This window comes from Neoarius graeffei, chromosome 9, assembly GCF_027579695.1.
Source record: "Neoarius graeffei isolate fNeoGra1 chromosome 9, fNeoGra1.pri, whole genome shotgun sequence".
Classification (NCBI taxonomy): domain Eukaryota; kingdom Metazoa; phylum Chordata; class Actinopteri; order Siluriformes; family Ariidae; genus Neoarius; species Neoarius graeffei.
This window is the reverse complement of record NC_083577.1, coordinates 92,069,516-92,337,015: the sequence shown is the minus strand read 5'-3', so window position 1 is coordinate 92,337,015 and position 267,500 is coordinate 92,069,516. Positions and strand designations below refer to the sequence as shown.

General features: G+C 43.3%; 3 protein-coding genes and 1 long non-coding RNA gene across 10 annotated transcripts in view; 2 read left to right on the top strand and 2 right to left on the bottom strand.

The window, feature by feature from the left end:
* The window catches only part of nab1b (NGFI-A binding protein 1b (EGR1 binding protein 1)), a 61,925-nt gene extending 14,756 nt beyond the window's left edge, over positions 1–47,169 (top strand). Inside the window, exons 2-8 of one of the 2 annotated variants that reach the window (XM_060930469.1) lie at positions 8,071–8,814; positions 9,950–10,083; positions 13,428–13,479; positions 25,099–25,218; positions 31,154–31,340; positions 39,822–39,962; positions 41,560–47,169. In XM_060930469.1, coding sequence (XP_060786452.1) covers positions 8,074–8,814; positions 9,950–10,083; positions 13,428–13,479; positions 25,099–25,218; positions 31,154–31,340; positions 39,822–39,962; positions 41,560–41,648 — 1,464 coding nt within the window. In that variant the 5' untranslated portion in view covers positions 8,071–8,073 and the 3' untranslated portion in view covers positions 41,649–47,169. Of the gene's footprint in view, positions 1–8,070; positions 8,815–9,949; positions 10,084–13,427; positions 13,480–25,095; positions 25,219–31,153; positions 31,341–39,821; positions 39,963–41,559 lie in introns of both variants that reach the window. The other variant, XM_060930468.1, reaches the window with a different exon arrangement.
* Positions 47,170–72,745: 25,576 nt separating this feature from the next.
* On the top strand, positions 72,746–195,478 carry glsb (glutaminase b). Of its 6 annotated transcripts, none has more exons than XM_060930461.1 (18): positions 72,746–73,145; positions 109,159–109,255; positions 115,554–115,675; positions 128,262–128,391; positions 128,480–128,559; positions 136,277–136,440; positions 140,170–140,228; positions 155,839–155,871; positions 155,976–156,034; positions 157,303–157,369; positions 159,338–159,388; positions 162,144–162,320; positions 162,555–162,686; positions 163,637–163,729; positions 176,348–176,409; positions 182,112–182,188; positions 182,733–182,796; positions 194,956–195,478. In XM_060930461.1, exons 1-18 carry the CDS (start codon positions 72,883–72,885, stop codon positions 195,119–195,121), a joined length of 1,896 nt encoding a protein of 631 aa, XP_060786444.1. In that variant the 5' UTR covers positions 72,746–72,882; the 3' UTR covers positions 195,122–195,478. The 6 variants fall into 6 exon arrangements, with proteins under 6 accessions (XP_060786444.1, XP_060786445.1, XP_060786446.1 ...); XM_060930462.1 differs by having other exon boundaries at positions 109,165–109,255; positions 194,956–195,477; XM_060930463.1 differs by lacking the exon at positions 194,956–195,478 and adding an exon at positions 183,681–183,765 and having other exon boundaries at positions 72,747–73,145.
* A 7,218-nt stretch (positions 195,479–202,696) lies between these two features.
* Positions 202,697–204,899, bottom strand: LOC132891396 (uncharacterized). The gene is made up of 2 exons (XR_009655319.1): positions 204,151–204,899; positions 202,697–202,923 (listed from the first exon to the last, which is right to left on the bottom strand). It is a non-coding gene; the product is annotated as an uncharacterized LOC132891396 (long non-coding RNA).
* Positions 204,900–206,929: 2,030 nt separating this feature from the next.
* On the bottom strand, positions 206,930–257,984 carry stat1b (signal transducer and activator of transcription 1b). The gene is made up of 24 exons (XM_060930460.1): positions 257,856–257,984; positions 251,177–251,304; positions 244,738–244,882; positions 244,501–244,596; positions 244,063–244,152; positions 241,560–241,638; positions 240,975–241,069; positions 240,187–240,338; positions 237,974–238,132; positions 237,774–237,866; positions 222,487–222,546; positions 222,350–222,379; positions 222,145–222,235; positions 221,977–222,018; positions 219,656–219,739; positions 219,389–219,487; positions 219,158–219,293; positions 217,981–218,036; positions 214,099–214,193; positions 213,852–213,991; positions 213,263–213,451; positions 210,693–210,771; positions 210,494–210,590; positions 206,930–207,331 (listed from the first exon to the last, which is right to left on the bottom strand). Exons 2-24 carry the CDS (start codon positions 251,302–251,304, stop codon positions 207,311–207,313), a joined length of 2,256 nt encoding a protein of 751 aa, XP_060786443.1. The 5' UTR covers positions 257,856–257,984; the 3' UTR covers positions 206,930–207,310.
* Positions 257,985–267,500: the final 9,516 nt, after the last annotated feature.

Below are 267,500 nucleotides of genomic sequence, written 5' to 3'. Positions count from 1 at the left end.
AATCCGTCAGTCAATCCATCAGTCCTTCAGTCAATCCATCAGTCCTTCAGTCAATCCATCAGTCCTTCAGTCAATCCTTCAGTCAATCTGTCAGTCCTTCAGTCAATCTGTCAGTCCTTCAGTCAATCTGTCAGTCCTTCAGTCAATCTGTCAGTCAATCCATCAGTCCTTCAGTCAATCCGTCAGTCAATCCATCAGTCCTTCAGTCAATCCGTCAGTCAATCCATCAGTCCTTCAGTCAATCCGTCAGTCAATCCATCAGTCCTTCAGTCAATCCGTCAGTCAATCCATCAGTCCTTCAGTCAATCCGTCAGTCAATCCATCAGTCCTTCAGTCAATCCGTCAGTCAATCCATCAGTCCTTCAGTCAATCCATCAGTCCATCAGTCCTTCCGTCAGTCCTTCAGTCAATCTGTCAGTCCTTCCGTCAGTCCTTCAGTCAGTCCGTCAGTCCTTCAGTCAATCCGTCAGTCAGTCAGTCAGTCCATCAGTCCTTCAGTCAGTCAGTCAGTCAGTCCATCAGTCCTTCAGTCAGTCAGTCAGTCAGTCCATCAGTCCTTCAGTCAGTCAGTCAGTCAGTCCATCAGTCCTTCAGTCAGTCAGTCAATCCGTCAGTCCTTCAGTCAGTCAGTCAGTCAGTCAATCCGTCAGTCCTTCAGTCAGTCAATCCGTCAGTCCTTCAGTCAGTCAGTCAATCCGTCAGTCCTTCAGTCAGTCGGTCAATCCGTCAGTCCTTCAGTCAGTCGGTCAATCCGTCGGTCCTTCAGTCGGTCAATCCGTCAGTCCTTCAGTCAGTCAATCCGTCAGTCCTTCAGTCGGTCACTCAATCCGTCCTTCAGTCAATCCGTCCTACAGACAGTCTTTCAGTCAGTCCTTCAGTCATTCAGTCCTACAGACAGTCAGTTCTGACAGACATTCAGTCAATCAATCAATTAGTCAGTCATTTGGTAAGTCAGGCAGTCAAGCAGACACAATGTTTTTAAGTGTTACAATTTTATGCAAAATATTATTTCGCTTTATTTAACCTTGTTTGCAGATGTTCTTTTAAAGTTCTCCTGAACAAACCACTCAACTCATCATGTTTATTTTATTAGGAAAGGATTATCATTTTTTTCAGTAGGATCCTTTTCCTTTATCCTTCAGCAGTACAGAATCCTCCCATTCTCTTCTCCTTCCTGAACATATTGCAGATATTTCTGACAGAATGTTTTTACGTGAAGTAAACAGCCTCTGAGCTCTTCCTCAGAACCCGCTGTGTGATCGCTCGCTCATTGCGAGTGTGTTATTCATGCTCATTGATGAAGGTCTGCTGGTCTCAGATATGAGTGCAGGCGGAGAGAGTGCTTTCAGCTGGCCATGTTGTGAAGCTGCGTCCTGAGAGAGAGAGAGGAGCCCATCCATGCTCATGCTAAATTGGTTTCAATGAGGTTTTGTGCTCTCTGGGCCTTGGCCTCTGTTCTCCATTGGAGAGGCACGAGTTCAGCTCTGTTTGTGTGTGTGTGTGTGTGTGTGTGTGTGTGTGCTCAATTTAACTCTCTCCTGGAGATGCGTGATGACCTGCTGTCATAGAAAGTCTGTTTTCTTCTGCTGTTACAGCAGAGCTGTTGGAGTGGGTGGGGTGGTGATGATAGAATATCAATATTAGGGCTGGGCGATATAAACAACAATATCATATCATGATCCGAGCATATATGATATAATCACGATATATGTAGGCTTGCTATCAAATTACCAGCAAATCAGTAGGGTTACACAGCTTGAAATTCGTGGTGGTCCGGTCGCCCGAGGCGACTTAATTTGTCATTTGGCGGGTAATTCCTGTCACTAGCCAGCCCGGCTGGTTAGTTGAAAATAAAAAATATATATGAAGTGAAAATTCAGACACACCGTCAACTAAAGCCGCCACATATTAAGTGTGTGCCGTGTCTGTGTTAATCGATGTGTTTATCAGCAGGACGGAAAATACCGAAGAATTCCGAATCATATCGTGTATGAGTCAGGCTGTCGGTTTTTTCACTACTGCGCATGCATATAACACATCTCGCTGAATATCGCGGTAATCATGTTATCAAATTCAATAGATGTGGCCACATTATCGCCCATTTAAACGTGTGTTTTTGTTGTTGTTTACATCTACATCTGCCAAAGCTACGTTGCGATGTGGAATTTTCTGAAAGGTGTACAGAAACCGCCAGAGACGGGGACAAAGCGACCTCAGTCTGAAGAGGAGAAAAAGGCCGCCGATAAAGCGTACGAGAAGGAGAAATGACAAAGGACTGATAAGCAAGCGTGGGAGCAGGGTCGGCCTTGGCTGCGATATGATTTTTATGGAATAATTAATTTTTTCAAGTTGATTCCTCGTCAATATGAAGCTCCGAATGCTTTCTCTCTCATAAATGGTTAAATACAGAAAGCATGTTGGACATATTTTGGGTGCTAGTGGGTATTTTGTGTATGTGTACGTGTGTTCATGGGGAAAAAAGAAAAAAGAGCAACAAATGATGAAACGTGCATGTGAAAGATACGCGACATACTGTATGTATATACTGTATATATGTATACATTGCTCAAATAAAACACATTTGAAAGACATATTTTGGGTGCTATAGTCATGATAGTAAGTATATTTGTTTTCAATACTCATACACCAAGTTGCCAAGTTTTCCAATATATTATTATTTGTTGATATTATATTATGGTGCTCTGTGTTGTTCTCATTTATGTATTTAACAACAGGATCAAAATACTCGGGTCTTGAAATAAATGCACATTAGTCATGAACAATGGTAACAACTCTCTTTTGCGTTATTTTTGACAGAAGTAAAATTCACACATGAACAAATTTTGGCGAGTTGATTTTCTGTTTGACGAGTTACTTTGGAAGGGAACTAGTCCGGCTGGCTGGTGGGAAAAAATATATGAATTTCTAGGCCTGGGGTTATATTTAAAAAAAAAAAAAACTGTTTATTACTTTTATTTCTAGCTGTATGCTTTTTTATATTTATCAATAACAATCATTGATATTGTTAATATTAAGTATGAAATCTTTACTATCAATAATTATTGAAAAAGAAAAATATTAAAATATCACAATATCCCCAATATCTCAGAAATAATCAGTAATGGATCTAATTGTATCAGAGCTGAACCGAATCATTTTAGAGCTGAACCGGATCATATCAGTGGTGAACTGGGTCACATTAATGCCGAACTGAATCATAACAGTACTGAATTGAACTGTAACATTACTGAACTGAAGTGCGCTACTACAACTGGACTGAATATCAGTGAATATCAACTGAAGTGAATATTAGTGCTCATCAGAATCCAATCAGTCCTGAATCGAATCGAATCAAATCGTATTGGATCAGTAGTTTGTTAAAAGGTTTAACTGTTCCGTGTTTGGATGGTCTGCTGTAGTACGACTCGAGATGTGTATGGTATTGTCTGAAAGAGGGAGATTCACACCTCTGAGGAAAATAAAACACTCAGTGTTAAAATATAACAATGAAGGTGTGAGGTGATGAGTCAGACATGACAAAGTCATCGTTCTTATGGAGTTTAGTCCAACTTTCCAACACTGGAGTCATTCAGTAAAGAGTCTTTCTTCAGTGAGCGTCGTGTGCTGAGCGTCGTGTGCTGAGCGTCGTGTGGTGTCCATACATCAGCAGAACTACACACTGCTCTTCTGGCGAGAAGCACAGATTTTACACAGCAGCATGTTTTTGTGTTGTTTACTGACCGGACATTAAAATCAGGTTTTGTGTCACATGTTTAATTCATTAACGTGTTAAATGTGAAGTTAAATGTATTTAAAGTTGTATTGAAGTTAAATATATTTATTGTTAAAATCATAAAGTCATATTCAGAGTTGAGTCACGTGTGCAGTGATGTAATACTGAAATCAGTGTTCAGACTGCGGAGCTGCACACTAAAGCGATATTCAGAAGTTACGTTAGAGTTATGCATATGGGGGCGGAGTTTGAGTAAAGCAGAGGCGTGTCTCAGTTACAGCGACATGTCATTAAATGCACAATACATATAGATAAATATATCAATATAACACTTTTTATTAAATATTAATAATATCATCTTAGACATTGTAATTGAAGACTGAAATTAATTTTAAAAATTAAAAATGAAAAATATTAAATTTTAAATAAATATTAAATAAAGACAATAATTAAAATAAAAAAAATTTAGAAATCATAGACAGTGAAATAAGTTAATTTTAAAAATGAAAACATTAAAATAAAATAAATGAAATAAAAGTTAAAAATAATTTTAATTTGAGACATTGTAATTAGTGACAGTGAAATAATTTATAAAAATAAATAAATTATAATTAACTTAAATTTTAGTCATTGCAATTAGGCGGCACGGTGGTGTAGTGGTTAGCGCTGTTGCGTCACAGCAAGAAGGTCCGGGTTCGAGCCCCGTGGCCGGCGAGGGCCTTTCTGTGCGGAGTTTGCATGTTGTCCCCGTGTCCGCGTGGGTTTCCTCCGGGTGCTCCGGTTTCCCCCACAGTCCAAAGACATGCAGGTTAGGTTAACTGGTGACTCTAAATTGAGCGTAGGTGTGAATGTGAGTGTGAATGGTTGTCTGTGTCTATGTGTCAGCCCTGTGATGACCTGGCGACTTGTCCAGGGTGTACCCCGCCTTTCGCCTGTAGTCAGCTGGGATAGGCTCCAGCTCGCCTGCAACCCTGCACAGGATAAATGGCTACAGATAATGGATGGATGAACATTGCAATTAGAGACAATGAAACAAATTTATTTAAAAATTCAAAAATGAAAAAATATAAACATGAATGAATTAATTGAAAATAAATATAAAAAAATTAAAATAAATAAAATGTTATTTTAATTTTAGACATCATAGTTAGAGACAATGAAATTTCTGTGGATAAAATTAAAAGCGAGTGCTTGTGTTTCGACTCTGGATTTCCCCACACAGATTCTGACACAACTTTTGGACTAAAGTCATCAACTGTGAATAAATGTTGTCGGATTTTAGCTGTTTCATGAACCTAAATCTCATTCCATTTTTCCAGTAAGACGTTGGGAGGATGATGCATAGGGAAGTATTTAATCTCCATGAGCTTCAGTGACGCTTTTCACATGAACACACTAGCAGATTAGCGAAGGTTTAATCATTATTAACCCGAGACCCTTCAGAGCTTTAATAAACCTGTTCCTGTGAGCCCCATAATCCCAGATCCCTTTCTTATCCGTGAAATAAGTGTGAGATATAAAACTGGAAATTGAACGCCATGACCTCTGGGTCTGAGCACGTATCGCTCCACGCCCACACCTCGGAGAGAGGGGGATTCTGGGAAGGCAGCGGGGCCTGAACTGCGGAGAGCAGGAACAAACATGGCCTGTGCTGCTGTGATGGAGAGTTCCTCCTACGCCTGCTGCAGAGGTGGAGTGTGGTATGCGACTCTCCCAGCAGCTCAGGAGCCTGACAGGCGCTCTCACACTCTCCTCAAACCCATACACACACACACACACACACACGTCATCCTCCACTATGACTTGTCGCATTCAAATCCAGCTGCGTTTTTATCTCATACACATATAAAGTGAGATACGGGTGATTGATACGAACAAAATATCAAATCACAATATATTTGGCGATGCTTAGGTTTACACATAAACATCCAGCACAAGAACAGTGCATCATTTTCAGAGTTTACATTTTTTAATCATCGTGATAAAACTTTTCTTACTAGCAAATCATTGTTAACATTTCCCGAATTTTCTGAACAAACAACACCAAGTATGAACGATCCTCGGCCACCCTGCATACTTTTATTCCACATTTATCATTTCTGTTATTGTAACATTTGAACATTTTATCATTCTTCAGTAACGTACATGTAACGTCAACCCACACACAGACCAAACCCCTCAAAGACATGTCTACTCTCTGTTCTCTCAGTGGTTTGGTTCCTCCGTGGAATTTACCATCATGCTTGTGGATCCATCCATTCATTATCTGTAGCCGCTTTATCCTGTTCTACAGGGTCGCAGGCGAGCTGGATCCTATCCCAGCTGACTACGGGCAAGAGGCGGGGTTCACCCTGGACAAGTCGCCAGGTCATCACAGGGCCCTGCCGAGGAACTAGTTCAGTGAATTCAGAGAAATTAGTCCTGTGTTAGTGCAGTGTATCAAAACAATGAGAATAGTGTATTTACTGAATGTGAGGACTTCTTCATAGTTAGACGAAAATTTCTAGTCTGTAGTTGTAACATCTCATCTCATTATCTGTAGCCGCTTTATCCTGTTCTACAGGGTCGCAGGCGAGCTGGATCCTATCCCAGCTGACTACGGGCGAAAGGCGGGGTTCACCCTGGACAAGTCGCCAGGTCATCACAGGGCTGACACATAGACACAGACAACCATTCACACTCACATTCACACCTACGCTCAATTTAGAGTCACCAGTTAACCTAACCTGCATGTCTTTGGACTGTGGGGGAAACCGGAGCACCCGGAGGAAACCCACGCGGACACGGGGAGAACATGCAAACTCCACACAGAAAGGCCCTCGCCGGCCACGGGGCTCGAACCCGGACCTTCTTGCTGTGAGGCAACAGCGCTAACCACTACACCACCGTGCCGCCTAGTTGTAACATCAGTTTTAAAAATAAATAAAGTGGAGATGAGGAATTTTTCTCATGACCCTATTTGTAAATCACCCTTGAGTTGACCTCTAGTTTGGGAATTCCTGCTTTTGGAAAATGTTCATCCTCATGTCCATGACTCATATTTTAATTCCATTTAGCCACATTTGGGAGGGATCAGGACTCGACAGAAGATTGGAGTCTGTGTGAAGTGGCTACTAAAATCATGATCAGATGAAATAAATCGCAGAGTGTTTTATATTACTGCTCAGTTTATAATGTTTAATCAGGTCTGGGTGAATTATTTTGTTAATGATAACGGAGTGGCGCTCCATACTTAAGAGAATATGGTAAAAAAACACCGACCTGATTTTTGATGGCTTTTGTGACTGTACATACGAATGATATCTGAGTCCCACCGCAGGGAACCCGATCATAAATGCAAGGCAACGTATCTCATAAACACCTGACCAGCAGACAATGAAATCTGTATCTTTATTTCCATAAGATAGATGAGTTTTTATCCAGCACTTATATTTAATTTTCTTTTTAAAAAATAATGTGTGATTATTTACGAACACATTTTACAGAAAATATTCATGACCGTTTCAGATAAAATTAGTTAAAACAGTTTTATGAGTCCACTCACTGGTTGGACAGGTGACAGTTTGTGTTGTGTAAGGGCTGATAGACTGATGCAATCACAGGAAGAGTTTTACTGAAAACATGCGAGCAAACAGATCCAAAACGGAGACAAAACCAGGCAGTGGTGGAGTGAGAGACAGACAGGATGTCAGAGGGATACAATACTCACAGTCCAAACACACAAACAGGGTGAAAACCAGAGAAGTGACACAAAATACAAGGCTTTCACAAAGTCTGTGTGTTACTCAGAGTCCTTATATAAATGTCTGTGCTGTGATTGAGCTCTAATCAGGAACAGGTGCATGGGGATTAGTCCTAATGGTTCTGAGAGATGAAACCAGACAGCTGTATGGAGTGTGATATTGGATAGTAACTCTACAGTAGTAGTGTAAAGTGAGAGTCCTGGTTCACTGCTGTCCCCCAGGCGCCCAGCAGAGTCACACCATAATAAATGTGCTGGTGTTGTTTCTGGCACATGGCATGCAGTGTCACTGAAAACAAATATGTATCATAACTGCGATGCGTCTCTCATTATTGGTCTCACTGTCACAAGACAGTGCAGTGATTTGTATTGTGTTTATTTATTTTATGTGTGTTTTCTGTGTTTTTCTTTTACACTTTGTCCACCCAGAGTAAGATCAGTTGAGTGGATGAAGTGTTAGCTGACATTATGGATGACTTCATACTAACCACACTATCAGAGTTTCAATCACTCTTTCCCTCCATTGTGTTCCACTCCGTTGCTCACCGCCTCCTCACTTTTGTTTTCCTGTTTCTCTTGTCGTCTCTTGGCTCAGGTCATGGCAGCGACTTTGCCCAGGACTCTTGGCGAGTTGCAGCTCTACCGTATCCTGCAGCGGGCCAACCTGCTGTGCTACTACGACGCATTCATCCAGCAGGGCGGCGATGACGTGCAGCAGCTGTGCGAGGCCGCTGAAGATGAGTTCCTGGAGATCATGGCGCTGGTAGGGATGGCCAGCAAACCGCTACACGTGCGACGCCTCCAGAAAGCTCTGCGTGACTGGGTCACCAACCCGGCGCTGTTTAACCAGCCGCTCGCTTCACTTCCTGTCTGCAGCATCCCTGTGTATAAACTTCCTGACGGTCCTGTGCTTCCTGTCAAAGTTCCCAAAACAGACCCACCAAAAACCGAAGCAGGCAGCGGGAGTTCCTCAGCCACCGCCTCGCCTCTGCAGAGCAGCAACGAGCCACGTTTCTGGCCGGAGCGCAGTCTCTCACCTGCTGAGCTTGGCTCACCCTCATCCCCGCTGCCTCGCGACACCCTTGAGGCGCTGGACATTGCTGCCGTTCAGGCTGTCAGTGAGTGTGTCGACAGGATGGCACGTGCGTTGCCCAAAAGTGACCCGGCAGACCTGAGAGAGCAGCTCAAAGCCAACAAGAAGCTCGCCAAAATGATCGGTCACATCTTCGACATGAGCGACGACGACCCACACCGAGAGGAGGAGATCCGCAAATACAGCGCCATCTACGGACGCTTCGACTCCAAGAGGAAGGACGGCAAACATCTCACACTCCACGAGGTTGGTATGATGCCTTACGCCACAGTGCTATTGAGTTCCAGATTCTGATTGGTCACAAGGTGATGATTAATTTCCCCTCACAGTGGTTCTGACAGTAGCGCAATGTGCTGGTTCTAATATATTGTTGTTTCTATAGGAGCAGCTCATTGACAGGGACTCATAAACAGATTAAAACATTTCTGTAATTGTTGAAGTTTTCTTGAAGTCAGGCGACATTTACATCACATTTATGGAAGGAGTCTCCAGTGTCAGAGGTGAAACCGTAACTTTACGTTTGATGTGACAAGCTGCACGTAAATGTCTCATCTCATTATCTGTAGCCGCTTTATCCTGTTCTACAGGGTCGCAGGCGAGCTGGATCCTATCCCAGCTGACTACGGGTGAAAGGCGGGGTTCACCCTGGACAAGTCGCCAGGTCATCACAGGGCTGACACATAGACACAGACAACCATTCACACTCACATTCACACCTACGCTCAATTTAGAGTCACCAGTTAACCTAACCTGCATGTCTTTGGACTGTGGGGGAAACCGGAGCACCCGGAGGAAACCCACGCGGACACGGGGAGAACATGCAAACTCCACACAGAAAGGCCCTCGCCGGCCACGGGGCTCGAACCTGGACCTTCTTGCTGTGAGGCGACAGCGCTAACCACTACACCACCGTGCCGCCCACTTACATTCTTTAATAAATGAAAATAATTGTTATGGTGTAAGAGGAATAAAACACTTGAGGACGTCCTGTTATAGGAAAATAATCAACTTCGTTATTCTGGACTCCGCCTCATCACTGTCGTTGATTATTTTACCATAACAACACAACACAGTGATTTATTCCTTATGTTTTACAGCAAACAGCCTGATTCTATATTAACTACAAAATGAAATATACGAACTGAATGACCTCCACCATTCAACCTTAGGCCACGCCCACAAAGAGTCTGATACCTGACTGTAACTGAGCTGCGAGGCTGTTTCTGCCTCCGTGACTGTGTGCTGGTGTGTTTATAGAGTCAGCAAGTCTGAACATCTCCACACGCGTCACGACACCATGTTCCACTTGTAGCTTTTGTGTAACTGTGTTGTTGTTTTTTGAATCTGAACTGAAACGCCGTCTCATGCGTCTGATCCACAGCTGACGGTGAACGAGGCCGCAGCACAGCTCTGCATGAAGGAGGTGGCGCTACTGACCCGCAGGGACGAGTTATTCGGACTCGCACGCCAGGTCTCCAGAGAGGTCACCTACAAGTACACATACAGGACCAGCAAGTACGCACTTCCTGTACTCCTCAGGGAACAAAACTCATAACCTGAAATCAGTCAGGGTCTGCGCTTCAGGATATTTAATCACAATTATTACATCACTTTATTCAAAAAAAATCTATATTTATTTATCATCTCATGTTTACATGTTCTGGTGGCTTATTATTATTATTATTATTATTATTATTAATCAATCATATTTTTGTTAATTTAATTTAATTTTCACTTGCTTGTGTCCTGCGTAGTTTCACTCTTTTATTTCTTCATTTTGAAAGATTTATTTCCTTCTTTTTATTTTGAGTCTCTCCTTTTATTTATTTATTTATTTTTTTCATTTCAAACTTTTGGTGTTTTTTCTTGTCTTTCCTTTTTCCCTTTCTTCTCTTTTCTTTTTCTTATCTTTTTCCTGTTTCTCTTTTTTCTCATTTTCTGTTTTCTTTTCTCTTATTTTTTCTTTTCTTTATATTTTTCTCTTCTGTTTTTTCTTCTTTTCCCTTAACTTTAGCTGTGTAATGTTCTGTTTTATTTCTTAATTTTGAGAAGTTTGTATCTTTTATTTTTTTTCTTCTTTTAAAACATTTTGCATTGTTTTGTTTATTATTATTATTATTATTATTATATTTAGTGGTGTGATGTCAGCACTGGCTCATTGATCGCTACGCTTTATTTATTTTCTCCAGTAAAGGGTATTTTTGAAGCTCTACCCATCTGCATGGTGTGTGTGTGTGTGTGTGTGTGTGTGAGCGTGTGCGCGCAGGAATAAGAGCAGCTCTCAGGCTTAATAAAGTCTTTACACATTAAGTGTTTAAACTCCACTTGAGCTTAATGAGCCTCTGAAATAGATTTCAGTGTCCAGGTGCTTCCTGTCCGATACGCCTGGCGTACCACAGGACGGAAAATTCCACTCTGCTCTTTCACAATCACCGTCTCAGAGCTCACACTCGCACCTTTCACACTCATCACGGCTCATCACATCAGACTTCAGGAAGTGAAGTAGAGAGTAATGCTCACACCTCAACCATGAGTCAGAGAGTGTGTGCGTGTGTGTGTGTGTGAGAGTCAATAAAACACGTGTGTGTGTGTGTGTGTGTGTGTGTGTGTGTGTGTGTGTGAGGGTCAATAAAACACGTGTGTGTGTGTGTGTGTGTGTGTGTGTGTGTGTGTGTGTGTGTGTGTGTGTGAGAGTCAATAAAACACGTGTGTGTGTGTGTGTGTGTGTGTGTGTGAGGGTCAATAAAACACGTGTGTGTGTGTGAGGGTCAATAAAACGTGTGTGTGTGTGTGTGTGTGTGTGTGTGTGAGGGTCAATAAAACACGTGTGTGTGTGTGTGTGTGTGTGTGTGAGAGTCAATAAAACACGTGTGTGTGTGTGTGTGTGTGTGTGTGTGTGTGTGTGAGGGTCAATAAAACGTGTGTGTGTGTGTGAGAGAAAGTGACATTTCACTCAAGATGCAATAACAAATCCAAACAGTTAGCTCGAGTGATTCCTGAGACCTGACGAGCAGAAAAAGCTAACCTAGCAAGAGAGTGATCGCTTACTGAAGCTAACATCGTGAGCGAATGTGAAGCTAGAAAGCATAAGATGAGTAAATACAGTAGCCCAGGGTTACCGGTGCCTCTGGGGAGTGTACGCAGCTGGTACAGTTCACTTTCTTCACTCGTCTTTGCGAGTATCAACGAAGTTACTCTGAAGCCGAGCCCATTTTAAATACATTCTGTAATCAATTGTTGTGTATAAAATGTATAATGGGCTGGAGGTTATTCATCAGGCTACTAACTGTTTCTCAGCAAAATTTAAAAACGTTGGAGAGGCCACACCCATCATATCGTGTCTTGTTCTGTCATGACTTATTATATAATATTGCTTTATATCATGTCGTACCGTATCGTACCATATTGTGTTGTATCATATATCATATCGTATCATATCGTATATTGTATCGCATGGTAATATGTTGTATCATATATCGTGTTGTATCATATCGTACTGTGTTGTATCGTATCGTATTGTAGTGTGTTGTATCGTATATCGTATCATAGTGTGTTGTATCGTATATCGTATTGTATCATACTGTGTTGTATCGTATTGTAGTGTGTTGTATCGTATATCGTATCGTAGTGTGTTGTATCATATATCATATTGTATCATACTGTGTTGTATCGTATTGTAGTGTGTTGTATCATATATCATAGTGTGTTGTATCATATATCGTATCGTAGTGTGTTGTATCGTATATCGTATCGTAGTGTTTTGTATCGTATATCGTATCGTAGTGTGTTGTATCATATATCGTATCGTAGTGTGTTGTATCGTATATCGTATCGTAGTGTGTTGTATCGTATATCGTATCGTAGTGTGTTGTATCGTATATCATATCGTAGTGTGTTGTATCATATATCGTATTGTATCGTACTGTGTTGTTTCGTATCGTATTGTAGTGTGTTGTATCGTATATCGTATCGTAGTGTGTTGTATCGTATATCGTATTGTAGTGTGTTGTATCATATACTGTGTTGTATCATATATCGTATCGTACTGTGTTGTATCGTATCGTATCGAAGTGTGTTGTATCGTATATCGTATCGTAGTGTGTTGTATCGTGTATCGTATCGTAGTGTGTTGTATCGTATATCGTATCATAGTGTGTTGTATCGTATATCGTATTGTAGTGTGTTGTATCACATATCGTATTGTATCATACTGTGTTGTATCGTATATCGTATCGTACTGTGTTGTATCGTATAGTAGTGTGTTGTATCGTATATCGTATCGTAGTGTGTTGTATCGTATATCGTATCGTAGTGTGTTGTATCATATATCGTATTGTATCGTACTGTGTTGTATCATATATTGTATCGCATGGTAGTATGTTGTATCGTATATCATGTTGTATCGTATCGTATTGTAGTGTGTTGTATCATATATCATATCGTATCATATTGTAGTGTGTTGTATCGTATCGCAGTGTTGTACTGTATCGTAGTGTGTTGTATCGTAGTGTGTTGTATCGTAGTGTGTTGTATTGTATCGTAGTGTGTTGTATTGTAGTGTGTTGCATCGTATCGCACCATGTTGTATTTTCAAGACAAACAAGTGACCCACATGAACCTGCAAGTGTGATCATATCGTACTGTATCGCATTGTGTTATCATATCAGGTTAATTTACCATTACAGCATGTGATTAAAAGGAGAATAAAATAAGTATAATAAGACTGTAATATGTACAGAGTTTGAGAGAGCGGGTGTGTGGATAAGTGGAATGAATCGGATCACATGATATTCAGGATTTTAAAGAATGACCACAATAACGAGGAAATTATTGAACATTTTCTGTTTTTTCTTGTGCAGATCTCGATGTGGAGACAGAGACGAACCATCACCGAAGAGGATTAAAACAGAGGTGAGTTAAAGATCTTCCTTTCTCCTCAGGCTTCCAGTTAGTGTGTGTGTGTATTTTTCCCCGTGTGAGTCCGAGTCGTCCCTCTGAGTGAATCACCTCACTACACTTGAGCTTCTCGTTAATGATGAGCATGCTTCAGTCCCATCGTGTTTCTGTGCTCGTCAGTCATCGGTGTGTAAGCGCTAACCTCTCGACGGCTTGGTGCTGGGTGGGTCCTGTGGCTTTTGTTTGTGTAGCTGTGTGTTAAGCTGTGTGTGGAACTCCATGTGGGCGGAGTTCACATGGATCAGGGATTGCGTGTCACCATGTGGAGGAAAGGTTACGCTTTGTGAGCAGAGAAACGTACACTCCTTCACCCCACACCTTACGGGCATGTTCATCCTGTCCCTGTGTGTGTGTGTGAGAATCATCGATCTGTTGAAGAGCTCTTTGTGTACAATGGCAGCTGTCCATTTGTTAAATCAAAGGCATGAGAAACTTCTTCCTTCACAGTTTTCATGAATATCGACATTACGGTTCATTTGAAGGGAAATTTATCTTTCACATTCGCAGATTTCTCAAACACATGTTTAAATTTTAAAAGTATTGAAACAGGAACAGAATTGAGTCGCTCTGTGGATGTTGGTCAGACTGATGAATTTGAAACACTTTAATGGAAAACTAAATTATGGAGATCACTCATAAAAAGCACAGTCATTTCTGAGGGGCGGCACGGTGGTGTAGTGGTTCGCACTGTCGCCTCACAGCAAGAAGGTTCTGGGTTCGCGGCCGGCGAGGGCCTTTCTGTGTGGAGTTTGCATGTTCTCCCTGTGTCAAGTCAAGTCAAGTTTATCTGTATAGCGCTTTTAACAATAAACATTGTCACAAAGCAGCTTTACACAATTTGAACGACTTAAAACATGAGGTAATTTTATCCCTAATCTATCCCCAATGATGAAGCCTGTGGCGACGGTGGCAAGGAAAAACTCCCTCAGACGACATGAGGAAAAAACCTCGAGAGGAACCAGACTCAAAAGGGAACCCATCCTCATTTGGGCAGCAACAGACAACATGACTATAACGTTAACAGTCCTAACATAGTCAGCTTCGTTGATGCTATAAACCCCCCACCGGCGGAAACCCGAGTGCAAAACCGTTCACGACAACCGCAGTCCCAAAGTCAGCAAATCAACTGCAGTCCCCAGCCACAGAAGCACCACTGCAAGAGTCCAGAGCGTCCTCCAGGCGCAACCCCCAACTGTCCACATGGGGCCGCCTTCCACAGGAGCGATGCGATTGGACTCCAACCAGACACAGGGCACCAGGATGGATCAGGCAGGTCCGAGGGGCAGAAGAGGTTCAGCATCTTGATCCCAGGGCCGACATGTAACTCAGAGGTACAGATTTGGGGAGAAGGGGGGGAACGAGAGAGAAAACACAGGTTGTTAGGTATGCCCAGTGCCACCTGAATAGGAAGAAACAGTATCCATTTTGTGCTGAGTGCAAGCAGGGACTCTGACAACTAACTATGACAGCATAACTAAAAGGGGAGAGCCAGAAGGTAACACAGGCATGAGGGGCCCCGGGACATAAAGCAGCAGCCACTACACCATCAACAAACTCGAGTGAGCAAGCGAGTGGGGACTGACAGCATCCATACATCCCAGTTTACCAAAACACTCTGTCTGAGGATCCTCCAGATCTACTCCTTTACCTCATAAACACCATTAACACAAGGCTTGACTAAACAGATATGTTTTCAGCCGAGACTTAAACACTGAGACTGTGTCTGATTCCTGAACACTACTTGGAAGGCTGTTCTATAACCGTGGGGCTTTGTAAGAAAAGGCTCCGCCCCCTGAAGTAGCCTTCACTATACGAGGTACCAGCAGATAGCCTGCACCTTTTGATCTAAGTAGGCGTGGCGGGTCATAAAGGACCTGAAGTTCACTCAGGTACTGTGGTGCGAGACCATTCAGTGCTTTAAAGGTCAATAGTAGTATTTTATAATCAGTACGAATTGGGAGCCAATGCAGTGTGGATAAGACAGGCGTGATGTGGTCATATTTTCTAGTTCTAGTAAGGACTCTTGCTGCTGCATTTTGAACTAACTGGAGCTTGTTTATGCACTTATTGGAACATCCAGACAGTAAGGCATTACAATAATCCAACCTGGAGGGAACAAAAGCATGGACTAGTTTTTCTGCATCATGTAGTGACATTAAATTTCTTATCTTAGCAATATTTCTGAGATGAAAGAAAGCTATCCGGGTGATGTTATCAATGTGAGTTTCGAATGAAAGACTGGGGTCAATAATCACTCCGAGGTCTTTTACTGCGGCACGTGAAGAAACAGAAAGGCCATCCAGAGTTACTGTGTAATCAGAAAACTTACTTCTAGCTGCACGTGGTCCGAGTACAAGTACTTCAGTCTTGTCAGAGTTAAGCAGAAGGAAGTTAATAAGCATCCAGTGTCTAATGTCCTTCACACATTCCTCAATTCTATTAAGCTGGTGTCTCTCATCTGGTTTTGCAGAAACATACAACTGTGTGTTATCAGCATAACAGTGGAAACTAATACCATGTTTATGAATAATATCACCCAGAGGGAACATATATAAAGAAAAAAGCAGTGGACCCAAGACAGAACCTTGTGGAACACCAAACTTTACCTCAGTGCATCTAGAAATATCACCATTTACATCAACATACTGATAGCGATCAGTTAAATAAGAGCTGAGCCAGGAGAGGGCCGTTCCCTTAACTCCCACAACATTTTCTAGCCTATCCAGAAGAATGGAATGATCAATGGTATCAAATGCTGCACTAAGGTCAAGCAACACAAGTAGCGAGACACAGCCCTGATCAGACGCCAACAGTAGGTCGTTTACTACTTTAACCAGAGCTGTCTCTGTGCTATGATGAGGTCTAAATCCTGACAGATACATTTCATGGATGTTATTCCTATGTAAATATGAGCATAACTGCTGTGCCACAGCTTTTTCAAGGATCTTGGAGATAAAGGGGAGGTTTGATATTGGCTGATAATTGGACAGCTGACAGGGATCAAGGTCAGGTTTTTTAATCAGGGGTTTGATAACTGCTAGTTTAAAGGATTTGGGTACATAGCCGATCGTAAGAGAAGAATTTATTATTTTTAGAAGCGGTTCAATTACTTCAGGTATTCTCTGTTTGAATAGACGTGTAGGTAAGGGATCTAGTACACAAGTTGAGGCTTTTGATGCCGAGATTAATGAAAGTAATTCAGTTTCTCTAAGGGGAGTAAAACATTCTAATTGCTGATCTGATACAGTTATATAGTTAACTACAGGGTCACTTACATTGTCTGACCTTAAATTAGTAGTTTGAATTTTTTGTCGGATATTCTCAATTTTGTCATTAAAAAAATTCATGAAGTCGTTGCTACTCCATACTGCAGGTGTGCATGTGTCTATAGTGGACTTATTCCTGGTTAATTTTGCTACAGTATTAAATAGGAATCTAGGATTATTTTTGTTATCTTCTATTAGGGAGGAGAGATATGTTGATCTCGCAGCACTAAGAGCTTTTCTATACTTCAGGAAGCTCTCCTTCCACGCTAATTTGAACACTACCAATTTTGTTTGACGCCATTTACGTTCCAATTTTCGAGTGGTCTGTTTTAATGTGCGAGTGTCATCATTATACCAGGGTGCTAATTTTTTGTCTCTGATCATTTTCCTTTTTAGAGGAGCTACATTATCTAAAGTATGGCGGAATGTTGACTCTAAGCATTCAGTTGCCTGATCAAGTTCTGCAGGGGCCGACAGTGACCCAATCAAAGTTGACAACTCTGGGAGATCATTTATAAAGCTCTGTGCAGTAGTTGATGTGAATGTACGTTTAATACAGTAGCGTGGTGAGGTGCATATATTATTACTCAGACATATTTTGAATGAGATGAGATAATGATCTGAGATAACTTCAGACTGTGGAAGTATGACTATATTGTCTACGTTTAATCTGAATGTTAGTATTAGATCGAGGGTGTGACCACCATTATGGGTCGGTCCTATGACATTCTGATTAATCCCGACTGAATCTAAAATGGACACAAACGCTGTTTTCAAAGGGTCTTCTGGGTTATCGAAGTGAATATTAAAATCTCCGACAACTAAAGCTTTGTCTAAGGAAATAACCAGATCTGAGATAAAATCTGCAAATTCAGAAAGAAACTCAGAATATGGCCCCGGGGGCCTGTAAATAATAAGTAATGGAATTAACTGGGTAGACTTATTTTTCGAGGCTACATACATTATATGAGTATGAAGAACTTCAAATGTATTAAATTTATAACCAGGTTTTTGTGTTACACCTAGATAATCATTATAAATAACCGCGACGCCTCCTCCTCTGCCAGTTAGACGAGGCTGGTGTATATAACTGTATCCAGGAGGACTCGCTTCATTTAATGCTATATATTCATTTGGCTTAATCCATGTTTCAGTTAAACACAGTACATTAAACTCCTGATCAGTAATGAGTTCATTAACCATTAGCGCTTTAGATGTAAGAGATCTAATATTTAATAGCCCCACCTTTAGATCAAAGGTGCTGGCAGCGGCTGTACAGTCAGTATGATCTAATTTTATATTGATTAGGTTACTGGAACAAACTCTCTGAATATTTCTACCTTTTTGTTGAGCTCGGGGAACAGACACAGTCTCGATGTAGTGGACCCTGAGTGACGACTCTGTGCAGCTAGCAGACAGTCGGTTTAGCCTGTTCGTCTGCTCCCTGGCCTTGGCTCTGGATTGTCAGAAATTAACTAGACCTGTTCTGAGACTATGACCTATGCTGCAGGAAATGAGAGCAGCACCTTCCCGAGTGGGATGGATACCGTCCCGCCCTAACAGGCCAGCAGTGCCCTCAAAATTAGCCCAATTATCTATAAAGCCCACACTGTTTTCAGAGCACCACCTGGACAACCAGCAGTTCAGCGACCATAACCTGCTGTAAGCTACATCGCCACGCCGCATTGGGATGGGGCCAGAGCATTCTACAGCATCGGACATCGCCTTCGCTAATTTAAACACCTCTACAAAGTTACTCTTAGTAACCTCAGACTGATGAAGGCGTATATCATTAGCTCCTGCATGGATAACTATCTTTGAGAACCTGTGCTTGCCCAGGATCCTAAGATTACCTGCTATGTCCGGCACCCTGGCTCCCGGTATACACCTGACTAAAGCTGCTGGTGCCCCTAAAGGCTGAGCTAATTTCACATGCCGTATGATAGAGTCCCCTATAACCAGAGCTCTTTCAGGTTTCTCAGTGGGTGCATCACTAAGGAGAGCAAACCTGTTCGACACGTGACGCGGAGAGGAGTGGTGCTCCCGTGGGCGAGCCTCAGCGGTAGCTTTGGCTCTACGCTTATGCCGCCGAGTCGTCACCCATTCGCCCCACTGTAAGGGCTCTAATGCCGGAGTTGGGGGATTACTAACTCCACCTAGCGCATCCAAACTTTCCCTTACAGAAACTACACTGTTCTCATGCTCACTGGCCTTCTCTAAAGCCTGGACACGCGCTTCTAGCACTGTAATCTTCTCCGTCAGAGAGCTAACTAATCTGCACTTATCACAAATAAAGCTATCACTAGCGACGAAGGAAGAATGACTAAACATCCTGCACTCAGCACACTGAACAGGCTGAAGGTGTGCCATGATGAAAAGATTCACGTACCTTAATCGAAGATCTGTTGATATTAAAGCAGATCTGATGTGGATGGCCTCCACTTGTGGTCTTTATACAGGAGGAGAAAGAAAAGGAAAGCTTCCTGTCTCTGCGTTCTTCCGAAAAAAGAGAGAGAAAAAAGCGGAAAAAGGAAAGCAGAAAGTACAAAAAGGAAAGCGACAGTACAATAAAAATGAAGAGCGTACGAGACAATTATCTGTAGAAAAAATAAAAAAAGATCAGTAATTAACACCAACACTCGTGGAAAAAAAGACTCGTCACAAACAACTCAGGAACCAGGAAGTGCGTAGCACAGAATGCGCATGTGCATTGGAGTTTGCATGTGTGGGTTTCCTCCGGGTGCTCCGGTTTCCCCCACAGTCCAAAGATATGCAGATTAGGATAATATCCATCCATTCATTATCCGTAAGTGCTTGTCTTGTACAGGGTCGCAGGCAAGCTGGATCCTATCCCAGCTGACTACGGGCGAAAGGCGGGGTTCACCCTGGACAAGTCGCCAGGTCATCACAGGGCTGACACATAGACACAGACAACCATTCACACTCACATTCACACCTACGCTCAATTTAGAGTCACCAGTTAACCTAACCTGCATGTCTTTGGACTGTGGGGGAAACCGGAGCACCCGGAGGAAACCCACGCGGACACGGGGAGAACATGCAAACTCCGCACAGAAAGGCCCTCGCCGGCCACGGGGCTCGAACCCGGACCTTCTTGCTGTGAGGTGACAGTGCTAACCACTACACCACCATGCCGCCAGGTTAGGTTAACTGGTGACTCTAAATTGAGCGTAGGTGTGAATGTGAGTGTGAATGGTTGTCTGTGTCTATGTGTCAGCCCTGTGATGACCTGGTGACTTGTCCAGGGTGAACCCCGCCTCTCACCCGTCAGCTGGGATAGGATCCAGCCCGCCTGCGACCCTGTAGAACAGGATAAGCGGCTACAGATGATGGATGGATGTTTGTTTGTGAATGTCTGTACAATAAAAAGGAAATCACATGTTTGCTTGAAGATATGAAGTTTATCTTCTTGTGTTGAAAAACTCACATTTTTCATATGAAATACATCACAGATCTGAGTGACATAATTCCCCATATTTCACTCCGATGACGTCACTCCCAGTGTTTTCCCGCTGACTAGACACGCATTGTCAAAATGGTGAACCGGTTCAGAGTTAAAATTATTTTCATTAACTTGTGTGAGGGTTTTGGGTTTTTTTTTGGTGTATCCATATAATATAAAGAGCATTACAAGGTGGGATGTAGATATGAAGTTTATCTTCTCATGATGAAAATATTTTCACTCGTTCACTTCAGTCATGGCGGCACGGTGGTGTAGTGGTTAGCGCTGTTGCCTCACAGCAAGAAGGTCCTGGGTTCGAGCCCCGGGGCCGGCGAGGGCCTTTCTGTGTGGAGTTTGCATGTTGTCCCCGTGTCCGCGTGGGTTTCCTCCGGGTGCTCCGGTTTCCCCCACAGTCCAAAGACATGCAGGTTAGGTTAACTGGTGACTCTAAATTGAGCGTAGGTGTGAATGTGAGTGTGAATGGTTGTCTGTGTCTATGTGTCAGCCCTGTGATGACCTGGCGACTTGTCCAGGGTGAACCCCGCCTTTCGCCTGTAGTCAGCTGGGATAGGATCCAGCTCGCCTGCGACCCTGTAGAACAGGATAAAACGGCTACAGATAATGAGATGAGATGAGACACTTCAGTCATTTGTGATATAAACATTTACCACTCGAAGATAAACTTCAGATCTTCACACCACTCTGTAATATCCTCTCGGTATATATCGGATCACCATGTCGTATCGTGTCATAACGTATCTTTTTGTACTGAATTTGAATTTGGTGCATTGTTAAACTCCTACTTTCCAGTATAATTCTATCTCCAGTTTTTGTAGGCGGAGATTAGTGAGTACTGAAGTGATCGCAGAGTAATTCTCGGTGCAGGTTATTATATTCTACTCCATCTCACTCTTTATTAAAACACGTTGAGTTTCTTGTGGCTTCCTTTAAGGTCCTGATTCTCCATAAAACTCACGTCTTCAGTTTTCTCATCATGTTTTACACTGAATGATGGAAAGCCACTGCTAGGAAACTTATTTATATTTATAATGTAAACTCGGATGATAATTTGATAAGTTATTATTAAACAGTGATGATGTTATCGTTGTGTACAGTTTCTACAGCACGGATATCTTTCTGTTTTTACTGGTTTGTTTGCAAAATACTGAGAGGAACTGTGGAGAGGGTTTTTTTTAATTTATTTTTAAAATCCATTTTTAGAGAAGAGATGTGTGAGAACCCTGTGCTTTAGAGAAATGTCCTCGGTAATCCCGCTGAGATCGCTGGGTAATTACGCAACCGTCCCCTTGCGTCATGCTGACAGGCCTGTGCAAGCGTTTCATTTCATTCATTCTTTTTTTTCTTTGTGTGTTTGCATTTTTTTGTCTTTGAAAGAATCTGGTAAGGGTTGAAGCGCGGTTTCTTCTCATCTACATATTTTACTCATCTTCCTCGTCATCACCTGACGTCAGAGTGAACTTGAGACAGCCCCGACTCTGAGCTGCACCTGACACGGATTCCCCAGGCTCATTTTATTTTGGTTTTAGAGCTCTAGATTCATATGGTTGTTCTCTCTCTCTCTCTCACTCTCACACACACACACACACACACACACACACACACACACACACACACACACCCTCCTGTCCTTGTCTGGCCTCAACGCTACCCACCCACACACACACCCATCCACACCAGTGAGAATGAGCTGCTCGCCCACACACACACACAAAAGCAAGGTCCAAACGAGCTCGTTTCACTCGCCTACCCCTCGCTTCTTGAGACAGATGTGACATCATTATGTGGGCCAGTTGGAATCACCCACACCCAGGCATGTGCACAGAGAGTCACAAAAAAGGAGAGAAAGAAAGAAAGAAAGAAAGAAAGAAAGAGCTGAACTTGATTGTACATGTACTTTACTCTTTCTCATACACACACACACCCCTTTGTTGCGTACTCAGGGGTCTGTGTGTTGTCACGCTCTGTTAGTTAGTGGGAGATTTTGCTGGTGTAATCTGAAGGAGTGGCCCAACCCTGGAAAGCCCATTACATTTTTTTTTATTTTGAATTAAACTGTGATTAAATGTCAGAATGAACTGTGCTGTGAAATCCAGCGCAGGCTGTGTCAGTGTGTGATGACAGAAGTGTAAAATACGTGCTGTGATGTCACACACACACACACACACACACCCGCCCTCTGCTCTGAAATGAGTTCACGCTGTGAAACACACAGGCATGGCGAGATTTAACGACTGATCTCTAAACATTATTTACAAAAAAAAAACAACAAACGCGTCCACGTCCTGCGATAGAGCAGAGTGCGAAACCTAACGCACAGTCCAGAGGAACATTATCTGATCAAGACGTTTCTCCATCAAGATGGAAATACAAGAATGTCAGGAGTGAAAGGAAAAAGAATCTGTTCAGTGAATTTAAAAAGCAGCTGGATGACATTATAAAGGTGGAGGGACGACACACGAGGTGATAAGAAGAAGAAAAATGATCAGATTGAAGCTTTATTCGTGAGTAACGAAGTGTCTGTGAAACAGCGCACTGAGTAACAGTGTGTGCTTCATTGTCCCTGGGGTGCACAAACTTTTGCACAGAGCTCTGTGTGTTAACAGAGAAATAAAGCTTCAAATCTGTTCAGCTGTAAAATGTTCAAAAGAGACATGACATACACAATAATACCTGGGACATAATTTTACATATTAATTAAATATCTATCGAATCTGTCTATTTATTTAAAAGTTCTTTTCTGACGTTTATGACATTTTAAGTAAAAAAAACGTGTTTGCGTTAAATGTAATCATGGACACGCTTTAAAACATCCTGAAAGCTTTAATAAACACTTTAATAAACACTCCAGTGAAATTGAACTGTTATTTAATGTTTGAGTAATAAATAAACATATAAAAAAGAAATAATTTAGAATAAATAAATATATAAAATACAGTGGGGTGTAAATTCTGTCCTTTTTAGATTTATTTCCTTTATTTGGAGAGAGAGTGTGTGTGTGTGTGTGTGTGTGTGTGTGTGTGTGTGTGTGTGTGTGTGTGTGAGGTTTAATTGTGAGCGGATCATTTTCTGATAAATTGATGGTTTAAAAACAAAGAAGTCACTTAAAAGTAAAAAAAAATCCAATTTACAAATAAATAAATAGTTCATATAAATAGACAAATATTTATTCCTTTATTTACTCATGTTCATATTTATATTAATTCATATTTTTTCATTACTTGTACATAAGTATAAATAAATCAATCGAAAAAAATAAATAACTTTTTGCTTCATGAACAAACAAATATAAATAGATAAATGTGTTCATTTATTTATTCATTGTTTCTATTTAAAAGTATAAGTTAAAAAAATAAATACATATATATTTCATATAAATAGATACATATTTTTTCCTTTATTTACTCATGTTCATATTCTTATTGATTCATAATATTTTTTTCATTATCTCTATTTAAAAAGTATAATAAAATAAATAAGTAACTTTTGATTTATAAATAGATAAATGTGTGTTCAGTTATGTATTCATTCTTTGTATTTCAAAGTATAAATAAATACATATTTAATATAAATAGATAAATATTTTTTCCTCCTGTTAATCTTCTGATTAATTCGCAATATTTATTCACTTGTTTATTCGTTCCATAAAAAAACAGAACAGTGAATGAGTGTGTAAGGTGGCTGTGAACAGATTCCCTCCCCTCGAGGTGTTCTAACAGTGACTCGTCCTGAACGTGACTTTAACCCGTGTGTCGTGAGGTGCAGTGTGTAAACTCCCAGTGAGGGTGGTGATGGGGTCGTTTCAGAGAGTTTACTGAAAGCCCAGCTGGTGAAGCCCTCAGTGCCCAGGTGGGGTTCACCACCGCAAGTATGAGTGCAGCGTCTCAGTACTGAGGCGTGAAAGAAAAAGCCCTCAGAATGTTTCTCTTTTTTGGGAATCTCAGTAAAAGCCAAAACGCAGAGGCGTGTCTCAGTGACGACATCACTGCGTCACCAACACCCTGAGCCTGCATCACTACTACAGCTATGAGCGAGAGAGAAACCCAGTGTCTTTACCTCACACACACACACACACACACACACACACACACACACACACATGCACAAAACTTTGTGTTCGGTAGTCATGGTAACCCCAGTGTCAACATCAGACAAGTGGAGCCTCACCTCAGGAGTCATTTGGACTGAGCAATAAATGTCGTCATGAAAACCTCCTTAACAGAATCACACCACCTTAAAGAGGTTTAACACGTACGTGTGTGTGTGTGTGTGTGTGTGTGTGTGTGTGTGTGTGTGTGTGTGTGTGAGAGAGAGAATTTTTCATCATCCTGAGCATTAACACCTCACATACAGTCTAACTTTTACTTTCACAAAAGAAAATCGCTCACAACTTACATCATAATTAATAATAATAAGCAGAAATTTAATGTACTAACTCTGTCATGTTTTAAAGGAAAGTAATCAATGGGGTGAGTTTCCTGTAACCGCACACCTCACAGTGAGGGCTTTATTCCTCTGACAATTTCTCTTTATTGAATAACGTTATACTTTTTTATCCGTTTATAGTTAGGTTTAATATTGTATCGTTATGGCAGCTATAAACGCTCATTCCTGTTCCTCCAGCAGTCTCTCTCCTTTATCTCTCTCCCAAACACCTACACTTTCCTGTAAATGAAGTGTAATCTCTGTCCTGAAGACATTACAGCTGTGACACTGGAGACTCCTTCCAGCTCTGCACAGCAAACACTCACGACATTAAGGATTACACCATTATTTTAAAAATCCAGGTTAATTCAGGTCCCCGTGTTTGTGTTGTTCTCCCAGCAGGAAGGCTTCTTCGACCTGCAGGAGGCGCTACAGGCGATCCACATGCGTCAGGAGAGTCTGAGGGAGCAGCTGGCTCAGGCTCGGTCCAAGGGAGAGGAAACACTCACTCGAAACATCCAGGTGTGTGTTTGTTTTGTCTTTATTTGGCTGTATTTTATTTAGCTCTGTTGTGTTGATGCTCGTCGTGTAGCACTGCATTAATTTCCCTGAGGGAACCCTCCCAAAGGGATCAATAAAGTTCTATCTAATCTAATCTGATCTAATCTGAAGTCCTCGTGCGGAGGTTTATAGTGTTTAATATAAACAGCGTCAGTAAAGGACACGAGCACAGACACCAGCATCAGAGACTAAATACACTGTACATGGACTGTAGAGTCTGCTGAAGTGCACATTCCAAACTGAACTGCTCTCTCACTCTCACACTCTCTCACTCTCACACACTCTCACACTCTCTCACTCTCACACACTCTCACACTCTCTCACACACTCTCACACTCTCTCACACACTCTCACACTCTCTCACACACTCTCACTCTCTCACACACTCTCTCTCTCACTCTCTTTCACTCTCTCACTCACACTCTCTCTCACACAGTCTCTCTCCCTCTCTCACACACTCTCACTCTCTCTCACACACTCTCTCACACACTCTCATTCTCACACACTCACACACACTCACATGCTCTCTCTCACACTCAAACTCTCTCTCTCACACTCTCTCACTCTCACACACTCTCTCACACTCTCACTCACACACTGTCTCTCTCACACACTCTCACTCACACTCTCTCACTCTCACACACGCTCTCACTCTCTCACACTCACTCTCAAACTCACTCTCTCACACACTCTCTCTCACACACTCTCTCACATGCTCTCACACTCTCTCACTCACACTCACACACTTTCTCTCACTCACTCTCACTCTCTTTCTCTCTCACTGTCTCTCACACTCTCTCACACTCTCTCACACTCTTTCACACTCTCTCACTCTCTCTCACACACTCTCACACACTCACTCTCTCTCACACACTCTCACACTCACTCTCAAACTCTCTCTCTCTCTCTCTCACTCTCTCTCACACTCTCTCACACACTCTCACTCTCTCACACACTCTCACTCTCTCACACACTCTCACTCTCTCACACACTCTCACTCTCTCACACTCTCTCACACTCACACACACTCTCACTCTCTCACACTCACACACTCACTCTCTCTCACACTCTCACTCTCTCTCACACTCTCTCTCACTCTCACACTCTCTCTCACACAGTCTCTCTCCCTCTCTCACACACTCTCACTCTCTCTCACACACTCTCACTCTCACACACACTCACACGCTCTCTCTCACACTCTCAAACTCTCTCTCTCACACACTCTCTCACACACTCTCACTCTCTCACACACTCTCACTCTCTCACACACTCTCACTCTCTCACACTCACTCTCAAACTCTCTCACACTCACTCTCAAACTCTCTCTCACACACACTCTCTCTCACACTCTCACTCTCTCACACTGTCTCTCTCACACACACTCTCACTCTCTCACTCACACTCTCACACACACTCTCTCACACTCTCTCTCACACACTCTCACACTCACACTCTCTCTCACACACTCACTCTCTCACACTCTCACACACACTCACACTCTCACTCTCTCACACTCTTTTTCACTCTCACACACACACACTCTCACTCTCTCTCTCACACAGTCTCTCTCCCTCTCTCACACACACTCACTCTCTCACACACTCTCTCTCACTCTCTCACACACACTCACACACTCACTCTCACACATGATCTCACTCTCTCACACTCACATGCTCTCTCTCACACTCAAACTCTCTCTCACACACTCTCACACTCTCTCACTCTCACACACTCTCTCACACTCTCACTCACACACTGTCTCTCTCACACACTCTCACTCTCTCACACTCTCTCACACTCACTCTCACACACGCTCTCACTCTCTCACACTCACTCTCAAACTCACTCTCTCACACACTCTCTCTCTCACACACTCTCTCTCACATGCTCTCATACTCTCTCACACACACTCTCACACTCTCACACACTTTCTCTCACTCACTCTCTCACTGTCTCTCACACTCTCACACACTCTTTCACACTCTCTCACTCTCTCTCACACACTCTCACTCTCTCTCACACACACTCTCACACTCACTCTCAAACTCTCTCACACACTCTCACTCTCACACTCACACACACTCTCACTCTCTCACACTCACACACACACTCTCACACTCTCACTCTCTTTCACTCTCTCACACACACTCTCTCTCACTCTCACACTCTCTCTCACACAGTCTCTCTCACACAGTCTCTCTCCCTCTCTCACACACTCTCTCTCTCACACACACTCACACGCTCTCTCTCACACTCTCAAACTCTCTCTCTCACACACTCTCTCTCACACACTCTCACTCTCTCACACACTCTCACTCTCACACATGCTCTCACTCTCGCACACTCACTCTCAAACTCTCTCACACACTCTCACTCTCTCACACACTCTCACTCTCACACATGCTCTCACTCTCGCACACTCACTCTCAAACTCTCTCACACACTCTCTCACACACACTCACACGCTCTCTCACACTCACTCTCAAACTCTCTCTCTCACACACTCTCACTCTCTCTCTCACACTCTCTCTCACACTGTCTCTCTCACACACACTCTCTCACACTCACACACACTCTCTCTCACACTCTCTCTCTCACACTCTCACTCTCTCACACTCTCTCACACACACTCTCACTCTCTCACACTCTTTTTCACTCTCACACACACTCTCACTATCTCTCTCACTCTCTCACACACTCTCACTCTCACACACTCTCTCTCACACACACTCTCACTCTCACACTCTCACTCTCACACTCTCTCTCACACTCTCTCTCACTCTTTTTCACTCTCACACACACTCTCACTCTCACACTCTCTCTCTCACATAGTCTCTCTCCCTCTCTCACACTCTCCCTCTCTCACACTCTCTCACACTCTCTCTCTCTCTCACACTCTCACTCTCTCACACACTCTCTCTCACTCTCATTCTCTCACACACTCTCACTCTCTCACACTCTCTCACACTCTCTCACACACTCTCTCTCTCACACACACTCTCACTCTCACACACACTCTCTCTCATTCTCTCACACACTGTCTCTCTCACACACACTCTCACTCTCTCACACACTCTCTCATACACTCTCACTCTCACATGCTCTCTCTCACTCACTCTCACACTCTCTCACACTCTCACTCACTCTCACACTCTCTCACACACTCTCACTCTCTCTCTCACACACTCTCACACTCACTCTCTCTCACACTCTCACTCACTCTCTCTCACTCTCACACACACTCTCACTCTCTCTCACACACTCTCACTCTCACACTCTCTCTCTCTCACACTCTCTCACACACACGCTGTCTCACACGCTCTCTCTCACACTCTCAAACTCTCTCTCTCTCACACTCTCACTCTCTCACACTGTCTCTCTCACTCTCTCACACACTGTCTCTCTCACACACTCTCTTTCTCACACACTCTCTCTCTCACACACGCTCTCACACTCTCTCACACTCACTCTCAAACTCTCTCTCTCACACACTCTCACTCTCTCTCTCACACACTCTCACTCTCTCTCTCACACTCTCACACACACTCTCTCACACACACTCACACTCTCTCTCTCACATACACTCTCACTCTCACACTCTCTCTCTCACACTCTCACTCACTCTCACGCTCTCTCACATACACTCTCACTCTCTCTCACACTCTCTCACGCTCTCTCACTCTCACACTCTCTCACGCTCTCTCACATACACTCTCACTCTCACACTCTCTCACACACACACTCTCTCGCACACTCACTCTCTCTCATACACGCTCTCGCTCTTTCTCTCACACTCTCTCACACACACACACACACACACACACACACACACACACACACACACACTAGATAGATAGATAGATAGATAGATAGATAGATAGATAGATAGATAGATAGATAGATAGATAGATAGATATTTTTTTTCCCCCTGGAGTAGTTTGCAGCCTGTTTTGTTTTGATTGTTTTTGTTCATCGTTGAATATTTCAGGATTCCGTGTTGTATGATCATTCGGGCAGCAGCATGCTCTGGGATTACGTCACGTACTCTCACCGGGTATCGGATGTTGGAACTAGAGGCTGGGGTTCGGTTCTGACGGAATGGGAGTCAATTTCATTATTGGTCACATGACTGAGATGTGACACATGATAACAATCGTCCAGTGTTTCTTTATAATGTGAATGAGGTGTGTTCTGAACACATGGGAATGGGATCGGAGTGGGGGAGGAGAGAGTCGATCCTCCGGGATGGGGACGGGTCAGGAGTGTAAACCCACTCGTGTGTCACCCTGTAGTTGGTACTGGAGTGATTTTCATGAGTGTTTTTTATATTTATTACAAGAGTTCGGGATGAGTATCAGGATCCCTGAATCCCACCCACCTGAATATCCCTCTTCATTTCCCACCTGTTTTCAGAAAACCACATGTAGCGTTGCTCAAACATTTTCACTGCACTTTCCTTTTCATTATTATTTTCTTTTTCATTCCTCTTTCATGAATTCAACATTTTTCTCTCTTTTTTTTTTTTCCTCTCGTGTTCTAACCCGGTACGCCACCTTCACGTTTAATTACTGGATTACAGAACACATGCTTTACAAGTTAGTTTACCAATCAATCATTTTAAATATTTATTTCAGTAACTCCTTTACTGAGCCGATTGAGGCTGTGCTTTTGCTGGTGATGGTTTTGGTTAAACTGATGGCTATCGACGTCCCTGAGCTGTTAACAACATTAGATTAGATTAGATTAGATTAGATTAGATTAGATTAGATTAGATTAGATTAGATTAGATTAGATTAGATTAGATTAGATTAGATTAGGGGTGGGGCAATATGGCAAAAAAAAGAAAATAAATCATACCACAGTATAAGTAACAAAAAACTGTTGGATACTTTATTTATCTTCCACAACAGTATATTAAAAACTGATATTTATATTTATTACACATACTTTTAATATTTGCAATATTTAAAACCAAAAAGTCAAACTAATTTAACTTTGTACTCTAATCAGCTAAGTCAGGGTGTAATTATTTGAAAATGTTTTTTTTAAATGTAATAATAATTGAAAAACACATTCATGATATCTTTGAAAAGAGTATCATGACACAGTATATCATGATATTGATATTAAATCCTCGTATCGCCCGGCCCTAACATGAAAAAAGAATATTACAACATAAAGCAGTGTTTCTGCTCATCTACATCTGCAGTAAAAGATCAAATCTGTATCTCATTGTTTCAGCTGAACTTCACCTTTAATCACTTGGAGAACGGCGGTGTATGTGAGATAAATAAATTAATACATTAAAAATTTTAAATCTGTTTAGTCAGTCTGCTGTGTGAATCAAACATCACACATCCGGGAGCTCAGTTCCCTCAGGGTCCTGTTTCAGGAATTCGCCATGTGCTCCAGATCAACATTCCTGTTTCTGGAACGTTCCACGTGGCTCACTGTTTACGATCAGTGACGCGTGTGGATTAATTAATTAATTATTAGTCCCGGCTGAACACACGCCTGCTTTCAGGTTTAATCAGGAGGAAAGTGTTGACCTTTTTAATAGTGTGTGTGATAGATAGATAGAGAGATAGAGAGATAGATAAAAATACACAATGTATATACACAACTCAGCAACCTAAATAAGTTGACTACAGTTTATTAGCTAAATGTGAGCGGATAAATATTCAGAATACAATTTTTTTTTAATTTATTTAACTCATTTTACAGAATAAATATGCTTGATTGTGTTTGTGTGTGTCAGAGAGAGAGAGAGAGAGACAGAATGTGATCAGGAAGAAAATTCTGGAAGTTATTTAGGCATCTTACTGTTTTCGATGTATTTTGTGCTGTATTACAATAGAGCATCCCGTTTGTGACACCAAGTGTGTGTGTGTTACAGGTTCAGATGGAGCGTCTGTTGGCGAAGCAGATGGAGATTTTGCATGATGCAGCGGCGCAGGACAGACTGCAGGCTCTGGAGTGGCGCGTGCCTCCAGGAGCCATCAAACACCACCCCGACTCACACAATGCTAATGCTAATGCTAATGGGGTGCAGAGCAGTGCCGAAAAACACGTCGAGCAGCACGGTCAGTCCCACACACACACACACACCTCTTCTTCATCTTGTTATTCAATTTTCATACAAATGTCAGATCTTACTTGTTGTTGTTGTTTCCATTTTCTTCTGGATGGTTCTCAAGTGGGTGGAGCTAGCCAGCTGTCACTTTTTTGCTGTTACCTCAAAACCTGAAAATGCATCTCGCCAGCGCTGTTATATACAGTACAATATTGATCTTGTACTGTATGTGTGGTCGTGGTGGTTAGTTTGAGTGCGAATCGCACCTTGACTTCTGTTTGACTGTGATACGACGCTATGCTAATCAGCAGCGATGGTCACTGATCTGACTGTTTTTGATGAACGTTGAGAACCAGCTTGCGTGTGTGAATCCTTTTGCATAGTGGATTTTTGCAGATTTTATACACTTACTCCACTCCATTTCCTTCTTTCCCTCCATTACGTTCTGCAGCATTTCAACTGAAAGAAGAAGAAAACAAACCTGATTGGCTGAAATGTCTCAATACAGCCAGGACACCTTTTCATTGGCTGAGAAAGCGAGCTGTCTGTTTACTGCGGCATCCAGTCACACACATTCCTGCTCACATAAACACACCGCTATCGATAAATACAGAGATGAAGCTCTTTACTTCTGACAGTCCCTCTTCTTTCTCAAATGCATCCTGCAGCTGGTTTTCACCATTTCATCTTCTAGATAAATTTATTTCCTTATATTTTGCGAATACTTAACTCTGAACATATTTTTAGAGCTTTGTTTGCATAGCCTACTTGAATAAGAAGCAAATTTATTTGAAATTTCATGATTCATTCCTGCCCTGTGTTGTAGACAGACGTGCCACGCCCTTCATGCAGGGAGGTGCTGGTTAAGGGAGTGAAGATGTTCTCACACACACACACACACACACACACACACACAGGAGACACGTACCGTCTTGTTTTGGTCTCCAGACAGTCAGAGAGGTCTCTAGAAACTGATCAACAGATTAATACTTCTCATCTCATCTCATCTCATCTCATTATCTGTAGCCGCTTTATCCTGCTCTACAGGGTCGCAGGCGAGCTGGATCCTATCCCAGCTGACTACGGGCGAAAGGCGGGGTTCACCCTGGACAAGTCGCCAGGTCATCACAGGGCTGACACATAGACACAGACAACCATTCACACTCACATTCACACCTACGCTCAATTTAGAGTCACCAGTTAACCTAACCTGCATGTCTTTGGACTGTGGGGGAAACCGGAGCACCCGGAGGAAACCCACGCGGACACGGGGAGAACATGCAAACTCCACACAGAAAGGCCCTCGCCGGCCACGGGGCTCGAACCCGGACCTTCTTGCTGTGAGGCGACAGCACTAACCACTACACCACCGTGCCACCCAGATTAATACTTGTATAACTAAAATAACTCAGTACTTTTACTTTTTTCTGTTCTTACTTTTTTACTCTAAAGGACAGATAACTTCCCACTTTGGCATCATGATGCATGAATCTTTCAGGCACAGCTGTCAGAAAAACACACCAGTATCGATAAACAGGTATTGATAAGTTTAGAGGCGTACGATTCTGATAGATTGGACTATTTGGAACCGGTTCTCAACTGGAACTGGTTCTTGATTCTCATCTTGACTCGTGACTCATATCGTAGTGGATCCTGACTGGTGCAGCTAGTGTTGTAGTCAAAACCATCTAAACCAAGACCAAGTCATGACCGAGACCAGAGTGTATCAGGACCAAGACTTTGAGGGGTTGAGATCAAGTCAAGACCAAGATCAAGGCAGGGCGAGACCGAGACAAGACTAGGACCAGACCAGTGGGTGTGAAGGGGTTTCAAATTTGCAATGATTCACATTATTGGTTGCATTTGAAGCAGGAATTTTTACACTGAATCACAGTAATGATGATAACAGTTAAATCAGACTGTACACAGGGAGTTTACTGAAATCCCCACAGCTGTGGTCTCGGCTGGTCTTGAAGTAAAATCCCGAGTCTTCTACGTCTGAGAAGACCGAGTAAAAATGCTGTCGATTCCGAGATGAGACCGAGACCTTTAAAAAGTGGTCTTGAGACCATTCTTGAGTTCTACAACACTATTTAAAACTAGGTACAGCAGACACCATCATCAGGAGATCACACATTCGAATCTCATCATCTGGCCAATCATGGACATCTGTGAGCTCTGATAACGTTTTCCTCCAAGTATGTTATGAAAAATATCTTCACGTGTTCGCTTTCACCCTCACAGTTGGTGGGTCATGTGATCAGGCAGAGCTGGGTGTGAATTGGCCAAGACTAAAATTAGAAAGAAAATACGCAGAAAAAATTGCAAACATTCCCCAGTTTAGGACAAAATGGCAGTGATTCATTTGGGAATCAACTCTTACTGAGTCAAACGATCTGACTCACTGAAAAGTGCAAGAATTCCCATTATTGCTCATCAGTGTAGCTTTTTTAATACAAGGAACAGAGTTTTTATTCCTCCCATATTTCCTAGAAATGAAGGAAGTGAAAGTGAGGGTCAGTGGAAAGTGCGAGCGCGTTGGAGGAACCTGTCAGGATTGATGGAACGCCCACCAGAGAGGCGATGTGTTAAGGAGCTGTTGTTGCATCGTCCTTGTTGTCGGTGGTGGTGTTGATGGTTTGGCAGCTTGCATCACCTGCACCTCACTTTTTTTGCTCTCTCTCGGTTTTTCTCTTTCATTTCTGAGAGTCTCATCTGGCAGCTGTGCGTGGAGGCGGACGGGTGGGAGTCAGGTAGAGGAGGAGGATGGTGATGATGATGATGATGATGATGTTGGGGGGGTTTGTGCTGAGGAAAAGTGAACGCGTTTGTGTTCCACTTCTAATCTCAAAGCTCACTCTCATCTGTAATTACAGCACGTAGAGCCTCAAAACATCTGAAAAACCACCGAGATTTTAAAATATTCACTGAAGCTTTTGACTTCATTCTCGTGAGATATTATTTTAAAAATCATACTCGAGACAGATTTATTCCGGCTTTTGTTGACTGTATCAGGTTTTGTGTGTGTCAGGAGTGCACTTACACTTTATTAGTATTTGTTGCTGTAGAATTTTAATGGTTTGAGCTTGAATGAAACTCTTGTAGCCTTCCACAAGCTTCTCATGATACTTTGCTGGAATTTTCTCTCATTCCTCCTGAGAGAACTGGTTTGAGGGTCACACTTTTCCAGTTCAGTCTACTAAAGTTCTATGATCTTCAGCTCCGGACTTTGTGCTCCAGTGCTTTCACTTTGTTGTCTTTCAGCCATTTTATTAGATCTTTGGGGGCTTGTTTAGGATCAGTGTCTTGCTGAAGATCCAGCTGTGACCATGTTTTAACTTTCTGTCTGATGTCTTCAGGTGTTGCTTCAGTATTTTGAGATAATCCTTCTTCCTCATGATGTCATCTATCCTCACTGGCCACTTTATTAGGAACACCCCTACATCCCCCTGCTGTTCTCTGCAGTTCTGTAATCAGCCGATCCCTCGACAGCAGCACGATGCATCAAATCCCACAGATACAAATCAGGAGCTTCAGTTAATGTTCACAATGTTCAAACATCAGAACGGGAAACATTGTGATCTGACAGTGTGACTTTCTCTCACTGTGGTCTGGGTGTTGGTTTGATCCAGATGGACTGGTTTGAGTATTTCAGAAGCTGCTGATCTCCTGGGGTTTTCACACACAACAGTCTCTAGAGTTTACACAGAATGGTGCGGAAAACAAAAAACACTGAGTGAGTGAGCGACAGTTCTGTGGGTGGAAACAAACGCCTTGTTGATAAGAGAGGGTCAGAGGGAAATGGACAGGTTGGGTCGAGCTTTTTTGCCAGGAAGGATATAGTAACTCATATAATCACTCTTTACAACCGTGGTGAGCAGAAAAGCATCTCAGCATGCAACAGCAGAACAGAAGAACACACTGGGTTCCACTCCTGCAGCCAAGAACAGGGATCTTAGAACCAACAACACATTCCTATTAAAGTGGCCGGGGAGTGTATTTCCTGAAGTGCACCATTTACTTTTCCAACAAAACACCACCACAGCACATGATGCTGCCACACCCGTGTTTCACAGTTGGAATTAAAAGCCTCATCCTTGTCCCTGCATGCACAGTGCAGATCATTATAGCAAAACAGTTCAGTTTTTGTTTCGTCTGACCAGAGAACACTCCTCCAGACGGCTGCAAACTTCAGTCGGGCTTTTTTGGAGTAGCAGCTTCTTTCTTTCTTTCTCAACAGTTTTTCAGACCGTGGTGATGTAGGACTCGCTTTGGTACCTGATGCCTCAAGCTTTGTTCATCCCTGATAGACTGTGTTTCTTTCCTGAATGATGCAGTGTCTGTGTGGTTGAAGGATTTTATATTTGCATACAGTTCTTTGTCCTGATGCTTCTCGTACCTTCACTTGTTTGGATCTTCTCCTAAAGAGAAACTGGACTTGTACTGGTCCACAGGTTTTGGGACTGAGGTCTTGACTGAGTTTCTTGGACTTTCCCATGAAACCAAGGCAAAAGGCACTGACTCTAAAGGCAGGCCCTGTAACACAGCCGCAGGTGCACACCCAATTAACTCCTCATCCTGACCCTTGGCCAATCAGAAGCTTCTAATAGTCATTAAGTCAATTTCTGGAATCTTCCAAACTGTTTAAAGAGACAGTTTAGTTTGTGTGTGTAATCTTTTAATCCACTGGAATTCTGATGTGAATTAAAGCTGAAATAAATCTGTCTCTGATCGAGTGATTTAAAATGACCTCTGATATGAGTAAAATCGACGCTGTAACTGACTCACTAAAAGAAGCGTACAGTAACGTGATGTGTGGAGCTGTGAAACCCTGAGGCTGAATAGACATCTGTTATGTTGCTGTGTGAAAACTTTTGGCCTCACGTGTATCCACAACTTTCCTGAACTCTGACCTTTCCCATGACTGACACTGCAAAAAATTGAAAACTGAATTTGAGGAGAAAATGACTTAATACCAGTGAACTGATCTTGCTGCATGGACAGATATTTTTACTTGATAAGACATCTTAGAATAAGTTGGTTGCAATCTAGAACTAAGTTTAATAAGCTCAGAATTGGTGTTTTGTATTCTTCTAAGAGGAAATGTTAGATCGTTTCAACTATATTCAAGATATTTTCACTTGCTAAGATATCATTTTTTGCAGTGTACAGCTGTGTCATAGCGGAAGCAGGGATCTTTCTTCCGCTCCACTGTGGTGATGTTTGTAGCTAATGCTAACTGCTATGTAGGTTGGCTAAAAGATGGTTACACAGGTCTGATTTTCTGACGTGCTCTGAGGATAATATGATCAAAGTGCCCCATCCGTCTCCCCTCACAGAACGGATAGACGACATGAAGTTGTGGCCCGACATCAGCTATGTTGACATCCATCCATCCATCCATCCATCCATTATCCGTAGCCGCTTTATCCTGTTCTACAGGGTCGCAGGCGAGCTGGATCCTATCCCAGCTGACTACGGGCGAAAGGCGGGGTTCACCCTGGACAAGTCGCCAGGTCATCACAGGGCTGACACATAGACACAGACAACCATTCACACTCACATTCACACCTACGCTCAATTTAGAGTCACCAGTTAACCTAACCTGCATGTCTTTGGACTGTGGGGGAAACCGGAGCACCCGGAGGAAACCCACGCGGACACGGGGAGAACATGCAAACTCCACACAGAAAGGCCCTCGCCGGCCACGGGGCTCGAACCCAGACCTTCTTGCTGTGAGGCGACAGCGCTAACCACTACACCACCGTGTCGCCTGTATGTTGACATTGTCACTTATTTTATTCTTAGTGAGGGCGCTGATGGCGATGAGCTGAGGAACTACAAAAGCATGGAGGCGTACAGTTATCTGCACAGTAATAACATTGGCAAAGTTATGTGTAAAAGAGAGCGAGAGCGAGTTTGTTTGTTTAAAGGCTGAGGTTGAGCCGAGCCAGAGCGAAAAAAGGGAATAAATCCTGCAGTCATGCAGCAGCTCTCATCTGGAAGGTCGGCTCTGTCAGAGTAGAGCGAGTGGATTATTGGATTGGTTTAATAATAATGGAGTGTTTATATATTGTAAGTCGCTTTGGACAAAAGCATCTGCTGAATACCATACAGGCTCAATGTGCATCTGTCTCGGCTCAAGAAGCAAAAGCTAGGAGAGAAGCACAGGCTCACCGTTTTAATGCAGATACTGTCAAACTTTGGAAACAATAAACAAACCGTACTTGAATAATTCCTTGTCGATGTATTTGTTGAAGCTTCTTCAACTCCTTAACTCCCCGATCGCTCCAGATACTGGATGGTATTTGTAGGTTATTTGTTTGACACTCGTGCTTCAGCACTGTTCGCTCTCGGACTCTCTCGGCTAAAGGCACTTATTGTTAGTCGCTTTGAATAAAAATATCAGCTAAATGACTGCGATGTAGTGTAATGTTGAATAATGTACAATATCTAACAACAGTGACACAGAATTAAAGTTGATCCAGGTCCTAAATGCAGCGGTTACTGAATGACAGGAATCACAGTGTATGGTGCTGGACAACACGCCCTGCCAGTCCGTTTATGCTCACAACAGATTCCATTCATAAAATCTTTAAGCTTTCGTGTGTTGTTTGTGCACCTGATGACGGCACACGCCGAACCAGAAAAAGACATAATTTAAAAAGACGTTATCCTCTGACTAAAACATGGTTGTCATAGCTAGCTCCGCTCGGCTACATTCGGCTCCCTCAGCCTCAGCTGCTTGGATAAACCGGAAACCAAAGACCAGCATCAGGGAGAGGCGGGTGTCACGGCAACCCCACAGTCTCTCACAGGAAAGCCATGGATATACAGTAATGCATGTTCCAAATATTAACATGAACAATTTTTTATGAAGTAGCCTGCGCTACGGAATACGCTGTTTGGCTTCAGTGTGTGTAAAGATGTGTGTGTTTGTGGTCAGTGTTAGTGTTTGTGTTCGTGTGTGTGTGTGATCTTCATGATGGTTGTTAAAGGAGTTTCCTGCTGTGAACAGACAGCTTCTCCAACCCATTCCACCGAATCTCTCCTTCATCACCGCCCCCTGCCTCCTCATATCCCAGCATGCACTGTGAGTGGGCGTGTGAGATGTGCAGAGAGCGGAGAGAGAGAGAGAGAGAGAGAGAGGAAGTGAGAGATAAGGGAGAGGAATGGAAAGGGTGGGGTGAGAAGGAGAAAGCAACACACACTCACACTCACTCTTGTACTTGTGTCATTGTGGGGACTCTCACTGATATAATACATTCCTGAGCCCCTTACCTGAACCTTAACCATCACCATCCTTACTCAAACCCCACCCCTTACTCAAACCCCACCCCTTACCCTAACCTTAACCTAAACCTCATTCTAACCTGAACCCTAGAACTGACTCTTAAACCTCAAACAGCCCCAGAAGAAGTGAGGACCAAACAAAATGTCCTCATTTCCCACAAATGTCCAAAACCTGTTGGTAAAAAATAAATAACATCTTCTAATCCTCAATATGTAGCAAGTACGAGTACGTATACACACACACACACACGCACCTCGGGGCAATTTAGAAAATACAGTCCACCTACTGGTGTGTTGATGGACAGTGGGGGGAAACCGGAGAACCCAGAAGCTACCTCCTTTTAAGTATTTTAAATCCATTCTATAAACATTCTGTAAAAGAAGTGTGGCCTCTTTTACTGCTGAAGATTTCTTGGTTCTACATGGAACCCTTTGCTTTAGGGTTCAGCATAGACCCTTTAAGAGTTCCCCTCCCCCAAATGGACAAACCAAAGATGTTTCCGTGTGCTCGAGGATTCAAAAACAGATCTAGAATTGATCATGTTTCAATTTCATTTCCGTTTCCAGCATTTAGCAGAAGCTCTAACCCAGAGCTCCTCGTCAGAAACATCCATGCACGTGCACTTTTACACTACTGTAAAGAAAAAAGTAGCATGAATGTGACCGTAAAAGATAATTAAATAAAAATTCTGAATACAGAAATATAATCTGTTAAAATGTGTGACTCGGGACAGGTGTGATATCAGCAGCTGTAAAATCAGAATACACAGAGATGGGGAAAGGTGTGTTTTCAGAAATGTATTCATGATTAAACCGTGAGTTATTGTTTCATGATATTTCATGACAGTTCTCAGGAACACTCGCACGCCACCGACTCGAATCCACTAGGATGTTTTTGTAAATGCTTTAATATCGAGCTTTTATGCAGCTCTTAATGGTGTAACGTCTGCCTCATATCAGCTCTAAACACACACCTGGACTTCTCATACCTGCTGTGTGTGAGAGAGATCAGCAGCTCACGTCTTTCATGTTTGATGGATTTTGCCATTGCAATCGTCATCATCATTGTTGATGTTGTTGTTGTTGCTAGGTGGATGTTGTTGTGTTCATAGTGATGCAGTTCAGGGTGGGGAGTGTGTAACATCACATTTATAATGGTGTTTGTGTGGGTGTGTGTGTGTGTGGGGGGGGGGTGTAGGTGAGAAGCCACTGAATCTACGAGTGACAGGACAAAGAGGCGGAGCTTCCGACGGAGACACACCTCTTGGAAAACAGCTGGCCAGTGAGCTGAAGCGACATCACCAGGCCAGCGTGGAAAGCAAGGCAGCAGCCACCACAGGTGTGTGTGTGTGTGTGTGTGTGTGTGTGTGTGTGTGGAGAAACTAAAACACATACAAGTGCAGTCTTAAATGTTAGGGAAAAAAATTCTGTAGTGTATTTAACATCTTAAAAGTTCCGAATGATAAAAAAAACTAACACAAGTTTAATACTATGTGGGTGTGGCTTAATATTATAATAAGCTTGTTTGAGTGACAGCCATCTGTCTATGGTGCCACCTTCCTGTCACTCCAGGAACTACTCCATTATAGAGTTATTCAGTAACTGAGACAGATTAGCGCTCTGTCAGTAGTTTAGCTTTCAGGGACTGACGGTCTCTTTCGAGGTTCGCGTGTGTTCATTACTTTACCCTCGTTAGCTCAGACACATTCACTCAGGACTCAGCTTTCCCTCACTCATTACACTTCTCTTGCTACATTAGCTTTGCCTAGCTAGTTTAATCAAAGCCAGTAAGCTTTCGCTCATTGGATTAGCTTTCACTTGCTAGGACATTTTCCCTCACTGACTATAGTTCTCTTGCGAGCTTAGCTTAGATAATTTAGTCAAAGATGGTAAGCTTTCACTTAATACTTATCTTTCACTCACTAGATTAGCATTCACTCAGGAGATTAGCATTCATTCACTAAATTAGCATTCATTTACTAGATTAGCATTCACTCACTAGATTAGCATTCGCTCACTAGATTAGCATTCGCTCACTAGATTAGCATTCACCTGCTGGATTAGCATTCACCCGCTGGATTAGCATTCACTCACTTAGATTAGCATTCACTCATTGGATTAGCATTCACTCATTGGATTAGCATTCACTCACTTAGATTAGCATTCACTCACTTAGATTAGCATTCACTCACTTGGATTAGCATTCACTCATTGGATTAGCATTCACTCATTGGATTAGCATTCACTCAATTAGATTAGCATTCACTCATTGGATTAGCATTCACTCACTTGGATTAGCATTCACTCACTTGGATTAGCATTCACTCACTTGGATTAGCATTCACTCATTGGATTAGCATTCACTCATTGGATTAGCATTCGCTCATTGGATTAGCATTCGCTCATTGGATTAGCATTCACTCACTGGATTAGCATTCACTCACTTAGATTAGCATTTACTCATTGGATTAGCATTCACTCACTTAGATTAGCATTCACTCATTGGATTAGCATTCACTCATTGGATTAGCATTCACTCACTTAGATTAGCATTCACTCACTTAGATTAGCATTCATTGCTAGTTAGCATGTTCTTCCTCAGTTAGCGTCTGTGCACTGCTTTCGCGTCCTCTCTCTGTTTTACAGTACAGTTATTATTACGCTTGTTGTTTGCGTTTTCTCTTTAATTTCTCTGTGATCTTTTATCAGAACGTTTTCTCTTCGTCCAGTCAGTGGGCGGAGCTTCACCTGAGTTTAGTATTTGCTTTAATTCACACTCTGACTCAACACTCCGGGGTTTTACTCCTCTGAGAGGATTTTGGGATCTTTCACTGATCTCACACACACACACACACACACACTCTCTCACACACACACACACTCTCACACACACACACGCAGTGATGTTTACTGAACCCTGCTTGGGTTTTTTACAGAGAACGGCAGTGGAGGCGAGGCGAGTCCCTGCGCTCTCAACCTCTCCGAGAAGAAGACCATCAAATGTGAACCTGAGGACTCCAGATAGCAGGCCACGCCCTCCCGTCCTGTTTTTACTTGTTTTATTTTGACTCCATGATGAACTGTCGTCCGTCCGTGAATACTAAAGGAGCACAACTACAGTAGAGCCTTAATAACCAACGCTGCCTCAGATTTCATTCACTTCTCAGTTTCAGTTTTTATTTTTTGGCCAAAGCACCTAGAGCCCTTATTTCCTTCCCTGAATAGATTAGTAGAAGTTTGTGTTGTCACTGACTGTACACGCAAAAACCCCGCCTCCTCCCTCTCTCTCTCTCTCTCTCTCTCTCTCTCGGTGTGGACCGTACCGTCCGCTGGTTGTACATACATTTGTTGATATGTGGAAAATGTTTAAGATGTTATTTAAATATAGTTTGTGTCGTGTGTGTGTGTGTGTGTGTGTGTGTGTGTGTGTGTGTGTGTGTGTGTGTGTGAATGCATGTCGTTTTACAAGCTGACGGTTCCAGACATCAAAGAGAAGCACAAACATCATTTGTTTACGGCTGGTATAAAAGAGGAGCGTGTTGACTCTCAGGTAGAGGCGCGTATCGAGCTCGCTGTTAGATATGAAGATCATGAGATGAAGAAAAACCACATTAATGAACCAAATGTTCACACGCACGAGGTTATAGGCTCACTTGTGGGTGTGGCCTGCCCGATGTTCTGATGAGAAACAGGAGTAGCTACCTGTAGCTTTGTAAGGCTAACGACTTAAACATAGATTAATCTGTGTATGATACGAATTAGTGTGAAAACGAAAAACATTATTCTTGGCTTCATGCTAATTAACTGTGCTCATGTTTTCCTTGTATATGACAGGAAGTAGGGTGATGCATTATGCCTTTCTGTCACATCAAAAACGTACCTGGTTTGCGTATGTGTGGCTCCGTGTCACATACGAATATAGAAAACAAACGATCGCCTGTTACTGTCCCTCACTTGATTAGCATTCATTTGCTGATTAACTGCTAATTACATGTCAAGATAAATGAGTTTATTGAGACCGAGTCAGGATCGAGTAAAATCCGTTTCAAGACCAAACCGTTCACTAGTTTATCTTCGGTCATGTACTGGACCTGTGGTGTTCTAAAAGACTGAATTACTTTGTGTACACAAAAAGAAAAGATTTTAATAAACTCTCGTTCGGGACCAAGACCATTTACAGCCAGATCAGTTTCCAAATCTGAGACAAAACCAAGTCCATTCAGAAAACGTCTCAAGATCAGACTCAAATCCGACAGCCTTTATTATCACTATCTCAGCTCTCTCGTGAGGTTTTCACTATCTCCGCTGTCTCATGAGGTTTTCACTATCTCAGCTCTCTCGTGAGGTTTTCACTATCTCCGCTGTCTCGTGAGGTTTTCACTATCTCAGCTCTCTCGTGAGGTTTTCACTATCTCCGCTCCCTCGTGAGGTTTTCACTATCTCCGCTCTCTCGTGAGGTTTTCACTATCTCAGCTCTCTCGTGAGGTTTTCACTATCTCAGCTCTCTCGTGAGGTTTTCACTATCTCCGCTCTCTCGTGAGGTTTTCACTATCTCCGCTCTCTCGTGAGGTTTTCACTATCTCCGCTCTCTCGTGAGGTTTTCACTATCTCCGCTCTCTCGTGAGGTTTTCACTATCTCCGCTCTCTCGTGAGGTTTTCACTATCTCCGCTCTCTCGTGAGGTTTTCACTATCTCCGCTCTCTCGTGAGGTTTTCACCATCTCCGCTCTCTCGTGAGGTTTTCACTATCTCCGCTCTCTCGTGAGGTTTTCACCATCTCAGCTCTCTCGTGAGGTTTTCACCATCTCCGCTCTCTCGTGAGGTTTTCACCATCTCCGCTCTCTCGTGAGGTTTTCACTATCTCAGCTCTCTCGTGAGGTTTTCACCATCTCAGCTCTCTCGTGAGGTTTTCACCATCTCAGCTCTCTCGTGAGGTTTTCACCATCTCCGCTCTCTCGTGAGGTTTTCACCATCTCCGCTCTCTCGTGAGGTTTTCACTATCTCCGCTCTCTCGTGAGGTTTTCACTATCTCCGCTCTCTCGTGAGGTTTTCATTATCTCCGCTCTCTCGTGAGGTTTTCACTATCTCAGCTCTCTCGTGAGGTTAAATTACGATTGCTCCGAGGAATTGTTTGGATTCATTTCATGTCATTATTCCTAGTTTCTATAGAAAAACAAACAATCGCCTGTCACTTCATCGCTTGCGAGTGTGGACGCAGGAGGCCACGTTTACACCATCACAGTCAGTGTAAAGGTCGTATCTCACTCAGGGCGGAGTAAAGATCAGTTCATTCATATTGTGGGAAATGGAACCAAAATCAGTCTGGAACAAATCATAACATTAATAATAACATTAATAATAACACACATGAGAACAGGAGGTAAGAAATCCCAGTGTCTGTCTCTCTCTCTCTCAAACACACACACACACACACAGACACACACACACACACTTGATTGCAGGTGGTGAAATAGACCTGCAGCTTGTTCAGTGTTTAACACGTTCTAAAGCCTGAGAGCTGAAAAGGTGAAGAGTCGAATGGATTCAGCAGTGAACATTTGTGTGTGTGTGTGTGTGTGTGTGTGTGTGTGTGTGTGTGTGTGATCTCGTGTAAAGCGTAAAATACCAAGTGTGTAGTAAATAGTAGAGCAATACTGACTAGCTGTTGTTAATAAAACAAGGTGTGTGTGTGTGTGTGTGTGTTTACTGTACAGTGTGTGGTGTAATAGTGTTAGAGATAGTCTTAGATTCAGCTGGTGTTCTAATGTAACTGATCTGCACTAGTGTTGGACTTTAAAATGCATTTTTTTATACAACTTTCATCTTTTCCACCATTTTTTTCCGTCCCATCCTTTCCAGCTCGTGCTGTACGTTTCCCACAAACGATCAGGTTTCCCACAGTCGCGTGTGTGTGTGTGTGTGTGTGTGTTTAATGAATACCTCTGTGAGAATAACCGACTGATCCTCATGTCCAGCTGTTTTTTTAAAGCTCAGAGTGAAAAGGTGATCTGTACTCTTTATTTTTATATGATTATGCAAAATTTTCTTCATTTAAGTGCCATTTTAAAATCTTTGTTTGTGTTTATTTAGTACGTGGCTCAGAGAATATAGGGATGGTTGAGTGCAAAGTTTGTGCACCCTCGTGTGTTGGGTTTCACACAACTTTTCTTAAAAAAAAAAAAGCAAAATGATATCCAGTCAAATTTGTAATTATATATGAATATATAAAAAAATCTGGAATATATGAGAGATGTAAATGTTTTTCGAATTCAAATTGGCTTTCTGTAGATCAGAATAAAGATAAAATCATAATGAGAGAGAGAGTTCAGTGCAATTCTCGCTCCATCATTGAATCTGTGGCCTTTGTGGTGTTTTTAGGAAACTCCGCTCAGATTTGACATTTAATTGCTAATTTTCTGTTTTTTGTTCGTTCTGCACTCTGGGGAAAAAAAAGTCCTGAATTGTCCCGTTCCTCGTTCTTTGCCGTCGGACCCTCAGTCATACACCACTGTCACAAATTATATCAAAGTTATGCATCTTAAATCTTGTTTTAAAGGTGCATTAAATCCATGTAAAGAAATAGGTACAAAAGATAAAGGGTACCTGCACAAAAACAACAATGAAAGGTTCTGGTTGGTACAGTTTCTTCCCCCAGATCCAAATCAAATCTTGGATCAAAGTGAAAAATTGCATCATCTTTTAAATAAAAAAAATACTACAGCATGTAAAAACAAAACAATTGAGGAGAAAAAATGACCGGCAACAAGTTGGTGCACTTTTTATATACTTTACCAGGGTTCCTTTATTAAAAAGTTTTCTAACAATATTTAAACAGTTTCTGCACTGAAAAACCATGAGGGGCACAAACTTTTGCACTCAAGCCTAATTCAGTCATTTTGAATGATGGCGATCAGGGGTGTCAAATACAACCTGAAATGACGGCTTGAATCACCAAAGGATCCTCGAACAAGTTTAAAAGCTAAATTAAAATCGCAATTCGGTCGAGAAGGAAGGAGCTCTGTTCCTCCACTAGGGGGCAAAAGAGAGCAAAAAATAAACTACTGACAAAATGTGCTAATGATACATCGTTTATGATTAGCAAGCTAATAACATGTTGATGCTGTAACCATCCATCATGGTTCCAGTACGATACGGGATTTAACGATACCTCTGTAGCTGCTACGATACGATCACCGCCAATCGATGTGTGAAACCTGTCGTACTGTTAATTAATCACGAATGACGACACAGAGAATGAAGGAAAATTTTAAAAGCATCAGAGTCACCAAGGAATCGATTCATTTCAATTTGATCCACTGCTAGTGAACAAAATAGCTAATGGGGGCAAATACTTATGCAACCACAGCTTTAGTCCCAGATGTCATGTGTAACACGAATGGGGGGTAAATACTTATGCAGCTATTGTGATGTTCAGAGCGTACAGTCAGTAGGGATGAGTACCGATGTTGATTACGTGTTCTCAGTTCCTAAGTATGTGTTTATTTCGACGCCCCTGATCTGGACCTGAGTACCGTTTGTGTATTTCTCTGTTTGTAATCTCACTGCGGTGGCTTACACTCATTTTGCCTTAGTTTTTAACACAAGGATCGAGGTAATGGTAGTGTATAAACAAACAAACAGGGTGCTGAATGGTACCATGTGTTGTAAATGGGGGTGGTACCGTTAGTACTCATCTTTCTCATGGATCTGTGTGAAGTGTACCTACTGTGGATCTAAAGCTAATTAAAGGCATGTGGTTTTTAAATGTGCACTGCATCACATGACCTACAAAAGGTGTACGCTTAAAGGTACCATCACCTCGACATGGAATGGTACAGTTAGTACCCTTTTTCTTTCTGAGAGAGCAGGTCTGATCCAGGATCAGTGAATATTTTAATTTTTTTTACACTTGCATTCGGGCCCAGCGTTGAAACTTTACTTAGCTGAGCCTGGTAGCTTCTCACTTTCATTCATGTGTGTGTGTGTGTGTGTGTGTGTGATGTTTTTCCCCTCTGATGCATGGAAAGTGATCAGCATGGAGATTGTATGTGTGTATATTCAGATTGTGAGATTTCTTAGAGACATTACCATGGTTTGATGAAAATGGAAAAAAAAAGAAAAGAAAAAAGACATGCGCGCACACACACACACACACACACACACACACACACACGTTTTGATCTGATTAGTTTATCAGTACCGCTGATACACATGCAGCTAAACCGTTACCTATAGATCAGAACATATCTAAACTCCTACTGTTGTCCCCCTTTCTGCTTTCCGTCCTTTAGAGACAGTGATCTGTCGTCTCTGCTCGTGCTTCGTAGAATAGAAAAGGGAAAAAAGTGTGCGTTCAGGACTGTGGGATGAAACATTTTGTGTGTTTAAAGAAAAAAAACCCAGTAGAGGCTTTGTTCTCGTTGTTGTTGTCACTGAGTTCATGATTCATGGTTAGGATATGCAGTAGTCATGCACCTCTTGTTTTGTAAACACTAATATATTTAATTTGTTATACAGCACATGAACATTAAACTCTATTTTTTGAGATCTGACTCTTGTGCTTCTGCTTTCTTCACCTGAAACAAATTCAGTTCGAGGACCTAACATAGTGAATCTCACTGAGTATTTCGTTACAGAGGCACCTGTCGGGGGCGGGGTTTATTCAGCAGCAGGAAAGAGAACAGCCAGTTCCTGAAGTTGAGGTGAATAATGGGCGAGTGTAAGGATCTGAGTGACTGATAAATAGTGATGGTGAGATGACGGGGTCTGAACATTTCCAACACGGCCCATCCTGTGGGCTGTTCCCGGTGTGCAGTGGTTTGTACCGAGCAAAAGTGGGCCAAGGATCCAAAGGACAACCGGTGAACCAGCGACAGGGTCATGGGTGTCGAAGGCTCACTGATTCACACAGGGCACGAAGGCTGGCACATATGGTCCAATCCCACAGAAGAGCTTCTGAAGCACAAACTGCTGAAAAAGTGAATGGTGGCTAAAACAGAAAGGTGTCAGCATGAACTTCTTCAGCAGTTTGCGTTCCAGGAGCTCTTCTGTGGGATTGGACCATATGGGCTCACCTTTACACACTGGAATTCCTAGAATGTATATATAATGGAAATATAAAACTGACCATTCATCTTTATTTTTATCAGTAATAAATGTTTCCATCTTGTGCGTCAGTGTTCTGCGCTGCACGTCTGCTTTAATGGTTTGAGAAATATTCACGCTGTGTGTAATTGTTCAGTAACGTCTCTGTGAAGACGTGAAACCTGTCAGACTCGACTTTCAGCGTAATTAAGTTCAGGTTCGCCGACCTTCAGCAACAAACCATGTCTCTGGAGCTGGATGTGCTGTGAGGAGTTCATGCCACAACTCGGAGGTTGATTATTTTCTTAAAGCAGCACATCCTGAAGTGTTCGAAATTCATTACAAGTGAACAATTACAGTTTTACGTCATGCACACGGCAGTCCCTGCTCTCACAAACATTACATTACAGGTGTTTAGCAGAAACTCGTATCCAGAGCGACATACAACAGAGCCAGAGCAGCCTGGGGAGAGGGTGGGGGTTCGGTGCCTTGCTCAAGGGCACTTCAGCCAGTCCTGCTGGTGTAGGGAATTGAACTGGCAACCATTTGGTCCCAAAGCTGCTTCTCTAACCATTAGGCCATGGGTTATGTTATAGCTCCTTCATCAGTCCCCCCCCCCCCCCCCCAAAACACAGTTCATCATGTTACAAAGAAAAAAGCACAAACCTAAAGTTACAGCACCACCTCTGGCACTGGAGACTCCTTCCATAAATGTGAAACAAATGTCTCCTTAGTTAAAAAAAAAACCCAGCACATTGGATTATTATTATCAGGGTGTATTATTATCGTCACACGTCTGTCAGTAACAGCGCTGAAAATCTCAGTTCAGAGCAGCAGCCAAACATGGCCACTCCAGACTACGTTTCCCCAGCACCACAGCGCCCCTCCTCTCCGGAGTGTTAGGATCGCACCTGTTTTCTTGACTTCCCGTGCCTTTGACTCTGCTTCCTGTTGATTTCTGACTCTGAACTCTCGCCTGATAAACTGTTCGTACATCGACCGACCCCTCTGCTCGACCCTGACTACGTCTTCTGGCTCTCGATTTGGATTTGCGACGCACCCGCTCTCCCCTGCGCCTGCATCCGTAAGTATCTGCACCCTGACAATGTCCCTGTGAGCAAGCTGTTGCTATAGAAACAACATAACGTAGTTAAATGAGCACATTAATGTAAACCTGCTCTACTGTCATAGAAAATGTCAGAATCCAGAATTCAACAGGAACTAACCTGTCTCATGGGTTGTTCAACATCAGCTCAGAATTGTTGGGAAATGGCTGTGGTGTAAGGGGAATAAAGCATGTCGTGTCATGCTGGTATTAATAGAAAATGATTAACTTTGATGATAATCAATAGATAGATGACATTTTTATTGAGCGAGCACTTGATATCCTATAGATGATATACACCTGGCTCTCAGTTAACAAAAAAATAAATGCCAATAGTAATAGGAAGAAAAATCGGTCATAAAATTGAACAAAAATGATGCACACTGATGCAGAGTTTTCATGGATAAACCCTCCTGATGGTGCTTGTGAATGCCGCAAGAGATTTGCATTGTTTTACTTCCAGAGGACCTGGCGACTTGTCCAGGGTGCAGTGGCGGCTCCTGAATTTTTTTCAGGGGGGCAATTTTCCCCCGTTATGTCTACACGGACCATAAATGTCCACAGGACTGAAGTAAATTGACCTAGGTAGCAAGTCAACTGTTCTACAGAATGTTCTGTAAATAGATTTTGTACTTCAAACTCCATGACCAGCAAGAATTTTACAGACTGTGCAACTTAAGGACAAACAGGAAAGTGCACTTACTGTAACAAAACATTGTAAATAGTTGGCTAACATAACAATAGCAGTTGAATAAATAGATGAGTGGATCTTTAGATCTTGCAATTACTGGTATTTACCAAGGATATTACCAAAGTGCTAACTCTCAGAGCAAAGTGTGGCAAATATAAAAATGCACATTGAAAACATCAAAAGTGAACGGATTCTGTGACTGTGTGTGTGTGTGTGTGTGTGTGTGTGTGAGTCACGAAGTCAACCAAACCCAGAAAAACACCACGGTGACTGGAGCCCTCAGTTTCGTCTTTGCCTCGTAGCGCTAACTCGAACACTCCACAAAATTCCACGCATTGGATGAGCCGGTTTAATATGTGCCTGTTCTTGCTCACCTCATCGTTGTGGTGGTGAACTGCTAGCCTGTAGCCCTCATCCGGCTGTGTAGCGATGTTCACTCTCCCAAAAGCCGAAAATTTCAGGCAGCTGCCCATGTGAATCTTTGATGACTCATGTTTTTTTATTTTCTCCGACAAACGATGCATGTCCGAAACTCCAGTGACCGTCCAAGCAGTGTTGTCCGTGGAGCCCCTCCAGGGTGGAAAAGTAAGCAGGGGGAGCAGAAAACCGCTGAGGCGTCCTTGCAGCCAGCTCGCCAGGATTTGCGCTGGGACCATGTTGAAGTAAAACCTCGAGTATATGATTCCCCCCCTTGTCGAAATTTGTTTTATGTTTAGATTTGGTCGAGGGGGTCCAGCTTGTTTTGTTGTCAATTTAGCTCGATTTGATCACTGACTAAATGGAACTTCTTTTAAAGACCGCACTGAATTGCTTTCCGCATCCATCTCACCTCAGAAACTGAGCGGATCGAACGCAACTTTGCCGCGCTTCGCAGTGACATAAGCACGTTAGGGCACGCCCCCCCAGAACCCATAGAGATTGCATTGAAGTGTCAGTCAGGAGAAAAAAAAAATATTAACATGGGACTCTATCAGTGAACTCTTGGGCGATTTTCAGCGTGACTGAAATCGCCCCAAAAGGGGCGGTACTCTAGAAGCAAGACCACCCTGATTGGACAATGATACCCAGAGACAGATTAAAACGGCCTCGAGCAGCGCTGGTGAAAGTTTGTTTTAAAAAAAGAAAAAAACTTTTTTTTTTCGTTTTGGCAGTGCGTCACCCAGTCGCCCTTATGCACCAGCCGCCCTTGCCAGGGTGAACCCCGCCTTTCGCCCATAGTCAGCTGGGATAGGCTTCAGCTTGCCTGTGACCCTGTAGAACAGGATAAAGCGGCTACAGATAATGAGATGAGATGAGACTTCCAGAGGAAGTGAGCTCCACGGTTCTGCAGCACTAAACACAAACATTTCATCACCAAAAGAACAATACAAAACACAGCAGGATAACATTCGTGTTCACATGTCAGTGTTCCTTCCGTGGACCTCCATGAAGTTGACAAACCTTTTCCTGAGGTGTTCCAGAGCAAAACCATTAAGAGCTTTGAACACTAAGGTGTGTTTCACACGTTTTACTCACATATGGAATGGAACGATATCAAGTTCCTTAAAAAGGCTTTCGGATGGATGATCCCATGCCACACCCATGATGATTCTCACAACACACTTCTGGAGCATAAGCACAGCAGCCACATGTTTCTTGAAGGTCTCTCCCCAGATGGTTACACCCTAGTCCATGATGGGCTGGATCAGAGTGTCAGAAAAGGTTTTCCTGGTTCTTAAAGCTAGACGGCCTTTCGATTTCATAAAACCGGTGAAATTTAGTTCCGTCTGAAATGTGGTGATTGTGATATCTGTTTATTTCTGTAATATCTCACAAAATCTCAGGCCATTCTGTGGCTGGGAAGTTATTTAATTTGAGGGGATTAAAGCAAATAATGTGCATGAAATCGCTCGCTTGGCGCAGTCAAGCAGACAGAGGAAGTCCGTGTGCGCATGCGCAGGTTTACCTTCTTCTTCTTCTTCTTTTGGGTTTTACAGCAGCTGGCATCCACAGTGTTGCATTACTGCCATCTACAGGTTTCCCTTTGAGCGTGCACTGACAGTTCCATCATTCTGTCGCTAAACGAACAGCTGATCACACCGAGGTGCTCGCTGAGCGCCCATATTTATTAGTTTGGTCCTGCGTTTCCTTTCCTTCGTATAGAACATAACGTCTTTTCTTCTCACTTTCTTTCCATTACTGTAGTCGGTCTTTCACGTTTCATTCGCACACTCACGTCCTCCATTTTTCTCTTCTGTTTCAAATTTGTATCCCACAATGCCTTGCGTGAACGGGGAAAGCCCACCACGTGATTCATGACGTAGTATCTTGAATTGGGTCATGGTGAAGCAGGAAAAAATAGCAGAGAATTTAGGGCCATGTGGAGATAAATTCATTAATTGTTCTTTTTTTTTAAACTAATAAAATTGGAAGTCTGTGATTCGAATTCAGTAGCTTTCGGTCACTAAACAAAAATAATTGAGTGTCGGGAAAATTCTTTTTATGATCTACACTTGAAAAATCTGAAAGGCAGCACAGCTTTAATGAAAGAAATTTCTTGGAATGTTTCAAAAGACCTCGCCTTTTTGTGATTTCTTTTGTCACATACTCCACATGGCTGTCCCATGCATCCATCCATTATCTGTAGCCGCTTTATCCTGTTCTACAGGGTCGCAGGCGAGCTGGATCCTATCCCAGCTGACTATGGGCGAAAGGCGGGGTTCACCCTGGACAAGTCGCCAGGTCATCACAGGGCTGACACATAGACACAGACAACCATTCACACTCACATTCACACCTACGCTCAATTTAGAGTCACCAGTTAACCTAACCTGCATGTCTTTGGACTGTGGGGGAAACCGGAGCACCCGGAGGAAACCCACGCGGACACGGGGAGAACATGCAAACTCCACACAGAAAGGCCCTCGCCGGCCACGGGGCTCGAACCCAGGACCTTCTTGCTGTGAGGCGACAGCGCTAACCACTACACCACCGTGCCGCCCCCTGATAGTGTATTATTGAAATAGTGAGAGTACCTCAGCTTCGTGGCCCCACCCTGTCCATGATAATGTTTCTACAACCACACAACATGAAGGGTTTTATTCCTCTTACATCACAGCGATTCCCCAACATTCATTCACCTTTCACATTTACAAAGAAAACAAAGATAATGTTTATAATATAAGTGAAAACAGCTGTGAATGTTACCCAACTACAGCTTTATTCACTACTTATACTGAATATACAGTATATTATATTTATTTACTTTAAATTAATGTCTAGGAGTCGCACATGTCCACCCGACCTGCTGTACTGAAGTGCACTTACACACACTGTACACACAAATAAAAACACACTGATTTATCCGTCTTCAGTCAGCGGCGCTGTCTGCTCCATCAGGGTCCCGGCGGAAGTCTGGAGTCTGTGCTGGGAACAACATGCACTGAAACTCTACTTTACACACCAGAAAGAAAACAGAGCTGAAATGTAAAGGAAAGCAGATGTGTTTATATACAGGATGTAGGAGCTTACAGGAAAGGTGTACACTGAGTTCTGGACCTGATAACCTTCTCGGAAGTGGTTTAAAGGCACGTGTTTATATGTTGGGGAAATAAATGTGCGAAATGCATGATTATCATTTCAGGTTTCAGTGAATCTGGTTTACCTGCGAGTGCTGTTTCGAGGAAACTGGAGGCCTGTCTGCAGGCCTGCGCTTCCTCTGAGTGCATTTCGGCTACATACGTGTGTGTGCTCGAAAACATGTGATACGTACATGACCTGCTGGATTCAGAAGTGCAGAATGAAAAGCCACAGAAAATCCAAAAAGTTTCACACTGAAAACTAACTGCTGTTCTATTCGAGAAAGGGAACTAACATCTGCGCGTTTACTAACCCTGTCTTTTTTTCATTGGCTCTAATTACTTAGGAGCTGTGTGTGTGTGTGTGTGTGTGTGTGTGTGTGTGTGTGGGTCGTGGTGGCGTCTTCACTTCTTATCACGTCATATCTAGACATTTCGAAAACCCTGAAATGACTCAGCGTGTGCACCACTTGCGTTTTCCTTAGTTTTCTTTGTGTTGGTGCTTGAACGCTGCCCGGGTCTGAACCCCACGCACACGGATGGGTGGCCTCGCGCCCACAGAGTTGCATACAGCCTCGGGACCATGATGTGACGTCGCCGCCCTCAGATACGGTTGTCTGGGCTACCAGACTGGGGCATTTTGGGTTGTTTTTTTCTTTCCTGCCCACTCAGGCTGTTTCTCTTCACACCCAAGTGGAAAGAAATGACCTTGGCATCGTTACACATCGAGCTGCTCTTTAGTGAACTGCAACAAAATGAAGAACTGACAGGAAAAAACGGTTCACTTCAGTTTTTTAACACTACAGTGTGCTAAAGAACAACAGTCCTTCTGGTCTGTCCACTCTGTGGCCATCTTGGAGACACTCCAGAACTGTCACACACGACCAAGGAACGACTCCACAAAAACACTTTTCAATCGGATATCGCTGTTTCAGCAGGTGTGTGATGGGAAACCAGCGCACGGAACGTTCTGGGTTTGTATCAGAACACTGCAGTACAACTCTGTTCAGGAGGAAAAGTTCTCCTCTCACAATCTTTCAGCTTTTTTAATATCCAAGTTACACACATCAGTATTCAGATCTCAGATTTAAGGGCTATTTAGAAGTTGGATAATAGTTATGCAGACTGGGTGGAGTTTGAGTAAAAAAAAGAAGAGAACTAAGGCTACATCCACACGACAACGGCAACGAGATTAAAAAAAAAATATCGCGTCCACATGGGCAACGGATCAGTAAAATATCAGGTCCATATGGCAACGCAACGCTTGCTGAAAACGATGCAATACACATGCCACACCTCTAGGGGCGCTGTAAGACGGTCCCTTCGGAGACACCAGAACAATAGAAGAAGTAAGGACGCATGCGCATAAACTATTATGCGCGAGACTTCATATTAGCCACAAAGTCAGAAAAATCTGTTTGTAAAATTACATTATAATGACCAAATACAATGAAAAGTATTTTTCCAGTCTCACCTGTGAAAGGTAATCCCATGTGATCTCGTTTGGATGGTAAACCTGTTGGTACAGTTAAACGCAGCTAATCTTTATTCTCCGCTTTGACCTATCCAATATGGCGGCGAGGATGATGTATGATTCTACGCGAAAGGCGGCGTCTTTAATGGTCCGGAATAAATTGAATGCTACACGTTGATGGATTAATTTGTTCTTCTACGCCCTTTTTGAGGAATGTATTGTAGGATTAAACCAACATCTGAAGAGGTGAGATCGCTCCTTTTTTTCCCTATTTTTGCTGGCGGGATTGACTCTGCGCTAAGGGCTACTCTCTCTCTCTCTCTCTCTCTCTCTCTCTCTCTTTCTTTCTCTCTCTCACTTTGCACCATTACACAATAAATATTCACAGTGAAAATATTTTGTAAGCGCGTTTCATGAACCAAGTTATAGGATTTGTTGACAACTCGCATCGAGTTCGTTACACTTCTACCTGGTGTGAAGCACTCACAGTCATGTGGTTGTGACGTCATTGTAAACAAATCCGTTCTACTCATCCAGACGACTTCGCAACAGCGCCGTTGCCAGATTTTTCTACTCTGGAACCCGTTCTCAAAAGATTTAGTTTTGGGGCACCCAAAACGCCGGTGCCGTGTGGACGCCAGGCCGAAACGATAAACAATTGTGGCAGATCACAGAATCCAGGGACACATGTCGGCCCGGGGGCATTTTGAGTTATTGACAGATTCAGAAAGTACAGTTTCTAAGCTTTCCAATGATGCCTTCCATGTGGAGATCTGACAATATTTGAAGAATGTGTGGCCTTTTGAAAGTGTATACTTCTTAAAACAGGAAAGGGAGAAAATCGCCCTCAAAGTTTTCCATCTCAGCTACTCTGGGTGCAGGGCGGGCATATAATGGTGCTCATCTGCATGACATTAAGGAAAGCCCTACCCCCTACGAGCTAGCATGATACTACTTTCATGTAAACAAAGATCACCACGTCAATTTTCCTTCTATGCAAAGTATGCACAACACAATTATGAAGTACAAAAATAAGTCCTAAAGTATACTTTAACGTTTTGTGGTTGAAAAATTACTCACACCGTAAGAAAGAAAGATAGCACGATGATGACACAACTAACACAACACTAGTTTCATGTAAAGCCTCGGTCACAACCGGCCGTACAGTACGGGCTCCTACAGCCGGTCTACACGCAAAAAACGCAAGAAACACACAAGAGCGCGCATGAAACGCACGAGAGCGCGCGTGTGAAAAGCACGAGAGCGCGTCTGTGATGTGCTGATTTTCGAGCCGCAGACCGGCCGCAGAGGTTCATTGTTATGTCAAACAAACTCTACGGGCGCTTACGTTTTTTTCAGGTTGCAAGACAAACTTACGGCCAACGCACGTCTTTCTCCGTGAACAAAAAAACCAAAAACGCAGCGATTTGGGAAACGCCAAAAAATCGTATGTCTGGTTGTGACCTAGGCTTAACCAAACCACAACACTCTCCGTTACATGCAAAAATAACCACACAGCCTTAGATTAATAAACTCACCCCATCAGAAAGAGAAACGGCGCCTTGCACACACCAATGCCTCCGATGGAATGTAATCCTAGAACGGTCCGTGTATCATCCGATCATTCAAGTATTCCATTCAATCTGGAAAACGAGGTTGCGGGTTTTTTTGCTAGAAATGGTGATCTCCGATGTAAATTTATTTTTATTTTATTTTATTTTATTTATTTTTCAGGACAGTGCACATTAATGAACATATATACATACATGTAAATGTGCCAGATTTTAGCACAAGTGCTAATTTCCATCTGTTGTCCAACATAGGCAGGTTAGATGTATGTTAAACACAGTAGTAATAAGAACAAGTAGTAAGAGTATATAAAAGCAATGGAAAGGTAGTAATACCGAGTGTCTGTTTGCTTCGCGGTGTTTCAGCTCCTCTGCGCTCTGTTTAGTAACTCATTCCATAGTGAAATCACACGCCTGTATGCAGTTAAGTAGCCATGCGCTCAACTCGCATCATACAGCTGATTCGCGGAAAAAAACCCAAAAGACTTAAATCTTCATGTGAATGGCCCATATGGTAATTTACCCACATCCCCCAGCAGGCTACAGTCCTGACAAAAACGAGACAATTTGCAACAAAAAATGTATGCTTTTCCAACAAAACAATCTATTATCTGAAATACTGATTGCATTCTTCAAGATCTCAACTTGCACATGATGGAAAAAAACAAAAATCACAAATTTCGAGAAAAAAAAATGCTTCTTTTGCGATTATCTCGGATTCGTTTCGGCCGACATGTGTCCCTGGATTCGGTGAGCGGTCACAATTTTATCAGATTCACCTGAATCCGTTGCCGTGCGGACAGGGCCTAAGAGGAGCTACGCTGAAAGGATTAAAATCAGCCTTTCAGCTAACGATCCAGCATCAGCGTGGACAGGCCTGAAGAATATCACTAACTACAGGAGCCCATCCCCCTACACTGCAATGAACCATCAACTGGCTGACGAGTTGAATGTGTTCTACTGCAGATTTGACAAATTCACACCTCTCCCCCCCCTCAGACATTAAAGACCCATTCACACCTCCTGCTATTCTGCCTCCTCTCGCCTCTGACCCCACACCAACACTCAAGATCTGTGAAGAGGATGTTTGTCAGCTTTTTCGCAGATCAGGAAGGCACTTGGCCCAGATGGTGTGTCACCCTCCTGTCTGAAGGTCTGTGCTGATCAGCTGGCTCCCATCTTCACCCAGATCTTCAATAGATCCCTGGAACTGTGTGAAGTCCCCTCATGCTTCAAACGCTCCACAATAATCCTGGTTCCCAAGAAAACCACCATCACAGGACTGAATGACTACAGGCCTGTAGCTCTCACATCTGTAGTCATGAAGTCCTTCGAGAGACTGGTGTTGTCACACCTGAAGGACATCACAGACCCCCTGCTGGACCCCCTGCAGTTTGCCTACCGGACAAACAGGTCAGCAGATGATGCCATCAATATGGGACTGCACTACATCCTGCAACACCTTGACTCTGCAGGGACGTATGCCAGGATTCTGTTTGTGGACTTCAGTTCGGCATTCAACACCATTGTTCCAGACATCCTCCACACCAAGCTCATCCAGCTCACTGTGCCCTCCTCCACCTGTCAGTGGATTACAAACTTCCTGACTGACAGGAAGCAGCAGGTGAGGATGGGGAGCATCATATCCAGCACTCAGACTGTCAGCACTGGTGCCCCCCAAGGGTGTGTGCTCTCCCCACTGCTTTTCTCCCTTTATACCAACGACTGCACCTCAAGAGACCTGTCTGTTAAACTCCTGAAATTTGCAGACGATACAACGGTCATCGGCCTCATCCGGGATGGTGATGAGTCTGCATACAGACGGGAGGTTGAATGGCTGGTCTGGTGGTGCGGTCAGAACAATCTGGAGCTGAACTCACTCAAAACTGTGGAGATGACAGTGGACTTTAGGAGGAGCCCCCCCACTCTGCTGCCCATCACCATCACCAACGACACTGTGACTGCTGTTGAAAGCTTCAGGTTTCTGGGTTCCACAATCTCTCAGGACTTGAAGTGGGAGACAAACACAGTCACTATCATTAAAAAGGTTCAGCAGAGGTTGTACTTTCTGCGCCAGCTCAGGAAGCTCAACCTGCCTAAAGAGCTGCTGACACAATTCTACACTGCCATCATTCAGTCTGTTCTTTGCTCTTCCATCACTGTTTGGTTTGGATCGGTCACCAAACAGGAGAAGAACAGACTGCAATGGACAATAAGGACTGCAGAGAAAATTATTGGTGTCAACATGCCCTCCATCCAAGACGTATACTTGTCCAGAGTCAGGAAATGGGCAGGTAACATCTCTGCGGACCCATCACACCCTGGTCACAATCTGTTTAATCTTCTCCCCTCAGGGAGGCGATATAGATCATCTCATCTCATCTCATCTCATTATCTCTAGCCGTTTTATCCTTCTACAGGGTCGCAGGCAAGCTGGAGCCTATCCCAGCTGACTATGGGCAAAGGGCGGGGTACACCCTGGACAAGTCGCCAGGTCATCACAGGGCTGACACATAGACACAGACAACCATTCACACTCACATTCACACCTACGCTCAATTTAGAGTCACCAGTTAACCTAACCTGCATGTCTTTGGACTGTGGGGAAAACCGGAGCACCCGGAGGAAACCCACGCGGACACGGGGAGAACATGCAAACTCCACACAGAAAGGCCCTCGCCGGCCACGGGGCTTGAACCCAGGACCTTCTTGCTGTGAGGCGACAGCGCTAACCACTACACCACCGTGCTGCCACGCGATATAGATCACTGTATACTAAAACAACCAGACACAAGAATAGTTTCTTCCCTCAGGCTGTCTCTGTGATGAACAGCTAAAATCCACATTCATATATCCGTAATATCACTTGCAAAATATCTGCACACACTTGTACTGTCATTCTGTGCTCACTGTGACTAATACGTGTGTATATATATATATATATATATATATATATATATATATATATATATATATATATTTTTTTTTTTTTTTTTTTTTTACTTATTTAAATTGACTATTCATTTTTGCACTATGCACCATATTGCACCAAAAGGGAAATCCTTTCTGTGATGAACAGCTAAAATCCAGATTCATATTTCAGTAATATCTCGTCTCGTCTTGTCTCGTCTTCTTCCGCTTATCCGGGACCGGGTCGCGGAGGCAGCAGTCTAAGCATGGAAGCCCAAACTTCCCTTTCCCCAGACACCTCGGCCAGCTCCTCGGGAAGAACACCGAGGCGTTCCCAGGCCAGCCGAGAGACATAGTCCCTCCAGCGTGTCCTGGGTCTTCCCCGGGGCCTCCTCCCGGGGGGACATGCCTGGAACACCTCCCCAGGGAGGCGTCCAGGAGGCATCCCAAAAAGATGCCCGAGCCACCTCAGCTGGTTCCTCTCGATGTGGAGGAGCAGCGGCTCTACTCCGAGCTCCTCCCGAGTGACTGTGCTTCTCACCCTATCTTTAAGGGAGCGCCCAGCCACCCTGCGAAGGAAACTCATTTCGGCCGCTTGTATCCGCGATCTTGTTCTTTTGGTCATTACCCAAAGCTCATGACCATAGGTGAGAGTCGGAACGTAGATCGACCGGTAAATTGAGAGCTTCGCCTTTTGGCTCAGCTCCTTCTTCACCACGACGGACCGATAAAGCGACTGCATCACTGCGGAGGCTGCACCAATCCGCCTGTCGATCTCACGCTCCATCCTTCCCTCACTCGTGAACAAGATCCCGAGATACTTAAACTCCTCCACTTGAGGCAGGACTTCTCCACCAACCTGGAGAGTGCAAGCCACCCTTTTCCGGTCGAGAACCATGGCCTCGGACTTGGAGGTGATGATTCTCATCCCAGCCGCTTCACACTCGACTGCAAACCGCCCCAGTGCATGCTGAAGGTCCTGGTTTGAAGAAGCCAACAGGACAACATCATCCGCAAAAAGCAGAGATGAAATCCTGTGGTTCCCAAACAGGATTCCTTCCGGCCCCTGGCTGCGCCTAGAAATTCTGTCCATAAAAATTATGAACAGAACCGGTGACAAAGGGCAGCCCTGCTGGAGTCCAACATGCACTGGGAACAGGTCTGACTTACTGCCGGCAATGCGAACCAGACTCCTGCTCCATTCGTACAGGGACCGGACAGCCCTTAGCAAAGAGCCCCAAACCCCATACTCCCGAAGCACCCCCCACAGAATACCACGGGGGACACGGTCGAATGCCTTCTCCAGATCCACAAAGCACATGTGGACTGGTTGGGCAAACTCCCATGAACCCTCGAGCACCCTATGAAGGGTATAGAGCTGGTCCAGTGTTCCGCGACCAGGACGAAAACCGCATTGTTCCTCCTGGATCCGAGGTTCGACTACTGGTCGAATTCTCCTCTCCAGTACCCTGGAGTAAACCTTCCCTGGGAGGCTGAGAAGTGTGATTCCCCTATAATTGGAGCACACTCTCTGGTCCCCTTTCTTAAAAAGAGGGACCACCACCCCAGTCTGCCACTCCAGAGGCACTGTCCCCGACCGCCACACGATGTTGCAGAGGTGTGTCAACCAAGACAGCCCCACAACATCCAGAGACTTGAGATACTCAGGGCGGATCTCATTCACCCCCGGTGCCTTGCCACCGAGGAGCTTGCAAACCACCTCAGTGACTTCGGCTTGGGTAATGGACGAGTCCACCTCTGAGTCATCAGCCTCAGTCTCCTCAGTGGAAGACATGATGGTGGGATTGAGGAGATCCTCAAAGTATTCCTTCCACCGCCCGACAATGTCCCCAGTCGAGGTCAACAGCTCCCCACCTGCACTGTAAACAGTGTTGGCAGAGTACTGCTTCCCCCTCCTGAGGCGCCGGACAGTTTGCCAGAATTTCTTCGAGGCCGACCGATAGTCCTTCTCCATGGCCTCCCCGAACTCCTCCCAGTTCCGAGTTTTTGCCTCCGCAACTGCCCGAGCTGCAGCACGCCTGGCCTGCCGATACCCGTCGGCTGCCTCAGGAGTCCCGGAGGTCAACATGGCCCGATAGGACTCCTTCTTCAGCTTGACGGCATCCCTTACTTCCGGTGTCCACCACCGGGTTCGGGGATTGCCGCCACGACAGGCACCGGAGACCTTGCGGCCACAGCTCCGAACAGCTGTGTCCACAATGGAGGTAGAGAACATGGTCCACTCAGACTCAATGTCCCCCGCCTCCCTCGGAAGCTGGGAAAAGCTCTCCCGGAGGTGGGAGTTAAAGACCTCCCCAACAGAGTGCTCGGCCAGACGTTCCCAGCAGACCCTCACCATACGTTTGGGCCTGCCAGGTCTGTCCAGCTTCCTCCTCTGCCAGCGGATCCAACTCACCACCAGGTGGTGATCAGTTGACAGCTCAGCCCCTCTCTTCACCCAAGTGTCCAAGACATAGGGCCGGAGATCAGATGAAACGACTACAAAGTCGATCATCGACCTCCGACCTAAGGTGTCCTGGTGCCACGTGCACTTATGGACACCCCTATGCTCGAACATGGTGTTCGTTATGGACAAACCATGACTAGCACAGAAGTCCAATAACAAAACACCACTCGGGTTCAGATCGGGGAGGCCGTTCCTCCCAACCACGCCCCTCCAGGTGTCACTGTCGTCGCCCACGTGAGCATTGAAGTCCCCCAGTAGCACAATGGAGTCCCCAGTCTGAGCACCCCTCAGTACCTCTCCCAGGGACTCCAAGAAGGCCGGATACTCTATACTGCTATTTGGCCCGTAGGCACAAACAACAGCAAGAGCCCTCTCCCCAATCCGAAGGCGCAGAGAGGTGACCCTCTCGTTCACTGGGGTAAACTCCAACACATGGCGGCTGAGCTGGGGAGCTATAAGCAAGCCCACACCAGCCCGCCGCCGCTCACCACGGGCGACTCCAGAGAAGTAGAAAGTCCAGCCCCTCTCGAGGAGCTGGGTTCCAGAGCCCAAGCTGTGCATGGAGGTGAGCCCGACTATCTCTAGCCGGTACCTCTCAACCTCCCGCACAAGCTCAGGCTCTTTCCCCCCCAGCGAAGTGACATTCCATGTCCCAACAGCCAGCCGCTGTGTCCGGGGATCAGGTCGTCGAGGCCCCTGCCTTCGACTGCCACCCAATCCACACTGCACCAAACCCCTACTGCTACCTCTGTTCTACAGGGTCGCAGGCGAGCTGGATCCTATCCCAGCTGACTACGGGCGAAAGGCGGGGTTCACCCTGGACAAGTCGCCAGGTCATCACAGGGCTGCACATAGACACAGACAACCATTCACACTCACATTCACACCTACGCTCAATTTAGAGTCACCAGTTAACCTAACCTGCATGTCTTTGGACTGTGGGGGAAACCGGAGCACCCGGAGGAAACCCACGCGGACACGGGGAGAACATGCAAACTCCACACAGAAAGGCCCTCGCCGGCCACGGGGCTCGAACCCGGACCTTCTTGCTGTGAGGCGACAGCGCTAACCACTACACCACCGTGCTGCATAATGGAAACAATTTTGTTGAATTAAACCAGTGATTAATGTGATAATCACAACTCAGACTGTTCATGCAGTGATATATCTGCGAGACATGAGACTCCTGTTACATTTACACATTTATTTCAACACTCACAGTATTTTTCTGTCAAATATAAAGATTATTGAGTGATCTGATTTTGTTGTATTGCATTTAACAGCTAAGAAATAAACATGATACATGTCTTCAGTCCTTATTTTCTATCCCTGAATTTTTTATGGATTAAAGGCAGAGATCTGGACAGTTTCGAATGCTTCTACTCAAGAAAAGTGGACGATGTCAGAAAGCGCGAACTCCACACCTGCATGACGTTAATCTTCCGGAGAGGGAGGCGAGACCGCAGACTCGCGCAGGTGTCGAACCCGACTCTGAACACGAGGAACTTTCCCAGTGTAAATATTAACATAAAATTTCATCTCAAGACACTGACTTTGAATTTCAGTCTGCAAATTCTCGTTCCTCGTTAGTTTCATGAGCTGCAGCATTTCCTGGCAGATGAAACAGATCTGAATGGAAATTAAGTTTGAATTTGACTTCTCATCAAACCCCTCATTTAACTGGAAAGCAGCTTCATACAGACATCTTGTTGATCGTGGTGTTTTTGTTGTTGTTCTTTTTTTCAGCACATGCGTGGGTGCGACTGCCAGCAGTCTCCTCCTCTGTGCAGTCGTGCAGGATGAAACACTTTGAATCCGTATATAATCCAGTAGGGATAAACAGCTCCTGCTAACAGACGGCGTGTGAATTAAACCTGTCACCTGAGCTGCAGCAGTTCTGCGTGACTTTCAGCTCCATCAGTGGGTTCTGTGTTTTTGTGTGGGAGGGCAGGTGGGCTTTTTTTCCTCATTCTGTGCACAGACGAGTCATTAGCTTGTTAAAAACTTGTGAAAAAAAAGAAGTTTTGTAGCAGTTGCCATCTTTAAAACACAAACGCCAGTTAAAACTTTACTGTGCTAAAAGGAAGCCTTATAGATTTATTCTGTTCTATCTAATCTAATCTATATTCACTGTGTCCAGAAGCGCCGTCGACTTCTCTGGGCTCGGAGGCGTCTGGGATGGACCATCACACAGTGGGAACGGGTATTGTGGTCAGACGAATCAGTATTCCAGGTGTTTTTTGGAAGAAATGGACGCCGTGTGCTCTGAAGATGAAAAGGACCATCCAGGAACGAGTCCAAGAGCCAGGGCGTGTCATGGTATGGTGTTGGGTCAGTGTCCTTGGTAAAGGTAACTTACACTTCTGTGATGGAGCATTAATGCAGAAAAGTCCACTGAGATTTTGGAGCAACATCTGCTGCCTTCAAGACGACGTCTTTTCCAGGGAGATTTCAACAAGACGATGCAAAACCACATTCTGCTCACATTACAAAGGCGTGGCTGTGGAAGAAGAGGGCGTGTCCCCTCTGTCCCCAATAGAGAATGTGTGGAGAATTTAGAAATGATAAATATGACAGTGACGACCCTGAACTGTTCCACACCTTCAGACCTGTTTACAGGAAGAACGGGACAAAAATAACACCTGAGACACTTCATCACTTGGAGTCTTCAGTCCATAAACAGCTTTTAAGTGTTGGGAGAAGGAACAGGAACATTATACACATTATAAAGTGGGGAATTATTTACTGTAACAACTTTATTTTGAAATGTGTTGCAAGAATCAAAATTGAAAGAAGTGTTTATTTAAAAAAACCCAATAAAATTCATGACATGAAATATCAGATAATGTGCTGTTGGATTGTGTTGTTTTGAGTGAAATACAGGTCAAAGATTATTTACAAATCACTGCTTTCTGTTTGAACAGACCGTCCCAACTTGTTCTGATTTGGGTTTGTATGTAGAATATGATATGGAGTAATGGTTGAAGTCGTAGCCTCAGCACACGTTTATTACATGGCTGTGAAAATACATTTGAAGAAGAAGAAACCTTTATTCGTCACATGCACACTCAAGCACAGTGAAATTCATCCTCTGCATTTAACCCATCTGAAGCAGTGAACACACACACACACACACACACAGAGCAGTGGGCAGCCACACCGGAGCACCCGGGGAGCAGTCAGGGGTTCGGTACCTTGCTCAAGGGCGCCTCAGCCCAAGGCCGCACCCGGAGGAAACCCACACAGACACAGGGAGAACATGCAAACTCCACACAGAAAGGCCCTCGCCAGCTGCTGGGCTCGAACCCAGAACCTTCTTGCTGTGAGGCGACAGCGCTAACCACTACACCACCATGCTGCAGAAATAGTGACGTTACTCATGGACAGGTCTGTTAGCACAATCTGTACCAAGCTTTGAACTGTTTGAATACCTGGTTTTACATATCAAATCATGTCAAGTTGTTGTTATTGTTTTCACAAAGAAAAGAGGACAGCGAATGCACTCATGAACATTTTCGTAACTCAATCAGATAGAAATTTTGCACGTGTCGAGTTACAGTATATCATGATTTTCTGGCAGGTGAATGGCTGAGTGTGCTTGAAAGTGATGTCATTAGAGTCCAGTTAGCATGCTAGCTCTATTTCAACCGCCATCGGTTCTGGGGGAGGATCTTTTTGGAGTTGGGTGGGAAAGGGGCAGGTTCCAATTCCACCTGCTGTGTATTTAACCATTCTAATCCTGCACTGTGAAAATAAATAAATAAAACTGACTGTAAATTTTAAGGTAATTCTGTGGGAACAGGGCTGGCCATAAAGAACTGTAAAATAAATAATAGTAAAAAGTCAAACGTTATTGTCATTCAGACCATACAACGAGCAGTGCACGGCTGGCAGAAGTTACATTTCCCCACACTCCAATGTGCTGGATGTACAATAAACAAATAAACATGTTACAGTCGATGCACACAAGACAACAACAGGTAAACGTACTAGACAGACATGTGAACTGCACTAAACACGCAGACGTAGACCGACAGACAGTGACAGCAGGGCCACAAACAAACATCGCACAGAGAACATATTGCACAAAAATTGAACTAGTTGAACTAATTCGAGTGTTTGTACATTTCATTCTGGTGTCTTCAAATTAACTTAAACTGTTTGTGTCCTGTGTGTGTTTACACCACTCTGTCTATAATGACAGGTTTATTGGACATTAAACACAACCCTTCCTGCAGTAATGCCTCTGATCCACCAGGGGTCACTGCAGCTCCTTGATTGTTTTGTTTTTCTTCATGCAAGCTCAGAGTTCATGTGTTCTATTGGTGGGACATGGCGATTCATTTCCGCCAGTTCGTTCATGTCGGTCAGTTCAGCAAAGAAATTCGTTCGTTCAGTTCGTTCACTCGTTCATTTCGATGACGTCACACCAAAGCGGCACAACAATGGCTGTCGTCCGAAGTTTAGTTCATCTTGAGTGAACGAGAGGCGGCAGAGGTGCCATCCACAATAGATTCTCATACATTACAATGTGCTTGAGAAAAAGATGGAAGAAAAACATTATCCTAGCATTATCTGAAAAAGACTACATAAACAAAGCTCTGAAAGTTAATTAAATGTAGATGAGAATAAAGCTGTTTTTATATTTATTATATTTATTTTAGTAGAGCCATGGTCTGCCGGCTATGCAGTTGTTCTCTCAAACCCATTAAGCAAAAAATAAAATTGCTTATTTAACAGCAACACTCATTTCAGAGAATAAACAACTTTACAAGTCATCGTATTCAGCGAACAGTAGCCTGCGATGTCTCTCTGCTGCATTCATGATCATTCATTGTTTGGCCTGGTCATGGACATGGAAACCGTTGCTATGCGCCCAGCCCAGTATGGCAGCAGGCAGGCTGGCTGCCGGCTGTTCGTTTGTTCGCGACCTGCTGAGCTCGTTCGCTGTGAACTGAAATGTATTGCTGAGTGAGAGCTCTAAATTGTAAACTAAAGACCTGGCATGTGTCAGCGCTCTGATAATAGGGCTCAGATAGCCCTTAAAGAAGTAAAGTGGCGCTGCTCTGCACAGATCAAAATGCAAGTTGGACGCCCTCCTGCTACTGAACAGATCCTGCTGATTCGCCAACGACCGAGATTCAGCGACCGCCCTGCTGCCAGCGAGCAGAGACTGCTGATTCGCCAACGACCGAGATTCAGCGACCGCCCTGCTGCCAGCGAGCAGAGACTGCTGATTCGCCAACGACCGAGATTCAGCGACCGCCCTGCTGCCAGCGAGCAGAGACTGCTGATTCGCCAACAACCGAGAACGAGAGGCAGCGCGAACTAGTTCTAGTCGTTCACTTCGAAGACTCATTCAAAAAGAACGGTTCATTCGTGAACGACACACCACTAATGTGTTCACTTCCTGTCTGTGATGGTGAAAGGATGAAGTCCAGTGTCACAGTTTCGCTCAATTAAAATGACAAGTGCCTTTTTATACAAATCACACGCCAGTAAAAGTGACCAAGAATATTCACACGTCCATGTCATCAAAGTAAAGCACTAATTTTACAGTAAAACTAAGTCAGGTGAGTTCATTTCTTTGAACACACACTTTTAATTAAAGGTGCGAAATGTAAGATTCGTCAAAACATTTGCCATGAGTCAGTGTCTGACCTTTAATTAGGTAAGATTTGAATGAGCCTGCCCCCATTTTCACCCATGGATTTAGCAGACGTTCTTATCCAGAGTGGCATCCAGCAGGACCCTGACACACCCACAGCAGCAGGAACCCGAGCACTGGGGGTTCGGGACCTTCCTCAAGGGCATTTCAGCCATTCCTGCTGGTCCAGTGAATCGAACCAACTGCTTTTCTAACCTTTAGCCCATGGCTTCTCCGTGTATTTAGTGACTTTCCCTGGTGACTAAAAATTGCATCTAGCAATTGCCAATAAATTTGGTGACTTTGTGCAACTTCGGCACTCTCCATCCTCATCATCGCTCACCTGAAAAAATCACCTTGTGAATCACACAATCCAGCGAGTTTGACTTCTGATGAGTTTTTTTGGCAACACTGGATTCAGCTCAAAGAGCAGCACGGTGGTGTAGTGGTTAGCGCTGTCGCCTCACAGCAAGAAGGTCTGGGTTCGAGCCCCATGGCCGGCGAGGGCCTTTCTGTGTGGAGTTTGCATGTTCTCCCCGTGTCCGCGTGGGTTTCCTCCGGGTGCTCCGGTTTCCCCCACAGTCCAAAGACATGCAGGTTAGGTTAACTGGTGACTCTAAATTGAGCGTAGGTGTGAATGTGAGTGTGAATGGTTGTCTGTGTCTATGTGTCAGCCCTGTGATGACCTGGCGACTTGTCCAGGGTGAACCCCGCCTTTCGCCCGTAGTCAGCTGGGATAGGCTCCAGCCCGCCTGTGACCCTGTAGAACAGGATAAAGCGGCTACAGATAATGGATGGATGGATTCAGCTTGAGTTAGTATGTTTCTGACAAACATACAAAAAGAAATAAAGGTACAAAAAGGTAATAAAGGTACAGAATAGCACTTCCTTTGTGTGTTTTGGCTGGATTTTACCTCCAGAAGCCGATCAGGCCAAAATAATAAGCAAAGCTTTCCTCGAGTGCATTGGACTTCAAAGCCGAGTCATTACACCACAAATGTGTGACATTCTGCTCATAATGTGATAAGAGGATGTGCAGGAGTTTTCTTTTTCTTTACATGATGGAACAAAAGTGTGTACATGATTTTTTATGTAAAGTCGGTCATTCAGACAGTTTAAAGCTTTCTGCAGATTGTGTTTAGAGACCTGAACTGGTCCAGCGTCCCCAGTTCCATATCCAGCTTCACCTCCTGTAGTCAGTCCGTCGTGGGAAAGCACTGTCAGGGCTTATCCTGCTTTTACTGCATGTCTTACCATGGAACATTTTCGATGTACAGAGTGATTGTTCACTTACAGGAGAATTATCTGGCTGCGCTGAGCACATTCTGAATTCAAACTGAGATGGGGTTGTGGCGCTGGGGGGGTGGGGGGGGTGTAAAAATGAGGTAAAATAACTGACAGGAGGCTTACACACACACACACACACACACACACACACACACACACACACATTCTGGACCATAAAGCAGTTTCTCAAATGGTTTCTCTCAGCCGTGTAACACACTTGTGCTGTTTATTACATTCTAAATCATTTTTACTCGTAAGGTGTAAAATAAAATACTGGACTGTTCCAGCTATGTCTCTCGGCTGGCCTGGGAACGCCTCGGTGTTCTTCCCGAGGAGCTGGCCGAGGTGTCTGGGGAAAGGGAAGTTTGGGCTTCCATGCTTAGACTGCTGCCTCCGCGACCCGGTCCTGGATAAGCGGAAGAAGACGAGACGAGACTGTTCCATCTTTAAGTTCAAAACTCAGTGAATAAAATCGTTAGTCTAAATTTAAATTCAATTTATTCTTGTTTACCATTAATGATGTGAAAAGAATAGTGCTGAAATACAGTGTGTGTGTGTGTGTGTGCAGTACCTCAATGTGACACCAGGGGGCGCAAAAGCTCTACAGTCTGAGGCTCCAGAAGCTTCTAGAAGGAGAAAGACTTTGAGTGTGTGTGTGTGTGTGTGAGTGTGTGTGTGTGTGTGTGTGTGTGTGTGAGTGTGTGTGTGAGTGTGTGTGTGAGTGAGTGTGTGTGAGTGATGACTCACAGTGGAACTCATCCTCTCTCTCAGGTCCACAGAGGGACACGTGGCCCTAAAACATGTCCGCCAGGAGCTGCTGGGGGTCGTTACTCAGGAACTTTCAGAGATTTTCTGATTTATAAAGTGTTTAAGGTTTATTTTCTTTGCTTACATTAAAACTAATTACACACACAGTCCTTACACACTGTTTTAAATTCCTCTCTATACGAGTCAAACACAGACTGTTTATTAGGAGGGGGAGGGGCTGTTTATTTATTGTGTTCATTTTTTGTTATTTATTCATGTTTTCTGAAACTTTTCGCTGTACTGATGTCCTGCAGTCCTGTAGGAGCACATCACTCCTGACACTCTTTATTGTAATGAATATCTAAATCCTCATCGATGGTGTTATTGATTCAGGGCGTGGCACTCTTCTAATCTTCTCCCAACATGAACGATCATAACAGGTCAGTTCCTCACTACTGTTCCTGTCCTCACTGCACAATCCGCCGTGTTGTCTTCTGTTAAATTAATGAATAATCATCATGATAATAAAGCTGTGATGATGTAAACGCCCCGCCCTCTTCACGTAGACGTCCTGCTTTAGCGGTTTTATCAGATAAACCGGCTTTAAACTCAGCTAATAAGTGATGAACTGGTGTTTGAGTTGAAGGACGATGGGATCTGTTCACTGCAGTGTTTCTGCTCGGGACAGCATTCAGTAATCAGTAAGGGAAATGATAAAACACACTAATGAGTTCTCGAGAGTTCTCCACAAGCTTATTTACACCATGCCTCATAGAGCAACAGCACCGTTTGGTCTGGACTCTCACTCATAAGACCCCTGCGTCTCTCATCAGATCCACTCCAGAAACTGATCTCAGGAATATAAGTTGTAAAAAGGGACAGAGTTAATAACCTGAATGATTCAGGGAGTCCAGAAGCTTGTCATGACCTCAGAACCTTCGGTGTGGTGAAGATGATAAAGGCAGTCCATCCACACACCAGGGGAACAAGAGCGGAACATGAGACAGGATCTTACTCCAGGATTTCTGTCCTTGTGTGGTTATATAATCCATCACCATGTGTGGGTTCTGCACATTCATTTTCATTAAACTGTAGATTATTAATGTGTGGAAATATCTACAGACAGCGATCACACTGCAGAATAACAACATGGAAAGGAAAGATTATTATTGTTGTTTTTAGTTTATCTTCATTTATTAACATTGATGTTACAAAAGAATCACTATGGCATACTTAAATGGTATTATTACTACTACTAACAGCAACAACAATAATAATAATAATAATAATTGTTATAGTGGCGCTCCATACTTAAGAGAATATGGTAAAAAAACACCGACCTGATTTTTGATGGCTTTTGTGACTGTACATACGAATGATATCCGAGTCCCTCAACAGGGAACCCAATCATAAATGCAAGGCAATGTATCTCATAAACACCTGACCAGCAGACAATGAAATCTGTATCTTTATTTCCATAAGATAGATGAGTTTTTATCCAGCACTTATATTTAATTTTCTTTTTAAAAAATAATGTGTGATTAAGGGCGGCATGGTGGTGTAGTGGTTAGCGCTGTCGCCTCACAGCAAGAAGGTCTTGGGTTCGAGCCCCGTGGCCGGCGAGGGCCTTTCTGTGTGGAGTTTGCATGTTCTCCCCGTGTCCGCGTGGGTTTCCTCCGGGTGCTCCGGTTTCCCCCACAGTCCAAAGACATGCAGGTTAGGTTAACTGGTGACTCTAAATTGAGCGTAGGTGTGAATGTGAGTGTGAATGGTTGTCTGTGTCTATGTGTCAGCCCTGTGATGGCCTGGCGACTTGTCCAGGGTGAACCCCGCCTTTCACCCGTAGTCAGCTGGGATAGGCTCCAGCTTGCCTGCGACCCTGTAGAACAGGATAAAGCGGCTACAGATAATGAGATGAGATGTGTGATTATTTACGAACACATTTTACAGAAAATATTCATGACCGTTTCAGATAAAATGAGTTAAAACAGTTTTATGAGTCCACTCACTTGTTGGACAGGTGACAGTTTGTGTTGTGTAAGGGCTGATAGACGGATGTAATCACAGGAAGAGTTTTATTAAAAACACGCGAGCAGACAGATCCAAAACGGAGACAAAACCAGGCAGTGGTGGAGTGAGACACAGACAGGATGTCAGAGGGATACAATACTCACAGTCCAAACACACAAACAGGGTGAAAACCAGAGAAGTGACACAAAATACAAGGCTTTCACAAAGTCTGTGTGTTACTCAGAGTCCTTATATAAATGTCTGTGCTGTGATTGAGCTCTAATCAGGAACAGGTGCATGGGGATTAGTCCGAATGGTTCTGAGAGATGAAACCAGACAGCTGTATGGAGTGTGATATTGGATGGTAACTCTAGGTGTGAATGTGAGTGTGAATGGTTGTCTGTGTCTATGTGTCAGCCCTGTGATGACCTGGTGACTTGTCCAGGGTGAACCCCGCCTTTCGCCCGTAGTCAGCTGGGATAGGATCCAGCTCGCCTGCGACCCTGTAGAACAGGATAAAGCGGCTACAGATAATGAGATGAGATGATGAGATATGAGATGAGAGATGAGATGGGATGAGATGATGAGATGAGAGATGATGAGATGAGAGGTGAGATGAGAGATGAGATGAGAGATGAGATGATGAGATGAGAGGTGAGATGAGATGATGAGATGAGAGGTGAGATGAGAGGTGAGATGATGAGATGAGATGATGAGATGAGAGGTGAGATGAGAGGTGAGATGATGAGATGAGATGATGAGATGAGAGGTGAGATGAGATGATGAGATGAGAGGTGAGATGAGAGGTGAGATGAGAGATGAGATGATGAGATGAGATGATGAGATGAGAGGTGAGATGAGATGATGAGATGAGAGGTGAGATGAGATGATGAAATGAGACGATGAGATGAGAGGTGAGATGAGAGATGATATGATGAGATGAGATGAGAGATAATGAGATGAGAGATGAGATGAGAGATGATGAGATGAGAGGTGAGATGAGAGATGATATGATGAGATGAGATGAGAGATAATGAGATGAGAGGTGAGATGAGAGATGATGAGATGAGAGGTGAGATGAGAGGTGAGATGATGAGATGATGAGATGAGAGGTGAGATGAGATGAGATGAGAGGTGAGATGAGATGATGAAATGAGTGAGATGTGATGAGAGGTGAGATGAGATGAGAGATGATGAGATGAGATGATGAGATCTTCCTGTCACTTTCGGTTTGGAGCGCTGCGGCTACAGACAGGAGATACACTTATTAAAGTAGACACACACACACACACACACACACACCATCCCAGAGGCCGTTTTTACTCTTTTTAAAATGATATTTATTAAATCTTTACAACCTTTTTAAATTAAATAAGTTCCTGATCTGAGCACGTGCACGCGCTGAACACGCCGTCACTCACTCTCGGATCCACACAGCGCTGCCAGGAGGCGGCAGGAGGAGCGACAGGCGCTCTGACCAATCAGAAGGCTCGGGGCGTTTCTGCGTCGCGACTCGGACCAGTAGGAGCGCAGAGAGGGTAGTGGTGGGCGGGGCTAGGGGCATTTTGTCGGCATGTTCTCGGAAGTGTCGGTGTCTCCTCAGAGCGCTCGCGAGCAGCGGAACCTCGCGCTCACTGACCCGCCGCGCGGCTTCATCCGGTTCCAGGGACAGTTACACACGGAGTCCACTTCCTGTAGAGCGACGGGATTGAAATGTTGCACTTCCGGTGCTCTCCTGTGCTGAAGGAGTTCTTTCACGTGAGTCTGAAGCGTCCGTTCGTCCACCTCGCGAGAGCGCATGCGCAGCAGCAGCACGCAGCAGCGGCCCGCGATGAGCGGCGGATCCCCGCGCGGGGGCTCTCGCCCCGCCCCCCGGCATGGGCCCGGGCCCTGTGCACCCGCACCGAGGGGGCGGTGACCGACGGGGCGGGGCAGCAGCAGAAGGACGGCCCAGTCCAGGACTCCGCCAACGACAAGTAAGAGCTGCTGCACTGGCACAGGTCTCCATGGCAACCGCATTGCACCATTTTACACACTGCATTAGGATGGATCTCAGGCGTGGGTCCGGTCACGTGACCCGCAGGGAAGAGGGGGAGGGTTCATTGACATTAGTGGGTGTGTAAGAGGCTCATAAATAACTTTATACATATGGAAAGTACCTGAGAGGGTGTGGTCATGTGACTCAAAGCCTGTACCTATAAATATAAACATGGATGTAACTTTAGTGATAGTTCTGAGAAGAGAGCGCGCACACACACACACACACACACACACACACGTTCACGCTGGACTCCAAACATCACGCTGTACCTACCCGTAGACCCTCCGACAAGCCCCTCCCTCACCTGAGCCGCACGGCGTTTCACACTGAGCGTTGTGGGCGTGTATGAAGGAGGATTCTCCATCATCACAGTGGCACTGGACAACAATTTTTGTCCTTTTTCGCAACCCAAAGACTCGCCCTTTGCGACGTTCCAAAATGTAATTTCTCTGCAAACCAAAGCCCTAACGTAGGGGTGTCAAACCTGATCCATAAAGGGCCGTGTGGCTGCAGGTTTTCATTCCAGCCATGCAGCAGCACACCTGATTTGGCTTATTCAATCAACTGACACACCCACCCTTTAATCAAGGGTGGGTGTGGCTGCAAGTATTTGACTGTGTGAAGACAGTTCAGTTGATTGAATGAGCCAAGTCAGGTGTGCTGCTGCATGGCTGGAATGAAAACCTGCAGCCACAAGGCCCTTTATGGATCAGGTTTGACACCCCTGCCCTAACGTCTGGAAACCACCTGTCCTACACTTTCAGTTCACCACTCCAAAAACATTATGGTGATCAGGGCTTCCACTATTACATTTATTTAAAAAAAAAAAGATATCACTTTTTTTCAGACTGTGTTTGAACCAAAATCTGATTCTGGACGTCGCTGTTTTAAGTGTTGGTTAAAATCTCTTCTTTAGCCGACACTGGTAATGAGGCAAATAAATAACTTGGTGCAAAAAAAAAAATCAACCTTTGTATCATCTTGCACTATAGAAGGATGTCCAAATCCATAAAACCCTCCTCCATGCGCTGCACGAGCTGATTCTGAAACTGAGAGTGCGCAGTGTGGAAGCTCGTGTCCCTCGTCAGAGCTCTCTGTATAGACCTTCATTTACTGGAGGATTCTGTTATTACATTCCTGGAATCTCTGACGAGGGCAGAGCAAAGAAAACACCCTGCCAGCTCAGAATTCCGAAGGTCTAATCAACCCCGAGTTCAGCAAATCAGAACCGAGTTTATTGCCGAGTCCATTCTCACGTCCAGGGAATCTGTTTTGGTGGTTGGTGCTTGAACAGTTAAGATTGAAGAATTTAAAAAAGGCAAAAGTAGTAACATCGTAAATAGAATTAAAGCCGCAAGCGGCCTCGACGGGCCCTCGCGCCAGCGGCCAAGGGGGGCGGGGGCATGCGTCCCCGCGAAATACCTTCCACAGCTTCTTTGGCAAGAGACATTACTCCCACAATGGTGACAAAGCACAGAATTGGACACAGAGTACACGGTGCGCTGAGATGTTGTCATGGACAGAACATTTTATGCCATGGCTTCCCAACCAAATTAATGTATTTACCTCATCAGTCACCAAGCTATAGCTACATAGGATTGTCTTCTGTTAGACATCTATTAGTCTGTATGTAACGCTACAACACTTGCTCCCGACTGCCTACCCATTCCCCACAAGTCATGTGTGTTTAAGGCAACCAAAACAACATACTCCTGGTGCCTCATGATTGTAAACACCTCTCCTGCAACTGCTACAGCGCAATGAGCGCCCCCAGTGGTGAAAGTTCACCAAATTTGGTATACATGTCAAGGGACCTATGAAGAGTTGTTTTGTAAAGTTTGATCAAGTTTGACCAATCAGAAGCCGAGATATAAATTGTTGCCTGAAAACAGCGCCCCCAGTGGCAAAAGTTCACAAAATTTGGCACATATGTCAGGTGACCTGTTAAGAGTGTGCGTATCAAGTTTGATCAAGATTGAGAAAATAGAAGATGAGATATTGATTTTTGAAGAATAAATTTTTTGGTTTCTCCCATGTCAGTAGGTGGCGCTATGCTGCACATGAGCGATTATGAGTTGGAAAAATAAGTGTCTACAACAGCAACGTACTATCACAAGGTAGTGGTGTGAAGGAGAAGCGTTATGGAATTATTTACCAAAAACCTGTTTCGGAGCAATTGCGTTGGCCAAAAACAGCGCCCCCCATGGACGAAAATTCCCAAAATGTGGTGTCCATGACATGGGAGGTAGTAAGAGGGTGGCCGTGAAGTTTGACCAAATTTGAGGAAAGATTGGATTTTTTGCCCAAAAATAGCGCCCCCAGTGGCGAAAAATCACAGAAATTGGGTAACATGTCAGATGCCCAATGAGTGATTTGCGTGTGAAGTATGAGCAGTTTTGAGCAATTTGAAGATATGTTATGAATTTTTAAGCATGTAAAATTTTGCATTGAAAATTGATTGACGTATAACTTCTGAACGGTTTATTCTACGTGAAACGTATTTAGGAACTTTTGTCAGCCGTGTCTGTAGATGATGTGTATCAATTTTGGTGACATTCCTATGAACGGTCTAGGAGGAGTTGCGCCGTCTTCGTGGCCATGCATTTCGCACAAAAGTGAAATTACCTCACTTCCTGTAGGGCGTGGCTAATGCATAGGCATTACATTTTTGTCCGGCTGAGTGAGATACATATGCGTACCAAATGGCATGCCACTACTACAAACTACATGGCAACCAGGCACCTTAATGCGGGAGGCCAAAATCACAATGAGTTAGGGGGCGCTAAAGAGGCCCTGAGGCCCGCCTGGATCTGGGCTTCTGGTTCTCAGTAGCGGTGGGAGTCTAAGAAAAAGGAGCCAAATTTCGTGCGATGTCGACCATGGCAAGCGCCCCAAAAAGGGTCTTGTAAAGAGTTTGCTTGCCAAGTTTGACAAATCAGAAGCTGCAATATCATTTCTGCCATAACCAGCACCCCCAGGGGCGAAAGTGCACAAAATTTGGCGTACATGTCAGGTGAGCTATGAAGAGTTTGTGTATGAAGTTTGATGACAATTGAGTAAACAGAAGATGAGATATAGATTTTTGAAGAATAAATTTTTTGGTTTTTCCCATGTCAGTAGGTGGCGCTATGCTGTACATGAGTGATTATGAGATGGAAAAATAAGGGTCCACAACAGCAACGCACTATCACAAGGTAGTGGTGTGAAGGAAAAGCATTATGGAATTATTGACCAAAAACCCGTTTTGGAGAAATTGCGTCGGCCAAAAACAGCGCCCCCCATGGACGAAAATTCCCAAAATGTGGTATACATGACATGGGAGGTAGTAAGAGGCTGGCCGTGAAGTTTGACCAAATTTGAGGAAAGATTGGATTTTTTGCCCAAAAATAGCGCCCCCAGTGGCGAAATATCACAGAAATTGGGTAACATGTCAGAAGCCCAATGAGTGATTAGCGTGTGAAGTATGAGCAGTGTTGAGCAATTAGAAGATTTGTTATGAATTTTTTAGCATGTAAAATTTTGAAGTGAAAATTGATTGACGTATAACTTCTGAACGGTTTATCCTACGTGAAACGTATTTAGTAACTTTTGTCAGCCATGTCTGTAGATGATGTGTATCAATTTTGGTGACATTCCTATGAACGGTCTAGGAGGAGTTGCGCCATCTTCGTGGCCATGCATTTCACACAAAAGTGAAATTACCTCACTTCCTGTTGGGCGTGGCTAATGCATTGGCATTACATTTTTGTCCGGCTTAGTGAGATACATATGCATACCAAATGGCATGCCACTACTACAAACTAAATGGCAACCAGGCACCTTAATGCGGGATGCCAAAATCACAGCGACTTAGGGGGCGCTATAGAGGCCCTGAGCCCCGGCCAAGTGTGGGCTTTTGGTTCTGAGTAGCGGTGGCAATTCTCGGAAGTGGCGCCAAATTTCGCGCGTTTTCGCCCATGGCAAGCGCCCCGAAAATGGCCCAACAGCGGAGAAAAATAAAGAAGAATAATAATAGTGAACTCTTACAAGAACAATAGGGCCTTCGCCCTATAGGGCTCGGGCCCTAATAAAAAATGAGAAGAATATAAAAATTTGAAAAGTGGGCATGTTTAAGGAGTCTGTGTGTGAGTTATTTTGAAGTCCAAGCTGTGCAGTATGATCCGGAATGTGCAATAAAAGATCACAGAATGAAGAAGACCATGAAATGTGTAAACCACAGCTCAGAGACGACGTGCTTTAATGTCACAGATTGAAGGCGTGAGTTTAGAGATTAGAGTGGGGTCTCGGACCTTATTGATGAGGCAGCTGCAGTGGGGAAAAGCTGGTCAGCTGCCCCCTAAAAATGAAAAGTTCCTCCGATCATGATGCATTTTTGTTTTTATGTTCCTTTTGGTAAGAAAACACACTGGGTGAAATATTTTGACAAAATTCAAAAGTTTACTGGTGGCACCAGGAGCTCAAAGTTATGGAAAAAGCTGCTATTTTATGACTTTTATGACAAAATTTCAATCACTTTTCATGAAACATTATGGCACCTTATAGAGTATACCAAATATCTTAGATCCACATTTTTAGTCCATATTCTAAATATATTATCAAGCACAGTTTGAGTTTTAGCTGTTCATTGAATCATTGTTCAACTACTTTTAAACAATACAAATGTATTATGAATCACATTAATGCTTCTCAATCCCTTGCAAAGGTTCTTAACATGATCTCTGGCTCACAAGAAATCAATAAATGGAGTCCAACATTGTGATTCAAACCTTACGCGAAAACATAAAATAAGCGTTTTTTGGCAAAAAATGAACCTCATGGTGCCACCGTTAGACTTTTGAATATGGTCAAAAAATTTTACAGGATGTCTTTATTGGTGAAAAGGAACACCCAAACAAAAACGCATCAGATTTTATGAAAGTTGAAAGGGCAACTGATGCGCCCTAGTGCGCAAATCATGGAAACTCTAGATTTCATTGAAAATAGTACAAAGACAACATATCATGTGTTGTAATTGGGAAATTTTTATTGTTTTTTGAAAAATTTCTCCTCATTTTGAATTTGATGTCAGCAACACGTTTCAGAAAAGTTGGGACAGGGGCGTGTTTACCGCTGTGTTGCATCACCTCTACTTTTATCAACACTCTGTAAACGTTTGGGAACTGAGGAGACCAGCTGCTGTAGTTTTGAAAGAGAAATGTTGCCCCATTCTTGCCTGATATACAATTTCAGCTGATCAACAGTTCGGCGTCTCCTTTGTCATATTTTGCGCTTCATAATGCACCAAATATCTTAAATGGGAGACAGGTCTGGACTGCAGCAGGCCAGTTTAGCACCCGGACTCTTTTACTACGGAGCCATGCAGTTTTGCGGTTGGCGTTGTCTTGCTGAAAGAAGGAAGGCCTTCCCTGAAAAAGATTTAGTCTGGATGGCAGCATATTGCTCTGAAACATGTTTATATCATTCAGCATTAATGACGCCTTCCCAGATGTACAAGCTACCCATGTCATGTGCACTAACGCCCCCTCATACCATCACAGATGCTGGCTTTGGGCCGTGAACTGATAACAAGCCGGATGGTCCCTCTCCTCTTTAGCCTGGAGGACGTGGTGTCCATGATTTCTAAAAAGAATTTCTACTTTTGATTCGTCAGACCTCGGGACAGTTTTCCACTTCGCCTCAGTCCCTCATGAAAGAGCTCGGCCTCAGAGAAGGGGGCGGTGTTTCTGGAGCTCATCTCATTATCTGTAGCCGCTTTATCCTGTTCTACAGGGTTGCAGGCGAGCTGGATCCTATCCCAGCTGACTACGGGCGAAAGGCGGGGTTCACCCTGGACAAGTCGCCAGGTCATCACAGGGCTGACACATAGACACAGACAACCATTCACACTCACATTCACACCTACGCTCAATTTAGAGTCACCAGTTAACCTAACCTGCATGTCTTTGGACTGTGGGGGAAACCGGAGCACCCGGAGGAAACCCACGCGGACACGGGGAGAACATGCAAACTCCACACAGAAAGGCCCTCGCCGGCCACGGGGCTCGAACCCGGACCTTCTTGCTGTGAGGCGACAGCGCTAACCACTACACCACCGTGCCACCCGGGTTTCTGGATATTGTTTATATCTGGTTTTAACTTGCGTTTGTGGATGGAGTAATGGAGTGTTTTCACAGACGATGGTTTTCTGAAGTGTTCCTGAGCCCATACAGTGATTTCCATTACAGACACGTGTCTGCTTTTAATGCAGTGTCTCCTGAGGACCTGAAGATCACAGGCATCCAGTTAGGCCTGTTGTGATATTTGATATACCGATTTATCATACGGTAAATGAAATTCTCATTTCATTATCTGTATTCGCTTTATCCTGTTCTACAGGGTTGCAGGCGAGCTGGAGCCTATCCCAGCTGACTACGGGCGAAAGGTAAGTGCGGGACAGATGTGCTGTATGTGTTGCAGTAGTGCACATTATGCAGGTGTTTCATGGCAAGTCAAATGTTAGCCTTAGCTCCACTACCCAGTATAATAGCTGTCTTGCTAACGTTAAACACACCTGCATAATGTGCACTACTGCAACACATACAGCACATCTGTCCCGCACTTACACTTTGCTGAATTAATTCAGTATCATAGTCGCCACTGAAGTCCACTCCATCCTTGTTTACCGTCAATGGATCGGTCACTCGTCAAACAGTCCGCCAGAATACGAGTAGGAAATGGCCGCAACAGCTTCTGGGGGAATGGCTGAGCGCAGCTGTCAGTCAAACACAAGTTAGCCAATGGGAATGCTTTCCTGGACAGCCCACCCACACGGGAAGTTTGTGCCAAAACTGCAAGCAAAAAGTCCGGGAGCGCAAACGAGAAAGCTGGAATCGCAACCACAATAAATTACGGCAAACAAAACTGAGAAAGATGCGGAACAAAAATAAAAGGTTTCTGAAGAGTAATAGACTGATATTTTGCACGATTACACGAATAATTTGTTTGGCAGTCTAAAAACATAGACTTTTTTTTTTTTGTATTTTGATTTGTTGTTTTTGTTTGATATTTCAAAAGTATTGTATGAACATTTTGGCACAAAATTGATTCCATACTGCAGCCTCATGGAACGCAGTGTTTAAGGCTCCGGATGGGTTTTATTTCCATTTATGAGGGAAAGGAACATACACCCTCCTGACAGTCAGTGCGCTATTCGCTTGTAAAACACATTTACAAATTGGTAGAATGAGTTCATCATCACATGCAAGATTTGCAATTAATCAAAGGAATTGCATATTATTATTATTATTATTATTATTATTATTATTATTGAATTACTACAATTCTGAACTTTGGATTTTAAAAGTCTGGACTTTGGAGAGATGATGGATACTCAACGGAGCAAAATATTGTGACCCTCTAATGTTGACCTGAAGTTGGCATTGGGTTTTTGTCCCCACCAGTGTTAATACCAAACCTACGCCCTTGCCTACATGTTATCTCATTCTAATTGTTGTTATTTTTATCCAAATGACAGCTGGCAGTACGTTGTCACTTTGCACATTTTGTTTATCTGGGTGTTAATCTTTGAGAAACTGGATTGGCAGCATGTTGTCTGTGAAGAAAAGAATGTCTTTATTACCCTGTGCCAAGTTAATATTTACTTTTAAAGTGCAATTTTTATATATATATATATATGTGTGTGTGTGTGTGTGTGTGTTATAAGTGCAATAATATCGTTTATCGCAATAATTTCTGAGACAATATATCGTCCAACAAAATTTGTTATTGTGACAGGCCTACATCCAGTGTCAGTTTTCAGCCTTGTCTCTTGCATACAGAGATTTCAACAGATTCTCTGAATCTTTTAATGATCTTATGGACCATAGATGATATGAACCCCCAATTCTTTGCAGTTTTACATTAAGGAACGTTGCCAACTGGGCGGCACGGTGGTGTAGTGGTTAGCGCTGTCGCCTCACAGCAAGAAGGTCTGGGTTCGAGCCCCGTGGCCGGCGAGGGCCTTTCTGTGCAGAGTTTGCATGTTCTCCCCGTGTCCGCGTGGGTTTCCTCCGGGTGCTCCGGTTTCCCCCACAGTCCAAAGACATGCAGGTTAGGTTAACGTGGGGCGGCCTTGGGCTGAGGTGCCCTTGAGCGAGGTACCGAACCCCTGACTGCTCCCCGGGCGCTCTGGTGTGGCTGCCCACTGCTCTGGGTGTGTGTGTGTGTGTGTGTGTGTGTTCACTGCTTCAGATGGGTTAAATGCAGAGGACGAATCTCACTGTGCTTGAAGTGTGCATGTGACAAATAAAGGTTTCTTCAATTAACCAAATTAGTTTTTTAGCATTACACAACTTTTTCAGTCTTTTGTTGCCCCGTCCCAACTTTTCTGAAACATGTTGTTGACATCAAATTCAAAATGAGCAGAAATTTTACAAAAAACAATAAAAATTTCCCAGTTCCAACATGTGATATGCTGTCTTTGTACTATTTTCAATGAAATATCGGGTTTCCATGATGTGCAAATCATCACATTCTGTTTTTATTTACAGTTTACACAGCGTCCCAACTGTTTTGGAGTTGGATATCTGACACAGACAGTACGGGTGTGTTATAGTGACGTTATTAGGATCTCGTTACAAAGAATTTTAGAAAGTCTAAAACTAGATTTAATCTGATTAAAGCATTTAACTTGCTAACCCGCACGCTGTATATTATTAGATAACTGAGCAACAAAGAAACCCAACAATTTAGTTTTTTTTAACTTGATGATGTGAATGAAATGATCAGCGCTGTGTTTTCTGAAACGACTCACAAAACGGAGTCCCTGCTGCCTCAGAACCCAAATAAACAAATCCGCTCATTTACGACGTGTGTTCACACTGAAGCTCAGAGCGGCGCGCGCGCGCACACACACACACACACACACACACACACACACGCGCGCACGCTCGCTCAGATTCTTCACAGTGTACTGTGATTAGATACGAGTGAGTGGATGTTTTGAGACGAGCGAGCTCAGCTCCAAACCCCGTCTTTTGATTTGTTTGGTTCATTCGTTTTGTTTGTTTTATTGAACCACATCATTATTAACAAACCAAGCTGAAGGAAATCAGCACAGGATGGGTTTCAGGATGGATGAGTTTACACTTTCAGCACTTTCTCCGCTCTGAATTCTGCATTCTGATTGGTCAGTAGGTGTTTAATCATTTCCTGTTTCTACAGTAACGGCTCATTCACAGCGATTCATACGGTGGACGGAATGATACGGTGAAATTTCCGTAAAGTCAGGTTGCTGTGGTGTCCGAGGAATAAAACACTTCATGGAGGAAAATAATCCGCTGTGCCGAGCAAATGTTTCTCACACAACATTTATTAGAACAGTTGTTCCTAATTTTGTTGATTATTAAACACATCCACGAGGGGATGACGGCCGGAGTGCAGAGTCCAGGGTTGGACATTAACTCTTTAATCCAGTCGTATAAGCAGTAAGATTTTTCATCCTGACCAGAACCTTTTTATTCCTGTGTATTTATGAGTTCCGTGAAAGGAAAGTCGTAAACTTTGTTAATCTAAAAGCAGGTAGAGTTCTGATCATCGTTCTGCTTTAATGATTCATAATTTTTCAGTAAAAATCAAACTTTAACTGGAACAATAAACAAAAAACATCCAAAGCCCCATTCCGGTGTGTGTGTGTGTGTGTGTGTGTGTGTGTGTGTGTGTGTGTGTTCTAACCCCGTACCTGAGCTGCAGTTTTAAGAGTTATGCCGCTTTTCCACTACAAACGCGGCTGAGTCGGGCTGAGCCGTGCCGTGCTGAGTCGGGCTGAGTCGGGCTGAGCCGTGCCGTGCTGAGTCGGGCTGAGCCGTGCTGAGTCGGGCTGAGCCGTGCCGTGCTGAGTCGGGCTGAGCCGTGCCGTGCTGAGTCGGGCTGAGCCGTGCCGTGCTGAGTCGGGCTGAGCCGTGCCGTGCTGAGTCGGGCTGAGCCGTGCCGTGCTGAGTCGGGCTGAGCCGTGCTGAGTCGGGCTGAGCCGTGCCGTGCTGAGTCGGGCTGAGCCGTGCCGTGCTGAGTCGGGCTGAGTCGGGCTGAGCCGTGCCGTGCTGAGTCGGGCTGAGCCGTGCCGTGCTGAGTCGTGCTGAGTCGGGCTGAGCCGTGCCGTGCTGAGTCGAGCTGAGTCGGGCTGAGCGGGGCTGTTGGAGTTGCATTTCGACTACAACCGCGCTGAACCATGCTGGCTGGAAGTGGGTGGACACATTGGGTGGAGTTAGCGAAAGTGGGTGGACGTCACGTGATGTCGTTAAGCAGCGCAAACAGTGACATCAGTGAGCTTTTAAGCGGTAGTCTCACGACCCGAATAGTAAACAATAAACATGGAGGACATGGAGTCGTTAGTGTTGCTGGTCTTGGTGCTGTGGCTTGTTGTCACCGACAACGCGGACAGATACTGGCAAGAGCGTATAGATGAGGCGAGGCGCATAAGGCTTCAGAAATTCTCGTAATTCGTAATTATTCTCCTTCCGGGTTTGCGGTGTTTACAGATCCCAGCGCGCTCGCGGGGCGTGTGTGGGCATGTGAGGACACTCCTCCTCACCAATCAGTGCACAGGGGAGTGTCTGCTCACGCCCCCAGCCTCACTCGGCACGGCTTGGCTCGCTTCAGCCCCACTCCAAAACAGTGCGAGTTTTAGGGGCTAAGCAGGGCTGAAGCGAGCTGAGTCGTGCTGGTTTTTGGTAGTCGAAACGCGAGCCGTGTCGGGCTGAAGTGAGCTGAAGCGAGCTGAAGTGAGCTGAAAAAGGGTAGTGGAAAAGGGCCATTAGACTCACCCAAACTCAGAGCTTCTGCAGGAAATAAAGTTACATCCTCATTAATCCAGTAAAACCTGAAGTATAAATTAATTTAAAGAAAAAGAATTGGACATGATGGGTGGCACGGTGGTGTAGTGGTTAGCGCTGTCGCCTCACAGCAAGAAGGTCCAGGTTCGAGCCCCGTGGCCGGCGAGGGCCTTTCTGTGTGGAGTTTGCATGTTCTCCCCGTGTCCGCGTGGGTTTCCTCCGGGTGCTCCGGTTTCCCCCACAGTCCAAAGACATGCAGGTTAGGTTAACTGGTGACTCTAAATTGAGCGTAGGTGTGAATGTGAGTGTGAATGGTTGTCTGTGTCTATGTGTCAGCCCTGTGATGACCTGGCGACTTGTCCAGGGTGAACCCCGCCTTTCGCCCATAGTCAGCTGGGATAGGATCCAGCTTGCCTGCGACCCTGTAGAACAGGATAAAGCGGCTAGAGATCATGAGATGAGTTTTTCTCAGATTTCAATAGGGCCTAATAATCTATAATTCGATATTACACCGTGGTTATTTTTACACACACCTGCTGTACTCGGCTTCCCCGTTTTTTCATAAACAGTAACACACCCGGATCACTGAGGGGATTGAACTGGTTTTATTGGAACTTTATTGATGTAACTCTTGAATAGTTCAATAAACATTTGGTTATCCTGGACAGTCGGACTACTGTTAAAGTCGAGCCCTGGGGTAATCTGATTCTTTTCCTGTCACCTGTGGAACTAAACGAGGCTGAATTCTGACTGTATTCTCCATACTGTTTTCCCTCATGCTTCTGGAAGGATTCCACGATGTAGACAGAGGCATCAACATAGAATTCTGTTCAGATGGTGGACTGTTCAACCTCAGGCACCTTCAGGTCTGTACAAAGTCAGTGCTGATTAAACTCGTTCTTTGCGGATGATTGCACCTTAGATCGCACACCCTAGAGGATATCCAGTTAAGAACAACCATGTTCATGTGTGTTTCGGAAAGATTCAGTCTGACGGTTATCAAGAAGACTGAGGTCATGTGTCATCCTGCTCCCGACAGCAGGCACTCAGATCCTGTAGTTTGTACCAACAACACACCCCTAAAGTCCGTGGAGAATTTCTTCTATCTGGGTCGTACTCTGTCACGTTCAACAACCGTTAACGAGATTTCACAGCGTCTGGCCAAGGCAAGCAGCTCTTTTGGAAGACTAAGGCAAAGATTATGGGATGAACAAGGTGTTGTGTACAAGGTAGTGGTCCTCATTATGCTCCTATCCAGTTGTGAGATGTGGACAGCTTAGCCATCACGTTAAACTGTCCGAGCAGTTCCAGCAGCGTTGACTGAGAGCCATCTGCCGCATCAAGTGACAAGACAAGGTATCAAATGTTGAAGTCCTGGAACGATGCGGTGTTCCCAGTGTGGAGAGTCAGGTCATCAAGGTACAGTTACACTGGGCACGGCACGTCATCAGAATGGAAGGTTCGAGGATACCCAAGGTGGCGTTTTATGGTCAATTAAGGAGTGGCAATAGGTCAGGCAGAAGACCGCGGCTGAGGTACAAGGATAAACTCGAAGGCACGTGGAGTCCCCTGAAACAAGCGCTCAAGAACACATGCAGTGGTGCAACACCTGCCGTGAAGGGGTTTCTCACTTTGAGAGATCGGACCGTGCACACAAGTGTGAAGAGAGCAAGGAGAAAGGCGCTGCCTGTTGCATTTGATGCAATCTATGTGTGGTGATTGTGGCAGAGTCTACTGCTCCACGATTGGGCTGTTAAGCCACAAACACATGACGTGTGGAAGAGTCATATGGAAACTCCGGCATCGCCTTTTGACGTGAGACTCTTTCAGTATATACGTGTACAGATTGATCGTAATGTAAGCGGACACTGACTTTCATGAACTCTGAGCTATAAATAGCTCTGATCAGCCCAGAGTAATGTAACGATGTACAGAAGGCACTTCCTGAGGATTGACACGAGGAGGAATGTGTCGACTGTACAGAATGTTAATGTTTTGACGTACTTTGTTGTGGCTAATATACTGTGGGGTTTTATGGACCATTATCAAACCCTTGCTCAAGTTCAGGACAGATGGCTGGGAAATTCTCCCTCTGGCAGTAAGTCACACAGCATATTCACAACGGCAGGAATTTTCCACTCAGGGTTATTTTTTAACCCCATAGGAAGCAGAACGCTGGGTTTTTACTGCACACAGACTCTCGACACCAACACAGACCTGCATTCATACGTACAGCGCTAGGACACGACCAGGGACTGACGCTCGGGTAATCCTTTAGATCCCAAGCCTACGTTCCATTTATTGATTGATTTGATTGACTTTTTAACCACTTTGACCGACATTAGTTACCTCAGCTATCCACTGGAGATGTTCACCAGGCTCGGTGGAAAAAGTTAGTTTTACTCCATTTATAGGTTTTTTTGTTTGTTTTTTTGCTGTTTGAACTTTATTTATCTACAAAACATTGAGCATTTGGTTAAATGAAGAATTCCTGATCAGACATTTTTGGTTTGAACAATCCCAACTGGAGTTAGGAATTAGGAACTTTCTGCAACCCCCAAGCCTTAACCAAGCTACATTTTATTTATGTACCTGTCCATCTATCTATCTGTTTATTTTTACAAAAAATGGACTATTGTAACATTTGTACATTTTATGATGTCAGTAATGTGCATATCATAAGTGACTAACATCCAAACGAATATCCTTTTTGCACTGATTTCCTGGTGTAGTGGGAAGTGTTGTTGTGTTGTAGGAAAATAATCCATGCCGTGGTTGTGTGACGCGTCCCAACACAAAGCAGTTTCCTCTATACATAACACATGCAGAAGCTTGCTTTCATATCTTCTGTACATCTGGAACATTTTAAAAGCAACGTTCACTGGACGGCATGTCAAATCCTGAGCCTCCTTGTCCATCAGGTTTCCGAGTTCAGCTGTAAAACGTTTTGCCATTTCGTCCACAGCGGTGAACTCGGTGTCTGTTTAAAGCCTCTGCTGTCATCATGATTGCTGTCATGATCTGTGGAAACTCTGAGTGAGAGGAAGAAAACTGCTGTTCTCGAAGAACCATTGACTTTGGAAGGGTAACAGTAAGTGTGCTGTGTCACAGGTTGTTATTTTCCTGGAACGGCACAACACCGAGTCTGGTTTTAGAGCAGCCAGGCCGGCAGGGGCACGCCACGTCGGATCGCTCCTCCGATTTCTAAAGCTCTTTCCTGTCCCTCTGGGCTTAGTCCTGGACTTGTGGGTTTATACTGGAGCTCAGAGACGGTACGCAGCTGCCAGGAGGTTACGCTCTTTTTATTGTTGTATATTAATGGAATAGAAATCCATCACCTGTATTATCTTATCAGCTGCTGTGTGTTTGTCTGCTTCCTGTGACATGATTACTTGTGTACACACTGTTCTAGAGGATTACACCATCACACACTTACTACCAACACACATTTCCACATCATGGAGGTAGTCGGTGTTTATTATGCAACCCGACTCAACACCATGCCAAGAAGTAATGAGGATAAAGATCGGGGTGGGGAAATAGCACACAAATATCATCATATTACGATATATATCATGATATTTACATTTGCTAATAAACATGCAGTAGAGATGAATTTTATAAAACCTCATAATGCAGCAAAACAGCCCCAGAGCATGATGATCCTACCACCACCACCAGCTGGTACAGTGTCCCTCTGTACATGGTGCTCATTGTGGCCAAACAACTCAATCTTTGTCTCATCTGACCATACAGCTTTCCTCCAGAAGGCTTTTTCTTTGCACATGTAGTCAGCTTCAAACTTTAGTCAAGCTTGAAGGTGTCAATTTTGGAGCAGGGGGTTATTTCTTGGATAGCAGCCTCTTGGTCCATGGTGATCTGAACTGTAGACAGTGATCCATCAGCTTCCAGTTCATGGCAGGGCTGTGCCAAGGTGGTTCCCAGGTTGTTCCTGACCATCCAAACCAATTTCCTTTCAGCTGAGGGTGACAGATTGGGTTTTCTTGAAGCAAAGTGGCTTGGCAAAGTCAAGTTTATTTGTATAGCGCTTTTAATAATAGACATTGTCGCAAAGCAGCTTTACAGAATTTGAACGACTTAAAACATGAGCTAATTTTATCCCTAATCTATCCCCAATGATGAAGCCTGTGGCAACGGTGGCAAGGAAAAAACTCCCTCAGACGACATGAAGAAGAAACCTTGAGAGGAACCAGACTCAAAAGGGAACCCATCCTCATTTGGGCAACAACAGACAACATGACTATAACATTAACAGCTTTAACATGAAGTCAGTTTTGTTGATGTTATAAACTCTTCATTGATGGAAACTTGAGCGCAAAACTGTTCATGACAACTGCAGTCCTAAAGTTAGCAAGTCAACTGTAGTCCTCAGCCATAAAAGCATTACTGTAAGAGTCCAGAGCGTCTTCCAGGTGTGACTTTCAACTGTCCACATGGGGCCGTCCTCCACAGGAGCGATGCGATGAGACTCCAACCAGACACAGGGCACCAGGATGGATCAGGCAGGTCCGAGGAGCAGAAGAGGTTCAGCATCTCGAGCTCAGGATTGACATGTAACTCAGAGGGACAGACGGAGGGGAGAGAAAACACAGGTTGTTAGGTATGCCCAATGTCACCTGAATAAGTAGGAACAGTATACATTTTGTGCTGAGTACAAGCAGAGACTCCGGCAACTAACTATGACAGCATAACTAAAAGGAGAGAGCCAGAAGGTAACACAGGCATGAGGGGCCCCGGGACATAAAGCAGCAGCCACTACACCGTCAACAAACTCGAGTGAGCAAGCGAGTGGGGACTGACAGCATCCATACATCCCAGTTTACCAAAACACTCTGTCTGAGGATCCTCCAGATCTACACCTTTACCTCATAAACACCATTAACACAAGGCTTGACTAAACAGATATGTTTTCAGCCGAGACTTAAACACTGAGACTGTGTCTGATTCCCAAACACTACTTGGAAGGCTGTTCCATAACCGTGGGGCTTTGTAAGAAAAGGCTCCGCCCCCTGATGTAGCCTTCACTATACGAGGTACCAGCAGATAGCCTGCACCTTTTGATCTAAGTAGGCGTGGCGGGTCATAGAGGAGCAGAAGTTCACTCAGGTACTGTGGTGCGAGACCATTCAGTGCTTTAAAGGTCAATAGTAGTATTTTATAATCAATACGAAATGTGATTGGGAGCCAATGCAGTGTGGATAAGACAGGGGTGATGTGGTCATATTTTCTAGTTCTAGTAAGGACTCTTGCTGCTGCATTTTGAACTAACTGGAGCTTGTTTATGCACTTATTGGAACATCCAGATAGTAAGGCATTACAATAATCCAACCTGGAGGGAACGAAAGCATGAACTAGTTTTTCGGCGTCATGTAGTGACATTAAATTTCTTATCTTAGCAATATTTCTGAGATGAAAGAAAGCTATCCGGGTAATGTTATCAATGTGAGTTTCGAATGAAAGACTGGGGTCAATAATCACTCCGAGGTCTTTTACTGCTGCACGTGAAGAAACAGAAAGGCCATCCAGAGTTACTGTGGAATCAGAAAACTTACTTCCAGCTGCATGTGGTCCGAGTACAAGTACTTCAGTCTTGTCGGAGTTAAGCAGAAGGAAGTTAATAAGCATCCAGTGTCTAATGTCCTTTACACATTCCTCAATTCTATTAAGCTGGTGTCTCTCATCAGGTTTTGCAGAAACATACAACTGTGTGTCATCAGCATAACAGTGGAAACTAATACAATGTTTACGAATAATATCACCCAGAGGGAACATATATAGAGAAAAAAGCAGTGGACCCAAGACAGAACCTTGTGGAACACCAAACTTTACCTCAGTATGTCTAGAAATATCACCATTTGCATCAACATACTGATAGCGATCAGTTAAATAAGAGCTGAGCCAGGAGAGAGCCGTTCCCTTAACTCCCACAACATTTTCTAGCCTATCCAGAAGAATGGAATGATCAATGGTATCAAATGCTGCACTAAGGTCAAGCAACACAAGCAGCGAGACACAGCCCTGATCAGACGCCAACAGTAGGTCGTTTACTACTTTAACCAGAGCTGTCTCTATGCTATGATGAGGTCTAAATCCTGACTGATACATTTCATGGATGTTATTCCTATGTAAATATGAGCATAACTGCTGTGCCACAGCTTTTTCAAGGATCTTGGAGATAAAGGGGAGGTTTGATATTGGCCGATAATTGGACAGCTGACAGGGATCAAGGTCAGGTTTTTTAATCAGGGGTTTGATAACTTTAAAGGATTTGGGTACATAGCCAATCGTAAGAGAAGAATTTATTATTTTTAGAAGTGGTTCAATTACTCCAGGTATTATCTGTTTGAATAGACGTGTCGGTAAGGGATCTAGTACACAAGTTGAGGCTTTTGATGTAGAGATTAATGAAAGTAATTCAGTTTCTCTAAGGGGAGTAAAACATTCTAATTGCTGATCTGATACAGTTATATTGTTAACTACAGGGTCACTTACATTGTCTGACCTTAAATTAGTAGTTTGAATTTTTTGTCGGATATTCTCAATTTTGTCATTAAAAAAATTCATGAAGTCGTTGCTACTCCATACTGCAGGTGTGCATGTGTCTATAGTGGACTTATTCCTGGTTAATTTTGCTACAGTATTAAATAGGAATCTAGGATTATTTTTGTTATCTTCTATTAGGGAGGAGAGATATGTTGATCTCGCAGCACTAAGAGCTTTTCTATACTTCAGGAAGCTCTCCTTCCACGCTAATTTGAACACTACCAATTTTGTTTGATGCCATTTACGTTCCAATTTTCGAGTGGTCTGTTTTAATGTGTGAGTGTCATCATTATACCAGGGTGCTAATTTTTTCCCTCTGACCATTTTCCTTTTAAGAGGAGCTACATTATCTAAAGTATGGTGGAATGTTGAATGAGCATTCAGTTGCCTGATCAAGTTCTGCAGGGGCTGACAGTGACCCAATCAAAGTTGATAACTCTGGGAGATCATTTATAAAGCTCTGTGCAGTAGTTGACGTGAATGTACGTTTAATACAGTAGCGTGGTGAGGTGCATATATTATTACTCAGACATATTTTGAATGAGATGAGATAATGATCTGAGAACTTCGGACTGTGGAAGTGTGACTATATTTTCTACGTTTAACCCGAATGTTAGTATTAGATCGAGGGTGTGACCACCATTATGACATTCTGATTAATCCCTACTGAATCTAAAATGGACACAAGCGCTGTTTTCAAAGGGTCTTCTGGGTTATCGAAGTGAATATTAAAATCTCCGACAACTAAAGCTTTGTCTCAGGAAATAACCAGATCTGAGATAAAATCTGCAAATTCAGAAAGAAACTCAGAATATGGCCCCAGGGGCCTGTAAATAATAAGCAATGGAATTAACTGGGTAGACTTATTTTTCGAGGCTACATACATTATATGAGTATGAAGAACTTCAAATGTATTACATTTATAACCAGGTAACACACAAACGCCTAGATAATCATTATAAATAACCGCGACGCCTCCTCCTCTGCCAGTTAGACGAGGCTGGTGTATATAACTGTATCCAGGAGGACTCGCTTCATTTAATGCTATATATTCATTTGGCTTAATCCATGTTTCTGTTAAACACAGTACATTAAACTCCTGATCAGTAATGAGTTCATTAACCATTAGCGCTTTAGATGTAAGAGATCTAATATTTAATAGCCCCACCTTTAGATCAAAGGTGCTGGCAGCAGCTGTACAGTCAGTATGATCTAATTTTATATTGATTAGGTTACTGGAACAAACTCTCTGAATATTTCTGCCTTTTTGTTGAGCTCGGGGAACAGACACAGTCTCGATGTAGTGGACCCTGAGTGACGACTCTGTGCAGCTAGCAGACAGTCGGTTTAGCCTGTTTGTCTGCTCCCTGGCCTTGGCTCTGGATTGTCAGGAATTAACTAGGCCTGTTCTGAGACTATGACCTATGCTGCAAGAAATGAGAGCAGTACCTTCTTGAGTGGGATGGATACCGTCCCGCCCTAACAGGCCAGCAGTGCCCTCAAAATTAGCCCAATTATCTATAAAGCCCACACTGTTTTCAGAGCACCACCTGGACAACCAGCAGTTCAGCGACCATAACCTGCTGTAAGCTACATCGCCACACCACATTGGGATGGGCCCAGAGCATACCACAGCATTGGACATCACCTTCGCTAATTTAAGCACCTCTACAAAGTTACTCTTAGTAACCTCAGACTGACGAAGGCATATATCATTAGCTCCTGCATGGATAACTATCTTTGAGAACCTGTGTTTGCCCAGGATCCTAAGATTACCTGCTATGTCCGGCGCCCTGGCTCCCGGTATACACCTGACTAAAGCTGCTGGTGCCCCTAAAGGCTGAGCTAATTTCACGTGCCGTATGATAGAGTCCCCTATAACCAGAGCTCTTTCAGGTTTCTCAGCAGGTGCATCACTAAGGAGAGCAAACCTGTTCGACACGTGATGCGGAGAGGAGTGGTGCTCCCGTAGGCGAGCCTCAGCGGTAGCTTTGGCTCTACGCTTATGCCGCCGAGTCGTCACCCATTCGCCCCATTGTAAGGGCTCTAATGCCGGAGTTGAGGGATTACTAACTCCACCTAGGGCATCCAGACTTTCCCTTACAGAAACTACACTGTTCTCACACTCACTGGCCTTCTCTAAAGTCTGGATGCGTGCTTCTAAAACTGAAGTCTTCTCTGTCAGAGCGCTAACTAATCTGCACTTTTCACAAATAAAGCTATTGCTAGCGACGGAGGAAGAATGACTAAACATCCTGCACTCAGCACACTGAACAGACTGAAGGTGTGCCATGATGAAAAGATTCACGTACCTTAATCGAAGATCTGTTGATATTAAAGCAGATCCGATGTGGATGGCCTCCGCTTGTGGTCTTTACGCAGGAGGAGAAAAAAGAAAGCTTCGAGTCTTGGTGTTCTTCTGAAAAAAAAAGGAAAAAATGGTAAAAGGAAAGCGAAAGTACAATAAAAAATGAAGAGGATACTGGAAAATTCTCTCTTTCTCATCATCTCTAGCCGCTTTATCCTGTTCTACAGGGTCGCAGGCGAGCTGGATCCTATCCCAGCTGACTACGGGCGAAAGGCGGGGTACACCCTGGACAAGTCGCCAGGTCATCACAGGGCTGACACATAGACACAGACAACCATTCACACTCACATTCACACCTACGCTCAATTTAGAGTCACCAGTTAACCTAACCTGCATGTCTTTGGACTGTGGGGGAAACCGGAGCACCCGGAGGAAACCCACGCGGACACGGGGAGAACATGCAAACTCCGCACAGAAAGGCCCTCGCCAGCCACGGGGCTCGAACCCGGACCTTCTTGCTGTGAGGCGACAGCGCTAACCACTACACCACTGTGCCGCCCTTACTGGAAAATTATTTGTAGAAAAAATAAAAAAGATTAGCAATTAATGCCAACACTTGCGGAAAAAAGACTTGTCGCAAACAACTCGAAAACCAGGAAATGTGTAGCACAGAATGTGCATGCGCCAACTCAACTCAATGGTCTCACACACTATTGCTATTGTTTCCCAATAGCAAAGTGACTACACCTCACAATAACTTCGATACAGTTGTTTGAACTGATCTTGGAATTTGCAGTTGTTTAGAAATGGTTCCAAGAGACATTCCGGAGTTGTGTGTATCTGCGATCCTCTTTCTTGGATCTGCACTGAGCTCCTTGGACTTTCCCATTTTACTAAGTGTTGGTCAATCCAATGAGTGCTGTAAACAAACCCTTTTTATGAAGGCATTGAGAAGCTACCAGCTGTAGTCAATCATGATCACTAACAGGAAGTTAAGAGATCTTGGCCTCGGCAAAATAAGAGACATTTTGTAAGTTTCAGTACCTCTGAATTAATAATCGAAGTGAGTGAGTGTATATTTTTGACCCTGTGTTGATTTCAGAAAACCCAAAGAAAATTAAAACTTCACCAAATTCATGGCATTTTTTAAAATTTTTTAATTAAAGCTGTATGCTGTACAATCATTCTGCCACAGAAAAAGAACAGTTCAGAGAATTTACTGAAAGCCCAAATATTGCCATGACGTTCATATCCAAGATGACATTCATGTCACTGTATGTAAACGTCTGACCACACCTGTACTAACGACCGCTTGTAGTATGTGTAATAACGGTTTCAGCGTAACGGCCTTTTGCTTGAATTCATTTCAGCGTTCAGTATCGGCACACTCGGAACGGCGCTCATTCAATCAGATTAGTGGATCAGATCTGACCGTGTACAAGTTTTAAAATGAGCATAAAATATTCTGACTGAGGGAAAAGGAGACTATTATTTTCTGACTTTTCAGGGGAACCGAGTCACCACAGTGTGTATTAGTGATTCGTTTCTGCAATATGTGGATGTTATATGCTGGAACCTGGCAACCCTGCTCATGTGGAACATTCATTAGTATGAATGAAAGGTGCACTGTTCAGAAGTCTGTTCTCAGACCAGCAGTCCAAAGACGTGGTGAGATTAACATGTGCCCTTGAGTGAGGCCCCTAACCCCCAACTGCTCCCTGGGTGCTGTAGCATGGCTGCCCACTGCTCTGGGTATGTGTTGCCCCTTTTCCACCAAAGCAGTTCCAGGGCTGGTTCGGGGCCAGTGCTTAGTTTGGAACCGGGTTTTCTGTTTCCACTGACAAAGAACTGGCTCTGGGGCCAGAAAAACCAGTTCCAGGCTAGCACCAACTCTCTGCTGGGCCAGAGGAAAGAACCGCTTACATCAGCAGGGGGGCGGAGTTGTTAAGACCAACAACAATAAGACTGCGAAAGATCGCCATTTTTAAGCGACAAGAAGCAGCAGCTGTACAAACGCGAAGTCATCCATTATTATTATTATTGTTGTTGTTGCTGCTGCTTCTTCCGTGTTGTTTTTGCTTCGATGTTCGCGCCAAGGTTTATGCAAACGTAGCGACGTAACTGACGTATACAGCGACGTAACTGACGTATACAGCGACGTATACAGTGACGTAATGACGTGGCTTCCCTTAGCACCACGAGCTATGGAAAAGCAAACTGGTTCTCAGCTGGCTCGCAAGTTGAATGAGTTGTGAACCAGCACCAGCACTGGAACTGATTTGGTGGAAAAGGGGTATGTGTGTGCTCATTGCTCATGTGTGTGTGTTCACTGCTTCAGATGGGTTAAATGCAGAGGATGAATTTCACTGTGCTTGAGTGTTCATGTGACAAAGGCTGCTGCTTCTTCTATAAGTAATTACCCTTAAAATCTCTACTGAGTTTCTGTATTAACAATCGCGATGTGCTCATTGTTCTGGTTCCTGACGAGAAGAGAATGTTCTGGGATAAAGATCATTATAATGAAGCGGCTCGCTTCGACACATTTCCAGAAAGTTGCTCAGGATGTCTGGTTCAGGACAGCATCGGGAGTGTATCGCAGTGAGCCGTATCACTTCCTGTCAAGCTCTTCCTGTCACACACGGTGCATTCTCAGACTAATAGCTGGGATTAGAACTAATCGCTGTAACCTGATCACATAATCGCACACAAGTGGAACACTTAACACCCATAAACGCACAGATGTGGAGCTGTCAGTTAAAGCTTTAACTGTTAATCCTCAACCTGAGAATGGCATGGGTATAACACACACACACACACACACACAGACTTTTTGACTTTTATGTCCTCTTTATTTACAACAGTGTTGGAGTTTAAAAGAAAATAAAAATATTTACATACTTACAAGCACCAAGAGGGTTGGGTTTATGGTTATTGATCACCAATAAAAACCAATATCATTGTCATCCATTAACACAGTGTTTCCCAACCTTTCTTGAGCCACGGCACATATTTTACATTCGAAAAATCCCACGGCACACCACCAAACAAAAATGTCACAAAAAGTATATATAATGAAATATAATGATCATCTAGTCTCAATTTACTCACAATTTACTTACTTAGTGTGAAACCTGGGCCTGTTTAGTTGAACACAAAGCTGATATACTCGCAGGAATTGAAGAAAGACACACACGAATCTTCCTTAACAGCTCTGAGTCACTCTCCTTTTTTAGTTTTTATAGCAGTCATGCTTGAAAAGCCCAGCTCGCATAGATAGGTTGTGGAAAATCACTTTTTTTGCTTTCTTCTGACCTCTACTCATACTAGGGCCTTCATCTGGGTCAGAATTTTCTCCAGGACTCAGTTTGGATTGTGTACTTTTTCTTTTCCATCAAATGACTTCAGCTGGTTCAAAATGCAGCGGCGAGGGTTCTCACACGAACAAAAAGAACAGAGCACATTACTCCAATTCTAAGGTCCCTTCACTGGCTTCCAGTAAGCTACAGAATTGACTTTAAAGCATTGCTGCTGGTGTACAAATCTCTAAATGGTACAGGGCCCAATTACCTCTCTGATATGTTGCAGCAGCCTAACCCAATCAGATCTACCAGATCGCAGCAGCAAAATTTACTGGTAAAACCTGTTGTTAAAACAAAGTGTGGTGAAGCAGCTTTTAGCTCCTATGCAGTACAGCTATGGAACCAACTGCCAGAGGACATCAAAAATGCTCCTGCTGTTGGCAGCTTCAAATCTAGACTAAAGACCAAGCTGTTCTCAGATGCTTTCTGCTAACTGATAAATATCATCATCTTTACATGTTTTAAACTTTACTTAACTTTTACAGTCTCTGCATGTTTTAAACTTTACTTAACTTTTATTCTATTCTGCTATTTTTTACTGAACTTTTACTTCATTTTATTTTATTTCTACTATTGTTTAATTATTTTTTTCTCTCTTCTTCCCCCTTTCTTTTATGTAATTTAATTTTTTATTATTTACTGTTTTGCTTTTACCTCTGTAAAGCACATTGAACTGCCACTGTGTATGAAATGCGCTATAGAAATAAACTTGCCTTGCCTTTTCAAATATTTATCCATGGTGGCACGGTGGTGTAGTGGTTAGCGCTGTCGCCTCACAGCAAGAAGGTCCGGGTTCGAGCCCCGTGGCCGGCGAGGGCCTTTCTGTGCGGAGTTTGCATGTTCTCCCCGTGTCCGCGTGGGTTTCCTCCGGGTGCTCCGGTTTCCCCCACAGTCCAAAGACATGCAGGTTAGGTTAACTGGTGACTCTAAATTGACCGTAGGTGTGAATGTGAGTGTGAATGGTTGTCTGTGTCTATGTGTCAGCCCTGTGATGACCTGGCGACTTGTCCAGGGTGAACCCCGCCTTTCGCCCGTAGTCAGCTGGGATAGGATCCAGCTCGCCTGCGACCCTGTAGAACAGGATAAAGCGGCTACAGATAATGGATGGATGGATACTCCAAGATTGTTGATGGTTCTCTGGAGTTTGTTAAAAAGAGGGTCCAGTCTGCGGCAGTCACTGAAGCAGTGGAACACGGTGTTTGGTGATCCACAGAACCTGCAGAGGGAAGAGTCACTGAGGTTGCATGTGGAGAGGAAGGTGTTAGTTGACCTCGCGGAGTGAAGAACTCTCCAGTGCAGCTCTCCAGGTAGCAGGCTCTTGTACAGCACTCTCCATGAAGGGGACTGAGGTGGAGATGTGAGCAGGTGTGTTCGCCAGTGTGTGTCTCTTCTGCTTGTAAGTTCTTGGGAGTTTTTTTTTTTTTAATGCAGGAGATGTACAGTTGGTTTTTCATTGCTGTTGAGAAAGGTATGTTTTTGACTGTTTTGTATACGAACAGTTGACCTGTGTGGTCATTATCTGAGACTTTGCTGGGGGTTATATACAGCTCTGGAAAAACCGTTTGCTCTGGACCTCCAGTTATGTTGCTTATGTGGGTTCGTAGCGATGTAGGAAACAGTTTTCACAGGCTTCACTATATTACCCACAATCCTCTCTGCTCAGTTGGGGTATTTGTACCCACTGCTGCTTTTCCTGGTCAGTGAGGTCTCTCACCTTGCCCACTCGTACAGATATAAAGGCAGTGATCTCACTCCTGGACACAGTTTGTACATTACATTTAGCAGCTGCTCTTATCCAGAGTGATGTACAACATACCCAGAGCAGCCTGAGGAGCAGTTGGGAGTTAGGTGCCTTGCTCAAGGGCACTTCAGCCATTCCTGCTGGTCCCCAAGGAATCGAACTGGCAATCGTTTGGTCCCAAAGCTGCTTCTCTAACTATTAGACCATGGCAAGGGGTTTTAAGAGTGGTTCATCCAGGCCATAGTGGTCTTTCCAGTGCACTCTGACCTGGCCCCAGGCTTTGAAAATGGTTCCATAAAAGGTTCTGGTAGGCACAGTCTTTGTGGGATTGCTGGACATTAAAAACATCTGCTTATCAAGCCCCGTTCTATCTGCAAACCTCAGTACTGCGAGTCCAAACCTCACTCACCGTATAGTGTTGGGACCATACAGCAGTTTCTGGGCTGTTTGTAGCCTCTTGGCCTTCACTTTGGATGGAAGACAGATCAGGCTCTGCCCACCTTCACACAATGGTAAACTTGGTGCACCAGCTGGTAGCTGATGGTGGCCACTCCAGACAAAGTTCACAAAGCACTTCTGAATTTGATCTAGCAGTTCTGGACATGGGTCCAGGACTGTCAAATGGTGCCACAGCTTTGAGGCAGCCAAGTTGTTTACCACCAGGACTCTGCCCCTGTAGGACAATTGTGGTTGAATCCATCTCCATCTGTACAGTTTTTCCAGCACTTTGTTTTCCAGTCTGTCCCAGTTCTTCTGCATGTACCTTACTGTCCTGAAAAAGATTCCCAGTATCTGCAGTCCTTCTTTATTCCACGATTCTATGTTGTGGTAGACTTTTGTCCTGCCGTTGTCCTAAGAGTAGAGTGTCCGTTTTCTTCCAGTAAGCCTTTATTTATAACACGTACATGCAAGCACAGACTTAAGCACAGTGAAATGTTTCTGCATTTAACCCATCTGAAGCAGTGAACACACACACACACACACACACACACACACACACACACGGAGTAGTGGGCAGCTCTGCTACAGTGTCCGAGGAGCAGTTGGGGGTTAGGTGCCTTGCTCAAGGGTACTTCAGCCCAACCGTGAGGCCATGGCTGCCCCATATTACCCTAACCTGCATGTCTGTGAACTGTGGGGGGAAACCAGAGCACCTGGAGGAAACCCACACAGATACGGGGAGAACATGCACTAGAAAGAGGTTGTTGAAGATTGAACGTTCTGGGATGCAGTATGATTGGTCCTCATGGATAACTGTGGCAGGAAATCTGTTTAGGCAGGTTGTTCGTGTCTTTGAAAAAAATTGTAGTCTATTCCTAGGAGAGATACAGTTCTTTAAGCTCCTGAGAGCACCATTTTTTGGGAAGCAAGGTGATTACAGCTCACCTAAGGTTGAGGGATAAAACTTTGGATTCTGTGCATTCTTGTATTACAGAGTGCAGGTCTGGGCCGATGAGAGACCAGAAGGTCTTGTATAACTCGGAGGTCAGTCCATCCAGCCCTGGTGACTTGCCGTTTGACAGGCGTTGGGCTGCTGCACTGAATTCTTTGAGTTAGAGTGGTTCAAGTTCATTTCTCTCGCATTCAGTCAGCTGTGGTAGTCTGCTCAGAAGTTCCTCAGTGGCTTCAGGGTCACATGGCTGGCTTCTGTACAGTTCTTCATAAAAGGATAGTGCATGCGAGATTCTTTTATTTTTCAGTGGTTTCTTGTCCACTGGGTAGTTTTAGTTGGCTGATGAAGTTCTTCCCTCTGACTTTTTTCTCCAGTGAGAAGAAAGTGGATGAATCCATTTTGTTAAACTGCGTGAACCTGGCTCATACCATTGCACCTTGATCTGTCTTCGTACAAGTGTTTCAGAAGAAGTTTGTTCTGCTCCAGCTTTTCTGTGGTTGTTATTTCCTCTTCTTTGCTTGTTGAGCTGCTCAGTTTGAGGATTTATTTTTCAAGAAAGCTGATTATCTTGATTTCGTTGGTGTTGTTTCTGGTATATTGTTGTCAGAAAAGCTGTATCTGGATTTTACCGATGTCCCACCACTGACTTAGTGATGTGTACTGTGATTTTCTCTCTCTCTAAGAAACCCAGAAAAGTGTAAAAGTGTGAATAAAATGGTGATCCTGTAGTAAACTGTTGTTAAAGTGCCGGTGATGTTGGTGGAAAGTGCTCAGTGAGGTTGTGACAGTGACGGAGATGCAGTGATGGTCAGAGAGTGGAGTGGGATGGATGTAGCTGTTGTAGAACCTGCCTCTGTTGGAACTCTGGGTGTAAAACCTATCCAGTCTTGCTGTGTGGATCTTTTCAGGGGTGGATTTTAACCAAGTGTACTGTCTGTCTGTGGGTAGAGTTTCCCTCCACACATTTGCTAGGCTGTGGTTCTGTATTACGGTTCTGAGTGTCTGCTGAGTGAGGATGAGGTTCATCGTGCTTGCGGGCTAAACTGTGGTTCAATGTGGAGTTAAGATCACCAGCTAAAATAATGATCCTTTCTTGGGGAATGTCTGAGATGGCTTTATTCAAACCAATGAAAAACTGAATGCGGTCTGTGCCAACGTTGGGAGTGTAGATGTCGATCAGGGAAAGGGAGAGTTTGTTGAGATCAGTATCTACTCTCTGGATCCTCCCAGGTACAGTTTCTGCTACGTTTACTGGCTGCTCCTGAATGTCTGGGGAAAGCAGTATGGCGACCCCGGCGCTCATGTTTGAGCCGTGACTGAGGAAACCCTGACCTTTCCACTCGCTGAGCCACTGTGTCTGATTGTTAATGTCTGTGCAGGTCTCTTGTAAGAAAATGCTTGCTTTTTTTAGAGGTAAAAAGCTGAAAAGACTGAACCTCTTCTCAGCACTACGACAGCCGCTGATATTAAGAGAGCCGATGTTTGTTTAGAGATGCCATAATGAGGAGCTTAAAATTAGCACTGAGGAATATATGGTGATTTCTTTTCAAGATTCAAGATTTTTATTTGTCATATACACAATAACAGACACAGCGGTTTATTGTTGGGTAATGAAACTCTTATTTTGCAACTGCCCGACCAAACTATGCTTACCAATATAAAAATGAATAAATTATTTATATATATGAAGTATAAAATATAAAGTGCATATGGAATGCAAAATATAAAGGTAGAGTGAAAAATGAAGATAACATTTAAAAAAAAAAGGAGAGGCAAACAATGTGCAAACATAGAGGTAGATATACTGTGCAATGTCTTGTGCAAAATTGCTAATTTAATCCGTGGCTCAAAGCCTGATGGAAATATAGAGGTAGATGGTGATTATAATCAGTGGTTCAAAAGCCTGATGGCCTGGGGGTAAAAACTGTTTGTCAGTCTAGTAGTCCTTGCTTTCACACTCCTGTAGCATCTGCCAGATGGTAGGAGTGTGAATAGTCTGTGTTGTGGGTGTGTTTGGTCCCTGATGATGCTCTGTGCCCTTTTTGTGACCCGGGTGTTGTAAATGTCCTGTAGTGGGGGGAGGACAGCTCCACAGATGATCTGTGCCATTTTAATGACACGCTGGAGAGCCTTTCTGTCCTGAGTTGTGCAGTTCCCGTACCACACAGTGATGGAATTTGTCAGGACGCTCTCCACTGTGCACCTGTAGAAGTTGCTGAGGAGTTTGGTGGGCAGTCCAAATTTCCTCAGCTTCCTCAGGAAGAAAAGTCTCTGTTGAGGCTTCTTGATGGTCTGCTGTGTGTTGTGTGTCCGGGTGAGATCCTCACTGATGTGAGTTCCGAGGAATTTAAATGTTTTCACCCTCTCCACCTGTGTCCCGTCGATGTGCAGTGAGGCGTGCTGGTCTCTCCTCCTCTTCCCCGGATCAATAATCATCTCCTTGGTCTTCTCAGCATTCAAGGAGAGGTTATTTTCCTGGCACCAGGAGACCAGCTGAGCCACCTCCTCCCTGTAGGCTCTCTCATCTCCACCGGTGATCAGCCCAATGACAGAGGTGTCGTCAGCGAACTTGATGATGGAAGTGTTGCTCTGGGTGGGGGTGCAGTCGTAGGTGAAGAGGGTATACAGGAGTGGACTGAGCACACAGCCTTGGGGGGTCCCTGTGCTCACTGTCTTGGTGCTGGATGTTCTGGTACTGACTCTGGTACTGACAGCCTGGGGTCTGTTTGTGAGAAAGTCCAGGACCCAGCAGCAGAGGGAGGATGGCAGTCCAAGGGTGGAGAGCTTCTCTGTCAGTCTGCTGGGGATGACAGTGTTGAAGGCTGAACTGTAGTCCACAAACAGCATTCGAACATAGGTGCCCCGGTGTTTCAGGTGTGACAAGGCTGTGTGGATGGCTGCATTGACGGCATCATCAGTTGAACGGTTCTGACGATATGCGAATTAAAGGGGGTCTATTGTGTCTGGTATGTCCTTTTTGATGTGTGACATGACTATCCTCTCAAAACACTTCATTACAACTGAAGTGAGTGCAATTGGGCGATAGTCATTCAGGCTTTATATTGTTTTTCTTTGGGAGGGGCACTATGGTGGTGGTCTTGAAGCATGTGGGCACTGATGACATGGAGAGGGACAGGTTGAAAATGTCTGTGAAGACCTCTGCTAATTGTGTGGAGCAGACCCTCAAAGCACGGCCGGGGATGTTGCCAGGTCCGGCTGCCTTTCGGGGGTTAGTCCTCCTGAAGCCCTTGCTCCCCTCGGTTATGGTCACAGTGGGTGAAGAGCTCTGTGCTGCCTCTGCTGGTAGAATCCCTCTGTGTTGGTTGGTGTTGAGGGTGTCGAAGCGAGCATAGAACTCGTTCAGCTCATCTGGTGATGTGTTGTGGTTGGCTGTGACCCTGCTGTTCTTCTATCTTTGATTAACAGTGTCTCTTCTTTTTGCACTTGCATTGAATCATCATTCTTTTTACTTTTGGCATTAGTTTCTTTAAGCGGTATCGCTTTGGGTGCTCAGGTTCTTCGAGGGCTGCGTGCTGCATGGCTACGTGACAGGATAGATAAAAACGTGATAAATTTAGGAAGAAAGCATCAATTTAGGATTTTCTAGCACTTTGGTCAAATCTAAGAATGAGTTTCTGTGACCCAGCGTATAACTGAGAACTGTTAAAAGATTTAATTAATCTGGTGAGCACCTCCGACATCTCGGTGTCTTGATCAGAGCTGCTCTCGATGTCGTCGAGCTTGTTCTTTGTCTCACTGTCACACTGTGTTCGCAGTGTGATGGTGATCTTCTGTACTGGGTTGATTAGTGGGGGCAGGTGTGGGTGGGTTGTTGTGTTTTTTGTTTTTTTTTAATCAATCAGTCAAATTTTATTTATATCGCCCTTTACAATAACCAAAAGGTACCCAAAGTGCTTTACATTGAAGCCATAAAAGAGAACACCAAAACACATAAAAACAGAGGTTTTGAGTGCGGAAGGTGCCACCGTGCTGCAGATTACCAAAAGCCTTTCAGAAGTACGCGTACATGAAATAAAACAGACGAAACGAAGCACCCCTCAAAAACAAGACTCCCCTAGTCAGGATTGTATGCCAATCTAAAAAAAGTAGGTCTTCAACTTTGATTTGAAAAGGCTGGGATCAGTAGTGGTGCGAATGTCGGGGGGCAGATTGTTCCGCAGTCTGGGAGCAGCGACAGCAGAAGAACGATCACCGCACTGTTTTTTTCCCTCTGCTTGCTCAGTGGAAGTCGTTAGCGGCGCTGTGTGTGCTGAGGACTCGCTCAGGTGCTCAGCGTGTGCTGGGTGTGTCTGCGCCTCAGCCTGGCTGCTCTCGGTCCTGTGCAGACACCCTGTCCGACATGGCCATGTTTACACACTCAGAACATCTCGTCTGTTCAGAGCTGATAAAGGCGGTGCGATCTCTGCCCTCTACCGTTAATTTAATGGAGAGACTCGGCGGCTTGTGCTTTGAGTTGAGGGTCATGTTGGTGAACCGGTGCAAAGACACGGGTTTAATCTCAGGGGTTTTCAAACTCAAAGGAATCATTTTAATCTGGGCTGTTAAAGCTAGACGGCCTTTCGATTTCATAAACTCGGTGAAATTTAGTTGCGTGTGAAATGTGGTGATTGTGATATGGGTCAGTCCATGAAATGGGGTTACCAAAATGTGACATAGAGGGAGTCACTTAAAACAATTTACAACTGAAAACAACTTTTATTTCCATGAAGCATTGACCATATAAGAAAATATAACATAGTTGTTAAGAGAACTCCTGCTCTACAATGTATGATAAAATCCATAAATATTTACCCGGTTGCTAATGTAACAAGGACACGAACAAGCTTTTAAAAATAAAGGAAAAATATTGATAAAATCAATTTTTTGCTTTTATTTGCTTACTTTAAACATTAACACTGAATAAGAATTCATTAGAAATATTAGTTCAACATCATAAACACTGAAAATATGAAATACCAGTATTTCACAAACTTCATAAAATCTCTTTAAGATTTGAACAATAACAACAGTCATTAACAGGAAACAGTTTCATCCTTGATAGCGGCGAGAGCACGTGTTGTGGTGTGCGAGGTCCCGCGAGAAGTTCTCTCGCGTCAGGTCAGCTGACCTAGATTGAGTAAATAGGTCTCGCAGGTTGTGAACGAACCAGGAAGTGAGTGGACGCTAAGTTAGGATGTGAGAAAAAACATCGATAATTTCTTTTATTGCCGTTTGTTTAAATTTCTTTCTACCTACATCATTTTATAGTATATTCTTCTTTATATTAAAAACATCAATCATGATTTCAACTCGTTTTATCATTTTTTATAAGCCTGGTTTCTAACGTAACGCGGTAGGACATCACAATGTTACGTTCACAACCTATTTTTAGTGGATGAATTCGAAGCTAAATAGTTTATAGAACCTTCTTAACTTTATTATGTGAGTGTAAAACTAAATTGCAAGTACCATGAAACTAATTTTATTGAAATTCTCAGAAAGTAATGAAGGTTTATTTAAGCTCAAAGTCAGCAAATATTCCATGTCACAAAAAACGTGTCATCCGTGTCCAGTCACAGGGGAAGAAAATGTTTCACATTTCTTTATTTCAAAAGAAAACTTCATTTATTTATTTATTTTATTTCTTCAAACAATATTTATGGATAATCTGCTAAATATTTCTTTAAATCATGGAAATTAAAGATGAAATGATTATGTAAACCCGGACCAATGAAAAGTAACATCATTTCATGGACTGACCCATATCTGTTTATTTCTGTAATATCTCACAAAATCTCAGGCCATTCTGTGGCTGGGAAGTTATTTAATTTGAGGGGATTAAAGCAAATAATGTGCATGAAATCGCTCGCTTGGCGCAGTCAAGCAGACAGAGGAAGTCCGTGTGCGCATGCGCAGGTTTACCTTCTTCTTCTTCTTTTGGGTTTTACAGCAGCTGGCATCCACAGTGTTGCATTACTGCCATCTACAGGTTTCCCTTTGAGCGTGCACTGACAGTTCCATCATTCTGTCGCTAAACGAACAGCTGATCACACCGAGGTGCTCGCTGAGCGCCCATATTTATTAGTTTGGTCCTGCGTTTCCTTTCCTTCATATAGAACATAACGTCTTTTCTTCTTCTCGCTTTCTTTCCGTTACTGTAGTCGCTCTTTCACGTTTCATTCGCACACTCACGTCCTCCATTTTTCTCTCCTGTTTCAAATATGTATCCCACAATGCCTTGCGTGAACGGGGAAAGCCCACCACGTGATGCATGACGTAGTATCTTGAATTGGGTCATGGTGAAGCAGGAAAAAGTAGCGGAGAATTTGGGGCCACGTGGCTCTGAAGTCATTGTTCTATTCGGAAAAAAAAACTAATAAAATTGGAAGTCTGTGATTCAAATTCAGTAGCTTTCGGTCACTAAACAAAAATAATTGGGTGTCGGGAAAATTCTTTTCATGACCTACACTTGAAAACTCTGAAAGGCAGCACAGCTTTAGTTTTCCGTAGTGTTCGAATGCACTCTTCAGGGTTTCAGTTTTAAGTAAAGGAGGCACGTTAGATAATGTGATTTTCTGAGACACACCGGAAAGTGGAAACGCAGGTACATATGTGTTGTTTATCGTTAACCTCTGTGTGATTAGTGTATCAACCATTTCAGCCTTGGCGAGAAAAACCACCACCGCTCTGTTCATCCGAGAAGCTGATCTGGTGTTTGCTCCCCCACCTTGATCACTGAATGCAGTTCGGACTTCCTCAATAGCAACGGAGTGTTCTGGCGTGCACGTCCACCCGGGTCTCAGGGTCAGACGGGAGAAATGTCTGTTAAATAACGTGTGTAGCACTCTCACCCACTACCCACAATCCTATGAGAGAGAGAGAGAGAGAGAGAGAGAGTGAGATCATTCATACTGTGCCCCGTAAAGCCACCAGATACAAATCCAGTACAGTAATGAAACCAGACAGCAGCAGATACGGCTGGAATTTGGAATGAATTGTGCGTGATCTCCAGTTTGGCCACACCCACTACTTTACTGGGCTGGAACACTGAGCGAGAATGAAACGGTCTCTATAACGTGTTGTTCTTAGCTTCTGCATTAACAGGTTTCATATGTGAAGGGGGCTACAAATAGGAGCATCTCACACACACACACACACACACACATCGCTTCTCCTGACCTTCTTCCACTCTCATATTACAGTGTGTTAGCTTCCTGAGAAGACCACGTGGCTCTGGCCTACTGCATATCTCTCTCTCTCTCTCTCTCTCTCTGTCTCTCTCTCTCTGTGTGTGTGTGTGTGTGTGTGCGCATGTGCGGTAATGTCTAATGGCTTCTATATCGGCAGTAATGGCACTAAATTGTCTTCACCGTTCCAGGAAACGAGGCGTCATCCCTCTCAGTTGACTGCGATTCCTCCGAGCTTCGCTCAGTCTCTCGACCTGCTGCTCTCGCGTCTGCTCACACACATGCACGCGCATGCACACACTCGCGCACACGCTTTGCCAGCCGATGCAAAACACTCACTGTTGCCTGGTAACCATGTCGTTTCTCAGGGTTTGTGGTTCTGACTTCACCTGCTTTCTGTCTTCTGAAGTGCAGGTGGGATTAAAAACGCTGGATATTCTTTAAATGTGCTGTAACTTACTGGGCTGAGTTCCCCACCGCCGCCACCGCCGCCACCGCCACCCCACGGCCAGTCGGAGCAGCAGTGAGAGCCTTCCCTTGTCCTGACCATAAAATGTTTTATTCCCGTGTATTTATGAGTTCAGCGAAAGGAAAGTGATTAATGAAGTTAATCTAAAAGCAGGTAGAGTTCTGATCATCGTTCTGCTTTAATGAGTTATAATTTTTCAATAAAAATCAAACTTTAACTGGAACAATAAACAGAAACGATCGAAAGCCCCGTGTTTAGATTGTGAAGTAAATTTTCTGTTTCCCTTCAGTAAAGATTTGCAAACAGCCCAGAGACTTGGAGAGAAATTTTTATGAAAGCAGTTTGATGTGCACCGCTGTGTCTGAACGCCCCAGAACCCCACCGTCACCCACACACTCGGCTTTCTCACAGCAATAAACGCTTTCTCAAAACATTTAATCCATAACACGGATAAGGATATTACTGAGGGCACACACACACACACACACACACACACACACACACACACACACACACACACACACACACACACACAAAATCTGTTTTTCTCCACCAGGCAGAGGATTATAAATATTCTGAGATTATAAGAATTTTAAGAAGCCCTGAATGATTCTTTGCCCATTCCAGTGTGTGTGTGTGTGTGTGTTCTAACCCCGTACCTGAGCTACAGTTTTAAGAGTTAGATTCCCAAACTCAGAGCTTCTGCAGAAAATAAAGTTACATCCTCATTAATCCAGTAAAACCTGAAGTATAAATTAATTTAAAGAAAATGAGCCGGGCATGATGAGGGGGACAGAGTCACACCGTCAGTGAAAACAAACCGTGACAGAGTTTGGCTTTTGCTGTCGTAAAATTCCCCCGAAATATTTTACCCCATCAGCGATGGTTAATGTGAACCATATAAAAGAAAAATACAAATAAAAAGTCAGAATGAAATGAAGATTCACCACAGATGTTTATTTTATTGAGGTATTTGATCACCATTTCTCAGATTTCGATGAAACTCTAATAATCTATAATTAGATATTATGCCGTGGTTATTTTTACACACACCTGCTGTACTCGGCTTCCCCAGAATTTCGTAAACCGTAACACAGCCGGGTCACTGAGGGGGTTGAACTGGTTTTATTGGAACTTTATTGATGTAAATCTTGAATAGTTACTTTAAAAATGATTTTAAACGTGCATTCAGCTCGTCCCTGTGGACTGGCAGATGGGGATTTGACCTGATGTTTGGTTGTCCCGGACAGTCGGACTACCATTAATGTTGAGCCCTGATAATTATTTTGGATTGAAGTGTCGTGTTAATTTTGCATCACTTCCTTTCTAAATATTTGTAATTTAAAGGTTGAATTGTGTTTCATATTCCTGCATCATGATGTGTGTATAATGTGTGTGTGTGTGTGTGTGTGTGTGTAACGTGTCTCATCTGTGTTTGTGCTCTGTGTCTCTGTGCTCCGTCCCCGCGTGCTGTGGCTGTGTGTGCTCTGTGTAAGTATCATTTCACTTCATTCCATTCCGTGTGTTTTGAGTCAGAGCTGAGTGATTATGGTTAAAAATATCGTATTGTGATTTGTATTGTGTTTAAGCTACTTTTACTGATGTGTGATATTTACTGAGGATTTACAGATAAATTACCAACAAACCTCACGAGATTTTATTCCAAAAACTATTAACCACAGGACGAGCTGCTCCTCCACTCACCAGTTTAGTGATTATGCTGATGTGCGTGTGTGTGTGTGTGTGTGTGTGTGTGTGTGTGTGTTTGGATAGCTCCGTGAGAAAGATGGTCACGACACAGAGCTTTAATCTCCTCCCAAATCCGACACATTCACACTGCTCATGTCATTACACACGGCTCGTTCCCTCCGAACACCACAGCGCTGCCCGCTGCTCCACTCTGATTGGTCGGGACGTGGTGATTCATCCCCATTTAGTGCACTCATTCTACAACGTTATCGTTTCCATAGCAACGGCTCTGTCACTTCTCACTTCACTTTGTTTTGTTCTGTACGGCACACTTGTGTTTTACACTTTATTTATTAAATAGGAAACAGCATGTTTACAGGAGTGTGTGTGTGTGTGTGTGTGTGTGTGTGTGTGTGTGTGTGTGTTTCAGGAGAAGGAAGGCAGGGATCATGCCAAGTCTGGAGGATCTGCTCTTCTACACCATTGCTGAGGGTCAGGAGAAGATTCCAGCCCACAAATTTATAACGGTCAGCCGTCGTCATCTCATTCTCTCTCTCTCTCACACACACACACACACACACACACACACACACACACACACACACACACACACACACACAGTGAATATAAGCCTGGCCTGAACATGTGTCCTGGGTTTCCATTTCCAGTTGAGTGTAATAAAGGTTAAATCCCAGAACGTTCCCTGCAGTGTGGTGCGCTGACGTCATTCCGGCGTGCACACGTGTACGCTCAAGCTCACCTCAGACCCCGGGTTCAGCTGGACGAAGAGACCCGAGTCAAAACTAATCACGTAAAATTACAAAAAGGAGGGACTTTTTTATTGTGTGTGTGTGTGTGTGTGTACACTCGTCAGGCTCAGAGTCGTGTTTGTTTACTCTGAGGTTATCTAACCTGTACAGTTTATCACACTCGGACCTGTGTACACTGGATCACACGCCGTGACCTGCGTATCGTATACCGATACGTCATAAAAACTGCTTCTCTATCATACAGGAGGAAATTAGATCAGATTCCTCTGTCCAATCTAAAACACCTGTCTATTAATAAACAAGTGTTCCGCTCGTACTCGGTTCAGACTCATTCTGTGGTTCTACAGCAGGTTCTGCTTATAAAACAATCCTCAGTAAGAATAATAATAATAATAATTGGGGGCGGCACGGTGGTGTAGTGGTTAGCGCTGTCGCCTCACAGCAAGAAGGTCCTGGGTTCGAGCCCCGTGGCCGGCGAGGGCCTTTCTGTGTGGAGTTTGCATGTTCTCCCCGTGTCCGCGTGGGTTTCCTCCGGGTGCTCCGGTTTCCCCCACAGTCCAAAGACATGCAGGTTAGGTTAACTGGTGACTCTAAATTGAGCGTAGGTGTGAATGTGAGTGTGAATGGTTGTCTGTGTCTATGTGTCAGCCCTGTGATGACCTGGCGACTTGTCCAGGGTGAACCCCGCCTTTCGCCCGTAGTCAGCTGGGATAGGCTCCAGCTTGCCTGCGACCCTGTAGAACAGGATAAAGCGGCTACAGATAATGGATGGGTAATAATAGTAAAGCTGTGCTGTGCATGCTGCACCATATTCCAGCACAAATTATTATTATTATTATTATTATTATTATTAAAGTGTACCGGTGCTGGTCATGCTTACAACATTAATCGTGCTTTATGTATTACTTATAGACAAAAGACGATGCGCACATTCAGTCAAAAAAACCCACCATAAAAGCACTTTTGTGGAGAATTTTATTCCGTGAATTACCCGCGGAGGCAGAACCACAGGGAGCAGCCGTTGCTGGCCGGAAGTGGCGTACAGTCGTTGATTCTGGGTTATCAGGTGCGAGTAAACAAGCAGTGTTCTGTGGGTCGAGATTCCCAGTCCAGTAACTTCAGAACACATTGAATAAATATAGATCGAATACTTGTCATAGATCTTTATTCTATGACACATATCTATTATTTCATGGCGTTATGTGCAAGTAGATTTGGTTGAGCTTCACCGGTGAAGCTCGACAGGTTTAGAATGAGTAGGTCATGGATTGAGAGAAATATCTTTTAATTTTTTATCATACTGTACAAGCATGATAAACATATTGAAACTTTACACTTTCCTCTCTTCCCACTGCCAAATCATATTATAGAGTTTAAATGACCTAAATTAGATGAAACATAAAACTTGTCCCCTTCCTCAGTCACACCAGAGCGCGCACTTCTGCATTCATAAAAGACTATTCACACGCCCTGTGTCCGACATCACTCCCTACTCACTACGTAGGGCACTGTATAGTGAGGATGCCATTTTGTAGTGCTGTCTGAAATGATAGCGAGGATTATTACACCCTATATAGTGCACTCGCAGGGAGTAGGGAGTAGTGAACGAGTGAGTGACACAGGGGTGGTCACGGCATGATAATCACTTTCACTCTTTCGGTTTCGGACTACGAAACTGCAACTTTTCAAACGATCTTTCTGGAGTTATGATGGCTTTGGAACCCAAAGCACTCGGCGAGCTAGGCATTCTACACCGGCAAGACCCAGGGGCCTGCAAGGCAGCGGACTCTCCTCCTGCCACCGGCCGACACTGGAGGCAACGCAAGCGGTGGGAGAGACCTAACATGCGTTGCAAGCGGTGTGCTAGACCCAGCAAGCGGGGCAGTCAAGCGGGTATCAGCGCCAGGCTAAAAGCTAAACCGTACAGACCCTCACTTCCTTCAATCCTGCTATCCAGCGTTCGTTTGCTGGAAAACAAAATGGACTACCTCAGACTGGGTTTAATTACACAAAGAAAGGTGAGAGACTGCAGCGCCATCATCCTCACTGAGACATAGCTTAATCACACCGTTCCAGACAACGCCATTCAGGTGGATGGACTAACAACATTCCAGGCGGACAGGAGCCACGCTCTCAGCGGTAAATCTCAGGGAGGTGGTGTGTGCATTTTCTTCAATAACAACTGGTGTACTAATGTCAAAGTTATCTCAAGTCACTGTTCTGAGGACATAGAAATTCTAACAGTTAAATGTCGTCCAGTCTCCTTGCCAAGAGAATTCTCAGCCATCAACATTTCAGCTGTGTACCTTCCTCCCAGTGCGAACACAAAGGACGCACTGTCTACATTGTATCAGACTGTGAGCTCAATGCAGGACTTTAACCCGGACTCTGTCTATATAATCGCTAGCAATTTCAATCAGGCCAATTTGAAGACAGTATTCCCACATTATCACAAATATGTGGACTTTGCAACTAGGGGAGAGAACACTCTTGACCAGGTCTACACAAACATTAAACAGGCATTCAGAGCTGTTCCCCACCCCCACCTGGGAAACTCGGACCATCTCTCTGTTATGCTAATTCCAGCTTACAGACCACTGCTAACCAGGAACAAGCCATCTGAAACCGATCAGAACATGGCCAGAGGGGGCTACCTCAGCTCTTCAGGACTGTTTTGACTGCACAGACTGGAATGTTTTTAGGGAGGCTGCCACTACCAACCAGCATGTCAACATAACGGAATACACGGAGTCTGTGACGGGATACATATCCAAATGCATGGAAGATGTGACCGTCATCAAACACATCACCACAAGGGCCAACGAAAAACCCCGGTTCACCAGGGAGGTACGTGAGCTCCTGAGAGCACGGAATACTGCTTTCAAGTCCTGGGACAAAGTAGCTCTTAGAACTGCTAGGGCCAACTTGAACCGGGGCGTGAGAGCAGCCAAGCGTGCCTATGGACAGAAAATCCAATCACACTTCGCTGACACAAAAGACCCCAGACGCCTATGGCAGGGCATCCAGTCAGTAACCGATTACAGGCCAATACCCCCACCGTGTGAGGACAGCACAGACTTCCTAAACTCCCTTAACACCACCTTCAGCCAGTTTGAAGAAAACAACACCACCACACCAACAAAAACCCCTCATTGCTCGGACAATGTAACACTTCACCTGGACCCTGCTGACGTGCGGAGGACCCTTCAAAAGGTGAACCCCAGGAAAGCTGCTGGTCCTGACAATATACCTGGGCGTGTGCTTAGAGACTGTGCTGACTCACTTACAGATGTTCTCACAGATATCTTCAACACCTCTCTGAGCCAAGCCATCTTACCAGCATGCTTCAAAGCCACCACCATCATACCGCTACCCAGGAAATCCCCAGCCACAACACTGAACGACTGCCGGCCCATAGCACTCACTCCCATCACGATGAAGTGCTTTGAAAGGCTGGTCAAGGCCCATATAACATCCAGCCTACCCACCACATTTGACCCATTCCAGTTTGCATACCGTCCCAAACACTCCACTGATGACGCCATAGCAACAGCACTTCACATCAGCCTGGCTCATCTGGAAAACAAAACCAGTTACATGCGGATGCTTTTCATCGACTTCAGCTCCGCCTTCAACACGGTCATCCCACAACACCTGGTGAATAAACTCAGTGCTATAGGCATCAGCACCCCGCTATGCAACTGGCTACTGGACTTTCTCACTAACAGACCACAGACAGTAAGAGTTGACAAAAACTCTTCAGAGACCACCATCATGAACACTGGGGTCCCCCAGGGATGTGTGCTGAGTCCTCTGCTGTTCACGCTGATGACCCATGACTGTTGTGCCAGACACAACTCGAACCACATCATCAAGTTTGCAGATGACACAACAATGGTGGGCCTCATCAGCAACGACGATGACTCAGCCTACAGAGAGGAGGTACACCAACTCATCAACTGGTGTGACATCAACATTCTACATCTCAATGTCAATAAAACAAAGGAAATAACTGTGGACTTCAGGACAAATCACATGTCACACACACCCCTCACCATCAATGGCAGTGCTGTGGAGTCTGTGAAAAGCACCAAGTTCTTGGGGCTGCACATCACAGATGACCTGACATGGACAACTAACACCACCTCCCTTGTCAAGAAAGCACGGCAACGCCTCCACTTCCTATGCAGGATAAGGAGAGCCGACCTCCCCCCTTCTGCACTCACCACCTTCTACAGGGGTGCCATTGAGAGCATCCTCACCAGCAGTCTCAGTCTGGTACGGCAGCTGCCCTGTTGCTGACCAGAAGGCCCTACAGAGGGTGGTGAGGACAGCAGAGAAGATCACCAGATCAGCCCAACCATCCATCCAGGACCTATACTCATCCCGCTGCCGCAAACGAGCCATCAACATCATCAAAGACCCCACCCACCCTGCACACGAACTGTTTACCCTCCTACCATCTGGCACGCGCTACAGCAGCATGCATTGCAGGACTACCAGACTCAGCAACAGCTTTTTCCCACAGGCCATCAGACTGCTCAACTCACTCATGGAAACTCCAAGAACATAACCACCCCACACACAAAAGACCAGCAAACTGTCAAAACAGTAAACTCAATGTCTACACAATGCTCTTTATATGCACATATGCCAATATTCTTTTTTGCACAGGAACATACAAGTTTACAAAACTTCTTTATCTCCATGCTGCTATTCTGCACTTTGCACTTTACCATACTGCACCTTGTACTATTGCACCCCAGTAACACCTCAAACTTGACTACATTTCTGGATCACGGTGAATATTCTGGGAACTGTATGCCCACTGTCTGTCTATATGTTGTGTTAATTTGCTTATCTGTTGATGTCTGTGTGCACTTTATGCTTAGTTGTGTGTCAGTTTTTTAATACTGCACATGTGGAGTTTGGGGAAACGCAATTTCAATCCTCTGTGTAATTCTGTTACATGGTCTGATTGACAATAAAGTTCACTTTGACTTTGATTGGTTTCTCTTTCGCAGTGGGAACGCCCACCGTAAACAGGATAAAATCTGTCTGACATCCCATTAGGGAATACAGGGATATATGTGGGCTATTTGAAGGTAAAACCTGTTGTGAGATGGCACGTGGACTTTATGCCCGTCAGATGATTCATTTTATGATTCAGGACAGCGATTTGGTTCAATCTTGAGAACTGCAACACTGATGATGAACGGCACCTTTTTAAAAAATTTTTTATCATTATTATTATTATTATTTTTTTTTTACTTTGACTTAATCCAGCCAGAGATCAGCTCGAGTAAGTGTAAATATTTCTTCTATTTCTGATGAGCAGATCGGTTGATAATGTGTTCTCTTAGACTGGTGTCTGCAGCACGCGGTCAGTGACCAGTCCACTGCAGCCCAGACAGTCGGACAAACCAATGACCGTGTGTCACTATCGGTGCCGGAACCGCCCATGAAGGAGGCGGCATGTCGCTGATCGTGCCTGACTGGCGGAGCGGTGACTTAAAACTCACGCGTACTTGACAAGAGCTTATGACGAACATTACATGACAGAATCGCTGGTATCACACGTGATCTTTTGAAATAGCTAGTAATTAAAATTCACTTCAGGTACACTTTAATGTTTCAATTGTAAAAATTATAATCTTCAAAAATACAGTTGATTTAGTTTGTTGTATATAATATTTATATTTACAGGTTTACTTTATCAAAATAAATAATCAAAATAATTGAAGTTGTGCTGTGTATGTAGTGTGTTTTTAGCAATAAATTTGTTGTTGATGTATAATATTATTATTATTATTATTATTATTATTATTATTATTATTAATGACCATGAACTAGTAATACTACTAATAATGTTTTAACTGTAACATTTTGAATGCCCAAAACTTCATTCATTCATTCATTCATTCATTCATTCATTTCACTTACTATTGATTAATTGTCATATACATTGTTTGTTTGTTTTAATACACTTTAGTAAATCTGCTCAGTAAATTATAAATGTGTGTGTGTGTGTGTGTGTGTGTGTGTGTGTGTCCAGGCACTGAAGGCCACAGGTCTGAGAACAGGAGACCCCCGGCTGAAGGAGTGTATGGAGATGCTGAAGGTGACCCTGAAGTCCACGTCAGATGGAGTGATGCTGGATCGCCACCTCTTTAAGAAGTGAGTCAGCTCACGCGCCGGCGTGGTTTTACTTCACTTAAGGCCAATTTATGCTGACAACCCAGTCCTCGCAGATAGCGTCGCAGACAGTGTCTGCGTAGCCCCCCCACCTTCGCAGACGCTCTGCGCGCACCTCCCAAAAATTGTGACCACCGCAGAAGCCTCGCAGACAGCGTCGCAGACAAGAGGGCTCTGATTGGTCCACTCTACATCCGCTGTACACGCACTTCCGCTTCCCTACTTTCCCGGTTTGGTTTGTTTTCACGACCGGCATTTTTAAAAACACGAGCGAAGATGGAGCAGCACGAAGAGCGGTTGATCGAGGAAGTGAGGAAGTACGTACATCTATACGACTCCAGTTCTAGTCATTATAAAAAAAAAAGTTCTAGTCATTATAAGTAACTGGAGGATAAACACTCCACTAACCACACCCACCAACTACTCCTAGCGACTTCGCGCCCCCTTGCATTGTGGCGGTGAATAACATCGCGCACGCCTATACTCCCCGCTCAACGATAAATTACAACTGTCTGCGAAAAGCTATCTGCGAAAGCCTTGTCGCAAGAGCATGCAGAGGCCTTCACAGCTTTACAGTGCAAACTCGGTCCTCCAGCTCCAGGTGTTTGGATTGCTCCCTCAGGAGAATTAAACCTAGGAGCACACACATGACTGTGTATCAGCGCTTCATGGTGAGAAACGGGACGGGTGAAACTGTTCGTCTGAATGATCCTGTAGTGTAGAGCGTGTTAGAGCTGTATCTTTTAAAGCTTCGTAAAAATAGTAACTAATCTAAGTTCCATTTTTCAAATAAGTGTAGCTCCGCCCTGTTCCAGTGTAGAATGGGACATCATGAGGTTGATTGGATTGGAAGTCCTACTTTAGTTCACATTTTTTAACTAGTGACATCACTGACGATCACTGACTCAGTGGGGGAGGGGAGGGGAGAGGGGGTCACTTTAATTTACACCAGATAGTCAAAGCAACAACATACACTCTGGGAAGCACCACCCAGACGCCATGCCAGGTGCTGACAGTACGACCAAAGGTTTGGACACCCCTTCTGATTCAGCGTTTTTTCTTTATTCTTATGAATTAAAAGTCACTTTGTGTTTATAGTAATGATGGATGTTGTTTCTCTTTACGTAGTTGTTTGGTCCTTGACATAATCTGGATTACTGCAGTTGTGGAATCGGGCTATTTTACTGTATTTTTATTATTTACTGTTTACTGTTTGATCTCAAACACAATAAGAAGGTAAGAAACTCGTCGACTAATGACCTTCTGATGAGACACAGCTGTTAATTGAAAAGTATCCCAGGTGACTCCCTCACGAAGCTGGTTAAGAGAATGACAATAGTGTGTAAAAGTGTCATCAAGGTAAACACTGGGCACGCTGAAGAATCTAAAATATGAATTCAGACCTTCATCATCACAACCTGTCACATGTTTGAGTGCTGAAGAATTGAGGGGGCGGGGCAGCTCAGTGGAGTGGGGCTCAAATTCTGAGTACGGATCGATGAGTTAAAAATGAGAGATTTTGAAAGCTTTAGGGCGGCACGGTGGTGTAGTGGTTAGCGCTGTCGCCTCACAGCAAGAAGGTCCGGGTTCGAGCCCCGTGGCCAGCGAGGGCCTTTCTGTGTGGAGTTTGCATGTTCTCCCCGTGTCCGCGTGGGTTTCCTCCGGGTGCTCCGGTTTCCCCCACAGTCCAAAGACATGCAGGTTAGGTTAACTGGTGACTCTAAATTGAGCGTAGGTGTGAATGTGAGTGTGAATGGTTGTCTGTGTCTATGTGTCAGCCCTGTGATGACCTGGCGACTTGTCCAGGGTGTACCCCGCCTTTCGCCCGTAGTCAGCTGGGATAGGCTCCAGCTTGCCTGCGACCCTGTAGAAGGATAAAGCGGCTCGAGATAATGAGATGAGATGAGATGAGATGAAAGCTTTAGTGATGAGTGAGCGAGGTGGCAGGACAGAAAGAGCATCATATCTGTCCAAGAACTAAAAGTCTTTTGTGTGTGCCACTGGGAATGTTGTGGCAAATGTCAGGTCCAGCCACCAACCCGAAGGAAAAGACTACAGATTCCGACAGAATGCGTTGATGTAGTCTGGCTAACACGACTTCAAAGCTCTGCGATCTATTGGTCTGGCAAAGATATTAAACCCAACCGTTTCCCAAAGTGCGTGGTTGACCCGCCTCCCTGAAATGCCTCAGTTTGCTACTGGTCGAAGCCAGAAAAGGCTGTGACGAAGCTTAAACCAATCACATCACTCTTTCCTCTGACGTATATGACGCGACGGGGCTAACTGGTAGATTAAACTCTTACTGAAGCCAGTCGGGAGCAAGGCGAAAACATCCTTCCTTTCAATAAATACCTCCAGGGCTGTTCTTTGCTCCGTTTTCAGTGAGAACTTGCTCCATGTTCGTAATGTTTCTAGTGAATGAACCGCTTCCGGCATAGATTCTGTAAACAATCTATGGCTTCCAGTTGCAGTTCTACTACGTCACTGCCTTGAACACGCCTCTACCCAGGGCCGTTGGAGATGCTCAAATTGATTGGCCCCCGATTTTTCGGGAGCTTGGAAGAGCTGTAGATAGCTTGCCTGGCCAGACTAAGCTCGCAACAGGCCCTCGTGTTGCGTCATGCTTAGGATGGGCGGGCCCAGGCTAGCATTGATGGCCACGATTACACCTGGAACTCCCTGCAGCTTGTTTTGCCCCTGGCAATGAGTGCAGGTCATTTCTGGAGATGCATTACACTATTGGTCTGGAAACTCTGAGAGAATGGGTTAACATTCAGAAGGCTTATGTCATCCCTGAGGTAAATGATGTGTAGACAGCACACAATGAAGCTGTGCTGCCTGCAGTGTATGATGAACCACTGGTTGTGTGTGGGGATAATAGATATGACAGCCCTGACAACAACACACCATTTGGAACTTGGTCTTGTCTGGATAATAAGTCAGTCTTGGTGGTAGAGCAGGAAACTGTGAAGAACAGCTACTGGCTAGAGGTTGAAGGTATGGGGAGATGTCTGTTGAAGCTTGCAGAGTAAGGTGTGCTGATGTCTGTGATCGCCATCCAGAAGGTCCTGCAACAAAAATGGCATTATGACCAAAAGATCCACAATGAGAAGCTATATGACTGGATGAGGATGATAACAAACTGTCTCTGGTCTTGTGTGAGCACCTGCGAAGGAAGTATGGCCAGGCTTAAGGAGAACTGGACCGCCATCCTTCACCAGATCAGCAATGTGCACCACTGGACATGTGGGAAGACAATGAAAAGGTGTGAGCATCCTCCATACAGCCATGGCTCCAGCCAAATTTTGCTGCCTTAGAACACCTGCAAAAGATAGTCCTTGACAAGGTGTTCCTACACAAACTAGAACAACTACAGAAGGAGAAACTACATACAGGGTGACTTGAGAGTCTTCACTCTCTGTATGCTAAATATGCCACAAAAAGGAAGAAGTTGCTTTGAGGTTTGCCTACGTGTAGCTGCACTGGACCATAGCTGTAATGTCAGCAGAGAGAAAATGATGACAAAGCAGGATCTTGACTCAGTCTTGCCAGCTTTGGTCTTGACTTGTCTTGATTTTGATGCACTCTGGTCTTGGTCATGACTTGGTCTCTGTTTAGATGGTCTTGACTACAACACTAGTCAAATGTGATTCATAAATACAACTGTGTGGCTCTGTAGTAAGAGTATGGGTGCTAAACTGGCCTGCCTGCAGTCCAGATCTGTCTTCTATTGAAAACATTTGATGCATTATGAAGCGCAAAATACAACAAAGGAGACCCTGAACTGCTGAACAGCTGAAATTGTATATCAGGCAAGAATGGGACAACATTTCTCTTTCAAAACTACAGCAGTTGGTCTCCTCAGTTCCCAAACGTTTATAGAGTGTTGTTAAAAGTAGAGGTGAAATCGTTTTATATCTAAAAATTTATCACATTTAGTTCCAACACAGTTCTGGACAAAATCATCATTATCATCAAAATTAAACTGTTTCAGGTCCTCTTTAAGATTATTACACCGTACGACGTGATCTCAAATAAATCTGGGCTGAAATCTGTAACTAAGATCATTGTTAAAGTATATGCGATTAATAAAAAACTCAGTATAACAACAGTATCGATCTTCTGTCTAGCAAAGACATGTTTTAAAAAGTGAAGAAGACAAAAACATGGAATGTTTCTTCTTGTTCTTTAAAGTGAATTTCTTAAGCTAGTAAGGATATTTCTTCTGGCCTTTTAGCATGTGTGCTAGCTTTGTAACTCGCTGCATGAGGAGTGCAATGTTATTTAATATAACGTTAATGAATAAATAAATGAACAATCCTCCATCATAATCATGTTGAGTTTGGTGTCCTCCAGACGAGCGTCGTGGCAACGCTGTCACACTGAGACTTGAATCACGAATCTCTCACAGTGACACAGCTTTGTTGTCATGGTGATAAACCGACCTCCTGAGGATGAACATCAGTGACATTCATCAGATTTGTATGAACACTTGCAAAGACTCTTCCAGCCAACTGGAGAAACCTTATATACAGTACATTTGTCCTGCGTACACCACTACAAAGGCAAGACGAGAACTGTTAAATATAAAACAAAATTCTTTAATAAATATAGAAATAATCATGAGCGAGAAGGACAGATTTCTGTCTCACTGACAGAAACAACTCAAGGCCTGCAATATTTTAAAACGGAAGTGCGTCAAAGACGTTCCTTTACGATGTCTGTCAGAAATCCGTGTGAAAGTGGTGCTGTGTAAACCCAGTGTGTGTGCAGATGATGAGGAGAAGCTGACCGTCTGCTCCCTGCTCACCCATGGCTCCTCTCTCTTCCCCAAGTGCGAGTGATGCGTCATCAACACACACACACTCCGCTATTTTTATCCCAAGTCTGCTCGGAGAGACGTGTGTGAACTCGGCTCCTACAGCAGAGGAGGAGTCTCGCAGTGTGCGCTCACAGCTTTATCAGGACGATACAGGAAGTGACTGATTTCAGCAATCAATGAAATGTGTGCTTTAGGAAATTTCAGAACGATTGGGTGCCAATACTTTCTCTCCTTTTCTGTGGACAGTCATCATGATGCTGTTTTTGCATTTATGCATTTTATATTTCTTGATTGTCAGCTCACTTCCTGTGTTTTTCTTCAGGTAATAGGGCTGAAATGGAAATACGTATAGTTCCTCATGATATAAGACACCTTAGGACCGGAGGAACTTTATCATAGTTCTTAGAAATGTTGGAGGAAGTTCTCCCCTTTTTCATGTGTCCACATTGCAGGAATTGAGAACGATTGTAGTTCTTACAATGCCATTTTGGGGGATGTTTTATCTCCTACTTCAGGGTAGGTTCTCTCCCAGCACAAGGGGAACCATGAGTGATGTAAGAGTACAGTGATTAGTCAAGCATGAGCCAATTCAGTGCAGGCAACCACCATTTTTAAAAATCCATGTAAAACGTTATCCGTGTAAACAACAGCTCTTAATATTAGTGTTAAATGGGAAAAAAATCGTGAACAAATGGACCAACAGTGAAGCCCAGGTTTTATTGAGTGCATATGTGATGGATGAAATACAGCGCAATTTTGATGCATCGACGCAAAATATAAAAATCCTTGCCAGTGTTTCCTACTAACGTCACGTAAGCAAGCTGACTTGCATCACTTCAGCGTTCCTACTGGCGGTGCAAACGCAAACAAAACAAAGCCCTTGTAGATGTGTAGTTCTTGGGCGAGCTCCCCAGTGGGTAGTTCCTCTCAGTGAGGCCCGAGAACTGTTTGGTCCAAATATGCTTATTATTTCTCATAATATTTCTTTAGAATACAGTTCCTCATGATTAACTCACTCACGATATAATTTATTTAACCTCAAAAAAAATCATCGAGGGGTAGCCCTCTTAAAAGGATACAAATAATAAAGACACACATTGTAAAACAATCCAATAAAGCAAATATACAAATACAGTTAATCAAGGATACAAGATATATCAATTAAAACAGGCACAAACAGAAACTAAATGATGGCGATCATGGACTCAAAACAACCAACGGTTGCCAACGAATTCATTTTAAAGGGTGCATTATAAAAAGTTCCAGGTGGTCGGATAAATTAAATGATGGCAGCTTCCCAACAAGGGCCTTATAGATGAACAAAAACATATCCCCATCATGTTCTACAGGTAGACAAGGCCACCTGACTTTTTCATATAAGATGCAATCATGAATACCATACACATCACGAGTAATAAACCTCAGGGCAGAATGACAAACGGCATCCAAGGACTTAAGAGTGGAAGCAGAGGCGTGCTTATAAATCACCATATTTTTAGGGGTTGAAAATGGCCCAAAACGCCATCTGCTGGTTCAAATCATTCTGAACCTTGCAAAGCTGATGCTGACAGTCTTGCCCATTTGGTACTTCTCTACATCATGAAATCTCATCTCATCTCATTATCTGTAGCCGCTTTATCCTGTTCTACAGGGTCGCAGGCAAGCCGGAGCCTATCCCAGCTGACTACGGGTGAAAGGCGGGGTTCACCCTGGACAAGTCGCCAGGTCATCACAGGGCGACACATAGACACAGACAACCATTCACACTCACATTCACACCTACGCTCAATTTAGAGTCACCAGTTAACCTAACCTGCATGTCTTTGGACTGTGGGGGAAACCGGAGCACCCGGAGGAAACCCACGCGGACACGGGGAGAACATGCAAACTCCACACAGAAAGGCCCTCGCCGGCCACGGGGCTCGAACCCGGACCTTCTTGCTGTGAGGCGACAGCGCTAACCACTACACCACCGTGCCGCCGTAATGAAATCTTTTAAAATAAAATTATAGGCCCTGCCCTTGAAGGGAAGTCTGTGAAACTGCACTCATTTTCAAATATATACTGATCAAGACTCGCTGGGCAACTCCTGCCTCGCACATCCCGTTTAGTCCCATTTAGCTTTTCTCACAAGTGCCGTGCGTTTATTTCTAATCTTTCTACATAAAGCCCAGTGTGGTGCCTCTTTGGACCAAGGTTTATTCCTTGACCAGAATAATGTTGAAAGGTCAGGGGAAACACATAGATTAGATCTGTTTTTCGCTTTGAGCTTTTTAAATGGTGCATGTATGTTTACCACAGAAAAGAATTCAAGGTGAATTCAGCATCAGGAATTCCAGATGTAAGATGAATATCACTGTCCTAGAGGTCGTTTAGAAAATCTTATTCATTAAAATTTCTTACATTTCTCTGAACTATAAGACACGAGCAGGTTCTCTTTAGGTGTGTATTCCTAACACATGCAATAGCACAATGATCTCTGAATCCTAATTCAATAATACCACTTGAAATTATTTTGTTACTCCTTTTAGAAAAAATCAAATCCGTTGGAGCAGATCTTGAGAGGTCCTTTAGATTGGACCTTGTAGGATTAATTGAGCTCAATTGAGACTAGATGAAACCTCCTTTAAATAGTCAGGAGCATTAATCAGCAATGTTGCAATTTCCCCACATCACTTCCGAATTAGCGTATCGAGAGAGTAACTCTGTCAGATAATTTATAGACCGAGCACCAGTTGAAGGAGGTCTATAAATCCCAATGACTACGATGGAATTATTGGACCCACAATTTACCTTTTAAGGTAATGAATTCAAAACCTTTTAGGCACAGTAATAGCATGAAGATTACAAGCAGGATTTATGAATAGCTACCCCGTCTTCCAATCCTGTCGATTCTAAAAGGATTATAATCATTTAAAGCAACCTGGGAATCATTAACACTTATCTTAAGCCATGTTTCTGAAGGAGCCACAATATCACGGTCTGTTTGAGAAACTAATATAGTCATGTGATTTTGAGTTTTTCATCATCATCATCATCATCATCATCATTTTTTCCCACTTGGCACACTGTTGGCCTTGGGGTGCTCCTGCTGGAATCTGTGGTCCAACAGTTCACTAAACTCAGATCTCTCCAGCATCATACATCTTGCTTGCATGGTATCCATGCCAAACTGTCTCTCCACCCTATTCCATAACTTGGCTGAAGCCCATTGATTTGAAGAGCACTTGTTTCTGAACCACACTGTTATGAAGATGGCACATGTGTGCTATATACTTGATGTTGTCGATAGCAGAAATCACATATTGAAAGAGTGTCCATGGGGATGCAATACTTCAGTTTGAAACCACACTCAGGGAACTTTTCCAGTATCTCATTTCAGGCTACCCTTATCACAAAGTCCATGTAGATGTTGAATATGGATGGGGATTTCAGGGTGCCTTGACAACATCCCACCAGGGTCTCAAAGAAGCTGGTAGTTCCTCTAATAGAGGCCTTTGTGCCTGTATACAGAGCACACCGTATAGAAAAGTGTGGGCATCTGAGATGCATGTCAAGGCATCAGAACAAAGCATCTCAAGGAATCCAGTCATACACAGCCTTAAGGTTGATAAAGGCTATAAAGACTGGGGCTCTTGTCTTCTTTGAGATATCTGTCTAAGTCAAATGCCTTAGTCAGATCAATGAATGTAATAAAGAGTGGCTGTTGTTGTTCCTGGCAGAGCAAGGGATGAAGAACGTCAAGTAGCCTGCTCCCGCGGCACTTGAATACCTCGGCCGGAATGTCGTCTAGTCCCGGAGCCTTGCCAGATGATATGTCACTGATGGCCTTGGAGAGCTCTTATTTGGTGAGGACATCGTCCAACTCGAGCAGCATAGGGAGCATATCAATCTGGTCTAAAGCAGAAGCTGAAACGAGGTTCACGTGGCCATAGAGCTCGGAAAAGTACTCCGCCCAATTTTCCATCTGCTTGGATTTGTCGCTGATGATCTCCCCAGTGGATGACTTTAAAGAGGCGCTGTATAGGCCCTATAGCCTTCCTGATGCCCTCTAACATAACCCTGATGTTCCCAGTATCTGCAGCTGACTGAATCTTGGTGCAGACTCATCCAGTAGTTGTTAGCACAGGTCTTACATTCTTCCTTTGTGTGGCTCCTGGCCCTGCGAAGTGCTTCCAGAGTACTTAATGAAAGGTTTCTCTGGTAGTTCTGCAGTGCATTTCTCTTTTCTTCGATTAGAGGTAGGAGGATCGCTATATTTTTGTGTCAAATCAGTCTTGGCTTTTAGTTGTTTTTTTTTTTTCTGTACCGAAAGCCTGTAGTGCTGCAGCATGGGTTGTGTCCCTGACATGTTCCCAGTGGTCTTTAATATTGAGCTCTTGACAGTCTTGAGTTTATCGCTTAGGATGTTGTTGGAGCGTGAGACGTTCTCAGGAATGATGGTGGCAGCGGTATTGATGCGAGATTTGACAGGATGCTTAGCATGGTGCAGTTTCTTAGGGTGAGTCTGGACCTTGGGGCAGACAAGGGAGTGATCAGTGTCACAATCAGCACTGTGATATGCTTTCGTGATCCGAAAGTTGTTAAGGTGCTCTCCATGAGGGATGATAAGGTCCAGTTGATGCCAGCGTTTTGATCTAGGGTGCATCCATGAGAACCTGTGATGCATCTTCATGGCAAAGAAAGTGTTTGTAATGCAGAGGTGATGATGAGTGCAAAGTTCCAGCAGTCTTTGGAGGTTTTCGTTGCATTTTCCAACTCTGAAGTGTCCAAGGCAGATGGTCCAAGAACCTTGGTCATCGCCCACTCTTGCGTTAAAGTCACCAAGAAGGATCAATGCTTCGTTCTTTGGGATTCGCTTGATAGCATTGTTGAGTTGGCTGTAGAAGGCGTCTTTAGCATCAGAGCTGGAGGTCAGAGTTGGAACATAGGCAGATAACAGGTTAGTTATGCAGTTATGCCTGATTGAGTGTTTAGTCTCATGTGCATGATTCGTTCTGAGTTGATTGGACCTGGCTCCACCATCTGGATTAGCTTATTGCTGATCGCAAATCTGACTCCATGCTCTCTGGGCTTATTTTCATCTTTCCCTTGCCAGAAAAACATGAACTCTTTTTTTCCTTTAGGCTTCCAGAACCTGCTAGGTGACTTTCCTGTAAAGCAGCGATATCGACATTAAGTCTATCCAGTTCTCTGCTGATGACAGCTGTCTTGCGAAGTCAATCAGTGTTGCGAATGTCCTTGGTCAGACCAGTAAGCATCGTTCGGACATTCCAGCTCCCAAGATTGAGAGCTGGCCTTCTTTTTGTGCGTCTAGAATTCTTAAGTGAGAGTTGCAGTCCAGTTGTCAGTCTGTTTCCAAACTTGAGTCTTGCTCACCTCAGCAAGACAGATGGACCGTGGTGGGACAACACCTTATTGGCTGGGGGCTGCCCAGCTTTAAGCAGGCGGTAGATGTCCAATGGGGCTAAAAAGCCTCTCCTACTGTCGAGAGTGACCCCTGGCATCAGGCTCTACGCCAATCAAGCCATGACTTAGAACCGGTAACTGCCACTCCCCGGTTTGTTTCCGTGCCAGGCAGAGCCATACGACACACTGAAGTTGCCTCTCCAGGATGCGCTGGCCTGGGCGGTATATGTGGAGGAACTGGTTTGCCCATGTCCCAGAATCCCCCTCTCGATCTTACTGGTAGAGTCTGAAGGAAAGGCGTAGCCAGTACGTTCGGGACCAGTTTGACTGTAGGAGTTGCCAGCAACTGGATTACCACCATGCTGGCTACAGGGCTCCACTCCGGATTTCTGTCAGGGTTGACTCCCTTAGCCTTTGGCTATCCCTAGCTGCCCACAAGGCAGTGGGGCTATTTGCACTTGGCATAGCAAGGCCCTTGGCATCAGTTCCTGGCCAAGGGAGGCGACGGGTGTGCTAACACCTGCCCATGGTGTCCACCCAGGCTAGTGGAGGGAAGGAGGCGCTTTACCTCTCCATTCTAGACTGGCTCCAAGCTACGTCTAGCCACTGCCCTATTATACTTAGGGCATTATTATACCAATTATACTTAGATCTCTATAGTTTTCAGTAAGCGATTTCAGCCCTCTCTTGTGCAAGTAGGTTGTGGATGCCACCAGCCAGTTGGTAGGGATCTGCAGACAGGACCATATCATACCTACTAGCAGTGTGATATACTTTATCAGACATTCTGATCTTGAATATTTAAGCTGTTCTGAGAACACTTTATCTGTGCCTTGATAGCTACCATTCTTCAGTCTTCTCATGCTATCTACAACTTCAACGTGACTGGGAGTGGATGTGTCAATACTAGGTAGATCGTCTGGTGGTAGTAGATATGGGTAGTTCTTGGGGTGTTCTGATTCAGGTTGTGGTATATACGGGCGTGCAGAAAAGTGTTTTGAGAAATGCTCTTCCAGTTTTCTTGGTGAAATCAATGGCCTGTTAATGCGTGACAAAGACATGTGTATCTTCATTAATCTGAACTCCTCCTCTTCTGTGTCACGCTGTTCACTTCCAAAGTTCAGTTGGTCTGCTTTGGATCAAAAGTAAGCATTTTTCAGCTTTGTGCGGAGCTTTCTGACATAGGCTAATGCCTTTTTCGCTACAGGGTCTTTCTCCTTTAAAAGTTCTTGATAGTCCTCATTTGTTCATGGTTTTCTGATTTCATCATTAAGTCTTGAAGGATTGTCTCCATTGTGGCCTGTTGTATGGCATTTGTCACCAGTTCCTCGACTTCATTGACAGTCTGTGATGCACTTGACTCAGTTGATAGCAGGGAATCAAGCTTAGCACTATATAATTCTTGGATGGAAGGGTCATCTCTAAGCCGACGGAGGTCAGGATGCACTGTGGGGGGGGAGGGGCTTTTTGTGAAAGATCTTCACCATTTTCTTTGTCGGGAAATTGGCATCCATGGCTACAATTCGATGGTCAGAGTTGAATGGCTGGCTTTGCATAGGATATGCTCTGCAGTTCTGGGTTAGGTATTTAGAATGTAGAGTGCATTATTTTCTGCCGTTTCATTGAGTTTTGTCCCATTAAAGCTTGTAGGGTTCTGTTGCTGGAGTAGGCTTCTAATGTTCAGCTGAATCAATTCTGATCCTTTTCTGGTGTTAAATGCATATGGGTTATTGAGGCAGAATGCAGTAGAATCAGGTGGGCAGTTAATTTGGGAAGGACAACCGGAATGGAGCTCATAGAGGCAGCAGACACTGACTTGGGTATGTAAGGAGGACAGGAGACAGGATAATCATTTAACAAACCATCTTTACATTGAGCATGAGGCAGTTGAGAGGACATATACCAACAGGGAATGTGGATGAGATTTAATGGTATGACCACTCCGAGAGAAAGATAGCTTACTGAGTACCTGATCCTTCTATCATGGATCATGCTGGGAATGGTATCCTTTTAAAGAAGACAGGGACAGTAGTTTGGGACCAGGACAGGGATGTCATCCCCAGCTGGTGTGAACTTCTTCACAACAGATGCCCAAGAGAAGGGATGAACAGCGGATGGTCCGGGAGTGTAACCTTTTGTCGGACTCTCGGGCCAGTAGATTTCCTCACAGTACTTTCGTTTGCATTATAATTCTTCATTATATTTTGTGGCTTCTGCTGCAAGAAGAATATAAATGATGGACAGGACAGATCATGTGTTGTATGCGTGGTGTTTTGAGTTGTATCCCGCAGTCGTGTCTCATCACCCTCCTGCTGTGTTTCCTTTTTCCTTCGTCAGATGTGTCCAGAGCAACATCGTGCTCCTGACCCAAGCTTTCCGCAAGAAGTTTGTCATCCCTGATTTCATGGCTTTCTCCTCCCACATAGATGAGCTTTATGAGACTGCCAGAACCCTGTCCGGAGGTCAGGTACGAGACGTACCACGCCCATTCCCCCTCTATCTTCTCTGCTGTTTACACATGCAGTGTGGAATCTCATTCTGTGTTTCTGTCTCAGGTGGCTGACTACATTCCTCAACTGGCCAAGTTCAGCCCTGATCTGTGGGGCGTGGCTTTGTGCACGGTGGACGGACAGAGGTGAGAGCTCGCTTACAAGCACACACTTACACCTCTGAACACACAAAACATGCCCTACTGCTATTTATTTGTCCAAGTGGCCTGTGTGGTGCTCAGTCTTTTTAATTAAATACAAATAATGGATAAAGTGTGTGTCCTAAAGGTGAGATTACATGGGAGGAGTTTCCTAAAGGCACCCATCAGGGTCTTATGGGCTCCAGCACCTGATGTTATACCCTGTGTAGTGCAGAGACATAGCGAACAGGAAGCTGCTTATTATTCACCCAAATCTGTAAACACATGTTATATGTTCATATAACTCCACTACAGTCTGAAATCAGACCAAATATCAAAGACAAGAAACAGAAATATTTCATTTATTAAAAGTTAAGCACTTAATAAATAATTTAAATGCGTTATATGATATTTATTATTTCAAAAGGTCGTTTTGGTAGCAGAGAAACACAAAAATCTGGGGTTTGATTTTTGGATTATTGTGGACCTGAAATATTTTCCCTGATTGTGAAACAGGCTATATCGTGATTTATTACAGAGACACGAGTGTTTTAGTGGGAGATACGCCACTCTGATTTTTCATCCGAGCTCCATCTGGGACATGGAGAACCAAAACCATGACATAAATCTTTATCTGTCACTCGTGAGGAAATTGATGAATCATTTTGATAAATTTGGGGACTTTTTGTTTGTGACTGTGTCGATATAATAAAAAGAAAATCACACGTTGGCTTGAAGATATGAAGTTTATCTTCTCGTGTTGAAAAACTCGCATTTTTCATACGAAATCCATCACGGATCTGAGCGACATATTTAAATAATATTGCTTGGTGTTGAGTGGTCTATCAGATATATTCCATTCAGCGAGCATAATACTGAACGAGTCGAAGATGAGTAGCTGAATGGAATATATCTGATAGACCACGAAAAAAAGCCAGGTATTATTATTATTATTATTATTATTATACATAAACAGTCTCTTCATATCAGCATTATTGAAGGCCAACATGAGCTTAACCATGAGTCGGTGCCGTCAGTGCAGCAGTGAAGTCACCTTCCAGCCGGTGTAGCGTTCATCAGTAGTGTTAGCGAATGCTAATAAAGCGGTCAAGCCAGTGCTATCGAGAGCAAGTGGCACAGGCTAACGACCGAGAGACTCAGATTTCTGACTCCAGACTCTTCTTCCACGCTGCACGCTCGTTATAGTATTTTTCACTCAGACTTAAGGATTCATTTCCCTGTGGAATTTACTGAGTTACTTTTAAAATCAACATCGACAGCTACAGACAACGGAGCGACCTGGCAGCCTGACGCTAATCCCTTACAAAATCCTTTGCTGTGTTGCTTTTTGGTGTCTAGTTAAGTTTTAGCTGAGCTCAAGTCCCAGCTGTAATAGTAACGGTTCACCGCTGCTTGTAAATATGCGTGAAGAATATCGAATGAAGTTTTGGGAGCCTTTCAGGTGTTCAACGCATCTTTCCTGGCGAACAAAGAAATGCTTCTACACATGAGCAGCAGAAAACTCTCTCAGTGGATATTCACATCAGCTCTGATATGTGACGTTATGTTGTCTTGACAACCATGCAATATCATAAACCATATTCAACGCTCATTCTCCATTGGGTAGAGTGATGTAATACACGTAGGATAAGCGATATGCTAACAATATTGCATGCTATCAAACCAAATGAATGAAACCCGCTAGAAGGGAATAGAACACGTTTTTATTCCGTTGAAAAAGTTTCCTGTATGGATAATAATTCCTGATATTTCACTCCGATGACATCACTCCCAGTGTTTTCCCACTGACTAGATGCGTGCGGTCAAAATGGTGAACTGGTTCAGAATTAAAATTCTTTCAATTAATTTGCATATTTTTTTGTGGATGTGTCCATATAATATAAAGAGCATTACACAGTGGCGTGAAGACATGAAGCTTATTCGCTTCGCTCACTCGTGATATGTATATTCACCGCTCAAAGATAAACTTCATATCTTCGCACCAGTGAGTAATATCCTGTATGTACATACAGTGGTGCTTGAAAGTTTGTGAACCCTTTAGAATTTTCTGTATTTCTGCATAAATATGACCTAAAACATCATCAGATTTTCACACAAGTCCTAAAAGTAGATAAAGAGAACCCAGTTAAACAAATGAGACAAAAATATTATACTTGGTCATTTATTTATATACTTGGTCGTGCGGCTCCCAGACTGTGTTTCAGAGACTATCCTGTGCAGCACAGGGGCCCTGCAGGGAACTGTCTTGTCACCCTTTTTGTTTACCCTGTACACGTCTGGCTTTCAATGCAGCTCGAACACCTGTTTTCTTCAGAGATTTTCGGATGGGCTGCATTAAGGGAGGCTGTGAGGGGGAGTACAGGGGCATAATAAGGGATTTTGTGGACTGGAGCAAGCGCAACCACCCGAGGCTAAACACTTCAAAGACCAAAGAAATGGTCTTTGAGTTTAGGAGGAAGAGGCCCAAACCTGATCCTGTCTTCAGACTAGGAACTGAGATGGAGCAGCTCCCCAGCTACAAATACCTTGGGGTACAGCTGGATAACAAGTTGGACTGGTCCAGCCACACAGAGGCAGTCTACAAGAAGGGGCAAAGCAGGCTATATTTTTTAAGACAGTTGCATTCTTTTAATATCTGTAAATCACTGCTGTGCACCTTCGATAACACTGTGGTGGCCAGTGCTTTGTTTTTTGGTGTGGTGTGCTGGGGGGTCAGTGCTCACACATCAGACAGAAACAGAGTCAATAAAGTGATTAAAAAGGCGAGCACCACCATTGGTGCCCCTCAGGACTGGGTTGAGCAGGTGGCTGAAGTGAGGATGCTAAGAAAGATGAACGCAATAGTGAATAATGACTTGCACCCACTTCATGCCCTGGAGGTGTTTCAGAAGAGCACCTTCAGTGGCAGGCTGATCCCACCAAGATGTAAGACTGAACGCTATAGAAGGTCTTTCTTGCCAGCCGGCATCAGGCTCTTCAATGTGCAATAAACTCCAACACTTTAGCATTCCAGCACTTAATACCCCAGATTTTTACTCTAGTGTTATTAGTTTATTTACTGTATTTATGGTTAGAATTATTATTTTTAGCCTCATTTTTAAATTCTGTATTTTTAAATTTAATATTTCTATAAGTTTGTGAACTTTATGTCGATAGATCTGCTTTTTATTATTATTATTATTTATTTATTCTTGTCTAAGTATGGTTGATGAATGAATTCTGAGTATGGTTGATGCTGCTGTAACTTGTAATTTCCTGCAAAGCATCATTAAAGTATCTATCTATCTATCTATCTATCTATCTATCTATCTATCTATCTATTGAGGAAAATGATCCAATATTACATATCTGTGAGTGGCAAAAGTATGTGACCCTTTGCGTTCAGTATCTGGTGTGACCCCCTTGTGCAGCAATAACTGCAACTAAACGTTTGCGGTAACTGTTGATCAGTCCTGCACACCGGCTTGGAGGAATTTTAGCCCGTTCCTCCGTACAGAACAGCTTCAACTCTGGGATGTTGGTGGGTTTCCTCACATGAACTGCTCGCTTCAGGTCCTTCCACAACATTTCCATTGGATTAAGGTCAGGACTTTGACTTGGCCATTCCAAAACATTAACTTTATTCTTCTTTAACCATTCTTTGGTAGAACGACTTGTGTGCTTAGGGTCGTTGTCTTGCTGCATGACCCACCTTCTCTTGAGATTCAGTTCATGGACAGATGTCCTGACATTTTCCTTTAGAATTCGCTGGTATAATTCAGAATTCATTGTTCCATCAATGATGGCAAGCCGTCCTGGCCCAGATGCAGCAAAACAGGCCCAAACCATGATACTACCACCACCATGTTTCACAGATGGGATAAGGTTCTTATGCTGGAATGCAGTGTTTTCCTTTCTCCAAACATAACGCTTCTCATTTAAACCAAAAACTTCTAAAAGTTCAAAAAGTTTGTTGGTCGACCACTCCTGGGTAGGGTAACAATGGTCTTGAAATTCTTCCATTTGTACACAATCTGTCTGACTATGGATTGGTGGAGTCCAAACTCTTTAGAGATGGTTTTGTAACCTTTTCCAGCCTGATGAGCATCAACAACGCTTTTTCTGAGGTCCTCAGAAATCTCCTTTGTTCGTGCCATGACACACTTCCACAAACATGTGTTGTGAAGATCAGACTTTGATAGATCCCTGTTCTTTAAATAAAACAGGGTGCCCACTCACACCTGATTGTCATCCCATCGATTGAAAACACCTGACTCTAATTTCACCTTCAAATTAACTGCTAATCCTAGAGGTTCACATACTTTTGCCACTCACAGATATGTAATATTGGATCATTTTCCTCAATAAATAAATGACCAAGTATAATATTTTAGTCTCATTTGTTTAACTGGGTTCTCTTTATCTACTTTTAGGACTTGTGTGAAAATCTGATGTTGTTTTAGGTCATATTTATGCAGAAATATAGAAAATTCTAAAGGGTTCACAAACTTTCAAGCACCACTGTATATGTCATATGTTGTAGAAATAAATATCTGTGTATGGTGATTTATGGTTATGAATAATTAATTGTCTTTGCTGTAATATTAAGTGTTAAAATGCCTGTTGCATTCGGTAAAGAGTCATGAGATCTTTTAGATACGAATGTGAGCGGTGTGTGCAGTGTGAACGGTGTGAGCGGTGTGTGCAGTGTGAGCGGTGTGAGCGGTGTGTGCGGTGTGTGCGGTGTGAGCGGTGTGAGCGGTGTGTGCGGTGTGTGCGGTGTGTGCGGTGTGAGCGGTGTGTGCGGTGTGTGCGGTGTGAGCGGTGTGAGCGGTGTGTGCGGTGTGTGCGGTGTGAGCGGTGTGAGCGGTGTGTGCGGTGTGTGCGGTGTGAGCGGTGTGAGCGGTGTGTGCGGTGTGTGCGGTGTGAGCGGTGTGTGCGGTGTGTGCGGTGTGAGCGGTGTGAGCGGTGTGAGCGGTGTGCGCGGTGTGAGCGGTGTGAGCGGTGTGTGCGGTGTGAGCGGTGTGTGCGGTGTGAGCGGTGTGTGCGGTGTGTGCGGTGTGTGCGGTGTGAGCGGTGTGTGCGGTGTGAGCGGTGTGAGCGGTGTGTGCGGTGTGAGCGGTGTGTGCGGTGTGTGCGGTGTGAGCGGTGTGTGCGGTGTGTGCGGTGTGAGCGGTGTGTGCGGTGTGTGCGGTGTGAGCGGTGTGTGCGGTGTGAGCGGTGTGTGCGGTGTGAGCGGTGTGAGCGGTGTGTGCGGTGTGTGCGGTGTGTGCGGTGTGAGCGGTGTGTGCGGTGTGTGCGGTGTGAGCGGTGTGTGCGGTGTGAGCGGTGTGTGCGGTGTGAGCGGTGTGAGCGGTGTGTGCGGTGTGAGCGGTGTGTGCGGTGTGAGCGGTGTGTGCGGTGTGTGCGGTGTGAGCGGTGTGTGCGGTGTGTGCGGTGTGTGCGGTGTGTGCGGTGTGAGCGGTGTGAGCGGTGTGTGCGGTGTGAGCGGTGTGAGCGGTGTGTGCGGTGTGTGCGGTGTGTGCGGTGTGAGCGGTGTGAGCGGTGTGTGCGGTGTGAGCGGTGTGAGCGGTGTGTGCGGTGTGTGCGGTGTGAGCGGTGTGAGCGGTGTGAGCGGTGTGTGCGGTGTGAGCGGTGTGAGCGGTGTGCGCGGTGTGCGCGGTGTGCGCGGTGTGAGCGGTGTGCGCGGTGTGAGCGGTGTGCGCGGTGTGAGCGGTGTGCGCGGTGTGAGCGGTGTGAGCGGTGTGAGCGGTGTGTGCGGTGTGAGCGGTGTGAGCGGTGTGTGCGGTGTGAGCGGTGTGCGCGGTGTGAGCGGTGTGCGCGGTGTGCGCGGTGTGCGCGGTGTGAGCGGTGTGCGCGGTGTGCGCGGTGTGAGCGGTGTGTGCGGTGTGAGCGGTGTGCGCGGTGTGAGCGGTGTGCGCGGTGTGCGCGGTGTGAGCGGTGTGCGCGGTGTGAGCGGTGTGCGCGGTGTGAGCGGTGTGCGCGGTGTGCGCGGTGTGCGCGGTGTGAGCGGTGTGTGCGGTGTGAGCGGTGTGTGCGGTGTGAGCGGTGTGAGCGGTGTGTGCGGTGTGAGCGGTGTGTGCGGTGTGAGCGGTGTGAGCGGTGTGTGCGGTGTGAGCGGTGTGAGCGGTGTGTGTAGTGTGAGCGGTGTGTGCGGTGTGTGAAACCCTGTCGCTGTTTCAGTCGGTGATGTTTAATGACCGGACTGTAAAGTGTCAGGAGCGCTGCTGGAGTCGTCACATCTCTGAGCTTTAGTGGCTGTTTATTTACTCAACTGCAGTCTTTCACCACTTACTGCTCTAAACCTCTCCGTCATCAGGTGATAAACAGCTCAAACCTTTACCATCTCATTTCCTTCCTCAACTCTTCATCTGTCACGCTTTAGTTTTGTGGAACAGCAGCGCTGACTGTCTCACGGGTTTAGATTAACACACTCGTTAAGTCTCATTATAAACTGATTTTATGCGTGGTGTTATTTACCAATGACCATCACTGATATGGGGAAGTTCTCTTAAGTCTTTTTTTTATCCTGGAAGTTTTTAGATTAGCAATGTCTCTTTTGCAAGAGAGTCCTGGCCAAACTGTCCTCAGAGTAATGACCCCGCCCCCCGTTACACGCGGCTGTGATTGGCCAGTTGCTGTGGTGTAAGAGGACGCGCTGTTGGAGGAAAATAATCAACTTCAGGGTGATATCAGAGACTCTGACCAGCTTAATCACCCCACCTTGCTCTTTGTTTAGTTTCCTCTAACAGCACAACCCTGAGCGTTTTATTCCTCAGAACTAAATCAAAGTTTATTTCATGATTTAATGCCCTGCAGATGATGATGAGCTAAAGAATTAAGTGCACTGGTTCATTAATTGAAATAATTAAATTTCATTCAGAAATCATCATCACGATGAAAATGTAATGAAATGTCCAGCTATAGTTTTCTGCACCATTCTGTGTAAACTCTAGAGACTGTTGTGTGTGAAAACCCCAGGAGATCAGCAGCTTCTGAAATACTCAAACCAGTCCATCTGGATCAAACCAACACCCATACCACAGTGAGAGAAAGTCACACTGTGAGATCACAGCGTTTCCCGTTCTGATGTTTGAACATTGTGAACATTAACTGAAGCTCCTGATTTGTATCTGTGGGATTTGATGCGTCGTGCTGCTGTCGAGGGATCGGCTGATTACAGAACCGCAGGGGGATGAGCCCAATATAAAGAACTAACATTAGACGTTTTTAGCATGGGCTCCAAAGTTTTAACAGTGAATAAAGTCTAAGGTCAGGATAAGGGGCGGGGCTAATGCCATGTTTCAGGTCAAGAACTTCATTCAGATCAGATTTTTTAAGTTAACTGCAGAGTTTCCTCATGATGATGATCAAAAAATCTGATCTTTACAGGAGAGTAAAAACATCGGTGATATTTTATTAATCCGATTCAAATTAACAAATTAAAAGTGTGACCGAAGAACCAACATCCTGAACACATTAAATACAGAACAGTCTGAAGACTGGAGAGCGTGTGTAACCCGACTCTGAATATGCACAGATTTCCTGCTGAATAAAATAAAATAAAATAAAATATAAACCACTTTGGAGTTTAATGGTAAAATGGACTATAACCGTTATTTTACTGTTTAACTGTTAATATTAAACTATGAGGTGTTTTTATAGAACGGCTCGTGGTGAATGTTATTCATGCGCTCTGTGTGTGTGTGTGTGTGTGTGTTAGATATACTGTGGGCGACACCAAGGTGCCGTTCTGTCTGCAGTCGTGCGTGAAGCCGCTGAAGTACGCCATCGCGGTGCATGACCACGGCACGGAGTACGTGCACAGCTTCATCGGCAAAGAGCCCAGCGGCTTACGCTTCAACAAACTCTTTCTGGACGAGGACGGTGAGTTCTCCTCCTCCAGAGCTCCACTTTTTAACACACTCCAGTCGAGTTTTGAGTTCTCACTCAGAAATAAACCAGAAATCATTGCATGAGTGTTTTAGCTCTATAGGGGTGTTCACACGGCAACTTTTACTCCGGTGTAGCGCCGGGGCTGCCCCGGTAGAGCGTTCACACGGTACAAAGTTATAGCGGTGTCGCCCCTGAAAGCTGCTTAAACCGGTGCAAATCTAACCCTGCTCGGGAGGGGGTTTAAGAAATTTACTCCGGAGTAAATGCTAGTTTGCGGGGCAGCACCGATATAAAATGGGCCGTCTGAACGCTACAGGGGTAGACTCGCTACGCATGAGGAGAGCTGATTACATACAGGCATTGCATAATTTGCATCCTGGTATTTTGCGCTTCCAAAATGGCGAATATCAACAACAACAGAACTGCGTGTCTTCCAGTGTTGCCAGATTGGGCGGTTTTAAGTGCATTTTGGCGGATTTGAACATATTTTGGGCTGGAAAACGTCAGCAGTATCTGGCAACACTGGTGTCTTCATCCACGTTGTTTTCCCAGCGCTTGGTGATGCCATGACAACCGGGAAAAGGAAGTACATTTTCACGCATGCGCATATTTCATTTCCGCATTATTACTATCGTATAGCACGGTCGCAAAAACTGCCGTGTGAACGCAAGTGGGGCTGCACCGGTGCTAACACGCTTCTCTCTGGTAAGCAGGTTTGTGACGTGTGAACGCTCCACAAAATTTACACCGGTGTAAGATATATCGCAACAAAATACATCGGTGCAGCATCGATGCAAATACGTGCCGTGTGAACACCTCTTATGATATTAACAGACGCACTGGAAGCTCCGCCCCTTTCCCCCTTCTGACATGAGTGTATTAATCTCTCGTCTCCGCTCGATTTCCTCAAAGATTTTTACAGGATGTTAAATTGAAAATATTTTGTTAGTAATATTCCAGCTAAAGTTATCCGCATGTGTTTTTGTTCTCTGGTCCCAGAGACAGTTACTCCGTTTGTAGCTGAAATATAATAACGTCACTGCGTTGTGTTCCATGGAGTGAGTGTTCATAGTGGGGGGGAAAAAAAAAATCATTTTTCATCAAATATCAGAATAGAAAATGAAGCTAGATCTTGGCACACTTGTCCATTACTTCTGGAAACAGCATGTGAAGTCTCCGTTTGTTACTCTTCCGTCTCAGCTTCTTTCTCCTGCCAGATTACCCACAATCCTCTGCACACAATACCGCTGGAATGTTTTTATCTTCGGAAGAGTGAGTCATGTTGTTTGTTCCTGAAAGATGGTCTGATACGGATTTAAGCCACTCTGGGATGTCATCCTCACGTTGCCATGGCAACACCATGAAAGTTTAACGGTGCGCAGATAATAATGCCACAGTGCGTTCACGAACACAAGGGTGTGGGGGAAATCTGCACCGGACGGAAATAGCTGTGCAACAAATCACCGAGTACTGATGCTCTACTTCCTGCTGCATCATGCTGTCTTTTCTAGAATGATCCATAAGGTCAGCCGGGGTCAGGTTAGCGCGCTTTGAGTGGTATTTAATCGGATTTAAAGTGTTGAAGAGGAAACATCCACATCGTCTCTGTGGGACAACACACATGACAGGAAGTGATGCAATGTCTGAAGAATTCGGAGTTATTCTTCCTTTTCTGAGCAGGAGACTGCAAATGTGCTTTAAACACACTTGGGTTGGAAGACTACAGAAAAGGGGGCGGAGCTTGTGTCCTGGTTCTTTATCATGTAGATTCACAGATTTCTTTTTGATCAGGAGAGACGGGTGTGGGCTGTTTGTTTTCAGAGAGTAGTTTGTAGTTTAGCGAACTATATTTCTCCCTGTTCAAGGATAGACTAACGGAGGACACACTGAGGTTATGTCGAGTATGAGATGTGTTATAGAACACATTTTACATAGCAGACATGTTCTCTCCTGTTGTGAACATGTGATATGTTATATAGAAGACATTTTATATACAGTGTGAGACGTTATACAAGACGTTATATTGGAGATGTGTTACGTACAACCCCAGTTCCATAAACTCGAGATGCTGTGTAAAATAAAAACAGAATGTGATAATTTGCAAATCATGGAAACCCGATATTTCATTGAAAATAGTACAAAGACAACATATCACATGTTTAAAATGAGAAATTGTATTGTTTTTTGAAAAATTTCTGCTCATTTTGAATTTGATGCCAGTAACATGTTTCAGAAAAGTTGGGACGGGGCAACAAAAGCCTGAAAAAGTTGTGTAATGCTAAAAAAAAAAAAACCTAATTAGTTTAATTGTTAACAGGTCAGTAAGATGATTGTGTATAAAAAGAGCATCCCAGAGAGGCGGAGTCTCTCAGAAGTAAAGATGGGGCGGGGTTCACCGCTCTGTGAAAGACTGCGTGGGCAAACAGTGCAACAATTTAAGAATAACGTTCCTCAATGTATAACTGTACAGAATTTGTGGATCACATCATCTCTGGTCCATAATATCATTAAAAGATTGAGAGAATCTGGAGAAATCTCTGTATGCGAGAGACAAGGCTGAAAACTGACACTGGATGCCTGTGATCTTCAGGCCCTCAGGAGACACTGCATTAAAAGCAGACACGTGTCTGTAGTGGAAATCACTGTATGGGCTCAGGAACACTTCAGAAAACCATCGTCTGTGAAAACACTTCATTACTGCATCCACAAACGCAAGTTAAAACCAGATATTAACAATATCCAGAAACCCCGCCCCCTTCTCTGGGCCCGAGCTCTTTTACAATGGACTGAGGTGAAGTGGAAAACTGCCTAATGAATCAAAAGTATAAATTCTTTTTAGAAATCATGGACCCCATGTCCTCCAGGCTAAAGAGGAGAGGGACCATCTGGCTTGTTATCAGTGCACAGCTCAAAAGCATTCAGCGTCTGTGATGGTATGAGGGGGCGTTAGTGCACATGACATGGGTAGCTTGTACATCTGGGAAGGCATCATTAATGCTGAATGATATAAACACGTTTCAGAGCAATATGCTGCCATCCAGACTAAATCTTTTTCAGGGAAGACCTTCCTTCTTTCAGCAAGACAACGACAAACAATTTTCTGCACATATTACAACTGCATGGCTCTGTAGTAAAAGAGTCCGGGTGCTAAACTGGCCTGCTGCAGTCCAGACCCGTCTCCCTTTTAAAACATTTAGTGCATTATGAAGCACAAAATACAACAAAGGAGACGCTGAACTGTTGATCAGCTGAAATTGTATATCAGGTAAGAATGGGGCAACATTTCTCTTTCAAAACTACAGCAGCTGGTCTCGTCAGTTCCCAAACGTTTACAGAGTGTTGCTAAAAGTAGAGGTGATGCAACACAGTGGTAAACACGCCCCGTCCCAACTTTTCTGAAATGTGTTGCTGACATCGAATTCAAAATGAGGAGAAATTTTTTTTTCAAAAAATCAGATTTCTGTTTCAACATGTGACATGTTGTCTTTGTTCTATTTTCATTGAAATATCGAGTTTCCATGATTTGCAAATCTTCACATTCTGTTTTTATTTATGCTTTACACAGTGTCCCAACTTTTTTGGAACTGGGGTTATATTGATATAATCCTGTGCTGCTGGTCTAGAAAATGATTTGACACCTCCTGACCAATCAGAATGCAGAATTCACAGTGCTGTTGTCTAATGTTTGCAGTGTTAACAGATAATGTTATTTGTCCACAGATAAACCCCATAACCCGATGGTGAACGCCGGTGCGATTGTGTGTACCTCTCTGATAAAGGTAAGTGTACACCTGGTCTCTGCCTCGAGCTGTGTGTTGTGCTGGATTGTTAAATCACTCGTCCTAACTGTACTCACAAATGTGCTGAGGTTCCAGAAGATCCACATCTCCATGTTTACTGAGTGGACTTGGGTATTAGATGCTAGCTTGTTAATCATTGTAGTGATTTAATAACATCCCAGAATATCTCTGGAGGATTTATGTGAGTGTTTTGGAGACCCTGGAGGGCTAAAACACAGAAGTATACGTTATTAAACATAAGTGTGTGCTTTTCATCGTAAACTGTCCACCTCAGACGATAACATTGTCCATTCCCATAAATGAATAATAAGAATAATGACACCATTCAGTACGCTGTTTTTTTGTGTGTAATGAATTCTTAAGTGAAATTCATTTGAACTTCCTGTTGCTCTTGCATTTCTCCATCTCTCTGATTCCACTGATTTATTACTCTGGATTACAAAGTGTGCAGCTTCAGTGTACGCGCGCACACACACACACACACACACACACACACACACACACACACACACTATCTATCTATATATATATATAAAATCATTGACTACTCTCATCACTGCTAACTACTGAAGAAGGAAACAGAATAAACTATCATGCTTCTCACAGTGTGTGTGTGTGTGTGTGTGTGTGTGTGTGTGTGTGTGTGTGTGTGTGTGTGTGTTTTGGGTGACCTGACCATAAGTGCTAATATTTGTTGATAATTAACTGTACAATTAATCACAGTCCCAGCACTGATCTGTTGTATTGCTAAAATCCATATATTCCACTATTATAGTGTACACAGTAATATTTTGCTCATTTGACTATGAGGACATTTTTTATTTCAAATTTAATGTCAATGTAAAATCAACATTATTTATAAACCTAGAAAAAATACATTCTTGGTATTAAGGTTTAATATTGAGATTAAACACTGATTAAAGCAGGCTAATTAAATAATAATAATAATAATAATAATAATAATAAGTTGGATAAGGTGTCTGAGTTCCACTAGTTAAAATTACCACAATAAATAAATAAATAAATAAGATTATGTATAATGGTGTCAAAATCATAGCCGAGTAACTTTCAGAAAACCATACATTTATTTTAAACAAGATTTATTATAAATCATTTCTCCTGGCAGAACAGTATAGTGTAAGAATAAAATTATGCAAATTATGAATTAATCTTCAAGTTAATAATAAACAAATTAATTAATTTAATAAGATGATAATGTAAAGTTACAGCTCTGCTGAAACTCTGACACTGGAGACTCCTTCCAGAAATGTTAAATAAACGTCTTCATATCAACATTTTTAGTGAAATATACTTAGTTCATTAAAAAATTTTTTTTCTCTTTAGCCGTGTGTGTGTGTGTGTGTGTGTGTGTGTGTGTGTGTGTGTGTGTGTGTGTGTTTGTGATGAGCTTTCTCAGACTGTCACACAGACACACATAAAGAGCCCTGGGTTTCTGGGCTTGTTGTTTATCTGGTCCTTAACTGCAATAAGACCAAACAGGTTCATTTTGTTCTTCAGTCAGTTATGATCTAAGGTATGTAGCCAAACCTGAGTGAACACCTGACAATCACATCAAAAATGCAAATGTAACCAAATAAAGAATCAAATAATTCTGTAGTGTTTTGAAATGTCAATAATTTACCCAAAATGTGACTCAGTGTGGTGAAAAAATTGAGGTAAGTCAGAGGATTATGTTTGAGGTAGTCAGAGGAACGTACAGGTACGTGTGCAGTGTTGTGATGTGACCTGTACACTGCTGATACAGAGAGTAACTCAGACTGCAGGTGAAATGGACAGATGAGGGAGATTTAGATTTAGTATAAATACACAGGTGATTATAGAAAATCGTGCGTACTGATTGGTCAAGAAATATGGACTATTTCTCAATAATCACCTCGAGCGACTCAGCAAAATGGCAGCCAATCGCTTCGTCACCATAAGTGAGGAAGAATTACAAATTATGAAAGAAAATGCTGTTCCTAAACGCACTAAAGATGCTCCAAAGTTTGGTTTAAAACTATTCAAAGGGAACGTGGGATTGTGATTTATTTTATTGATTTAAAAACAAAGTATTTTATGTGAGTCGACGTAGATAAGTGACACAAGTCTGCGCCGCACCTTTACTACATTTGCATGTGTCACACATAGTGCTAGCAACCAGAATTCATAACTGCCTCCAAACGTGGCCGCCATGGACTACAACTCCCAAACACCTCACTGCCCTCCCTCTGTGGAATTCTAATCATCGTTGCACCTGCCCTCCATTAACTAGAGTACCTAAGGACTCAAACTCCAACCTGTCAGTGCAAAGTATCACTCAGCGTGTTACTACCTGACCCTGCTGAGCCGTTGTTTCTTGTGTTGACTTCCTGTGACTCTGACTCTGGTTTCGTTTGTTTCTGACTCTGATTATTTGTCTAGTCTATTATAGTCTGTCTGCACATCTCTCGACCCCTGGCTTCCCCTGACTACAAATTTGGCTCTCAATTTGGCTTTGTTTACCAGTTTGCGATGTACCTGCTCTCCCCTGCAACTGCTTCTGTAAATGCCTGCCATTCCTGACAGGATACTTTGCCCACAGCATGGACACAGCAGCGCAGACGAAGCAAACTACTCTTTCAGCAAAGGGACAATTGTTAAGTGAACATTAGCAGGTGTTGAGTGATTTGGACAGCATAACTCCCAACTCACCACTACTGTATCACAGGCCCTCCGAACGCACCCACTCTCAACCCATCTACACTTGTGCCCTGGCCGGATAAATTCTCCTGAGAAGTTTTGGAATGTAAGGAGTTCCTACTTCAGTGTTCACACTTTTTCACAGCACAATCTGACAGCAAAAGCGCTCTCAATTCATTAACCTGCTCTCCAGAAAAATGCTATGAGAGTGTTCGATCATCAGCCCGAGGGTGTGGTGGTTGGTGGAAAAACTCCTCCTGACTATTCAACAGGGAGAAAGACGAGTGGCCAAATATGCGCTCAAGTTCCACTCTCTCCCTGCAGGGAGCAGCTGGAAATAACCAACTCTGTAAGCTGTGTTCCGCCAAGGCTGAGACCCACTCATCCTTAGCGTGCCATAATGGCCAGCAGACCCTCAACTCTTATCGACCTGGCCATCAGGTTGGACAATCTCTTCCATAACAGGCAGTTCCTACAGAGTTCCCCGGGCAGCAACCAACTTACCCTGCCTCCCACGCCCATGGAGGTTTACAACACTTGCATGCCACAGTCCAAATGAGAGGAAGACAAAGAGAAGGCCTGTGTTACTACTGTGAAGGATCTGGTCACCTCCTGGCTCACTGCCCTTTCTGACCTCCCAATCCCCAGAGACGTGACAACAGTGGGAGGCACTCAACCGACATCACCACTTCCCTGGTGAGTTCCAAAACTACTTCACCACACCTATTCCTCAAGTTAAGGGTGTTCTTAAATCTGAGTCCTGCCATACTCGTTCCGCTCTGATAGACTCCGAGGGCGCGGGCAATTTCATCAACTGCAAGGTTGTTCAAAGACTCCAGTTGCCCATGCAAGAACTCCCACAACCCATAGGCCTCCAGGCTACTGATGGTGGACCCATTGGGAAGGGGTTCATCAATACCCATACACTACCCCTGGAGACTCAGGTTGGTGCCTTGCATAAAGAAACCATATCCCTGTTCATGACTCGTACTAAAAGCCAAGCCATTGCTCTGGGGTTTCCCTGGTTACAACTGCATGACCCTCTCATTTCCTGGTAACGCAGCGAGATCCTCTGTTGGTCACCCGCCTGTCAACAGCATTGCCTTCACCTACCCTGGATCACCCTGTGGAAAGCCGGGCACCAGGTGGCACTGAGCACGTCCTTACCTGCTACCATGAGCTTAAGGAAGCTTTCAGCAAGAGAAAGGCCAGTTGGCTGACTCCACACAGACCTTACTATTGTGTGATAGACCTCTTCCCAGGCACCATACCACCATGCTGTCGCATATACCCCTTGCCCCTCGCTAAACAGTATGGTCTGGAGGAGTACATACAAGAGGCCCTACAACAAGGCTATATTTGACCTTCCATGTCACCTGCATCTACAGGATTCTTCTTTGTAAAGAGGGGGGGAATTAGGCCCTTCATTGACTACCAAGGACTCAATCAAATCACTGTTAAGTATCCATATCCACTGGTACTGTTGGCTCTAGAACAGCTTCAGTCAGCCTGTATATTCATGAAACTGGACCTAAGGAGTGCCTACAGCCTGATGTGTATCCGTGAGGGGGGGATGAATGGAAGACAGCATTCAGCGCCATTTCTGGGCACTTTGAGTACTGTGTAGTGCCATATGGGCTACCTTGTGCACCCACTGTATTTCAGTGTTTTATCAGCAACGTTCTTAGAGACATGCTGGGCTGTTACATCATTGCTTAAGTTGATGACATCTAAATATACTCCCCACACAAGGAAAATCGTATGAAACACATTAGAACTGTGCTGTCCCGGCTCCTTGACAACCATTTGTATGCGAAGGCATAGAAATGCGAATTCTATGCTTCACAGATCTTGTTCCTGGGTTATGTGATCAAAGCAAGGAGAGTTAGCATGACAAGGTAGCCACAGTCACAACATGGCCCACACCCACCACAGTAAAGGAGCTTCAACGGTTCCTGGGTTTTGCCAACTTTTATCAGAGGTTCATCCGGGGCTTTAGCACCATGGCCACTCCCCTCTTTACATTATTCAAAAAGGGACCCAAGTGGCTCCGATGGAACCAAGGGGCAGAGGATGCCTTCGCCCAGCTCAAGTCAGCCTTCACCACCGCACCCATTCTCAAGCAACCAGACCCTGCAAAACCATTTACTATAGAGGTAGACTCTTCAAACTCAGGAGTAGGCAGTCTATTGTCTCAGTGCTTCAGAGAAAGACCCAAAGTGCATCCTGTGGCATTATTTCTTTAGAAAACTTACCCCAGCAGAACAAAATTACAACATCGATAACGGAGCTCTTGGCCATCAAACTAGCCCTGGAGGAATGGAGATACTGGCTCAAGGGAGCCATACACCTCTTTGTCACTCACAGATCACAAGAACCTAGAATATCTGAAATCAGCCCAGAGACTGAATCCTCATCAGGTGCGTTTGGCCCTATTCTTTACTCGCTTTCAGTTCTCTATCTCCTACCGACCTGGATCCAGGAATACTAAGACTCATGCCCTTTCAAGAATTCATTCCTCCACTTCCTCCAACCAAGAATCCACACCTATTGCACCCCTCCCCCCCCAGTGTTTTATTAATGCCCTCATTTGGGAGTTTAACAAAGAACTGGCTCAAGCACAACCCCGCAACATCCCCAAAACATGTCCCCCTGGTTTAACTTTTGTTCCTCAGTAACTTCAGGGCTGCCTCATCACTTGGGCATGCTCATCACTAGCCACAGGACATCCCAACAACCATCACACATATCAATTACTCAAGATAAAATACTGGTGGGAGAACACGCTCTCAGAAATCAATTAATTCATTTCTTCCTGTGCCACATGCACCCATGCCAAGATACCCCAGTCTATGCCAGCAGGCAAGCTCATGCCACTACCCTCAATGCTCTTGGTCTCACATTGCCGTATATTTCATCACCAATCTGCCCAATTCACAGGGTTACACAATAATCATGGTAATCATTGAACAATTCTCCAAAATCCTCCACCTCATTCCGTTGGCCGGCTTTACCCACAGTATTTGAAACAGCAGAATTAATGTTCACACACATCTTCCAGTACTTTGGTATCCTGGAAGACATAGTGAGTGATAGGGGCCCACAATTTACATCCAGATTATGGTCAAAGTTCATGGACAAGCTGGGGGTAGCAGTAAACCTAACCTCTGGCTACCACCACCAATCCAGTGTCCAAGTGGAAAGAGCAAACCAGGAAATACGAGGCTTTTTAAAGGTATTCTGTCTTGAAAAGCCTAAGGATTGGGCCCAGATTCTCCCATGGGCCGAATACACCCAGAACTCCCTCAAACACTCAGCCATACAGCTCACCCCATTCCAGTATATGTTTGGATACCAGTCACTGTTATTTCCCTGGGACGACTCTCCCACAAACATCCCAACCGTCGATACCTGTTTCCAGCGAGGTGAAAGTATATAGGAGAGCATCCACTAATGTCTTGAACAGGTGGCCCAAAGATAGAAGTACTATGCATATGAGCACAGATGGGAGACGCCTGCGTATGCTCTAAGAGACAGAGTCTAGGTTTCCACCAAGGACCTATGAGGGCCCAACACCTGCAACTTAGTGCCAGATACATCGGACCTTTCACGATCCTTCAACAAATAAACAAGGTCTCGTACAAACTAGAACTCCCTCAACACTGCTGTATGTTCATAACATTCCATGGATCATGTCTAAAGCCAGCTATTCCAAGTCCATTAGCAACAAGCACACTGAGCACAGAACCACCCACACCACGTGACCTGGAGGGACAACAGGTATGTTGGGTACACAAGATTCTCAACTCCTGCTGAGTATCTGGTGGACCAGGAGGGCTACAGACCTGAGGAATACAGCTGGGTCCAAGCTAAGGACATCCTGAACCCACTACTCGCCCAAGAGTTCCACACCAGTCATCTGGAGAAACCAGCACCCAGAAAACGCAGGTGTCCCAGAAAATGAAATGCTCCTGGAGTTAGTGCCTTTTGGGGGGGGTTCTGTCACACACAGTGCTAGCAACTAGAGTTTGTGGCAGCCTCCAAACATGGCTGCCATGGACTACAGCTCCCAAACACCTCATGGCCCTCCTCCAGAATTCTAATAATCACCACACCTACATTTCATTAACTAGAGTACTTAAGGACTCAAACTCCAACCTGTCAGTGCGAAGCATCACTCCGCGTGTTACTACCTGACCCTGCCGAGCCGTTGTTTCTTGTGTTGATTTCCTGTGACTCTGACTCCGGTTTCGTTTGTTTCTGATGCCGATTATTCGTCTAGTCCACTATAGTCTGTCTGCACATCTCTTGACCCCTGGCTTTCCTCTGACTACGAGTTTGGCTCTCAATTTGGCTTTGTTTACCAGTTTGCGATGCACCCGCTCTCCCCTGCAACTGCTTCCATAAGTGCCTACCATTTCTGACAGTATAAAGCTTTTGAAGTTTGAAATAAATTATTTTTTAAAAATAATCACCTGTATATTTGTAATAAAACAATTCTGCACCTCAGGCTCAGTGAATATCGGGGAATAATAACCTCGACTTCGTCTCCGTTATTATTCACCCATATTCACTTCACCTTTGGTGAATAATTGTTAAATATATGCACCAGGTTTGTTTAGAAAAAAGGAAATAATTTGAGAGCTGTGATTTATTTGTCCATTCAAGTCCACATGATCCAGCAGCATTAGAGCAATAATCTGTCCTCCATTACTCCATTGGCACCTTCACTGACTTACCACAGCATCCTGTCATTCGTGTTGGGTTTTCATGTTTGATCATGAAACAGGAAGTACGACAAAAAGCTCATTCCAAAAATTCATCCTACAATTTTCCAGAACTACACACCGGGCTTTAAACACTTTCCCCTCACCCAGTCATGTTTATTCATCATGTGCTCGATTATGTCATATTGATTACTTGTGAATGACTGAACGATTGAAGTGTGTGTGTGTGAGAGAGCGAGAGAAAGAGTGAGTGCTCGCCCTGTTGAACTGTCTGTGGGAGCTGCTTTTGCTGTTTTCCGTAGGATCCTTTTCTACCATGTTACCGCATGAGAATTTCTCCCCTCCTGCCGCGAGTGCTCCATGCGGGCTGCCGTGTGCAATGTGGTGATAAAGGCTTTCTCTGTATGCTTTTTTTCTTTATGTTGTTGCATATTTTACAGACGTAGGAACTGTGGGATTTTTTGACTGCTGCAGCAGGTCAATGACGTTGGTAATCTTTTCCTTTCCATTATTTCCTCATTCCTCCCCTCACTGAAACAAGCCACGGCACACTGAGCTCCCAATATCACAGTGTGCCTGCCAGTGTATATGCTGTAAACTTAACCTGTCAGATTATTTATTTATTTAGTTATTTATTTATTTGTTTCTTTTAATTACTTTTTTTTGGTCATGATGCTTATAATCTTGACTGAAAAACCATAAGTATTGTTTTACACTTTGCCTCCTTAGTAGAAATATGGAGCAAACATACATGTAATCTCGACCATAATGAGAAATCTTGTGCTCCGGGAATTAATCTTTGACGTCAACGCCAAACCTGTCGATGGAGACGGTCTAACTTTCGACTCCTGCAGGGCCACGGCAGCATGCCGTTTAACGTTACGTCATAGCTGAAACCCCATGACAAGCTGGTGCACGGATTTGCACTGTTTTTGGTGTGCCATCAATCTTTCACATTAAACAGCACAAGAACGAGAGAGCGATGGTGAGAACGGTCAGCCCTGCAGGAGTGTAGTTAGACGCCTCTGATATAGCTCATATAACTCCTAGTCCACTTCCTAACTGTCCTTCATGACCTCAACACAGATCTCCATCCTTCAGACGTCCCACCTTTCCTCCTGTCAGCACACCTACTAGTAGGGGTCGGAAAACTAATCCGTTCTCTCCAGAAAGATTAGTCAACACCACGTCATCATACGAAGGTCTCTGAGCATCGAAGGTCTGGAAAATTTGTCAAAGAATTAGATTTTTTAAAAAGTCTTGGGTATGATATATGAAGAAATGTATGAACGATGTCTAAAATGCACACGTTCATATCAGCTGTGGCCTGAAGTTCAAAAGACATGTCAGCGTTCACACTGAGGAAATTCAGATTCAATTTAACAGGATTTAATTAACCCTTTCACCACTGCGTAGCGTCATCTACAGGCTGTATAACTTTTATATCAGAAATAACATGAACACTAAACCTTTGTGATAAGTTCAGTGTAAACCAGTACATTATTTTTAAAAAGAAAATCGAGTGAACCAGTGTGTGTGCCATCGTGGTGTCTTTGGTTCTGTTGAAAACGAGAGGACTTCTGCTTCGAGAACGTGTAACACTTATGACAGTAAACTGAACAGGTAAATTTTGGGTTTTATCCAATAATATACAGTGGTATGCAAAAGTTTGGGCACCCCATTCAAAATTGCTGTTACTGTGAACAGTTAAGCAAGTTGAAGATGAAATGATCTCCAAAAGGCATAAAGTTAAAGATGACTCATTCCCTTTATATTTTAAGCAAAAACTATTTTTTTATTTTCATCTTTTACATTTTCAAAATGACAAAAAAAGAAAAAGGGCCCGAAGCAAAAGTTTGGGCACCCTGCATGGTTAGTACCTAGTAACCCCCCCTTTGGCAAGTATCACAGCTTGTAAACACTTTTTGCAGCCAGCTAATAATCTTTCAGTTCTTACCTGGGGGATTTTCACACATTCGTCCTTGCAAAAGGCTTCCAGTTCTACAAGTTTCCTGGGCTGTCTTGCATGCACTGCTCTTTTGAGATCTATCCACAGATTTTCAATGATGTTTAGGTCAGGGGACTGTGAGGGCCCGGGCAAAACCTTCAGCTTGTGCCTCTTGAGGTATTCCATTGTAGATTTCGAGGTGTGTTTTGGATCATCGTCTTATTGTAGGACCCGCCCTCTTTTTAACTTCAACTTTTTTACAGATGGTGTGATGTTTGCTGGTATTTATTCGAACCCATGCTTCCCTCGACTAATGAAATGTGCCCTGTGCCACTGGCTGCAACACAACCCCAAAGCATGATCGATCCACACCCAGGCTTCAGAGTTGGAGAGGTGTTCTTTTCCTGGAATTTGGCGCCCTTTTTTCTCCAAACATACCTTTGTCAAGTCAAGTCAAGTCAACTTTATTGTCAAATATGCTATACATGCTCGACATACAGCACAGATGAAATTTCAGTCCTCTCTGACCCACGGTGCAAACAGGCAATGCAATAAATAAAAAAATAGAATAACTGAAAAAAACAAACAACAATATAAACAGTATAAACACTCTAGATAGGAACTAGACGTAGACTAAACACTCATACACACACACACACACACACACACACACACACACACACACACACACATAAATTGGTTCAAATAACCAAACATTCAAGGGCACTTGAGGTACAGCAGGTAAACATGAGATAAGCAGTATAAACAAACTAGCAGCTGTTAAGGTGAGGTAGTGCGGAATAGTGCAAATGAGCGAGGTAAAGTGAGATGTGCGGCCCCTGAGTTCAGTGTGTTAATGAACGATGAGATGTGTGTATGTACAACCCCGATTCCAAAAAAGTTGGGACAAAGTACAAATTGTAAATAAAAACGGAATGCAATAATTTACAAATCTCAAAAACTGATATTGTATTCACAATAGAACATAGACAACATATCAAATGTCGAAAGTGAGACATTTTGAAATTTCATGCCAAATATTGGCTCATTTGAAATTTCATGACAGCAACACATCTCAAAAAAGTTGGGACAGGGGCAATAAGAGGCTGGAAAAGTTAAAGGTACAAAAAAGGAACAGCTGGAGGACCAAATTGCAACTCATTAGGTCAATTGGCAATAGGTCATTAACATGACTGGGTATAAAAAGAGCATCTTGGAGTGGCAGCGGCTCTCAGAAGTAAAGATGGGAAGAGGATCACCAATCCCCCTAATTCTGCGCCGACAAATAGTGGAGCAATATCAGAAAGGAGTTCGACAGTGTAAAATTGCAAAGAGTTTGAACATATCATCATCTACAGTGCATAATATCATCAAAAGATTCAGAGAATCTGGAAGAATCTCTGTGCGTAAGGGTCAAGGCCGGAAAACCATACTGGGTGCCCGTGATCTTCGGGCCCTTAGACGGCACTGCATCACATACAGGCATGCTTCTGTATTGGAAATCACAAAATGGGCTCAGGAATATTTCCAGAGAACATTATCTGTGAACACAATTCACCGTGCCATCCGCCGTCGCCAGCTAAAACTCTATAGTTCAAAGAAGAAGCCGTATCTAAACACGATCCAGAAGCGCAGACGTCTTCTCTGGGCCAAGGCTCATTTAAAATGGACTGTGGCAAAGTGGAAAACTGTTCTGTGGTCAGACGAATCAAAATTTGAAGTTCTTTATGGAAATCAGGGACGCCGTGTCATTCGGACTAAAGAGGAGAAGGACGACCCGAGTTGTTATCAGCGCTCAGTTCAGAAGCCTGCATCTCTGATGGTATGGGGTTGCATTAGTGCGTGTGGCATGGGCAGCTTACACATCTGGAAAGACACCATCAGTGCTGAAAGGTATATCCAGGTTCTAGAGCAACATATGCTCCCATCCAGACGACGTCTCTTTCAGGGAAGACCTTGCATTTTCCAACATGACAATGCCAAACCACATACTGCATCAATTACAGCATCATGGCTGCGTAGAAGAAGGGTCCGGGTACTGAACTGGCCAGCCTGCAGTCCAGATCTTTCACCCATAGAAAACATTTGCCGCATCATAAAACAGAAGATACGACAAAAAAGACCTAAGACAGTTGAGCAACTAGAATCCTACATTAGACAAGAATGGGTTAACATTCCTCTCCCTAAACTTGAGCAACTTGTCTCCTCAGTCCCCAGACGTTTACAGACTGTTGTAAAGAGAAAAGGGGATGTCTCACAGTGGGAAACATGGCCTTGTCCCAACTTTTTTGAGATGTGTTGTTGTCATGAAATTTAAAATCACCTAATTTTTCTCTTTAAATGATACATTTTCTCAGTTTAAACATTTGATATGTCATCTATGTTCTATTCTGAATAAAATATGGAATTTTGAAACTTCCACATCATTGCATTCTGTTTTTATTTACAATTTGTACTTTGTCCCAACTTTTTTGGAATTGGGGTTTTGTGTCTGTGTTTGGGGGGGGGGGAATTGTGAGGATGACATGTCAGATGCTGAAGGGGGGGCAGGGGGGTGTGCGAGCAGAATCTGTGGCAGGGGGCAGAGGGGGGAGGAGGGGCAGAACAGGGAGGGAGTTGAGCCTCCTGACCGCCTGGTGAAAGAAACTGTTCTTGAGCCTGCTGGTTTTGGCCCGGAGACTCCGCAGTCTCCTCCCCGACGGCAGCAGGCTGAAGAGGCTGTGAGATGGGTGGGTGGGTGGGGTCACCTGCAATCCATAATTGCACATTGTGGCTAAAAAGTTCTATTTTGATTTCATCAGTCCACAGGACTTGTTTCCAAAATGCATCAGGCTTATTTAGATGTTCATTTGCAAACTTCAGATGCTGAATTTTGTGGCTAGGACGCAGGAAAGGTTTTCTTCTGATGACTCTCCCATGAAGGTCATATTTGTTCCGGTGTCGCTGCATAGTAGAACAGTGCACCACCACTCCAGGGTCTGCTAAATCTTTCTGAAGGTCTTTTGCAGTCAAACAGGGTTTTTATTTGCCTTTCTAGCAATCCAATGAGCAGTTCTTTCAGAAAGTTTTCTTCATCTTCCAGACCTCACCTTGATCTCCACTGTTTCTGTTAACTGCCATTTCTTAATAACATTACAATCTGAGGAAACGGCTACCTGAAAACACCTTGCTACGTTCTTGTAGCCTTCTCCTGCTTTGTGAGCATCAATTATTTTATTATTCAGAATGCGAGGGAGTTGCTTAGAGGAGCCCATGGCTGTTGATTTTAGGGACAAGTTTGAGGAGTCAGAGAATTTATACAGCTTTGAAATCTGCATCATCTGACCTTTCCTAATGAAGAATTTGAACAAGCCACAGCTCAATAAGCTAATTAAGGTCTGGAACCTTGGGAAAAGTTACCTGAGAACTCAAATGTATTGGGGTGCCCAAACTTTCACATGGTGTTCTTTTTCTTTTTTCACTCTCCAATTGTACAAAACAAAAATAACACACAAATCCTGCAGAAAACGCTGAAAAGAAATGTGTCATCTTTACCTTTATGCCTTTTGGTGATCAGTTCATCTTCTGCTCACTTAACTATTCACAGTAACAGACATTTTCAGTAAGGGTGCCCAAACTTTTGCATGCCACTGTATATGTGTAGACACTGCGTAAAAGCGGAGCTCCCAATGAGTGTAAAATGTGTTAGTAAATAATTCCATGTTATTTTTTAAAATGCAAATTAAAAATAAGCGCTGGATAAAAACCCATCTACCTCATGGAAATAAAGATGGAGATTTCGTTGTCCGGTGGTCAGGTGTTTGAGATATGTTGACTTACACTTACGATCAGGTTCCCTGTGGTGGAACACGGACATCGTTTGTATGTACGGTTGCAAAACCCATCAGAAATCAGGTGGATGCTTTACCACATTCTCTTAAGTATGGAGCGTCACTAATATTTACCGAATGAAAGATGCATAAGCCGAATTAACATAAAATAGCATTGTGCTTATCTAAATTACATCATAGGAAATCCAGGGGAATCCGACTTCTCAACCAGTCGACATGTACAACCCACAGGGGTTTCCCCACTCCAACGAGACTGGAGCGGCCTGCCGTGGGGAAAGGGTTAAACACATCTGGAGTCAGTCCGTGTTCACTGGCTGCTCGCCTACTGGGCAAAACAACAACCATTTACAGAACCAGTTTAATAAATGCAGAAGTCTAACATTTGAATATAGATTTATTTGAGCATTTGATTTACATAAAAAAAACTTCAGTTGGACTTGTTCTGCCAGCTGTAATGGAAATATTTGTGTATGTACAATACTGTGCAAAAGTCTTGGACCCCCTATTTTTTCATACAAACTTTGTTATAGATTTCTATTTTATGATTTCTACATTATTGAGTCAAAACATTACAAAAACATTTTAGAGTTCCAAATGTTTTTGTTTGTTTGTTTTGTTTTGTTTTCCAGCACAAAATTAAATGTTACAGGAAAAAAAAAAGTTTGTATCTGAGCAGCATATTCCATAAGAGACACTTTTCAGAGGAAAAAAGAAAGCATAATGAAGGCTGCTGGGTTTTGGTGTAAAATGAAGACGTGAGTGTGACGGTCAAAGAGTCCAGAAGAACTGTGGCTGGTTCTGTAAGATGCTCAGGAAAACCTACAGATCATTTCCACATAAAACTGACCTCACTGGACCTCAGACGGAGATTTATTTTAAAGCAAAGGGTCGTCTCACACCAAATACTGACTCTGTTTCATTTATTATGACTCACTGATTACCTTTTTTAAATCTTGAAACATTTAATTTCATTTTTTTTCAACCATTTTTGATCAACAGCATTTCTTTACATGCGCCTCAGACTTTTGCACAGCACTGTATGTATATATTTGTTGCTGTGAATGAAGATGCTCGTGTTCTGTTGGATCGTATTGAGGTGCATAAAGATCTCGTGGACTCTGGAAGGAAATGTGAGGACTTTAGCGATTCCCACCCCTACTAGCCAGGGCTGCACTGCACTATATCGTTGATGAAATTATTCCATAAAGTAGCTCGAAATGAACAGGAGCAATTACCAAGAGCACAAACCGATAAGATCATATTATAAATAAATCAGTTCTGAAAATTGTGACGCCACCTGGAGGAAGCTAATCGCATTACAGTACTCGCATTTAGCGCTTACTCTCTTCTCACTATCAGGTGACTGTTCGCCCGTGATGTTTTGTAGTTTGTGTGTTGCAACTGCTCTTGTTCCTGTGTTTGGGCGGGGCCTGTTCACTGACAAAAAGGAACAGCCTACATCCCAATATACAGTTTATATTCATCACCATTGTGCAAATAAGTTTGTGTCGTGTCCTTAGCTTCGTACCAGCTTCGTTGGCTGATTAGATTAGCCTAGCTTCGCCAAGCTAAGCTAACTGTACTAGCTACATACACTCACCAAGTTCACCAACGATCTTCCAAGCTTTAATTTTCTTCATAATGTCTCTGCACATCTAAAGAGATGACGACAGAACAACGGTTATAATTTTTGCGTAAAAACGGATTGTTCCCAAACATTTCATGTGATGGGTCCGAGGAATCTAATCATTCCAGCTGGTCGTTTTACTGCGTCACTCTGTATTTGCATTTTCACGAGTTCCAAAATGTCACGCTGAAATCACGGCTCCGTATCGTTCGTACACTCACACATAGATAGAAGATTAACGATGGCCTGTCGCTTTGTATGTTAATCAGATCAGATGAGTGTTTATCCACCAAGCTGAGCAGGATCAGCTGCTGTCCACACTCCTGCACACCCAGCTCTCTCTCTCTCTCTCAGCAGGAGTTTGACTGGCCTCCTGCTTTGGCATTTTATGGGTTAACTACAGCGATTCACTCGTAGCACTCCATCCTCCATTTTAATGTTTAACTGTAGCTGAACGCAACAACGAATTTTATGGTTCATTAATGAAATAAGGTTCATCTTGTAGTAGATTTTCATTTTTGGCTAACAAATAAAACCCACTAACAGGTTTGTGTTTTATGTTGTTTTTTTTCCCTTTTCTGTTACCTCTCCCTGAGATCTGCAGACATGTAGTCATGTTTCTGTTCCAATACCTTTGAACAGTATCTCTCTCTTAATGAGCGAGTGTCTGTAATATCTCTAGTGTTAAATCTTTCCCCAACATTTATAAATATATAAACATATAAACATACGCCTCTCTTTCAGGTGATTTATTGTGTTCAATTTTTATCTCTTTCAGCAAAAGGCAAGCAACGCGGAGAAGTTTGACTATGTGAGTAGAAACACGTCGAGTTACAGATAAAATCCAGCTGATGGTTTTGGGTTTGTTCTGAGTGTCTGATTTAGATTTTTTTTTTTTTTTAATTTTGCATAAAGGTGATGAACTTCCTGAAAAAGATGGCGGGTAACGAGTATGTGGGTTTCAGCAACGCTACGTAAGTTTCTCACAGACGTAATGAAACAGTCAGGTGTGTAACTGATGGCCGTGATGAACTTTGCTAATAAATTTAATCTTAAACACAACTTCGATCACATCTTGCTATTTCCAAAAGTGAAAAAGAAAATCCAACACTGCTGCAGTCTGACTTCTGATCCACCGAGTGAAATGTTTGCAGAAAGCCTGGTCAAGTTTACTACTATTACTTAATAATAATAATAATAATAATAATAAGAGAAAGAGGCTGTAAGTAAAGTCACAGTGATTTGCACTAGCTGTTACAAACTGGGACGTCTGGTCACCGTACCTTATAGATCAAGAATGGTGAGAGAGAGAGAGAGAGAGAGAGTGATGCTTAGTGAGGAAAAGTTGCGCCCTGCCGCCCTGAACAAAATCTCATCTCATCTCATTATCTGTAGCCGCTTTATCCTGTTCTACAGGGTCGCAGGCGAGCTGGATCCTATCCCAGCTGACTACGGGTGAAAGGCGGGGTTCACCCTGGACAAGTCGCCAGGTCATCACAGGGCTGACACATAGACACAGACAACCATTCACACTCACATTCACACCTACGCTCAATTTAGAGTCACCAGTTAACCTAACCTGCATGTCTTTGGACTGTGGGGGAAACCGGAGCACCCGGAGGAAACCCACGCGGACACGGGGAGAACATGCAAACTCCACACAGAAAGGCCCTCGCCGGCCACGGGGCTCGAACCCGGACCTTCTTGCTGTGAGGCGACAGCGCTAACCACTACACCACCGTGCCGCCCACTGAACAAAATAAAAAATAAAAAAAAAAGATTTAAAAAAAAAATCATAAAAATTGACAGTTATACAAGTGATTTGAAAAAAAAACTCCCATTTTTCATGGCTCATTCCAGATCAGTGATCCAGATCAGCACCAAAAGTCACAGCAATGTACGTCAGCCCAGAGGGATTCTTCATACGAAATTTGGTGATGATTGGTTGAAAACTGAGGGAGAAATAGTGTCCTAAAAAACTTTAGGAGGAGAATAATAATAATAATAAGCAGAAGAAGAATAAGGTAGAAAGATCCTGAGTGAGGGTAACAGTTTGCGCCAGAACTGCTAGCACAAATTAGCAATCATTAGTGTAAAATAAAGCCGTTTGTGCACTGTGAGAGTGAAATCTATAGACGTTTTTCCCCGACTCGATCCTGGAGAGGTTGAAGCAGACACAGTAAAAGATGATTTACGGGTTTGTTTTCATTTCATAGCTGACCGTGTCTACTTTCTGTTCCAGATTCCAGTCTGAGCGTGAATCAGGCGACAGGAATTTCGCCATCGGCTATTACCTGAAGGAGAAGAAGGTGGGTTTGGGGCGTGGCTGCATGCACATGCTTCTCATTCTGTCACACTTCGTTCACTGTCTGCTATTTGACATAGAAACATGAATAGATTCGTAAATACTGGCAGTGATTTTCTCAGAGCTGATAAGAAATGGAAAAAAAAAGGTGCTTTTTTTTTGCCTGCAATTTTTCAAAAATGATTTTAGATTCAGTAACGCACAGCAGGATGAGTCGATAAAGCAATACGTTACCTTTACTGAGGGGAGGAACCGAGAAATCCTTCTATTATCATGGCTGTCTTGTGTTTAATAGATTAAGCATACAGCTTGTAGCTTATATTCTGTGATATGGATCATAACTAGTTTCTTTTTCAGTTTCTATTTATGTGAAAAGAATAGTGTTGAAACACAGTGTGTGTGTGTGTGTGTGTGTGTGTGTAGAGGTGTGCAGCCACTGATTGGACGACCCTGTTGTTTTATTTAAGTTTAACTAAAGGAGGAGAAGGTGTAGTTTATTTCCTGTAACAATGTGTAAACGCTGATGTCTGTGAGCTTTTCAGACTCGCAGGCTTGTGTCAGTGTTTACACGGGGAAAGTTTCGCATGTTCAGAGTTGAGTTTCTCACCTGAGTGTATTTCTGCCTCCGCCACCGTAAGGCGCAGGCGGCGTTATGTTCTCGGGTTGTCCGTGCGTCCGTCCCGAAACCTTGTGAACGCGATATCTCAAAGGCTAATGAAAGGAATTTCACCAAACTTTCAGCGTTTGTGCGTTTTGGGACAAACATGAACTGATTAGATTTTGAGATCAAAAGGTCTAAGGTCAAGGTCACTGTGAGGTCAAGTGTCTGTCTGAGAACCTTGTGAACACAATGTCTCCAAGGCTGATACAAGTAATTTCACCAGGTCACGATTACTGTGAGGTCAATTGTCCGTCTCCAAATCACAACTGGATCAGGCGTGTAGTCTACCGGGCGGAGGCGTCCCCATCGACACCGCTGGCATCGAGTTCTATCTAGTTTTTTTTTTTTTTAACAGTCACGTTCAGTAGTTTTTTGTTCACGCCTCCTTTTGAGTAAAAGTGCCGGAGCAAATTGCACTTAAATGAGCCGGCTCATGTTTCCCAGAAGCCTCTGCACTAAATAGCAACCTGCCATTTTTGATGCCGTCGATATTCCACAGCAAACAATTCGGCGACATCATAAATCATAACATGAAAGTCAAGATGTTTTCCTCAAAGTACTTCTGGGAAATGTTTTAAACTCTTTCGACTGGTCTGATCCGTTTACATACGGCTCCGGAACTTTCCTCGTCCGTCTCGTGTAAATATCAGGCGTGTTGTGTTCAGAACCGTGACGCGTGGACGGAGGAGAAGTGTGAGACGGGCGCTGAGAGGATCAGGAACAGTGAGGTTTTGCTGCAGTGCACGCAGAGTCCCGCATGGAAACAAAAACAACTCCGGGAGGGGCGAGTCAGCCCATTTAAACTCCGTCAAAATCCCGACACGCCCCTGCTTTACTCAGACTCCGCCCCCGCGTGTGTGCGTCACGCTCGTGTCATTTCTGAAGAGCGCTGTGCAAGTCTGTAGTTACATCTGAGGTCTGAACACCAGTGTCCCTCATCTCACTAACACGTCCTGTACGTCACGTCATTACGCTGAGCACATCACGTCCATTTTAATACACTTCATAGAACGCTGTTCACAGTATTCAAATAGGCTCATTAATATTCATGTGTGTTTCAATACTAAGGCATTCACGTGAACGTGTGCTGTGCTGTTATTACATGACTGATGAATACACGGTTCTGATTGGGCAGTTACAGCAGACTACACTGTGATTTTCTGTAGAAGGAAGCAAAGAAATAATTTTTAAATCAATATTTTGTGGCATCGTTATCGCAAAATAAACCGCGACACGGTGAGGCAGGAGCTCGGAGCAGAGCGCTGGACGTTTATCCCTGACGTCTGATTGTGTCCTTGTCTGTGTGTGCAGTGTTTTCCTGAAGGTACAGATATGACCTCCATCTTGGACTTCTACTTCCAGGTGAGATCAGCATTCTCTCTCACACACACACACACACACACACACACGCACACACACACACACCGTTAACCGTGAACAGTGCGGGCTGTAGAAAGGTGATGGTAGGTGGTGCCACAGGAAACGCATGATGTGTGTGTTCTGGCGTCAGGCTCTGATCCCGTCACGCAGATCGCCTGTCTCCTGTGGGTTTGGGGCGGTGTGTCACCACTGCAGGGTTCCCGCGGGCCCTTAAAAAGTCTTAAATCCAACTTTCGGTTTTCAAGGCCTAAAAACGTCTTAAATTGTTTGGAATGAGTGGAATTTTCGAAAGGGAGGCATTAAATTTAATATTGGACCGAACGAGTGAAATGTCTCCATCTGGTTTGGGGTATTTTTTTAGCTGTAATCTTAAAAGTGACCAGCGCACCTTTTGGGGGCGGCATTGGCTCTGTGCGTTCTGTGCATTCCGTAGAACAAGAGCTAACGTTAGGAGGCTACTGGAGGCGGTGTGGGTGTGGTGTGGTGTGGTGGAGGCAGTGTGGGTGTGGTGTGGTGTGGTGGAGGCAGTGTGGGTGTGGTGCGGTGTGGTGGAGGCGGTGTGGGTGTGGTGCGGTGTGGTGGAGGCAGTGTGGGTGTGGTGTGGTGTGGTGGTTGTGAAGAGTGAGAGATGCGCGGGTAGCTTACGCGGGCGCTAGAAAGCGCTGATAATTATGGGAAGATGTCTGTTTAACGACAAGTGGTTGGGGGATGACAGATACCCCCAAAATAAAGAGAAGAATCGTTTGCGATAAAAAGCGCTGGATCGCACAAATGTGTTTAAAGCCGGTACCGCAGCGCTGGGGACACGCCCACTGGGAAACTGGCTTTTCACGGACACGAGGCGCGCGCGTGTTAGAGGTCAAGCGCTCCGGAGTGAAACGCAGGGGGGTTCGCGCATGCGCACAGGAGTCAGGTGGAAAATGGGACTTATAGGAAACACTACTAATAATAGTGATTAGCATCATTTTTTACATAATTAACATTGTTTATTGTACTAAGTTTAATATAAATATATAAACAACCTTTATTTCAAAACTCAATTAAAAAGAACTCCAGAAAATACAATAATTCTAAATATAGTACAATATAAATAATTTGTACAAAAAGTTTTTTAGTTTTATTACTTATCGTCTACAACAGTGTTTTTAATATAATAATAAGAATAATATTAACAACCATTAATAATAATTAGTAGTAATAGTAATTATTATTGATTATTAATCATTACTACTTATGAATTAGTGATTAATAAGTACTAGGGATTATTAAATGTTATAAAATTAAGTTATTAAAAATTATTGCAAATAATTATTAAAAAGTAGTAATTGGTAGAATACAAACACATACTCATGGATTATAGATAATTTTTTTAAATAGTGAATGTTGATATAAAATAACTACTACTACTACTACTAATAAACAATAATACTACTAGTAATACTTGTTGTAAATGTTTATTATTATTATCAGTTCAATTGTTATATCAGTGTTCACTATTAAAAACAAATGATCTATAATTCATGAATAATTGTATCACTACTACTAATAATAATTACTACTTTTTTAATAATTTTAACTAATCTTATAACTCAATTTTATAGCATTTTAATAATCACTACTTATTATTTATTAGTATAATTTAGTAGTTGATAATAATAATTAATACTTATTATTAAATTACATTTTGATAATCACTGCTTATTAATTAAGTAGTAATTAATAATACTGAATTATAATAATTGCTGCTCTATTATTAATTATTATAGCTAATAAGTAGTGATTATTAAAATGTTATAAAATTGAGTTAATTTTTTAAAATTATTATTATTAAAAAAGCAATTATTATTATTATTAGTAGTAGTAATAATACAAACAATTATTCATGGATTATAGATAATAATTAATGATTATTTTTGAATAATGAACATTGATATAACAATTGCACTGATGATAATTAGTTTAGTTATTACAACACACTGATTAATATTGATAATGGTTATGAAAGGTGACAGTAGTTTTTCTGTGTTTAATGTAACGCTCTGATGATTGTATGGCTGCATAAACAGGTTTACGCTGTTACCTGCTGTAATGCAGAAGATACTCGAGAACTTCCTCAGCCAGCTGTATACTGTACCACACTCACACTGATTTTGCTGTCGGACACAAAATCACACATCAAAGATAATCTTTGGAGATTGAAATAATGCCGGCTAAGGTTGTTCAGCTGGTTCTACTTGCCGTTTATTGTTTTTGAAATGATTCATGGTGTTTTCTCCAGTAAACTCCAGTCTTCTCCTCGCTGCTACAGTAGTTCTGCAGCCCAGAACGCACGGCTTTGCTTCAGCTGTTTGCTGTCTAACAGCTGCCACTGATGCGCCCTGTTGTTCACCAATTGTGTGCATTCGTCTTAAAGTTAGTAAAAAAAAACCATTGCAGAAAACAGTTTTAAGTTGTCGTATTTATCATTTTCTTTGTCATGGTACAGTCTTAATTTTTCCATTTAGAGGTCTTGAAAAGGTCTTAAAGGTCTTTAAATTTGTACTTGAAAAATGTGCAGATACCCTGCACAGCCACGTCACACACTCACGCTGGCTGCCAGCTCGCAGATTTAGACACCGTGTTTAGTTTGTGAAATTTCTCTAAACAAAATGTGTTTGTGTTGTGGGACTGGGATCCTGACTCTGTGTGTGTGTGTGTGTGTGTGTGTGTGTGTGTGTGTGTGTGTGTGTGTGTGTAGCTGTGCTCCATTGAGGTGACCTGTGAGAGTGCCAGCGTCCTGGCTGCCACTCTGGCCAACGGCGGCTTCTGTCCAATCACAGGCGAGCGCGTGCTGAGTCCCGAGTCTGTGAGGAACACGCTGAGCCTCATGCACTCCTGCGGAATGTACGACTTCTCCGGACAGTTTGCCTTCCACGTGAGTGTTGCGCTTTACTCCACAGCGCTGGAGAGTTCTGGGCTCTGATTGGTCAGAAGGTGTTGATTAATGTTCTGTGGTTGAGGTTTATATTAATGCAGCTCATTCACTTCCGCTTCGTCTGTAAACTCATCACCGTGCATTATTCCCTCCAGCACAACCACAGTGTGGATTTAAGTAGTGGTGACACTCTGACATTACTTTTGTGTGTGTGTGTGTGTGTGTGTGTTTCAGGTGGGTTTGCCGGCTAAGTCGGGTGTGGCAGGTGGCATCCTCCTGGTGGTGCCCAATGTGATGGGTATCATGTGCTGGTCTCCTCCACTGGACAAACTGGGCAACAGTGTTCGGGGCATCCAGTTCTGCACGGTAACACACACACACACACACACACACCACACACACACACACACACACACACACACACTTATTCTTGTCTGGCTTCCAGTTAGACCAGTAAATCCTTTCATGCGTGCGTGCGTGCGCGTGTGCGTGTGTGTGTGTGTCCTCCCTCTCCTGTCACTGGTGGTTGCCCCTCAGGCTACAGCGAGCAGCAGTTTCTGCTCTCACTGCCAAAGACTCGTGTTATTAAACTCATGAGTTTGTGTTTCTGCTCCGAATCCTGAACAGCCTCCGTTTCGGTTTTATCTCCGACCCGCTCCGTTACCGTCTCTCACGACCTACAAACACTTCTTTATTGTAACGCAATTATGATAGAAGTTTTGTTTCTATGGACACAGTAACGCAAAACAGATGCAATAAACATGCAAAGTTAAAAAAAAACGGATAAAAAACGCTAATAGTTCTGCACAACATTACATATAATAAAGTGAAGTTTTATTAGTTTGCGAGTCTGACCCGGCCAGTTACACTGAACAGCGAGCGACAAGACAAATCCATAAATTAAGACAAAAGTAATGACACCCTATAAGAGGAGGAGGAGTGTTTGTTTATGGGAAGTGCTGAGCTGCATTACTAGAAGATGTGCTGTATGTCTACACACACACACACACACACACTTTTCATCATTTTCAGCTCTTTTCACCAGTTATTGAGTTTTGTGGGCGTGGCTAAGTATAAATCAGGTTAGTAATTTTTGACTGATTGGTGTTTATCATTTCAGAATTAGCTGATTTTTTTTAATCTGGATTTTCTTAATTTGGAAAAGTTTACGTCTCTTATAGTTGCGTATCGTTAAAGTGAGTGCTTGTTATTTGCCCCGCCCACATTGCATCACTAAGCGTTGCTTCACCCTTTGTCGCTGTAGCTCACACGAGCAGGCGTGTTGTTCATGTGACCTTGTTCCGGTTTCCCTGCAGGATCTGGTGTCTCTGTTCAACTTCCACAACTACGACAACCTGCGGCACTTTGCGAAGAAGCTGGACCCGCGGCGTGAGGGCGGAGAGCAGCGGGTGAGTGCGCTCTTTCAATTGCCTGCCCACCTGTCCGTCCCTGCATGCCCCATCAACGCTCTACACAGCGTCCTGTACGAGTGAGCACACAGCACCACCCACCGCCGCTTTAACACTCTGTACTGGGGACTGACGCCGAGAAAAACTTTCCCTTCCTGGTCAACACACACACACACACACACACACACACACTCCAGCTGCTGAGCTAATCACCGCTTGCTACACATCAAACCTGTCCACTAACACTACGGCGAGGCGGCAGGTCTGTTTCTGACTCACTAACACATCTGTCCTCCTTCACCGCGCCTCCTTCAGCTGGATGTACAGGTTCGCACGTGAAACGTCACCTTACGCCTCGCTCTTTAAGCCTGAGACCCACAGCATCATCTTCTGGTGTGTTGTAACGTACAGAGATCTCGCGTGTTTCTTTAGCGGCGTGTCCTGAAGCCCAGAATCACTCGGCTTGTCACGATCACGGCCTTTTACCTCATAAACACAAATAAGGATTTAGTTCTTTTCACCTGCTGGTGATTCTTATGATCATCTCTTTAAATTGTTGTATTTAAATTTTGATGAATTTTCTAAATCAGAAAGTTCAGCAGATCGTCAGAAATCCCTTTCACCTCTGGAGAACGTCATCGATTAAAAAAAAAACAAACATTTTTAACCAAAAAAGCAGATCGCAATGAGAGGGGGTATTTTATTTTTAAAACTTAATACGCAGCCAGTTTTTATCCGACATGAGGTAAAAAATAAAACACTCCATGTTGTGCTGTTAGAGGAAACTAATCAGCCGCAGGGTGGTGTGATGGAGTGGAGTTACACTGAGCACCTCGGAGTGTTTTATTCCTCTGACGCGTTCAGTCTTTTATCTGTTTATACGTTACGGTTAATGTTGTGGAACATCTGTGAGACGTGTAAGGCTCATGAGATCGTGTGTAACATGGCGTTGTCCTAACGATGCTGATTGGCCATAGAAGGGGCGTGGCCAGACACATGTAATGCATGTCGTGTACATGTTACATCGTTACAACGAAGGAAAAAACCCTGATATTATAAGCTGCTTATGAGTCGCTGATACGGCAAGTAAGAATTCCCCCAGTTCACAACGCGCTTCAACTCCCTGTGTTTTTGAAAAAATATGAAATGAGAGAAATTTTATTAACAAAAACGGTGCAATTTTATTTTTCCAATCCTTTATCAACTTAACTTTGAAATGATATAAAAATGAGTGTCTGTGAAATGGATCCCAGCAGAGGAAACGGTCTGGTTTATGTGAAGGCAGGAACAGCTGAGTTAATTTAATGAAGAGTTTAATGAGATCATCTCTAAATGGTGATCATTAGAAAGATAACAAAAAAAGTTGCGTCCTGGTTCAAGCAGTCGGGGCAACCATGGCCTGATGGTTAGAGAAGCAGCTTTGGGACCATAAGGTTGCTGGCTTGATTCCCTGGACCAGCAGGAATGGCTGAAGTGCCCTTGAGCAAGGCCCCGAACCCCAGCTGCCCTGGTGAGAGTGGTGGTGGTGGTGTACCCTGTGTCTGATTTATTTCATTTTCTTAATAACAACAATAATTTTCCTGAGTAACATATTAACTAAAATATTCCTTTTATTAAAAATTAAAAAGTTAATAACTAATATTCCTTTTCTTAAACTTTTATGAACTTTTCTTTGGCCTCGATTTGTTTCCCTTTTCTTTCTCTTTCAGCAGTCTGTAAAAAGAGAGACAGAGCGATGATTTCTTGTTAAATCTGTTTGTTTGTACACAATCACACAGCAGCTCTTTCACATTTTACAGCTGATTGTGTGTTTTTGCAGAATTAGAGCTGTGTTACTTCCGCCTACAGTGAAGTCATGTGCATTTTTGCTCTTGTACGTTATTGCACACTGTACTGTCTAAAGACCGCAATTACAGTGACGAACAACCCCGAGATTACGCAGCCTGATAATAATCATAATTGATTTGTATCACTGTTTATCGCCACACGATATATCGTTGCACGCCTCCTGTCGATGCTTCGAGTCGGTTTATTGCATTAAATTACACTTTAAAAAGATCAGGCGTGCTTATGAAGCTCAAGTCAGGACTGCAATTACTGTAAATCTATTGAGCTGTTAGCTGTGGCTAATCTCATTAGAGTTAATTTGAACGATAAGGTGTGTGTGTGTGTGTGTGTGTGTGTGTGTGTGTGTGTGTGTGTGTGTGTGTGTTCTGTTGAGCAGCAGTGGAGTGTGAGTGAGGACATTCACAGCTTTGATGCGTCACAGAAAGAAGTTTTGTTGTTCTGCTCTGAAGTCAGACAGCAAACTAAACACATCACACACGTTACAAGACACAATTTATTTTTGTCACTCTTAAAGACGCCTCGTTTCCCATCAGGTTTAACTCGTCCAACTCCTGATCCGTCATGACGGTTGAATCTGTTTCAGACTCTCAGTACTGTCTTCAGGCCTTATACACGATCTGACACTAATACAACCCCGATTCCAAAAAAGTTGGGACAAAGTACAAATTGTAAATAAAAACAGAATGCAATAATTTACAAATCTCAAAAACTGATATTGTATTCACAATAGAACATAGACAACATATCAAATGTCGAAAGTGAGACATTTTGAAATTTCATGCCAAATATTGGCTCATTTGAAATTTCATGACAGCAACACATCTCAAAAAAGTTGGGACAGGGGCAATAAGAGGCTGGAAAAGTTAAAGGTACAAAAAAGGAACAGCTGAAGGACCAAATTGCAACTCATTAGGTCAATTGGCAATAGGTCATTAACATGACTGGGTATAAAAAGAGCATCTTGGAGTGACAGCGGCTCTCAGAAGTAAAGATGGGAAGAGGATCACCAATCCCCCTAATTCTGCACCGACAAATAGTGGAGCAATATCAGAAAGGAGTTCGACAGTGTAAAATTGCAAAGTGTTTGAACATATCATCATCTACAGTGCATAATATCATCAAAAGATTCAGAGAATCTGGAAGAATCTCTGTGCGTAAGGGTCAAGGCTGGAAAACCATACCGGGTGCCCGTGATCTTCGGGCCCTTAGACGGCACTGCATCACATACAGGCATGCTTCTGTATTGGAAATCACAAAATGGGCTCAGGAATATTTCCAGAGAACATTATCTGTGAACACAATTCACCGTGCCATCCGCCGTTGCCAGCTAAAACTCTATAGTTCAAAGAAGAAGCCGTATCTAAACACGATCCAGAAGCGCAGACGTCTTCTCTGGGCCAAGGCTCATTTAAAATGGACTGTGGCAAAGTGGAAAACTGTTAGCATTCCTCTCCCTAAACTTGAGCAACTTGTCTCCTCAGTCCCCAGACGTTTACAGACTGTTGTAAAGAGAAAAGGGGATGTCTCACAGTGGGAAACATGGCCTTGTCCCAACTTTTTTGAGATGTGTTGTTGTCATGAAATTTAAAATCACCTAATTTTTCTCTTTAAATGATACATTTTCTCAGTTTAAACATTTGATATGTCATCTATGTTCTATTCTGAATAAAATATGGAATTTTGAAACTTCCACATCATTGCATTCTGTTTTTATTTACAATTTGTACTTTGTCCCAACTTTTTTGGAATCGGGGTTGTAACAAAACTGGGTCATTTAGCAAAGAAGAAGTGTGTAAGTGTTGATGTGGTCGAGCTTTGGAAGGAGCCTCCAGCGTCAGTGCTTTATAGCCGACGTCTCCAGGACGCTGGGCGGCGTCTCAGTAACGTGCCGAGCTGCGTAGTTCCGCCCGATTCGTTTCAGCAGAGAGGAAACGTGGAGGCTGGTGAGGTTTACAGCTGCTGTAATGAGAATGGGGACGAACTTGTTTCATATGTTTTTCTACAACAATGTTCCTGCGATTAATAAATGAAAAATGACGACTATAAATCGCTGACGGATCGCTGTGTGAATCGTGCCAGGCCTGGTGAGCAACGCTTTCTCACTTTACATGTGAAGAAGTGACTCTAACAGCTTTCTTTATTCTTTCCTAACTTTATGGCATGCAGGGCTTTGATGGCTTTGATACACACACACACACACACACACACACACACACATATATATTTTGTGTATATATATATATCCTTTAATACCAGCACTGCTGCACATAGATGTGGAAGCCTGGGAAAGCAAACTAACGTGTTCTCCGTGTCGCTCAACACAGCAGCACACCTTTGGGCCGATGGATTACGAGAGTCTTCAGCAAGAGCTGGCTCTCAAAGATTCGCTGTGGAAAAAAGTCTCGCCCACCGAGTCCACCGAAGACACGTCCACCACTGTGATCTATCGGCTGGATAATGTCGGAGAGCACAACTAAACACGTCTGGAGTACAGGGCTGTACGGGGGACGCGCACCGTGTTTATCTCACTCTGTTTGTTTGTTACTGTCCTCTTGGCTTGGTCAATTTCAGCTCTCTGGTGTTTATTTTTCCTCCGTCTCCGAGGCAGATGCTGATGCGCCGACGAGGCTCAGTTTTCTTTCCTGTTTCTGAAAGTTATTGTGAAACCAAAGCAGCGGCTCGTGAACGCAGGAACGCAGGAGGGTGAAGCAGGAAGTGCACAGTCAGGTTTACACGCAGGGAGACGGGTCACGAATGACGAGTCAGAGCTGTTACGGTCCTGACCGCCTGCTGAGCTGAACCTGATCGCGCTCTTCTGTGCAGCACAGGGCTGACCGACATCATGAGCTCCCACTGACATCGTTATTATTGCAGTTAACGACCGCTGCGCTGCACCTAATCCAACCCTGACCTCAGTGATGAAAAGCAAACTCCGCGGCTCTTTTATTTATTTATTCAGTTTTTGTTTTTAAAAAAAATACAGCCACAATTTCCTTGTCCGAATGTCCCCACAAGGTCCAAATTGTCAGATTTTACTATCCTTGTGGGGACATTTGGTCCTCAGTAGTATATAAACACACACACACACACTCATGCTCCTCTGAGTGTTTATTGCTCAGGTGACATCATGGAGGTCACGTAGGTTTGTTTGCATGACCTTCAGCTGTCGTCATGCAGATGGGTTTCTCTTCACTCATGAATCAGCTCGACTCCAAACGCTTGGATTGAAACCCAACACGCCGTCGCTCCAAACACTCACGAGCAGCCTGAAATGCATTTAAAGCTTTTTATACTCCTACTCCATCTAAACGTTAATAGTAGTAAATTATCACTCGTAGCTAAAACCCTGAGACTCATCTTTGCTCTGTGTGTGTGTGTGTGTGTGTGTGTGTGTGTGTGTGTGTGTGTGTGTGTTAATCCCATGGGTTTGAATGTGTTTCTGTTAAGATATGACGTTATAAAGAAGCTCTGGCCTGGAGTTCCACTCATGAAGAAGTGCTTTTCTGATTCTCCAGCTCTGTGTTTGCGTTAGAGATGCGATCGGTCAGCGTTCAGCACCCGGCTCACGGTCCGACCGTCTCCTCTCCAGATCTCTGCCCTTAGCTCCGCCCTGGTTTGTGCACGTGACTGAGCTGAGGCCTGAGAGCTCGTGCTGCTTCGCTGCTTTGGAGCTCGTTCTGCACTGTACAGCAGCTTTTCTGCTCCATCGCACTTTCACGCAGTCATGTCCGACATGTTGGGCGGGGCTAAAGCCCCAATCAGGAAGTACAGAAACTATAATGTAATATATAATGAACACCCGTTTTGTAGCTTTTAATGTTCTTCAGCAGCCTCAGTCGTGGTTTTAATATAAATCCTGAAAAATGAAGCTTTTCCTGATTGAGCCTTTAACTCTGAATTATTACCGTTGCAGGAAAAATCACAGCTGTGCCGCTTTCCAGCGACGGTAATGAACCCAAAGCTGAGCAGTGCGAGTGTTGGTGTGTGTTGTATTTTTTCAGCGTGTGTGTTTATGTTCATGAGAATGTACAAGTTTGTTTCTCTTCTGTTCCATGCCGACTCCGTCTTTAACACACATCCCTGCTTGTGTCGTTATGTACACTCCCTGTGTGTGTGAACTGAACTGGATTTTGTCTGTGTGTGTTGTGTGCGGCGTGCTGCTGTTACCCCGCCTCACGCTCAGCGAGGCAGTCAGACGGGATCTGTGATGCTTTAATGGAAGCAGGATTCATGAATTACTTGAACAGGGGCTGTGATCCCTCTCTGTGTTACTAATGTGATTACTCTGGGTTCAACTGTTCCTCGGTCATGCTGAACACCTGTCTGCACACAAAAGACGTATTTATACATATTTATATATATTTATATAAATATAAACATGCTTTGCTTATCGAATGATTATTCCAGTATGTCATGGATGCTCTCTCAATCAGTATTGTTTTCCCACTGCCTCTTCATTTTTGTATCATTTTATTTTAATAAATTTGTGTAAACCCATTTCATCTATCTCATGTTTGTTTTGTTTGTTTGTTTGTTTGTTATTAATCCTCTCAACTCATCTCCACTGTCTGAACGCGAGCGGTGGTTTGGAGGGCGGGTCGTAGAGCTGCTCAGTCCGCCTGAGACGGTTCAGCGCCCCGTGTTAGTGACGGAGGGTCCAGTGTTACAGCTCAGGTTCTCGTGCATCGCCTTGTTATTCTCTGAAATAAAGAAGCTGAATAACTGAAGATGGCTGTGTTGTGTCTGTGTGAAACTCATCCCTGTGTATCATCTACACAATCACTGGCTATTCAGCAAACACAAACTATAGACCCCTTCGCATGTTTGTGAACAAACCGCCCGTTGCCAGGATGCGCGCGCAGCCTGGACTCAGAAACAGTGGCGCTGCCCATAGACCGGCATTATGAGCTGTCAGATTATGCCAAACAATTGTCGTTACAAGATCGAGAATGCTACATAAATAAGTTAACTCTAACAAGTGGACATCGCCTACCGGATCCGCATTTAATTAAAGAGTGGACGGGCGATGTTAGTAAGTTCCCTGGTATACAATGGCCAGATATATACTCGTACCTTATTGACAAGACTTCAGTGTACACCCACGAAAAACTTCCTGCCTACAAGTCTTTAGACGCATATGATTATGTTATGTGCGGGCATGTACAACTTGATTAACAATGGGACATTCATATTCATTTAGTTTTAATCAAATTATGCCAGTGATGTGATGGCAATGTGGCTTTAGCTACAACAGCAAATCCCAACACTAAACAGCAATTTGCAGGAGGTAATGGCATGAAAGGAATGATAGTGTAAAGAGTGCAGCTAAGAGAAATCAGAGCTGCGTAAAAAGCGAGAGGCAGAGAGCAGAAATGAAACTGAACGGGGCGGGAGCTAGGTTAGAGCAGTCAGCGTAAGTTGGCATTTAGAGTGAGGGCACACAATTTTACCTTTCCATCCTTGCTTTAAAATTGTGATTTTCAGATACACAAATAATGATGGCACAAAATCTGGACTGCTTGAGTCAAGCGAGACCTCTCCTACAAACAAAACTGCATGCAAAGCTAAGTTAACATGCTAACAATATTCATTACATTGTGTAACTATGACCCAGCTAATCAGACAAACGTTACCAAAGTATTTTGCTACATCAATAAACGAAGACTAGAAAGAATAAAAAAGAAAGATTTAATAAATAGCCTGATCTTACCTGTGATGAAGTGGGCGCTGCAAACCCGCACATTTTTGATGGTGCTTTCATCCCAGTCTACACGTTTGATGGCTTGTAGTCATAGACGTCGGCGATTTTTTTGGAATGGGTGAGATCCTGCTGGAATTCTGAACATTTTAACCCCATCACTGCTACGATTCTGACACCCGACAACACAACAACTAGGCATTTCTTCCAAATATTTCTTCTTGTCTCTACCGTCGCTGAGTCTTTTTTGGGTCCAGGCTGCGTGCGCAATTTCCTCTTACGTATGAATGACGTTTACTGCGAAGGGGTCTATAGCGACGTTCACAAGCCTGACTGCAAACCTCGGATCGGTCCATTTCACCGTTTCACTCACGATCTGTATCTGACTGTAATGTGAACACATCTGTCCGATGAAACAGCACGCATGCACATTTCACACGTTTGTGCACGAGTCATCTGCATCACCAACAATAAATAACATCATATTTGTGAGACGAGTGATGGTGTTAACTGGATGTGCTAGTAGCTAACGCGTGCATCACATTTAACTCCGATTAATCAGCTGCACATGATCAAGTCGAGAAGGTGAAAAACCCAGACGGAGAGCTTTTACTGTTGGTGTAGCTACTGTCGCTCCTCCACTGTTGCTGTGCCGACGGTGCTGCTGATGAAGACACCACTCGGTGCACGAGCACAGGCAAAACGCTACATGAGTTCTGATCCGAGTGTCTCATTCACGTCACATGGCCATGAATTAGATACGCATCAGATCTATGACCGTGTATAAAAGTGACCCAGATCTAATTTGAAAAGACTGGAATTCTGTGTCCACACAGCCATGAAAACCTCAGAGCTGTCACACACTGAGGCAAAAAAAAAAAAAAGAGCCATAAAAAACCAGGCTCTGTGGCGCAATGGATAGCGTGTTGCACTTCTAGGGTCATCAGAGAAGCCCTTCAAAGGTTGTGGGTTCAAGTCCCACCAGAATCATTTCATTTTGGCGGCACGGTGGTGTAGTGCTCATCACTGTCGCCTCACAGCAAGAAGGTCCTGGGTTCGAACCCAGCAGCCGGTGAGGGCCTTTCTGTGCGGAGTTTGCATGCGTGGGTTTCCTCCGGGTGCTCCGGTTTCCCCCACAGTCCAAAGACATGCAGTTAGGTTGACGTGGGGCGGCCTTGGGCTGAGGTGCCCTTGAGCGAGGTACCGAACCCCTGACTGCTCCCCGGGCGCTCTGGTGTGGCTGCCCACTGTGTGTTCGCTGCTTCAGATGGGTTAAATGCAGAGGATGAATTTCACTGTGCTTGAAGTGTGCATGTGACGAATAAAGGTTTGAAAAAAAAAGAAAGATCAGATCTTATGTCGTCTGCCTACAAACTTTGTAGACGCCGATCAGCCATAACATTAAATCCACTGACAGGTGATGAAGTGAATCACATTGATGGTCTCATTCCAGTGGAACCTGTCAGTGGGCGGGGTTTATTAGGCAGCAAGAGAACAGTCAGTCCTTGAAGTTGATGTGTTGGAAGCAGGAAAACTGGGTGAGTGTAAGGATCTGAGTGACTTTGACGAGGGTCAAATCGTGATGGTGAGATGACTGGGTCTGAGCATCTACAAAATGGCCCATCTTATGGGGTGTTCCCGGTATGCAGTGGTTAGTACCGAACAAAAGTGCTGATAAACTGACACCTTTCTGTTTTAGCCACCATGAACTTTTTCAGTAGTTTGTGCTACAGTAGCTCTTCTGTGGGATTGGACCATATGGGCTAGCCTCTGTGTCCCATGCGAATCAATGAGCCTTCGACACCCCTGAACCTGTCGCCGGTTCTCCTTCCTTGGACCACTTTTGTTCCGTACTAACCACTGCGTACCGGGAACACCCCACAAGATGGGTCATTTTGGAGATGCTCAGACCCAGTCATCTCACCATCACTATTTGGCCCTCGTCAAAGTCACTCACTGGCCAAAAACAAGTCACACACACTAATGTTTTGTTGGACCACCTTTAGTTTTGATTCCGGTATGCAGTCATCATGGTCTAGTTTTGACAAACTTTGTTTCAGTCCAGAGTTGGATTAATTTTATGCCGAGCTCTTGTGTTGACTTCAGAAGAGTCGAACCGCTGTGTAAAATCTTCTCCAGCATCCCAAAGACTCTCAGTGGGGTTAAGGTCGGGACTCTGTGGCGGTTAATTCATGTGTGAAAAGATTCCTCGTGCTCCCTGAACCATGCTTTCACAATTTGAGCCCTAATTTTATGCCCATGCCATCAGAGAAGAAAAGAAATCCATTGATGTGGTGATAATCTGGTCATTCAGTACGTTCAGGTCGTCAGCTGAATTCATTTTATTGCCCCGTAACGTTGCTGAGTCTCGACCTGATCAACTGAACCAACCCCAGATCATCACACTGCCTCCAGAGACTTGGACAGTGGACACTATGCGTGATGGGGCGGAGCTTCATGAGCTTCCCTTCTTACCCTGACACGCCCATCACTCAGGAACAGGGTCAGTCTGGACACATTAAACCACATGACCTTTCTCCATCACTCCAGAGTCCAATCTTTTATGCTCCTCAGCAAACTGAAGCCTTTTCTCCTGATTAGTCTCACTAACGAGTGGTTTTCTTCTGGACGCACAGCTGTTTAGTCCCAATCCTGTGAGAGGTCATCCCACTGCGAGTGTGGAAATGCTCTTAATTTTATGGCTATGTTTAATAGAGAAAGTGAGTTCAACTGTTGATTTTTTTAAACAATTTGACTTCACCAAGCATTTAAATGATCTCCAATCACGGTCAAGCAAGATTTTTTTCAACTGCATTTCTTCCATGGTAGTTGATGGTTCATCTCGGTCCTGCCAGGTGTTAATAATGCATCAGACAGTTCTGAACCCAATTCCAGTCATTTCAGCTCAAATCTCCTTAGTTGTTTTCTTTGCTTGATGCAGGACAATAGTTTGACCTTCTGAAACACAGGAACATCTTTCCCATGAGCGCAGGATAGGCCCTCAACATGTTTGTTGAAGAAATGAGAAGTTACTCACTGCATCAGTCAGGGTTAAAAAAAAATTGGTGCCATAATCACTCCAGTAATGATCCAAGCAAAGGTTCTTAAATATTTGCTTATTTAAAACCAAATGGTGACTTTTTTTGTGGGTGGCACGGTGGTGTAGTCGTTAGCAGCGTTACCTCACAGCAAGAAGGTTCTGGGTTCAAGCCCAGTGGGGCCTTTCTGTGTGGACTTTGCAATCAAACACAGCAGTCACTCACACGCAGCACTCGCATGCAGCACACTCACGCAGCACTCGCATATCATTCAGAAAGAGAATTCACACGCAGCACACATACAGAAGTCACAAACAGCACTCGAGAACAGCACTCGCACGAAGCACTCACACACACCATTCACAAATAAAATTCAGAGCACACACACACATGCACAGTACTCGCACACAGCATTCGCACACAGCACTCACACATGCCAACACTCGCACATACCCACAGTCCAAAGACATGCAGGTTAGGGTAATTGGTGGCTCTAAATTGACTGTAGATGTGAACTGCCTGCGACCCTGCACAGGACAAGTGCTTACAGATGGATGATGACTTTTTCCCTCAGGCAGTGTAATTAATAATAATAATAATAATAATATGTCATGTCATTATCTGTAGCCGCTTTATCCTGTTCTACAGGGTCGCAGGCGAGCTGGATCCTATCCCAGCTGACTACGGGTGAAAGGCGGGGTTCACCCTGGACAAGTCGCCAGGTCATCACAGGGCTGACACATAGACACAGACAACCATTCACACTCACATTCACACCTACGCTCAATTTAGAGTCACCAGTTAACCTAACCTGCATGTCTTTGGACTGTGGGGGAAACCGGAGCACCCGGAGGAAACCCACGCGGACACGGGGAGAACATGCAAACTCCACACAGAAAGGTCCTCGCCAGCCGCAGGGCTCGAACCCAGGACCTTCTTGCTGTGAGGCGACAGCGCTAACCACTACACCACCGTGCCATCCACATTTAATATATTTGATGTATTTATGAAACTATATGCTTAATAGCCTGCAATATCCAGGAGGAACTGTAGAGGAATTATTTTCATTCTTTACTTTATTATTATTATTATTATTATTATCTTTAAGCAAGTTCAAACTTTAATGCTCCAGACAAAATTATAGCCGATTATAACAATTAACTTTAATTTTAACTGTGAAGAGTTTTTAAAAAAAATGCACAGAATGTGACCAAAAAGACTACATACAGTATATTGGTTCATGTGGGAACAGTGTTAGTGTTGGAACACTGAGGGGATGGTGATGGAGGTGGGGACGCTGTTGGAGCACTGAGGGGATGGTGATGGAGCACTGAGGGGATGGTGATGGAGCACTGAGGGGATGGTGATGGAGGTGGGGACGCTGTTGGAGCACTGAGGGGATGGTGATGGAGCACTGAGGGGATGGTGATGGAGCACTGAGGGGATGGTGATGGAGCACTGAGGGGATGGTGATGGAGCACTGAGGGGATGGTGATGGAGACAGTGGTGGAGCACTGAGGGAACAGCGAGGGATCCAAAATTCAACAATGCTGTGGTAAATAAAAGTAAATAGTGGAATTCTGTCACCCTCTTGTGGTGACTTTGACTAGTGCAGGTCAGAAAGTCACCACTTGTTCCTTATACTCTGAGAAGTTGGAAAGCTTCGAGTTTCTGAATTGGAGTGCAGTTGAGCAGGAAAAATGACAGGAGTAATAACTACAGCTGAAAAGTTCACATCTCCACCAGATCAATGCAGAACATCTTCATGCACAACACCAGTGTCCTTCCAGGCTGTTGGTGTGATGAGGTTGTTCTGTGATGGATGCTACAAAATGAGATGATGGCATATATTTTAGTAAAACGGGAGCTTTGGAAAATGTGATTGTGACCACACAAATGATCAAATATTCAAATCTTGCTGCAGGTTGGACAATCATAATTTTTTTCTCGAATCAACTGAAGGCGGTACCACATTTAGGTCTTGGTTCTGTAGAGCTCCAGGTGCACCAATCACTGTTTTCCATCCCTTTACAGGTGAAGTCTGTCATTAACCTCCTCTTTGCTGCCTACACTGGAGACGTATCTGCACTCAGAAGGTACGTTATCACCGTTACACCTCCACATCACTCCAAATCCCAGCGAGCAGCTCGGCCACGCTCTGCATTTATAACATAAAGGGGTGTTTTTGGAAAGCCGCGTTTTCATCTGTTAAAAAGAGGACAGTATTTTGTGTCCGCGTGCTACACTCCTGATTTTTTCTTATTTTCATGTTCAGAATTCAGAACATGTTTTGTAATTTTTAGCAAAGATATTCTCAGGCGTGATAGCTTTCAGGCGCCACGCCGGAATTCCGGCGTACTGACATGTCTGCGAAAAAAAAATTCAGGTTCGCCCAGTGATCTGACACTTCTCTTGATCTGACAGGCGCAGCTTTTACTCTAACCCACACCAAGGCCTACTAGCCATTAAGCCAATCAGAAATAGGGTAGGGGCGGGTCTTGGGTTTTGGCCAAACAGATTGATAGAGATTCAGCAGTCAATCCATGTGTTTCCCACACTGGCAATGCGAAACGTAGCCGAGGTCGTGGAACGCAACTGTATGAAGCCAGGGGAAAACACCAAAAATATCGATAAAGGCATCAAGAATAAATGGGGCTGGGCTTGGGTAGAGGAGGCGGGGAGAGACGAAAAGCCCTTTGGAAGCTGGTGCCAAAAGCTCCGGCAACCAGGAGCACGCTTCTGCACTTTGTGCGCAAGGAAAATATGATATGGAACTAGTGGGAAAAAAGTGCTGTCACGGCACGAATTAGACCCTCGTCATCAAGCAGCTGTCTGAGCAACCCAACACACGTCACGTTTGCCGGGGGCAACAGCCCTGCAGATATCCGACCCTCAATGACGGATCGCGTGGCTGATTTAAAAATTCGCTTGTTCTCCTTCACTGCTGAGTTTGACCTGTCGTTTACTATCGCTCATCCACTCGTCACTTTGTGTCAGAAATTAGCGGAGGATAAACCCGCCCTCACGCATCCGTCCGTCTCAAGGAAGCATGCAAGCTTATCTTACTACACACGGCATCTCGCCAGAGTTTAAGAAAAACCTGTCCAACAAGCTAAAGAATGCCATGTTTTCACTCAATATCGATGAGGCCACGGACAAAAGGATGGATAAAATTCTTAATATTCTGGTCAGATTTTATGACGAGGATGCAGGCAGTGTAAAAACGCAGCACCTTGCCAGCAAAAGAGTAAACATAGCACATGCCCCAGCACTGATGCAGGAACTGAACCTCCTCTGAATCAGCCACCACATCCTCAGCATCAGCTGCCACTTCCTCTGCACAGACATGTTTTCTCACCACTCTTTCATGGCCAGTCCAAAGGATCATCTACAGTCACCAAACATGTTAAAAAGGAAAGGTTCTGCTAACCAAACTCCTGTTCAAGAAGGAAGAAATAAAGGGAGGGGGAAGTTTTCTGTAGTGAACTGTATTTGCTTATTCTTTATTTATTTCTCATTGTTTTTCAGTTCTTGAAGCACTTTAAATTATTGCCATTGTTAATGGAACTGAATGGTAATTTTTCTGAAGTAAGCTATAGTTTTTAGTTTTCTGTTAAATAGTTTTCTCTTCATAGCAAATTGTTTTGAATAAACAACTTTAGGGTTGTAGTATTATATACCGTATGGTTTTGTTGCACTGTAACTGTTTCAAAAGTATTTAAAATAAATGGTGCATACTTTGCGATTATATTTTTTAAAGAAATGAATGTGTCCTTGTTCACGTCATTTAGGCTACGTTCACACTGCAGGCTGAAGTGACTCAAATCCGATCTTTTCGCCCATATGTGACCTGTATCCGATCTTTTATTGACAATATGAACGACACGGATCCGATTTTTTCAAATCCGACCCAGGCCGTTTGGATATGTGGTCCTAATTCCGATTCCTATCCGCTCTTTTCATATGCGACTTCAGTCTGAACCGCCAGGTCGCATTCATCCGACTTACACGTCATCAACAAGCCACAAACGTCACTATTCTGCGCTGAAGTAGGCGGCGGGTCTCTCAAAAAAAGTTACAACAACATGGTGCATAATCACGGGCGCAGATAGAGGGAGGGACGGGTGGGACTCGTCCCACCCAGATTTAAATTCACCTCGTTCGGTCCCCCCCACTTATAGGGAGGAAAAAACGTCTATGCTGTCTTTCTTTGCATAAGGCAAACCTCACGGAAAAATCAAAAGACTAATTACCATTCGGTTTATTGAGGTGCACAGCAGTGTATACATAGTTGCAACAACTCACATAAAACAAAGACTGATATTCGGTTGGTTGAGCTGCGCAGACTGCACAGGTTGTGAGCTCGAGCTTGGTTGCTATGGTAACCCACAACAAGTTTGACAGGCATATCGGGGTTGGGGTTGGTTTGCTGGCAGCTTTGTCTCCCCCCAGTTTTTTGTCCCTCCCAGTTCAAAAAACGTATCTGCGCCCCTGCGCATGACATCAATGCGAGGGACGCTTCGGGCTGTGAAGGTTCTGAATCTTCTCAATGGAAGGACGCAGAGGTTAGGGAGCTGATTTCCATTTGGGGGGATGCAGCTATTCAAGCTAGATTGGATGGGTCATACCGCAACCGGGCGGTTTTACTTCCGTAAACACTGGCCATGCTCACTGCGTGTGACGTCGTCGTATCCTGCAATGCGCATGCGGAACACTTTTAGGTCGCTTTTCGTTCATACTGAGGATCACATACAAGTCGCATATATTTGTTAATGTGAACGACCTCACAAAAAAATCGGATTTCACAAAAAAATCGGAATTGAGCATTAAGCCTTGCAGTGTGAACGTAGCGTTAGTCAGTGGTTAGGCTACTGATCAGTTCCTAGTTTACGTTGGAGTATTGTAATTGCCACCTGCTGACCTTTCTTGGTACGGCTGTAGTATCTGTAGTCTCATAATGCTATACAGTGCCTTGCAAAAGTATTCATACCCCTTGAACTTTTTCACATTTTTCCACCTTACAACCACGAACTTAAAAGTTTTTTATTGAGATTTTATGTGATAGACCAACACAGAGTAGCACATAATTGTGAAGTGAAACAAAAATGATAAATGGTCTTCAAAATTTTAAACAAATAAAAATCTGAAAAATGTGGTGTGCATTAGTATTCAGCCCCCTGTACTCTGATACCTCTAAATACAACCCAGTGCAATCAACTGCCTTCAGAACTCATCTAATTAGTTAATAGAGTCCGACTGTGTGTAATTTACTCTCAGCATAAATACACTTGTTCTGTGAAGGCCTCAGTGGTTTGTTAGAGAACACTGAAGAACAAACAGCATCATGAAGACCAAAGAACTCACCAGACAGGTCAGGGATAAAGTTCTGGAGAAGTTTAAAGCAGGGTTAGGTTATAAAAAAATATCCCAAGCTCTGAACATCTCGAGAAGCACTGTTCAATCCATCATTCAAAAATGGAAAAAGTATGGCACAACTGCAAACCTACCAAGACATGGCCGTCCACCTAAACTGACAGAGCGAGCAAGGAGAGCACTGGTCAGAGAAGCAGCCAAGAGGCCCATGATCACTCTGGAGGAGCTGCAGAAATCCACAGCTCAGGTGGGAGAATCTGTGCACAGGACAACTATAAGCCGTACACTCCACAAATCTGGCCTTTTTGGAAGAGTGGCAAGAAGAAAGCCATTGTTGAAAGACAGGCATAAGAAGCCATGTAGGGGACACAGCAAACACGTGGAAGAAGGTGTTTTGGTCAGATGAGACCAAAGTTGAACTTTTTGGCCTAAATGCAAAGCGCTATGTGTGGTGGAAAACTAACACTGCTCATCACCCTGCACACACCATCCCCACTGTGAAACATGGTGGTGGTAGCATCATGCTATGGGGATGCTTTTCTTCAGCAGGGACAGGGAAGCTGGTCAGAGTGGATGGGAAGATGGATGGAGCTAAATACAGGGCAATCCTGGAAGAAAACCTGTTGGAGGCTGCAAAAGACTTGAGACTGGGAAGGAGATTCACCTTCCAGCAAGACAATGACCCTAAACATACAGCCAGAGCTACAATGGAATGGTTTAGATCAAAGAATATTCATGTGTTAGAATGGCCCAGTCAAAGTCCAGACCTAAATCCCATTGAGCATCTGTGGCAAGACTTGAAAATTGCTGTTCACAGACGCTCTCCATCCGATCTGGCTGAGCTTGAGCTATTTTGCAAAGAAGAATGGGCAAAAATTTCAGTGTCTAGATGTGCAAAGCTGGTAGAGACATACCACAAAAGACTTGCAGCTGTAATTGCAGCAAAAGGTGGCTCTACGAAGTATTGACGGAGGTGGCCTGAATACTAATGCACACCACATTTTTCAGATTTTTATTTGTTTAAAATTTTGAAGACCATTTATCATTTTTGTTTCACTTCACAATTCTGTGCTACTCTGTGTTGGTCTATCACATAAAATCTCAATAAAAAACGTTTAAGCTCGTGGTTGTAAGGTGGAAAAATGTGAAAAAGTTCAAGGGGTATGAATACTTTTGCAAGGCACTGTACGAGCAGTAAGTCGGCAGGTATGTGACGAGTTAAAGCAGGGATGGGTTACTGAACAGGCCTGCCAGTCCCGAGAGCTCTGCTGCTCTGCATGAAGATGCTACTGTAATCTAGGCTTATATTGGGTTTGTTCATCTCATGTCTGAATGTTGTCCATTTCACCACAATCTATTATTTAAGGGACGAATTTAAAAAATAATTCTCCCAGGGGAACAGACCCCTGAACCCCACTTGACAGTAATGATGATCAGGGTTATACACAGACATGCAGTATATCTGGGCCCAGGGGCCAACAAGTTGTGTTAAGTGTGTCGCATACAGGACAGAGCACCCCACGCTGCTCACCTCCCGGGCAGGGAAAAACGTTCAGGCTCAGGAATTTTTTCCACCATCACTCCGTATTCTCTCTGGTGTGCCACAGAAAAAAGCACACAACATGGACAGGTCATCACAGTGAGGTGTCTTTACAATCCAGGTTCCAATCGTTCACTAGCATTCAGGTGTGTGTTGGTTTTGGGGGCGTGGCTTTGGCAAAAGCACTGAAGGGTGGAGCTGTGTTCTGTTAACACTCACAAAAAATTACCACCATGATGTTTGCTGGGTCTCATTTATCACTCTTTTAGTAAAACTCAATGTAGACATTTGTGTAATCCAAACCAAACAGTTGCATTTTCCACCAGATTTACGAAAGTTTCAGAAACTTGTGTGTGTGTGTGTGTGTGTGTGTGTGTCCTGATCAGCCATAACATGCAAACCACGTTCCTGACACAGCTCGTATGTAGCGACACCCTTAAAACTCCATAAAAGTTCACGTGCACAGAGAGCTTGGAGCAGGAAATGAATAATCAGCATAAAGGCTGAAAGACAGGCGATGATAATAATCTTAATAAGAGATCGCTAAATATTCCTTCCGCTGAGGTGTTTGTTTACGGCTTGATGCAGACGCACCGCTCTGACTTCTGAGAAACTGTAAAGCATAACGCCGCTGTCCTGAACTTACAGTTTCACCTCTGATTGTTCTAAAGCTCTGACACTGGAGACTCCTTCCAGAAATGATAAATAAACATCTTACTTTAGGAAAACTTCACCATGTCAACAATTTTTAACAAATCCTTTTATGAGGACCGTCCACCCTATAAGTCGCTGTGAGTTGTTACTTCAGAAACAATAGTGTCTTAGAATGAGTGCATTAATATAAACCTGCTCCGCTACTGAAGAAATCGACTCTGATGTTTCCAGGTTTGCTTTGTCATCTATGGACATGGAGCAGAAAGACTACGACTCCAGGACTGCTCTGCACGTGGCAGCTGCTGAAGGTACGTCCTTCTCATGTTAGTTTAGAACGGTACAGAAACGACATGAATGAAGCAGCACATTCTGCAGATGGCACAGTCCTGATGAACGCCACACTGACCAGCTCCTGTCTCTGTTAACGCTTCTGTAAACTACAGATCGAATGGACATACTCAAACTGAATGTTTTTCAGAATCTTAGAGACATTTTCATTAGGGTTTATTATTGAACTATTTAAATGAATTATTAAAATGTAAGTGAAGTTGTTAATGCCCATGTAAAAAATAAAGTTCTTATGATGGCACTATAGGGCTGCTGTGTAAAATCAAAATGAGCTTTCAAGAATCAAGTCATAATATCTCATTATCTGTAGCAGCTTTATCCTGTTCGACAGGGTCGCAGGCGAGCTTCATGAAGATCATGAAGCTGGGTGAGAAAATGCTGTGTGTGTGTGTGTGTGTGTGTGTGTAAAACTATATCAGGTAATAATGTTCAGACTTTAAAATATAAACTACGTTGGATTTAATGAACACTTGTTGACTGTGAGTATGTGTTGTGTGGCTGCAGGGCATGTGGAGGTGGTGCGTTTCCTTCTGGAGGCCTGTAAGGTGAACCCTGTTCCCAGGGACAGGTGAGCTCAACACCTGGAACAGCTATGTAACACTAATGAGCACAAGTCGTCATGATCATGTGACTCGACACAGCCGTGTAGAAATACTTTGAGAATGTATCTTATGGCCCTTTTCCACTACCCTTTTTCAGCTCACTTCAGCCCGACACGGCTCGTGTTTCGACTACCAAAAACCAGCACGACTCAGCTCGCTTCAGCCCTGCTTAGCCCCTAAAACTCACACGGTTTTGGAGTGGGGCTGAAGCGAGCCAAACCGAGCCGAGTGAGGCTAGGGGCGTGAGCAGACACTCCCCTGTGCACTGATTGGTGAGGAGGAGTGTCCTCACATGCCCACACACGCCCCGCGAGCGCGCTGGGATCTGTAAACACCGCAAACCCGGAAGAAGAAGAATTACGAGAATTATGAAGCCTTATGCGCCTCGCCTCATCTATACGCTCTTGCCAGTATCTGTCCGCGTTGTCGGTGACAACAAGCCACAGAACCAAGACACTAACGACTCCATGTCCTCCATGTTTATTGTTTACTATTCGGGTCGTGAGACTACCGCTTAAAAGCTCACTGATGTCACTGTTTGCGCTGCTTAACGGCATCACGTGACGTCCACCCACTTTCGCTAACTCCACCCAATGTGTCCACCCACTTCCAGCCAGCACGGTTCAGCGCGGTTGTAGTCGAAATGCAACTCCAACAGCCCCACTCAGCTCGACTCAGCACGGCACGGCTCAGCCCGACTCAGCCGCGTTTGTAGTGGAAAAGCGGCATTAGAAATCTTCAGTGAAAAACACTCATTAACGTTACACTTGAGTGAAAGGTTTAAAAAACCCATCCATGCTTCCATGTTTATTTATTCATTCGTTCATTAAACCTGTATTTACATTCTCAGGAATAAACAGAGGGCAGGCCTCGTTTTCAATTCATCAGAAGCCAAATAACATTTCCTGTTTGTGATCATGGATTTGAATTGCCCATCGGAGAGGAGAGAATTTATGTTTAAGTGTGCTGAAGATTATTCCAGAATGTTCTGGTATTACAGTAAAACAAAAGGCTGACTTTCCGAGTCCTGAGTGAACACCAGGGACCTGGAGCGGGTTTGATAGGGTCCAGAACTCCAGTCCTGTATCCTGGAACTGAAATACTTCTGAAGTACTGAAGTGTTTAAAAGTAAAGGATTTTAATTCAAATAAAATCTATTTAACAATTTTTGTTTTTTCAACTTTTTTCCCCTTTTTTTTAACCTTAACATATGTTAAAGTTCAAGTTTAAAATGAGCACTTTCAAATATAAAATATTGGCAAGTGAAAAATTACAAATATTTCAAGATAATTACACTTTAAACCTTTATTTATAGAAGGAAACAAAATGATGTTTGTAAGAGTTAACAGTTATTCTCCGAAGGTGAAGTAAATATCGGTGAATAATAACTGAGAGGAAGTTGAAGTCGATATTCACGGAGTCTGAGATGGAAAACTGTTTTAGTATAAATACACAGGTGATTATTTTAAAAAAATCATCTGAAATATAATTGACTTCAAACTTCAAAAGCGGTATATACAGTGGTGCTTGAAAGTTTGTGAATCCTTGAGAATTTTCTATATTTCTGCATAAATATGACCTAAAACATCATCAGATTTTCACACAAGTCCTAAAAGTAGATAAAGAGAACCCAGTTAAACAAATGAGACAAAAATATTATACTTGGTCATTTATTTATTGAGGGAAATCATCCAATATTACATATCTGTGAGTGGCAAAAGTATGTGAACCTCTAGGATTAGCAGTTAATTTGAAGGTGAAATTAGAGTCAGGTGTTTTCAATCAATGGGATGACAATCAGGTGTGAGTGGGCACCCTGTTTTATTTAAAGAACAGGGATCTATCAAAGTCTGATCTTCACAACACATGTTTGTGGAAGTGTATCATGGCACGAACAAAGGAGATTTCTGAGGACCTCAGAAAAAGGGTTGTTGATGCTCATCAGGCTGGAAAATGTTACAGAACCATCTCTAAAGAGTTTGGACTCCACCAATCCACAGTCAGACAGACTGTGTACAAATGAAGGAAATTCAAGACCATTGTTACCCTCCCCAGGAGTGGTCAACCAACAAACTTTTTGAACTTTTAGAACTTTTTGGTTTAAATGAGAGGTGTTATATTTGGAGAAAGGAAAACACTGCATTCCAGCATAAGAACCTTATCCCATCTGTGAAACATGGTGGTGGTAGTATCATGGTTTGGGCCTGTTTTGCTGCATCTGGACCAGGACGGCTTGCCATCATTGATGGAACAATGAATTCTGAATTATACCAGCGAATTCTAAAGGAAAATGTCAGGACATCTGTCCATGAACTGAATCTCAAGAGAAGGTGGGTCATGCAGCAAGACAACGACCCTAAGCACACAAGTCGTTCTACCAAAGAATGGTTAAAGAAGAATGAAGTGAATGTTTTGGAATGGCCAAGTCAAAGTCCTGACCTTAATCCAATGGAAATGTTGTGGAAGGACCTGAAGCGAGCAGTTCATGTGAGGAAACCCACCAACATCCCAGAGTTGAAGCTGTTCTGTACGGAGGAACGGGCTAAAATTCCTCCAAGCCGGTGTGCAGGACTGATCAACAGTTACCGCAAACGTTTAGTTGCAGTTATTGCTGCACAAGGGGGTCACACCAGATACTGAACGCAAAGGTTCACATACTTTTGCCACTCACAGATATGCAATCTCATCTCATTATCTGTAGCCGCTTTATCCTGTTCTACAGGGTCGCAGGCGAGCTGGATCCTATCCCAGCTGACTACGGGTGAAAGGTGGGGTTCACCCTGGACAAGTCGCCAGGTCATCACAGGGCTGACACATAGACACAGACAACCATTCACACTCACATTCACACCTACGCTCAATTTAGAGTCACCAGTTAACCTAACCTGCATGTCTTTGGACTGTGGGGGAAACCGGAGCACCCGGAGGAAACCCACGCGGACACGGGGAGAACATGCAAACTCCACACAGAAAGGCCCTCGTCGGCCCCGGGACTCGAACCCGGACCTTCTTGCTGTGAGGCGACAGCGCTAACCACTACACCACTGTGCCGCCCAGATCTGTAATATTGGGTCATTTTCCTCAATAAATAAATGACCAAGTATAATATTTTTGTCTCATTTGTTTAACTGGGTTCTCTTTATCTACTTTTAGGACTTGTGTGAAAATCTGATGATGTTTTAGGTCATATTTATGCAGAAATATAGAAAATTCTAAAGGGTTCACAAACTTTCAAGCACCACTGAAATGTAATAACTTTGTGGTGCAGACTTGTGTCACTTATCTACTCCGAGTCACATAAAACACTTTGTTCTGAAATTGATAAAATAATCCCATGTTCCCTTTGAATAGTTTTAGACCAAACTTCGGAGCATCTTTAGTGCTTTCAGGAACAGCATTTTCTTTCATCATTTGTAATTCTTCCTCACTTAAGGTGATGAAGCGATTGGACGCCATTTTGCCGAGTCACTCAAGGTGATTATCGAGAAATAGTCAGAATCTCTTGACCAATCGGAGCGCTTGATTTTCTTTTTTTTATACTTTCTTTTTATTAAGTTTTCAGTTCTTTTTCCAACTATAAAATACAACAAGGAAACAAAGAACAAAAAAAAGACAGAATAGTAATGAGCAGGTAGGTTGACAGGGCTGACATAGTCCATACATTGATGTAAAATGGAGTGATTATTCACACAGACAATGAGTTACATTTTAAAGAATATGAAGTCCACCTGTCCCAGTACTTTGTGTAAAGTTCAGTCCGTAATCTTAAGGCGAAAGTCAGTTTTTCCATGCATTGTATTTCATCTACAATGGTAATCCAGTCATTCCTCGATGGCAAATTTGACTGCAGCCATTTCCTTGTAATGGCCTTCTTGCTTGCAGCCAAGAGCACTTTATAAAGATAGTTGTCCTGGGCCCTGAGTCCAACTGGGAATTTACCCAAATACAGTGTAATAAAAGAAAAGTTGACTTTTAAACCAAAGATTGACTGAATTTCTCCTGCGAGATCCTGCCAGTATGGCTGGATAAGGGGGCAGGCCCAGAATATATGGAAGTGCTCAGCCATGGTCTGTCCACACTGTCTCCAGCATTTATTCTGACCCTGGTAAACCCGTTGTTTAGCTTTCAACTTAGGAGTGATAAAAAACCTTAATAAGTTCTTCCAGCAGAATTCTCACCAGGCACTAGAGTTGGTGGCTTTAGCTTGACACACCCAAACAGTTCTCCAGTCATCCTCAGATATCTCCAGGCCAGACTCCCTTTCCCATTTCTGCTTAATCTGGAGAGTAGAATGATTCTTGGAGTTTTGTAATTTTTTATAAATCTTAGATATCAGATGTTTACTGTCTTTGGCCTTATCATCATTCATTGGCCTCCGTCCGTCTTAAAGAGACAATGGGTTTCGGTCATGGTCAGCATCATCTTTGGTGGCTGAAGAAGCCAATTCTAGAGTGGCAGTCTCTGCCACATCCTGCACAACTGAATGTGGTGGTGTTGGCAGAAGGTGCCTTCTGTCGCCGCTGGTCTCTGAGTTGGGATCTGGTAGCTTCAGCTTCCTTCACCCCTGCTTTGACAATTTGTCTCCATGCTGACCGGTCAATCGCTGTTTCCTCCCATGAGTTTATGTCGATGTTAGCTGACTTAAGATCTCTCTTGCACACATCTCTGTACCTCAGGTGCGGGTGACCAGTTGGACATGAACCGCATTCAAGCTGGCCATATAGGAGATCTTTCGGAATACGTCCTTTCCCCATATGGTGAACATGTCCAAGCCATCTCAGGTGACATTCACTGATCGTTGCAAATAAGGTCCTGGAACTGGACCTCTCGAGAACATCAGTGTTTGTTACCTTGTCCTGCCATTTAATTCCTAGGATCCTGCAAAGACACCGCATGTGAAAGGCATTGAGCTTTGCCTCTTGTTTGGCATATGTCGTCCATGTTTCACTGCCATAGAGGAGAGTACTTAGCACACAGGCCTGGTACACCTTTAGCTTGGTGTTTATTGTCAGGTTTTTGTTTCCCCAAACTCTTTTGTTGAGTTTGCTCATAACAGAGGCTGCTTTGCCAATTCTTGTGTTTATTTCAGCATCCAGAGACAAGTTGTTTGTGACAGTGGATCCCAGGTATGTGAATCGATCACTCACAGCAAGCAAAGAGACGTTGATCGATATTACCAGAGGGCTTGGAGCATCTTGGGCCATCACCTCAGTCTTCTTTATGCTGATTGTTAAGGCAAACTCTTTACAGGCATTTGAGAACCTGTCCATCAGGCGTTGGAGTCCATTACGTGTATGACTCGCAAGGGCTGCATCATCGGCAAACAGTAGCTCCCTAAGGAGCACACGTGTTACCTTTGTTTTGGCGTGTAAGCGGGCCAGGTTGTAAAGTTTGCCATCATGGTGGTGTGGATGTAGACCCCATCGTCAGAGGACTGGAAGGCATACATCAAGAGCAGTGAGAAAAAGATCCTGAACAGCGTTGGGGCAAGTACACTGCCCTGTTTAACTCCACTGAGAATCAGGAAAGGCTTGGAGGTACTACCCTCAAAGCTGGCAGTGCTTTTCATGTTGCTGTGGAAGGACTTGATTATGCTGAGCAGCTTTGGTGGGCAACCTATCTTCTCAAGTAGCCTGAACAGTCTGCTACAGCTTACAAGATCGAAAGCCTTTGTGAGGTCAACAAAAGCAAGGTAGAGGGGTTTCCACTGCTCCCGACACTTTTTCTGTAACTGTCTCACTGAGAATACCATGTCGATAGTGGAGCGCCCTGCTCTGAACCCACACTGTGCCTCTGGGTCAGGGCTTTGAACCAGAATTTTTTCCTATTGGTTCGTTCCGAACAGAAACGGAATTTTAACGTTTCTGGTTTTGGGTTCCACCATTAAATAGACGTTCCCGAACCAGTTAGAACAAAAAAAATTTCGCTCCCGGAACGGTTAATTACGTTCCCTGTCAGCTGTTTAACAAATGGCTATAAAATTATGTCTCTGTCTCATCCAGCTTAAGCCAAATGTAGGCTAATTCTATTACAACCTGCATTAAATAAGACAAGAAATAATTCAAAACAATTATTATTTCAAATGTTGGCGATTTGGATTCTCAGTATGTCTTCCCATCTACACAAACAGAAAAAGTGCCAAAAATGAAAAGATAATTCGTTTAGTGTGTTACCAAAGGCTAGTCAGGCCCTATAGAGGGCTACCGCATGACGTCACCGCGCTGCGAGATTTTGTTAGGCGCCATATTGGAAGACCAAGTACACATCTATGCAAGTACATACATACATAAAACAAACTACACCTGAAATGTAGCCAGGGCCGGTTCTGCCCTAATCTGGACCCGGGTGCAACATCGCGCAACCCCCCCCCCCAAAAAAACACCAGTCTAAATCAGGACAACCATCACATAACTATAACTATAAACATTTTATATCAACTATTTTAACTAAATGGGCTATAATAAATAAGCCTGCAGGCAGCCACGGCGGGCTGCCTCAGAAAAGTAACCATTTGTCCTACCTTAAAACTCGTTTTGCATTTTCTGCCTCCTTTTTTGTATTTTCGACCCTCCGTTTATTTTCTTTCCTTTTCTGAAAACCCGATTTGTGTCCAGACATTTTGTTCTGCTACCAACGAACTAACTCGTCAGATCTCGTCTCTCGAGCCCGCGATGATTCCCGTGGGAAGGGCAACAATTGATACATTTTTACAAACAGCCAATAGGGAGGTTGCAACGTTCAGGCTCTTCTTTGCTCAGACACTCAGTAATGGAGACGTGATAGTAGTCCACCCTCCCGCGCTCTCCATTCAGTCAGCGAACGTCACACAGGAAGTGAACCCCAGCGGGTCATAGAAACTTGCGCAGGAGAAGAATGACTTTTTTATTTGTAGGCTACGGAAACTTTGAGGAACGAAATAAAAACCGGTATTAACCGGTTACCATTATTTTTAATAAGCGTTTCTGTTCCGGAACATAAAAAATAATAAAGTTTCTGGTTTCGTTTCTGTTCCATGTGAAATAGAAAAAGTTCCCGGTTTTCGTTTTCGTTCCTTGAAAGGGGCAATAAGAGGCTGGAAAAGTTAAAGGTACAAAAAAGGAACAGCTGGAGGACCAAATTGCAACTCATTAGGTCAATTGGCAATAGGTCATTAACATGACTGGGTATAAAAAGAGCATCTTGGAGTGGCAGCGGCTCTCAGAAGTAAAGATGGGAAGAGGATCACCAATCCCCCTAATTCTGCGCCGGCAAATAGTGGAGCAATATCAGAAAGGAGTTCGACAGTGTAAAATTGCAAAGAGTTTGAACATATCATCATCTACAGTGCATAATATCATCAAAAGATTCAGAGAATCTGGAAGAATCTCTGTGCGTAAGGGTCAAGGCCAGAAAACCATACTGGGTGCCCGTGATCTTCGGGCCCTTAGACGGCACTGCATCACATACAGGCATGCTTCTGTATTGGAAATCACAAAATGGGCTCAGGAATATTTCCAGAGAACATTATCTGTGAACACAATTCACCGTGCCATCCGCCGTTGCCAGCTAAAACTCTATAGTTCAAAGAAGAAGCCGTATCTAAACATGATCCAGAAGCACAGACGTCTTCTCTGGGCCAAGGCTCATTTAAAATGGACTGTGGCAAAGTGGAAAACTGTTCTGTGGTCAGACGAATCAAAATTTGAAGTTCTTTATGGAAATCAGGGACGCCGTGTCATTCGGACTAAAGAGGAGAAGGACGACCCGAGTTGTTATCAGCGCTCAGTTCAGAAGCCTGCATCTCTGATGGTATGGGGTTGCATTAGTGCGTGTGGCATGGGCAGCTTACACATCTGGAAAGACACCATCAATGCTGAAAGGTATATCCAGGTTCTAGAGCAACATATGCTCCCATCCAGACGACGTCTCTTTCAGGGAAGACCTTGCATTTTCCAACATGACAATGCCAAACCACATACTGCATCAATTACAGCATCATGGCTGCGTAGAAGAAGGGTCCGGGTACTGAACTGGCCAGCCTGCAGTCCAGATCTTTCACCCATAGAAAACATTTGGCGCATCATAAAACGGAAGATACGACAAAAAAGACCTAAGACAGTTGAGCAACTAGAATCCTACATTAGACAAGAATGGGTTAACATTCCTATCCCTAAACTTGAGCAACTTGTCTCCTCAGTCCCCAGACGTTTACAGACTGTTGTAAAGAGAAAAGGGGATGTCTCACAGTGGGAAACATGGCCTTGTCCCAACTTTTTTGAGATGTGTTGTCTCATCTCATCTCATTATCTCTAGCCGCTTTATCCTGTTCTACAGGGTCGCAGGCGAGCTGGATCCTATCCCAGCTGACTACAGGCGAAAGGCGGGGTTCACCCTGGACAAGTCGCCAGGTCATCACAGGGCTGACACATAGACACAGACAACCATTCACACTCACATTCACACCTACGCTCAATTTAGAGTCACCAGTTAACCTAACCTGCATGTCTTTGGACTGTGGGGGAAACCGGAGCACCCGGAGGAAACCCACGCGGACACGGGGAGAACATGCAAACTCCACACAGAAAGGCCCTCGCCAGCCACGGGGCTCGAACCCAGGACCTTCTTGCTGTGAGGCGACAGCGCTAACCACTACACCACCGTGCCGCCCCTGAGATGTATTGTTGTCATGAAATTTAAAATCACCTAATTTTTCTCTTTAAATGATACATTTTCTCAGTTTAAACATTTGATATGTCATCTATGTTCTATTCTGAATAAAATATGGAATTTTGAAACTTCCACATCATTGCATTCCATTTTTATTTACAATTTGTACTTTGTCCCAACATTTTTGGAATCGGGGTTGTACATTCCTTACAAACTCTATCATTCAACAAGCTAGTATTGAGCCTCCATAGAGTATTCTTCCTTTTATTATTCAGGTGCAGAGAGAGGTATACTCCTGAATGATCTGAGACATCTCTAACACCTATCCTACATTCATTTATTCTATGTCTATCTGCAGCTGAGATAAAAAAATAATCCAATCTGGAATATTCTGCGTGACAAGGGGAGTAGTAGGTAAATTGTTTTTCTGTGGGGTGCAGGTCCCTCCATATATCTATCATACCAATTTCCCTTAGCATTTTACGCATGAATACTGAGTTTTGGCTTCTCCTCTTGTGTATATTTGTTGAGTCAAGCTTGGGTTGCAATTGATATTCAAATCACCCCCACAGATTAAAGTTCCTGATGACTCTACGGTTCATAAGTCAAATATTTTTTAAATAAATGATCTGAGGCGGGCAGCACGGTGGTGTAGTGGTTAGTGCTGTCGCCTCACAGCAAGAAGGTCCGGGTTCGAGCCCCGTGGCCGGCGAGGGCCTTTCTGTGTGGAGTTTGCATGTTCTCCCCGTGTCCGCGTGGGTTTCCTCCGGGTGCTCCGGTTTCCCCCACAGTCCAAAGACATGCAGGTTAGGTTAACTGGTGACTCTAAATTGAGCGTAGGTGTGAGTGTGAATGGTTGTCTGTGTCTATGTGTCAGCCCTGTGATGACCTGGCGACTTGTCCAGGTCACCCGTAGTCAGCTGGGATAGGATCCAGCTCGCCTGCGACCCTGTAGAACAGGATAAAGCGGCTACAGATAATGAGATGATCTGAGGCATATATATGTTTAACAGAGTGACTTCCTTGTGGTCAGTCTTGCCTTTGACTAAGATATAGCGACCCTCCTTGTCTTTAATTTGAGCAGTTAATTGGAAATGTTTGACAGTAAAATTGCCACGCCCCTCTTACGCCCAGATTTGTGAGAGGAATAAAAAGTATTAGTAAACCCCATCTTCTTTAATTTTCCATGTTCAGAGTTAGAGAGATGTGTCTCTTGCCAAAAGGCCACTTGAATATTCTTCCTTTTAATTTTTGCAATAACTTTGCTCCGTTTCACTGGGTTATGTAACCCATTCACATTAAGTGTTATTATCTTATATTCCTGATAGTCCATTTACTTTGTTTCTTTGTGTCAGCAGTGTCCTGTTGTAACCTGGAGCACCTTACCCTTAAACCTGAGTAAAAACAACTATTGAAATATAGACAATACAGAACAAAATGAGTGAACAACAAATTGGCTTCCACAACAAGAGAACTTGCATGCTCTTTAAAGCTGAGGGGAAAGCCTGATTTAACAAAAGGGCCCCTCGTTGAAGTTGCAAAAGTTATTTCAAATGTCATAGATTTCTACTATGGCAGTCTTTCCACCCTTCTTCTCCCCCATTATCAACAAATCTGTTTATCTCAAGCCAAAAGACGGTTATTAATCAGCAGCATGGGAGAGGAAAATAAAATATTAATACTAAAAAAAAAAAATTGCTAGTTATTAATTCACCTGACGGAGCTGGTGGGGGTCAGGCACATTCAGACCCTGGTGTTAGGGTCAGATCTCCTGGGGATTGTGGCGGAAAGCACGCAGCTTCTCTCGTATCTGCTCCGGGTGAGATGCTCGTCGATGGCGCTTGTCCCCGGCTCTCTCCCACGCTGTAGTGTGAGGTACTGGAGCTGGGCCGGGATCGTTATGGTCGATGGGGAACCCCCTTTTCCGCAGATCGTCAGCGGCTTCTCGTGTCGTTGTAGATCCTGGGTCCCCCGTCCAAAAACACCTTGAGCTTGGCAGGCGGGGGGGTCTGGAAACGCACACCCTTCTCCTTAAGCACTCTCTTTATACCTGCATACTCTCTTCTTTTCTTAACTATCTCCGTCGGATAGTCGTGATCAAAATAAACCCTCATGTCCTTGTAAAAGACCTCCTTCTTCTTCCGAGCAGACAACAGAATCAGTTCTTTAGTTTTATACTCCTGAAAGTTAATTACTATGGAGCACGGCAGTGCTTCCCGTGGTGGCCGCGGACCCAGAGCTCCGTGGCAGCGCTGTATTTTCAAGTCAGGCTCGCCGGGGGGTGGCCAGCTCCGACTTCAGCAAATTGATCACAAAGTCCATCATGTTATTTTCTTCCTCACCTTCAGGTATTCCATATATGCGGATATTGTTTCGCCGTGATCGAGCCTCTAAATCTGTCATTTTTATTTGCATAGAGTCTTGTTTCTGCTGCATTTGTCGGCGTGAATCCTCCAGCTCGGCCGCACGCGATTCAGCTTCCTCGACTCGCGTTGTTGTGTTTTTCAGGTCCCCCTGATATCTCCCAAGGCCTGATTAATCTCGTCCCTAAGTTCAGTCAGCTCCTTCTTCACGTCCTCTCTCAATGTAGACCGGAATGAGTGCAGCTCGTTCTTAACATCGGAGCGCATCGCCTTGATCTCAGCGTGAATACTGGCTAGCAGGCTTCCTTCGGTTAGACCAGGCCCGACCAGGCTAGGTGAGCTAGCATTAGCGTCGTCGTCGCTCTCCGCGGACACTTTATCATGTTTTCCAGATCTTGTGTTCATTTTTCTTTTAGCTTTGTTGGTATGGTCCCCTTCCTTAGTATAACAACTATTTTACTTTGTTAATGCACTTGAATCTGGGGAAATAATCTGTGATTTGGGGAGAGCGTTGGGTCAGCCTGCCATCTTGTCTATGTGCCCGCCGGAAGCCTCCGCTTGATTTTCTGTAATCACCTGTGTATTTATACTTGTATGTAATAATCTTAATCTTTTTGGCTCATTATAATCTCATAATAAAATATATAAATTTCACTGTAGTCAAAATATTTCTTTTTTTATTATTTAGAAAAAGCAAATGTTAATGCCAATGAAACGACATATCAAGCTTGAACTAATTAAAAAATTTGAGAAATGGGCTTAATAATTTTACATTTAGCAAATAAGAAATTAACCTCAAAGATAAATTTGATTATATTTAAAATATTTAAAGCTTTAAGATGTAATGTGTAAATAATAAAACAATGGTTTATTTTTAATGGAAATATAATTAAAGTTACAATAAATAAAAACATCTATAATGTACAAATGGAATTACAAGACACATTCAGTTAATTTTATTGATTTGTTCATTCCTTCATGAACTCAATAAGTATTAGAGGAAGAATCTCACAATGTTTTAATAAGTAAAATAATGATAATGAAATATGATGATAATTTGAGAAGTGTTTCAATAGGTGTGTGTGTGTGTGTGTGTGTGTGTGTGTGTGTGTGTAGGTGGGGAAACACGCCGCTGGATGAAGCCACACATTTCGGGCACCGTGAGGTGGTGACTCTCCTGCAGGAGTTTGATAATAAATACACTCCTGTGGAGAAGATCAGCGCCGATAAGGAGAACGCCACCAAGAACCTGGATGGCATGCTGGAGACTTATGAGACGTGAAGTTCACACCAGCAGTGAGCTCTCTCTCTCTCTCTCTCTGTTTCCTGTGCTGTGTGCTCAATGCCTCATGTATTTCAGTATTATCAGCATTATTTTATTTTTACGTACAGCATTTCTCTCTCTCTCTCCCCGAAATGTTGTACAGTCTCTGATTGTCAACCTGATCTCGTCTCGCTCCGCCTGTGTAAAGATGATAAATAATGACTGTGATGTGCTCGATGATATTAAAAGTGCAAGAAAAAAACAAGGATCAGTCATCACCACGTAGGAAAACTCCCACCCCGCTCTGTAAACAGTTTAACACAGTTATTCAGTAAAAGGTGTAAAACAGCTGAATGTGTAACAGAACAGAGTCGGCATGTAACAATTCACATGATTCAGTTCAATTCAATTCACAATATTTTGTTCACAATTTGATTTTCCTACAATATTATTAAAACAAATTAAATGAAGAAAATTTTATTACCCAAAAAATGCAACATGTATCTTCCTCTTCTTTATCCACTTCAATATATATATATATTTTTTGCGGTCCAAATCCTGCGCTCTGATTGGCTGGCAAGCGGGTCTGTATCCTACGGTACGGACCCCGGTTACGGACCTCTGGTGACTCGCTCGTTCACAGCAACAACAAACATAGTAGCATTTTTTGTCAACATTTATCTTTTTTTATAAGATTTATTTATTAGATTATCAAAAATCTTATAAATTTTTGCCAGCATTTCTCAGGAGAATAGAGTGCTCCGAGATGATGCTAAAAATAGTAACACTGCGGTCTGCGCGGCCATCTTGGAAGTCACTCGCTCCAGAGCGCTCATAGAGTACACATCAGAGTACACATTCACCGATTCGTTTCCACGTTAGAGGGCTTAGAAGCTTGGATTTAAGAATTTAGACATCTGAAGTGATGGAGCACTACTGTGACAGTTTGGATAAGCAGGCACGGGAGCGTTATGCTGAGAAGGTACGTTTCATTGGGAATGTAGATCCATACACTGTTAGTGAGAAGGAATGGAAAGCTGACCCCAGCTTGCTGCCGCATGTGACATACATCGATCTTGTGAACTATCTAGTGTTTCACCCAAGTCCATTTTGTGAACTAAAGCATGTGTACATAAACATTACTAGGCCTGGATCTTAAATGCCATTTGATGCAACAATGCACTGCAGTAGACATAAGCTACCTAATGTGACAAATATATCCATTAATCATTGCTGAAAGTACATAGAAAAGATAATAGTTTGTATCACATTTATTTTAGTAACTATGAAATTCAAGACAATATTAACCTACCTGTCACAAAGTGATCAGAACAAATCCGGATACAGTCAAGTTGTCCTAACTTTGATCGGTTGATGGCAGCCAGCCACTGTTGTCTCCTCCGCTCGCTTTTCTCCTGTGCTGCAATTCCCTGGTTAGTCACGACTTTAGGGAGTCTGTGGAAGCTTTTGCCACCCTTTTCCCCCCGGCTACTACAGCCAACAATGACACATGTATTCGGCATTGTCACCCCTTTTCGCTTCGCTGAACAACAATGCACTGACACAGCGACCTTTGACTTCCAATATGGCCGCCGCCGGGTTCACGCTGACCTCGAAGCACTCTATAGCATTAATTTTACAGCATGGATAGCGATAACGACAGTGTTCACAGCGAAAGCGAGTTTTACTCCCCTGAGGAAGAAGAAATAAAAGAAAACATTTCAGGAGGAAGCTAAAAACCTCTAACTGTTGCTAACAGTTCGATCTCATTAGTTAATGAGGCCCATTTTGGACCATGTTATCCTAAAACATAATATTACGTTAGGTAAAAACTTTAAACCAGTACAATCTCTTCTTCAAAGTTTCATGAAATGGTTTTATTTATGCAATATAAAAAGGTCATAATACTGTAGAACTTTGGTCGAGCAAAAACATGGCTGAATCCTGAATGACTCCTATTTGTATAAATAGGGGACTACATAGGCGGCAAAATGTAGTGTTTTTCCTGCCATGGAAGTGCACTTGTATACCGAGGAGGAAGCCATTTGCATTACAGCCATGAATGAGGATTCAAAATGGCGGCTCGGCTCAGTTTTCCCTTTCAGGCGCTCTCGTTTTCTGTTAGAATTTGGTAAAGAAAAAATAAATATATTATTTACCAGCTTAAGGTCGGTCCGTATGGTGAAATACCGTGACCTCGGCCCAGAGGGCCTCGCTCAGTACTCTCAAGACCTCGGTCACGGGATTTAACGATACGGACCTCCCAGCTGGTAAACAACATGTATATATTTTTTGCATATTTTGTCAATTGTGAACAATCACCAATTCAGGTATCTACTGACAAAAAGTACTCCCGAATACACCAATCAGCCTGGCTCACTGCTGTTCAGAATTATTAAACCTAAATGTGTAACTGTAAGATTATGCAAAAGTATTTTGAAGAAAATAAGCCAGTATAAAACACTACGTCAGGTTGGGTTTATAACCTACTCTTTACTGTACAAAAAGTGCAACGTGTTCTTTCACGTGCATTGGGTGTTACTCTCCAACACACGGGACTTCCATTTTACGTCCCATCAAAGGGACAAAAGTTCACGTGGAGCTAAAATTCCTGGAAGAGGCAGCATATAAGGATGGAAACCCATGTGCTCAGAAAATAACTTTAACCCAACCAGAACAGACAGAAGCAGGTCTTAATGCACTGTTCTCCAGCAGTTTCAGGAGCAAGTCCAGCCAGCTCATAAATCACAGGTGCACCAGGAGATTTCCTTCCAACACAGGAATCATCCAGTCATGCATTTCACCCTCCTGGACTCCAAACAGCGATGCAATAGGTGAGAGGTTGAGGGCTATAGAAGCAGAGATTGGTGCTGCCCAATATGCCTTAAGGGCCTGGTCACTACTAGGATGGTAGACTGCCTGGGAAGACCAGGTCCTGGCACAGGAGGGACTTTGACTTTTGTTTCACCAGAAATTATTCATCCACATTTGTAAAGGTAGGAGTAAAATATAATAACTAAAATATTCCTTTTATTAAAAATGAAAAAAGTTAATAACATTCATTTTCTTAATAAACTCTGAACATTTGTTCTGCCTCCATTTGCCTCTCTTTTCTTTATCTTTCAGCAGTCTGGAGAGAGAGAGAGAGAGAGAGAGAGCGCTCTGATTTAATAAGAAATCTATTTGGACACAATCACACAGCAGCTCTTTCACACTTTTACTTCTGTTTTTGTGTTTTTGCTGCATTAGAGCTGTGTTACTTCTGCCTATGGTAAAGTCATGTAAAATCCTGCTCTTATACATTTATTATTATTATTATTATTATTATTATTATTATGCCCTCTGCTGTCTAAACAGTACAGTTACTCTCGGAAAAACTAAGATTATGAAGCCTGATAATAAATCGCGATTCATTGATTATTTCAATGATTCAAATTGTTATGTGTACCATGATTTATCATCACACGATATATTGTTACATGCCGACTACAGAGTATTTAGATGATCTACAAGGATTCATAACCAGTATAAAAACAAGAAATTAGTACTGTATGAGTGATAATGGCTGTGTTAGGAATTTTGGTTAAACTTTCAGAAAATGGGTTCCAGTTCATTTCTACAGAATCAGGTCACTGAAATAAGAAACTGCTTGAAGTAAAGTGAAGTGAGAAATGTGTGACTTTGTTTATGTCCCTGTAGCACTCGGTGTGTATTTGTGTTCCAGCTGATACCGACACGGTCTAAAGTCAGCGTAAGACAAACCTTGGCTTAAAGCAGTATACAGTCTCACGGTAACTTGTGGTCTCTTAGTAACTTAAAATCATCTTAAATATTCTGAACTTAAAAACTTCAACGTCTTACAGTTATTTACAGTAAACATTTCCAGTGTTTTTGTTTTTTCCCCAAACCCAATTACAATCTTTTCCAGTTGTTACAGGATCCGATCAAATTCTCTCTCTCTCTCTCTCTCTCTCTCTCACGTCTGATCCACCAGTTTGTGCTGGTTTCAGCTAAATACCAGTGCTGGGGTTGAAGTTGGTGCCATCTTTAATAATAATGTTCCCTTTTTTGGTCCTGCGAACATCAAATCTAGAAAGATTATTTCATCTTAACACTTCAGGGGAAAAAATTAAACCAGAACATTATGCTGGAGATATAAATATAACACAAACATGATTTTTAATGAGGGTAAAATGTAAAATTGTTCATTTTGACCTGAACAGAACAGTAAAGCACGAGTTTGTTTCTCATATTCAGTACGAGTGAAGGAAAAAGTTCTTAAATACAAAGGTTTTTTTTTGCATTCAATGGAACACTTTTCTTATTTAATTGACAGTAGTGAGTAAACTAGAAAATTAAGCATAAAATTGTGTTTAGAAATCTGAGCACTAAACTATGTGCACAAACCAACATGTAACTCAGAGGGACAGACAGAGGGGAGAGAAAACACAGGTTGTTAGGTATGCCCAATGTCACCTGAATAAGTAGGAACAGTATACATTTTGCACTGAGTACAAGCAGGGACTCCGGCAACTAACTATGACAGCATAACTAAAAGGAGAGAGCCAGAAGGTAACACAGGCATGAGGGGCCCCGGGACATAAAGCAGCAGCCACGACACCGTCAACAAACTCGAGTGAGCAAGCGAGTGGGGACTGACAGCATCCATACATCCCAGTTTACCAAAACACTCTGTCTGAGGATCCTCCAGATCTACTCCTTTACCTCAGAAACACCATTAACACAAGGCTTGACTAAACAGATCTGTTTTCAGCCGAGACTTAAACACTGAGACTGTGTCTGATTCCCGAACACTACTTGGAAGGCTGTTCCATAACTGTGGGGCCTTGTAAGAAAAGGCTCCACCCCCTGATGTAGCCTTCACTATACGAGGTACCAGCAGCTAGCCTGCACCTTTTGATCTAAGTAGGCGTGGTGGGTCATAGAGGAGCAGACGTTCACTCAGGTACTGCGGTGCGAGACCATTCAGTGCTTTAAAAGGTCAATAGTAGTATTTTATAATCAATACGAAATGTGATTGGGAGCCAATGCAGTGTGGATAAGACAGGGGTGATGGGGTCATATTTTCTAGTTCTAGTAAGGACTCTTGCTGCTGCATTTTGAACTAACTGGAGCTTGTTTATGCACTTATTGGAACATCCAGACAGTAAGGCATTACAATAATCCAACCTGGAGGGAACGAAAGCATGAACTAGTTTTTCCTGTAGTGACATTAAATTTCTTATCTTAGCAATATTTCTGAGATGAAAGAAAGCTATCCGGGTAATGTTATCAATGTGAGTTTCGAATGAAAGACTGGGGTCAATAATCACTCCGAGGTCTTTTACTGCTGCACCTGAAGAAACAGAAAGGCCATCCAGAGTTACTGTGGAATCAGAAAACTTACTTCCAGCTGCATGTGGTCCGAGTACAAGTACTTCAGTCTTGTCAGAGTTAAGCAGAAGGAAGTTAATAAGCATCCAGTGTCTAATGTCCTTCACACATTCCTCAGTTCTATTAAGCTGGTGTCTCTCATCAGGTTTTGCAGAAACATACAACTGTGTGTCATCAGCATAACAGTGGAAACTAATACCATGTTTATGAATAATATCACCCAGAGGGAACATATATAAAGAAAAAAGCAGTGGACCCAAGACAGAACCTTGTGGAACACCAAACTTTACCTCAGTACGTTTAGAAATATCACCATTTACATCAACATACTGATAGCGATCAGTTAAATAAGAGCTGAGCCAGGAGAGGGCCGTTCCCTTAACTCCCACAACATTTTCTAGTCTATCCAGAAGAATGGAATGATCAATGGTATCAAATGCTGCACTAAGGTCAAGCAACACAAGCAGCGAGACACAGCCCTGATCAGACGCCAACAGTAGGTCGTTTACTACTTTAACCAGAGCTCTCTGTGCTATGATGAGGTCTAAATCCCGACTGATACATTTCATGGATGTTATTCCTATGTAAATATGAGCATAACTGCTGTGCCACAGCTTTTTCAAGGATCTTGGAGATAAAGGGGAGGTTTGATATTGGCCGATAATTGGACAGCTGACAGGGATCAAGGTCAGGTTTTTTAATCAGGGGTTTGATAACTGCTAGTTTAAAGGATTTGGGTACATAGCCGATCGTAAGAGAATAATTTATTATTTTTAGAAGCGGTTCAATTACTCCAGGTATTATCTGTTTGAATAGACGTGTCGGTAAGGGATCTAGTACACAAGTTGAGGCTTTTGATGCCGAGATTAATGAAAGTAATTCAGTTTCTCTAAGGGGAGTAAAACATTCTAATTGCTGATCTGATACAGTTATATTGTTAACTACAGGGTCACTTACATTGTCTGACCTTAAATTAGTAGTTTGAATTTTTTGTCGGATATTCTCAATTTTGTCATTAAAAAAATTCATGAAGTCGTTGCTACTCCATACTGCAGGTGTGCATGTGTCTATAGTGGACTTATTCCTGGTTAATTTTGCTACAGTATTAAATAGGAATCTAGGATTATTTTTGTTATCTTCTATTAGGGAGGAGAGATATGTTGATCTAGCAGCACTAAGAGCTTTTCTATACTTCAGGAAGTTCTCCTTCCACGCTAATTTGAACACTACCAATTTTGTTTGACGCCATTTACGTTCCAATTTTCGAGTGGTCTGTTTTAATGTGCGAGTGTCATCATTATACCAGGGTGCTAATTTTTTGTCTCTGATCATTTTCCTTTTTAGAGGAGCTACATTATCTAAAGTATGGTGGAATGTTGACTCTAAGCATTCAGTTGCCTGATCAAGTTCTGCAGGGGCTGACAGTGACCCAATCAAAGTTGATAACTCTGGGAGATCATTTATAAAGCTCTGTGCAGTAGTTGACGTGAATGTACGTTTAATACAGTAGCGTGGTGAGGTGCATATATTATTACTCAGACATATTTTGAATGAGATGAGACAATGATCTGAGAACTTCAGACTGTGGAAGTATGACTATATTGTCTACGTTTAATCTGAATGTTAGTATGAGATCGAGGGTGTGACCACCATTATGGGTCGGTCCTATGACATTCTGATTAATCCCGACTGAATCTAAGATGGACACAAACGCTGTTTTCAAAGGGTCTTCTGGGTTATCGAAGTGAATATTAAAATCTCCGACAACTAAAGCTTTGTCTAAGGAAATAACCAGATCTGAGATAAAATCTGCAAATTCAGAAAGAAACTCAGAATATGGCCCCGGGGGCCTGTCAATAATAAGCAATGGAATTAACTGGGTAGACTTATTTTTCGAGGCTACATACATTATATGAGTATGAAGAACTTCAAATGTATTAAATTTATAACCAGGTTTGTGTGTTACACCTAGATAATCGTTATAAATAACCGCGACGCCTCCTCCTCTGCCAGTTAGACGAGGCTGGTGTATATAACTGTATCCAGGACACAGAGGGGGGTAGAGTAACCAAAAATTGTACTCAAGTAAGAGTATTGTTACTTTAGAATAATATTACTCAAGTAAAAAGTAGTCGTCCAATTAATTACTTGAGTAAGAGTAAAAAGTACTAAGTGAAAAAACTACAAGTACTGAGTAACTGCTGAGTAACTCTGTTTATTGATCAGGACGGCATAACAGGCAGAGATTTCATATATATTTCACACATATAAACTGTGTGTGTGCAGTTCTGTGTATTAACAATAACAAGAAGCTCAAGGCAGTCTGCACATAAACCATAACAGTGTGTGTGTGTGTGTGTGTGTGTTCACTCCATGAACTCTGTTGAGCTTTAACAGCAGCTGCCTCTCAGTTCTGCGCTGTGAAGCTGTGACCAGGTGAAAACAATAATAAATTAAATATTAATTAATTAAATCTTTACAAAGTAACATAAAACAATGGGTAGAGGTTACAAAGATGATGATAAAGGCAGTCAAGCTAACAAGCTAACGCCCTTCCTTTTGTGAATGAGCACTTGTAGACAAATAATAAAACAAATCTCACAGAAAAAAAACACCTAAAGTCTTCACAAATCCCTCTAATCCACAACGAACACAGCAGCTCGAAAAGTGGAGATTTCACAAACGATATGTTCGGCGTTTTGTTATTTAGTGAGTTTCCACCAGTCTTCCATTCCCAGGTTTTGGCCAGAGCCGTGTACAGCTGTAACGCTACTGAGGAGCTGACATCAGGCGAGCAACCGTATTTTCATGAGCATTTTTTGGTTTCACATCAATAAAAAGTGATTGTTAGGAAGATTTTTTGTAGTTTTATTTCTTGGTTCTCCGGTGTGTGTGTGTGTGTTATTGTGCTGTCTGAGGCCGCAGTGCGTCAATACATTTCCACAAAGCAATGTATTTTGCAGTTATTTATGATGCTACAGCAGGGCGAACGTCCGCCTACGGACACAGCCAGAAGCGCACAGCCTACTGACCGCAATGTGTTTCCTCAAACTCAGTGTTGAGTTTTTATAAGCTGAAACGGCCAGTGGTTTGGGGAGACGCATGTGCCACCGCATAACATGATGATGATGATTTGTTTGGAGAGTGAGCGTGGTGTGTGCGCGCGGCCGGGCTGCGCCTCTCCGGATTGATGGGAAACGCTGGCCGCCGTCTCGGACATGTCCCTTCTGCGCATGCTCTTTTCCACCTGGGCTGCTCGCGCCGCGGGAGTTTTGTGTGCGGGCGCGCGCGGCGGCTTGGCTCTGTGTGATTGGCGAATCGGAGTTAAACCATAGCCCCGCCCACTATGGCTACATCCACACGACAACAAGATTTAAAAAAAATATAAATATCGCATCCACATGGGCAACGATCAGTAAAATATCAGGTCCATATGGCAACGCTTGCTGAAAATGATGCAATACACATGACACACCTCTAGGGGCGCTGTAAGACGGTCCCTTCGGAGACACCAGAACAATAGAAGTAGTAAGGACGCATGCGCATAAACTATTATGCGCGAGACTTCATATTAGCCACAAAGTCAGAAAAATCTGTTCGTAAAATTACATTATAATGACCAAATACAATGAAAAGTATTTTTCCAGTCTCACCTGTGAAAGGTAATCCCATGTGATCTCGTTTGGATGGTAAACCTGTTGGTACAGTTAAACGCAGCACATGAATGAGGCATCTTTATTCTCCGCTTTGACCTATCCAATATGGCGGCGAGGATGACGTATGATTCTACGCGGAAGGCGGCGTCTTTAATGGTCCGGAATAAATTGAATGCTACACATTGATGGATTAACACCAACTGAGCCAAGATCAGTGAACCTTACTGGCAATTACAGAATAAGCAATATTATTTGGTGTGTCTCTCAAAGACAAATAAACCTCAGCATATAAATGAAAGAAAACCTCCAAAATTACCGCACAAGATTATCACACACACACACACACACAGTTTCAGTCTTTAGTGTCACAGTGTGCGAGAGTCCGAGTGTTCGTAAACAGCTCCTCCGAGAGAAATAAACGCTCTGTAGTTCCGGGTCAACTTAATAAATCCAGTCGAGCCAAAGTTCGCTTGTTAGGTAGCTTGTTGAATTGTCCAGGGTTCCTGAACCAGCGCTGTGTGGGCGGAGTCAGGCGGCGGGGAAATCCTCCCGGGGGAGAGAGAGACTGAGGAAACCGACTTGTTCGAGACGGAGAAGCCAGTGTTCTCACCAGCTGCCACCACTCCAGAATTCCAACTTTGCAAAAGTCACTTGCTTATCAGCACAATAAACTTTCACTGCTTCCCAGTTTACCGGCTGCTGCCGCCATGCTCAACCAACCCTGCTTTGTTGCATTCTGGCCCGCCTCCTCATTCTCCCTACGGACCAGTCGTGCCTCCTGATTGGTGGAGGAGCGAGTCAATCACAGTCTCCCCCACAATGTGATTGGTGAGATACGGTCATGTGACAGAGCCTCTGCCGGAAGTCTCGACATAAACAAACAGAGCACGCATCGCATGGATCAATAAAACTTAAGTAGTGAGTAATGAGCAGAATATAGCCCAGTGTAACGCAGTAAAAGCACCGCTGCTTCTTCACAAATATACTCAACTAAAAGTATGCTGCATTAAAATTCATCCAAAAAGTTACTCAGGAGTAAATGTAGCGCGTTACTGCCCACCTCTGGCCAGGAGGACTCGCTGCATTTAATGCTATATATTCATTTGGCTTAATCCATGTTTCAGTTAAACACAGTACATTAAACTCCTGATCAGTAATGAGTTCATTAACCATTAGCGCTTTAGATGTAAGAGATCTAATATTTAATAGCCCCACCTTTAGATCAAAGGTGCTGGCAGCGGCTGTACAGTCAGTATGATCTAATTTTATATTGATTAGGTTACTGGAACAAATTTTCTGAGTATTTCTGCCTTTTTGTTGAGCTCGGGGAACAGACACAGTCTCGATGTAGTGGACCCTGAGTGACGACTCTGTGCAGCTAGCAGACAGTCGGTTTAGCCTGTTCGTCTGCTCCCTGGCCTTGGCTCTGGATTGTCAGAAATTCACTAGGCCTGTTCTGAGACTATGAGCTCTGAGTGGGATGGGCACCGATGGAAAATTATGAATTTTTGTGTTTGTTTGTTTGTTTTCTAGTGAGGCCACTTTTAATATTTTGCAGCATTTGTTGTTTAAAAAAATCTAACAATAGGAAATTTCAAAATTGAAGTAAATAAATCAGAAATACGATACACAAATGGTCTGGCTTCTCATTACTTACACAGAGAAAACATACCACACTGAAAAGCAAAACCTTCAGTGAAAAATGTAAACACTGACTTTGGAGGAGAATCGAGTCATTTGTTAATTAAATAACAAAATGGAAATACATATTAAATAGATAATAAATGAATAAATACATTAATTACGACATAATTTTGATTTGCCAAGTGATACCCACAATGAACAGAACAATTATTAATCAAGAATATTCTGTAATTCAACATTTGATTTGATTTATTGTTATTAATATTCATTATTTATTCAATAATCAATTATTAAATTATTAATCAATAAAAAGTTCCAACAATTTCACGCTATTATGAAACGATGATGTCACACGAGGAACCCTGCTGTGTTTACGGTTTAGTCTTTTACTATGAGGTGAAAATTCAACACTCTCTCCTGAAATATTTTAAAATCTCATCTCATCTCATTATCTGTAGCCGCTTTATCCTGTTCTACAGGGTCGCAGGCGAGCTGGATCCTATCCCAGCTGACTACGGGTGAAAGGCGGGGTTCACCCTGGACAAGTCGCCAGGTCATCACAGGGCTGACACATAGACACAGACAACCATTCACACTCACATTCACACCTACGCTCAATTTAGAGTCACCAGTTAACCTAACCTGCATGTCTTTGGACTGTGGGGGAAACCGGAGCACCCGGAGGAAACCCACGCGGACACGGGGAGAACATGCAAACTCCACACAGAAAGGCCCTCGCCGGCCACGGGGCTCGAACCCGGACCTTCTTGCTGTGAGGCGACAGCGCTAACCACTACACCACCGTGCCGCCCATATTTTAAAATATTCATTTAAAATCATTTTCAGTCATAACACAAGCATTTAAATCTTAAAGATTGAGCTCCAAGTTTCACCAAAAAGCAAAGTGTGAATCGGAGTGCGAGCTGATGATGCTCTCAGGGCATTTTTCAGTCACGTTCTCCTCTTTCTTCTTTTTCAAAAGCAATGAATTTTTCCCCAGTTCTGATTTTAAGCAGGAGGAAGTGCAGTGAGGACGACGTGTGAAAGAGCAAAAGGAAATCTGAAGAAAAATCGACCATAGTGATTTCAGTAAACTGATGTTTTCTGTATCATGTGAACCAGAAACAAATGATTTGGTGAATTTAAATGTTTATTTCACAGATAACACTTCACAGAGTTGAGAGGAGGAGTTGTGTTTACATCTTCACCTGCTTCACACAACGATTCTGTAAATCTGCTTCAGATGTACAATATTAAATAAAGATGTGAGGAAAAAGTTAGCCTGTTTGTCTCATCACCCTGTAACTGGTGCATCACAATACTCTTCCCAAATGTGCAATTCCACAACCTCACCATAACAGTGAAACACACACATGCATTTTATATTTATATATATATATAATATATATATTTGAATCCTTTTCCACAGCTGGGTGTGTATGCAGTAAAACGCTGCTGTTAAATCTGCAAACTGCTCCTGAAGATGAAGACGGATGTGTTTGCTGATCTGGATTTATTGTGGTAAAGTTTCACACTGAAGAGAAAAAACAAGAGCAGCCCATCAGTTCGCGTTCAACCTGGGTGTTGTATATGTTCAATACCAGTCACAATCAACCAATACTGTGCTGTTTTGTTATTTAGTCTACAAATTCATTACTCTGAGCGAATAGAGAAAGTCTCATCTCATCTCATTATCTGTAGCCGCTTTATCCTGTTCTACAGGGTCGCAGGCGAGCTGGATCCTATCCCAGCTGACTACGGGTGAAAGGCGGGGTTCACCCTGGACAAGTCGCCAGGTCATCACAGGGCTGACACATAGACACAGACAACCATTCACACTCACATTCACACCTACGCTCAATTTAGAGTCACCAGTTAACCTAACCTGCATGTCTTTGGACTGTGGGGGAAACCGGAGCACCCGGAGGAAACCCACGCGGACACGGGGAGAACATGCAAACTCCGCACAGAAAGGCCCTCGCCGGCCACGGGGCTCGAACCCAGGACCTTCTTGCTGTGAGGCGACAGCGCTAACCACTACACCGCCATGCCGCCCCGAATAGAGAACATGTTCAAAACAGATCCAGATCTGAGCAGGAGAAGGACCCGTTTGTTTCTTTGTTAGAAAACTTGCCAGAAAGTTTCACACGGCATCTGGTAGAGACTAAAGGTGTTTCCTGGGACTGAGATCCCACAGGATTTAACAACACCACATGCCTTATGAGTGTGAGGTTTTTGATTTGATGTCAGTATGAGCAAGCTGAAACAAAAATCATGTTCATGAACAGAAGCATGCAGTGGTTTATAATTAATTATTCTCTGAAGGTCAGGTGAATATCGGTTGTGGTGGAAAAGCTTAATAAGACTCGAGGCTGTCAGGAAGAAAGCAGACAGAAATATGAGTTTATTATACTTCTTGCAAGAAGGCTCCTCCGAACCCTGAGAACTGTTCTCCATTTCCATGGACCCTGTTTTATACTTGCCAAAATAACAATAACATAACTTGCACATCAGATATCTTCTTAACCTCAGGGTGTCCAGCTTTGGCACCCTCTCAATCACTACCTCGCTATCCTGGCTATCTTCACATGTACACATGTTCACAATAACCTAGAAAATTGAATAGTATGACACAAAAACAACATCCTTCATCTTATATAAACATGAGACGCAATGTCTGACCTCCTTTACGAAGGATCTGAGAGGCACGGATTCTCTAAAAATTATATTTTTCCCCAACACAGTGTCTCCGAAGCTTACCTTCTGAAAGATCACTAACGTCATAAAAATTGTCGAAAAATTACAATTTCTTCTACACGGTGAATAATCACTGAGATGAGGTCAAGGTTATTATTCACCAATGTTCACTGAGTCTGCGGTGGATAACTGTTTTAGTATAAATACACAGGATTACTTTTTAAAAATAATATTAAAAAATTATTTATTTCAATCTCCAAAATCTTCATGTAAATGTAATAACTTTGCGACGCAGACTTGTGTCACTGCTCTACGCCGAGTCACATAAAATACTTTGTTTTGAAACCGATAAAATAAATCACAATCCCACATTCTCGGAGTCGAGTCCGAGAACAAGACTCCAACCGCACCATGTGACGGTGGCTGTTTCAGTGCCATTAACATTAGTTTGTTCCTGAACGTGGAGTATGAACAGGTGAATGTGCTTCTCTTTATCAGGGAGTGTGCAGTATTCTGTCAGAGACGGTTGGGAGACAGATGTAAGTGCAGAAGGTGTGTTTATTAATACAAGCGAAGATGGTAAACAATCCAGAACGGTGGGTAAAATCGTAAAATGGTGAAACAGGCGATAGGTCGAGTGAGGCACAAACAGGCTATCATAGACTCAGCAGAATCAAAGACGAGAATCAGGGATCAGGAAACCAAACAAGGAAATAAGGCTCAGTAACATGTCAGCAACACAACTCAATACTTCGCAAAGTCAGTGTGTTTTCACAGTTTTTATATCAGTGCACTGATTGCGCCTTAATCCTGTGCAGGTGCGAGTCGTTTACAGTGCACGCAAGAGTCCACTTGGTGTGCGCGTGCTGTCCGGAGTGTCCGAGAGTCTATCTGATGCACACGCCAAGGTGCACAGGTGTGACACTCTTACATTAAATTAGTACAAAATTAATGTAGATATAAATATCTCATCTCATCTCATTATCTGTAGCCGCTTTATCCTTCTACAGGGTTGCAGGCAAGTACACTTGTCCAGGTACACCCTGGACAAGTCGCCAGGTCATCACAGGGCTGACACATAGACACAGACTATAAATATCTTATGCCTAATTATTATGGCATGTTACAAAAAATAAAGAAACAATCTGAGTCCTCATCTTCAATTTACGAGTCCTAATGCAGTTAATGCACGAGTCCAAGTCCGAGTTGAGTCACGAGTCCTTAAAATTAGGGCACGAGTCGGACTTCAGTCCAAGTCATGGACTTGAGTACTACAAGCCTGGTACAGGGGGTCAGCATGAGCACTCTGACCAGGCTGCAGATACGGCATTCCATACACAGCAAGCTGCACTGCGTTTTCTGGCACTTTTCTGTCATAGCCAGCATTGGCTTTTTCGGTAATTTGTGCTACAGCAGGTCTTCTGTGGGATTGGATCAGACGGGCTAGCATAGCCTTCACACTCCACCCACATCACTGAGCCTTCAACACCCATGACCCCGTCACCAGATCACTGGTTCTCCTTCCTTGGACTACTTTTGTTCGGTACTAGCCACTGCATATCGGGAACACCCCACAAGATGGGCCATTTTGGAGATGCTCAGACCCAGTCATCTCACCATCACTATTTGGCCCTCGTCAAAGTCACTCAGATCCTTACACTCACCCAGTTTTCCTGCTTCCAACACATCAACTTCAAGGACTGACTGTGCTCTCGCTAAAAATAAACCCCGCCCTTTGACCTTGACAGGTGCCACTGTAATGAGATCATCAATGTGATTCACTTCACCTGTCAGTGGGTTTAATGTTATGGCTGATCAGTGTATTTTATCAAATTTTAGTATGTTCAGACCAGATCACACGAACTGAAAAACTGCATAAAATCGCAGAGGTTCCTAATTAAATCTAACGTATTTTGTTTTAAATGAATAGTGTAAGTACATGTCTGTGTATAAACATTATCCTTATTAAGGTTCTTATAAACTACGTCATTCTTATTACCAAATTGTCCATTCCATTGTTTCTGTTAATATGCTGCAGCTCTCCAAACTCCTCAGGACTCAATGGCAGTATTCTGTCTTGAAGTCTTCCATCTGGGCTGCAGAAGTGAAAGCATTGCGGTGATTATTCATCTATCTTAAAACAACTCTGCTTTATTCTAGTTTTTATTATTATTGATGGTATATTTAGCAAAACGCACACTTCTGACACTGGAATTATCCGTCTGTCCACGTAAGGACTCGGGGTCGTCGGTTTATCAACGTCCATGTCTTCTGAATCTGAAATCAGAACGTGAGAAATTAGAATGTATATTTTATATATATATATATACTTCTGACCTTTTAGTCAGGCATTTAGCAAATGCTGTTATCCAGAGTGATGTTCAACAGACCCAGAGCAGCGTGGGGAGCAGTTGGGCATTAGGTGCCTTACTCAAGGGCACTTCAACTGTTCCTGCTGGTTTTTTAACCATGGACAAAAAACTCCATGAAAGGAAAGCGCAGCTACAAAAATGGTGACTAAACTGTGAAAGAGCGCCTTCTAAACACAGCACGTGTTAAATCTTTCAGCTCAGCCACTGCAGCACATCGGCACACTAACTCTTCCTCCTTTTATAGGGTGCCATTATTTTTGTCCTCATTGAAAGGCTCGTCTTATATGTTTTAATTTACACAGTTGTTTTGGAACTGCATTATTTCAAGTCCTTAATATGAAATGGCCATATTTCATAAAACATTCATTAAACTGGTGTGTATCTAAAACAAGTAGTTGAGTTAAACTTGACAGCGTAACCTGTACAGTGTCCTTCACAAGTATTGGCACCCCTTGTAAAGATCAGTAAAAAGGGTCAGAAACAATCCACCTTTCGGTGAAGTCGCTTCATCACACACTGAAAAAACGAGAAAAATCCAATCTTTTAAAATAAATAAATTTATTCAGAGAAAAACAAATCCCTCATCAAGAAATAATTATTTTCAGCAAAACACATGTGCCACTATTATTGGCACCCCTGGAAATGATGGTGAACACAATGTACCTGAAGCATGTTTCCATTTAAAATGTACATGTGTGAGTTGATTGGAGTGTGCAGGAACTTTCAAGCTGTAATCCATGACTTCCTGATGAACTGGGGAACAAATATGAGGCGACACAGAGGCCAAATTCCCTCAACATCACCATGGGAACGATCAGAGACGCACAAACCCAATGAGGGAGAAGTGTGTTGACCTTCATAAGTCAGGGAATGGGGATTAAACACATCTACTTGCCTGAAAATGTCCATTTCTACTGTTAGGGCAAAAATAAAAAAAGTGGACACCAGCTAGAACTGTTCCACACTCACCTGGAAGAGGAGCCGAGTTTATTTTACCCCACGGACAGTGAGGAGGGTAAGAGAGGCAAAAAATCCCCAAGGGTCACTGTTGGTGAATTACAAGAAAAAGTAAAATCTTGGGGTTTCCGAGTCTCCAAAACCCCCATCAGACTCCACCTCCATACCAACAGATTATTTGGAAGGTTCCAGAAAAAAAGCCTTTTCTGTCAGTTAACCACAAACGTAAGCACCTGAAGTTTGTGAAACGCTACGACAACTTTGACTGGGACTGTGTTCTCTGGTCTGATGGAACAAAAATGGAGCTTTTTGGCAACAAACACTCTCGGTGGGTTTGGAGTAAAAAGAAGGACGGCTATAATGAAAAGAACCCGATCCCAACTGTAAAATACGGTGGAGGTTCTGTGATGTTTTGGGGCTGTTTTTCCTCCAAAGGCCCTGAAACCTTGTTCGGGTTCATGGCATCATGGACTCCATGAAACACCAGGACATTTTAAATCAGAATCCGGCTCCTCTGCAGGAAACTAAAACCGGGTCGTCATTGGATCTTCCAGCAGGACAATGATCTGAAGCATCTGTCCAGATCAACACTAAAATGGTTCAGTGATCACAGAATCGAGCTTCTGGCCTGAACATCTCAGTCCCCTGAGCTGAACCCCAGTGAAAACCTGTGGGCGGAGCTGAAGAGGAGAGAGAGAGCACAAGAGAGGGTCGAGGACCCTGGATGATCTGGAGAGGTTGTGTAAAGAGGAATGGGTTCGATGCCCTGCTCTGGATCTCCAACCTTATAAAATGTTACAGGAGACTCAGTGCTGTTTTACTGGTAAAAGGGGTTGGACAGAGGATTAAATACAGGGGTGAGAATAATTGTGGCACGTGTGTTTTGTTGAAAATAATTATTTCTTGATGAGGGATTTGTTTTTCTCTGAATAAATTTTTCTTTTAAATGTTGGATTTTTCTCTTTTTTTTTCAGTGTGAGTTGAAGCGGTTTCACCAAAAGGTGGGTTTTTTCTCACCCGTTTTACTAATCTTTACAAGGGGTGCCGATAATTGTGGAGGGCACTGTCTATAAAACCTCAGTAACTCATCAACAGTTATGCGATTTGAAGCTGAGGGTCACATTCGTGAGTGTCCTTTTGCGTAAATTTACACAACCTCAGGTGTAAGATAAGCCCACCGATAAGCACACTCCTCAAAATAACTCGATTTTCATCAAAAACACATTTCTCCTGCAGACACTCACGAGAATGATTTAAATTGTTCTCATGAGCTGTTTTTATTAAATTGACTTGTCTCCAGCATGATAAATAAGGCCTGGTGTGAACATTAAACACATCCAGATTATTGACTAATTATTTCCATCATCATACAGTCGACATGACACACTCAGACACACACAGCTATCGTTTGGCTAGACGTGTACGTTGTGGGTGTGTACCGTCTGTGGGGCTGCTGTAGTAGCGTCCGAATGCGATGTCTTTAGGGATGTCCGGATACAGGTAGAGCAGAGGGTTTTCTGGAATATTCTCGGCATCCATTAGTGTGTAGTTCCGAATGACGTCAGGGAAAGAGAGGTTGACTAAATCGGACTTCCTGTAGGGCTTCACCGAGTGTGTTTGGGGTTCACCTGCATCCCACACAGCACAGGCTACATTAGGCATGTGCGATAACACAATTTCATCATCTGTACCACTAGCTACGCTAACGTTTATGCATTTTCTCTATAACTCTATGCAATTGTGTGCTTCCAGCTTTGTGGCGACAGAAACACATACAGGTGTGATGGTCGGGTGTCCGCATATAGCGTGGTTCAGCCAAAAGATATAAAAGATTTTGAGCAAAAATGGTTAAATAGGTCAACAACAACATTACACGACTGATTTATAAAAGGATTATCGTGAAAAATCATCAGCTCTGTTTGCTTAATTTGTTGATCATAATGTTCTGAGCAGAGAAGAATCAATATCGCACAAAACTGAAGTGTATAAAGTTCCACACTCTGTGCTGACAGACGTTGACACGCGTACCGTTCTGAGACTGCTCCACCCACGTGATGGTGATTCCTCCGTCTTTACACGTCTCACTGAAGCGCAGGAGGAACGTGCCTGGACTTTTATCTTGGAGCAGAGTTTTCTCCTTGTCTTTATTAATAAAGCCCACTATATACCTGAGTGCACGACAGGAAGAGAGAGAAAAGATCAGCGCTTTACTACCTGCAGTCAGGATTAGAAAGGCTAGTATTCTTGTGGGGGTTTTGTTTGTGTGTGTTTTTACCCATCATTCCAGATATTGAGGAGGCAGCGTTTGATGAGGTCCAGTATCCCATCAATCCACAGCCAGAAAGCAACTCCTCTCTCGTTTGATGCCGTCTGAAATAAAAAAAAAAAATCAGAATTAGCAATAGGAAGGATAGGAAAGATAAGATACGATAGGAAGTGTAGCATTCATACACCAAGCTGGCAGGATGCTGACACCCCCCAACACACACACACATACACACACACACACACACACACACACTGTTTTATCTTGCTACAGTTATGTTTTTGACAGCATGGTGAAATTGTTGTATTATTCAGCATGAATTTGTGATTGATATACTCGGGAAGTATTTTAACATTAAGTTCCTTTAAGCTGAGCCTCAGTACACGGAGTTTAAATGTTAAGAGGACCTCATGTACATGTGATCACCTTGCGTCCCCTCCAACTCATTATCATTGTAATCATTGTAAAGGCATTCCACATGACAAACACAGACTCGTTATTAAGAAGTAAAACCCTTAGAAGGCCATAAGGAGATAGATAGATAGATAGATAGATAGATAGATAGATAGATAGATAGATAGATAGATAGATAGATAGATAGATAGATAGAATCCACTCAGCTGATGCTGGCTTCCATTGGAGATGTGTATAAACTTGTGCTAATAATCTATATCCGCATTCTTAAATTTGTAAAATATATAATATAACTAATATAAAATAAGTAATATACAATATAGTGAGAGAAACATTATGATTAATAATGAATAAAATTTGTATCTAAATCCTAGAAAAGTGTTTCCAATAGTTCATTCTAAATTTCTTAGTAGTCTCAGAGTTTTTAACATCGTCAGGCAGAGAATTATATAACATGGTAGCTGAAAAAGCAAAAGTCCTGTGTCCTGATTTTGATTTTATTTTCAGGATATGAATATTGTTCTTTACTCTTGTGTGATAATTATGGACATCAGAGTTTTTAACAAAACTTCTAGTATGTCTGTTTTCCTGCTATTTTTCAAAAGAAATGTTTTAGCCAATCAGAAGTCTGTGTTTCAAACAAAGAAAGTCCTTCTACAATGATTTAACGGGAGCTGCGATTTTGTTTTGGGCAGTCTGAAGGTGGTCTAGGGCGGGTCTCCCAAAAAGGGACCCGACTTAAAAAACTAATGGAAGAAACTCAAACCTCAGTGTCTCCCAGGATTTCACTCACACTCGTATTAGTTCTGTACAATAAAAGCGTTTAAGGCAACTTCTTTCATGTAAGTATATTTTTGGCTACTTTTGAGTTGCAGACTTCCATGACACTTGAAAGTAATTACATTACATTACATTACATTACATTACATTACATAATTAGTGCTATTTTTGAGGTCAATACCTAAAACCAACAGGTGACTTTTTTTTTTTTGGATTGCAAGTTAAAGCTAAAATGGTGAATTGTACAGTGATGGATGTTAATGTAGAATCCAACGACATTTGAAAAGTTCATGAGTCACATGTGACAGAGAGCCATGATTTCAGTTTTCAGATATTAAAAATGAGATTTTCTCAAATTCTCTGCAAACTATTATGAAATAAAAGGACCTCTAAAAATGTCCACCCCTCCATTTTCAGAAACAAATCCTGTCCACACACACACACACACACACACACACACACACACACACACACACAATGTTTTTGAAAATATCCCGTCCACATGAAAATGAACCATTTTGAAACCCATACCAAACTGCCTCCCCATCCCACACCACACACAGTTAGACAATGGACATTCCAAGAGTCTGTACTCCGTCACTCAAACAGAGACAATGGACATTTAACACACAAATGCACGCAGTCACTTTAACTGTGCACTAGCACTTTATTCTTACACCTCCAGCTCTTCACACTCATCACACCTGCCTTAACTCCTGTATTAATGAATGTTTAATGTTTGTCGTTTGCACTGTCTGTGCACCCTGGTCTGTTGAGAATGACGTTTCTTTCTTCTGTATCGTGTGTGTGTGTGGAAGAATCAGAGTAAAGTTGAGTTGAGTTGAGTTGAGTTGAAATGAGCATGAAAGCCCAGTAGGTGGCAATAGTGCATCATCAACTGTTACACCAAACACCAGCGTCGCCAACTTGTTACTAGATTTGATGACTTTTACAGCCCCTTTCGTGGTTTTAATTCAAAAAGAGCCTTGCAACAAATCTCACGACTTTTTCAATACGTCAGTGACTGTCCTGGACTCGATACAGCGTTCCAGCAGGTTCACTCAACTCACCATCAGCGTGTAACACCAGACTGCACTGCGTTTCTGACCGATCGCTGCTCCCCGCCACCCTCTCACCACTGTGTTCTTTGTTTTCAACTCTCTTTTAGGAGATAATTCACTTTATAAGTGCTAAAAGTGAGTAAATATTTTCCCTCACGGCTCCTCAGCGTCACTGCTTCTATTTGTCTACGTTCTTGATAGAAAGTTTAGTTTCCTGTAAATGCGTAAAAGTTTCGTTCATAGTTCCATAACCGAAGATCATTTCTTTCTACAAGAATTAAATGATAATCTATAATTTTAATTCTGATAAAACACTGTTCTGTTATATTCGAAGTGAACATCTTTGTTGTTCATGTTCCCTTATTTGCACACTGCAAAACGCCTCAAGAAACATTAAGAGCTGTGTACTGAGAACTGGAGGAGACAAAATGCAGAAAAACACCAACATGGCAACAAGGTCGAAAACAAAAAATGAAAAGAAGAACAATTCATCCATGCGGACTGAGGATGAGGTGGAATACAAAGTGAACACGGCTGAGAAGCCTCTCGAGCACAGGAGGGTAATAACACGACAAAACTCAATCACAGTGCTCTCACGCATCAAAACACACAACAGGCAGCGTCAGCATTTTCAAAAACACGTTTGGCATCCTTACGAAAATTTCTCAGTGCAGAAAAATATATTTAACAAGTGACAATATATTTAATATGGACAAACTGATCTAATATGAGAGTATTATAAGTCAAATATTCTGCCTGTTTTCAGGATTTAAAATGTTCTTATTCTCCTGGATGATAATTTCAATTATTTCTAGACACAAATGTTTAAAATTAGAAACAGCGTCCGCTATTTCTATTCACAACTCAAATGAGATAAAATGTCGAGGAAAAGGTTTAACAATCATATATTTGGTTCACTATGATCTGAAATTAGGAAACTTAGATTTGACCATATTTAAGATATTTTCACGCAAGATTTCTTTTTTTTTTTTCGCAGAAATCGTAAGATTTCTTTTTCTGGAGAGCGTTCTGTTTCCAAAAAGCTTCTGTGACCCAAAACGCTGTTTACTTGTAGACGGAAGGCCAAAAAGCAGAGGAAACAAGTCTTGTATCTTCGTTTTTATCTTCGTTAACGTGCTCTTGTGAATTCTTTGTGTCTCTTAAATCCCTAAACTCACAATCCTGATCTTTCCCAGAGCTGGAGAAGGCGAGGGAAAGAGATATAAAAGTGTTTTTCTGAAGATTGTTACTGAAAAAGTGGAAACAGTCGAGGACATGAGAAAGGCAGAGAAACATTAAGAAATAATATTAACATATAGCTTGTTTAATTGATTATTAAAATATTAGTATTAATTTAAAAAATAATAGATGTTTTGTCCATTTCTGCTTTTAAAGAAACAGCTACAAAACTTTACATTAAATGTCCTGTTGGTTTGACGAGTGTGTGGAAATCGTCTGCTCGAAACTACACTGTCACTTCTGCTCAGATTTCCGATCCGTCATCTGTTCTCTGTCATTTCGGCATTCTCAAGTTTCTGTTTCATTTCATCAGTAATCTTCCCATGATGGCAGAAGTGAAACAAACACAGGAGTAAAGAATCAGAGCAGGACTGTGGCAGTGCAGGAACACGCTCACCTTACTGAACTTACTCCAGTAGACGGCAGTGTTCGGGTCTCCCTGAACCTCAGGACCTGCACACATGAAGATTACACGTGAAATACTCACGAATAAAAGACTCGGGTTGATCTTGTAGATGATTTCCTGATAACTGCGGCATTTCTCGGGTCATGTTGCTGGCCTCCTGTGTCCTGAAAACTTTACAGCGTTACCTCTGACTGCTACAAAGCACTGATACTGGAGACTCCTTCCATCAAGCTTGAATTATTTATTTTTCATTATACATCTGAATTGTCTGCCATACTCATCCCTGTGAATGAGCTGTTACTATAGCAGCAATAACGTACTCGGACGAGCAAAATGATATAAAACAGAATTAATCAACACCTTCTGACCAATCAGAGTCCAGAATTCAGCAACCTTTACTCTCTGCCTGAAATTGCTTCTTGAGATTGTTTCTTCAACATTAAATATTTATCTTTTCATTTGTGCATGATTAGAAATCTCATCCAGACTGTGTAAAAGTCTACATCAAACATCACGACGTTTCATTTTATCTAAAAAAAAAACTGCATTAAAAACTTATTGCAATTATCCATATACAGTATGTCATTAAACTCACAGCTTAATGTTAATTTGAGCTTAATATTTAGTCACGTAACATTAAAATCACAAAAAGATGGAAAGAATGTTGTCTTCATTTTCAATTACGTTTCGATCAGTCATGATGGCAAAGCTCCAAACTTAACAGAATATAGTAACGCATCGAGCTGATTTTTGATGCCTTTTGCGACCGTGCGACGACCGTACATACGAACGACATCCGAGTCCCACCACAGGGAACCTGACCGTAAGTGCAAGGCAACGTCTCTCATAAACACTTGACCACCGGACAACGAAATCTGTATCTTTATTTCAAATTCTATACGAAAACCCCTCAATCCTTTTACTAATTTAAGAGCAAAATGCAACAAAGAAATAAAATGATGGTTAAATGAATATTTTCATCGAATATTTCACTGCTGAAAATGTATTTTAAACAACAATAATAAACAGTTTTTACATTTTAACAGGAATCACACATGAAGTAGAGAGATTTCATGCTGCCAAATTTAACAAACATCAGCACAATGAGCTGAAGAGTTAAACGTGAGCTCTGTGTTGTATAAAGGATGAAGAAATACGTGCAGCTCACCGAGGAGTTTATCCGCGAGCATGCTCAGCTGCTCTGCGTTCAGGCCTCTTTTAGTGATGGAGGAAAACTGCCAGCTCAGAATCTTTGCCAGGTCTCCCCACATCATCGGAGGAGGGTTCAGGAAAAACACAAGGTTCTGAAACAGGGTTTGTTTTTTGTACAGGATTTTTTTGTAAGACAGACTGAAGAGAGGACAGAGAGACAGCCGAGCGAGCGGAACACAGCTCTCACCTGGTAGTCAGTACAGAGTGTGTTAAACCAGAGGATGGAGGCCCAGGCGCTCGGCAGCTGGTTGATATGAGATATGACCACTACAGGAAGTGAAGTGGTCTGCGTTCACACACACACACACACACACACACACACACACACACACACACACACACGAGTGTGTACTTAATACTCAACCTGCTGCAAGATTCCTCTCGACTTTCTACATCTAGAAGGTATATACCGTATATCTATTGTATAGTGTGTGCGTGTGTGTTTTGTTTTTACCGTTATATTGATGGACATATCCGCTTGGCTCAGTTGAGTGTCAAAGCTGATGGAATGAAGTTCCTCCATGATGAGAAGAGAAGACTGGATAAAAAAAAAACCCTATAGTAAATTAATTACACCCAAACAGACCTTTTCAACTCTCAGGCATTATTAAGTGTGGATATGAAAAAAAATTCTAGAGGTGGAGAATAGTTGACATTGTACTTAAGCACTGTTTTGGAAGATTTGGAGTTTGGTTAAATAAATTTACAAGAGAAAAGAAAGATACTTTTTACTCCTTAGATTTTCATTTTGACCTTCAGATACTCAACAGCAGCTCTGCTGGCCGTTCATATTCTTTTGGACATCCAATTAAATTCACATCCATGTCAAATATAACTGAAGTACATACACACAAGGTAATATGATTTTCAGAAATCCTTACAGGAGATTGTTTTCTCCAGAAACAACAGCGTTATTATCACTCTCACGAGCTACAGAATGATTTTTTTTCCATCAGCGCTGTCGAGACGATTCTTCCCTGCCCGGACCTGGTACAGATTCATTTTAAATCTGGTTGTAAGTTGTAATTGTGTCAGTCCTGTGCGCTGTGGCGCGTGCACCTGAGCTTGCCTTTGACGTTCTGTCTGCGCCTCGACTGACCCTTTTGCCTGGTTTCACGTCTCTGATCTTGCCTGCCCATTTGGACTGTTTGCTTTTGTGTGTATTTGTGTTTATATATGCACTTTATTAAACTGAGCACTTCTGCACATACATCCGCCTCCCTCGCGTACCTGACAAGTTGTTGTAAAGTTTGTGCTCGGTTAAAATATCTACTCGAGTGTGTTGAAGTGGAGATACTTTTCGATATTTACTCAAGTAAACTTTGTGATTTTTGATTGAGTAAGATTTTGAGCTTTAGGTTACAGTCCCCATGGTTTTATTTTTTCTGAAATAATTTCTCTATACTTTTTCCACCGCTGCAAAAATTCTCTCTAATTTAGGTGAGAGTCACTTATTTCTCTCACTGCTCATACAAAATTTATACAAAATTCTCCTACAGAGATGTACAAAATTATCATCTCTGTAAAAAAAAAAATTAAAAATGCTGTTGTTGTTTTAAATATGCAGATATTATTTAATAACTATTTTGTTTAGAATGCATTAATATAAGCTGATAAGTTTATAACTTCAAAATAGACTTCATGTTAAAACTGTAATGAATTTCCTGTTTACACGACTGCACTTTGTGAACATACAGGACACCGTTATTTATAATCACGCTATCTGTTATCACCCAGATGAGGATGGGTTCTCTTTAGAATCTGGTTCCTCTCTACGTTTCTTCCATTGTTAACAGCATGATACAAATAAAATTCAAATTGAACTGAATTAAATAAGCAAGGTGTAAATTTAAATTAGAGATTTTTTTAAATAAATCGATTAATTAATTATAATCTACAAATTTAATATTATCCATATTATTCACAGTGTATTCTGTACTCTTTTTGAAGTTTTTTTTATGGGGTCTTTGGACGGTTAATGGTTCTTGCTATCTAAAGGCTTTTTACTGAAAACCGTTTGAAAAAGAAACCATCATTTATGAGTTTCACAAAGAACCTCAGAGGACACTAGGTTTAATGACAACATGGATAGATTTTAAAAGTATTTTACAAGTGTGGGACATTCTCCATATTATTATTATTATTATTATTATTATTATTATAGGGTTCATTGGTTTCATTTCTATACAAGTTACATCCGGGTATATACCATACACCTGGGGAATATAACTGTCGATCATGTAATAGAAAGCACTTTCCGTAGGATATGTGCAGTTCCCAACAACGCTATTTTCTGAATTCAGTTGATCTCACTGCCTCCTGGTATTCTCCCAAGGAACTCACTCACTTTTTTTTTAATCACCCCAAGCGCTCCAATCACGACTGGGATCAGTTTAGTCTTCATACCCCACATTCCAGACTCTTCGATTTCCAGATCTTTGTATTTGGCTAACTTTTCTAACTCTTTCGTTGACACATTTCTGTCTGATGGAATGGTGATATCAGTCAGGGTTCATTGTTTGGTGCGATGGTCTTTAATGGTGATATCAGGCCTGCTGTTGCTTCAGGCTCTGTCAGTCATGATCAGCGTGTCTCAAAGAATCGTGGCCATGTTGTTTTCTTCCACTGTTTTTGGTTGATGTTCATACCAGCTTTCTTTAGTTTCAATATTATAGTGTTTGAGGATATTTTGATGGATATAGGCAGCGACATTATTATGCCTAGTTATATATTCATTATTATTATTAGTAGTAGTAGTATGTATAATTTTCCAACCTCATTTGCTCGACTTCCAATGGGCTTCTGTTCCTTCAGTTGCTGTATGAAAATAAAAAAAAATTAGTATTTACATAGTCAACATAAAAATAGACATCAAAATTACACCTTTATCTGCATTTTGACTCCCAAAATGAATAAATCTATAAAAGTGTATGTTACTCATACCAAGTGCCGGAACTCAGCAGACAGGCAGCCGTTTGATTCCTCCATATTCATGACCTTACTGTTGGTTCCTAAAATATTGAACCTACGAAATCTGCATCAAAAAATCACGAAAGTAATGAGCGAACATTCACAAGTCACTGGGCTTACCAAAACGTACAGTGTGCAATCTCAGAAATCTTTGATGAGAAATAGTTTGAGTTTTTACCCCTTGACTGTATTCTTTTCTGTTAAATCCCTAAGGAGGAAATAAATTACAGCAATATTAAAAATACAGAAATGCAAAATATAAATTATAGTTAATGAAAACAAGGTTTAGCATTTCATCTAAACATCTAAACTTACTTATCGAAAGAGACTTTGACTTTTAGCTGGCAGTTTAACTCCGGTAACTTGACCAGCATCCTATGAAAGAAGGACATTGTTGTTGCAGATGTTATTACTACTGCTGCTGTTGAAATGTGATTTCTTTCCAACAACACAACATTGAATATATTCGCAATAAAGGAGAAACTTTAAGTTTCCAGGCTCATCTGTTCTAGTGGTCTTGACCATCCCAGGATGTGTGTTGTCTCACCTGGTCATGATGACTCGGTGTGAGCCACTGGAGTTTTATTTTTCTCTATTTAGTTGTACTTTGTCAGCTCATTTGTATGGTTGGTTTGTTTCCTTGGCTGGTCGTTAGATCACTTTCAAACAAGTCATTTTTAATTAATGATCTTATTTGCAAACACAATCTTGATTTTTTTGCTTCTAACTGAAACATGGCTGGATCAAGCAAAGAGTGCTACCACCCTTATTGAAGCAGCTCCCCCAAATTTTAATTTCATGAGTGCTACCCGACAGGGGAAAGGTGGAGGGATCGCAAAGATATTCAAAGCCTCTTTTCAATGTAAACAATCCTCACTTGGTGATTTTACATCCTTTGAACACTTTTTTTGCTCCTCCTACTCAAGCGAGTAGGACGCTTTTTGCTTTGCTCCTGCTTGAACTCCTCTTTTCTGCTTTTTTCACTATTTCTCTATTTTTTCTTATTTGCTTTCTTTTTACTTACATTCAACAAGATAACCTAGAAGTTAGACAAAGCAACTGACACAGAAGACTGGATTATAGCAAAATGGGGAAACCAAGGAACTCTAGTAACAAATGAACTGAGCTTGAAAAAAGAATTTCTAGCCTGGAATCTATGATTAATGCCCATCTATTAAGGATTGAAGGGAGTCCAGCAGCCGATACCGCTAAAGGGAATGCGGGGAATGTTCAGCATCTGAATGATGGGAACTTGGATGAATCGGTTGACTTCACAAAGCAAAATGTGAGTACTGATTGCTGGAAAAGACAAGGTGCTAGACCCCAAAACAAAAGGGCATTAACTTCAACTCCATTGCGGTCTGATGCCATCAAACCTACAGTCTATGAATACCACCGGGCTGAAAACTACAGATATACACAGCCCATTACACTCCAGAACAGATTTCAGTGCCTTACAGACATGGAACCAGTAGTTCCTAGAAAGTGGCAGAATTTGAATAACAAAAATAAAGCTCGCAGTAGAGGTAGAAAGCAGCCGCCAACACCTGTTAATCCTACAACCCTTGTTGTGGGTGATTTCACTGTGGAAAATATTGGAGGAGAGTCCATGGTTGTGTGCTGTTTTCCTTACGCTTCCATCTCAGAGACTACAGACAACATTTCAAAAATGCTGTCAAACTACAAATCAATTAAACGCATTATTGTGCATGTTGGAGCAAATTATGTTTTCAGGGAACAGCTCACTGTGAGGAAATCTTTCAAAGACCTTTTTTCTGCCCTAAACAGACTTGGAATGCCTTTTTTTTATCAGTGGTCCATTACCAGGATCTGTGATCGGCAATTACGGGTTTTCCCGACTGCTCAGTCTCAACACCTGGCTTGCAAAGACATGTTTTTCCTCTGGCATTAATTTTATTGACAACTTTAATCTTTTCTGGAAACGCAAAGCCTTTTTCAGCCCAAATAGCACAGAACTCAGCTGGACTGGTGCCAAAGTCTTGGCAGACCATTATCAACACTCTGTCCACCATTCCATGCCGACCTTGGGTACACTCTCTGATAAGCGCTCTGTAGCTGCACTGAAAGGAGCTAACAACACTGATACGAACTCTGTTTGGGTACAAACTGAACCTCCCAGGGACATCAACAAAGGCTCAAAAACAATACGGAAACACACTGCTGAGGTTCAAACTCAAGCAGTGAATCTGCAGGCAGAAAGAAGCGGGACTAACGCTCACTCTGATGGATTCAAGCAAAACTCCTTGTCACCAACGAAGGCAACTAAGCCCCCAGCAACTACAGAGGATCATGCTGACTCATCTGCCCCCAATACAGTTCAGGAAAATGATCAGAGGGTGGATCTATCACCACACACATCCCCGTCACTTTCCAAGGCTAGCAACATGATATCTGAGCTAACGGGTAAGCTAGCAGAACTATCAGAAAGATAATCAGATAAACAAGCATCACCACAACCTCCTGAGACTGGCAATAGGCAATCACCAACAACAGCAGTGGATGTAACCCCAAGCCCCTCTGTATCTCCTTCAACCCCCAGACTGCGTTTTCCTGAGAAAATGGAGAGACTATTGTCTTTAAGCCGAGTGTCTTTGGCAAGCCCAAGAGGACACTCAAATCAAGTACCGTACACAGAGCTGTCTCATGGTCAGGCCTTGTCTCTAATGATATATCCAACTGCCACAGCACCCAAGAAACAGAGGGCACCACCTCCCCCTGTGATTACAGATAAGACTCAAGGACCATGTGCACAGCTACAGTTCACCAGCAGCAGTGAAGACCTTCATGTTGGAACGAACTGATATAATCTGGGTCCAGATGGTAGTTTTGAAAATAAGCTGGGACCCACGACGTACTTTTCTATTCCTGTGCTAACAAGAAGGAGAGGTGTTCTTATTCATCCTATCAATGGGGTAAACTTGTCAAATCTCCTTCCAGTTCCAAAACAACCACAGAACGCTTCTGTGGAAATTATCCCCACATTCACTGTAAAACTGGCTCTTCAGAATGTAAGATCACTTAATAAGCCTTTTTTAATTAATGACTTCATCGGTACACACAAACTGGATTTTATGCTTCTTACTGAAACTTGGCTTGAACAATCAAGCAGCTCTATTACTCTTATTGAAGCAACTCCCCCACTCTTTGATTTCATGAGTGTTGGAAGAGCCAATAAACGGGGAGGAGGAATAGCAAATATATACAAGGCATGTTTTCAGTACAAACAGACAACTCTTGGTGATTTTACATCTTTTGAATACCTAAGTGCAATCCTAAAATGTTCTTCTAACATATTAGTGTTGACTATTTACAGACCACCAAGACTTTCTGCACCACTGTTCCTAGAGGAGTTTGGGGAACTGTTGTCAAATATTTGTTTAGAGTTTGACAATCTTATTATTTCTGGGGATTTTAATTTCCATGTTGATAATCCAGATAACACGTATGCAAATGAATTTCTTACACTGATTGATGCCTTCAACCTAACACAACATGTACAAGGGCCAACACACTCCCATGGCCACACCCTCGACCTTGTCATCACTAAGGGTCTTAATGTATCTACTAGTGTCATGGACCTGGGTATATCTGATCATTTCTGTGTTTTCTTTGATGTTTCCATTTCCCCTCACTTTCAAAACAAGTCTGTGACTGTAAAAAAGAGGGTAATTACCAATGGCACAGCAGCTCTTTTTGAGCAGGCACTCTCAGAACTCCCATGTCAATCTTCAGATTGTGCAGATGATCTAATGGAAATTTTTAATTCCAGAATGAATCATATTATGGATGCTATTGCTCCTTTAAAAACCAAAAGAGTCATAGACAAAGGAAAAGCACCCTGGAAACTAAATCCAGCGGTTAAATGTTAAAGAGGGAATGTAGAAAGTCTGAAAGAAAATGGCGTAAATCTAAACTCCAGATTCATTATCAACTCTACAAAGGGATGTTATGTAAATACAACTTAGAAATTTCTAAAGCAAGACAGTCTTTTTTTGCTGACATTATTAATAGGAATATCAACAATGCCCGTGTGCTATTTTCTACAGTTGAAAAGCTAACAAACCCATCAAAACAAATGCCTTCTGAATTTCTCTCAGTTAATACATGCAACGACTTTGCATCTTTTTTCAAAGGAAAGATTGATAAAATACGTATGAATATAGCCACACAGGTGCAAACACTTCAAAATCTGGAACCATTGGATAACGAGAGAGGGGGTCGTAATACAATGTCAACATTTAGTTTAATTGATGTTGAGACTCTGAGAAAAACAGTACAAAGTCTCAGCTCCTCCACATCTGAACTGGACATTTTACCTACAGTCTTTTTCAAATCTGTTCTTCACCTAATATCAGACGAGGTACTTCAGATTATCAACACCTCCTTACGAACTGGCATATTACCCTCATCTCTGAAAAAAGCAGTTGTAAAACCCCTACTGAAAAAGAATAACCTGGATGTCTCAGTACTCAACAACTACAGGCCCATATCCAATTTGCCATTTGTTGGTAAAATAATTGAAAAAATTGTTTTTAATCAATTAACTGCCTTCCTGACATTAAACGGATGTTTTGATAAGTTTCAGTCAGGTTTTCGTGCCAATCATAGCACTGAAACAGCTCTTACTAAAGTCATGAATGACCTACGTCTTAATTCTGATGCTGGTAAAACATCAGTCTTGGTGCTTTTAGACTTAAGTGCTGCATTTGACACGGTAGATCATTCCATACTGTTACATCGACTGGAGCATTGGGTTGGATTTACTGGTATAGTAATCAACTGGTTAAAATCTTACCTACAACAAAGATTTTTTTATGTGGCCATTGGAGGCCACAGTTCATCACCCGTGTCCTTGAACTGTGGGGTTCCCCAGGGCTCAATCCTGGGACCATTACTATTCAACCTTTATATGCTCCCACTTGGACAAATTATTAAGAATAACTTAATAAACTTCCATAGCTATGCAGATGACACTCAGCTTTACTTAGCTATGTCACCTAATGACTATGCCCCTCTTGAGTCTCTTCATAGATGCATTGACCAAATTAACAAATGGATGTCTCACAATTTTCTTCAGCTGAACACAGATAAAACTGAAGCAATTATATTTGGCAAAAAGGAGGAAAGGCTTAGGATTGCCACTGTTCTTGAAACTAAGGGGCTTAAAGCAAAGGATACTGTCAAAAACCTTGGTGTCCTTATTGACAGCGAACTTAACTTCAACAGTCATATGAAAGTGGTAAAAAAGTCTGCATTCTATCACCTAAAAAACATTTCTAAACTCAGGGGTCTCATGTCAAAACATGATCTAGAAAAACTCATTCATGCTTTCATCTCCAGTAGGGTTGATTACTGCAATAGCCTTTTCACAGGTCTTCCAAAAAAGACCATCAAAGAGCTTCAACTAATCCAAAATGCAGCAGCAAGGGTTCTTACAAGAACAAAAAGGGTCGTCCATATCACTCCAATCCTAAGGTCTCGGCACTGGCTCCCAGTGAGCTATAGAATTGACTTTAAAGCACTACTTCTTCTATTTAAAACATTAAATGGGATGGGACCCAGCTACCTACTGGATATGTTTCAATTATATGCACCAACTAGGTCTCTAAGATCACAGGAGAAAAACTTGCTAGTAATACCAGCTGTCAAAACGAAGTGTGGTGAAGCAGCCTTTAGTTGCTATGCTGCTAAGCTTTGGAACCAACTTCCAGATGATATTAAAAATGCTCCCACTGTTGTTAGTTTTAAATCCAGGCTCAAGACAAAGCTGTTTTCAGATGCTTTCACTTGATTAATTTTTACCTAAGTAATTAATTTCCTTTAATATAATTTCTTTTAATTTTGATTTTAATGATTTTACTTTCTTTATTTTAATTTCTTTTTAATCTTGGATTTTAATGATTTTACTTTACGATTTTTGGTGATCCTCATAGATTTTGTCTGCAGGACGATTTTATTTGGTGATCTTCGTAGATTGTGTCTGCGGGACGATTTTTGGTGATCCTCGTAGATTGTGTCTGCGGGACGATTTTTGGTGATCCTCATAGATTTTGTCTGCGGGACGATTTTTGGTGATCCTCGTGGAAGAGCCATGGGAAGAGCGCACTTTATGAGTTAAACCCATAATAATAATTAATCTCGAGGCTGATTCCTTTTTTGAACTTTATTTCATTTTATTATTTTATTTCTACTATTGTTTAATTCTTATTATTTTTCTTCCCCAATTATTTTATGTAATTTTATTTTCTATTGTTTACTGTTCTGCTTTTACTTCTGTAAAGCACATTGAACTGCCACTGTGTATGAAATGTGCTATATAAATAAACTTGCCTTGCCTTATGTGCACTTGTTACATGCTCTGCTAACATATTGTTATGAACTATTTACAGGCCTCCGAGACATTCAGCCAAAGTTTTTCTAGAAGAGTTTGGTGAACTGTTGTCAGTCATTTGCTTAGAGTTTGACTGTCTTATTATATCTGGGGATTTTAACTTGCATGTAGATAATCCTGAAAACACTTATGCCAGAGAACTACTTGCACTTATTGACAACTTCAACCTAGTACAATATGTACAGGGACCGACCCACTCTCGTGGTCATACCCTTGACCTCGAAATAACAAAGGGTCTTACTGTTTCTACTACTGTTGTTGACCTGGCCTTATCTGATCATTTCTGTGTTTTCTCTGATGTTTCTATGTCCCCTCACATTCAGAACAGCTCAACGACTATGGGTAGGAGAGTCATAAATCACAACACATGTGTTTTCTTTGAGCAAGCTCTCTCTCGGATCTCAACTAAAATGTCAGACTCTGTAGGCGACTTACTGGAAATTTTTAATTTAAATATGACCCAAATTATGGATGATATTGCTCCATTCAAAATCAAAAGAGTCAATGACAAGCAGAAAGCACCATGGAAGCAGTACCCAGCTGTTAAACTGCTAAAGAGAGAATGTAGGAAGACTGAAAGAAAATGGCGCAAATCTAAACTTCACATCCATTATCAAATCCATAAAGAGATGCTTTGTAAATATAATTATGAAATTGGTAAAGCAAGACAGTCTTTCTTCTCCAACATCATCAGCAGGAATATGAACAATGCCCGTGTGCTATTTTCAACAGTAGAGAAGCTAACTAATCCCCCACCACAATTAGCACCTGAACTTCCCTCAGTTAATAAATGCAATGAGTTTGCATCCTTCTTCAAAGATAAAATTGATAAAATACGGCAGAATATTGCTCATAATATATCTCAGTGGCAAATAACTGAAAAGCTGCAATCACCAGTGACACAGACAGACAATTTCAACACAATGTCAGAATTTTGTTTGATTGATTACAAGACTCTTGAAAAAACTGTACAAAATCTCAGTTCCTCAACATCTGAATTGGACATTCTGCCCACCAACTTTTTTAAGTCTGTTCTTCACCTCATAATTACAGATGTGCTTCAGATAAAAAATACATCCCTAGAGACTGGCGTTTTTCCTGTGTCCCTGAAAAAAGCCGTTGTAAAGCCCCAACTTAAAAAGAATAATCTGGATGCTTCAGTATTAAACAACTACAGGCCAATATCAAATCTACCATTCATCGGGAAAATCCTTGAAAAAATTGTCTTCAATTAATTAACTGCCTTCTTGATATCAAACAGCTGTTTTGATAACTTTCAGTCAGGATTTCATGCCGATCACAGCACTGAAACAGCGCTGATTAAAGTTATAAATGACATATGTCTTAATACTGATGCAGGCAAAACATCGGTCCTGGTATTACTGGACCTCAGTACAGCTTTTGATACTGTTGATCACAACATACTGCTATATCGACTTGAACACTGGGTTGGGTTGACTGGTAAAGTTATCAATTGGTTAAAATCATACTTAAAAGATAGAAGCTTCTTTGTTACCATGGGAAATTGTACCTCAACATCAATGTCCTTGACCTGTGGTGTCCCCCAGGGGTCGATCCTTGGACCATTACTATTCAACCTTTATATGCTCCCACTTGGACAAATTATCAAGAACAACTCAATTTTGTATCACTGCTATGCAGATGACACCCAAATTTATTTTGCTCTATCACCTAATGATTATGCCCCCCTTGAATGTCTCTACCAGTGTATCGACCAAATCAACAACTGGATGTCACAAAATTTTCTCCAGCTGAACACAGATAAAACAGAAGTAATTCTATTTGGGAAAAAAGATGAAAGACTCAGGATTACCACTATTCTTGACACAAAGGGGATTAAAACAAAAGATATGGTTAAAAATCTTGGTGTTTTCATTGACAGCGAGCTAAACTTTGACAGTCACATGAAAGCAATCACTAAATCGGCATTTTATCACCTAAAAAACATTTCCAAACTAAGAGGACTTATGTCAAAAAATGATCTGGAAAAACTAATACATGCCTTCATCTATAGTAGGGTTGATTACTGCAATGGCCTTTTCACAGGCCTGCCAAAAAAGACCATCAAACGACTTCAGCTGGTTCAAAATGCAGCGGCGAGGGTTCTCACACGAACAAAAAGAACAGAGCACATTACTCCAATTCTAAGGTCCCTTCACTGGCTTCCAGTAAGCTACAGAATTGACTTTAAAGCATTGCTGCTGGTGTACAAATCTCTAAATGGTACAGGGCCCAATTACCTCTCTGATATGTTGCAGCGGCCTAACCCAATCAGATCTACCAGATCGCAGCAGCAAAATTTACTGGTAAAACCTGTTGTTAAAACAAAGTGTGGTGAAGCAGCTTTTAGCTACTATGCAGTACAGCTATGGAACCAACTGCCAGAGGACATCAAAAATGCTCCTGCTGTTGGCAGCTTCAAATCTAGACTAAAGACCAAGCTGTTCTCAGATGCTTTCTGCAAACTGATAAATATCGTCATCTTTACATGTTTTAAACTTTACTTAACTTTTATTCTATTTTATTCTGCTGTTTTTTACTGAACTTTTACTTCATTTTATTATTTTATTTCTACTATTGTTTAATCCTTATATTATTTTTATTTTTCTCTCTTCTTCCCCCTTTATTTTATGTAATTTTATTTTCTATTGTTTACTGTTTTGCCTTTACCTCTGTAAAGCACATTGAACTGCCACTGTGTATGAAATTCGCTATAGAAATAAGCTTGCCTTGCCTTGCCTATTCAATTTTATGCAAAATGCAATATCCACCACGTTTCTCTGCAACATATATCCTCTTTCTTTCCAAACCGTGACAAACACCACAACTGATTTTCAGCAGAACCTGATATCTCCACTCGACCCATCACAGCACACTATTCAAATACAGTAACAGTAATATGAGTGATGAACAATAGCTCTGCCCATCATGCATGACTTTTCAGATCACCCTGAGAATCAACTTTCACTTGATGGGATCCAGATATGCCACTTACAAATGTGAGTTCACACTTTCACACTCATGAATGCCACACTACGGTTCACACTTATGAATGTGAACATGCTGTACACAGTGTCCAAACTTCTGAACTCACTGTTCAGAATAAAAAGTTTGTCTTAAAAAAAAGAAGGTTTCCATGTAAACATGTGACTGGGTTTATTAACGTCCCTCAGAGCTTTGTGTGTAAAATAGATTGGGGCTTATATGTTAGGGTTTTGCTGGGATTCGAACCTGGTTCATTGGTGTGATAATCCAGCAAACCCCCACTAGGCCACCAGGGGGATGACTCAAATGCAGAGGCGTGAGGCGGAAGTAGAAAAAGAATCAAAAGGTTTATTTAAACTATATACACTATATACAGGGCAAAACAAAAGACAAAAAAAAACCAAAGAGTATAATCCAAAAGAAAAGCAAAGTGCAAAAATACAAAAGCTAAGAAGATCAAAAAACACAGTACAAAGGAAACTGGAGATAAACATAACAGCACAAAGACTCCGTGACAAGAGGACTGAACTCAGGGGTATAAATAGACAAACTAATTAAGGACACAGGTGAAGATAATTAGGCAATTAACACAAACACAAAACACAGGAACAGTGGCGGCCTCTAGAGGCCAAAATAAACACGACATGAAAAGGAAATAACAGCGGCCTCTAGAGGCCAAAACAGTCCTAGTCCTAACAGGACCCCCCCCTCTAGGAGCGTCTCCTGACGTTCCCAGGGCGATCCGGATGGGCCGAATGGAAGTCCCGACATAGTTCTTTATCAAGGACATCCCGAGCAGGAACCCAGCAGCGCTCCTCAGGACCATAGCCCTCCCAGTCCACCAGATATTGCAACCCGCCGCGGACCCGGCGGGAGTCAAGCAGGCGATTCACAGTGAACACAGTCTGCCCCTGGAAGATGCGGGGGGGTGGGGGGTTCCTAGGGGCAGGGGCATACGTAGACGTCAGTACGGGCCGTAACAGGGAAACATGGAAAGTGGGGTTGATCCTCAGAGTCCGGGGCAACTGGAGCCGGTAGGAGACAGGGTTCACCCTGCGCACCACCTTGAAGGGGCCAATGTAGCGAGGAGCAAGCTTGCGGTTCTCCACCCGCAGTGGAAGGTCCTTAGTGGACAGCCAAACACGCTGCCCAGGGCGGAAAGCGTGTGCAGGTCTTCTATGGCGGTTGGCCTGAGTCTGGTTGGTTCTGGAGGTCTGTATGAGGGTCTTCCTGACCTTGCTCCAGGTCTTGCGACACCGTCTCACATATTGGTTGACCGAGGGCACCCCCGCGTCCTCCTCCTGGTCCGGGAACAGAGGTGGCTGGAACCCGAATTGGCACTGGAATGGCGACAGCTTGGTGGCCGATGACTGCAGGGTGTTGTGGGCATACTCCGCCCATGGCAGCCAGGTGCTCCACGATGTCGGGTTATCCATAGCCAGGCCTCGCAGGGTGGTTTCCAGGTCCTGGTTGAGCCTCTCCGTCTGACCATTGGACTGTGGGTGAAACCCAGAGGAGAGGCTGGCAGTGGCTCCGATGACCTTGCAGAACCCGTGCCATACTCGGGAGGAGAACTGGGGCCCTCGGTCTGAGACGATGTCCTGTGGAAGACCAAAGACTCGGAAGACATGATTAAACAAAAGTTTCGCAGTTTCAAGAGCAGAGGGGAGTTTGCACAGTGGTATGAAGCGGCAGGCCTTGGAGAATCTGTCAACTAAGACCAAAATGACCGTGTTACCTTGTGACTCAGGGAGACCCGTGATAAAGTCAACTGCCACGTGGGACCAGGGACGCCGGGGAATGGTCAGAGGATGCAGGAGACCCTGGGGACGCTGTCGTGGGTTCTTGGTTCTGGTGCAAACCTCACAGGACAGGACAAATGACCTTACTTCCTTCTCCATGTTAGGCCACCAGAAGCGTCTTTTCAGGAAGTCCAGGGTCCTCCGAGCTCCCGGGTGGGCGGTGAGAGGGGAAGAGTGACCCCACTGGAGAACCTTGGCCCGGGCTTGATGTGGGACGTACAAGAGGCCTGGTGGCCCCGTCCCAGGACCGGGGTCCTGGCGTTGGGCTCGTCGGACAGCCTCCTCAATACCCCAGCGGACAGGGGCCACAATCCGGGACACAGGGATAATAGGCCCGACTTCATTCTCCCTGTTAGTGGCAGAGAACAGTCTGGACAGTGCGTCAGGTTTGGTGTTCTTGGAGCCGGGGCGGTATGAGAGGGTGAAGTCAAACCGACTAAAAAACAGGGCCCACCTAGCCTGTCGAGGGTTCAGTCTCTTGGCTTGCTGGAGGTACTCCAGGTTCTTGTGGTCAGTCCAAACCAGGAATGGATGTTGTGCTCCCTCCAGCCAGTGCCTCCACTCCTCAAGGGCCAGTTTGACCGCTAGCAGTTCTCGATCCCCCACATCGTACCGGGACTCAGCAGGACTCAGGCGGTGGGAGAAGTAAGCGCAGGGGTGCAGCTTTCCTTCCGAACGTTGAGAGAGCACCGCGCCGACACCACTGTCCGAGGCGTCCACCTCCACGATGAATGGTTGGGAGGTGTCCGGGAGAACCAGAATGGGTGCCGTGCAGAAGCGGTCCTTGAGGTCTTTGAACGCCTTTTCTGCCTGAGGAGACCAGCCATAAGATCCACCTGTCCCTTTGGTGAGGTCAGACATGGGTGCTGCCACAGAACTGAAGTTCCTGATGAACTTGCGGTAGAAGTTAGCGAATCCTAAGAACCGCTGAACCTCCTTAACGGACTTGGGAGTAGGCCAATCCCGGACGGCCAGGGTCTTGGCAGGGTCCATTTGGAGTTGGCCTGTCCATACAATAAATCCCAGAAAGGAGACCTCGGGAACATGAAATTCGCATTTCTGGGCCTTGGCGAACAGATTGTTCTGTAGCAGCCTCTGGAGAACCTGGCGGACATGGTGGCGGTGCTCCTGCACGGTCTTGGAAAAGATAAGGATGTCGTCGAGGTAGACAAAAACGTATAGGTTAATCATGTCCCTTAAGACGTCGTTGATTAGGGCCTGAAAAACAGCTGGTGCGTTGGTGAGTCCGAAGGGCATCACCTGGTATTCGTAGTGCCCAGACGGGGTGTTAAAGGCAGTCTTCCACTCGTCTCCCTGTCGGATACGGATGAGGTGGTATGCGTTCCGTAGGTCCAACTTGGTGAAGACGGTGGCGCCTTGGAGCAGGTCGAAAGCTGTGGACATCAGCGGAAGGGGATATCGGTTGCGCACAGTGATCTTATTCAGGCCCCTGTAATCAATACATGGTCGGAGCCCCCCATCCTTCTTGCCGACAAAGAAGAAGCCGGCTCCAGCAGGTGAAGTGGAGGGTCGAATAAACCCAGAGACCAGGGCATCTTTGAGGTATTCCTCCATGGCCTTGCGTTCTGGCTGAGAGAGTGAAAACAGTCTGCCACGAGGAGGGGTAGTCCCAGGGAGCAAGTCGATGGCACAGTCGTAGGCCCGGTGCGGAGGAAGAACGGCGGCCCTGCTCTTGCTGAATACCTCCTTGAGATCCCAGTACTCTGTGGGAACTTGAGATAACTCGGTGAGATCAGGGGGCTCGGCCGGAGACACAGGAGAGCTAGAGAGCAGACAAGAGGCATGGCATGCAGGGCCCCATTCCACAACCTGGCTTGTTACCCAGTCTATGCGAGGGTTGTGGCGAGTAAGCCAAGGAAGGCCTAGAATAACTGGGAACTCAGGTGAAGGAATCAGGTGCAGGGATATTTCTTCCTTGTGACCTTGAGACTGGAGGAAAACTGGAGAAGTAACTTGGGTGACTCTTCCATCACCTAACGCTTGGCCATCGAGGGCAGACACAGACAGTGGGACTTCAAGAGGTGCAGTCGGAATATTGATGCTTTGGGCGAAGTGAATATCCATAAAGTTCCCAGCCGCCCCTGAGTCTATCAAAGCTTGACAAGAGTGGACAGACTCACCCCAGGAGATGGAGACCGGGATGTAGATTCCTTGGCCAGGGAGTCCGGGAGAGAGGGTAGGCCCCGTCACAACCCTCCCTCGGCTGGACGGGGCGGTCCTTTTCCCAAGAGTTCGGGACATGATGCTCGGAAGTGACCAGGCTTGCCACAGTAGATGCAGCACTTGTCCCTCCTTCTGCGCTCCCTCTCAGATGCGGAGAGGCGAGTACGACCTACTTGCATGGGTTCTGGACAGTCACTGAAGGAGGTAGACGGTCTCCAGGTAGAGGTAGGGAGGCTGGGGGGGCTCAAGGCTTGGTGGCGTTCTCTCATCCTGTTGTCCAGACGAATAGCATGTGAGATGAGGGTTTCGAGGTCACTTGGGCATCCAATAGAGGCCAGACCGTCCTTGATGGGGTCAGACAGACCATGGTGGAAGGCTGACACCAGGGCAGTCTCATTCCATCCACTTACTGCTGCGAGTGTTCGGAACGAGATGGCGTAATCTGCGACGCTTCCTCCTTGCCGGATGGACATGAGCTTTCGGGCTGCGTCGGTACTGATGTCTGCCTGATCGAAGACCCGAAGCATCTCTTCAGAAAACAGCTGGAAATCAAAGCACTCAGGTCCCTGTCTTTGCCAGATAGCAGTAGCCCAGGCTCGCGCCTTACCAGCTAATAATGTGATCACAAAGGCAATCTTGCGGCGATCCGTAGTGTAGGTGGTAGGCTGAAGCTCAAAGGTGAGTTGACACTGGGTAAGGAACTCTCGGCACTCACTGTGCTTGCCGTCATACCTCTGTGGTGCAGGAAGGCTGGGTTCGCGAGGTGAAGAAGGCAGCATTGCAGGAGGCACTGGAGCAGGAGTGGGAGCTGGATCAGGAGCAGGAGATGCAGGCAGAGATGTCAGCTGTGCCAGGGTTTTCCCAATTTGCTGAAGCAGTTCCTCGTGGCGAGCGAGGGCCTCACGTTGGCTGGTGAGCGTACGTCCATGAGCGTCCATGGTCGCTCCGAAGCGTGTCAAAGCTGCCATAATTCCCTGAAGGTTGGCCGGGTAGACAGTTGAAGCAGCCTCTGCTGAGTCGGTCATGACGGAGTCTTTCTGTTAGGGTTTTGCTGGGATTCGAACCTGGTTCATTGGTGTGATAATCCAGCAAACCCCCACTAGGCCACCAGGGGGATGACTCAAATGCAGAGGCGTGAGGCGGAAGTAGAAAAAGAATCAAAAGGTTTATTTAAACTATATACACTATATACAGGGCAAAACAAAAGACAAAAAAAAACCAAAGAGTATAATCCAAAAGAAAAGCAAAGTGCAAAAATACAAAAGCTAAGAAGATCAAAAAACACAGTACAAAGGAAACTGGAGATAAACATAACAGCACAAAGACTCCGTGACAAGAGGACTGAACTCAGGGGTATAAATAGACAAACTAATTAAGGACACAGGTGAAGATAATTAGGCAATTAACACAAACACAAAACACAGGAACAGTGGCGGCCTCTAGAGGCCAAAATAAACACGACATGAAAAGGAAATAACAGCGGCCTCTAGAGGCCAAAACAGTCCTAGTCCTAACATTATAGACGACAAGATGAATGTAATTTGGGAAAATCTGTGGTTCAGTATAAGAGATGGTCCGAGTTTAGAGGCTGTTATATGTGTAGATCAACTTTACTTCTCGTTTCTAGTTATATTTCACACACAAAAATTATTTTTATTGACGTAATGGATTTATATCATTTTGAGGAAAAAATAATCAGTTTTTGAAAAAAAAAATAAAAATAAAAATCTAGATTTGCATTTTTATTGTTATTAGAACCTCATAGCTTTATATTAAAGTTTCGAATAAAAAATAGTGGTTCTCATGCTACCAAAATTTTTGTAAAGAAAATAATTTATTTCTCAAGTTACAGTGGGTTTATCATGTTTTGGAACCAAACTCTAATTGTTCATCTGAATTCATTTGTGGTCATTTGAGTTAATCATTTTCAAGTGAGTTAACTGTAATGGTCACTTGAGTTAATCTTTAGTTTATCATGACTGTAGTGTTCAGTTGTCCAACCTGGTATACTACATTCGAGGTAAGCTGCAGGTATTTGAGATACCGATGTTACTCTGAGTTAATTTGTGGTCATCTGAGTTAATAATATTCATTTGAGTTAATGTGCTGGTTTAAACTTGTTGCTTTTTCACACACTGTTCCTTTGAGTCTACCTAAACTTAAACGTGCATGAGTTCATTCAAGTTTTAATCTCATACCTGAGTTTAACTGTGAACTGCACGCCAGTCTTCAGCACCAGGGGTCTCTGCGGATGCGTGGGCATGCACGGCTGTCTTTCCACCACAAGTGAACTGAAATACACATCAGAAACATTTACATCCTGCACTCACACATCACCCTGACCACAACACCGAGTCGCATTCCACCTCTAACTGTGCAGCCCACAAAACTGACGTACTTGATGAGGAGGCTTTTGAAGAGCGACATCACTTGCTCCTGCAGTGAGCTCATGTTCAAAGTGATGGGGTCGTTTTCATAAGTGAAGTTCAACACCAGCTCCTTCAGCGTGTTCAGCTGATGACGTATTTGCTGCAAACACTCAGCCACTATGGTGAACCTGAGGAACACATTACACTGATTTACTCTGTTCACTGTATAAAAGTATAAAACTCACACTTTCCCACACGCACAGAGATGATGGAAACAGTCTTCAAGAGTAGACATACAGCAGATAGATATCTCAGTGATGACGTCTCCATCGTAAAGACAATAGGTTTTTAGTTCAAATCCAAGGTTTGCCAGAGACAGAAGAAGTTCTGCCTATCTTGTAAGTCCCTTTACATTTGGAACCTTTTAAAAATACCTTGGTACAAAGCAACCCTGCTATAACAAACTCTTTTACTATGAACTTTTGCATATAATGAACCAAGTTTGTGTCCCTGTCTTTCATGACAATGAGTTAGAGTCTTAAAAAAAAAGCATCACCTCAGAAAAAGTGTTGTTGATGCTCATCAGGCTGGAAAAGGTTACAAAACCATCTCTAAAGAGTTTGGACTCCACCAATCCACAGTCAGACAGATTGTGTACAAATGGAAGAATTTCAAGACCACTGTTACTCTCCCCAGGAGTGGTCGACCAACAAAGATCACTCCAAGAGCAAGGCGTGTAATAGTCGGCGATGACACAAAGGGCCCCAGGGTAACTTCTAAGCAACTGAAGGCCTCGCTCACATTGGCTAATGTTAATGTTCATGAGTCCACCATCAGGAAAACACTGAACAACAATGGTGTGCATGGCAGGGTTGCAAGGAGAATGCCACTGCTCTCCAAAAAGAACATTGCTGCTCGTCTGCAGTTTGCTAAAGATCACATGGACAAGCCAGAAGGCTATTGGAAAAATGTTTTGTGGACGGATGAGACCAAAGTAGATCTTTTTGGTTTAAATGAGAAGCGTTATGTTTGGAGAAAGGAAAACACTGCATTCCAGCATAAGAACCTTATCCCATCTGTGAAACATGGTGGTGGTAGTATCATGGTTTGGGCCTGTTTTGCTGCATCTGGGCCAGGACGGCTTGCCATCATTGATGGAACAATAAATTCTGAATTATACCAGCGAATTCTAAAGGAAAATGTCAGGACATCTGTCCATGAACTGAATCTCAAGAGAAGGTGGGTCATGCAGCAAGACAACGACCCTAAGCACACAAGTCGTTCTACCAAAGAATGGTTAAAGAAGAATAAAGTTAATGTTTTGGAATGGCCAAGTCAAAGTCCTGACCTTAATCCAATTGAAATGTTGTGGAAGGACCTGAAGCGAGCAGTTCATGTGAGGAAACCCACCAACATCCCAGAGTTGAAGCTGTTCTGTACGGAGGAACGGGCTAAAATTCCTCCAAGCCGGTGTGCAGGACTGATCAACAGTTACCGCAAACGTTTAGTTGCAGTTATTGCTGCACAAGGGGGTCACACCAGATACTGAAAGCAAAGGTTCACATACTTTTGCCACTCACAGGTATGTAATATTGGATGATTTTCCTCAATAAATAAATGACCAAGTATAATATTTTTGTCTCATTTGTTTAACTGGGTTCTCTTTATCTACTTTTAGGACTTGTGTGAAAATCTGATGATGTTTTAGGCCATATTTATGCAGAAATATAGAAAATTCTAAAGGGTTCACAAACTTTCAAGCACCACTGTAAATGACATTATCAGTGATTTGTAACACATTAATTAACTGAATGGTGAAGATTTAGAAAACAGAGCAAGTCAGTGGGTGGACACTGACAATGATGCACCGGTAACCTCCGTCATTTCCATAACAGACAAAGAAATCATCGTGATCCTTTAACTCAGTCAGTGCACTGTGATAGTGACTCGGAAGGATAAATTCGTGATATGGAAACTGTGCCTAAAATTTCACATATAATGTGAGTGTTTGGTGTGACAAGTGGTTCCATTTCAGTATTACGAAGTTTTCAGGATAACAAACTATTTGCATGTCCTCCAAGGAGTTTGTTTTCGTGGGGTTGCAGTGTATCTGGTTTATATTAGCTATATCAGATATTGCACAATGAATGGAACAGTGACTGTTCACAAATTACAACAGGCGATTCCAAATTTTGAATGGTAGTGTCAATGTACATGTGTATGCTCTAAAAAAAACTCTCACCAGTTCTGTAACTGATCCAGGCAGGCATTTGGAGGACCACCAATGCAAGCCATCTGCTGCCTCTGCTTCCACTCTGGAACCTTCTCTGATATGAGTGTGCTCTGGGTCAGTTCCGCTAATTTTAATGCATTTAATAATTCCATTACGATTGCCTGAAGATACACGGACACATAAAACACACAAAAAGGTATTGTGTAGCATCAGTGTTTAATGACCTTTGTTTTTCAGTAACGTGTAGACTGTTAGTCAGGAATGTTCGTGGGTTGCATGTGCTGGTATGCAACATACAGGCGAGTTGATTTAGGTGAAGTGATGTTTGTTTGTAAGTTGCTCTGAATAAGGGTGTCTGATAAATGCCATAAACGTAAACTGAGGGGGATTTTATTTGGCTTTTCCAAGGGGAATGTCCAGCTGGACAGAAATAGCAGGCAGATCATTGCTTCCTGTACTTTGACCTGGGGATTGGTTATGGCTCTTATCTGAAACTTTCACTTACCACATATTAACCTCAGTATAACATTTATGGCATTTTGGCAGACACCCTTACCCAGGGGGACTTACACTTATCTCATGTTTGATACAGTTTACCAACTGAAGGTTATTGACAGAAACTACTCCAGCAATAGCAGATTAGCAGTGCTGGGATTTGAATTCATGACCTTCCAATCAGACGGCCAACATCTTACCTACTGCTCTTTATTCGAACCCAAGATTCCAGGCATTGGACAAGCTGTACCTCTGGCAAATGTTGCTCTGAAACAATGGAGCTTCATTTATCTTTGACCTACCTCTCTCATTTTGTTCAGCTTCAGGAACATTTCTCTGATCTTCAACTCCTCCAGCTGAATCTCTTTGGATACTCGTGTATTTGGTTCAACCTCCACTGAAAACACAAAGCATACACCACACCACACCACATCACATCACATGACTGCTACATCCAAATACATTTAGATCCACTTTTTCTGTCAATTCATATCAAATCCTTTATCTCAGTGGTTCTCAAATTTAGGCTTCCTTTAATTGTAAAATAAATCACACAGACCTCCTCAGTATGTATTTATTTCATGAACATTATTTACATTTTTCATATAATATTATTCAGAACCATGGAGCTTTCAATTCCTCAACTTTCCACAGATAGACTGCATTCGGTCAGAGCTAGCTCTGGTGCTTGGAGCCCTAAATATAATAACTTTGATAATCTGGGTTGTGATTTCCACCACCGTAACAAGAAAAAAAAAATCACTGACTCTTTGGCTTCACTTCATAGATCCCATTTTGAGAACCACTGCGTTCTATGCACAGATAATTTATACACGTTATATACTTTACATGGAAATCACTTCACAAGAAAAACGTTAATATCTTACTTCGACTCTGTAAAGTTTTCCGCTTGAAGTCGTGCTCGTCTTGTAGATCCTCCAGAGCCTGGATGTCCTGCTCTGCTTCCTATTTATACACATATATTAAAGATAAATTTATAAAGATACTTTAGATATCTCCAAGATAATGTGAGGTCAGAAGCAGAAATGCAGGAAAATTCAGCAGAATCTGGAATTTGGAAATGCTCCACTGAAAGATATTAAATTTATTCAGTACTGAGAGACAAAGATAAATAAGGAAAGTGAAAATACAGTATGACACCGACACCTTCCTGCATTTTGTACACACACACACACACACACACACACACACACACACATATATATATATATATATATATATATATATATATATATATACAGTGGTGCTTGAAAGTTTGTGAATCCTTGAGAATTTTCTATATTTCTGCATAAATATGACCTAAAACATCATCAGATTTTCACACAAGTCCTAAAAGTAGAGAAAGAGAACCCAGTTAAACAAATGAGACAAAAAAAATTATACTTGGTCATTTATTTATTGAGGAAAATGATCCAATATTACATATCTGTGAGTGGCAAAAGTATGTGAACCTCTAAGATTAGCAGTTAATTTGAAGGTGAAATTAGAGTCAGGTGTTTTCAATCAATGGGACGACAATCAGGTGTGAGTGGGCACCCTGTTTTATTTAAAGAACAGGGATCTATCAAAGTCTGATCTTCACAACACATGTTTGTGGAAGTGTATCATGGCACGAACAAAGGAGATTTCTGAGGCCCTCAGAAAAAGCGTTGTTGATGCTCATCAGGCTGGAAAAGGTTACAAAACCATCTCTAAAGAGTTTGGACTCCACCAATCCACAGTCAGACAGATTGTGTACAAATGGAGGAAATTCAAGACCATTGTTACCCTCCCCAGGAGTGGTCAACCAACAAAGATCACTCCAAGAGTAAGGTGTGTAATAGTCGGTGAAGTCACAAAGGACTCCGGGGTAACTTCTCAGCAACTGAAGGCCTCTCTCACATTGGCTAATGTTAATGTTCATGAGTCCACCATCAGGAGAACACTGAACAACAATGGTGTGCATGGCAGGGTTGCAAGGAGAAAGCCACTGCTCTCCAAAAAGAACGTTGCTGCTCATCTGCAGTTTGCTAAAGATCACGTGGACAAGCCAGAAGGCTATTGGAAAAATGTTTTGTGGACGGATGAGACCAAAATAGAACTTTTTGGTTTAAATGAGAAGCATTATGTTTGGAGAAAGGAAAACACTGCATTCCAGCATAAGAACCTTATCCCATCTGTGAAACATGGTGGTGGTAGTATCATGGTTTGGGCCTGTTCTGCTGCATCTGGGCCAGGACGGCTTGCCATCATTGATGGAACAATGAATTCTGAATTATACCAGTGAATTCTAAAGGAAAATGTCAGGACATCTGTCCATGAACTGAATCTCAAGAGAAGGTGGGTCATGCAGCAAGACAACGACCCTAAGCACACAAGTCGTTCTACCAAAGAATGGTTAAAGAAGAATAAAGGTAATGTTTTGGAATGGCCAAGTCAAAGTCCTGACCTTAATCCAATGGAAATGTTGTGGAAGGACCTGAAGTGAGCAGTTCATGTGAGGAAACCCACCAACATCCCAGAGTTGAAGCTGTTCTGTACGGAGGAACGGGCTAAAATTCCTCCAAGCCGGTGTGCAGGACTGATCAACAGTTACCGCACACGTTTAGTTGCAGTTATTGCTGCACAAGGGGGTCACACCAGATACTGAAAGCAAAGGTTCACATACTTTTGCCACTCTCAGATATGTAATATTAGATGATTTTCCTCAATAAATAAATGACCAAGTGCAATATTTTTGTCTCATTTGTTTAACTGGGTTCTCTTTATCTACTTTTAGGACTTGTGTGAAAATCTGATGATGTTTTCGGTCATATTTATGCAGAAATATAGAAAATTCTAAAGGGTTCACAAACTTTCAAGCACCACTGTATATATGTGTGTGTGTAGTGGTTAGCGCTGTCGCCTCACAGCAAGAAGGTCCGGGTTCGAGCCCCGTGGCCGGCGAGGGCCTTTCTGTGTGGAGTTTGCATGTTCTCCCCGTGTCCGCGTGGGTTTCCTCCGGGTGCTCCGGTTTCCCCCACAGTCCAAAGACATGCAGGTTAGGTTAACTGGTGACTCTAAATTGAGCGTAGGTGTGAATGTGAGTGTGAATGGTTGTCTGTGTCTATGTGTCAGCCCTGTGATGACCTGGCGACTTGTCCAGGGTGAACCCCGCCTTTCACCCGTAGTCAGCTGGGATAGGCTCCAGCTCGCCTGCGACCCTGTAGAACAGGATAAAGCGGCTACAGATAATGAGATGAGATATATATCTCTCATCTCATCATCTCTAGCTGCTTTATCCTGTTCTACAGGGTTGCAGGCAAGCTGGAGCCTACACAGATTTTTTTTTTCTTTTTTTTGAGCAGGAGGGATCTACAAACAGGACAGTATATTTGTATAGTGTTTCACCTGCACTTTTTTCTTCAGCTCGTTCACCTGGCTCTCCAGCTGCTTCTGCTTCTCCATTACAACATTGCCCTGGGGTGAGCCCATATTGTCCTAGCCAAAAAGACAACATGGTCTTGGTGATGAGTGTGTTTGGGAGTTGGCTGTCTTTTTTGATTATTGAAAAAAAAAATTAATTAAATTTCCAGTAAAGCCAAATTTTCTCAAAACCTATTTTAGCACCACATATACCTATACATAGCGGCTGAAATATTTTCATTCCTGAGCTAATATAGTTATGTAGTCATGCTGGCAGTTTTGGCCATGCCCCTGCCTGATATTATGCTCCAATTTCACAGATCCTACAACTTCAATCTATCATGAAAGTTACTGCTACAGTAGATTGCTAAATATAAAACCAAGTACAATAAATGACACATGAAGCTGCCATGTGTACTGTACCTGTGTTTTCATGGCTGACTCCAAGATTTTCCTTTCCTTCTTCAGTGAGTTGGATATAATCATTGCCATGTACATTGTATTTTCCTGAAAGTGTTCCTACAAGGAAGATAAAAACATTTTATTGTTTATAAGTGTAATCTTAAAGCAGATTCCTTAAGTATCTGGACCCCATGGGTGACAGAGAACATTTTCAGTAATGGAGCTGATGGGATTCGTTTATCTGTGGTGGTTCTGCACCTGTAGGTTGCGTTGTATTTTGCGGATGTTGTGCTGAAGGAGGAAGTTGTTGCTTGGATTCAGCCGACCGTAGAGCTCATCCAGCTTATTCAGAAGGTCGTGAAAGCGCACCCTTGCTAGGGACTCATCAAGGGCCACAGTGTCCCTGTGAAAGATGATAATAATGACAATTATATAATCAAGATACACAGCCAAGGTTGGCCAAGGTTATATAATATTACATTATATATATATATATATATACAGTGTACGAAAAAAAAAACATGCGAAGTAGCCAAACATTTTATTCAGTATTTCCATAATTTGAATGATTTTGAATTAATCTGTATAGAAACAATAGTTAACGCCACTCAAGATAGTTTAGACAACGTGCTTCTAAATAGGGAAGCGTACTGGATGTCGCAATTGTTTACTTTAGCCCCTTATGGGTTAAATAAGTGAAAAGAATAGAAATCTAAAAACTGCATTTTTTTAGCAATACTTCATTATTAAATTATGTAATTAATAGTTTATTTTTGTCTTTTTCCTTTATTTAAAATTTTAAAGAATTCACAACTTTGTATATATAAACCAAGCCCATAGCACTATGTAGTTTTTTATGACACTGAAGAAGGCCGAAGGCCGAAACGTTTGTCGAGAATACATTTTTAATAATGTTCAAAAGTTGGGTGTCAGAGTGAAATTTTTCTATTCTACATTACACACACACACACACACACACACACACACACACACACACACATATACTGTATGTATATGTAAAGAAATGTAAATGCTGTCGACTAAAAATGTCTTGAAAATAATGAAAATGAAATGTTTCAACATTAAAAAAATTCTATAAACAGTAATCAGTGAGCCATAATAAATGAAACAAAGTTAATATTTGGTGTGAGACGACCCTTTACTTAAAAAAAACATTATACATGGGTGGCTGACGTGACGTGTGATTTTAGTGTAACATAGTGTAAATACTTACTAAAATGTGTTTTTCCTTCCAAAAATCATAAGTAAATGAAGAAAATTACAGTATTTTATGTTGTAAATTTACTTTTGGATCAAAAAATGTTTTTTGTTCATGTTTATTTTAAGGTTGTTATGCCAAATGTCCTGCAGTGTGACTGTAACACGAATGAGACATGAAATATAAACAGCTATAAAATAAACCAGCAACATTTGGAATAATTCATAAAAGCTTTGGCATTATTTTGCAAATATTAACTAATTAAAAAAAGGTTTTTACTTGCAAAAACATTATACAGTAATATTTACAACAAGTTAAATTTTGTAACATAAAGGCCGTCCTGCGGCGTGACATGGAAGTTCAGGATTTTGAACAGGCAGTCGCATGGACAACTGTAGGGGTCTTCAAAACTGGACCTCTACCAGGAAGTAACTCAGTTATTGGGGAGTGCTGTGAAGTTTGGAAGGTGAATATTAATCTCTTAATATTTATACAGATTTCAGTGTTTCTGTTAGACAATGTATGTGTCCATTTCTGGTGTCCTGTAGTGTGACAGCTCTTATTTAAGAAAAAAAAAAATATTTTTTAAAATATATAACATAAAAAGGTAAAAAACAATATTATTATTCAGTTAGCATTAGCTCTAAGGCCAGTCATGTATAGTAAGGGATTAAAATGGCCACAATGGTGTTAATGTCCTGTAGTGTGACAGTCCTGTCCTGTAGTGTGACATGCTTAAGGCAAATGTATTTCAAGCTCCTGGCCTGTTATTTTTTAAATTAAAATGTATGATGTATTTGTATTCATGTTTATTGTACATGGAAGGCCAACAATCTCTGATACTTGTTTTTAAAATGTTTTTAAAGTGCTTTTATTTTTTGTTTAGGAATGAGCAAAGAAAGGTCAAGAAGGCACCGGGAGAGGTTAAATCAGGATGAAGCGAGGCGTGAGAAGATCCTTAGGGAGAGAAGAAGAAAGTAAATAAGTTAATATAGGGAAAGGATGTTAGTGAGGGAGTTTAAATCTGAATTCATACAATAAATTGGCTGCCCTCTCCCCTCCCTGATGGACATTTGCACCTCCCGCTGCCTTAGCAGAGCTAAGAACACTATCAAGGACAGCTCCCACCCTGGCTTTGATCTGTTCGACCTGTTGCCCTCAGGGAGGCGCTACAGGTGCATCAGGACAAAGACAAACCGATTCAAAAACAGCTTCTTTCCAAAAGCCATAACCGCCCTGAACTCGGATATGCTCTGACTTTACAGTCTATTTATTTTACTATGTGACTCTCCTCGTGCAATAATTTATAATGTGCAGTACTTTATAAGGGACTCTCTCTGTGCAGTACTTTTATAATTTGCAATACCTCACTCCATAATGTGAAACGCAACACATTCACCTCAGGACTGTGCACCTTACCCCCCTTACACACTCCCCCCCCCCCCCCCCCCACACACACACACACGCTGTTTGCACTGTTATTGGAGATGCTTTAATCTCATTGGACATGTGTATAGTGACAATAAAGGCATTCTATTCTATTCTATTCTATTCTATTCTAAATGTTCATATCGAAACTTGCCTAGATGTAACAGTTGTTTGTTTTATCAACAGATATCAAGAAAAGAAAGCAAAAGGAGAAATTAAGCCTCGAAATATAAGTTCACTCCCGAAACAAAAGCGAGACAGACTTCGTGAGGTATGGAGGAATACAAAAGCAAAAAACAGAAAGATGAAAAAGGACCTGGTGGCGATCTTGGATGAAACGCCTCCATCACCTGAACAACTTGATATGTGTTCACTGCACTTTTTGTTCAAAATCAATTACTAAAAAACCAAATGTTAATGTCATGTTATATTTTAACTCCTGAAGATATAAATGCAAATCACTTTATTTGTGCCTTTCTGTGTGGAGTTTGCATGTTCTCCCCGTGTCCGCGTGGGTTTCCTCCGGGTGCTCCGGTTTCCCCCACAGTCCAAAGACATGCAGGTTAGGTTAACTGGTGACTCTAAATTGAGCGTAGGTGTGAATGTGAGTGTGAATGGTTGTCTGTGTCTATGTGTCAGCCCTGTGATGACCTGGCGACTTGTCCAGGGTGTATTAAAGAAGGGTGGCACGGTGGTGTAGTGGTTAGCGCTGTCGCCTCACAGCAAGAAGGTCCGGGTTCGAGCCCCGTGGCCGGCGAGGGCCTTTCTGTGTGGAGTTTGCATGTTCTCCCCGTGTCCGCGTGGGTTTCCTCCGGGTGCTCCGGTTTCCCCCACAGTCCAAAGACATGCAGGTTAGGTTAACTGGTGACTCTAAATTGAGCGTAGGTGTGAATGTGAGTGTGAATGGTTGTCTGTGTCTATGTGTCAGCCCTGTGATGACCTGGCGACTTGTCCAGGGTGAACCCCGCCTTTCACCCGTAGTCAGCTGGGATAGGATCCAGCTTGCCTGCGACCCTGTAGAACAGGATAAAGCGGCTACAGATAATGAGATGAGATATTAAAGAAAATTGCCACTTATGACTGAACTGTGCCTCACTTTGTCCTGTGGTGTGACATCACTTAAAATGGAATTAAATGCCTTTTAAGTAAGTTAATTCATTTTTATCATGATGTACCTTTTAAAACACTGCATAATTTAAATATCACAATAAAACCAAACAGAACAGTGAGATTTTTTTGCATTTTACAAAATATTTCCATGGGAGTGAGTGAGAGTAAGGAATCGAAATAAGGAGTGAACTGAAAAACAGCTGTCGAAAATAACCGTATCCTGGATTTCCGGGATATATATATATCCGTCTGAGGTCCAGTGAGGTCAGTTTCATGTGGAAATGATCTGTAGGTTTTCCTGAGCATCTTACAGAACCAGCCACAGTTCTTCTGGACTCTTTGACTGTCACACTCACTTCTTCATTTTACACCAAAACCCAGCAGCCTTCATTATGGTTTCTTTTTTCATCTGAAAAGTGCTCTCTTATGGAATATGCTGCTCAGATACAAACTTTTTTTTTCTGTAACATTTAATTTTGTGCTGGAAACGAACACTTGGACTCTAAAATGTTTTTCTACTGACTCGATAATGTAGATGTCATAAAATAGGAATCTAACAAAGTTTGTATGAAAAAAGGGGGCTAAGACTTTTGCGCAGTTTATAGATAGATAGATAGATAGATAGATAGATAGATAGATAGATAGATAGATAGATAGATAGATAGATAGAATAGTTGTCATAGTTACTCTTTAGTGTTGGTGAAATTTCCATGTCAGCATGAGAACTTCAGAAAGCCTTATCTGCATTATGGCTATATTGGTGAGACGACTCAGGAATTTTGTATTTATACTTGAAAAACAAAATGTAACGTTAGGCTAACTAGTTAAGACTAACATTGCTTGCTAATAATAGGCAACTCCTCGATGTAAAATGGCATATGACTGGTTGACTGTGCATTTAATGAAGTAATGTAGCAGCTAGGCTAATGCTACTGAATATGGAAAGTGTATACTGTTCTTACTGTCCATGGGGTATAGCCTCCTGTGTCAGCACTGAAGACATTTCAGTTAGGATTAAGGCAGAAACAATGTGAGGACTGTAATACCATGGGGGATTCCCATCACCATGCCCATAACCCCTCACCATAACTCGATGTAAAGTTAGTCTACTGCAGAGGTGGACAAAGAATGCAACTTCATTACTTAAGTCTAAGTACAGATCCCACTGGTCAAATGTTACTCTGATACAAGTGAAAATTGTCCAGTCAAATTTTTACTTAAGTTAAAGTACTAAAGTATTTGCTTTTAAAAATATTTAAGTATTAAAAGTACATTTTCTGTCACTGCATTGTTGTATTATTGCCACAATGCTTACAAAACCAAATGCCGTTACCAAAGACAGAAATGTGAATTCACAAAATGAACGCATGCTGTGCATCATGGTGGTTTAATGTTAAGCTAGCTAGTCAGTGAAACTCCACCTGACATGCTAGCAAACTTGTTTCAAACTCAAAATCATATTGGGTAGCTAACGCTACTAGAAAAGAATGATTTCTACATTCTGTTTATTTGGCAAGATTATGCTAAAACATATTTCTGAAAGGACTTCAAATAAGTTAACATTATTCATGTTAGTGTAAAAAGACATGCAGGTTAGGTTAACTGGTGACTCTAAATTGAGCGTAGGTGTGAATGTGAGTGTGAATGGTTGTGTGTCTCTGTGTGTCGCCCTGCGGTGACCTGGCAACTTGTCAGGGTGTACCCCACCTTTCGCCCGTAGTCAGCTGGGATAGGATCCAGCTCGCCTGCGACCCTGCAGAACAGGATAAGTGGCTACAGATAATGGATGGATGTTAGCGTAACTCCATTTTTACATGCTAACTAAGAGCGTCCAAGTTAACTAGCTATGTGTTATTGTTAGCCGTGGACAAGGCTACGGCAACTTGGTGGGCAAATCCATAGAAAGTCATGTGACTAACCAGACTGCATAGCTATTACAACGTTATCGCTAGCTCTAAAAGCACAGACAACTTCATTGCAGGCTTTCTTTTGGAATAAAATGTTTCTATACCTCAATATGCTTCCGCAGGTCGGACGGCGAGTTTTTGGAGTCTGTGATGTAGTTTGTTTTGAGCAAACAAAGCAAACATTGAAAACGAAACGAATCTTTCTTTAATCCTTTCAAAAAACTGAAACATGGGTTCTAGCTATAGAACCGTGGGTGTGTGTGTGCATTCCCCAGAAGAACCGCCTCCTTCCATTCTACCATCAACTGATCGTGTTCAAATAACGCTGCTGAGAAATCACTGAACTTGATTTTATCCAGTCTGTGGACATGACGTGAACCTAGTGATCACTGATCGGCTGTCTCAGTGTCACCTGCAAAAAAACCAATCACATTTTGAAAAGAAAAAAAATTCACTTTCAAAGCTGTTTCATAGTAACGAGTAACGAGGACCTTGTTAGAAATGTAGTGGAGTGAAAAGTACGATATTTGCCTTTCAAATGGAGTGACGTTAAAGTCATAAGTTGCCAAAAAAATACTCAAGTAAAGTACAGTTACTCAAAAAGTGTACTTAAGTACAGTACTCAAGTAAATGTACTTCGTTACTGTCCACCTCTGGTCTACTGTAATGCAGGCCAGATATCATGAATATGGACAGGGAGACAAAGTTTGTGCCCCTCCCCTCATCCACACCCACTCCAGCACCACCAGCAGACCATAGATCTTCAAATATCATGTAAATGTCTTACTTCTTCCAAGGAAGAAAGGTGAACTCTCCTAACTGCCCACAGATATAAGCAAACATGTACATAAGCAAGAGTAACAGGTTTAACCAAGAACTGTTCCTTGCTACGGTAGTCTGGCTTTGTCTACAGTAACACACATTACTCATCACATCGCTTTTGAATGAAAACTCTGTGACATGATATGACTGTGCGTGCTGAAAGATCTTTAACAGACAAAGGGTTTAAAATGTCTTTCATTTAATTTCTCACCAGTCAATGCTTTCAATCCACTGGCTGAGGTACTGACGGATCTCCATGGGGAACGTGTCATCGTACAGCTGGTCAATTTGCTCCAGGTATCTTGAGTCCAGCTGTTGTAGCTGGTACCAAAGTGACATCTACCAACAGAATAAATAATCATAATAAATACATGTGACGACTGGCAAAGAACGCCTCCCTTTTCCTTATTACCAAGCCTTTTGTCTCTAATGCAAGTCACTTACATATTACATGATTTAGTTTGTATTTGACTCAAGTTGATCCTGTATATAATGAGCAAAACAGAAAATTCCAGAGGGTGTTGACTTTCGAACTGAATTAATCATTTAATAATGAGGATTATTATTCTCACTTTTACAGTGTTTCTTTGTCAGCTCAAGGATGAGTCTTTTCCCTGATTGCACAAGTACTAATACTAATCTACAGTGGTGCTTGAAAGTTTGTGAACCCTTTAGAATTTTCTATATTTCTGCATAAATATGACCTAAAACATCATCAGATTTTCACACAAGTCCTAAAAGTAGATAAAGAGAACCCAGTTAAACAAATGAGACACAAATATTATACTTGGCCATTTATTTATGAGGAAAATGATCCAATATTACATATCTGTGAGTGGCAAAAGTATGTGACCCTTTGCTTTCAGTATCTGGTGTGACCCCCTTGTGCAGCAATAACTGCAACTAAATGCTTCCAGTAACTGTTGATCAGTCCTGCACACCGGCTTGGAGGAATTTTAGCCCGTTCCTCCGTACAGAACAGCTTCAACTCTGGGATGTTGGTGGGTTTCCTCACATGAACTGCTCGCTTCAGGTCCTTCCACAACATTTCCATTGGATTAAGGTCAGGACTTTGACTTGGCCATTCCAAAACATTCACTTTATTCTTCTTTAACCATTCTTTGGTAGAACGACTTGTGTGCTTAGGGTCGTTGTCTTGCTGCATGACCCACCTTCTCTTGAGATTCAGTTCATGGACAGATGTCCTGACATTTTCCTTTAGAATTCGCTGGTATAATTCAGAATTCATTGTTCCATCAAGGATGGCAAGCCGTCCTGGTCCAGATGCAGCAAAACAGGCCCAAACCATGATATTATCACCACCATGTTTCACAGATGGGATAAGGTTCTTATGCTGGAATGCAGTGTTTTCCTTTCTCCAAACATAATGCTTCTCATTTAATCCAAAGTTCTATTTTGGTCTCATCCATCCACAAAGCATTTTTCCAATAGCCCTCTGGCTTGTCCACATGATCTTTAGCAAACTGCAGACGAGCAGCAATGTTCTTTTTGGAGAGCAGTGGCATTCTCCTTGCAACCCTGCCATGCACACCATTGTTGTTCAGTGTTCTACTGATGGTGGACTCATGAACATTAACATTAGCCAATGTGAGAGAGGCCTTAAGTTGCTTAGAAGTTACCCTGGGGTCCTTTGTGACCTCGCCAACTATTACACGCCTTGCTCTTGGAGTGATCTTTGTTGGTTGACCACTCCTGGGGAGGGTAACAATGGACTTGAATTTCCTCAATTTGTACACAATTTGTCTGACTGTGGATTGGTGGAGTCCAAACTCTTTAGAGATGGTTTTGTAACCTTTTCCAGCCTGATGAGCATCAACAACGCTTTTTCTGAAGTCCTCAGAAATCTCCTTTGTTCGTACCATGATACACTTCCACAAACATGTGTTGTGAAGCTCAGACTTTGATAGATCCCTGTTCTTTAAATAAAACAGGGTGCCCACTCACACCTGTTTGTCGTCCCATTGATTGAAAACACCTGACTCTAATTTCACCTTCAAATTAACTGCTAATCCTAGAGGTTCACATACTTTTGCCACTTACAGATATGTAATATTGGATGATTTTCCTCAATAAATAAATGACCAAGTATAATATTTTTGTCTCATTTGTTTAACTGGGTTCTCTTTATCTACTTTTAGGACTTGTGTGAAAATCTGATGATGTTTTAGGTCATATTTATGCAGAAATATAGAAAACTCTAAAGGGTTCACAAACTTTCAAGCACCACTGTAAACCAAATATGTATGACAATAACACACTCACTGACAAATCAAATTCATTTACGAGCCCACCAGGCGAGTAAACCAGTCTGACGCTCGATCATATAGTGACCGTAAAGCATGTCCCTGACACAGCTCATTTGTATTTAGTGATGCCCACATTGCTCCATAAAGGGCTAGAAAAATGGAATGAGCTGGGTCGAATACACAGATGGGCAACTGGTGGCCCACGGGCCGTACACGGCCTGCAGTATCATTCAATATGACCAGCAGGATGCTTTTTTTCTCTATCTGAGCAGAAAAACATCTAGCTTCAGGTGGCTGGACAATATTTGATTCAGAAGCTATTACTGTCATCACCCAGGGGTTTGCTGGTTCTCACTGCTCAGCTGTTTGATATAGGATTCAATCCTGCAGCAGTCGTTTACCTTTTACCTCAGCTAATTACTGCTATTTGAATGAACTCAAACTTCTGTGAAGATGTGTCAAAAATAAGAGAAAAGTTGACCACAAAAACTTCAAGTTACAATCAAAATGGGGAAAAGCTTTATATATATATATATATATATATATATATTTTTTTTTTTTTTTTTTTACTGAATTCATGCATAAACCTATGTGCTATAGACCAAATCTGTGAAGGATTTCGGTCTGAAACACCACAACTCACAAAGAGACGTCTGAGAGGTGCACAGGTGCCACCAGAGCTGCCGGAGTCTCGGATTTGAAGGGGAAGGAATTAAGATTTGAGATGTAATGAAACTGAAAGGGATACGATCTGTGTCCAGACGTTTTTGTGTGTTGGAAATGTATTTTCTGTACTGAGACATTTAAATCTCCTTGAAAATGTGTGATGTGAAGTAGCAGTGCTTGTTAATTGAAAATTAATTTTTCCAGTTCAATTGCAAATACTGAACGCTGAGTTGTTAATAAAAGCTTCAAAAACACATTGCATTACTCAACCATGAGTTACCACAGTAATGGGGAAACTGTAGGAAGAGGGTGAACTTTGTGAAAGTATAGCTTTGTCATCTGTCCTCCAGTAGTAAGGAGAAAAATGTTTTGGCTCTCATCACCAGCAAAGTCATCCATCCCAGATCTAAAGTGTTGCACAGTGACAAGAAGGAAGATGCTGTTTCAAACTTTCAACTCATTCTGGCTTTAAGCATCCTGTTCCTCATAACCATGACCTGTGTTAAATCTTCTATCAGCCGAGGTGTTTGAATAGACAGACTGCCCCGTCCTCCATTTACACAGGTCTTCTGGTCTTTATTGAACAATTAGTTTAATTTGCCTTAAATTACTGGTTTGTTGTGGCTAGCTTTCTTTATTTCTATATTCTTTAATTAATGCCAATAATATAAAATGACCAGGCTTTATAAAATGGTCTCAATGGTCCTCTTAGTCTCTGATTTAATGACCTAGCATGAGGATGTATTTTTGATTGAGACTCCAAAGCTCTTCTATAAGCTGCTCTGGATAGTGGCGTCTGCTAAATGCTGTAAATGTACATACGGTAGATCAGAAATTTAAACTTGACAGTGTAATCCATGTATAAAAGTGCAGTAATCCATGCAAATGATATGATCTGAAGTCAGTCAAGCAAGCTTTACATTAGTTAGCCTTCTTATGTGCAAATTTACACACATGGGTTTTTCCAAAAAAAACCCAAAACACTTTTGGCAGCTGGATTCTGGATTTTCTGATGAAGCAACAACATCAATCCATTCCAATTAACACTGTTCCAATCGCTGTTAAGACAGAAGTAGCCCTCGTCACTGCATGGCACACTGAGAATATTTCTCTTTTTACATCAGCAAAACAAAGGAAATCACAGTTGATTTGAGAAGAGGAAGAGGAGAGAATGCAGCCGTATGAATATCGAGCACCGCAGTGGAAAGAGTGAGCAGTTGGTCATGCCACACATTCCATCTTACAAGAAAAGCCCAACAGCATCTCCATGTTCTAACGAGACTTCCAAAAGAGATGTACTTGCATCACAGTCTGGTGTGGCAGCTCTACTGTCCCTGACTGCAAGGTCCTGCTTTCCTCGAGTGTGCGACACCTACAGCAACACCAAAAGATGTCTGAAGAAAGTATTCAGCCTTGTCTCAGACCGCACTCGCCTCAGCTACAGCGTGTTTTGTCCTCCTACTATCTGGAACTGATTCTGGAGCATACAAACACAAGACTAAACAATCGCTTGTTGCCAAGGACAGTTGAGCTGCTCATATCACACACACTGTGAACAACGCTTTGTCCTAATCACCACCCTTGACACAGGTACGGTACTTCTACAGTACACGCATCGCCACTTTATCTATTTCAATACTTCAACTGCCTGTTATCTATCTGCACTGTTATCCCAACTTTCTACGTGGTTAACATTTAAATCTGCACTTCACAGACACCAGCACCACGAATATCTATCAGTAAACACTGACTAGACCCACACACTACCCTGAAGCTACACTGCTTCTTGGAGTTTTTCTTTGTTTTTTTGTCATCCTCCTTCCATCTGTGTCCTGTCCACTACTGCAACTCTCCTGATATTCTCAGTCTTGTCATGTTATTTGCATTAACACTTGTTATATATTTACACCTGAGGCTCGGTAAATTGCATTTCATTCCACTGTATATGCCTGTATATGTATGATAACAATTAAACACTGGATTGAATTAAATTGAAGTAGCTGGGATTGTTGGTGCCTCTGGTAAACTAGATAAATTCAGGAAGGTTCACATCTTGTGCTTTTATCAACTTTTTATCTGACAAAAAAAAAATAGATGCTGGATAGGCCACATCTACGGGTGAGAAGTCCCTACACACCCAGAAGAAAGAAACTACAAGCAACACGAGCTGGTCTCCTGTTAGTGTGAGCGTAAGGAAAGGTTTAAATACACTGTACACACCACATGTAAGTAGGAAGTACTTTGTTCTTTCTCTACTTTTCTTCCAGGCAACTATAAAAAATAACTTCACTTATTCAAAGAAAAAAAAACCAACAACTAATAGTCGGGATGTGATATCTGCTTGTCCAAGGTTTCAATTCCTGATGCATCTAAATCTAACAATATTTTCTTCATGCGAATTGACAGACAGACAGATGCTGTGCTTTCACTGAAGTACATGTTCTCCTGGACATTACAGGGTCAATGTCATATCAGGCTTAATCAGGCTTGTGCTAAATGTGGCCATGAATGTTGATCTGGCGTAGAGTAGAGTGGGGGAAAAAGCCCCCGTGGGGTAATACGCCCCCGGCCTGTTTTACCCAAAATAACCACCAGATGGCACAAAGTTACATTTCTATTGTTGATATGGACTGGCTTGACAATGGGGATATACAAATATCCACTGTGGATCGCAGATCAGCAACGCAGCGGAGAGAAATCAAATTTCATGGTAAGTGATATAATTTTCAGATATCAGTAAAACTGTATTTAGATAGCTGCTATTTCGTCAGATATCACAGCTGTGTATGTGGTATGAGTAGACAAGTCAGTACGTTAAAAATATACATTAGGTATAAAAAGTTGAATCACATTTTGAAAGTAAGACCCTTTTTTGTAAAAGTGTAGTCTGTGGGGTAAAACGCCCCCTTAATGGCGGGGTAAATGGCCCCCAGGGGGCTTCGTTTCCTTTTATCATAATTACTGTTTTTCATACATTTCTGAATAGCAGATACATAGTTTTTAATAACATCTCGCTTACCTGATTGAGTAAAGCAAGTAATTTGAACTTAATATAAAAAAAATGAATGTTAGCATTATTTATTGATGAACTTGTTCTTTGTTAATTCATGTTCAATCCACACAAAATTATATTGAAATTAAAATGCAAAATATAATAAAATAATGCATCTATTCATTAATTCAGGGATATTTTCTTGTTTCTTTCACATTATAGGCTTAAGTAAACACTTTTGCTATCCAAACAGCTTTTTTTTTGAGTGAGGGGGCCTATTGCCCCACCTCAGGGGGCCTTTTACCCCACTGGGGGGGGGGGGGGGGGGGGGGGGGGGGTAAAAGGCCCACTTGGCACAATGTTTGTTTTTGTTAAAAAAAAAAATTAAGTATTAACTTTAGGCAAACTTTAGGTGGCATTATTGTTCATGTCACTGTTGTCAAAAACTATGATAAAACTAAACACATGGTTCATTTCAACTTGGAGAAAAACTGAATTTTCCTTAAGGGGGGCTTTTCCCCCCACTCTACTCTACTCTACTCTACAAGAGAAAAAGAGGATTAATAATACAGTGCAACTATAACTTTAAAAATTTATTAAGTTATAAAGTATATATGTATATACTTTATCTTTTTTGGTAATAAGTTTATCCTATAGCTTTGTGCAAAGCATGCACACTTTAATGGAAATGTAAAAATAAGCGAAATTGCATGCACTTTTACACCTTTGAAATATCATCATCATTATCAACAACAACAACAACAACAACAATAATAATAATAATAATAATAATAATAATAATAATAATAATAATAATGTTTAATCACATATAGCTATTAAATATATAGCTAAGTGATCTAAAGTCAAAATTAATAATAAAAATAGAGATCTAGGACTAAAAAAACCCGTTCAGTGATTTATTGTAACATTTCATAACCAAATCACTTATAAAATAAATATCTTACCTTTAAAAATGTTCGGATTTGGTCCAATAAGGACTCGCTGTAGAATTCTGTAGAATTTAAAGACGGTCTGAAGGTTCTGAAGGTTCTGACTGGTGCCAGCTGAGGATTCTGCAGCAGGATCTCCGGCTCCTCTGTCTGAAACCCGACACATGAAGCTCCAGACCCACAGCCTCCGCGGATCAGCCAATCACAACGCCACATTGCCGCGATTTGCCCGCCCTCCATTCGCCAGCCAATCAGCGGCGAATGCGCATGTGTTAGCCCCCCCTCCGTTCTCGTCTGGCTGTTCTGGTCAGGGTGTGTCCTCCCTCCGCCAGCTTCACAAAACGCAACTCAGGAGTGAATAGAAACTTAGGAAGCCCAGCAGTGAGTGGAAGTGTTCAGGGTGTTCAGGCCCAGTGAGTGGAAGTGTTCAGGGTGTTCAGGCCCAGTGAGAATCCTGTGTGTGTCAATACAGTCAGCATTCCAGCTCAATTGCTGTTTTGCAACAGGTTTGATATAATTATATGTAGAATAAAAGGTGGTGAATGAGGGGTATAATTAAACAGGGTGTGGTCTTAAATTAAGATGTGAAAATACTTTGACACATTGTGTTTAAACATTAAAAGAAACTTTGATTTTGTTGTGAATTATTTTAATTTGTCCTGAAAGTTTAGTAGTAGGGGAGAACAGGGTTGTTTGTAACACTGTCCATTCCTCTGAACAGCAACAAGCTCCAGTCTTAACCCTCACTCCATACCTGTTCAGTCGCATCCCTTACCTGCCTGTAAAAAAAGGTTGATTTCACACAAGGGTTTTTCCTTCTGGCAGTTTGGTGGCGTATGAAAGCGTTCTCCGAGCCCATGCAGGACCAAAGAACTGATTGAAAATAGCGGAGGCTTTGATGAAAACACACATGTACATTTATGCCTTCAAATAAAAAACTCAACACACCCATATAAGGAACAAATATCTCAGTTGGGAAATTCCATTTGATACAAGACTAATAAGCCCACATATTTACGTTCTTCACACAAACCCATTATTCCTTGGAATTTAACACATAAAACTGTAAATGATTTAATTGTGACAACTGCCAAAAAGGGGAGGGGCTGTAGGGCGGAATTAAAGGAAGTCTGGAAATGCCTGGGGGGAAAAATCCCTAATTGTTCACTTCAGCTGAACCCTGGCGCAGTCTGCTCTCAGTGCTGTTTACCAGTTAATTGACCAATTCAACTTGTCATGTTACTTCCTGTTTCAAGTTTTGCAGGGGAAACAGTGGTTATGATCAGCTGAGGAAACAGAAAACCTTAGATATATGTAGCAAAGAAGGTAAAGACAGGCATTTAAACACAAAGCTACAACTAATAAACCCTCTGAATTACATTTATGTATATGAAATTTCAACGTCTTCACTGGAACGGTTGATGTGTTTAAAAACAAACTTTCTTAGAAGTATTAAGATTAATTGAGAATGACAGGAATCTCAATAGAGGCAAAGCAAACAAATTCCACTATTATGTATCAATACAGACCTAACACAATAAACTCACACTGGAGCAATGCGTTCATCTTCGTTAAAACAACACTCACAACACACACAGGTCCTCGTTTGCAGGTATTCCTACATGATGGCATGCCATGCATTTAAAAAGCACTGTTCTTGAGTGTTGGGAAAATGCGTGGACAAAAGTGATGGATATCCCATCCAATTCAGTATGGAATTAGAGAAGTGATCAGAACCTGTGTTACATGTGTTTTTGTGACAACGTGCACAATTGTGAGTTTACTGTGGGCAGAGAGCAAACATTAAAGTCTGTGTCAAACTTGGGGAATCACCAATGGAGGCCCTGGAAATACTTCACAAAGCCGATGGCAATGAAGCAGTGAGCTGGGTGAAACGTTCTGAGAGGCATTCATGTGTCAAGAGGGGGATGAAGGGGATGTTTGCTCATAGGCTTGCTGAAGCATTTCAGTGATGTCCAATAGTGATGGCAAATACTTACACATTATGCAAACGTGCACATGCACATTGACACAAAACATGTGAAACACAGGCACCACTGTTGACAGCGTGACATGACATGACATGACGGGGCATACTGACTGATGAGAGTTAGGGGAAAGGTGGGCATTAGGTCCCACACTTTTTTGTTTTTTAAAAAAAATTACATGGTATACAGAATGCAACTTTATTAACAGTGTAGTAGAACAAACACATAATTATAAATTAACTGCCATCAAATCCAATGACAGAAGTGCAATAGTTTTCCGACAAGTCAACTTTTTTACAGTCGAGCTGATTCCCCACAGGTGTGGGGCAATAAAGCCCCAGCAGAAGAGTCCAACTTTAAATTTCTATTTCATTTTACTGTGTGCAGTTATCCAGGCTTGTAGTACTCAAATCCAGGACTCAGACTCGAGTCCGACTCGTGCCCTAATTTTAAGGACTTGTGACTCGACTCGGACATGAGCACTGATGACTCGGACTCGGACTTGTGCATTAACTGCATTAGGACTCGGAAAATGGAGAAGAGGACTCGGATTTTTTCTTTATTTTTTTGGTAACATGCCATAATAATCTGGCATAAGATATTTATATCTAGATTAATTTTTATACCGGGCGGCACGGTGGTGTAGTGGTTAGCGCTGTCACCTCACAGCAAGAAGGTCCGGGTTCGAGCCCCGTGGCCGGCGAGGGCCTTTCTGTGTGGAGTTTGCATGTTCTCCCCGTGTCCGCGTGGGTTTCCTCCGGGTGCTCCGGTTTCCCCCACAGTCCAAAGACATGCAGGTTAGGTTAACTGGTGACTCTAAATTGAGCGTAGGTGTGAATGTGAGTGTGAATGGTTGTCTGTGTCTATGTGTCAGCCCTGTGATGACCTGGCGACTTGTCCAGGGTGAACCCCGCCTTTCGCCCGTAGTCAGATGGGATAGGCTCCAGCTTGCCTGCGACCCTGTAGAAGGATAAAGCAGCTAGAGATAATGAGATGAGATGAGATCATGCTACAACTGACCCCACTCTCCCCTAGAATAAGGAAACAGCATACACAGGAAGCTCTTTTTTATTTCTCTTCTTCCTTTTATTTTCCCCCAAATTCCACTGACTGTTCTCATGCATGTTTCAGAGCTCTGACCCACCTGACTGACCACAGGAGCAGTGAGACTCACCCCGAGCTGCTGAAGGGATTAATGGGTTACAGTGAACCTGCTGCCTCTTGGCCAGGTCGCTTCTGAAAAGAGATTTTATATCTCAGTAAGCTTTACCTGGTGAGATAAAACAAATAAGGAGAGAGACAGGGCTGTGAAAACCCCGCGGTGTAGAGGAGGGAGAGGAGGGGATGAGCTCAGCTGCTGGAACAGCCAGTTGCAAAACCACGTGTTTTCTGAGAAAGCGAAAGTGTTCCTGAGCTGCGCTCTGCACTGACGGAGGAGAAACGAAACCTGAGGAAGTGCAGCGCCAGAGTTTCCCAGTAAAGCAGCCCAGTGATCCGCACCGGGCTCCTGCGCTTCTGATTGGCGGATGAGATGAGACGGAGGGACTCGAACCCATGAGCAGCTGTGTGACCCCGCGGTCCTCAGGGTGAACCTCAGTGTTTGCGACAAAAAGAAAATTGTCCTGAAAGTAAACCGTGCGAAACAATATTAATGTTATTTTATTTATCGGAGAAATTTCAAACATATCCGCCGACACGCTTTTATATTCACTGCTTTTTACAAAAAATAAACAAATAGTCTGTCACTTTACCTTCAACACTGTACACACACACATAGAATAGAAAGCCTTTATTGTCATCACACAGAGTATAACTGTTAGGGTTTTGCTGGGATTCGAACCTGGTTCGTTGGTGTGATAATCCAGCAAACCCCCACTAGGCCACCAGGGGGATGACTCAAATGCAGAGGCGTGAGGCGGAAGTAGAAAAAGAATCAAAAGATTTATTTAAACTATATACACTATATACAGGGCAAAACAAAAGACAAAAAAAAAAACAAAGAGTATAATCCAAAAGAAAAGCAAAGTGCAAAAATTCAAAAGCTAAGAAGATCAAAAAACACAGTACAAAGGAAACTGGAGATAAACATAACAGCACAAAGACTCCGTGACAAGAGGACTGAACTCAGGGGTATAAATAGACAAACTAATTAAGGACACAGGTGAAGATAATTAGGCAATTAACACAAACACAAAACACAGGAACAGTGGCGGCCTCTAGAGGCCAAAATAAACACGACATGAAAAGGAAATAACAGCGGTCTCTAGAGGCCAAAACAGTCCTAGTCCTAACAGGACCCCCCCCTCTAGGAGCGTCTCCTGACGTTCCCAGGGCGATCCGGATGGGCCGAATGGAAGTCCCGACATAGTTCTTTATCAAGGACATCCCGAGCAGGAACCCAGCAGCGCTCCTCAGGACCATAGCCCTCCCAGTCCACCAGATATTGCAACCCGCCGTGGACCCGGCGGGAGTCAAGCAGGCGATTCACAGTGAACACAGTCTGCCCCTGGAAGATGCGGGGGGGTGGGGGGTTCCTAGGGGCAGGGGCATACGTAGACGTCAGTACGGGCCGTAACAGGGAAACATGGAAAGTGGGGTTGATCCTCAGAGTCCGGGGCAACTGGAGCCGGTAGGAGACAGGGTTCACCCTGCGCACCACCTTGAAGGGGCCAATGTAGCGAGGAGCAAGCTTGCGGTTCTCCACCCGCAGTGGAAGGTCCTTAGTGGACAGCCAAACACGCTGCCCAGGGCGGAAAGCGTGTGCAGGTCTTCTATGGCGGTTGGCCTGAGTCTGGTTGGTTCTGGAGGTCTGTATGAGGGTCTTCCTGACCTTGCTCCAGGTCTTGCGACACCGTCTCACATATTGGTTGACCGAGGGCACCCCCGCGTCCTCTTCCTGGTCCGGGAACAGAGGTGGCTGGAACCCGAATTGGCACTGGAATGGCGACAGCTTGGTGGCCGATGACTGCAGGGTGTTGTGGGCGTACTCTGCCCATGGCAGCCAGGTGCTCCACGATGTCGGGTTATCCATAGCCAGGCCTCGCAGGGTGGTTTCCAGGTCCTGGTTGAGCCTCTCCGTCTGACCATTGGACTGTGGGTGAAACCCAGAGGAGAGGCTGGCAGTGGCTCCGATGACCTTGCAGAACCCGTGCCACACTCGGGAGGAGAACTGGGGCCCTCGGTCTGAGACGATGTCCTGTGGAAGACCAAAGACTCGGAAGACATGATTAAACAAAAGTTTCGCAGTTTCAAGAGCAGAGGGGAGTTTGCACAGTGGTATGAAGCGGCAGGCCTTGGAGAATCTGTAAACTAAGACCAAAATGACCGTGTTACCTTGTGACTCAGGGAGACCCGTGATAAAGTCGACTGCCACGTGGGACCAGGGACGCCGGGGAATGGTCAGAGGATGCAGGAGACCCTGGGGACGCTGTCGTGGGTTCTTGGTTCTGGTGCAAACCTCACAGGACAGGACAAATGACCTTACTTCCTGCTCCATGTTAGGCCACCAGAAGCGTCTTTTCAGGAAGTCCAGGGTCCTCCGAGTTCCCGGGTGGGCGGTGAGAGGGGAAGAGTGACCCCACTGGAGAACCTTGGCCCGGGCTTGATGTGGGACGTACAAGAGGCCCGGTGGCCCCGTCCCAGGACCGGGGTCCTGGCGTTGGGCTCGTCGGACAGCCTCCTCAATACCCCAGCGGACAGGGGCCACAATCCGGGACACAGGGATAATAGGCCCGACTTCATTCTCCCTGTTAGTGGCAGAGAACAGTCTGGACAGTGCGTCAGGTTTGGTGTTCTTGGAGCCGGGGCGGTATGAGAGGGTGAAGTCAAACCGACTGAAAAACAGGGCCCACCTAGCCTGTCGAGGGTTCAGTCTCTTGGCTTGCTGGAGGTACTCCAGGTTCTTGTGGTCAGTCCAAACCAGGAATGGATGTTGTGCTCCCTCCAGCCAGTGCCTCCACTCCTCAAGGGCCAGTTTGACCGCTAGCAGTTCTCGATCCCCCACATCGTACCGGGACTCAGCAGGACTCAGGCGGTGGGAGAAGTAAGCGCAGGGGTGCAGCTTTCCTTCCGAGCGTTGAGAGAGCACCGCGCCGACACCACTGTCCGAGGCGTCCACCTCCACGATGAATGGTTGGGAGGTGTCCGGGAGAACCAGAATGGGTGCCGTGCAGAAGCGGTCCTTGAGGTCTTTGAACGCCTTTTCCGCCTGAGGAGACCAGCCATAAGATCCACCTGTCCCTTTGGTGAGGTCTGACATGGGTGCTGCCACAGAACTGAAGTTCCTGATGAACTTGCGGTAGAAGTTAGCGAATCCTAAGAACCGCTGAACCTCCTTAACGGACTTGGGAGTAGGCCAATCCCGGACGGCCAGGGTCTTGGCAGGGTCCATTTGGAGTTGGCCTGTCCGTACAATAAATCCCAGAAAGGAGACCTCGGGAACATGAAATTCGCATTTCTGGGCCTTGGCGAACAGATTGTTCTGTAGCAGCCTCTGGAGAACCTGGCGGACATGGTGGCGGTGCTCCTGCACGGTCTTGGAAAAGATAAGGATGTCGTCGAGGTAGACAAAAACGTATAGGTTAATCATGTCCCTTAAGACGTCGTTGATTAGGGCCTGAAAAACAGCTGGTGCGTTGGTGAGTCCGAAGGGCATCACCTGGTATTCGTAGTGCCCAGACGGGGTGTTAAAGGCAGTCTTCCACTCGTCTCCCTGTCGGATACGGATGAGGTGGTATGCGTTCCGTAGGTCCAACTTGGTGAAGACGGTGGCGCCTTGGAGCAGGTCGAAAGCTGTGGACATCAGCGGAAGGGGATATCGGTTGCACACAGTGATCTTATTCAGGCCCCTGTAATCAATACATGGTCGGAGCCCCCCATCCTTCTTGCCGACAAAGAAGAAGCCGGCTCCAGCAGGTGAAGTGGAGGGTCGAATAAACCCAGAGACCAGGGCATCTTTGAGGTATTCCTCCATGGCCTTGCGTTCTGGCTGAGAGAGTGAAAACAGTCTGCCACGAGGAGGGGTAGTCCCAGGGAGCAAGTCGATGGCACAGTCGTAGGCCCGGTGCGGAGGAAGAACGGCGGCCCTGCTCTTGCTGAATACCTCCTTGAGATCCCAGTACTCTGTGGGAACTTGAGATAACTCGGTGAGATCAGGGGGCTCGGCAGGAGACACAGGAGAGCTAGAGAGCAGACAAGAGGCATGGCATGCAGGGCCCCATTCCACAACCTGGCTTGTTAACCAGTCTATGCGAGGGTTGTGGCGAGTAAGCCAAGGAAGGCCTAGAATAACTGGGAACTCAGGTGAAGGAATTAGGTGCAGGGATATTTCTTCCTTGTGACCTTGAGACTGGAGGAAGACTGGAGAAGTAACTTGAGTGACTCTACCATCACCTAACGCTTGGCCATCGAGGGCAGACACAGACAGAGGGACTTCAAGAGGTGCAGTCGGAATATTGATGCTTTGGGCGAAGTGAATATCCATAAAGTTCCCAGCCGCCCCTGAGTCTATCAAAGCTTGACAAGAGTGGACAGACTCACCCCAGGAGATGGAGACCGGGATGTAGATTCCTTGGCCAGGGAGTCCGGGAGAGAGGGTAGGCCCCGTCACAACCCTCCCTCGGCTGGACGGGGCGGTCCTTTTCCCAAGAGTTCGGGACATGATGCTCGGAAGTGACCAGGCTTGCCACAGTAGATGCAGCACTTGTCCCTCCTTCTGCGCTCCCTCTCAGATGCGGAGAGGCGAGTACGACCCACTTGCATGGGTTCTGGACAGTCACTGAAGGAGGTAGACGGTCTCCAGGTAGAGGTAGGGAGGCTGGGGGGGCTCAAGGCTTGGTGGCGTTCTCTCATCCTGTTGTCCAGACGAATAGCATGTGAGATGAGGGTTTCGAGGTCACTTGGGCATCCAATAGAGGCCAGACCGTCCTTGATGGGGTCAGACAGACCATGGTGGAAGGCTGACACCAGGGCAGTCTCGTTCCATCCACTTACTGCTGCGAGTGTTCGGAACGAGATGGCGTAATCTGCGACGCTTCCTCCTTGCCGGATGGACATGAGCTTTCGGGCTGCGTCGGTACTGATGTCTGCCTGATCGAAGACCCGAAGCATCTCTTCAGAAAACAGCTGGAAATCAAAGCACTCAGGTCCCTGTCTTTGCCAGATAGCAGTAGCCCAGGCTCGCGCCTTACCAGCTAATAAGGTGATCACAAAGGCAATCTTGCGGCGATCTGTAGTGTAGGTGGTAGGCTGAAGCTCAAAGGTGAGTTGACACTGGGTAAGGAACTCTCGGCACTCACTGTGCTTGCCGTCATACCTCTGTGGTGCAGGAAGGCTGGGTTCGCGAGGTGAAGAAGGCAGCATTGCAGGAGGCACTGGAGCAGGAGTGGGAGCTGGATCAGGAGCAGGAACTGGATCAGGAGCAGGAGATGCAGGCAGAGATGTCAGCTGTGCCAGGGTTTTCCCAATTTGCTGAAGCAGTTCCTCGTGGCGAGCGAGGGCCTCACGTTGGCTGGTGAGCGTACGTCCATGAGCGTCCATGGTTGCTCCGAAGCGTGTCAAAGCTGCCATAATTCCCTGAAGGTTGGCCGGGTAGACAGTTGAAGCAGCCTCTGCTGAGTCGGTCATGACGGAGTCTTTCTGTTAGGGTTTTGCTGGGATTCGAACCTGGTTCGTTGGTGTGATAATCCAGCAAACCCCCACTAGGCCACCAGGGGGATGACTCAAATGCAGAGGCGTGAGGCGGAAGTAGAAAAAGAATCAATAGATTTATTTAAACTATATACACTATATACAGGGCAAAACAAAAGACAAAAAAAAAACAAAGAGTATAATCCAAAAGAAAAGCAAAGTGCAAAAATTCAAAAGCTAAGAAGATCAAAAAACACAGTACAAAGGAAACTGGAGATAAACATAACAGCACAAAGACTCCGTGACAAGAGGACTGAACTCAGGGGTATAAATAGACAAACTAATTAAGGACACAGGTGAAGATAATTAGGCAATTAACACAAACACAAAACACAGGAACAGTGGCGGCCTCTAGAGGCCAAAATAAACACGACATGAAAAGGAAATAACAGCGGCCTCTAGAGGCCAAAACAGTCCTAGTCCTAACAATAACGAGATTCAGAGCTGCTCCATAAAGTGCACACACACATAGAATAAAAAGAAAAGGTATGTACAATATACAAAATACAAAAACTACTATTGAACTACTAGCTACTATATACAGGCACATTTGTATAGGTCCTGCATGGAGAATACACCCAAGACAAAGCACAGTAGATAAAACCTTAAGGGCAAGTAAAGTGGCTGATAGTAGCAGCATCCAGTGGTGTGCAACCATGTGTAACATTATAATTACAGTTCAAGTATATTGGCATTATAATTACAGTATATATATATATATATATATATATATATATATATATATATATATATATATATACACACACAGTTCAAGTATATTGGCATCAATACTCCAGTAGTATAAGTAAAGTGGCTAGTGATAGCAGCATTCAGTGATAAGGTGACATTTGTATTGACAGTGCAAAAAGACATGATGCAATACACACACACACATACACACAAGCATACACACACACACACACACACACACACACACACACACACACACACACACACACACACACACACACACACAAGCATACAC

Bases quoted from the DNA above. Each gene is read 5' to 3' on its own strand.
- glsb (XM_060930461.1), top strand. From the start codon at position 72,883: ATGTTGCACTTCCGGTGCTCTCCTGTGCTGAAGGAGTTCTTTCACGTG. The intron at 140,229-155,838 runs GTAAGTGTACAC...TATCTCTTTCAG, and splicing joins TGTGTACCTCTCTGATAAAG to CAAAAGGCAAGCAACGCGGA. The intron at 156,035-157,302 runs GTAAGTTTCTCA...TTTCTGTTCCAG, and splicing joins GTGGGTTTCAGCAACGCTAC to ATTCCAGTCTGAGCGTGAAT.
- stat1b (XM_060930460.1), bottom strand. From the start codon at position 251,304: ATGTCACTTTGGTACCAGCTACAACAGCTGGACTCAAGATACCTGGAG. The intron at 244,597-244,737 runs GTGCAGAACCAC...TCTTCCTTGTAG, and splicing joins AAATACAACGCAACCTACAG to GAACACTTTCAGGAAAATAC. The intron at 214,194-217,980 runs GTGAGCGTGTTC...TTTTTATTTCAG, and splicing joins ACTGGAGTAAGTTCAGTAAG to ACGGCATCAAACGAGAGAGG.